Below are 288,358 nucleotides of genomic sequence, written 5' to 3'. Positions count from 1 at the left end.
CCCCATAATTTAATTTTTTTTTTCTCTTACTTCATTAATGTCATTTCAGTTAACTTATTCTTTCGAAAGCCATGTTGTTTATCTGAGGTGATGCCTTTATCCGGGAAGAAAAGCTATTTACTTGCTTCTATATAATACGCTTAGCAATTTTAGAAAGTACAGGCAGTACCGAAATTTGGCTATTATTATTCAATCATAGTGTTTTCCACCATTAAAGATCACAGCAACATGAGCTATCTTCATTTTCAAATAAAAATTGCCGTGGATAATATAACTTTACGAATGTCTTCCAACGGAACACAGTTTAGTGAGCGACTGCTTTAATAGGGTGGGCTTTAATGTCGTCCTCACCAGCGGCTGATTTGTTACTCACACAATTAAGAACGGAAAGAGTCTCGCTCTCAGACGTAGGCGTAGGAAAAATCGGTCTCGCTGACACGATGATTAATATAACCTTAAATATTACGTTCAGGACACAAGCCAGATGCAGAAGTCGAAGCACCAGTATTCGCAAAATGCTTATCAAATAAATTAGCTGCACCGTTACCATAGTACTTATGACCATTTACAAGTTCAAGTGACGCGTTCGGTAAAGATTATCCTCTTATATCGCAGTATAGGCTGCACGTTCTGCGAACATGACTTTTAGAGGCTACAAATCGACGCGTAAAGCATTCCGATTTGGCCTACTCCTATTGCGTTGTTATTACTGAGTTCTTATTGCCTGCGGAGTATCAACGTGCCAACACTGCTACCCTTGTAGTTATCATCGTGTCGTCACCCCAACAAAAAAAGGAACTGTGTATATCAACACGTGTACTTGTTTATCTTTTTTCGGGTGAGCGCTTTTCACCGTATAACAAATGTTACTCGCTCAGCACGGGACGCGCCCTCATGTACGGGAAGTTTCGCCAGTGTTATCGATGGTTCTATCTACCATCGGATTACCATCGAATTACCACCATCTACCATCGGATTAGACAAGCTTTTACCGAAGCTTGTCTAAGCCGGCTGCATGTGCGACGCGAATTGTATAGAACTTTCTGGAAAACACGCCTGCACTAGCGATTACTCTGGGACTTTTGGTGTCTATAGTATATAAAACCCGACGCGCTTGACTGGCATATCAGAATTTCGGCGATCGCCTACTGTGTTCACCGCTATCGTTGTTCTTTGAGTGTAGCCTGGTTTTGAGGGAGCAGGTTCGCAAAATAAAAGACTCACAGTTTTGCTGTTTTTTTTCACCGTCAATTCTGCGTCACAATATGCACCTAACTAAAGCCAGAGCTTAAAACCACGCGAATCTCACATAGCTGGAGAGAACCAACGTAATGTTGTTTGCCGTCGCTTGGAGATACTAAATTTTTTTTTCGTGCTGCCTAATTAGATAATTACTCGTAATTAATTATTCAACTTTTCGAATATTACAATAAATGAGAAGTGTCAATGAGAAAATTGTAAAGCGGCGTCAAAAACTCCCGATACAGCTTTCTGTTGCTCAATACATGCTACATAAGTGTTTTTCTTAGCGCGAAAGAAGTTCGCCAATGCACGCAGAATTGTGGCGCGACTGCTCGCACGAGGTACTTTGCGTTTATTCGCCGGCTACTTTGACGATCGGAAAATTCCTATTATGCAGCGAGTATTCAGCAACAGAAAGCTGTAGCGAGAGTTTTTCGTGTAGCTCTACAATTTTCTCTTTGACACTTTTCTTCGGATTAAAATATTTGAGAAGTTGATTAATTAGGACTTTCGAATTAGGCTGAATTAAAAATACACTTTATATATCTCGGACTCGCATATTTTTAAATTATGGCTAAAGTTAGCTGGGACACCTTGTATCTAACGAAAGCAAGGCACCGAAGCCTTACCCGGCTTAGTCTTCTCTCAGCTAAACAGTTGGCTTCAGGCCACTGCGCTGTCAAAATCTTACCATTTTTATGGCACTGATATAGTCGTAAGCAGGCCGTCCGTAAATCGACGAAGTGCGAATGTTAAGAGCTGCATTAGCTTGGAAGGAAGCTCTACGGTGCTCTGCACAGTGTCACGCACGTGAAGGTAGTAAAAGTAGTAGTAAAAAAGAAATTCATTGGCCGATTAGCCGTGAACGCAACAGCAACGCGTTAGCATTACCAGACATCTCATTGAGATCCCGCATGCATGACATAAACCGCGTTCGCCACATACCAAAGTCTTGTGCAGGAGCTCACTCGACAAACATCTTGCCTCATTAAGCGGCGAAGTGCAACTGACCGCACACACATACACACACCCATATATATATATATCTATATGTGTGTATAAACACCGCGTGAATATCTATATATATGGGGTGTTATTTCTTTACATGCACGAAAGCATTAAAACTAGAAAAATATTCGTCACGGGAACGTTACGTTTAGCATTCGAGCGTACAGATTAGCACCCGCTAGGTATAAAGCGATGTCCACCATTACCTGCGTAATTAACTAAGTTGCGCCAATTATTTTTCCACTTATCAACCATAGGTGGCTACGGCAAATGAGTATTTTGGGTTTCGTCCTCGATGCTACCTATCCCAACGATCCAATCTTATATGGCTCAGTTCATGTGAGGGCTACGCGAACAATTAGTTCCCCTTGTTAGGCTCCTTGAAACCGAAACTGGCGGGCAAAAGAGCGCCTGTGTTGTCGATGTCGCCTCCCCCCCCCCCCCCCCCAGCCTTTCGCCACGTCTCCGAGGTCACAGCCGATCCGGCCCGCGAGCAGCTTGCGTTATCTGCTTGCCGTCTGCGGCTTTGGCGTAGCGATGCAATAACGGCGGGAAGCCAAATGTACTTTACATATATATATATATATATATATATATATATATCTATATATATATAGAGGCAGCGAAGCATGCTAAGAGCTACTCGACACAGGGAACTGTCTCCGGCGCTTGCAGTGAGGACTGAGATGGCTAGGAAATGTACTGCTGGCAAACATGCAGAGCTGTTCTGGCTTTTCTGGATCATAACTGCGTTCAGACTCTTTCTTTTGATCGAAAATCTAAATACGAAACGACTGCCTGGGAACACGACGCGGCAGATGCATGCATATGCAGTACAATGGTGCAATCGATTTGGCTTCAGCTTACAGCTCACTTAATGCGTGCGCTCAGACCAACTTGCGGATCAAGTTTCGACATCCGCGACGCCGGATATGCGGAAAGAGTGCATTGCAGGTTGTGCCGGGGCGGCTGAGGCATGGAAATTTGACCAACCGCAGTGTCGTAAGTGCGTTGTGCAACAATGCACTTGTGCATTGTGCATTGTGCGTCCGTTGTGTATGACCTTCAGGTAGCCAAAGAAATCGAAGTCGCCAGAAAGGCCCAATTTAACGCACCAGCAGCTGCTGCAATGGGCAATGACGTGCGTGCATCTAGGCCTCAATGTTCCAGTGGCTGATAAAACGAAACCTTATGCAACAAAACTTGAAAGCACGCATTCCAGACACCATGATATTTGATTAAAGTTTATGAGACAGGATGCTTCAGCGATGATTTCCAAAAATTTCTTAAAATTGCCTGTGGTAGATAGCGCAATGCTAGTCGATGGGTTGGTCTACTCGAAAAGGCCGACATTACTTGCATGTGAAATGCATAATGAAATACCTAATAGGAGCTCATTATTAGGTTTTAACTAATTACCTTGGGGCACATATTGCAATTTACAAATTCTAGCGCCTCTGCCTCCAAGACATATGCAGTTGAAAAGAATTGTCTTGATGATACCATTCACGAGATATGCGCCGTCAGACGTGCGGTAAGAATGCATTGATATCCACTTACTTTCTTAACAAAACGTTGTTTTAAACATTGCAGCATAAAAATTACTGCAAGGTCAATGCATTTGTCCACAAAGTTCAGGAAGTAATATCAGGAAACAATTATCATCCTGAGAGTTCGTTCCAAGTGGATTCAACTTGCCAACTCCCCGGCCTGAATTTGTGAATTGCAGTATGTGCCATATACTAATTAGTTAGAAACTTTATTAGGGAATTTGTGTACCTTAGTGTATAGAGCATTTCATTTTTTTCTGCAAGCAATGTCCGCATGTTCGAGTAGACCAGCTCACGGACTAGATGTGTGCTATCCGCCACAGTCAAATTAAAAAATGTTTTCAAGGCGCTAGCTGAAACACCCGGTATATTATTCTACAAGACGTTGCGCAAATAGTAGTGGCGTTCAAAATTTTGAATTTTGTTATTCAGCGCTGCTAATGCAAGCAATTACTTTCAAACAGCAGATTTGAAGATGAAATGCGTCTGAGTCCTCTAACCACTACCAATTAGTCACGGCTTAACAGCTCTACCGATATCAGAGATGAAATCGCTTAGGGAAAGAATATCCCGCTTTTGTGTGAAAGAGAGCATATAATTTTGGCAGATCAAACACGCATTATACAGATCAAACGCAACAATCTTTGCGAAGCGAAGCTATTGTGGAACGTAAAAATACTATAAACTTATGAATTTCATTCCTGCGTCTTTGGCATGAAAAATTCACCGACGATTACTATATTCCCTAATGTGAAATTTGAGCGAAGCTCTTTACGTGTTACACATTGGCTGGCGCATACAATCTGTCTCATGCGGCACATCGAAAGCAGCGCGGACAGTGACGTGACTGCCTCACAAATCGGGAGATTGCGAAAGGCCGCGCGTGAGTGACGCGTGGGTGCGATTTACAGCAACTGCCACAGATATACTACCGCTTATGCAGCGTTTTCTTTCCAAGTATGGCATCGGTGGACGAGCTTGCCGCGTGGGCTCAGTGAACAGACGACCGCGCGCTAGTCTGGCACAATCTCGTAGCGATCGTGGCTGCAGAGCCTGTCTTGCGCGGCGCTACGCTATTCCTCTCGCCCGTTCGCCATACTCTCAACCTCCTACTCTTCCCGCTTCATGCTTCCACTGTAGCCTCCTCCTCCACTTTCCTCCGGGCGTTCTCCTCACTATCACCGTCTTTCATCACCCACTGCATCCCGCGCTCGCTCTTTCGTCCTTCGCTGTGCTCATTCACTCGGTTACGAGAGAGGCCGGGGCACGCCGACGCTCAAAGCAGGGACGGGCGTGTAATATTTGTGCTCTTAAATTATGCAGAAACAACACAGGAGTTTTCTAAGTATGCGAAAACATTGTGAGGCTTGCTCTTCTTCACGAACATGATGATATTGTTTTCCACGTTTTACGAAGCAGTAAATGGTGTATTCGACATATGTTTTATTGCCCGTGTAGTCTCTTTTGGATCTTCAGCTGATCAACCCTTATCGATCGTTATCAACTTGACCGGACTCGGTGCAACCCTTATCGACCCTTATCAGCCTTTATCGTTGGTTCTCAACCTTATCTGACTATATCCGCCCCTTACTGACCCTTACTGGTCAACCTATTGGAATCGATCAGATTTTCATCAGCCCTTATCTGACCTTATCAATTTTATCGGACGCGATCCTACCTTTATCGGTTCTTATCAATCTTATCGGACTTGATCTGACCCTTGCAAGACTTCTCGGTTGTTATCCACTTTATTAGTAATTCTCTGACCATTAAATTTTGTTGTCGCCCTTTAGAACCTTATCCACGCCCTCGAACCATTATCAACCACGATAAGACGCATATCATCCTAACTCGTAGATTGCTTATCTGTTTGCACTGCGTGACAACACAAGCAACGTGGTACTACACATTCGTGTGGTTAAAAATGCGTATATTCGTTTTCTTCAAGCGTGGGTGTTAAGCCCGTTGTGTGAAGCCCTGAACGCACGTACCCTGTCGCCTCCCCGCGAGGAACGGCAGTTTACATCTACAAAGACGCGCGACAGCACGCGCTGACTGGACTCACTCATAAACGCCTTGGCAGACAGCACTTCATACTTTGTTATCAACAAAGTTTCGAAATGCTTCGATGTCTATAAACGTAATTGTAATATCTTTATAGATTTTAGATCAGCACAAAAAGGAAAGGAGAAGCCCTTTCTGGCACGATATAAATCTGCTTGACTCAGAGTTTTGTGTAGCGCTCCGTAGCTACAAAGCCAGGCGCGCAGAAGCCAAAGAGGTTAAAGAAAAACTGCTGGAGTGGAGGGAGGGCCCATCAAGCGAAGCCTCTGCGTCACCATGTTGCGGGGGACCAAAGCACGCGAGTCGCCGCAGTTTTTGTGTTTCGGGTCGTCGTATTTTTTAACGTACGTTGCGGGCACCAAAATGTGCCAGCAGTCTGGTGTTTTTAGGAAAGCTGGCGTTCAAGAAGTTAGCATGTTAGCGTTATCCTTCTCACCTGACTAAGGTTTCAGATTAGCATTTCCTTTCTCTGTAATAAAGGAAAATTTTATATTTCAGGCTTAAAGGAAACTGCTGCCACCAGTTCCGAGATGCAATGAGGATGCTAAGGCACGCACAACACCTGCTGATAATGAGTATTTTAATGACTTCTTATGTTTGTCGCATGTAATGCAATTTCTCATTCTACATTTTAAATCTTTGATTGCTTCTTGGTCTGACAGTTTTCATGATTGATCCCTTTCTGCACTGCATTAAACGCTAATTATCGCATGAATTTTTTTCTACTTAGCAGCAGCTACATATTCATGCCGATAAATTGAGAAAGTCCTCCAGTAATTAGAAACCTGGGGTTCGGAGACCTTCAAAATGGCTCGCCTCATAGCCGACAATGTTGCAGTAGAACTTGTAAGTCCGCTAAGCAATTAAAAACCGCTAGAAAAGTCCGCGAACAGCGCTGCTTAGTTCTTGGCATTCCGCTTCTTGCCCCCAGCAAGATGGCCGCCGCCTGCTTCACCCGAGCCCGTAGGCCGGTATAGGCGACTTACACACCAGCAGTTATTCTTTAGCCTCATTGGCCGATGCGGGTCAACCCAAGCGCGACAGACTGACAGACAAGCCATGGGCGCTTCAGCGTCGATACAGAAGTGCGCTGCTGTCCCGTATATCTAGCTCGTGTTTTTAAGAAACGGGGTGCATGAATCGCACATGTGCTAGCAAGCATGCCTAAAGGTGACTTGATGAACGTGAAACATCGTCTCTCTAGGGCATGTTTTTCTGGCATGGTACGCAATATTCCAATCGCGGATTGCGAATCGGTGCATAATGGCGAAAGCGGAAATTTCCGCAGGCGTCTCAAAGAGCGCAAGAAGGATGTCGCCAAAAGCTAGGCGGTGAAAAACTGCCCTCGCAGGGCATGCCTAGAAGTCGGGTCGCGAGATAAACTGGGACAACGCGTGTATCGTGTCCACAGAAAAAAGTACTTGACAATGAGGCTCAATCTCGGCTCACTAATAATTAAAACGACAAATCATGCAATCAATAGATGATCTGGCATTATAAGCCAAGCGTACTCCCGAACTTTGCGTCATGGACTGAACGCTATTTAAGAACCTTGTGCTTAGTGGATATACCACTGTGAGCAAGGGATCTCTATACGGATCGCCAAACGTCATCTTATCTTTATTTTGACCTTCGTCAGTGACCTGCTTCCTTTTGTATCAAAGCCAGAGAGGAGCTGTTCACCGCGTTTCTACGCGCCGCGTTTCTACGCGTAGGAGCCGTGTCGTACCGTCTGCTCATGCGTATGCTCACGGACGCGAGCTTTTGCGCGTCCGCAAGTGTACGTGTGGTCTGGGCTTAAAACACGCGGCTTCTGAGTGTCTCACGTCAGCGGCGGTTTTCCTCAGTTGGTGCTCATAGAAATTATTACATACTTAAAACAATAGCACGCGAATGTGCTCTCGCGCAGCCATGATACGCAGTGTGAATACTCTTATATTGTCTCGTTTTTCTTAATTTCTTCTTATTCATGTACCTCCCGCTTCTTAGCCATTCCAGCGTTGTGGGCAGGGGCAGAAATTGTCAGGGTCAACAAGCGGTGATCTTGAAAAGATGGCTTTTACAAGAACAAAGAAGTACGTTTTTATGCAGCCCAAAATTCAAATGTAATTGAATTTTTGATACTTGGATTTCTAAGATTACGTTTGATGTGCGTTTTTTTTTTCTCTGGGCCAAATATTTGGTCTAACGTGTTGATTACTTCCGGTATCATTGGCCCAGAGAAGGTTAGGTTCAGCGAACATTCATGTATCCTACCTTTCTGCAAGGTATCAAGGCATAGTTTGCGTTGTGTATGTGCCGCATTGTATTTGGGACGACACACCATCATCATAAGTGCTCATCATATGAACCCTTCATCCAAAATTACGGCGCCATTCACGGATCGCTGGACAGCTGCAGAGGCTGCTGCTCCCCCAAGACTCTGCATTAAAACGCTGTGCGTTCGTTTTTTTTTGTTTGTTTGATGGAATGAATTATCGTACGATAGTAGTCAGTATGTGATTAAACCCTTCGGAATTCCACATCTTATTACCAGAACGACTGACAACTGGCATCGCCATGGTCAGCCAGGAAGCCTTCGTTTCCATTCAACAGCTAGTTGGAAGGCCACAAGAGCTTCAGGCGGTTCTTTCCTAAAGCAGCCGCCGATTTCGCTCCTCTGCACGACGCCTTGACCGGTCAACGAGGTAAACAAGGCGTCACTTGGACATTAGCTTTGAGGCATGCCTCCAAAGACTGCAGCGCTGCTCTCTGCGATGCCACTCCGCTGTCTCATTCAGTACAAGATGTTTCCTTCGGACTCAAAGAATCGGATGTCTGGACAAAACCTGGAGGCCGTTGGCGTTCGAGAAATTTGCCAGCCCCAAGGCTATACCTACCACCCCCGGTTGCGCCAACACATCCATGACTCTGGCGCCGAGGAACTCGCCTGCTTACTACTGAGTGCTTCTTGCCATCTACCAGGCAAATGAATGCTTTCGCCTCATCCTCCAAGCACAGAATTTATACCAACTACAAACTTATCCCGTGCGCCGTCTCTTCACGCCGCCGTAATGTTCTGGGGGTCCAACAGTACCAACTGCCTCTTACCGGCCAGTTTACCACCAACATCAAGCTTGTTAGAGGTCCGGATATTGTGGTCGCCAATGCGCTTTCCCGTGTCTCCACCGTCCGTTTTTCTGCGAATAATGATGTTGTCACCGAGGCTCCGACAGCCAACGCCTAACTGCAGCAAATCCTCAAGCGTGAAGATTCACGCTTGAGCATTCACGCTTCACGCTTCACGCTTCACGCTTCACTCTGTGGTAACTTTCCGTGCCTGGGCCAAAAAGGCAGTCTTTTGTGACATTAGCGCCAGACGACCCAGATCCTACGCACCTTCATAGCATCGCCATAGGTTTTTGAACGAGCTGCACAACATCAGCCATCCTGTTTGCCATCCATCGTGGCTGACCACTACGTTTGGACCTTCGTGCCACTTAACTTCCGTACCCATGTGCGCACCCGCATGCGAGGTCAACCTACCAAAATTACCCAGCCCGTCATTTCGCCACTCGGAACTTACTACATGCCTCCATAACGCGTCCAACACGTTCACCTACACACGATTCGGTCCTTTCCACCAACCGGGCCTTATCGCCATTGTCTCGCACTCGATGGACTGAAGTATGGCCACTCGAAAGAATCACAGCGGAAGTCGTCAACGTTCCTTACTGTCTGCATGTCTCGTTTCGGCAACCCGCGTCCCTTCACAGTCGTTCAGGGTCGGCAATCCAAAGCTCAGCTCTTTCGGAAACCCATGCTCGCGACCGATTTTAAGAGACGGAGGACCACAAGTTACCACCCTTGCGCCATTGGATGATCGGACGCTTTGTCTGACAGTTAGACGCAGTCATCATGTCCCACTCTGATTTAACCTAGCTCGAGACTCTCCCCTTCGTATTGCTGGATCTTCGCGCCACCTTCAAACCCTACATTCAAGCGACATCTGCAGAAGTCGTCTAAGGGGAGTCACTGCGCCTTCCCGGAGAGTTCCTGGCATCGTGTGGCGTGCCAGCTCAAATACATCCGATTTCATGGCGAGGCTACAACCCATCATGACCACCCGCCGTCCGTCGCCAGCGGCACATCATTCGGTGAACTCCCCTTATTTTCCAGGAGCTCACAACTTCTTCACATACCTCCCTTCGGTATGACACGATACGCGGTTTTATCCAGCCGCCTTGCACTGGACCCTACCATGGTATCCATCGCCACGACAAAAATTTCACCCTGCGCATCAAATAGAAGTGTACCCGCGCTCCCGTAGACAGAGGGAAGCCGGCACACATTCTCTCCAACGAGCCGCACACTCCCAGTCTTTCTTTGGGCTTTGGCAACCAGGGAGAACACATCACGCAGCGAACACCTCTCATTATGGATGTCGGGTGCAATTGACGGACGACTACTCTGAAACCTAAGGTTTCTGTGCCCCGCAAGTCAGTGATGTGGCGATATACTATCGCTATAAGTGCTCGCCAAACGGACCATTCTATCAGACTTGCTGCGCAGTTTACGGATCCCTGGACCGCAGCCGTGGCTGCAGCTCCCCTAAGCCTCTGATGTAATGCATACTGAATTCGCTATTTTCTGACGTAATAAGCTATCTTGTTCTGCGTGCGAGTTGCCACTTCATCATCCCACACGTTCTTGTTATTTGGTAAATCCAGAATATGACATGGTAAGCAATCGCAAGTAGCTTTAAGAGGAGTGTGGAAAACTTCAAACCTGTTGGTACTATAGCGGCTTGAGTGAACGTGGTTATTGCAGAACACCACGATATAGAACACCATGCTGTAGACTGCTCGCAGATACGCCTTAGTGCCAAATACGGCAATGCTCAGCTTCACAGCTTAGACGAAATGCTGACGCTAATATTAGTACAATCATGAACTTGACATTCATACAAATCTCAGGAGCTAAGCTCTTCCACTCTTGTCTATAGATGGTAGCTGCAGAGTTGCAAGTCATTTGTTACCCTTTTTTCTATCCACTGCTTTTGAATTTAGCTGGATTGCGCACTGCTTCGTCTCTGGCATTTTTACCTGCCTAATTTTATCTCCTTTCAGTAATGTTACTTCAGTATGAGAAGGATTCCCTTCTCTTTTACCTGAATACAAGCATGAATATAAGATACCTCAAGCCTTAGGTAAAAGATGGTTGACACACGTGCTCCGTCACCTGTATCTATCTGGCTATATGAGTAGCAGTCCTCGTGAGCAACCATTATGGAGTGGTCACAGCAGAACAACTTTATGAGGCAACTGCAGATGACGTCGAAAAGGAAATAGAGCACTGCACAAGACAAAATGACTAACAATGTCCTCATCTGCTCATGTTTTCATCGGCCGACTTCGTCCATTTCTCACTGCCACGTGGAACAGGCCGTCATAAGATCTTGCAACGTAAGACAGGGTTCATGGCACTGCCAACTGGACAATCAAAGATACTGCCGAACTTTCTGAAGTTCTGCACCGAAATGTCCACGAGTAGCCGCGGGGGCACCTCCATGAAACGTATCATCGTCTGCTCCCTCGCGCTTGCATGAGCTGCAACAAGCTCACGGGCGGCCTGAAACATCGTTGTTGCCTGTTCCTGAAACGTGGGTGCCATCTCGTCGCACTGGGTCAACGCCCAGGCGGTCAAAAACATCTGGTCGAGTGCCGTGTTCGTCGAATTATCCGTCGCACTGGCTGCGCCGACTGTCATCGAAGTCGTCACGTTCTTGTATATCTGGAACACGTCGTACAACAGCGCCACAAGTGTGCCGAACTCGACGAATTTGCTCTGAGCAGCATCAAGTGCCACGTCCTCCTTGACGAGGTCCGTCATACCGGCGTAGTACTGCTCGAATAGGCACAACCTCGTCTTGGCCAATTTCGTGTTGGTCTCGCGATGCCTCAGGTAACCGCGCATCGCCACTGCCGAATAGATCGGCGTTGCCAGTCCCATGATGATATAAGGGAGCACTGACGGCATGAGAAAAACGGGAGCTACGTTGAGGGCTGTCAAAAGCGCCATGCTTGCCGGGGCGACCCACACACTCTTGTTGGACTCACGGTACTCGTATCCCGGCACAAGGCTGCTCGCTGCGACTCTCGTGTCCATATCGACGTTTTCGTCGGCTGACAACCAATACAGTTGGCTACTCGACTGCTGTAACGTCAGGAACGCCTGAAACGGAGACTGGCTGGCGAGCGGTACGGCTAGTCTGGAGTGGTAGCGAACCAACGTTGTCATCTCCTGCTCAAGGTCATGCTCGGTGAGGACGGTCATCTCGTTTAGCTTCGAGATGGTATTCTCGAGTTCGGCGGGCATCATCCAGTCCTCTTCAGCAATGTGGTCTCTCAAGACTCTCTTGCAGGCGGCCGTAAGTGCGCGCACGGTTTTCTGTTGCTCCTTCCAGGTGGCTGCCTCGACACTCTCCTGGTTAGCAGTGGACGCCAGCACCCACATGGCGTAAGGGTAGATTTTCTCCATGGAATGAAGGCAGGCCAAGGACCTGGCGGGTACTTTGGCCTGGTGGTACGCGTGACCGAGGGGAAGCAGGAATTCGAAGTCCTCGGAGAGAAATGGGGCGACGAACGCAACGAACCGGTAGCGAATGTAATCGAAGAGGGTGCGTGTGTCGGTCTCTCCGATCACGGTGGACAGCCGATGAAGAAGGTCGGGCGGCTTGACGAGCAAATGAGACATTCGGAAATCCCTGCGCTCAATCATCAATGTGGTGAAGTACTCGTCCCACTTCCAGAAAGAGTGGTACTCCTCCCACGTGTTCTGAACAAGCACCTGCGTACAATGGAAAAAATAATTTTGTTGATAGGGATTTTCCGTTTGAACGTGCCGTTTCAGCAGCGACCTGTAATCATTTACGAACCTCCCGAAAAAACACGAACAAATAAGTTTATGCCTTCATCGCCATCAACTGCCACGGTAAATTTTTTCTCGTGGGCTAACCACGAACTGCAATGCAATAATTATTCACTGCCAACCATACATACCTACCTGGATCAGCAAGACATTAACTTCTTAACACCAAATAAGAATGACCTCTTAAGACATTTTGTAGTCGAACGCCATATTTCCTTTTTGTCAAGTCAACACATTTTCTTTTAATAACGCTCAAATACTTACCTAAATTGTCTGCTTTCTAATATATTTCAACTTTCTTGTACAATTGTGGCTTTCATTGCTTTATTTGCATAAATTTGCACTGCTTGCTGTTCGATTTAGTAGCGCCAGCCAGCCTCTGTTGTTTCGGGCGCCCGGTGCCTTCAAGCCGCCTCAAAATGGCCGTATTTCTGGCTGCTCTTTTCGCTGTGTATAATACCACCGTTGGAAATAAAACTGATTTTATTGAATATTTACTTGATTGCAAGAAAAAAAAAACGATGATCCTTGCTCGATAGGGTCATCCCAAACGCTTTGTTAGTGTGCGTGCAAAGCAGCGTCGACGATTTGACCTGGGCTACCGCGAATGGGGAAGCATCCTCACTTGCTTGGCTTACTCTTGTAAATACAATTAGAATTACATTATAAGGAGCATCAACGCTTACCGTAACAGTTCACATTTAAATATTCACAGTGCATTCCCACCATTGAGCGACGCACGTTGCCCGACCGACATACTCTCACAGCGGGCACGCCATATTATCGCACCGATCGAGCAGCTACATGTTTGTGCCACTTATTCGCTGCTTGACTGTTAAACTTTGAAAATGCAATCGCAAAGCTGCTGAACCAATCAATGGCGCATCGAAGAGCACCGTGTGAATGCGCAGACGCCTACATCCTGCACAGCTTTCTCCCCTCCTTCTTTATAAGGCGATGATGAAGCCACTACCGTCTTTTGTTCACCAGGGAACACGTTGCCAGAGCCAAAACGATCACAGTGCGTAGCTGCTTAGCCGTTGAGTGCATAACAATGACATGAAAGAAAAAAGACTCATAAGCAAAAAATTCACAAGATTGCTACATTACAAGGCGCTAAGATGTGCATAAATGATGTAAGGGTTTCCTGCTGTGTTACAAATTAAACGTATTTTTCTATAAACTACCAGCACCGCTTGACAGAAGCGAATTCTGCATTATCAACGTGACCTCGAACTTGTGCGCTGAAAGCATAAACACATGACATTTGTATATGTATCATCGATTGCAACGCACATCCGTGTAACATAATTTAGTTTTTAGCTGTTAAAATTCTCGCGTACGCCAAGGAGGATTGTACGTATGGGTGCGTATTATCGCTATATACCCGACCACCCATAGCGCAGTATTGCATGCTGTCTTTTAACGCGAAACCGTTAAGGCCCTCGCCTCGCAGAAAATCCAGCGTGGGCGTCCAGCGTGGGACGCCGCTTTGGCAAAAAGAATTTCGAACCACATTCCGAACGACGCATGCCCAACCACTTCTCTACCACCAAACTTGCTCATAGCTTGTCTTTCATTGTTTGCAAATTTATTCCTCGTAATTTTGAGAACGGCAGCCCACGAACAAATCTAATGAAAAAGAACACCAACAGCGCATATCTTTTACGCTACCTATTCTCAGACTGAAATATTAAAACTGCGAAAAAATTTAACAGGAGATTTAACAATTTAACACGCAAAAGGCCGCGTTTATACCCGCAAGCTTGCCTTCGCGCATAGCGTTCGCCACCAGCGTTTCTTTGTAGACGTTACAGTTACATAAGCTGCAGTTACCGGGAAGCATGAAAAGTATTCAGGGGTCTTTGAATGCTATCGCGTTCCACTCTCAAAGGCGTAGCTTTACCGTCCTCCAAATTTTGTGTGTCTTTGCAATTTTTTGTTGAAAACACCTTCTCAATTGGTCGACCCTCTTCTGCGTTTTGTTCGTTCGTTCTGCTCGTTCGTCACGACTTCATTGACTTCGTTCTAGCCTGGCAAGTTGTATAGTAAACATAACTATTCGAGCGAGTATGCCTTTAATTGAACCGAGGATCGTTGGATTTAACCTGTTGCTTCAGCAGCAGTATGCCACGGCTGCATTGCGCAAGCAAATCAATAATATTGTCGTTGTTAAATCACCTATCTCACATCAAACTGTTTCCAAAATAAGCGAAACTTCCAATGCCACGAAATTCGTTTTCACTTCAATTTTGTTAAGTAGAAAGCATCGATCGAATGAATAAAAGAATTTTTGTCAGCTACACCAAAGAATTATACATGATGCACAGGGTTTCGAAAAGTTACTGTACAGCGAGAAAATAAATGTATGACGATAATTGGGAATTACAGCGCAGTTTCACGTGCGAAACGGCAGTTCAAGGCCTGTAGCTCGTTGCTCGGACTCAAAAGATGAGTGTAGCATAGGAATAGCCACACACTGTCAAGTGTTTCAGACAGCCATGATTCCTGTAAGATGGTTGTGGACATCCGTTATAAGTATCTTCTTAGTCCGTACTGCACTGCCGTGAGTAAAAGTTCAAGTTTTAAGCCTACCATGAACACTGCAGAGTTAACTTTTCGGGCACCCAGTATATTGTATGTACTTTCAACTTGAAACATTACTCAGGTACACAGACCCCGAATTAAAGACTTGGCAAAATCAACCTAAAGAACCTCCGGTGTAACTGCCATGATAGCTTAGGGGCTTATGGCCTAGCGCTACCGAGTCGTAGGTTCGATCCTCAGCGGAATGGACTCATTCCGAAAGCGGTGAAATGCATGAATGCTGGTTCACTGAGATTTAGATGCACGCGAAAGGTCCCCATGTGATCTAAATAATCCAAAGTCTCTCACTATGGCGTGCTTCAATGATATCGCCATTTTCGCACGTGAAACTAAAACATTTTATTAGGTTAAATTGAATTAGTCTTTCACAGATCTGCTTTCTTAAGTGTGCAATGTACCCACGCACGGAAAACTTCCACGTCAGAATTGCTCGTAGCAGGCACCATGATGTCGTGGGGTTTGGCATGTTGTTACACAGAAAGTGACCGGTGAATGGCAGGCAGCTCTAGCGAACGAAAAGCTTCATGAATTCAGCACCACGAGTTTTCCAGGTGGTCACTGCAGTTCCGTAAGAGTGCATAGAACTACTGGCGGTTCTTGAATGCGCGTGGGAGCCTGAAATACGTTCCAAACTCACATGTTCATACCGATATTCGGAATAACGAAGCTGCGTTTAAAAGGAGTAGTTACACTTATTTGACATTTTGTAGAAAGTCTACCTAATTATTTTTTTAATGTCAAAGAGGGCACTTAGCAAATATGAAGGTTGTGAAACATAGTGGTTTGGGAAACATCTTAGGTACTATACTAAACATTGGGGTCCCGAAATGCGAGAACCCATGTCATCGAAATTGGAGACATGATGACTCTGAACTCGACTCGCTGACATTGTGCGATGGGGGCGAAATGCGAAAACACCCGTGTACTTAGATTTAGGTGCACGTTAAAGAACCCCTGGTGGTCGAAATTTCCGGAGTCCCCCACTACGGCGTGCCTCATAATCAGAAAGTGGTTTTGGCACGTAAAACCCCACAATTAAATTTTTTTTTCGCTGACATTGTGCTGCAATAAGATTAGGTATGATAATGTAGTTTGCCAAAAAAGAAAAAAGCAAGAGTGCTGCTCTTGCTACTTCTGCTAGCGCCTGCATGTGGTAGATATAGTGATCAAGGAACCGGACGAACTAGCGTATCATGAAGCCATCACATATACGCGTCTTTGGTACCGGAACTGAAACTAGTTTTTAGAAGAGAACAATATAATAAATTATTTAGGGTCCTATGAGCGTGTAACTACACTCTATCGCCTTTACAGCAAAATAACCTGCATATGTACGCGAAGGATCGATTCTGTCTCAACCGAAACACTGGGATTAATATGTAATGTAAACGACCCTACAGCGAAGACCACTATAACAAATTTGCCTGTATAACGAAATAGCCTAGCCGTCCTCGACGGCTTATTTGTTGCTTCACAACAAACGCCGCGTAGCGGTGCCGCCACTGGCATCTGCAGACGTCATCAAGATGCGCCATTTGCTGCACTCTGCGATTGGGGCTGCAGCGCTAACGACGCACTTGACAAGCGTGCCGTTGCCAGACGCAGGGCTGCCGCACTAGTCCAGGTGCGCCACAACTGCGTTAGTTCTGGCGCACCCGCGGGTGCGGCAGCTAACGAATACGTCGCACTTGATGACGGCGCGATGGCACAAGCCCATACCTGACTAACTAAGACATTCTCAAAACCTTCTAGGGTAGAGAGGATGCGAATGTCATGGAAGGAAAGAGTTCAAACCGAGCAGTTCGAAGCCAAGGATGCTGCTAGCTATATTCTATGATCTCCAACTTTGAAACATGCTGTGAACCTCGATGCAATAAGTTTTGGCTACAGTCGCGCATTCTGTCAAAGTGTCCTGAAAAAATAGCGACATATATCGCTTAGGCTATTTGAATTCATGTTAAATGGATGTTTTTGATTTGATTTTTATTGAACGTGCTTAGCGGACTCTATAGTGTAGGCCATGTAGTGTGCGACCTTTATAACCAAGTGACCTGCATAATGAAAGGTTGTGCAGGCCCCAACACTTCGTTTTAAAGGCATTTTAACTGTATTTACAGATGATATGTGCTTCTTACTCAGGCTTTCATTTACCGCCAAAAAAGAAAGTAGATAAGTGTATAAATGTCGTGTCAGTGCTCTCCGTTAAGAGAATCCAATCGCCGTGCAACAATCGTCGCGAAACAAGAAAGCACATCTGTGCAAGTGGAAGGGTGCTGCGACCTCAACGATTCTATCGGGCATCGTACGTTTGATGGAGGCGAAAAGGAAACAGGTTTTGAGGAACGACTACCCATGCGTCCTGATAACCTTTATGTTAAAGTAATGCGCAAACACTGCAGACAAGTTAGTGCGGCAGTTATCCCATCGGAATTCCGAGAAATGGGATACACTAAGAATGCAACCGTGGAAGGCATTCTTAGTTATGCATATATGCGTATAGATTGCTAAAATTGCAGTGAAAGTCCCTACAGCTGGCGGGCGAAAATTTCAAATAAAGGTGTGCTGCATCATAAGTTGAGGGCGTACACACCGCCTGACCAGCTCTTCTAATGCCAGAAGAACATACCGCCAACGTTACCCCTGAATGCTTCCTAACCTCTTGCCTCCCCAACGCTCTCTCAGACCCCCGTCTTTCTTAAACCTTTTTTCTCTTTCTTGTCCTTTCTCTCCTTTTTTTTGTCTTGGTGTCGCCCTGACTTCCCCCTTCTTTTTTTCTTTTTTTCCTCTGCCTTTCTTTCTTTTCTTTTCTCCACGCGTTCCCACTCTCGCACTCTTGTCCCCTCGGCTTGGAAACGAAGCTCACAGACGTGGGACGACAGCGCTCGTTTCCTCTGAAGTCTCTCCTTTTAAAACCGGCCGCCAGCGAGAACACCCGCACGTGACGTCACTGCACCAACCCTTTAAAACTAATATGCCGAGGATGGCGAGGCCACCTTTGACGAAGGTAGGTCCTTCTATCGAAACGTTCGCCAGCCTTTCTGAGGCACCTTATCCCTGTTTACAAACTCTATACCACAGTGCGCTATTCCATCTGTCAGCCCCTTTCTTGATTTTACACTTCTGTGTTGTTGTACATAAAGATCCTTAAGCCCAATCTTCTGCTATAACCTGACACAATTACCATACGTCATTTCCATCTATCACGAGGTTAAATACGAGCTAAAGGAAACCAGAACTACGCTAATGCCATTTCCAGAAGCATCATGTGATGACGTTACGAGTTATCACTCGATATCTGCGTCGCTCCCACCTTCAGAAACTCTTAATAAAGCAGGCTAGAGTCATTACATACATAGCAGCGTTTCAGATCAGGTGCTGATTCGTGGAAAAGAACCGGAATGTGAGGGAGAGAGAAACCATTTATTAATATAAAGGGAAACTGCAGGGTCCTTCGACGAGCCCGGGGCTTTGGGGGGGGAGGGGGGAGGGGAGTCCGCCGCACAAGACCCCATGAACTGCGGATGCCCGGCGTGCTGTGAGGACCACATCAAGCCGGTCCCAAGAGCTGACGCTAGACAGTCTTGCGACTGCTGTGTGGCGGAAGGTGCGATTCTAGCGCTGGCCCTCATGCGCTGACGTGCCCAAGTGGTGTGGTGGAGCGTGGCCGGAACATTGCAATCTCGGCACTGCTGCGGCTATTGTTAGGGGTAAATGGCGTGATATGGTGCGCGGTGCCGAAAGATGTTTGTCTGTAGCTGTCTCCGCGAAGTTGCTTCGGCGCGCGTGGGGCAGTTGTGCGATAGGGGATATTGCCTGCGCTGTAGTCTGAAATGTTGAACTATGGCGTGAAATTGTTTTATGGTTGGTTCCGAGTTTATCTCTTCATGGCCCTCTTGTTTTGAGGTTCCGTAAGGGTGCGCTCGAGCCGAGCTGTGGGCCCTCACGTTTCCAGCCAGAGAATCGTGTCCTGGCGTTCGAGCTACTGTCGCTGTGTCAGGAAGGGTAGAAGTCTTTAATACGAAGGTCGCCTGTTCGCGAAATTCTACCAGCATCGGAGTTAGCAGATGATTCGTGTGAATCCGCGATTATCGTGACGTGTCTTTTTCGGGGCTTCATGACCACGGCTATGGCCATGGCTGCCTATTCAGCTCCTGTGGTGTCAATGTGCAGTATTGTTACCACGGCGATCTCACGGAGGGCATAGTGCACGAGGCTGACGGTGTGTGCGTGTCCGCGCTTGTACCTGGCCGCATCTGTGTGCAACGTATCACGAGAGTTGGCGTACTTTTTTTGTAATGCTTCCGCGCGAGCTCGTCGGCAGCCTCTGTTGCTTTCGCGATGCACTTTCCTGGCTAATGGTGCGACATAGAGGTGCTCACGAATGAAAAAGGAGTAAACTGCCGCAGTGCGCTAGAGGAAATAATTCCTGGAAAGCGCCAAGTTGTCACAATTTGAAAAATGAATGGTACTTTGAAAAGCTGTGATCACAAAATTCAGTGTTCCGCTTCGATCAATAACCTGAAAGGCACTGCCCAACCCCTGCAATTATGGAGGAGATTCGCTTGAACTCCCGTTCTTTCTGTGAGCTAAACGACGAACGCCAAATTTAAACGATACTTTAGGCGAATATTTCATTCTGGGCGGGTCCTTAAGTTCACCCTAAAGAAAATTATACGTCTCCATAGGCAGTTGTCAGACAGCCTGGTAATGTGAATTGTCTGTCCCGGATAAGCACTTATTGCTTTTTATTAGAACGATAACATAGAAAGGGAGGGAACTGATTTCAGCAGTCCAACGACTGATTTCAGCAGTCAGAAACGGCGTCTTTGAATGATTCCGAGAATAAAGAGCTTGATTATTAAAGTATGGAAAAGAAAAGAATAACAACGCCATGTGGAAAAGAACGCGGTAGAGGCATTCAAGCATGGAATGTTGGTGAATTTGAAAAGAACCATTTGTCAACGAGACCTTGCGAATGCTACTGCAATTTGTGTTGTGTAGAATAATCACTCGATTGAGATCCGAGAGACATGCGGTCAAAAATAGCGCAATACAAGAAGTTCTCTATAAAACTGATTTAAGTAATCTGGGCTTACAATGCAGTGGCAATAACGTAGATAATGAAGCAGTATAGCACTGCAGAGAGCAAACGCTTTGGTCAAGCATACCTCATGTAATATACCTCCGCACTGACTAGAGAACGATGTTTGCTGTCCCCTATTGTATGACGGTAATTTATGCGCGCGGATATGTGCTCTCTCTTTCAGACGGCTAACGGTGTTACTGACAATCGTAAATTAGTTCCAGAGCATAGCAACGGGCATGTCTGGGTTGAGGCAATACGGACGACACCGAAACTCAGACGTGCTCATCAAATATGCACGGAATATCGTTGCCTAACGAACACGACGAACGATACGCGGAAATGTCTGCTGATCGATCACCAGGTCCGGACAACATGATTAGGGCGTTGGTAAGGATATTTGCAGCGGTGGCGTAGAGGTAGAACACCCGCCTCGCGTGCAAGAGGTCCGTGGTTCGAATCCCGGTGCCGCGCAATTTTCCACCGGATTAAAAAAAAAAAAAAATCCGCGTGTTGATAAAATTGCCCAAACAGGCCTGGAGTGTGGCCTGATCCCGGTGACCAGAACCGGTAACGCACTCCCTCACCAGAGCAGGATTGGCCACCCTGGTGCAGTACTTGGCCACAACCTCCTATATGAACACACCAATCAAACCCCGGCCCTCAGTCCCCAGCAGCTGCGAAGCAACTGACCACGGCGGCGGTCAGACCTGCGACGCTGCAGAGGGTGCTAAGAATCCCTGGCTCCGGACAGGCCGCCATTGGAATATGAACCTGGCAACGTTTAACGCTAGAACGCTATCTAGTGAGGCGAGTCTAGCAGTGCTACTGGAAGAATTAGAGGGCAGTAAATGGGATATAATAGGGCTCAGTGAAGTTAGGAGGCCAAAAGAAGCATATACAGTGCTCAGAAGCGGGCACGTCCTGTGCTACCGGGGCTTAGCGGAGAGACGAGAACTAGGAGTCGGATTCCTGATTAATAAGAATATAGCTGGTAACATACAGGAATTCTATAGCATTAACGAGAGGGTGGCATGTCTTGTTCTGAAACTTAATAAGAGGTACAAAATGAAGGTTGTACAGGTCTACGCCCCTACATCCAGTCATGATGACCAGGAAGTCGAAAGCTTCTATGAAGACGTGGAATCGGCGATGGGTAGAGTGAAAACAAAATACACTATACTGATGGGCGATTTCAATGCCAAAGTAGGCAAGAAGCAGGCTGGAGACAAGGCAGTGGGGGAATACGGCATAGGCACTAGGAATAGCAGGGGAGAGTTACTAGTAGAGTTTGCGGAACAGAATAATATGCGGATAATGAATACCTTCTTCCGCAAGCGGGATAGCCGAAAGTGGACGTGGAGGAGCCCGAACGGCGAGACTAGAAATGAAATAGACTTCATACTCTGCGCTAACCCTGGCATCATACAAGATGTGGACGTGCTCGGTAAGGTGCGCTGCAGTGACCACAGGATGGTAAGAACTCGAATTAGCCTAGACTTGAGGAGGGAACGGAAGAAACTGGTACATAAGAAGCCGATCAATGAGTTAGCGGTAAGAGGGAAAATAGAGGACTTCCAGATCAAGCTACAGAACAGGTATTCGGCTTTAACTCAGGAAGAGGAAATTAGTGTTGAAGCAATGAACGACAATCTTGTGGGCATCATTAAGGAATGTGCAATAGAAGTCGGCGGTAACTCTGTTAGACAGGATACCAGTAAGCTGTCGCAGGAGACGAAAGATCTGATCAAGAAACGCCAATGTATGAAAGCCTCTAACCCTACAGCCAGAATAGAACTGGCAGAACTTTCGAAGTTAATCAACAAGCGTAAGACAGCTGACATAAGGAACTATAATATGGATAGAATTGAACAAGCTCTCAGGAACGGAGGAAGCCTAAAAGCAGAGAAGAAGAAACTAGGAATTGGCAAGAATCAGATGTATGCGTTAAGAGACAAAGCCGGCAATATCATTACTAATATGGATGAGATAGTTCAGGTGGCTGAGGAGTTCTATAGAGATTTATACAGTACGAGTGGAACCCACGATGATAATAGCAGAGAGAATAGTCTAGAGGAATTCGAAATCCCACAAGTAACGCCGGAAGAAGTAAGGAAAGCCTTGGGAGCTATGCAAAGGGGGAAGGCAGCTGGGGAGGATCAGGTAACAGCAGATTTGTTGAAGGACGGTGGGCAGATTGTTCTAGAAAAACTGGCCACCCTGTATACACAATGCCTCATGACCTCGAGCGTACCGGAATCTTGGAAGAACGCTAACATAATCCTAATCCATAAGAAAGGGGACACCAAAGACTTGAAAAATTATAGACCGATCAGCTTACTGTCCGTTGCCTACAAAGTATTTACTAAGGTAATTGCAAATAGAATCAGGAACACCTTAGACTTCCGTCAACCAAAGGACCAGGCAGGATTCCGTAAAGGCTACTCAACAATAGATCATATTCACACTATCAATCAGGTGATAGAGAAATGTGCGGAATATAACCAACCACTATATGTAGCTTTCATTGATTATGAGAAAGCGTTTGATTCAGTCGAAACCTCAGCAGTCATGGAGGCATTGCGGAATCAGGGTGTAGACGAGCCGTACGTAAAAATACTGAAAGATATCTATAGCGGCTCCACAGCCACTGTAGTCCTCCATAAAGAAAGCAACAAAATCCCTATAAAGAAAGGCGTCAGGCAGGGAGATACGATCTCTCCAATGCTATTCACAGCATGTTTACAGGAGGTATTCAGAGACCTGGATTGGGAAGAATTGGGGATAAGAGTAAATGGAGAATACCTTAGTAACTTGCGCTTCGCTGATGATATTGCCTTGCTTAGTAACTCAGGGGACCAACTGCAATGCATGCTCACTGACCTGGAGAGGCAGAGCAGAAGGGTGGGACTAAAAATTAATCTGCAGAAAACTAAAGTAATGTTTAACAGTCTCGGAAGGGAACAGCAGTTTACGATAGGTAGCGAGGCACTGGAAGTGGTAAGGGAATACATCTACTTAGGACAGGTAGTGACTGCTGATCCGGATCATGAGAGTGAAATAATCAGAAGAATAAGAATGGGCTGGGGTGCGTTTGGCAGGCATTCTGAGATCATGAACAGCAGGTTGCCATTATCCCTCAAGAGAAAAGTTTATAACAGCTGTGTCTTACCAGTACTCACGTACGGGGCAGAAACCTGGAGGCTTACGAAAAGGGTTCTACTTAAATTGAGGACGACGCAACGGGCTATGGAAAGAAGAATGATAGGTGTAACATTAAGGGATAAGAAAAGAGCAGATTGGGTGAGGGAACAAACGCGCGTTAATGACATCTTAGTTGAAATCAAGAAAAAGAAATGGGCATGGGCAGGACATGTAATGAGGAGGGAAGATAACCGATGGTCATTAAGGGTTACGGACTGGATTCCGAGGGAAGGGAAGCGTAGCAGGGGACGACAGAAAGTTAGGTGGGCAGATGAGATTAGGAAGTTTGGAGGGTCAACATGGCCACAATTAGCACATGACCGGGGCAATTGGAGAAGTATGGGAGAGGCCTTTGCCCTGCAGTGGGCGTAACCAGGCTGATGATGATGATGAAGGATATTTCAGACACCTACCTAAACTTAATCTAAGCAACCAAACATACACTCCGAAAGTTTCAGTTTCGGCAACCCCAGAACTGTAAAGTGTCTGCCTGGTTTTCAACACGACACTGCTCATTTAAAGGGGTCCAAAAGATTAACACTATTTGAGCTGCATCCTTAACTTACTTTTCTGCAGTGACGAAAGAGCCGCTACATAAACGTAAAAAGGTGTGATAAGCGACAAAAGCACGCTACAACAAAATTGGTGCGGGCACGCCGCATTGCAATTACAGCAAGCACTCGCTGTGACGTCATGGATTTTGTCTGCCTCTGCTTTGGCCTTGTGAATGCTTCATCTGCAAACATACACCGATGTTGGTATTCTAGAAGAGAAACATGCGGAACTTAGTAACTTTCAAAAAATTTTAGTAACCACAATGACCCAAGTGCGAGAAAAGTCATTTGAGGCCTTTAACTTCACACCGACGTAGTAGTGGTGGGGTTGATGGTGTATCGGGTGGCGTAATCAGTTGGAACAGCTACGCATTTGTTCCCATTTGATGACGTGGTAAAGGGGCCGAAAAGGTATAATCCAGCACAATAGAAAGGTTTCATGGAGACGGATATCGGCTGGAGATGACCGGCTGGTAGCACCTGAGACGTTTTCCGATGCTAGCAGTAATCAGAGGCAGCAACATAGTGTTGGACGGAGCGAGCGAGACCGACACAGAAGAAGCGGCGACGGACGCGGTCGTACGTCCGAGTTAACCCAAGGTTTCCTGCCGTGGGTGCGTCATGAAGGTCAAAGAGAACAGTCTGTCGTAGATGTTTGGGCACGACAAGAAGATTAGATCCGCCAGCGAGAAAGTTCCTTCGGTGCAGAATACCGCCCTGGAGGACGTACCGGTGAATGAAGTCGCCGGTAAATGTAGAGTGCAGACGCTCAATGAATGCTAGCACTGATAGGTCACGGTACTGCTCATCAGCGATGTTAGCGAAGGCAAACACAGAAAATGCCGTTGGCGGTACTACGGTGGGCATCTTCAGGCTCGTCGACCGGGTAGCGAGGCAGGCAATCAGCGTCCTTGTGGAGAGGGACATATTTGTAGATGACAGAATACGAATATTCTTCGAGGCGTATGCCCAGCGACCAGGTCTTCCTGTAGGATCTTTCAGTGAGCAAAACCAGCAAAGCGCGTGATGGCCCGTGACGATTGAAAAAGGTCGGCCATGTAAGTATGGGTGGAATTTCGCAACCACCAAAACTAGCGCGAGACACTCATGCTCAATGATGGAATAGTTACGCTTAGGAAATGAGAGGAGCCTGCTGGCGTAAGCGATAACACGGTCCTTGCCGCGCTGGCGTAGCGCTGTCACTGCGCCAATTCTGCGGCAGCTGGCCTCAGTACGGTCTGCGTACTGAGGCCGAAAAAAACGTCTCGCTATGCTCGTTTATTCTTCGTGACGCCGGCTCTGCGTGTCCGACAGACAGGAAAATTTGTAAGTGGAATGTTTTCTAAATGATAATGTGGGGTGATGTTATCTGATAACTGTTGGATATGAATACATGGTGTCGCAAGGAATTACGAATGATTCTTTGAAAATGATTCGCATAGGTTCCTATGCCGTACGACTGTGTGCTGGCCATAGTACTTTTCTTCATTGAAAGATGTTTTGTTTAGTCAGTTATATTGGTTGGATTATTCAAGACGAATAAAAGTGAAGTTGATTTTGAAAGCTCTTTGGCAGTGTCGTTTATTTCCATCCTATTCGCTCACCTCACTAAGGAAGCTACTGGAGCAATCGCCGCCAATAACAGCCTAATTACGTTCAGATCAAGGCATACACCCTTCCTAATAGTTTAGGGACACGCTACAGCTTCAGCTGAGGTGCGTCGCAAGCTCGCCTCAGCCACAGAAGAAAATAACTCCTGTCGTAGCGGCCGTAATGCCGGACGGCAAAGAAATTGAAACATTCGCGCCAAGCAGCGTAAGATCCTGACGTCATTGCCACTTCCGCTTGTGACGTTACTTTCTTTTTTTTTTTTTTTGCTTGCTCTCAGTTGTCCCCACGATACGTAGAGGGCGACGGTTACAGCGAATCCAATTTTTTTTTACATGTGGGCTTCTATGGAAGCTTCGCTACCAGTTTACATATACCTTGTTCGGTAGGCGCAGAAGGATTGTTAGAAAGTTGGTTAGATGCGAGAACTCAGAGGCCTCGTTACCGCCCCACTTTATAGGGGGGTCTTATTTCAAAAGTTCGATTAGTGGTCGTGCTATGGCCGCGGAATTTTCACGTAGCGGTGGAAGTAGGAACAAGCGCCAATAAAGCTGCGCACATCCTTGGCACACTTCGGAAAGGAAAGTACTTAACAGCATTAATTTTTCCTGCGTCCAAGAACAGTAATCTGGCGACGTCCGAATTCGCATTTTGATGTTTTGAGTTGCAGACCAACTCGACGAAAAAGATCCAGAACTGCTGAGAGGCGTTCGAGGTGTGTAGCGAACGTTGAAAAGAATGATATAACGTTGTCCAAGCAGAACAGGCGCGCAGACCATTTGAAACCGCGAAAAAGGACGTCCATCATGCGTTCAAATGTGGCAGGAGTGTTACATAGACCGCACTTCGACACTTTGAATTCATGAAGACCATCGGGTGTTACAAAGACTGTCTTATCACGGTCTAGATTATCCACGGCATTTTGCCGGTAGCCGGAGCGAATGTCAAGAGACGAGAAATAGAGAGCACTGTGGAGGCAGTCAAGGGACTCATCAATGCGAGGTAGGGGATACACGTCCTTTTTTGTAACCCTGTTATAGTGGCGATAATCCACGCAAAATCGTCATGAGCCACCTTTCTTTTTCTTCAGTACAACAGGTGGCGCCCACAAACTACACGACGGTTCAGTAATTTTTTTTTTGGCAAGCATTTTGAGAACTTCAGCGTCAATAACTGGGCGCTCAGCCGGCGACACTCGATACGGGCGGCGATGAAACGAGTGTGATCGCCGGTGTTATGCGATGATTAACAGCTGTAGTTTGGCCCAAATTTTGATAGTTAAATTAAAAATAATATCGTAGCATGAAAACACAACGCGGTAGAGTTCATGAGCGTGCCCGGTCAGCAAGCCGGGCGCAATCATTTTCTGTAACTCGCCCATCGTACATATTGCCGACTGCGATGGTAGAGGAGGGTCGATTGAATTGTCGTCTACTGTAATAGAGGCTACTGAGTGATCCTCGATTGAGCAAAGCTGGGCCAGAGACATCCCGGGTGGCAGCGCTTGCGTCGTCAAGCCAAGATTGACCACTGGCAAGCAGACGCTATTCGCCGAAATAGATGAAGCTTTATGAGGTAAACTGATACCATGTGTAAGGAGGATGTCTTGCATGGGAGCCGCGATGTATTCATCATCTGGCACTGGCAAGGATGACACAAAGTCAACATAAGTCAGTACCGAAGGTGGCAAGAGAAAGAAGTTCGCGGAACTGAGGTGACTCGGCAGCGGTTCAGCGGGATCGAGAACAAGCAGGTCAAGGCGGAGAGTACTGGCTGAACAGTCTATGAGAGCAGAGTGCGCGGAGAGGAAGTGCAGGCCGAGGATGATGTCGTGGGGACAGTGGGCAATGACTGCGAAGAGAACGACAGTGGAACGATCGGCGAAGGAGACGCGGGCGGTGCACATACCAATTACTGCGGCTGTTCCGCTATTGGCGACACGGACAACGGGTGTCGTGGTGGGTGTTCTTTTCTTGAGGCGGTTACGAAATTCTCCGCTTATGAGAGATAAATGCGCCCCAGTGTCTATTAGAGCGGACACAGGAACACATTCGTCTTACACGTCAAGAAGGTTCATATGAATGGGCAGCGTCAGTAGAGGATTTGGCGGTGTAGGGAGCAATGCAGCGTCACCTCGAAGGGCTGCATCGTCTAGTTTTCCGGCTGGGAGCGTCCGTAGGGAGTCGGCGAATATGAGCGATGGGGCTGGGGCGAGCGAGATTGTCGGCGTTGGGGCGAAGGTGACCGTGAATAAGCGCGAGTCGGTGTAGGAGATTCAGTGGCGGCATCATCGAACCATGAGGTATAGGGACAAGAAGAGCCGCTGGGTGAGAGTAGCCAGTATAAGTGGTCCGGGTCGGGGAACTCCAGTGACTGTGACAGTGGCTATATAAGTGCCCTATTTGACGGCAGTGAAAACAAATGGGTCTGTCTTCAGCAATGCGCCAATCAGATGGGTTGCGGAAACGTGGTGGGTAATACGATATGGGACGGGGCGGAATCAAACAATGCGGGCGGGCAACAAGGCGATGGGGCAAACAGACGGTGTGGAGACCCACGTTGGTGAACACTTGGCGGACAATTGCCTAGATCAAGAAAACCGCGACTGCAGGTAAGTTGGAGTAGCTAAGTCGAAGAAATCCGCATAGACGGCCTGAATCTCTCGCCGCACGATCCTGGTAACATCGCCAGTGTTGGGGGGACGAGGAACGTCGGCACAGGAAAATGTCGCCGTGGTGTTTGGTAAACGGGCGAACTGTTGCTCGATACGTCGGCTTTCTACGAGTTCCAGGCGGCGGCAATCTATGATAACTGCGTCCACCGTCGCCACGTTGTTGAAGACGAGCAAATTAAAGGCGTCATTGGCAATGCCTTTGAGAATTTGGGACACCCTGTCCGGCTCAGTCATCTGTGTATTAACTTTGCAGCATAGAACCAGACGCATTGAATGTGCGCGATGTAAGGCTGTGTTCACGTCTGCACGCGGCTGGATAACGCCTTCTTCGCGGCAAGTGGGTGACCGAAAGGCTTGCCGAACAAGCCTAAGAGTTTTTGTTTAAGTTTATCCTAACTGGTGAGCTCATCTTCGTGTGTCCGTGGTGCGCCACCAAGGTAAAAGACTACGTTGGCGAGCATGATGGTAGGGTCCGACCGGTTATTGCCGCTGACACGTGCATACAGGCTGATCCAGTCCTCGACGCCTTTCCCATATTTTACCCTAGAATACACTAGGATCACGGGGAACGGAGAGTGCAATGTAGGTCGTCAAAGTGGCAGAAGGCCTCGGAGCCGGTTGAGTCGAGTGATCGTCGCTGGGAGCCATGATGGAAAGCTCGACGAACCGTCGACTGCGAAGCTCCGTGATGAAGTTCAAGGAACGTCACCTCCCCCAAATATGTTACGTAGGAAAACGCAGAAGAGATGCTGTATACAGATATGTTTATAAATACGCTGCGCTTGGCCAGGAGGCAACAGCCCGCGCTAGCCTCTAATTGTCGTCGTCGTCTTCGCACTTCTGACCTTTTCGTCATCGTAAATACTGGTCCGTAGCAATATGTTAAGCCAGACCACAAAAAACGTATTAAGCATGAAATAGGCTACAGTGATATGACGAGCATCACACTGCGCACGTCTCTTACCTTGCGCTGGCATTTCATAGCGTAATGGTGACAAATGTATCAGGTGCTTGCATATTTCTCAACCTAATTTTTCGGAACCATTGTGGTTGTTTCCTTGAAAAAAAGAAAAGAAATACAACGCCTAGCCAATTATTCCGATCAAAAGGCGTCTGACGTCGCGTATGTGATATTACTTCTACCTCACAGTTGAGTTAGCCGAAAAAGAAAGGAGCGAAATTGCCCTTCGAAATGAAAGTAATCCCATGCCGTAATATAAGGTTGAATTGTCTAAACCTTTTGAGACGCACTCGCTCGGAATGTTCGCACATAACATGTTCTTGGTTAAAGGGACACTAAAGCAAACACAAATTCTGCTGTATTAGTAAAATTATGTTTTGCAATACTAAGAAAAAGGCATTGTTCCCGTGAAGAGAAGCTTGATAAGCCAAAAAATGCACAAAAACAAAATACAGGTGACGACGGCACCTCGAAATTTCCACACCATCGCTCCCTGACGTCATGAAATCGGACGGCGTGAAATGGGGGCCTAGATTTTTTAAGCATTAAATGCTTTTTGCTCATGCTGTCAGCGACCTTCAAGCGACCTTAAGACAAAAGCCAAAGCCGTTATCCGCGTACTCAAACGAGAAGATTCGGGCAAGTTGCGAGAACAAAAAGAGATCATCTGGGCAACAAGTCAAAACTTAAGAAAATGTGGTCTCTGGCCCCCCAACTCTTCCTACATGACCGCATTACATACGCTAGTTACTGCCCAAACAAGTTGCAAAAATATTGCGATTGAGTTCTTCCTAAAGTTTTATCACACTGTCAGCCAAGCTGTAACTTCTAGTACTTCTGGCTGGCTCACTCGTAATCGAGTGCAGATGTGCGCATTAAATGGCAACCGGCAAAGCAGATTGGTTGGTAATGATACTAACCACAACCTTAAAATGGGCGCACTGCATGTACGCAACGGCACGCCGAGCCATAGCACACCGCACCATGCCGTATTGTGCACTGGTTCATAAGGGTGGTCCCCAGCTGGAAGAAAAAAACCGGCTGAAGGCCCCACGAAAGGCAACGAAAGACGCTAAGGTTGACGACTGAGCGTGTTGGTATAGCATATTAGAGGTTGGATTGCGCAACATTTTGACGAGACACGAGTAACGAGTAAGTACGAGACGAGACACGAGGGACACGTACACGTACGAGGCACGAGACGAGTAAGCTTGGCAAACGCTCTGTGGTGTGTGTTTCTGTTCTGTGTGTCTCGTGAAAATGTTGCGCTGTGCAACCTCTAAGAAAGACGCTAGGGACGCAGAGCGCACGGCCCAGCTAGAAAAAGGATGAATTGAATTCGGGGATTTTGCGTACCAGAACCACGATTTGATTATGAACCCCGCTGTAGGGGGGGACTTAGGGGGGGGGGGGGGGGATTTTGGCCGCCAGAGTTTCTATTACTTGCCCCCAATGTACGCGACACGGGCGGGCGTTATTGCAATTCGCCTGGATCGCAATGCGGCCGCCGAGACGGGGATTTGACCTCGTGACCTTGTGCTTAGCAGCGCAACACCCTAACCGCTACGACACCGCGGCGGGTAGAAGCGCCTGAAGGAGGGGTCACGCAGCGTGGCGTTATCTCTCGAGGCGATGCAAAACCAGCGCTTCGGAACTTCCGGGCCGCTGGCATTCATAAGACCGCTCAGCGCCAAAAGATGACAATGAAATGTATGGTGCCCTGTACCTTCCTTTTGAACGTCGCTATCGGAAATGACAAACTTGAGAGTACTAGGACTTACAAGCATAAGTGATATTGGTAACAAACGTTAGGATGAACACGGAAGCAATATTTTTGTAACTTGTTTGGGCAGTGACTAGCGTATGTAATGCGGTCTTGTACAAAGGGCTGCGGGGCCAGAGACGGCATTTTAACGCGATAGCGTTAAGAGGCCCCTGTCGCAGAAAATACGGCGTCGGTGTCCGGTGTCCCGCGTCGGACATCGCGTCGCAAACAAAGGAATTTTTAACAAAATTTCGAACCACGCGCACCCAACCACTATTCTACCACAAAAGTTGCTTTTACCTTGTCTTTCATTCTTTACGAAGTTATTCCTCGGGATTTCGAGAACGGCTGCCCACAAGGAAATGTAATTAAACAGAAAAAACACGGACAGCGCATAACATTTACGTTAGCTCTTGTCACACCGAAATATTAAAAGTGTGAAACAATAACAGGAGATCAACCCACGCGAGAGGCCGAGTTTCTAGCAGAAAGATTCCCTTCCTTCATAGCGTTCGCCGCCAGCGTTTCCCGGTAAGCTTTACGGTTACATAAGCTGCAATTGCCGGGAAGCATGAAAAGCTGTCGGGGGTCTTTGAATGCTATATCGCGTTCCAATCGTAATGAAGGCGAAGCTTAAGCGTCGTCCAAATTTTCTTAAGTTTTTGACTGGTTGCCCGGATGGTGTCATTTGAGTGCCCGGATAACGGCTCTGTCTTTTGGCTCTAGGTCCCTCGAAGCTCACCGACAACGGCAGCTAAAGACATTTCGTGCGTAAAGGAAGAGGAAGGGCCATCACTCACCGGAACGGCCTGCTGCTTCTGGGCGCGCATGAGGCCAGCGATGGAGCTCTCCAGCTTGCGCTCCAAATCGTGCACGTTCTGCGCGTGCTTTCGGACGTCCATGTCCGGCTTTAGTAGTGCCAGGGCACGCGCCACGATCCGCGTGTAATCCCCGTCCGTGGGCCGCTCCGCCGACAGGAAGTACCTGGATGCGTAGGCCGGGCAGGGCAAGCAGACACTCGCTAATACTGACTCACCAATACTACCGCAGGCTCTGTAATCACGCTCGCATGAACTCCTACTCGTCGGTACTCACTCGCGTTCCCGCTAGTACGGCCCTCACCCTCGCCAGCACTCCCTAGCATGCACAGTCGCTTCCGTTCAAGCCTACCGGCACCCACACCCGCTTATACGTGTCTCATGACACTTGCCTTCTGTCACTCCCGTACACTTTACCGTGCGTCCTCACTCGTCGAGGGGCAATCGCGATTCCGTTCACCCTCGCTCACTCACAGCCTTCGTCACTCACCAATTCTCTATCTCACGCGTATGAAACTATTTCGGAGCGAATAAGAGTGAGCGCACAAGGTGGAGAAGTGTGCCAAGCTGTTCCTGGACAAAAGTACCATAACCACAGTCTTCGGCACATTAGTAGAAGATGCAACCTCATCATCTACTAATGCACTCGAGAACAACGCAGTTCTCTTCGGCACATTAGTAGAGGATGCAACCTCACCATCTACTAATGCACTGGAGAACAACGCAGTTCTATCGTCTATAGGGCTTCTTGAAATTATACTGCATATTGTTTTTAATACATTTAAAAACAGGAAGTTATTACGTAACATAGTCTTCCTGGATGTGAAGTGTGATATATTTGGAAACAAACTGAAGTGGTTTATTCACATTCATGCCGTGAGGTTTAAATAGAAAGGCCATAACACTGTCCCTTTCAGACTGTTAGGTCGCCACAGACGTGGAAATACAACCAAGAATTGGATTTCTAGTATTGCCGGTTCACATGAAAATGCAGAGTACAGCTTCCACATAGCAGTTTAATATTTTGACGTTTAGACAATATTGTTTTACCGCGACAAAATTAGGATACGCTTTTTTTTTTCACTCGTATGGAGATGAAGCATGTAACCCTTATATTTTAACAACATTCATTCTTTATTGCGTTTGTAATCTCCCAATAAGCATTGAAACCTAATTGGGAAGTGTTTAAGCCCTGGAACACTCTTCGGTTTCAGGAGTTTGAGAGATAACTGATGCAGTGGATTGACACATTTCAACAATCATCAGCATCATCCCATGCTCAGTGAGTTTCACTGCAGAACGACGGTCCTTCCCAGTGAACACCCACTATTTCGTGTTTTGCGTCAGCCCATTCAATGCGTTGGTTGCCAATGTCCTTAACTTTGTCATTCCATCAAATAAATTACTGCTCTTAGACCACGTTGCAATCACATGGACTTACTTTCTATTACTCCGAAGTTGTAGTTATCGGATACCTGAACATTGCGTGGCATTCTAAATTCGACTAAGTCTTAATCCCTACTGCAATATCAAAAACTTGAATTTGCTCTCTAACCCACAGCGCCATCTTACGCTTCTGATTCTCCATCCCATTATGGAAAAGGTTATCGTTGTCAGTGAGTACTCGGTCGTCCCACTGCGATCGCCACAGTAATCTCACAAATGAGGCCACGTTAAGGGTTCACCTCACATACCTAGCATGCCAAACGACTCTGTGGTAAGGTGCGGTCAATTTCCACTGGGAATTGTTCGCCCTGAAAGCGTACTGCTCTAGGATGTGTGGTAGCGATGTCATCTTTTCTCGTTATGCTGATGAAACTTACGTTAAAGTGCCCTATTTTATCTCAAATCGTGTTTCAGTATATTGCTTTTTTTAAGCGAACGTATCTATCCGGAAGCGAGCTTTCTTTACTGTATTTGTTTTATCGGTCAGGTCTTCAAGCCCACGAATGTCTTTCTACTACTGTGCATTGTTTAACTTTGCCTGTTTCGTTCTACCCATTACAGCGAAGGTACCCGAAAGGACTAGAGCTTTTGAAAATAAAATAAAGCAACGTAATCACAGAAGCTCCTTTTCAAGCATCACCGCTGCCCCTTCTTACCGTTTAAGTAGCGTGGCGGACGGCGTAACGGCCACACGCAGCGTGTCGGGCACCAGAGAGACAGTCACGAAAGGGAACACACGCAACTCTCGGTCCAGCGAGCCCAGCAGGCTAGTCAGGTTCTCGTCGTGGTTTGTCTCGTGGATGTGGAAGTCTCGCAGCGTGTCCTGGAGGCTCTCGCGCTCGTTCTTGCCCTTGTACTCGATGATGCAGTCCAGGTACAGGTTTGAGAACTGACCGAAAGGGCATGCGTGATGTTGGCATAGGTAATTCGCGATCATAGAAATGGGCACTTTAGAATTCTTACGAACAGGCAGACGTAAAATGGCGCTCGAGAAAGTTGAAAATAGTGAGAAACTTCTCAAGTAACATATACTGATGTCGTATGCACTCTATATTTGTTGACGTTTCTTAAAACACTCTTAAAACAGTGACACGATCAGAAAGGTTCTTTAGAGCAAACGAGAAAAGATATTCCACGGCATGTTCACGGTAATTATTACAAATGCTAAGTCGCTCAAGGAAGAAACCAGGGTAACGAAGCAAACAAATGCTGTGCACCAACCTGCACCAAAGAAGCGTGCAAACCCATTTGGGACTATTTCCGACTCCAAAGAGGAGTCTCACCTTAAATGCTGTATCTTGCCGCGAAATAAGATTGTTGAACGAGCGATGATTTAGGTTGTTGACGTTAACCGTCTCATGACAGCATCGGGAATTGAACTAGTAGCTTAGTGCAATAAAACCACTCGTCATTGTCCACTTTGTCCTCTATTATGGAATACTAACTAGCCCAACGATCAACTTTTATGTATCATCGGGAGGGCTGAGAATATTGACTTAGTCGAAGTCTAGCGTTGAAGCTCTTGCCATCCGGGTTAAATTAAGTAGACCCAAAACTCAGCACGCGAGATTCTTTGCGCTCAGGCCCCACCGGAGTGATGCAGCGGGGTAATGAAACACATGACCATATGCTTTGCAGAAAAAAATGTTAACCGCAACGCCTCACAGGCGGAAATGTGTGAAGAGGCAAAAGAACATGTTGGGTAGTGGTAAGGAGGGATCACAACAATAATTTGGGAGGTCATGAACGCCGCTAACAAGGGGAGGGCGACCGATCCCATAACTCAAGAATTATACCTTTAAGTGTGTGCAGAGCTCGAGGGAATTGTTAGTTCGCGAAAGCTATTAATGACATAAAAATGAAGCTTACAATACACGCGCCACCATCTCGAATTATTTTTCTTTGAAATGATGTTATGGCGCCAGCAGTACCAGTCCTTTGACACCACTCGACTTATGTTGTGTATTCACGAATCAAAAGCTTAATTGCTGCCGTTCCATTTAAAATACGTCAAACGTGACTACGCGTTCCTGGTCATTGGTATCATTGGTGCCTGCAGGGCAAAATGAATACACCAATGACAAGGAATGCCATTGCAATAAATATGTCGCGAAAGCATTTTGTCTATAGTTGCTTGCTTAGAGCGCAAGGCAAGAGTGCTTCCCCTCAAGAGAACATTGCGTTGATCTGAAGAAGCACAATATAAAGTTTCTTTAGTTCCACCTTCTTTTTCCGCTCACTACAATATTGTGTTTAGTTTCTGGGGGAGACACGCACACAGAGATTTGCCGTTTTCAATATACTTTTGTAGCAAAGGCTTCGAAGAAGTCGTTTCGCTTGGCTGCGCCGCGCAGCACTCAGTCAGGCACGATCCGGTGATTTCGGGTCGCTAGCCACTTATTGGCCCAAAGCTATGCGCGACGTGCCTTGCTCTTGCTTTGTGACTCAATGCAGGTGGCATGTTTGAAAACAGTAAGAAAGTTTATATACAAAACAATCTGCATTCCACATTACAAAGCGTCGGTATAGCGACAGGGCCAAGAAGTTCTAAATCCGTCAGAGTTTATACCACGAATCAATGCGTAGCTGTGGGTAGTTGGAGCACTAGTTTCTGCCTTCTGCCTTTCCTCCGCAGATTATAGCGTATAGAATAATAACCGAAACTCCTTTATTTTAACGTATTGCGCGAAGCGGGAAAACTTAATGGAAGTACACAAAAAGAAACACTGTGTTCTTCAATGACAGAGTCATTTTTGCAGAAGGTTGCACAGGCGCTCCAGCTTACGTATGTACGTACGTGTGTAACTGAACTATACCTTACAAGAGGGGCGTCGTTGCGGCATCTTTATGAATATAAAGCATGCTAAAACGTTCAAAATTAGTCCAGAGTCCCCCACTACGGCGTGCTTCATAGTCATATCTAGGTTGTGGCCTTTGAAACTCAAGAAATCAATTATGTTTAAATGCGTAACGGCACACGTACCGCAACGAATTAAATACTGGCTTTTGCACAATGCAACACCTAACAGATTTAGCGAAATCAAAATACCATTTCAAACACGTTAAATTAAAGTAAACAAACTGCTCAACTTTGTTCTGCTCACCGGCTTGCCCATATTCAACTACGTAGTACCGCATCTGGTGAACAAATTCACCTCCGTTTCAATGGAAAATGGCGACAGTGGAAAATGTTTTTACCTCGGCAGTTGCGATAGTCAGATCGCAAGGCAGTTTCGCTAAACTGACGGATCTTTAGCGGAAAAAGTGCTGCTGTGGTTGCTTAGTAACATTGCTGTTGCACTGCTAAGCACGTGGTTGCGGGATCAAAACGCGGCTACGGCGGCCGCATTTCGATGGGAGCGAAATGCAAAAACACCCGTGTATTTAGAAATAGGTGCGCGTTAAACAACCCCAGGTTGTCCAAATTATTCCGGAGTACCCCGCTCGTCATGCCTCATAACCAGATAGTGGTTTTGGCACATAAAACCCCCATAATCTAAAGAGAAGTTTGTCTGCGACAACACTGGCAACCATCATTACTGAAAACACAAACTTCCAATGTGGAAGCCCAAAGTAATGAAACGTAGAAAGTGGCAGAGTCTGTCTAACAGCCTTGGAACCGTTTAAGCAATGCGACTAGTTCAACTTTCTCAGGCAGGGAAGACGTCTCATTGCGCAGCTTATGCCATTATATCAAACGCAATATCGCGCTCCCTCATCGTGCAAGCATGCTTCACTATTTCATTATGCCTTCGGATTTTTTCGTCCTCGCGAATCGTTTTCCCTTTGAATCGAAAATCTGAAAAGGATTTGATGACCAGATATTCTTTGGAGATTTGAGATCGATTTGAGGTTCGTGAAATCTGGGTATCTGGCCGTTTTCGTCTCGTCAAATTATACAATTTGGCGTCTTCTAGTGCACGTAGGACCAAAAAAAAACTGGGTCATACGGAAGTTTGGAATGAAAAGAACGCACGATGAGCTTAGAGCTACGTACGGAGGAGACAGAAGGCGTATTTATCGCAAAAAGGGCCAAATAAGCCTAGATCCGCTCGTTTAGTCTGCATGCGCCTAAAACCGGAGCCAGAAGCGTGGCTTGAAGAAAGGAAGATGCGAGGTAGATGATAGGAACGATTCGAGTATGGGTGAGATGGTAGGATGCGAAGTGCTCAAAACAAAGCCCCAACAAGATGCCTGGGACTCTGTGAGAATGTGATTGCGGTAGGAGGAGCGAGAGAACAGGTGCAAGGGAATGCCCTAGCAGTTACATATTTCCAGGAGGGAGGCATCGGTTAATCTACGTTCCGAGGCTACGAATAAAGCCACGAGATCAGAGTCAACTACTTCCATGACGCCTCCGCGTTCATTCGCTGGAGCTGGCGTCAGTGAAGAGGGTACGTACAGCGCTGCAGCCCACGGGATAATTGCGCGGCAAGTAATGCGACCAATGGTCCCGGTGGGCAGTATGGCAAGTAGGGTGCCTATGGCGGGGAATGGGAGATACTGCAAGCTTAATTGGCACGCGCTGCAGGAGAAAGTGACGTTGATGTAAGGACAGGAGGACTGGATGGGTAACCAAGGGGACAAAGAGGATTCCGCCCCGGGATTGTGGAGCGCAAGCACGTTATTTGGGTGGCCTGATGGGCCTCTGTAAGTTCCTTGCATTACAGTGAAGCTGTGAAAGCCGATGGCAGTGGTGTGGCAGTGTGCTTGATATCGAATCTCAATCATGCAAGCTTCAGAAGCGCAGCCCCCAAGCGGCCGGATACTCCACTGCAGCGCGCGTCAGAATTTCATTTGAAACGTAACTGTGAATAAAAACAAAATAGAAGTTAGGCTGCGTAACCGCACTCGCATACGCAACTCCTCTGCGCTTTTTTTTTTGGCGAGCAATTCATTTTTTTTCATATTTTTTTTGCTAACGTCCCGTGATACCGGTTCAGTGTTGGAAGCCAAGTAAGAGTCAGGTAAAATCTGACGGTGACGTCCTGTATCACTGTTTGGGTGGGAACCCCAAAGTGACCGTATGGCCCTGACGCCAGTGATGAATGATCATTGAAGATTCTGCAGAAATCAGCACATATTTGCTCTTGTGAGGAATATTTAGGCAGCGTTTGCCTTTTCATTGCGCAATTCCGTAGAGGACAGAGCCGTTAACCAAAGCATCTGTGGTGTAAGTATGGACTTAGCGCTTAACCAACGTATATGCATCTTCGGACGCCCCAGTGCTCTACCACAAGTATGTGTCTCTCAAAGAACTATAATAGTAAGTATCGGCGGACGAACGCAGCCTGCAACTCGGTTGCTCGAGATACATACCCTTGCGTCGACGCCTCGTGGTGAAAGTACTATTGACAACCATCGCCAAACACGACGAAAACGGTCAAAAAGCGAAAGAAATATATCCCCTTTAAAACAGCCAGCAAGTGCATTCGAAGGCTGTGATAACTCGCTTGTATAGCTGCGCATGAGGTGCTCACACCTGTGAAGCTTTCTTTCACTTTCGATAGGCATGTATAATATCATAAAATTCTATAAAAAAAGGCCCAAAGAATAGAAGGCGGCAAAAATACGAGAATGTGAGAAACTTTAGCTTAAAGGACGAATAGTGCGAGCTCAGACAGTTTCCACCACTGGTAATAAGATGAGCGAGTCGCACATGTTTCTTGCGTGTATAGAATCAATCTTGCAAAATGCCCTAACTACCCCAAGGGTCAACACGGCACAAAGGGAACGTGGCAGTGAAGCACTGTGGTTCGTGAGCACTCATGCCTAATCATGTACTTCCGTCTTATACAACACAGCTTGTAAACATCTGTTTTGTAACCCCAAAGCGACCTGTAGAATAAATGTTCCCCTGGTGTATTTTAAATCGTGTTTTATTAAGTAAAAGACACCGCCTCCATTTCACACTGTTAAAGTGGATGTGAAACGAAGCTGTGGATGAAGTGTAACGTTCGCCATCGCGTTCGTACCCTTTCCGTTTGTGCTTTGACGCCGCGTTTATCGCTGTGCGTGTACGCGGCGCCCATATACGCTTCTGTGTAACGCGTTTTCACGAGTTGAAACATCGCTAACTTCTAACGCGATACCGTTAAGGGCCCAGTGTCGCATGAAATCTGGTGTCGGACATCGTTTCGGCAAAAAGATTAGGAAATCACCCATACCCAGGCCCTCCATGTGGCGCAAGGAAGCTACTGAACTAATTGAATTTCTCAAACTAATATACCAAGAAAAGTCATAAATTAGGACTTACAGAGAATCTACAAACATGACAGCATCGGATTGTAATTTGACTAAACGAGAAAACATGATTCCGTTACGCGAAAAGTCAAACAAACCTATTTCCAGCGTTTCTACCATTCGCACACCACCCGCGGCTTCCGCCATTTGCGCTCGCGAGCCCGTGAGTATCTCGGTGGCCACATGGCGGCGCGCCCGGTTTTTAAAGCGAAAGTTTTACTGGCCGCGAACTTGGGATTTCGCCGTGGTGGTACTCAGAGGAGGCACATGACGTCACAACGCGAGCCTCGCCGCGGATATTTCTCTCTCTCTCGCTCCCTTGTCGCTACTGCGCATGCGCCCCTAGTAGCACCAAGCCACAGGTGTTCCGCCACTGCGCCCCGCCGCGCCTTTCCGTCACCGCCGTTTGGTATGAAGGCACATCGCGTTCCTCGTCGTTGCGCTCCCCTCCGCTCGCTTCGCCAGCTGCGTCGCATGCCTGATGACATGTCGGAGGATTGAAAAGGAGAGCTCGCGTGCGCCGCAACCACAGTTGGGTGGCAGTATGGACGGCGACGATTCTGATAAGCAGGAAGAGGCCTGGAATCGACATCGGAACGAGATGAAGAGGAAACGAATCGCCCAGGGAACAGAAGAACAACGCGTCGAACGACTGGCTAAACGCTGCAACATAGCTAGACAACCAGACTAACCTGGGCTTGCAATCAAGATTAACCAAGGCTAACCATGCTATGCCTTAGCTTTGGCTACGTATATCCTGGCATAGCCGAGCTAAGCCACTGCCAATTTTTTGCAATAGCTCCAGATGGCAGTCGCTTCCGCCGCAGCGCGGCCCACGCAAGAGGCCACGTTTCTAGCAGGAAGCCCGCCTTCGTGCATAGCGTTCGCGGCCAGCCTTTTCCCGTTAACATTACTGTTACATACGCGCCAGTTGTCAAGCGTGAGAAGCAGTCAGGGAACTTTGAATGCTATCCCATTCCAGTCTTAAAGGCGAAGCTTAAACGTCCTCCATCTTTTTGGACAGTGCTTGACATGTCGATTCCGGTCGCTGCACACGTTATGCGACAGATCGTCACGGGACTATGCCGTTTGACGACGTTATCACATCAAACAGGACGTCACACAATGACGTCATCGTCAAGTGATGATGTCACCTGATGACGTCATGTGATGCCTCCTGGAGAAGCAGCAGCCACTGTACACTTCCCGCTTATTTGCCCTGTGAGCGGTATCGGCTCACGTTTGTCTTTGAGAAAAGGTCTCGCACGCGGACAACGAAGAATACTGACCAACTATAGGCTAACAGGTTCGCTGTATAAGCCGTCGACGCTGCGTGGCATACGGCCAGAGGCGCTTGCACGGCAGTTCTGAGAATGAGCACGTTACGGCCACGCAGATATATAGTGGCGTTTACGCTATCGCCACAGACTGTAACGGTGGCCTAATTTGGCCACGTAAGCATTGTTTTGAAGTCTGAAGCGACGTTCGCAACCCTGAACCTAGATGTGGAAATATTACTGCCAATTTATAAGTGAACGAAAGCCTTCTACTTTATGCGCTCTCGTTAGGTTACTCGTTCTCATTAATATATCCGCAATATATAATATGCAATTTATCAAACGTGAATTGACCATACTGTGCATGCTTATTATACCTGAGCTCATCTAAGCGCTTTGCTGCAGTTGCACTGGGACTGCACTGGGGAGTGTGCAGCTCGACAACGACGAAAAAGATTCTTCAAGTTTATCGGATGCTGAGCGGAACCGAAGCCATGTCACAAGGGTTCCTCAATGAGAGCAACGCGATGCTTTGGAAGGCTGCGCCACAAAGGCACTGGGTATATGCCGCTTTTCATTGAATCTCTTTCAGGCCAACGCCTCAGGGAGCTGCGCTATGAATGCACTGGGTGTGCCCTTATTCAATGAACCTTCCGTGAACTTGCGTCACTGAGTATGTGCTACTGGTTGTGCGGCAAGCGAGGGAAGAATTCTCAGCGTTCACAGGCACCGGCATTCCGCACTTGTCAAGGAATCCACGCGTAGACTTCTAAGCAGAACCATAAGATGACTCAGCGTATCCACAAACAAGCGCGAAAGGGGAACCCGGTTGCCACATGACGCATTTCTAAGTGTTCACGCGCGCCTGCTCGCCATGCATTATAGAGGACGCACGCAGGCTTCTTGGCGGCGGCGCTAGATGGCACCTATTGTTCTTAGGGAAGCGAAAAGAGGAGCCCACTGTAGTGCACGCCTCGCACATAACTCGTTTTCTGGGTTCGAAATGGGCATTCGTCATGTCCATTACCGTCGACAGTCATCGTCAGGTGGGTTCTGGCGAAATTTTTTTAGGTGTGAGCTATTCGGGTAGACCGCAGGCAGCAACCAACAGCCATAGTCAGAAATTTTGGTGGGTTCCGCAAAAAGAAACATTCGCTTTGATACAGCCACCGCTATTATACCGCTGCCTCAATTATGGCTACCGCTACTACCGTAGCCTCTATCCCTACTTTACTAATAGTGCTACTACTACCAATTCACCATACCTGCCACCACATATGCAACTTTTGTCTGCGGCACTGCCTGTGGCGCCACAAACCTGATGCAGGAAGCGTCCCTTGAGCTCGTCCTGGAAGTTCTGCTTCGAGGTTCGGTTGAAGTAGCTGTGCAGGTTGGCCACCATGGTTCCCACGGCCAGCTGGCGGAAGGAGCGAGGCCCAAACGGGTACTCGCCACCACCGCGCCACTGGTGGTCACACGCGTGTCCGTACAGATCCGTGCATGGGTCCACCGGGTTCTGCACGCGGTTAGTCAGGTAGAGCGACACCCAGCGGCAGTCCGGGTGGCTGCAGGCGGACGGCTCCGTCGAAGTCTGCGAGAGGTCAGCTGTCTCGCTCTCTTAACTAGACGACAGAAGAGGCTCGGTCATTTGAGACCTAATAGTTGCTCCAAGACTGAGCGTAAGGTGCGGACGCTGGCGTGCCCTTATTACAATGACTAGGCGACGCACCACAACCCGGGCAGAAGAAGAGACACGCTGAAAACAGAAGCGGCGCATGTTCTATTAATCTTATCCGTCTCTTTAAGTTTGTTCGTGTTTGCTTGCGCGCCCCATGTGTACAGCTATCTATCAGTTTGATTTTTCAGGCGTCGCGAAAATTCGCGCATCTCATACAGCGAATAATTTGACACGCGCGCGCTCATGTAAGTACGTTAACCCTCAACACACAGAACATGTCCTGAATTCTGCGATTTATGAGAATCGCAGCGCAAAAGACAGCGAAGCAGAGGTTTTTATGGATTTGCGACAGCGCTGGGCACTAGGGGATTTAAGAAAAAAAAAGAAAGTATTTCTGTACCCTAGCACTTTTTGCAGGTCGTGTGTTGGATCGGGACAAAACAAATGCACAGGTGCTGTTGGTGGCCATTGCCCAACCGCCATGTTTAAACGAACGGCCGCTCTAGATATTTCGCTAAATAATAGCTTTATTCGTCTGTATTCGAAATCAGCAAAAAAATAGTATTCCAGTTCACGTTAGCTGGACCATGCGATATATACACTGAGTACTGTACACCTATTAAAGGTAATTAAGGTTAATAAAAGACTAATAAGATTCATTACGAGCAACTTACTTAAGCAAATACAATTAAAAGACAATTAGGAATGGTGAGGCTAAGTAAAATATATGTTAGATTATTTCCTAATAAAAGAGACATCACCATCATAGTATTCATTATGCCTAATAATGACGAATAAATGGTTAATTAGGTAATTCAGCAGACATCGGCATCGTACGACCATACGTGTTCGGATGAGTCAGAGGCTTATGTTTGCAAGATGAGCGTCTGATGAGAATACTTACGCACTATCTGTCAAGTCAAATTAGGGAGTTCCTGTCGGGAATTTCTTCGGCCGCATACATCTAAAATTCGTTTACATTATTGCGTTTGCTGTTCTTAAAGAATCCTCGCACGCGGCACGTAAGCACAAGCATCGTCGGGCGTGAATCAAGGTTGATGCACTCGATAAAAAGCGCCGTACCTCTAGTTGATGTGTCGATGCGAAGGCTACGGAAGGCTACCACAATGCACTGCGCTTGGCTGCAGCATCGGTAGTGTAGTAAAGCCGCTCGTACTATCGGTCTATTACGGTGCCCTACCCAAGCCGTTCGCATACAACGAGATACCTTCAGCGGTTATCTTAAGCATAGAATATCTCCTGGACACTCGTGACGGTCCACAATTTTATGCATGGATGTTGTGCCGTTTTCTTACAGCTAGCGATAATATATGAATTTAGTAACCCGCTCGAACAAGCGCTTGAAAAATTTTAGCGATTATTTGCCAAATACTTCCTGAGCCCCCAATGAGCCTATACGTGAACTTTTTTTAGAAACATGTTTGGAACGCAAAATTTATGCTCACAAAGTGTCTAATTGACAGTGTAGATGTTTGCAAACGGCAAATGGCTTAGTCCGCCGCCAAGGTTTCCTTCGGTGCCCCATCGCCGCTGCTTCATTAAGATTCCTCGAGCACGTTCCTTATGAGAAACAGTTTATTTCTATTACGATTCGTTTTGATATGTTGGTAGTTCTGAAACAATGCATCGTTGAGCATCCATAGATATGCACTAGGCAGTTAATATGAAAGTAAGGAACTTGCCACAAAAATACCAATAACTCCACTATTGCTAAGTTCCACCAACAACTACCTACAGACACGACGTTTCCTGGTGATTTCAATGCGCCAGACATGATGGTTATCTGAAGCAACTTAAGTCGACCTTACGAAGAGATGTTTTGGAGCGGACCTTCTACATCCCCGTTTGTAGCCGCTATAACTTTCGCTGCAAAACGAATAGCAGAGAGAGGCAGAAAAAATGCGTCTGCAACAAGTGATGGGTGTGCCACATACTAAGTTCTGACAGTGATCATAGCCCACATAAGCCGATCAAGAACGCGACACAAAAGCGCAGCTTATGAGGAGGACTTCGTGCGGTCGCAGCAATTAATGCGGACACAAACCGGAAGTTTCCCCGAGAAACGATTTGGCTCCAGTGGGACTCTATTAATTGTGACCCGTTGTGGTGTGGTGGCACCGCCGGACCAAAGTAAGTAAGTCTACACGAAACGTGTAGAAAGCTCAAACAGTGGCTACGATAGTTATTTTTTTCCGGCTCACGTACGTAACCACATAGCATCACGGCAGGTCAACCTTTACATCGTGCGAGAATATGGCGGGACAACAAGTGCTGTAGTTTCGTTCCAAGTTTAGTGCACTTAAAGTTTGCTTTGAGACCTTGCGTTTCAAAGGAACCATGACGTCTTCGGTCTGACCATGTTCACGCCCTTGTCACGAGAAACCATACAGACCTGTCTTTTTTTAAAGATTTGCTTTGCTTGTTCGCAATGTTTCATAGTCCAAAAATGTAGTGCACCGTGTAATCAAACTGACGGTTACGTTTGTGGTGTGCAGGTTGCAAAAATGTTATGGCACATAGCACGTTGCCGTATTATACAAGGCGGTTCTGCTTCTGCTGATGAAAGAGTTCTTGAGTCAGAGCCTTAAATTTGTTCTCATATCACGTGTTTCAAGAACGCCCACGTGATGCAAAGGCCACAGTTCCACGGATGATAGGCGGTTCCTAGTGTAATATCGGTTGGATTGCATTGTACTAATTGACATTAAATATGAAATCAGGTAGGTATATGTTTTCTTTGCGCGCAAGGGGCCGCAATTTCAATGGCAGCCCTTGTTTGTCCCGCCCGCTGCGCCTGTGACATATGGCGTACTTTTGTTCGGATACCTTGTGGCCTGCCTTGGAGCGCGGTCCGAGAACCTCATTAAAATGGGCAAGGTCCTGCATCAGGCCCTCTGCCGTGGGTTGACTGTTGATCTGCTTGAGCCGATACGGTACCCGGCGCCGGGGGTCTACCGCCTGATTGCGCACGTTGTTCAGGTGCTTCGAGGCGGTCACCAAGGCGGCGAGCATCAGCAGGAAAGTCACCTGCACCGCACAGCAATAGAACGAACACGTAGTTTCTTACAATCGTCATCACCTTTAATGTCCACCAGAGGGCGAAAGCATGTCCCAGCGATTTCCGATTAGCCCGGTTTCACGCCAGCTCACGCGCTCTTATGCTCGCCATTTCCTAAATTTATCGTACCATCTACTTTGCCACACTTATAACATCCGCTTTCCTTTCCTTCGCGCCCATCCTGTAACGCTAATACTCCACCGGCTATCTGCGATACGCATTACATGGCATGCCCAACTCATTTTCTTCCCTTTAATGTCAGCTATACAAGCATAACGATTACTTCAGTTGGCTCTCTAATCCACATGGCACCGGCGTTGCGCTGATAAGCCAAAATGCGCGGGATCACATCCCTACTGCGGCGCCTGCATTTTTGACGGGGGTGAAATGCCAAAACACCCGCGTATCGTGCATTGGGTTGACGATAAGGAACCCAAGGTGGTCAAAATTATTCTGGAGTCCGCCATTTAGGCGTACCTCATAATCATGTCGTGATTTCCTCACGTAAAACTCGAGAAATGGTCAATCCGCCTGAGTTCTTTTTTTTTCCTGTCTCACCGTTACGCCTGTAATTTTTCGTTCCATCATTCGTTGCGCGGTTCTTCGCTTCTCGACTGCTTCTTTGTAAAACCTCCGATAATGGTGATCGAGCAAGTATGAAGAACTAGTTGGCTACCAGTGCTATAGCACGTAACTTTACGGCGCAGATTTAGACGGCACCGAGTGAGAGAGTAAAATTTGATAAATTTTTGGGCTCACCACTAACACTTTTGCACTCTGATAACTTCATATATAGTCTCAAAAGATTATTATCTAACAAGATAAAAGGCATGCACTGGGAATGTTAAGCTTCGTGAGAATTGTTTGTGGGCTGCCAATCTCAGAACTCTCAGAAAAAAGCTTAGTTGGGAACGTAAAAACTGATATGAGCAACTTTAGTGACAGAATGGTGCACCAAAATAACCCGCAGATACAGCATAGAGCATGCATATGCCTAATATATGCAGAGCAGCATGGCAACGCTGACGGCGACGGTGATGGCGAAAGCGAAAATTCGCTTGGAATGTCCATGCACGTGCTCTCGAAATAAAGCGTTACAATTGCACATAAATGGCCATCAAGCACGTTCGCAGCTTTTGCACTTGTTCACGACTTGGTTTAGAGGAAGCTCTTTTCTTTTTGATAGGACAACAGGCCGCAATCTGACATAGGCGTCACCTTCATTACTGGCGCAGTATAGGCCTCGGACAATTTCTTTTCATTGTGCCTTTTGGAACATGCATTCGCTCTGGCATTTAGGCCCAGAATAAAAAGAAATTGCTGGAGGCCCTCTGTAGCAAGAAATTAGGTAAATTGTGAGTCAGCACTGCGTGTATATTTGCATAAAAAAGAACATCTTATTCTAAACAAAGTGATGTTTCATTCAAATGTGCGAAGGCTGCGAGCGGGCTTTAGATAGTATGTACAGTGGTAATGTTTTTGTATTCCCGATGCAGTGACTGCTAGTAATGTATTGTTGAGCAATGAAGACCAGTTGTTGAGCGTTTGTCCTGTGTTATTAGCTCCCTCAGTTCTACATTTGCTTTGTAGAATTATGTTGCATACTAGAGTCCAAGTTTCTGTCTCTAAGGCTACGCAACTACAGAACAGAACGCACTTTCACATGAAAAGACTCGCGGGCATGAAACTATTTGCCTCGAACTCGCGTAGTGACACGCTTTCTTTTGACCGTCGGTTACAGCGGACAGCTTGCGTTAGTAGTCAAAACATCATGCGTAGGCATACTGGGAGCGCAAAGGCGCACAAATTTTACGCAAATCGACGTAAACTTTCGTCAACCAGTCGAACTCACAATACAGGAAGTAGTTATTCTGTAGAAAGCGTTACACATTAAGAACAGCCGGCACGAAACTATTTGCCTCGAACTCGCGTAGTGACACGCTTTCTTTCGACCGTCGGTTACAGCGGACAGCTTGCGTTAGTAGTCAAAACATCATGCGTAGGCATACTGGGAGCGCAAAGGCGCACAAATTTTACGCAAATCGACGTAAACTTTCGTCAACCAGTCGAACTCACAATACAGGAAGTAGTTATTCTGTAGAAAGCGTTACACATTAAGAACAGCCGGCACTACTGCGAGAAAACACCGAGTAAGACTTCTGCGACTTCACTGTATACTTGCAGAGCTTCCTAAGCCTTCTACTTCCTATCAACGTATACGGCAACGAAGCATATGGCTACTTGCGCGAAAGAAATTGCAGCGCACGGGCGACTCACGCCTGCCGAGATGAGGAAGTACTTCCGGTTGCCGAAGGCCTCGGTCAGCTGCCGCAGTACGGTGTCCTCAGTCCCGGCGTGCATGCTGCTGGCCCGCGAGCGAGCGCTGCCGGCGGAGCCCAACGCGCTGGCGCTCCTCGACGTTTGCAGAAGCCCTCGCGTCTTGGCCGTGCAGGGCGGGGCGAGCGCGGAGCTCACCCGGTCACCACAACAGACAGGGCCGGCTCCGTGCAAAGCCCGCGTCTTCTTCTTTCTCCCTCTCTCACCACACGACACACGGCGGCTACTGCTTTGCGCGGCTGGATTCTTCGGCTATCCACTATATAGTAGTGGGTTGTAACGTTTCCCTTGGGACCAACAAACCGGGACACTGACCGCGCGGAATATCCTTTTTCCGATGTTTGAGATGTCTTGGTATTGTTCATACAGACTTACCGTTCAAGAAGATCAATCCACTGCACTCGTTTTTGAATTGTTTATTATTATTATTTCCTGTATATACACATGTACATATATCTCTGTATTGCATATTTCACCCTCATCTTTTGGTTGCAAACTAGTAATTGAGCAATGGGTTCAAGAAAACTTTAACCAAAATTTATTAAAGAATTGTCGTTACACATGTTAAACCATTCTCGATAAAGACCGGTCCACGGCCGATACGACAAAAATAGATTTACTATGTTGTTCAACATAGATTTTTTTCAAATAACTACATAATTACCAACAACACCAGGCCGACTCGAGAGAGGGTATGCATACCTTCAGCGAGCTGACGCAGGCGTATAGGGCCGAGCGCCAGCTCTACCCCCCCTCACTCATCCCTTACGCACCAACACCACATCCTGTGACGCCGCCTGCAGACACGAACACTCCCCACCGCCTGTCTACTATCGCGCATCCAGCCGTGGGCCACAACTTGCTGCTTGTGCTCCCACCACACCGCTACCCTAACACACATCCTTGTGCGCCCGCCTCGGGAGGCCGGCGCACATGGATTTGTGGGGGGAATGGGAGGCCACACATACTCGCACCGGCAGAGGACCACGCGGGCTGCAGGTGTGCAGCTGCGACATGGACTGGCGGACCTCTAAGCACAGTGGGACCATGCCTGGCCCAAGCTTGCCGCCCACCAGTCGACAATAAAGGTTCGTCTCTTATTCTCATGTGCGTGCGTGCGTGTGTGTGTTTGTGTGTGTGCGTGTGCGTGTGCGTGTGTGTATGTGCGTGTGCGTGTGCGTGTGCGTGTTTGCGTGTGCGTGTTTGCGTGTGCGCGTGCGTGTGCGTGCGTGCGTGCGTGCGCGTGTGCGTGCGTGCGTGCGTCTGTGTGTGTGCGTGCGTGCGTGCGTGCGTGCGCGTGCGTGTGTGCGTGCGTGCGTGCGCGTGCGTGTGTGTGTGCGTGCGTGCGTGCGTGTGCGTGTGTGTGTGTGTGTGTGTGTGTATGTGCGTGTGTGTGCGTGTGCGTGCGTGTGTGCGTGCGTGCGTGCGTGCGTGCGTGCGTGTGTGTGTGTGCGTGTGTGTGTGTGTGTGTGCGTGTGTGTGTGTGCGTGTGCGTGCGTGTGTGTGTGTGTGTGTGTGTGTGTGTGTGTGTGCGTGTGCGTGTGCGTGTGCGTGTGTGTGTGTGTGTGTCAATTGATCCCTCCATTACATATGCAATCCACCCGACTCATTGCCTGTTACCCTGACTGGGGACGGGCGCCTAGTTGAAAACGGTAATATTAGAGCAGGTGCACGGTGAAGAAAAACTAGCCGATACTATGTACTGTGTCTCGACAATTCCTTTTTTTTCTGCAACCACTACCTGCGGTACAATATTCCTCTTAAATATACGATGCCAATAAGCCCCAATGGCCATTGACTTTGGCTGGCTGTTGCTCAGTTTAACCAAGCATCGCCTTCATAGGAACCGGCTGAATATGGGTCGTAGGTGAGGTCAAAAATGTTCAAGAAAACTGCCAAGAATATAAGGTTCAGCAAGATACCTATGCGGAATTCTTAAAACCTTGCTTACCCGGTGCTGATACGCATTGTACATAAACTTGAAACATTTTATAAAAATAATAAGGCTAAATATCCTAATTAAAAAAAAATAGTGTAAACCAAAATAAGAATACGGGAAAGGACGAAACTTACGGTACAAGAAGATCTTTACAAAAGTGCCAAGCTGGCTTTTCTGCTGTTTAGAATTGCCGAAGGTGTGGCAGTTAGGGCATAGTTAAAATGGTAATAAAGAGACAACTGCAGAACCATTAATTCATTTCATGCTTCAAGCTTTACAATGAACTAATATTTCCTGTACTACAATGCAATATTAGCTTAACAATTTTCATGCTACATCCCATATGATCTCATCTTATTGTCTGCACAGCATCATACTCAACATAGGCGGAATACCCTAAGTCAAAAACGAATCTCTAGCAGCGAATAAAATCTGTATTTAACAGTGCGTGAACCACTACACGGTTTGTGATGTGCATGGCAGAAAAGCCAGCTTGTGGCGTTCTAAAAGCAGCTTTGCGTCCTAAAATATTTCTTTGTCTCTCAGTTCTCCTTAGGCTATTGAGCTGTTCTATTGCAGTTCCCACCAAATTCAGGCGCCGAGAACTGCGGCGCCTGTTACAGCTTCTCTCCTCACTGAAGTAACTGGTTACACGGTTTCGCTTTCGAAAAAAAAGTTACTTGATATATGGTGAGCATTCCCGGGTAAAAAAAAAAAAGGTAATTGATCACTTCAAAACTACCAAAAGAAACCGTAAATGATTACAGACAATTATTTGCACGTAGTTTGTTACATAAACGCCTGCCCAGAGAGTAAAGAGTCGTCGCTAGAGCGTGAATATGGAGATGACCTATTGCTGTCGCATTAAAAAGATGAAGGCATCAGCATCTGGACTTCTGGGGCCGTTCCTCGTAGTTCACACGAATGCCATGTGAATCGGAAGTTATGTTTGCGCAGCTGAGTAGTCTCGATGGAAGAACCGATTTAACTCCCCAGCTTCAAAGAAAGACGGACCTGTTCCGCGAATAACAAGAAAACGCTCACAAAAGGCGACCGTTCCTGCGTTTAGCGTCGGCGTCCTTAACCGTACCTCGGCGTCCTTAACCGTACCTCGGCGTTTCTCACGGTACCTAGGCGTGCCTCAGCGTACTGCGGCGTGCCTCGCTGTAAACGCGCGAATTATCACAGCGAAGGATGAAAGAGCGCACGCGGAGCCCGGCGGGAGCTGACACTCGGCAACAGCAAAGAAAGGGTGAGGGACACTCCCGAACACCGAGGGGCAGGGGTGGCGCAGGATGCTGTAGCAGAGCAAGCGTCCGGATGGACGGTGCTGCCGGCGTAGATGTCGAAATGACCGTCGAGCATGTCCTGCAGCAGGGACGCCGACGCCTTGCACAGGGCGCAGGCGGAGCTTGAGCAAAATAAATTTGTACCTTTCTCTCTCTTTCATGCCATCAGCGGAAGGCAGAACGCTGTCCTGGTTCCGCTGCAGAGGCCATTGAGACGAGGGTAAGGGTGCGTCACCTTAGCTTTGTTGTTTATGCAGCGCGACGGATTGCGCGTCTATCGCGTGCCTGGTTATCTTCTGTCCATGCACGCCTCAGCCACGCTTGCACCATCGACACTGGGACAGCACGGCGCGGAGCGAGCGCGCCTCAAGTCCCCATTTAATTGCTGTCGCAATAGTAGTGTTGGGCATTTTTCGCATGTACTACGAGGGCGCGAGCGACAGCTTCAAATTCTTTATAAGCGATGAGCGAAAGAATGAAGATACAAGCAAATAACTACAAAACGTTGCTTGCGTCCTCGTGTGGTCGCGCATTGTTTATTGCATATCTACTCCGACTTGCTCAAATTGCAGTAGATTACTGAGGAGTATACAATGAGTGCACTGTATAAATAGCAAGCGCACTTGAATCAGGAGTTCGGATTCCAAAATCGGCAGTTATGCTCAGCGCTATATCGTCGTGCTTTGAGCGTAAATTTCTTGTCTTTTCGGGTGCAAGTTCCTCCAATGACGAATTCGATTTGTCACTCTAATTTTCAGCAGCGTATTTTTCTTCCCCATCACTACAGCGTGACCATATGCGCAGCACACCGTCAACCTCCACTGCAGCACCGCAAGCTGTGCCGTTCTACCAACTTGCAAGGACCTTATCATGGTAGCGTCCGTGCTTTGAATTATTAGGCTTCATAAGAGCGTGCTCTTAGAACGTCTGGGTGTCGCACAATACCGCACAAAAAGAATCAAGCGCGAATGATGCGCCGTCTCCAGCAGAGCTTTTAGACCTTCAGGCTCCAATGTAACCAGTAGCGACAGTTGGCAGGGATTTTTTTTTTTCTTAGTCATGTGATGAAGCGTAAACCGAGTGTTAGGAGTTGGCCCGACGACGACGGCGGCGACGACAACAGAATGACAATCGCGCAACTACAATGGTGTTACGATGACCCCGTAATTAAATCGACGGAAGTATACACAGCAAACTCCTTTTCAGGCTTTCAACTTCTGATGGCATCAAATTTGCTCAGAAGAGAAATTAAAGGAAAAGCATGCTGACCACTTATAACGGCGGGTAAGAAGGCAGCACAAATGCAGCGAAGAAGGAACAATGACACTTTTATGTGTTTTTGTTGCCTTTGTCCTTGCGCCGTAAGCCTGCGTTTCTGTCAAGCACCAACTGAGCCTATAGACAGGTACGTGGAAATAAAGCAACGCAGATGGGCGTCGCTTGGAAGATAAAACGGCGATGAAAAAAAAAAAATATCAGGAAAGAACCATAGGTTAGATTGCCAGCTTACTTTCTTCGCGTCAAAATGCAGGAAAGTGCCGTAGTGGTGTTAATATGACGTCACTGCATTTACGGAACACCGACAGAGCGCTGCAGCGGTCCTCTGCTGATCCGTTGTTTTTAGTATCAGTTTAGCCTCGGTTAAAGCGTGTCTGGCTTATTTCCACACGTGAAGCTCAGGTTTAACTTGGAGCCATAACTACCAGAGTTAAGATCACCTGCATCTTAGTCAGGATCAATATAACACGCACATTTTACAGATCAAGCTAGAAAGGCGAAGTGTAATATTAGACCTACTGTCCCAGTGGAACAAAAAAAAATGAAATTTCGCTACTTCTTCCACATGTAGCCAGATTCTGCAAATAATCCCGAAAAAGTGCTAATTGGAACAACCAAGTGAACAAGCTTAAGCATGCAGAAAGACTATAGAACGCACACCTAATTAACGAAAGGATAAAAGGAACACGGGAGAACGAAGAAACGACCATAAGTGATGGCAACACGGGCAGAGTGCGCAACTGAGCCTTTACACCCCATTTATTTATTTTTTCGTTTATTGCCTAATGTCGCACTATAAAGCTAGGCTGAAAGAGCCTGCCCGGCTTTGTGCTCGCCAAAAAATCAATACACCTATTCCGTAGAACCATGCAGTAGGATACAGGCTTAGTGATGGCCAATGTGCTTCTTGTTACTACGCAGCAAAACTCCCACGATTAAGTCAGCCTTTAACTGTGTACCTGCTTACTTTGAACGAAATCGAAGGAGTCAAATATAGATGCAGCGCTATTTGCTCACGAGACAAAAACGTTATGGTAAATTTACTCTTCGGAGTTTCCATCTGTCGGCTGTTGCATCCATTGCTCTAGCAATATATATCTCGGTTCTGTGTCGATAGCTATCCTAATAGTAGTGTTGTGAATTCTTGTATGTAAAGGGAGAACAAACTTTCGCGGCTTCACTGGCGGATCTAGAGGGGGAGGGGATGGAAGCCCGGCTAACCACCACTCCCCTTGATGAGACATTAGCGTTACCTGAGTTAAACTCCCTTGAAGTGAAGGCCAGTATGCTACCGTTTATGCGGCGAAAATACGTATGTATGCTCATTTCAATTTACCAGAATTTAGCGAATGTGAAATTTCAGTTTCACATTTCTTTCGGGCACTCACCTTTCAGTGATTTTTTTCTTAGTCATGCTGAAACGACCATCTGAAACTCCATTATATGTCTGAGAGGTTTCTTTTAACACATTTTCTTTCCTTGCCAAGTTGCATAATGGATTAAGGTTTCCACGGTTTTTCTTACACATGGCCTAGATTTGAAATGCGCTTGGGAAATAAATGATAAGCAGACGGCGACAACCCTTTTGATGAGGGTCCGCTCCTAGATGCCACCCCGGATTTGCCCCTCCTCGAATTTGCCTTTTCAAACGTATGCGAACCGCAGTAACGCTCTCTTTTGGCTGGGGACGAAATTATTTGAATGATAGTTGCTTGAGGTTTCAAGAAATACTCAATACCTCCGACCGATGAAAGTAGGACATTAATGTATGGAACGAAATGTTCCGGAAACACATTTTGGGAAATCGGCATGCTTCGAAAAAATAAGGTACGCGTCGCGTTTAAAGCCTGTGCCTGGATGTCCATCACAGATACCGCATTTTCGTAAAGTGGTCTCTTCGTAATATTTGAAGCAAAACAATCTGACACATTAGCTTGCAGCTTACGTGAAGTGGCGAATTGTTTTTTCGGTTTCCGGAAAGTTTATTCTAGAAAGTAGCCTTATCTTCATATTTTGGAGCCGACAACAATAATAAACTTGCCCGCAGTCAGTCGCGCAATTCGCAACTCCTTAAAAACCTGGGCAGCGCTTTTAAGGCCCTGAGTGCCGAAACTGGTCTGGACCAGTGTCCTAGCAGTTTTTTCCTCCGTCAAGGGACATCGCCTTCCTGCATCGCGTAATTGTGCGCATTTTTTTTTCTACACACTATTTTTTCTTCTATCAGCTTTATTTCGCTTTAACCTTTCCCCAGCACAGGGTAGCGAGCCGATAGCTACGCTGGCTAACCTCCCTGTCGTTCCCTGCCTGTTTCTCTCTCTTTTTTGTCCGCTGTCGAATCGAGGCAACTCATAGAAATTTTGCATCGGCTTTAATTTTGCAATTAGGGGGAAAGATAACGCCTAATAAGTATAAGTAATGGTTAACCCCTACAGGGCGTAAGGTGGGTTGCCTACATTAAGTCGTTTGTTTGACTCATCATCAGGTACACAACAGCAAACTGTAAGATAAAAACATTTATTTCATCTAAACTTACGTAATTGTTGACCTGATGCATTAGTTTCCTTGAATTCTTCTGTTTCTGAAGAACTGTATATTAAGAAAAAAGTACTACAAAGGCGGAAAAGAAATCTGCTGTGAACAGCAGGTAGATTCAATTTTCTATTTGAATTGTTGTATTTTTTTATAAAAACGGTTCATGAGATTTCGATCAGAACAACTTTTCCTTTCCCGTGTGTTACTAGAGAGGCGCTCTCAAGTGGATGTTTGCTCTTAAATGCACTGCATGGAACCTTCATAGCGAGAGCGAGCAAAACAGTAATCCGGCAGCAACCGGCATGCCTCTAGTTCTCCGCTCGTATTCCACTGGGGTCACAAAGGCTAGGGGGAATAAGATGAGGAGGAAAGAGTAATGCGAAACAAAGGCGAACTCTGAAAGAATAGCCGGGAGGTTTGGCACAGGCACCTCTGTCGCCATATACACGGTTCGGGACCCCGGTAGTAAAACTGGTCCCCCAATGCCTCGGCAGTTGGAAACGTGTGCTCCGGCGAGTCGGGAAGTCAGCTTCCCTGTGAGCGCTTACAAAAAGGTTCCCCCGTGGCCCATGACGAGACGTGAAAGATGGGTACAGTAGGTCCCACGGCTCCTCGCTTCCATAGTTTTTTATTAGTTATCTACCATTCTCGCGATGACCCGTTAGCTTAGGCTATGGAAGATTCGCGATTTCGAGTATAGGTTGGTCTCGTTCTCTCTTCTTTACTTTTTTAACCCGCGCTCACGCGGTATCGAAAACCTATCCTTATACTTTGTTGCCCCTCACTACTTCCTTTCCCCCAGTAATGCATTTCACTCTCGTCTTTTGGGAAATCCGCTATTTCTGCATCTTTGCTCGAGTCCGAAATTAAATTTTCCTCGCTTCGAAGCTGTCTGTGGACGCTCAAGCGGGTGGACGTGGTCCCAGTAAATTTGATCAGGCCAGTTCGTACGATTCCGCGATAACTGCCGGCGCAAATTGACGAGGAAACAGGACTGACGAAACACTATCGCTTGGGTTTTATTGATCCTGGGTCTTTGTCGATTTCATGCTGCCTTTTACTGGGGAAAATGTAGACGCCTGTTTTACTAACTTAGCAGGTCTGTCGGCAAATGAACAATGATCCCGAGGGAACAACGTGGGCGCTGGTGACGGAGGTGTTTTACAGATGTTCTCACGTTCGTTCCGTGCCTACCGTCCTGATCTGGTCATATAAGGATATCTTTGCACCAAATTGTTTGTTATCCTGTCCCCATATTTAGCGCTGTCTATAATTAAATTTTTTGGGGCGCACTGTGTATTCTTTTAATAAGTGTTAGGGAAGGCGAAGGTAAGGCGTCATCAAAGCTGGATATCCCAATGCGCAGTTAAGAAATGGAATCTACATGCTTGTTCAAATATAACCTGCACATACATACTGCTACGTGCTTATAGAAGACGATGATGTTGATCCTTGTATTATAAATTACGTCCCCTTGTTCTACTTGACCGGGAAGCCCTACGATTGTGTTGCGGATTACCGAAATGTGTTGCCAATAACATACTACACCAAGAAGTCAGGTTGCCCTCAATATTGTGTACATTTCGTTTACTGACGGTGCAAACAGTCTTAAAATTGTATGAATCTCCTATTACAAGATTGCAATACATATTCATTTTCCAGTCTGCGCTATTCTTCGGAGTACACTGGCTTCGTTTTCATACACCACAGGAGGTCTTCCTACAAACATGGATCAATCCCTTAAATGTACGTCTCTGGGAGGTACCGACTATTTGTGATGTGCGAGAGAACCTACAAATTATATATGATGACATCTACTCAAATAATGCAAAACTTCTCTCTTAAAATATATTAAACGGCTCATTACAGGACCATTTATTGAGTTTATCTATAAGTACGGTCATAGCGGCAGACGCCTCACAGTGTGAAGAAAAATCTGGAATTGGCATTTTCTCTCCCGCTCTAGACTTGTCATTTGCAATCAGGATTCCGTCAATATCGGCGGTAGTAATAATAACACATTCTTTATCCTCATGTTCCTCGCTCACAGCAAAGGGTGTCACTGACCATTTACGTACATTTCATTTTCTAGTGCCTGCCCACATAAATTTAATTAGATTGCTTTGGGTGCCTGGACATAAAGGATTAGTCATGAACGAAATGGCTGACAGTCTCGCGAGAGCAGCCCTCAGTGGCCCTGTATTACCATTACTTCCTCCAATAGCTTACCTAACGACTACTAGATTCAGGAGATATAAAATTATTCAAGACTTTTTGAACCCAGCTGTAGCTAATTTTTCAGAATATCGACACCTCCTATTCCCTTGGCCCAAAAATTCCTTTCACACCAGAAAAACTGAAGTCATCTTTACCCGATTACGTTTCGAATGCCAAAATTAAACTTCTATCGTCACAGGGCTGGTCTGGTGCCCTCCCCTCTGTGCCCAGCCTGTGGAGAAGATGAAACAATAGATCATTTTTTTTCATATTCTGCCACCGTTTTACTTCTTTAAGAAAAAATATTCTAGAATCAACATTTACACAGCTTGGTTTAAGCTTTTCAATTATAGATGTCCTTTCGCTAGGAGCCTCCTCTCTTGGAAAGTGCCACAGGGATATTTGCTCAACCGTGGAGGAACTTATAATTGCTACAAAGAGATTGTCTTGAATTCTTAAACATTTTATGTTTGTTCATTTCCTCCAGTTAGCTTTACCAATTTTAGTATTTAATAAAGATTGCCTAATTTCATCCAAACCTTGGCCAATCCTCCACAGTTGGTGTGCGCCATCGCATAAGGAATACCATACCATACCTATTTTGTGGGATGTGCTCATAAGAGGCCACAGCCGATCTTATAACGACGACGTGCTTGCCTTGATGTTGACATCTAAATTGGTGTTCTTTCATTTCACTACCTGGCTTCCCGCCTATCTTTCCGACAGAATTATTGGCAGTTGCTTTAGTTCTACACAAATTACCATCATCTCTGTCATCAGCTATAATCTAAACTGATTCCCTGTCTTTATGTTCTTCACTAACTGCCTGCTATATTTATATGGTACGGCCGGAGGCTTTTATATTTATTAATTTACATGCCTCAAAATGAAGAATGTCCTTCGCTGGCCATATCTTAATTGCCAGATGAATTAAAAACTTTCTATTCTCTTCTCTCAAGACACTTACGTCTTGTTTGTTTAGTGTGGGTGACAGGCCCACAAATGTCTAGCCTTAAATATGCAGATGCACTTGCAGTAGCATCCCACGATAGTCCTACAATTCTCATTTTACCTACATCAGCTTTCATCACGGCTGCGCGTTTCAGCTAATCTGCTACTGCAAATAACTTCACGTAATCATCCATGACAACATCTGATTTTCCTCATTTCGGTTTTCCTTGGAAAAACAAACGGTGCTCCACTACAAAAAAATTGAAGCAACGGTTAGAATACTACGGCGCCGAGTCACCTCATTAAGTTTTACCTCCACAGCTCTCGTCTGACTATATCGCCTTTGTGCCATTTATGCAATGGAAGCGAATCTCTGCAACACTTCTTTCGAAATGCCACAGTTCTATTATTCAGTGAAAAATATTTTTAGAACCCTTCCAAAAAAGCATGGCTTGAATTTCACTATTTCTTTAGTTCTTTCCTTTGGGGCTGCCTTACTTGGTTACAGCCACAGGAACGTTTGTGAACCCGTCTGCATCTTGTAGCGTGTCACAAAAGGAATTACACCCTGTAATTCTTCTTAATACATATATGGCTCACAAACCCCTATATTTTTGTAATACTTAGATAATTTATTGTTCATATCTGTAACAGCAGACACCTTAAATCCCATTTGCAAGACACTTATTTCATTTCAATCTAACCTACTGAAAAAAAAGAACAGTTCCTTCATTGCCATGGCAGATTCCCTAGAGTGGGCTGTACCATTTCACTAGGGAACAAGAGTGGCTTCCATGTAGGCCAGTGCTTGCTATCTTTGCAAGTACACCCTGTAATGAATTAATTTTGGCTTCCTCAAGCAAGCACTTCAAGAGGGGCATTCCGTCGCCTATCTATATGCCCCCTGCAAGATTTTCAGCTAGAAACTTTTGCAATGGATGCTACATGTCCTCAGGGATGGGCACTCCGACGCGGACAACTTGTGGTAGCCGCGGAATTCGAAGCATGATCGCCAATTACCTTCCTCCTGAGCACAATAAAGGCCTTAGAGGTATTCTCGAGTCGTACCGCGATATTTTTTACTTACGTAATCTGTCTATGGGCCAGATGTCAGTTGTCGCGCAACGCATGCACACAGGTGATGCCAACCCTGTTCACCGACGCCGTTATCGAGTGTCTGCGTCTGAGTGAAGCGTCATCCAGCGAAAAGTCATGAAGATGCTTTCGAAGGACATTATCGAGCCATTCTCCAGTGCCTGTGCACCCCTTGTTGTTTTAGTGGAAAAGATGGATGGATCGTTGAGCTTTTGTGTGGACTATTGGCACCTCAACAACATTACGAAGAAAGACCCTTACCCGTAGCCGCGAATCGGTAGTGCCTCTGATTGTATGTATGGTGGCGCTCACCTCTCTACTATCCCCCTTCGCTATGGATACTGGCAGATTTCTGTGGCCCCCGTGGAACGAGAGAAAATGGCTTTTGTATTTCTTGGTGGGCCTTACCAGTTCAAGGTTATGCCTTTTGGTCTCTGCGATGCCCCAGCAACATTTGAGCGAATGATGGAATCTTCGCTTCATGGGTTGAAGTGGTATACATGCTTGTGTTATTTAGACGACTTGATTGGGTATTCGCTTACGTTTCATACACACATCGAAGACCTCTCAGCGGTTCTTGACGTGTTCCGCCGTGCCGTACATCAGTTGAATTCATCGAAGTGTCGGTTTGGCCGTCGGCGCATTACGAACCTCGGCGATGTTGTGGACGCTGCCGGCGTACAACCTTCATCATCATCATCAGCCTGGTTACGCCCACTGCAGGGCAAAGGCCTCTCCCATACTTCTCCAACAACCCCGGTCATGTACTAATTGCGGCCATGCCGTCCCTGCAAACTTCTTAATCTCATCCGCCCACCTAACTTTCTGCCGCCCCCTGCTACGCTTCCCTTCCCTTGGGATCCAGTCCGCAGCTGGATCCAGTCGCAGCTTTTTGAGGCTCTGTTCCTATTTTCTCGGGTTTGTGACAAATTTTTCAGTGATTACGAAACGGCTCACAGATCTTCTTCAGGAAGACGTTCCTTTTACCTTTGGTCGTGCTAAAACCGCCGCAATTAACGTGCTAATTACACCCATCTCAACACCTTCCATGGCCGACTTCGACCCATCAGCCAGTACCGATGTCAGCACTGACGCGAGTGGTTACGGAATAGGCGCTGTCTTGGGGTCACCGTCAAAGCGATACATACTGTGTCTTCGCTGATGCCAGCAGGCTGCCGTCCGTATCGGAGCGAAAATACTCACTTACAGAGCGTGAGTGTATCTGTCTTGCGTTAGCGCTGTGTCCTGTTGTTGTACTCTCTGTCGCCGTCTTTATGCGCTCTTAACCATTTTACTTCTATGGACAGTTGCAATATTTCGCCCTCATCTGTTTTGCCGACCATTCACGGTAGTTTCCGACCACCATGCCCTCTCTTGGCTCGCCTCATTGAAAGAGCCTACAGAATGTGGATTATTTGCCCCGCTAACCTGTGGCCGAATGTGACTCTTCGCTCACTGAAACCCTCGAATGCGTCTTTCGCCGATGCTTCACATCGCCGACGAAAAGCGTCTGAATGCCCACTTCAGAAAAATAATCGAGCACCTGGAATCCTTCCATAGCAAGGCCTCTATGCGCATGTTCTCCTAAGGATGGTACCTTGTATCGGCGCAACGTGTACCCTGACTTCCCTGATCACCTCCTCGTCATACAATCGCACCTGCGCTCCACAGTTCTTCGTGAGCTTCACGACGCCACAGCCGCTGACCACCTTGGTGTTACGCGCTCTTACATTACTGCGTGCGCCCTCGTTTCTGTTGGCCTGGCTTAGTCCGCTTAGTAGGGCGTTATATCAGTGTCTGCGAGCTCTGTCAACGATGAAAAGGTCTATGCTTCCTGCTGGGTATATTCAGCCCACCGCCGTCCCACCTGAGGCCTTCTTCCGTGTTGGCTTGGGCCTTCTCAGGCCCTTTTCTACATCTGCCTCAAGAAACAAATGCCGATTACGCGACGCGCTATGCAATTACACGAGCGTTGGCGACCTGCTGTGCTCCAGACGTGCCGGACTCGCTCCTTCGTGACGTAATTTTAGTACACGGTGCCACACGTTTATTGCTGACCTGAGGTACCCCTTGGATATGCAACCTGTGCATAGTTTTGGTGCTGCGCTTTCAGGTAACAATACCATAGGCCCAGTTTCATAATTATGTTAAAGAAAGGTATCAACAAGATTGAAAATTGGAACAACAAAAAGCCTCCTACATTGAGGCACGTTATTAGACGTTCCGGCTCCACTGTGCGAGACGAACACTATCACACGTACACACGCGCATGTAATATTGCCGTAGAAGTCTTAAGACACACGCAAAATACGAGCGCAGTTTGCAACGATCTATGAATGTAAGGAAATAAATGAAGCCGCTGTTTATAAGGAAATTCTTTAGTGCCTTCAAAGGACCTGTTTGTTAAGTGACACACGACCACTCACAAATTATTTTGAATGCAGAAAGTGAGAATGAATTTTAATAACTAACGGCTCAGTGGCCTGAGCAGAGGTTAGGGTATACGGTGTGGATGATACTATTAACAAATGTGCACACAAATAAAAAAAGTACCAATGTCATAAGCCGCCGGTCAGGCGGCCTCGCGCTAGTGAAAGTGTGTTGATATAATTGGGTTAACCTTTCGGGCAGGCTGATTATTACATTACGGAAAATTGATGACAAAAATGCTGAAGTCTGAGGTGTCACAGTCTGGTCGGTTAGATGTCGTCTTTTTTCTCCCTCGTAGTAAAACGCGATGTCTGTAGGTCACGCTGAATCGTGAAAGGTGTAGCACGTATCATATCACACGCAGTCTACTTGACCCAAGGCTATTCTTGAAGACTTCATTGAAGCCGACGTTTCTTCGCTAAGAATTAGGTTCAATTGCCATTCCTATTTTTCATGCTATTCTTTATACACCGGATCTCCATTCACAATAATGAAGGTGAGCATAATATGGAGTTCTTCCCATAGGTAATTCTTCATGTTAGGTGCAGCGGAACGTTCAGTCCGTGCAAGAGCTGCGCTCTACAAGTATACAACCCGTTTCTTTCTTTTTTAGTTCGGCCAGTTGTTTGCTTTCAAATTACCTGTGCCACAAATTTGTTTTTGTTTTTTCAGACGAAAAACCTGATGAGGCCGACGTTACATGCACGAAAAGTCGTTACACCTACTTGCCCAACCAAAGAGAAGAATTAAACAACTTCTAATGCGTTAGCATTCTTGGAGGACTTCACCAACTTTCCAGGGGATAACTATGTATGTATGTATGTATGTATGTATGTATGTATGTATGTATGTATGTATGTATGTATGTATGTATGTATGTATGTATGTATGTATGTATGTATGTATGTATGTATGTGTGTGTGTGTGTGTGTGTGTGCATGTATGTATGTATGTATGTATGTATGTATGTATGTATGTATGTATGTATGTATGTATGTATGTATGTATGTATGGGCAGACGGACGGACGGATAGATGCATTGATCGATAGATGGATGGATGGATGGATGGATGGACGGACGGATGGATGGATCGATGGATAGATCGATGGATGAATCGATGTAACCGTTTTGCCGCCTACCCGGTTCACTGTGTAGAGTATTGCCAAATTGGTAGTGAGTCAGGCTGGTGTGCTCAGAGAAAAGGGTTCGAAACGAGCCCTCGGGCCAAATTGCGTCACTGAATGTATGGCAGTGTGTATACAGGGTGTTTTTTTTAACGATGCACCGTTTTTACAATAAAGCAATTAACACAACGAACGTGGCGTTTTAACAGATGAGTTCATATCCGAGGCGGGCATACTTTTCCGCTAATTGACAAAAAGATTTTTGTATTGGTGCCTTGGAGCAGTTATCTGAAGGGCATATTTGGAGGCGGGACATTTTCATGCACACCTATCTTTCAAACGCCTTGAAAATTGCACCTAATTTGAGATGTTTATCATCAAATTCTAAAGTTCAACCGAGGCAATATCGAGACAGCGCATCCCGCTCCGCGTCTGACGGCAACGCCCCGTGGAGAAGTGCGGGGTGAAGTTTCAATGATAGCATGCCGCGGCAAATTGCGACACGACAGACAGCCCCACATGGTTGACAGGCAAAGCATGCCGTCTCCGTAGCTGCCTGGACTGGCCGAGACGTTCGGTTTCAAACTTCCTCGCTCTTGTTGTTGTCCCTTCCCTTACGTAGAGTAGCAGGCCAGACGCTCCATTATCCGGCCGACCTCTCTACATTTTCCAATCATTAAAACACGTCTTGTTGTCGCGGGCATTTCTGTGTAGCGGGCTGCCTTTTCTGCCCACCCGAGGCGCTAGGTTCCGATATTGCCTGGATTTACTGCTGAAATTTGGTGATAAATGTATTGAATAAGGTTTAAATGGCAGCGGCGGGAAGTCGATACCGAAGTCCGCGCCCGAGAGGCTGAAGCACATCGGCGGCGTCGGAATGAAGAACTCCAGCTCCGCGAGCGAGAAGCCCTAGAACAGTGTCAGCGTGGAGAAGTAACCATCCTGAACGGTAGAGCCACTGCTCGCTTCAAGCGGAAATCCCTGCATCAAGACTTTGGCCACAGTTGCAAGGTCTACGACAATCCGAACAGCAAAAAAAGCACTCCTAAAGCTTGCTCACCATGCGAAGGACGCAAAAGCGAAAGTGAGGTTAAAAGAATGGTGAAACAAAAGATTCACAATATAGACTGCTTGCGAAGTTTCACTTGCGTGGCGTCACATTCGGCGCAAATAATACAGCTTCGCTGTTCGACCATCATGACGGACTGGAAGAGGCGGTGAATTTTTTTAATGGGAATGCAGTAAAATCTGACTGCTATCAGATCCACTATATAAACAACTGCCCCTAACTCACTAATGAATAAGTAAATAATGAATACGCTGTTAATCACTTTCCTAAAGATCGCGGTATATTAGCGGCAATATGTAACCGCATCGCCTAGAAACTCGTCTTCGTTAACACCACATTATCCGGGCTTATAGACTTTATCAAGAAATACGTAATGTCTAACAGCACTTTGTATATGTGCCGCTCTTTAACAAACCTTTTTTCGCACCGACATTGGTAATTCTAGATGCGGTACTGGATAAGTACGACTGTTCCTCGAAACCAGTTCACGCCGAGCTGGAACGCTGGGTGTGTACAACTCAATTTGTGCTGTTCTTCCATGAACCTCTTTGATGCCAACTTTCGCCCCTTGGTACGTACCAGTATGTCGGGGTGTCCCACATTTCAATGAACGTTTGTCGCGCGAACTTGGCTAAGTAGGTATATGCCACTTGGAATGCGCTGCGCTGCTGTGACAGAAAAAAAAATGTCATTTAAATTTCTCCGATGCTGCGCAGAATCTAACCCTCGTCTCAAGGCTTCTACAAGTACAGGAACCCGACGCTTTTCCAGTCTGCGGCACGAACGGACCGGGTATGGGCCGCTCTTCAATGAACCTCTTGCGAACTTTCGTCGCTCACTATGGGCCATTGGCTGTGCGGCAAGCGAGGGAACGCTTCTCAGCGTTCGCAGTCAACCGGGCTACCGGCTTCTCGTCTCGGAAGCCACGCGTGGTCTTCTCGACAGCACCCCTAGATGGCGTGGCGTGTTCATAAAGAAACGCAAGAGTGGTGTTGCCGTAGTACGTATGTCTAGGCGTTCACACATACCCGCGCGCCATGCAGTTCGTAGGCCACGCGCAGGCTTCGAGGCGGCGGCACCAGATGGCACCGATTGCTATTAGCCAAGAGCGAAACAGGAGTCGCGCTGTGGTACACGGCTCATGCATAAGTTGTTTGGACGGTGGCAATAGGTTGGGTCGCTATATTGGTTCATATATAAACGCACTATCGTTTACAGTAACCGCGAGATGCGTTCTGCCGAATTTTTTATTAGTCACTTTAGGGCACACGCTACAAAGACGAAATTGAAGCGTTAAAGTGGTTATGTTGCGATTGCTTTGCAGAAATCGTAATTCTAGCACCAGATTTGGGATATTAGGTCCCAAAGCGCGTTACGAATCGCTTAGAAATTCCAAATAACAGTTTCAAAAAAGCGTTTGTCTAGCAGTTTGTGAGAATATTAACAGCAGCGCCAGCGACATTTCCTAGCTGATCTTTTGGACGGATATCTCGAAAGTGTGGTAGTCTCATGGTTTCTGCTAAGCGGCCATGACATCGTCTCTCGACTTTAATTTTGCAATTGGAATATTCACCTTAAAATGCGCTGTGAAAAAGGTAACAAGCAAATCTTTTTGCTTACAAACCTGGATATTGCAATTTCCCTCGAAAGGAGCTTCCGCCTCTGCATGTTCTCTACTTTAACAAGGCGAATTCTTTCATATGCTCTACAAGCATAAGAGAGAAGAGTTCGTTGAAATTTCAGAAAAGAAGGAAGAAGGACGAAGAAAAAGAAAACGAAACGTAGGGTGAAACATCCCGTTATTTTCAAGTCAATGGTATATTGTTAAAAACTGTCTCAAGCATGAAATATTTGCACACAACATGATTCTACTGCTTCAGCTGCTAGCGAATAGCGTTCCATCACACGCACCATATAAATTTTTTGCATACATGGCATCAAAACACCCCTTCGGAGCTAGCATCCTAATTGAACCCGAAGCTGCACTAGGCGTGGTTAGCTTGGGAGCGTGATCAACATTGCGTGTTCTGGCTTATTATCGCAAGGGTACCCTTTCAGCGGTAAATTTTAATGCTGCCTGCCGGAGGGCTTATAAGCTTTCTAATAATGCGGCGGGGCGGAACCTAATACAGCATGCACAATGCGGCCATTATGAGTTCCGAGGCCACATTACGCAAGCTGCACTGACGCGAGTGGCGAGATAGGGTCGCTTTCCCCAGGCGATCTGCTGCACTGATGCAATGCGGTGATGAACAAAAAAAAAAATAAAACATGAAAAAACAGCCACATGATCCGAGTTGAGAATCGTACTTATAACCGTAATACCGTATTGTCCTTGTCCCTGACATTTTCGCGCCGCGCAAAGACTGTTTTGAGCTCTTAGGGCGTCGTCGCGAGCAGTAAGGTCAATCCTTTTAGTGGCATGCGAAGCACAGAGAACAAGACCAGCATTTGCAATTTCCATAAGGTCAAAATATGCCAGTCCACCTTTCGCTACAACAGTTTGCTGGATTAGCATCAGCGCAGCGTCACTGAGCGCTAAGCTTACCGATTAGATGGCGCAAATGTCGGCGCTATGGCAAAAGAGCACAGCGTAAGTATGTGACCCTGAGTGCGCTCTTCCCAAACAGTAGTTTTCATCGGCAAGCTCTAATGCACTTGACTATTGAAGTTGCAACTACCCGGGAAGAATGCTTTCATTTATTTACGTATACCGGACCAGGTCTTTGTAATAATGTCAGAAAACGACCGCACGCAAGCCCAACTTGTTTTTTCTTCCTCTCTCTTTTTGCGCGGGAGTTGATAAAAGAAAGCGAACGTGATGAAACTGGCAATCAGTGGAAAGGCAGAGGGCGCTCGCTAACTCCTGGCAGAAGCACTGGAAATGATTTCGTCTTCTGATAAAGGAACTGAGTTTTCATTTTGCTATTCACTTGATGAAAGGAAAATGTCGCAATACAGGACGCAAGCGATCGCCGTGCTGCAGGTTGACAAAGGGAATCAAATTACGCCCGCTGCAGTGGAAAGAACAAGGAGTACTTAGGAAACTCTCGCAGCAGAATCGGGGGACTCATTCGAAAGAAATTGCTCTGCGCTTTCTCAGTCTACATTGGAAGCTTAACAAGTACTTTTGAGATGAAGCAGTGAAATAAATGTATACTGTAGTGGATTTCTATAAAACTGGCCAAGAAACCAGTCTCAAGGAGAGAAACAATCGCGTGCCATGCTCTCTGTGCACTTTTCTAATGCAGGACTGCATTATAATGCGTGTCACAGACTCTCAGTGTTTACTTCAGTTGTTGCGGGAAGAAGAATATCACAGGTCGTACGATAAACACTTGACACTACAATGGAACACTCATCGCTCCTTGAATTATAAGCGATTTGCTAAAGAAAACCGACTTTTGAATACTCGCTGTCCGTCTATGACATAAATGTTTCACAAGCGAAACTACTAGACTGTGCGCTGCTCCAGGAGCTTGGAAATGCAAGCGAGCAATCGGCGGCGGTAGTAGTTATCAACAAGCTTCTTAAGTACTACGGGGTGAGCTTGCCTGACATTTAGAAAGTTGTAAAGTTGGCGAAGGAACTTTCTTGCAGCAGTATGCCAGAATGCCTTCTCAAACTACCCTCATTTCTGATCGAAATAAATGCGCTGGACAAAACTAAAACCATGCTGATGGAAGAAGTTATTTTTTTAGCATTGAATTGCTAGCGCACATCAAGATGTTGTTCCCAGTCTCGAAGTCTCTAAAGAGTCATGAGTTACGTAACGTCAAATAGCTGCGTATTATGGCTACAATAAAAAAAGAAAGAGAAAGAAGAATTAGCAAGAGATGAAAATCGTGAAAGAATATTAACACCACCGGGATGTGCAGCTGCCCCAGCGCTCGGTTGTGACCGTTATACATTTTTTTTTCTCCTTCTGCGTCCTCATTAAAATAAGTGGGCTTGCCGAGCGAGCCATCCACTCTAATTGAAAACTGTACGTCGTGCGAGGCAATAAAACCGAGAGCTTGTCTTACGCCAAGAAATTGCCTGCATTTTTTTTTTTCGGTTAAGCGATAGCAATGCGAGAACCACGTTAGTCTTTAAAAAAATTATTTTGGAGTCTAAAGTTTCAAAACTGCACGATGAGCTATCAGCAATTCTTGAGTGGAGTGCTCCGTATAAATTCACAACCTCTGCTGTTATTTAACACGCACCTAAAGGACACAGCGTGGTCGTTTCGAATTGGGGTCCCATGCGGCCGCCACGATAGGGAATCGAAGTAGTGACGGGCTTGAGCTCAGCAGCTAATTGGTATAGCCGTCAGTGTGCCATCTTTGGCTTTATAGGTATTTTGCGCCCAACGTGCACTGACCTACATTATCCCGTATACTGGTAAGAGACCATGTCACAACTTCTCAGCTGAAGTGTGAAACGAGCCATGGACATAATGGGGACATTCTCCGCTCCAGTATACTCTGTCATCCGTGACCGGCTATGTCTTTCAACCTCAGCAACACTGGGCTCAATATTTCACGTATTGATTCGTTCCAAGTAGGCATGCAATTACAAAAAAAAACGCTGATCCAACCCGCCTGTTGCAATCTACATGAAGCGCAGCATTCGTGAAGTGAGTAGGTTATTGCTATCTCACGAACCGTAATGCTTACAATTGTGTTCACTTTCACCCTGTGTAACGTGTCACCATACGCAATGTTCGTGTATATTCGTGAGTACACGTTGATTTTATGTGGCTTTCGAGTTCATATTCACTGCACAGCTCACAAGATATGGCTGAATGCAAGCACCAAATCTGGAGGCTGCAAATTGCGAGACGCATACGCCACAACGGCACGAGGACCAAGATGATGTGCGACCCTTGTAGAGGGAAGGATAGTAATGGCGGATCTGTGCGCACAGAGGCGTGGTAGATATCTAGTGACATTTAAGAATTCTGCAACTCTAGTGTCGAAGTGACATACGTTGATTGCGGAGGATTCGCCGAAAATGGGCAGGCTCCCAGCGGCACATATCGAATGGCTAAATCAATGAAAATCGAGCCGTTAGGCAAATGCTTGGAACCAACTGGCACTTGAAACCCTTTCCGCGCAGCCCAAGTAGGGTGAATTGCATTTGAACGCGCCGTGCGTGAAGAGCAGCCCTAGTCAGAAAACAGAGCGATGATTTGCTTTATCGCTGCCGTTCTTATATACTGATGGAAGGTATCTGTATACGTATCTGCATTTGTACATACACGTATGTATATTTGCATTTCTCACCTATACTCTTCCTTAAATTTGAAATTTCCTTAACACCAAGTCTCCAATGAATGTCACTCGCGTGCCGATGAGGTTCACTAGCTATAAACCTTATTTGTCATAATCTTGTAATGGCATTAGCAAGGTTATCACCTACATGTGGTGTGAACGTTTCTGTGTTGTTCATCCAGTGCGGCCTTATGACAGTTGTCAGTATGTAGGTTTGGCTCTGAAAATCAAACACTTGCGTTTACTTTGGTGGGTACTTATATTTCCCTAATCAATCGTATTGACAGGCAGATACTAAAAGACATTTGAGCTATGACCCCTAGTCCGCGATATGTTGTTGGAGACATTAAAGCCCATCATTCGCCTTGGGTAAGGAACGAGATAAATTACAAAGGAAGAAGCCTATTTTCTTTGCCTGGGACCGTGAGCTTCCCCGTCTATACAATGGGAGGACCAGATTTCTGTGTGAGTGGGCATACAGCAGTTTCGATTTAACTTTTGTCTCACCATACCTCACTGGCAGCGTCCACTGGTTTGCTTATACAGAAAACCACGGGAGTGACCTCATTCCTACTTATGTGAAGAAAGAGAGCCAAGCGAAATCGTATTCATCAAACCCTCTAGCAACAATACGTTGGTCCGTGTTTAAATAACTTATAGAAAATGCATGCCACTCTGTTTAATCGACCCCCATCGGAAATTCAAATCGCCAAGGCCACGGCGGATGGTACGCGTTTTATTTTTTTGGCCATCGGCGAAATACACGTGTGGAACTACAAGCACAGTTAGGAGCACAAGCGTTTCATTTGTACGCAGGGTGTCTACCCACCGGAAAAACCGGGAAAACCGGGAATCCTCAGGGATTCTGAGTAGTCTGGAAAAGCTTATGGAAAATCACGGAATTTGTGCCTCTATCAGGGAAAATTAGCGGTAATTTTGTTGAAAGGGCCGAAAGTCGCGGTAATGCTGGCTCGAGTAATAGACAGGAATCGTAATGAATCGTCTTTGACGCCCTGTCGTCGGCTGGAGAAGTTTCCAGTGTAAAGTCAACGACAGACTTTCCGGATGCTCGATAATTTGGACGGCTTCGCGGCACCACCAAGTACCCCATATAGTCAATGTATCGGAACGTATGAAATTTCTGACGCAAAAACCCTTCGCCATCCGATTTTCCGGACTTTCTGCCGTGACCGCAGGCCCAAAACGTCATTAATCAAAGTCAGCACCGCTGCCGTTTTGATTACCTCGGGCCGGCTCTCTAGTATGCAGTTCCGCTGGCAGTCGTAGCCACCACTGCGGCAACGCTAGGCCTAGCTGCTTCGACGTTAGCTATTAAGCTTCTTGACGTTGGGTGCCGTGTTTTTCATTGAAAGAATTCGCTGCTGTCAGCAATGGCCCCGAGTGCGCCTTTGTGGTCCTCGCAATTGGCTTCGAAGCTCGGAAAGCATAATGCGTTAGATAACACCGGTTTCTGAAAGTTAGCTTCGCTTCAGTACACAAATGTTTCGTGGTGAAGCATACGCAAACGTATTGCGGTGAAGCATTACAAGCGTAGGAAGGGGCAATTGTCACGGGTCACAATACGTATTCCTTAAAGGGACACTAAAGCGAAACAAGAAATCAGTTTAGACTAATGAAGCATTGTTTAAAAACCCTGCAGGCAGTTATTTAAAAAAATAGTTTGATAATTAGATGAGAAAATGAAGGTACAAGTATCAGTGTTTGAATTTCGTGTCGAAACCCCAGCGCCGATACGTCAGCGTGACGTCAGGGATTCCAAAGTATGTTTTCGCATTTGGGCTGCGTTGGATGAATAAAGGTTTTCGAAACTTGCCCTGTTTAATATTTGGTTCCTTTAGAACACAATGTAGTCCATCTGTACCGCTATATATAATTAGTAGGCCCTAGAAGATGCCATAAAAATCCAAGACGTCACAGCCCTTCCGTGCGGGAACTTAAGTAGGCGTCGCCACCCGTATTTCGTTCTTGCGCTTTTTCTGGCTTACCAAACGTCTTATCGTTGTAAGAGTGGTGTTTTTGGTGTTGTAGAACGGTAACTTACTGATGCAGAAGAAATCCTTTTTCACTTTAGTGTCCCTTTAATTATAGACGCGTGCATCCGGGATCTCCTGTTACAGTATGAGCACCGATATGCCTAATACGTGTACCGACAGGCCACTATGGACAGGCCTTCAGAGCGTTTTCGAATGTGCCTGTGGTGGTTTCAGCCCTAAGGGCAGTAAATGACATGCATTTATTTTTTCCAACTGGCCGCTTTTTCGGACGTTTTCGCGGCCCCTAGGGAGTACGAAAAATCGGACATGGACTATGCAACGGACCAAGAAGATGCTTCAAATGGTCCGTGGGGCGAACGAGTGACAGAAGGAGGACAAGAACAGAAAGAACCTGTGCATTGAGGAATTAACAGGAAAGGAAGCGTGTTGCCACCCTTTTGAAGGAGCTTAGGCTAAAAAAAAAAGTGTTGGCTGATGCCGGGACGCAGGTGTCCATCATCCACACCAAAATAAACTATTTAAAGCAATGAAACACAACACATGCGTCGTGCGCGGGCTGAGAGTATGTCAGGACAGCTGAGGTTGACTTACGAGCTCTTGAGAGAAGTTCGGGCCTCATACTACTGAGCTTGCTATCAGTTGATAAAAATAGCTCATATTCGAAAATATTTGCTTCTGTATGCATCTCCTTTTTATTCGTATTTGAGGATGTCCGGCTCCATTTGCAATTTTTTTGAAGGCATTCTGTTTGCTGTGCGTTTTACTAACCCCTCCTTTCTATTCTCTTTTTGAATAACATAAACACTACTCCTTACTATTCAAACTGGATTAAGTCGTCTTTTTTTAATTTTTTTCATATGTTTGTTAGAGAGTGGACAGCATCAGGCGACGTGGTTTCAGCCCGTCTTGACATAAAACATAGCTCTGTGTCACTCAGGGAATTTTGTAAAGTCACTCAGGGAAAACCTGGAAAACTCAGGGAATTTGGAAATATCAACTTGGTAGACACCCTGGTACGTCCCTTCACTTGATCTACTTCATCTTCAACCTCCTCTGCTTCATATCCTAAGCCGTACCCCACTACTCATTCATGTCTAAAATCAGCGACGCACCAGAAGAAGAAATGTTCGCCGCACACGAATTTTGCGGGGGAAATACAGCGCCTCCGTGCAATCCGCCGGCGAGTGGAGCGCACTCGTGGAGCGCCACACATGGACGAAATCTGTTTGCGATCTAAGAGAGCCAGGATAAATTAAAGAAAAAAGTTTGCCTTCGCATTTCTGCGCTGAAGAATCAATGCTGGAGCCCACATGCAAGCGCGCTTGCATGTAGGCTCGCTTTGTGTAGCAATATGCGCTCTCTAATAGAAGCCTGTAACCGCAGCGCGAACATTGCAATCAACCTGCGTTGGGTACTTGGTAATGCTGGGATCTAAGGAATGAGTTGGTTCATCAACGTGCCCCCGAAATTAACCTCAGGGCGCCCTCGATTCCCTGGCCAAATCCAATGACAGTGGAAGACGCCGCTACTTACAAAGAGCAAAGAGCTGAAGACTGCAAGAAAATCATGGAAAACCGCACTATTTTACACTAACGTCACCCTTCACTGAACACCGAACAAGCACATCTCCTTCGCAAAGTTCAACCGAACACTCTTCTCACCCCACGAATGCTCTGCGACTTCGGTTGGCGTAGCAAAGCTCATTGCGCCAACTGTCCGGAGATAAGGACAGATACAGAACACATTTCGTACACATGCAACAGTGCCATTACTTCTCCTTATTTCGCTTCCCATTACCCTCCTTCCTGGAATGCTTAGCTTCACACGTACTCGGCGGATGAACAATGGGCCTTAGCGTAGCAAGCGTTTACAGTGCCTTAGTACTGGCCTTGAATAAAGTTTTTAACGTGAGAGCGTTAAGGGCCTCCTGTCGCAAAAAAAAAAAAAATCGATGTTGGCGTCGGACGTCACTTGGCGAAACATCATTCCGAACCGCAACCACGCAGGCCACCCACGTGGCGCAGGTACATTACAGAACTAATTGAATTTCTCAAAGTAAGATACGTCATAAAAATTACGACGTACAATTTAAGCACGACCTACAGATATGATAGCGTCGGAGTTTATTTGAATCTACCAGAAAACATAATTTTCTTACGCGCACACTCAAACACAAACCCCTTTTCCTAGCGGAGCGGCCCATTCGGTTCCTTGCAACAACACCATCGCGCTTGGCTCCGCGGATCCGCAAGAAAGCTGCGGTTGCCGGGAAGCGTGAGAAGCACTCAGGGATCTTCGAAATCTATCGCGTTCCACTCTTAAAGGCGAAGCTTAAGCGTCATATAAATTTTAAAGCGGAGCTGTTAAGGGCAAGTTCCCCCAATTTGTGTCCATGTGTAGACAAAAAACAACCCATATGTGGGCCGATCCAGAAGATAGTGCAATGCTGGGCCTACCCGCGGCGGAGGTGAAGCAGGCGTTAAGCGCTCCCCATAACTGGGCCGATACCGAAGATAGCGCAATGCCTAGCAATGCCATGTGCACACACATATGGTTCACGAGCCAATCAAAACCAAGAATAAGTAGATCTGAACTGTAGTTGATCCTACTTGTCTTACAGTGAAGCTGTTAGCCTCTATTTGGTCGGCATTTTTCATGGCTTGCTGACCTGAAATACAGCTGCATTAAAAGGGGTTTGAGTTTCCGTGTATCAAAATTATGTTTCCTCGTATAGTCGAATTACAATCGGACACTATCAATCTGCAGGTTGGGTAAGTTGTACTTCACGAATTTTCTGAAGCATTTTACTTTGACAAATTCAATTACTCCAATAATGCATTTGCGTTAGGTGGAGCACCCATGATAATGATGATGATACTGATGATGATTTAATGACGTCCCCTTGAAACCAGGCGGTGCCACATAGTCTGCTAGCGTACTTGATTTAATCATGTATGCTATAGATGTTTTTTATGTAGCATTTTTGTATACATCTCCTTTAGCTTTTTTTTTTCTTGAAAATACACCTTGTAACACTAGCCATGACTGTAAGAAATCTGGTCGTATCAATCTCCTCCCCGCTTTTTTCCGCCAACGCTCTAAACGACTCTTGCTTATATCGATTGCTGACCGGCTGACGCTTCCGTACACTTTAAACCTCTTCACCTCTGGAAGGTGTTCGTTACATACGGTTCTCACTGGGTGAATCTCTTCGCATTCTATTAGCATGTGCTTATTGGTCGCTGTATTTTCGCTGCAGCATACGCTTGCGCCATTTATTCCCGAATATTTGCTCCGGTGCGGCTTTGTCTTTAGGCAACCGGCTAGATCTTCGAATAGCAAGGCACTGTCCTTTGTGTTATCCTGCAGATTTTCCCTGCTAATTTGTTTCGTCTCATTCTTATCAATCTCCATGGTCCTTTTTGTTTCTACTCTTGGCATTCAATTAAGTTTCTCCGTTTCTCCCACTTTCTTTCTGATGGCTCACGGTTGTCTATTTGCACTTACAATTACCCTGTACTTGGCTGCCAACTTTCTTGTGCTCTGCCTCCATTCTGTATCCACGCTTTTCAAGTGCAGATACTTGTGCACTCTAGCTGCCCCTTTATTTTCATCCGTGTTCCTGAGTCTTTCTTCAAAACTAGCTTTTGCTCTGTGCTTCTCTGAATTCAAAAGAGCCCCACCCATGTCGTCCTGCACCGCCTTCTTTGTAGTTCTGTCATGGACTTCCAAAGCCAACTGGCCTACCGATCTTTGGTCAACATCCAACCCCAACAAAATATGCGATTCTAAGCATAGAATGTCATTTGAGAACGGTCGCACTGGCCCCATTACCCTTTTCCATATTCCACACATCTCATGCTCAATGTGGCTCCACAGCGCTTTGTGTTTCATTATTCCAGCATTCCGCTCTCCCTTTATTTTCATATTTTCTTGGTAGGTGCTTGAGTAAGCCTTTGCTTTGTTTATCTATACGTCGAGATATTGCTTGACTATGGATATGATTTGCTGTTGAATTGACACCACGTAATTACTCGTATCTTCATTAACGATCGTAATTCCCGATTTCTCTGTGCTGGAACTGAGGCCTAGATTTGTCGCTGTGTTGCCACATATATTTGCAAGTTTCTGTAAATCTGTTTTAGTGTTCGCTAGTAGCAGTATATTGTCCGCATACATCAGCCCAGGGAGCTTCTGTTGCACAATTTATCCATTGCACATGATGGATAAATCAAACCTTGATTCGCTGTTTTCCAGTCGTGTTTCTTTGCCCTTAACATAACGTGAGAACAACAATGTAGACAGAGGACATCGTTGTTTCAGTGCTTGATGGATTTCCCCCTCTTCATTACCTTTTCGACCCTCCCATACAACTTGTACTCGGTTTTCTCTGTATGTCTCCCTTAGCAGCTCCACGAAATTGTCCTCTATGCCTTCGCGCTTAAAAATAACCCATAACCATTTCATGTCTACGTTTTCATAGGCTCCTTTTATATTGAGAAATGCCGTCGATAAAAGGTTATTGTGCGCTACTGAAATCTCTACGTACTGAGTTAGTATAAACTTATTATCCTCTAAGCGTCTGCCCGGCCACAACCCATTCTGCAATTTTCCTAATACATTATTTTTCTCCACCCATTTCAACAGTTCCAATTTTATGGCTTGCACTGCCATTCTATATATCACCAATGTTACTGTAACTGGCCTGTACAAGCTCGTCTTATCCTTATCGCCTTTGCTTTTGTAGATGAGGTTCGCCTCGCTTTCACGTCATCCAACCAGAATTTTCTTCATTCTGATCACCTGCTCTAGAGCATGTCAGCAGTGCCTTGCCGTTTGGACCGAGAGCTTTGATAAGGTGTGGAGGGATTCCATCGAGTCCTGCTGCCAGGTCATTAGGGACATTGTGTACTGTTTGCTTTTTCAATAATAGCTTTCTACGTTATGATAAATTTTGGACTCCCAGGCTTCTCTGTTCTTGCTAAATCTGTTTGAGTTTAAACTACGCTTTTATTTCCACCGAAGTTATCCACAATAACGTCTGTGATGTACCGCAACGCATCGTCTCCTTCGTAGATATTACCATCTTCATCCCTTATAGCCGTTTGCGAATTTTTAGTTGAAGCTCCGAGTGCTCTCATATGCTCGCAGAATCTTTTTGGTGCACTTTGTCTCTTTTGCGAGTGTTATGCGCCCAACGGCCACTTAAGCCTTTAGTTTTGCAATGCACGAGCTCACTCGCAACCCGCTTCTTTTCTCGGTATTCGTTCCATCTAAGGAGCACCTCTTCTTTGTGTAATCCCGACTTTTTTGGCTTCTCGATGATCCCTAGACGCCTGCTTACGCTCTTCTGCAGCTTTCTTTACTTCCTCGTTCCACCCCTTTCGTGGTTTCCTTTTTCCAATCCAACAATTTTTTTGCTGTGTCTGTCTTATTTCCTGCTGCTTAACGTCGACCACTTCCTTATATCCCTAGGCTGCTTAAGAAAAAGCCTCCATTTTTGTTTCTATGCTTTTGCGATCTCTGTTATTCGCTCTTTATTCATTTTTATAAACTCTAATGCTATTGGTTCGTGTTTTGCTTTAGCATCTCTTCCAAACGTTATGGTTAAACGCCTTAGATCGCTGCCCAGGCTATTCTTTTCTATGTTCGTCTATTATCATTTGGTGTCGTTTATCAGACTATTGAGACTAAGGCGTAGTCTATACATGACTGCATCTTTCAGCATTGCCACGTTACGTGCCCATGACACTTATTTTCCCTGTTAACTACTACTATAAGGTTCTGTTCATCACACAGATCCCGCATTAGAGAACCATTGCAATCTGTATATCGGTCTAAATCATCCATGCGCGCATTGAAATCTCCCGCTAATATCATCTGGCCCAATTTCTTGAAATCATTAATATCGCTTGCAATGCAATAAATCGATTACTTATTTTTATTTCTCCTATCACCACCTTTCCATAGGTAAGCTACCCCTAACCACGTCTTTCTGTCGTGCCATATGCCGCTAATTCATAAATGCTGCTTACATGTCTCTTTTACTCTTAGCCACTTCAGACCTCGCCTAATTAGGAAGCCTACTCCTCCACCTTTCTTGACCTAGTCATGCTGCTGCAATTGTCGAAACAGGCGGCTGCTTTAAATCTCGTTGATGCGTTTAGGTCAACGCGTACACGCTAATCGCTTCCTCATTCAGCTGCGCTTGAATTTCCAGCCATTTTTCCTGCTTGCGGCTCACCCTGCATGTCTATGTTTATGTAACAAATTTTACTTTCTTTCTTTTTATCCTTTGTGCGTGTTTTCCTAATTATTCGTGGTCAAATTCTCCCCTTTGCTTGGTATGCCGCTACAGTCAATACTTAATCTTACTTCCTGATTGCCTTGAGCCCGCCTCAAAAACTGCAGCCCACGCAACCAATCGACCTCCAACCGGTGTTGCTACGCTTTACCTTAAATGTATCCCGTCACGCACAAAAGCGCAATCGCGGCCTGCTCAGTGCACTTCTCAGTTGATTTCGGTGAACGTAAAATTAATTGCCTTAGTTAGCGTCCAAATTTCTCTGTTTACTGCAAGCACTGCCCTTTCAATTGCGTGTCCCTGCCTTTCAACCTCTGGCACAGTGTACACTGCGATTTATACTTCCTTTCAAACATACCGGATGCCGGCGATGGCTTTGGCTATTTGCTTCGCGACCCCTCGTCCTTGCAGTACGTCAATCACTCAGCTCATTATCGCCACTAGGTGCTTCTCCTTCACTGTGTCCTACAGGCGTTCCTCGGCTTTCCCTATCACCTCATGCTGTGCTAACCGTACCACCGCCTAGCGGCTCGGCCACTAAGACAGATGTCAAATAGCAGCTGGAAACTGTTCCTTCCAGTGCCCGCGTAGCAGATTCATGTTTTCTCCTACGTTCTAATAACAATCCGAAGCTATCATGTCTACAGCTTGTGTTGAAGTTATACATTACGCATTTTCTGACGCAACTCGCTTTCAAACATTAATTTTGTTCAATGAGGCACATGCGCTTAACGGACGGCGTAGGAGTGATAGAGTGTATGCTGCAGACTCCACTTGCGTCACTCGTGCGTGTGCGCGTGCCGTACGTCGCTTGTGGTGGTGGTGCTCAAGTAAGGCCTTCTAACGTCAGTTGGGGTGGTGGGACTTGCATAACGTGCGCAACAGCTTCGCTGTACATCAGCTTTCACAAGGTGGACTTCGGGCGTTTCTTTTTAATTCTGTTCAGATCGTGCGCTCAGCTGGTGCACACGTTTATGTGACGTCCACTATAACACGCCTACTGTAACAGGCTCCAGCTAGATAACAGCTTGCACTCTAGCTCGGGCTTGGCTTGACTTCATCAGCCAAGTTCTTCTAAAACAGCGTCCTCACTGTGAGATCCAAGACACCAGTAATTTAGGTCACAGACTAAAACACGAAATCTGCCTGGACTTTGTTGTTTCCTAGCCTAATAAAAGCGAGCTTGATTTATATTTATTTCAATATAATTCCAATCGTGACTGATAGGTCGCGTTGCAAAGTGCGTCGCTCTAAAGCCCCTAAAATATCTTACGTCGCTCGAGTAGGCCAAGGATCGCCGGGCTCTTTTCTCGCGTGACGCTTCACTGGGGACCGCGAGCGGAGCGAAAGGTAAAGCCCTCAGAGCTAAAAGTATCTAATGACGCGTGAATGTACGTTCCTCCTGACAGTTTTCGCCAAGTGTTATTTAGGTTCACTGTCTCCAGATATCGATACGTCTACTGCCAGGGTTACAATGATTAGAACGGACCATTCTGTACCGTATGTGACTAGGTGTCGCATTTACAATAGCTGTGCCTTCCGTAGCGGAATGACCAGCAGCCCTACGCGCGACGTATGCAGCGGTGATGAGACGCTCGCACATATTATCTATGTCTGGTAGCGCTATAGTGCCCAGAGACAAGTGATGTGCAGAGTGCTGGGGTGCTATGTAGGATGCGCCGAGTTTGGCGAAACTCGGGATCTTCACGAGCTCTGGCGACACCCCAAGATGAAAGCACAAATGGTACCGAGATACAGTTTATCTTTCGACAAGCCTCCAGTTTCATTGGTTTATCTAGATTCACTCTGGGTGACTATCATTGCTTGGGCGTTGCCTTCTGGGCGGTCGACAAACTGGGGCTCACGTGATCATACCGTCGGTGCATGGTCGTGCCTTCTTTCACTTATTTGTCGTTCCACCGAGTGCATTACACGCACAAGCGAGTTATAAAGCAAATGCATTTAGTACAATATTATTATTTACTTTAACGTTGTTTAAAAGCATTTTAACGCTTACAAGATGTACACTGAATGTGCATTCGACTAATTTGTAATTTAGTACGCTTCGCATTATACCACGAGGGAACGCTGTGGTGGCGTCACCACATACATTCATAGGGCGAGCATGGCGGCTAAACATCGAAGAGGCCCAGTGTAAACAAACTCGTACAGTGCGCGACGTAGTGCTCAGGCTCGACGATGACCACTATTTCTTGGATAGTTCTGTTCCTCCGTGAGCAATCTTTCCGTGCACCCCGAAAGACTGCCAATAGCTTCGGCGATTTTACAGATCGCAACGCGCACCTACTGTTCACGGCACAATCCTGAACAAAACCCTTATCCGGTGCTGCTTCTGTCAGTGCGCTAAGTTCCTCCACTCTGCGTGACTGCGAGCGTTACGAATATTGCATAGTGTGTGCAAAAGGAAGACAGCCGATATAGCTACGATGCGACAAGGAGGTGGTGCCGATGATGGATCTCGCAACCAACACAGTGAAGGAGACATCGATAAGCTGCAGATAAGTATACTTCTACTGTTTCATATTTAGCAGAATAATAGTGCACGGATTAAGTCACTTTCGTAGTAACGAAATGAATGTCCAGCAGTTTAAAAAAGGCATTGAGAACCAACGAGTGTTCGTGCTTTCACATGTACGTGGGCCCGCGAGAATATAGAAATGATAAAGGTAACTTCACTAACTTGGTGAGATAACAGAAATTCATCCGGGACATTCAGCCCGTAGAATCTATCGAAGAGTATCTTTATAAAGGTGAAATATCAATAGCAGGTACTGATATAAAGCAGGAAACTTATACAAAAATTTCACGGATTGAACAGCACATGGGAGGCATTCCCGAATCATGATCGCCATGTTACCAATATCCTTGAAAAATGTTTAGAAACATTGCATTCTACCGGTTATGCAATATGGGACATAAACCTGGAGGTTAACAAAGAAACTTGAGAAGTCGAGGACTGTGCAGAAAGCGAAGTAACAAAAATTGTTGGAGATAGCAATAAAGCAGAAAGACAGTGGCGTAGTAAACCGTGGCAACTGATGCCAGTTGAGATTAAGAAAAAAAAATGGAATCGGCGGGCAGGCCATGCACGTCTTCAATCACTTGTTGCCAATTTATAACAGGTGATTACATAAGCCTGACAGAATGGATGTCAAGGAGAGAGAACTGCAGCCCAGGATGGTAGAAAATTGCGTAATGGGACAAAAATATGATGTTTGTAGGCATATGATGCAATCGGCTCGCATAAGACTGGATTGTAGGGAGCGGCATTGGTTTTGCAGTGAACAAAAATAGGTTTGTGGTGCTGACACTAGAGACTCGTGAAGGTGCGAGGACACCTCAGCTGTTGGCACACTAATAAACATTACAATTGGCTCTGAAAAAAACGATCCGTTATGAAAAATAAAGCAACGTTGTCCCTACAAATTGTGTTATTATGCATACACTAAAGGCTTCCACAGTTAAGGGCATTTAGTACCAATAGTGCAATGAGCATTTTTCTTTGTAAATAATGGTTTATATGCGGTTGATTCATTCCAACAATCCACTTTTTTTGCAGCAAAACATTCTGCTGCTGGATGCACTCAACCGCCTGGTGGCAGTAGGCGAGCGCCAGGCACGTGCTCTTGAGAGTGTGGCAAGGTCCAGAGGGCTGCTCTTCAACAGTAGGATCAGTGCCCTCACTGCTCTCCAGTCGAGCCCCCAGAACACACCTTATAAACGAGCTTTCAGTTTATTATTTTGTTTATCATTCAAGAGCATGAATAAAATTATTGCAGTAAACATTGTGCTGTGAATATTGGGACACTTGTAACATGCACTTGATGTCCCTTCAAAATGGGCAAAAACGTAAGACAACCTGTGCCACTCTTGGACCGTGTAAATGAAAAAGACACTGATGCAGCATATACGTCATTGTGCTGTTTGTTCTTTCTATGTGCAAGAATACAGTGGGTGTTGATTAGCCACAAGATGAACGGTGCGTGTATTTCACAATGAAAAGACAGGAAACGGCATGAGCTTAATAATGCTATCACCTATAGACTGTGCATATGAATGCAACACTCCCCGATTTAAACGTGCCATTACATGCATGTTCGATACCACATATTCTTTAACAATGTCATATATTTGCATGTACTAATTTTCACACAGCTTAAGCCCATGCATAGCTCACTTGTGATGTATCCATTTCATAGGCCAAATAATTGTACACTTTGTCCTTTTGTGTTGTATGAAAAGCGGCATCCTCTAGTCGGATACAACTTCACAAGACAGGAGAGGCCCCGCCCAGATGACCAAAGCGCAGCAGCCGATTGCCTCCACGTCTAAATAGTCCCTCTCCAATGAGCGGGTATTAGTGCGTCCAGCGGCACGACGTCAGTGTAGAGTGTGTGCCCATTGGTGCAGGCTTGTGTCCACCTGCCGTTGAAGTGCAGATTCTGCGGCCTCCTAAAGTTATATCCGACTATAGAATCACGTAATGCCTTGCACTGGTTGCATAGACTTTATCAACTTGATAGCACACAATGATCAGGAACAGAAACCTATAAAGGCACCCAATCAAAGCTGGCTCGCCACACTTCGATTATGAGGGGCTGTAAAAAGGTGTCGCCCAAATATTCCCATGACATCCTTGAAAAAGAGGTGGTGTTTGGCACTTCTTTAGAATCAAAAACAGATTACAGTGAATGTTGTGTACCACGTATAAACAAACTGAGCTTGGTTATCTGCACAGCATGTAATGGAAGCTTGTGCTTCATATAGTAAACAAGCTGCTCTGTCCAGTGCCATTGTCGAGTCCGGTGTGGCACCTATTATGTCATTAGTGTCAACATACAAATTTTCAAAGGCCATTCATTTCACCATTATTTTTGTATGACGGTTCCTTCAATCAGTGCTTGTATTACATGAGCAGGTGGATTTGAAAGCAAAGCTTTGTTTGCAAACATTCACACTTCTATAATTGTGTGGCAAGGCACTGGCATGGTGTCGAATAGCTCACAATGCTCCTCAGTCCTGCACCAAAGAAGCCCAATGCTCTATTTGAAGTTGGATCGCGCAACGATTCGACGGCACACAAAGAAGAGTAACACACACAGCAGAGCGTTCCGCTGTGTGTATTTCTCTTCTTTGTGTCCCGTCGAATTGTTGTGCAATTCAACTTCAAGCTTCTATACCGATACAACCGTTCTTCAACCTCACCAATGCTCTAGGTATTAAGCCACAATGGCGCACATCTTTGAAATGCCCCAACACGAATTAGCTCTCCAACAAATCACCACAAGCGTAAAAGTTTGCTGCACAGGTGTATGCACGTGCCATATTCTGTGCCACTAAACTCGCAGGAATCAAAGGGGCAAGCAATAACCAGCCTTACTGCTGCCGTTACCATCATCATCATGACACCAATAAAAAGACAGTGCTGCGTTTCAGTAAAGGGAGTGCTGGAGGGAAAGGCGTGACAGCGAGGCTTACAATAAAAATAGCAGTTACAAGACATGTTCAATGCCAAAATATGCTGCGTATCACTCATCCTACTTCGGCATTGTGGCAAGCTTTTACATGTTTGAGCATGTCACAGTTTGTGTAATTATTGCTCTAAAGCTGTACAAAAGGTCTATTCGCTTTGCAATCTTTATTTTAATCATGGCGGGTTAAAGACCCACTTTTGATTGGCATCTGCACCACATTTCTCCCGATATGTAATTTTGCCTTGGTGGTTCACGACATCTTCACGCACACCGAGTTCTGCAGAGCATTGGATCTGCATTGTTCTACTGCTGAAGAATTAGAGCCCCATTATGAGACGAAACTATCCGATTTGTCCATACAGAATAACGTTGCCCCCCCCCCCCCAAGAGAATATACACTGAACCACTGGCACATGCACCAACAGTGAACACAGCAAACACTCTGAAGTATTTTCTTCATGCAAGCCAGCACACTAAGATTCTCAATGCATTTTCATTTCGCCATAAATGCATAGGCACAACCGGCTTGGCGCGACATCCGCATCTCGCACTGCAACGAATTGTGCAATGCCTTGCTGTTTCATAGTGCAGCCAATAGATGACGCATGACCAAAATTCAGCATTATGCATACTAAGTAACTTGCACTAAGTACTAAGTAATCTCATAAAAAACACCAAGTTCTTTGTGAGATTAGCATTCACAGGGTACTTCACACAATTTGTGATATCTATTTATCTATTTATACTTCATTAACCTCTTTCCCCGAAAAGTGAGCCACTTGGAAGGCACCCTGATAGACAAGTAGAACAATCGGTAAAAAGTCAGCAACCAGCGAAAAAGTCTATTATAAACTGCCGCATGTGTGATGACGGTAACACAAAATTTAAGTCGGCTACACAGAAGTGACAAATTTGGCAATATGGTGCAGCTAGACATTGCTTCAATGCTAATCACAGTAACACTGACATTGAAGGCACCTTAATTCCTACGTACGTTCCGTCGACACACCCGACTACGTTCGTAATGTTTCCGCGAAGTAAGAAGCGTTCTTTTATAAATGCCCGCTCAGCCGCAGTCTTCGGGAAAGCCAGCCACCGCTTCCGCACTGCCGCATCAATAAGCGCAGCAGACATCTCTGACACAGAGGCTCACAGTAGTTTGATGACGTCCAATGTAACACTGGGCGCCGACGCTTCCCTGAAAACTCCCAGTCCCGTGGAAACGGAGGGCGCAGAGGACTTGCTCTTCGACGGTGAGCGAATGAAGCCCGCCACGCTGTCTCCACAGACGAGAGTCTTCGCCTAGCTCGTCACACAGCCAGCGCAATGATGTCTTCGATAGGCGAAAATGCCGCTGAAACTCCACGGCGGTCATGTACGTGAACGGGTCCAGACGGTCATATTGACGTTTGCTGCCGCTGGATGCAATAACACAGGCTGCTGCTGCCGCCGCCATGTTCCCCAGTTGAACTCGGAGGGGGTTTCGCGATGTACGAGTTTAGCACGAGTTCGCCTGTCAATCAAAGCCAGAGGTCACGCCCCGCGCGAGACATGTAACTCTTGTGCGCGCACCCACCACGGTTGGGCCACGCCCAACTTATCTTTCGGCAACAGCGACGCGGTGCCGAGCTGAGAGGCATCAACAATATTCGCCACCGACATAAAACAGGCACAATGCACTGTCATCGGTGATGTACAGTACTGCGCACTACTATCAAAAACAAAGCGTTGACAGTCGCTGGCCTATGCATATACCTTCTCGGGCTGAGATGGCCCCACAGCACGGTTTCATTCCCTGCATTGTGGCGACGTAGCGCACAGTAAATAATTATCGGCACGTCACTGTAGCTGCTTGCAAGGCGTCGATGCGCCGAGGGTGACGACGATGCTGAGGAGTGCGTATCGCAGCAGTCGTTTGAGATGGCTGCTCTGTCATCGGTGATGTATTGGAGCCACAACGTCGTAAACACGATCAGCGTCCGAGAATCGCTCGCTCTTCTAGACCCAGTGCAATGGCATTTCTTCATCACAAGCACTGAGCACTCAACAGTTCCAACACCTTCCTCAGTTCGAAGTCGCATAACCGCACACAAGAGCACTCACCTGCCAAAATGCGATTGCTGCGGTGTCGTTACGATATACTTCTGCGATCGCTGCTGGCTCCAGCATAAGTAATCCGCAAGCACCTTGGTGCGCACAAAACACTCAAATACTGCGTACATGCGCTCAGAGGCACTTTCACTGGGCAAGCGATGACAAGTGATGATTTGTGTCGCTGGGAAGCACGCACTTCTTCGCAGTGCATCGCCGAGGCTTCGTGCACAACGATAAACTGGTACATTTTCACTGAACTGCGTCACTACGGGCGCTACGGATCGCCATTTTGCAGCGACAGCCGTTGCTCCCGTATTTATGACTAGCATATCGTTTTTAGTTGGTAAAGCGGGGGCCTTAAAGCGCCTGCGATGAACAGCCGTACCGCGGCGCTACGTTTATATTCTCCTAGTAGAGAAAGAATGGCGATCACTGACATTATTGAGAATAGCACTGTAGCGCCCCTAGGCGACTTCTCACCGTATAAACTGCCTCGTGCGTGCGACTTGCTTCAATGTATCCGCTTCTAAGCTTTCGCCTCACTGTCGCCACTCGCGGCAAGAAGTGCAAAATTTAATAATTTGCTCGATCTCCGTTTGTCATCAGAAATTTCTAGCATTCGAAACGAAAAACAGATACTTAAAGAAATAAAAATGTTTGTTATTTTATTTGTTGTATTTTAACGTATTAGTTTGAGCGAAAGCGCAGGTGCAAGAATGCGTCGCATGTACCCTGTTCGCATTCGATCGAGGATATAAAGATAGTTGCCGAAAGAGGAGGCACGCCCTTGACGCGCCCGAGAAAGGCGTGGCAAGCGGCTCACGGCAAGTGTGCAGACAGACAGCGGGACAGTCACGGTATCGCTAAGTTGCGATAATCCGTTGATAACAATACGCGGCGCTGGCGCGTTTGTTGTGCAGCCGTCTGCGCTTGAAACGTGGAAGCAGCGTGCCGCGCAGGGTGCGCTCATGTTGTCATACGCGGCTTTTTGCCTACATATTTTTTTGCCTGCAGCCTTTGCGCGTTTCACGCTATCTCCGTTCACTGACTGCCGTCGAGCAAACTCGGGTAAAACTCGGGTGAACGAGAAACTCGGCGCATCCTGCATAGCACCCCTGGACTAATTGTGCAATCGTCCGTTATTAGGACTAAAAGTTATAGGCCAATACTCCCCAAGGAACTCGGCGCACAAGGTCTTATTCGTGATAGCGGTTCAGAATCGCGCCGTGAGTTTCCTTTTGTCTAACTACTCCCGTCATTCTAGCGTGACTTCCATGAATAGAACATTATTCTTACCGGACCTTTCCATGCGCGACAAATGCTCCCGCCTGACTTGTTTTCATAAAATCAAGCGCTACAGCCGAGTATTGAAAGTCGCTCTTTTTCCACCGCCTTGCTACGTTTCCGCTAGAACCAATCACCTTCTCAAAGAAAGCTTGCCGTCTTGTCGCACTATTTTAAATCGTGATTCCTTCGTCCGAAGAACAACATCCGAATGAAACCACCATACCTCCTCCATTGTTGCAATTGCATATGCAGAACAACTTAAGATCGCATTGAAAAATGCCTTGTAACCTCTTTTCTGTAATTTCTCTGCACACATTTGTATCCATCGCACTACATTATGTAGTGCCTTCGGGCCCTGAAAGTTTTTACAATGAACGAACGGACGGACGAACGAAAGAAAGAAAGAAAGAATGAATGAATGAATGAATGAATGAATGAATTAATGAATGAATGAATGAATGAATGAATGAATGAATGAATGAATGAATGAATGAATGAATGAATGCTAAGGTTGCTGTGGTCTATGGGCCTTCATGGCATACTTTAAGAATGGTGTCCGCTGCCGCTATGTAACATACGCAGTTTGATTGTACTCGTCTATCTTTCTCTCACTCCCTTCCCTTCCATTTTCGATATTTTTGTATGCCCCTACCCCTTCCTTCATGCAGGGTAGCCAACCGGAACTACGTCTGGTTAACCTCCCTGCCTTTCAGTCATTTTTTCTTTCTCTTGAAATGTGAAAAATTGCAATGGGGTCATGGTTGGATTCCTTTTACGCAGACGATGCCTTCCCCGCCCATTCTTGATTACGGAAACCCAACACTGCTTTCATTTTTGTAATCATTTTATCAAAATTACTACTAGCATACGTATAGTTTCGTTTACTGCATATATTGTCTAAGTGTTAGCATGAGGAAAGTTTCGATGCTTAGACACACAATTTTAAGAGGGAAAAAATTTATCGCAAGAAATACCAATGTTTCCTTCAGGAAGTATGAAATCGGTTATTTCCGGTTAGCCAACAGCGAGATCGTGGATATGCGTCTCTCGTAGCCCTGTGATCCGCATTCCTCAAAGCTGGCGTGTTGGAAGCAACGTTTCACTTGATATGAACTTCCCACTGATATTAAGCATGTAAATCACGCATCGAAAAAACAAATTATCGATATGGTGTTCCTCCTTCTCTGTAAGATTTGGGAGTACTAATTTGATGCGAGTGTATGTTGTAATTTCCTTCTTCTTTCTCAGCTTCAGCAGAGATCTCCGGTTCGCTACCCTGTAGTGCCAAATAATTTCCTCGGTGTAACATTCGACCGCTTAGGATGCACATTGTGGCTTGGGTCAGCGACCTCGGTTTCTTTGGCTTTTTTCGCATCGAAGTATTTACGCTAGGCTGATGAGTTGAGCGCAGCAAATTATGTGTGTCCTCATTTTCCGTGGACAGGCGGCGCGCTGCAGGTGCGACGTTTTACGGAAGACGGGCCAGATATGACAACTACGAAAGCGGTTGTACAATGACAGATGAGATAACGAGAATGACATGCGCTCAAAAACGTGCGCATTGTCACAATTACAAAAGCTGATTGGGATGCCTACCAACCCCGCGAAATAATTTTCGTGTCATTGTCTTCGCAATGCTGATAAAGTGCAGTGGTTTTGTTCCCACATGCGAACTTTATTGTCAGGTTTCCTGCTTAACCACATTTCAGGAAGTAGCTAGTTTTTGTGCGACGGCAGGGACAGCTAAAAAAATTAGACGAACTGTCTAATTCCACAGCGACGCGTAAGCGTGCAATCCGAACAAAATGTTTCAAAGCAATTTCAGAATAGAAAACACCTTTGAAATAAAGATTAATGAATTTCCGCCTCTTGTATCGTTAGCAGAAGAACAGCTAGGCCTTATTATAAAATTTTCGTTCATCAAATTTTGTTCTGATCTTCAAAGACGAATGTGAAAAAACTTGGCTTCTGTAGCCTCCACGGAAGCTAACATCGTAGTAAGCGACTGCAAGACAGCCGTCAACAACTATGCAAAGGAAGAATCTCGCCGGAAGCACTGAGAATTTTAAACAACTTTCGTGAAGATCGCGATATTCACATTATATGGGCACCCGCACACTCCTCCCTTCCCGGGAACGAAATAGCGCACAACCTGGCTCGAGAACTGACAGGCCGAGCAGGTGACACGCAACAAATACTGGGAACGGAGAGAGACCGGATGACCAGCTTTAACGAGATCACCAAACACTATAAATTGGGAAGGGCTCATTTCCCCCCGGCACACTCCTCGTTAAATAGACGGCAAGCGACGGCATGGTGCCTCTTACAAACAGATACATATCCGAACCCGGTGGCCTACCACCGCCACTACCCGGACCTTTACACGGACATATGTAGATTCTGTGAAAAAAGGGCGGACCTACAACATATGCTTTGGGCTTGTCCTCGTACACCCATACAGAATAATATAATTAAGACCAGAGAGCAGTGGGAGACCGCGTTGCTCAGCTGTTCACCGGAAGACCAACTCAAGGCAATCCAGCAGGCCGAAGATGCCGCCAGGGCCCAAGGGCTCGAGGCTGTCATTTAGGTAGAGGCCGAGGTCTCAAATCTGCTGTGCACAAATAAAGTTTATTCCTCCTCCTCCTCTGTAGTACTGCACTTTGGAATCGCATCCCTGTTAATAATAAGTGATCTCTTCCATTGTAGTTTTACAGCAAAGCTGTTAATTGCTACTTTCCCCATTAACCTGCCACCTGGCCGACCCGCGGCGAAGGTGCAGTTCGCCATTAAGGGGCCCACATACAGTTTCGCTGGTCATCCTTCCTCAAAGAGTGGAGGGCCACAGAGTTTGTTAAACGTATGAAATAGGTACTGTTAGCAGAACCATCTTTTCATTTGTCATAAATACATTTTCATATTCATTAAATTATTTTTGCCTTATCTTTCTTACTGTATCGTTAGGCTTCATATTATTGCAAAACAAGCTTTATTTTTCGTTGTTACTAATATGTAGAAAAGCGAAATTCTTTTCCCTACACTACTAGACATTGCTGTTTCTCAGTATTTATTGTGATATTATTGTATAGCGTTCTTTTAATGCATATCGAATGGTTTTCTATTTATTATAACTTTTTCCTTACGGGTTGTATTTCTTGACGCTTTTTCTTTTGTTTACCCTGTTCTAGCTGTTCTGATACTCTTATCTAGCCTCAATGATAAGAAGTTCCCCTGGCAGTTTCTCACTCTGGGACCTCCCGATGCTGCCTATTATATTTAAGCTCGTTTTTTCTACATACCATAAGAAACAATAAACTTCAATTTGAAAAATTATACCCGACAACGTAGTCGAATATCTCCGACGGAGCACCTGTCTTTTATGCCCTAAACCTTCAAAGGCGGCTGTCACAAGCGCACCTTGAAAGTGAGGTTCGAACTATTCGTTCTAAACCCCAGCAGATATAGATGGTGGGGCCGCGACGCACAGTATTATTTTAGTGTGCTGAGGCGATTGACTCCTGTAGTATGCAGGAACTATGCCACGTAAGCGGCTACTTTCGCATTCACGGGGAGGACTGAATTCTTATCTCGAAAAACCAGCCGCACGGCTTGGAGCTGAATAAATATTGCTAGCTGAAACGTACAGAAATTACGCGGGAGAGGCTAGAGTCTGGTTCACATTCTGCTTAACGGGCGGGCGTTCTTGTTTTTTCTTTTTTCCTGGGGCCTGTTTACTTCAGTAGAAGGTCAATTTGCAAAGTTTTTTTTTTCTGCGTTAGAATTTCGCACCTCTGTAGGCACACTCGGCCGTGGTAAAGCAGAAATTCTATAATGGCGTCCTCAGGGCGGAGTGTGTAGTACATAAACAATGAATGCGAGCGGCCTAAACGGTAGCGTGTTACTTGTGTAAGAAGGTAAAAGGTATCAACCGCGGTTGAACAAGGAATGTCGCCACAGCCAACGTCTCGACAAGGGCGGGGGGGGGGGGGGGGGGGACTTGTGTACGTCAGCGTAGCAAGCGCATTCCTTAGCTTCCACATGTGTTTTTGGGGACTTGCCTGGTTTAATGGTACCGCAGCAACAGTATTCGCAGCATTGTTAGCGTATAGCTACCTATTGACCCAATCGAATGAAACAGTTCCTTATTCAACATATAGATGATGTTGAAAGATGATGAAAAGGCGTCGTTTTTCATTCAACTTTCCCAGTTGTGCTGCAGTTTAAACCAAGCATTAAACACACGCAGACCTCGCATAGTCAAAAATAGTCAATGCGAAGCCGTCTTCGCATTGCCTGCAGGCCCCTTACGGAACAGTCAAAAGAACATGACACAGCATATTTTTTATTTGTCTTATTTTTTTCTCAATCAAAAGTGCAAACGCAGTAAACCTTACAATACATACTGACAAGCGTCAAAGGTCAGCGAATAATTAAGTGCAATATTTGTGTCTAAGAGCTAGTTTTGGTTTTTGTAGCAATGATCTGCTTGAATCGTTACGTCGCAATACATTGGCTTCGTTCATTCCGGCGATGAAGACTATTGCCACATGGACGAGTCCTCAGAAGAAGTGGGCGAAGCACACCTGTTCAACGCTTTTCATCAGAAATGACGCCATACCTAGCCTTTCGTCTGGGCGATATCAGCAAATTTCGCTCAGTGTAGTGACGTCAGATAATCTCAACGACACCATGTCCGGCATTTCGAAAGAAACTTCATCGTATCAAATTAAAACGACTCGTGTATATCAACATTCGTGTTTGCTAAGAACCATTCTTTTACGTTCACAAAATGTATCGCGCAGTTTGTTCAACTTCGAAAGTATGCCTCTGCATTTTTTTTTTTGATAACTGACCACAATTGTTAAGAGAGCACGAATGCGTGATGGGCAATTCAAAACTAGTTCTTAATTACTGTGCATGAATGAGGATTGTGTAAATGAAAATTAAGTAAGAATATTAGTATGGTAATAATTACATCTAGCCACGACTCAAAGTGTCTATAGAGAATCAAAAACCTTATTATGGGCTTTGCATTAATTGTGCAGCGTTTGAATGAGTGCTTCAGTGTACCAAACTCAGCGCATAAAAGACAGAGAAAGGATGCATTGCAGGGCAGGGAGGTTTACCTGAGGTACTTCCGTTTGGCTACCCTGCACGGGGGGAAGAAGTAGGGGGATAAAAAGAGAGAAAGTGTGAAAGCGTCAAAAATTATACGTCAGGCTTGGTTCAAAGAAACAAAAATTCGGATGTTCGAGGCCAGAATTTATGTCCGACTTTTTCCGTTCCCGCGATCGGTTCCTCTCGCCGCCTTCCAGCCCATTCAATATATCTCTCGCGCTATCCTCCCTAATGTCGAGCACTGCCGTACCTATAAGTCAAAGCGGATTTTCCCTACAGTCTCCCGCTCAGCACTTCAGAAGCGGATGCTCTCCCTTGGGTGATTACCCGCGTACTCCACGCTCTCAGCCTGTTACCGAGCAAAGGTAAAACTGAGGCCACAGATCTTGTGTTCGTGGGCGCGCGGAAGAACCAGCGTCCCACAGTGCAGGATGAAACTTAGCTCATTTATTTCTTGCCCGTGTGTTTCTGGCGCGGTGGCTGCTCTTTTTCTACATTGCCACATAGTTCACCCGCGGTTTGCCTGAGCAGAACCGACCTAGAAGCACCGACAATCGACTAATCCGCTTGGTTGCTAGGTAACGAGGCTTTGTGCCCAGGCTTCCGCCGAGCTTTGTTTAATCACCGGAAGACGAACGCGATATTACTTTCCCGTTCAGTGAGTTTCTTCGCCATATCCTTATCACTTTCTTTTTCTATGAGCCGGCATAGCGGCCCGCGGCTTTCAACGGACAAAAGAATGGGACGCATGGCTGGTCATATTGCGCAGAGCCCCAGTAATGCGCCTGTCCGGACTATCCCGCACATTAGGCGTGCTTTTAAAAGGCTGGTGACGGCGTCTGAATGGAGTTCACTTATCCGTGAGTCATCTCCTGATGGCTCTGAAATTTCTGCACGCAACAGGGTTTTCTCATCAGGCGCTTCGAAGTTACGACATACTATCTCTGTGGTTAAGCATCTGCTCAGAAATATCCGCTCTTCGAACCTCCGGAACGCCCCGCGTTCTTGTAGCAGCTAATGGCTCGCCTCGTTAGGCGGCATGTCAAAAGCAGATCGGACGTGCCGATCAGGACGTGTTATTCCGGAACGGCGCAGGTACCGGGCTAGCTTGGGCCGTTCGTACACGATTGCGTAGTGTGATGTCAACAGTACGAATACCGCTACTCGTTAACAGTGACAGGTAATAGAGTCAGAGTATATAGGCCTAATCCAGATTATATAGGCCTAATCGCGGATAAAAGCTGCGACAAGTGTGGACAAATGGGCGTGCTTGCAGAAGGGAACACCAAGAATACCATTGAGTGGAACATTGAATACAGACGTCCATTCGTTCCGTATGTCTTTTTTTTTTTTGATGATGATAATAAAACATATGCGCTTTTTTTGTTAACCCGCTAGCAGACGCGAAATATCAGTAGGCTTCATGGAATTTGCGTTCACAATGAGGTGATACATCGTAAGTTACGTACACTGTTCTGGGATCTTGCCGTATGGTTGTTTTAAAACACGGAGTGACAGTGGACAGAAGCTGAGGAAAGAGGTGCAGATAGGCGTACTGGCAAAAAGGAACACCGGAAGCATCACCTAGAACCATGTTGGAAGGACAACAGCGTTGTCTATTTGTGCTGCTGATATGAGGCTAGTAAATGGGATACTAACCCGCTAGTAACAGTACAGTGATAGTAGCCTAGGTAGATTATGCGTTGATGTCCAGGCCTAAAAAATGACGAGCTGCTCTACCCAAAGTACCCAGCAGTGACAATTGTCGTAACTCTGGGTATACTGCTTGTTATTCTTTCTCTTCGTTTGCTTTGTCTTTACCCGACGTGCCTCTGTAGAGACACTGCTAAAACGGTGCTTCATATATATATATATATATATATATATATATATATATATATATATATATATATATATATGACGTAGTACTTATGACTGTTTCCGAATAGAGGGAAAGGCGAAGATGGCTGGATGGAGACAACTTTATTTTGAATCCGGCAAATTTGACGACCCGGGCTCAGGTCTCCCATGAGGGGACTTCGAGGCCTTACCTCGTCGCCGCCTCTCGGGCTTGCTGGACAGCCCACTCTTGTGTCTTGAGGTTGGAGCTGCGCAGAGCGGCGGCCCACTTCGACGCAAGAGCCTCCGGAGCTACTGCCATTGTAGCTGATGTAACCCGACACTCCCACAACATGTGTGACAGCGTCGCTCTAGTGTCCTGACATAATTTGCAAAGAGCAGTCGGGTATTGCGCGGGGAAAATGTGCTGCAATCGCACCGGACTGGGGAATGTTTGTGTTTGCAATTGTCGCCAGATGACTGCCTGGCGACGTTTCAGGATGGGGTGAGGTGGGGGCAGCAACCGCCAGCCTAGGTGGTAGTGCTTGGTGATGTCATTGTACCTGACCAGGCGTTCTCGCGTGTTTTGAGCCAGCAGTTCCGAACTCGAAGAGGCGGTCTCCGATTCTGCGCGGCGGGTCAGTTCTCGCGCATAGCGGTGTGCTACCTCGTTCAAGTTAATGAGGCCCTCATCGGTGGGGGTGGCGACGTGCGCTGGAAACCATATGATGGCGGTGTTATCGAAGTGCTGTCGACCAGCTTTCCTTAGAATCTGGAGAGCTTCGGAGGAAATGCGCCCCCGCGCGTAGTTGCTAACTGCGGATTGTGAGTCGCTAAACACTACCTCGCAGAGGGGGTCGGTAAGCGCAAGCGCAATCGCTACCTCTTCTGCTGTTTCGGGGTATTCCGTTGCGACACTACACGCGTGCGTAAGCCGGGAGCTAACGTCTACGACTACCGCCGTGAACCGGTGTTCTCCTGTGTATTCTGCGGCGTCTACAAAGCGCGTAGTCCTCTTTCCACCCAAGGAGCGCAGCAGTGCCTTGGCACGGGCCTGGCGTCGGCCCCGATTAAATTCGGGGTGCATGTTTCGAGGTATAGGGGCGACAATCAGCGTGTCGCTGAGGTCAGGTGGAATGACCTGTTTCTGACCGTGTTGGACGTGGTAGTTGAAGCCGAGTTTCTGCAGGATGTACTGGCCCGTGGCTGTCAGAGACATGCGAAGAATAAACGCAGTGTTCGGCTAACCATATTTCGCTACGGCCAAAACCCCCTGCTCGCGCCCCAGAAGTCGATGGCACGAAGGTCTGGCATCAAGCTTCTTGGCCTCAAAACATCATCATGGCAGCATTTAACCCCACGCCCTGTAATCCAAGCGCACAGATCCATCACCTACACAGACCAGCGTCGTGACCGCGTCATCGAAAGTCCTGGAAATACCCAGGTGTACCAGATCAGAGGAGGACGGGCATGAGGAATAATGTTCCACGTCTTGGAGCTCCATGAAACCGCCGCATCACAATCGGAACAGGATGTGTACATATATGTACATATAAACGGTACTACAGTATACGTCACGACACTACGAACAATCTGACAAAGGCGACATAACCCACGGGGGGGGGGGGGGGGGGGGAGGGGAATAAAACGACGATACTAAAGATAATCTTTCTGCCATCTTGGCAGTGCAGCAGCTCACTGTAGATCGTTTGTGAATATATATTCCTTTATATTTTTTCCCTTGACATTTTCGTGGAGGGGCTGGGTACTGCGCAAGACGGAACTCTGCGGCGGACATGTCCTGGAATGTTCCACCATGTCAACAAGCAGGGATAGTGCACTAACCGCAACACCCGCGCCCCAGCCGGTGATCTTGATCCCACGCCGCGACACCGCTCTTTTTGTGGCACCTACATGGTCGACGTGGACGACACGCTTGGGAATTACGAGCGCGTAGCAACGAACGATCAGTGGGACCCGACAGTGACATTCGCCAATGTCGCTTTCTACCTCAGCGGGACAGCGCGCGTCTAATTTGACACTCACGAAACAGAGCTGACCAGCTGGGATATATGCAAGGAATAGCTTCGTGACCTATTTGGCAAACCAATTGGCCGCCAGCGTTCCGCTTCAAAAGATCTTTTCTGTCGCACTCAATCTCCGACGAAGTCGTGTCACACATCCTTTTAAATTCTGAAACTGGTACATCGCAACAAAGAAAGGAAGAAACAAGGCGAGCCGGCCAGATGAAGGAACAAAGCGCTCTGTTCCTTCATCTGACTGGCTGGGCTTGTTTCTTCCTTTCTCTGTTGCGCTGTACCACTTTTAGAATGCAATAACAACTCGCCCAATCCTGAACCCTCAAACATACTTGCCGTTATTACCCTTTTCCGCCAAGTTGATACCAGCATAACCAAGGTGAATAAAGTCACGCCCAGAAAGTCATTGCTGATGACGCTTACAACTTGCTGGTTCGTGAAGACTGCTCAATCGTTGAAGTAATTATCAAGAAGTGCAGGCGTTTTGAAAAAAACGAAGAGTCGCCGCATCGCCCAACAATTCATGCGGCTTCCGAACACTGCGGTGACGTAGCCCTGCGCGGACGTTTAGGCGCCCAATCAGCAACACGCCACCTATAGCCACGTCCGCATGGAGCGTCGTGAACTCGAGGTGGCATCTCAACCATCCTATTTCGTACACCTTTCCGACGATTCCCGACCAAGAGTCTCTTCAATTCATGCCTTCGTTAGGAAAGAGCTAACTAACTAACTAACTAACATAAGAAGCCGATCAATGAGTTAGCGCTAAGAGGGAAAATAGAGGAATTCCAGATCAAGCTACAGAACAGGTATTCGGCTTTAAGTCACGAAGAGGACCTTAGTGTTGAAGCAATGAACGGCAATCTTGTGGGCATCATTAAGGAGTGTGCAATAGAAGTCGGTGGTAACTCCGTTAGACCGGATACCAGTAAGCTATCGCAGGAGACGAAAGATCTGATCAAGAAACGCCAATGTATGAAAGCCTCTAACCCTACAGCTAGAATAGAACTGGCAGAACTTTCGAAGTTAATCAACAAGCGTAAGACAGCTGACATAAGGAAGCATAACATGGATAGAATTGGACAAGCTCTCAGGAACGGAGGAAGCCTAAAAGCAGTGAAGAAGAAACTAGGAATTGGCAAGAATCAGATGTATGCGTTAAGAGACAAAGCCGGCAATATCATTACTAATATGGATGAGATAGTTCAAGTGGCTGAGGAGTTCTATAGAGATTTATACAGTACGAGTGGCACCCACGACGATAGTGGAAGAGAGAATAGCCTAGAGGAATTCGAAATCCCACAGGTAACGCCAGAAGAAGTAAAGAAAGCCTTGGGAGCTATGCAAAGGGGGAAGGCAGCTGGGGAGGATCAGGTAACAGCAGATTTGCTGAAGGATGGTGGGCAGATTGTCCTAGAAAAACTGGCCACCCTGTATACACAATGCCTCAAGACCTCGAGCGTACCGGAATCTTGGAAGAACGCTAACATAATCCTAATCCATAAGAAAGGCGACGCCAAAGACGTGAAAAATTATAGACCGATCAGCTTACTGTCTGTTGCCTACAAAGTATTTACTAAGGTAATTGCAAATAGAATCCGGAACACCTTAGACTTCCATCAACCAAAGGACCAGGCAGGATTCCGTAAAGGCTTCTCAACAATAGATCATATTCACACTATCAATCAGGTGATAGAGAAATGTGCGGAGTATAACCAACCATTATATATAGCTTTCATTGATTACGAGAAAGCGTTTGATTCAGTCGAAACCTCAGCAGTCATGGAGGCATTGCGGAATCAGGGTGTAGACGAGCCGTATGTAAAAATACTGAAAGATATCTATAGCGGTTCCACAGCCACTGTACTCCTCCATAAAGAAAGCAACAAAATCCCAATAAAGAAAGGCGTCAGGCAGGGAGATACGATCTCTCCAATGCTATTCACAGCGTGTTTACAGGAGGTATTCAGAGACCTGGATTGGGAAGAATTGGGGATAAGAGTAAATGGAGAATACCTTAGTAACTTGCGCTTCGGTGATGATATTGCTTTGCTTAGTAACTCAGGGGACCAACTGCAATGCATGCTCACTGATCTGGAGAGGCAGAGCAGAAGGGCGGGACTAAAAATGAATCTGCAGAAAACTAAAGTAATGTTTAACAGTCTTGGAAGGGAACAGCAGTTTACGATAGGTAGCGAGGCACTGGAAGTGGTAAGAGAATACATCTACTTAGGACAGTTAGTGACTGCTGATCCAGATCATGAGAGTGAAATAATCAGAAGAATAAGAATGGGCTGGGGTGCGTTTGGCAGGCATTCGCAGATCATGAACAGCAGGTTGCCATTATCCCTCAAGAGAAAAGTGTATAACAGCTGTGTCCTACCAGTACTCACGTACGGGGCAGAAACCTGGAGGCTTACGAAAAGGGTTCTACTTAAATTGAGGACGACGCAACGAGCTATGGAAAGAAGAATGATAGGTGTAACGTTAAGGGATAAGAAAAGAGCAGATTGGGTGAGGGAACAAACGCGCGTTAATGACATCTTAGTTGAAATCAAGAAAAAGAAATGGGCATGGGCAGGACATGTAATGAGGAGGGAAGATAACCGATGGTCATTAAGGGTTACCGACTAGATTCCGAGGGAAGGGAAGCGTAGCAGGGGCCGACAGAAAGTTAGGTGGGCAGATGAGATGAGGAAGTTTGGAGGGTCAACATGGCCACAATTAGTACATGACCGGGGTAGTTGGAGGAGTATGGGAGAGGCCTTTGCCCTGCAGTGGGCGTAATCAGGCTGATGATGATGATGATGATGATGAACTAACGTAGGACTCCAGCCCGTTGTGTCCCTTCCTCACCCTGGGGTCAGTTCTGTTGTTCCGCCTTATTGGAATCCAGCAACCTTTCGCCGCTATCGTAATCCGGCCCAGACGGCACGCCCATTTGTTTTCATTGCCACGGTGTTTAGACATATTTCCCGTCAGTGCCGATATCGCCCACCTTCCTCCCTTAGTTCATTTTGGAACATTCGCCGCGACGACAATCGGCCCCTTGCAGTTTTTGACTCGTAGCAGCGGGCCGCTCCGAGACGCTCCTGCACCGACCCTGCCCCAGTGTACCGGATGGTGAATATGTGGTTACTCCGTCTCCCAATGTACTTTTTTCACAGAACGTTTCCTTTTCCCACACTGTTCTGGCCCTTGCGATCAACGTGAATTGTCTGCCTCTCTTGAACTTCATACTCTGTCTTCAAGCTCTTCCCCGAGGCACAGTTCTGGCCTCTCTGTCGCCTTCGGATGAGCGCCAGATTCCATCACTGTCGCCTGATCCTTCCTCAGCAATTCTTTCCGCCGACGGGCCGCTCCTCCGTCGGTACAGAACGATATCACCAAGATGATTGCCCCGGCCCTTCTGCCCTCACAAGTGGACCACCACCGTCATTTGCTCGTCACATACTCCTACATTTTCGGTTTTGACGGCAGTTCCTTAGGTCAAACCTCTCTTATCAAGCATCGCATGCATACTGGTGGTGATGTGCCTCCAATTCACTGGCGACCTGGCCGCGTGTCATTATCCGAGCTCCAAGTTATTCAGCAAGAGGATGACAAGATATTTCAATATTAATAGGGTTCTAAGAGGGTTCTAATAGGGTTCTAATAGGGTCTAATAGGGTTCTAAGGCTACAACTACGCAACTACAACTACGCAAAGGCGGAAAGGCTACGCGCGACATCATTCAAAGATGGTGGCGCAATTCGCATGTCCTTAAAAACTTCATACAAGCCCTTAAGGCCTTGAGTGCCGAAGCCCGTCTGGATCAGTGTCCTAGAACGTTTTCTTCTGTGAAGTGGTGATTGTCGAATTTTCATGACTGTCCCCGTTACAATGCGCCAAGAAAAGTACTCGTGACCGCATCCGAGAAGGAATGGCCCCATCCGTAGCTGGCACAAAAAGCTATTCATGCACTGCTGCAATTCCGGAAGTACAGCAGTAAAAATGATCATTTGTACTTCCACTACATCCTCTCGCGGGCTCACTTGCTCGTTACTGTCCTTTTTCTATTCCCCCTTTCCCTTACGATCAAAGGAGGACAAGTAACCCGACGCCCGTCTGGCTGACTTCCATGTCTTTCCTTTCCTTGCTTTCTCTCTCCTACTACCTGTATGGGCAAGTCACTGTGACGAGCCACTACGCGTCCCCTTTCCAAGGGTGGTCAAAAAGTCCGAAGTTGAGGTATCCCTTGAAAAAAAAAAAAAAAAAACAGGCGCTAATGACGTTTTCAAGCAAACAAACTCAAGGCAACAATGTCCTGGTAAACACACTGGCGTATCCCGCGACGTACGCCATGGTAGCTTCCAAATAGGCTTAAGAGCGGTCGCTGAAAAAGAGCATCCAAGCGAGCACGAGTAAACGCAAATCAGCACCTTCGAAAGGAAAGCCGTATCGAGCAGCAGCTCGGCGCCCACCGCAACAGGTGCGCATGGACAGCACGCGGTTTGAATTATCGCCACCTCAGCGCCAGCGCCTCTGCCCGAATAGCTTCGGCAGCGCTGCTTTCTTGGAGCGCTTAGGAGCGCTGGGATCGAAACCGCCATCTGTTGCGCTCGCGGAGGAATCCGCGCCAGACGGTTCCGCACCGCGAGGAGGAAAAAGAAAGCGATGTGTCGCGGCGGGAGAACGCAAACAACAAAAAAGAAGTGCGCGAAAGCACGAAAGAAAGGAGAGCTCCTGTGAGTGCGCGTGCGCGTTCGGGTTGTCCGCGGGTCTGCGTGGCGGCGCTTACGACAAGGTCGGCGCGCACGGCGCGAGTAGCTCAGTATCGCACGCCGCTGGCTCAAGCCAGCGCTTAGCCGGGCCCGGTGTTCAGTCGTTCGGCGCCCGCCGCATCGTTCGAACGTGTTGTTTGGGCGCGGTTCATCGACCCGCCCGCCCCGACGCGCTCTGTCGCCCGCTTCCCGGTTTCGTGACATTGAAAGTTGAGTCCGCTTGGTCATACTGTGCTGCTCTTCAATAGGCCCTCTCAGCAGTTGGCTGTCTGGATCTCCCGCTTTCGGCTGTTGTAAAGTACGTCATCAGCCCCAACTGTACTCTGCTTCTGACTCTGTCCTTCTGCAATTCTTGTTCAGGTGGCTACCCCCGAAGGTTTATCTTCTGCAGGCTATACTTTACTGCTCTTCAACTGCTGTGTTCACGAAGCCCGCGTGTAGTGAATGACGGACAGTTGACACTCTTTCACTCAAGCTTCTTTGTGGACAGAAGAAAGGATTTGTGTCCGAACAAACGGTGACAAATTTTTACAACATTCTGTGAGAACGCATGTCGTGCGTTGTTCTGCTCTTTTGAACCTCCAGCGTTGCGAAATCATAATTGAGGAAAAACAAGTCGCGGTATTGTTCCAAGGCTGTCTTAGGTGACTGTCAATTTGACAAACTTCCAACAGGTTAACTCTGAAAAGAACCTATAACCGCACACATTGTCACGTGCCAGCTTGTTCTTTGAAAAAGGGAACCGATCTCTTGCTGAATTCGTTAGCAGAAGAGCGCAATACTTGGCAGTAGTGATACTTCCTACGGCCCGTCGGAAATGTGGTTGATTGCACACTTAACACTTGTTGAAGATCATCCCCACCACTATTGCGTCAATTCTGTTGGTTTGGCGAGCGATACCCTAGACGTTTAGTGGTCTGTGAACATTGAACTCGATCTTGGGTAGCCTGCGTTGACCGCATTCGATCTTACCAGGCGGGAGTGTTCGTATTGCGAGGAGTTGCCAAAAGTCAGCCCGTGCTGTTGGCAACCCTTCACTCACCTGTTGCGTGAATCGCTCGAGCGCTGTACTGGGACCCTTGCACGTAGTCCTTCTTTTGTGCACAAAAGTTGGCGCGCTGCTTCCCTGGCTCAGCAGCCCCGGTGCAAGAAATGCTGTGACTTTTCCTGAAGCACCGGTGGACGAACCAGAAGGAAGGAAGTCGCTTCTTCAACTTCCGTGACATCGGCACGTGAGTACACTTTCGCTTATTGCACGCAGCTCAGGGATGAGTTGTGCACTCGTTACAGGCTATGATTTGGCGTTTGTTTATGTTAATAGAAAGAAAAAAAAAATAGTTCTCAAAGGACGTTGTGTACAAGATTCAAACTTCTATCGCGAAATTTTTATCACTGCTCAAAGACATGGCGGTTTTTACAGGTGTAATTAACCCTCCTGTGCGAATACTTGCATGTACATTTATGTTGTCAGCACTGTCGTGCAATTCATTCTGATACAATACTGCGATTACCCTTTAAAACATAAACCAATAAATATAACACTCCCTGTAGAAAATGTACAGCGTAATGTGGGACAATATTCTTATTCTTAATATTTAGAAAAGGTGGGCGGCAAAATTTTTTTCAAGAAGATGAATCCATTCGTGAATCCATTTTTCATGCACTACTTCATTGCGATAGAAAATAATTCTTGAGCTGAAACGGTGGAAGTTCTCTTTATATCAGGAAGAAAAAAAATACAGTGGCGTCTCGCCACTTGACTGTTGTGATCCGGCATTGTTGTGCCTCATGAATGCAGCTATTGTTGGTTTCGTTTCGACAATCCTACGCGGTGTGTACAGGGGCTTTGTAATCAAGTTCACGCTGCCATGTGCTTCGGTAATTCAGAAGAATGCTTCTATAAATAAAAAGAAGGCTAAACAAAGTTTATACACCAACAAGAATGAAAACAACAAATCGGATTTCCTCTGCGTAAGCAATGCAAAGACGCAGCAGCTTTCTACGCAAATAGAGAAATTTAGACATTCTGAAATGTTGTGCGTTTTAACCATTTCGTGAAGCTTGCATGGTTCTAACGCTGTTCTGCGAGTAACTACATTTTTAATGTATGTGCATGAATTTGTGTAAATGTGTGTGAGTGCTGCTCGTTAGCACTCCAAGGACGAAATCCAAAAGATGCACGACAGGGTGAATTGCCGCATATCTAATTCAACCGCTCTGGAGCATCGCACTACCATTCCAAAAGTCATACATGAAATTAAATTACATATGATCATAAAGGTCTGCAGTGAGCAAAAACAGCACGACAGACACGGAACAGGATATCTATAAAAAATTTGTGCAGGACAATGTGGAAAATGTTGTCTCGGCTCCCATTGACAGAAAGTTGTTCTTTTCGCCCAGATGCATTTCTTTATTATTTGAACACTTCAATTAAAACCGCAGTTATTTGCCTCACGATTTTCTACGTGTATTGCCTGTTGACTTCATGCGGTTCTAACTATAAATTGTCAGGCTCTTTAGTTTCCCTTCTCTTTCAAGTTTGTGTGTGCAATTCAACCTTTAGCTCCTACAGCTGACCGCGCCAATTTTGTCGCGTCGAGTATTCATGTTTCTTGGCGCTTTCGGTGCTGACACCCGACTGGAACAAGCTAACGCCTCCTACGCTACAAGTTATAACGTCATCGCTTTATGAAAAAATTGATTCAGTGCAACGGAAATGTCAAAAGTTTTGAAGGGATCAGTAGCAAGCGCATATAACCTTCACTGTTTAAGAGATGTTTAGCAGTTTCTTGCGTACAGATTCCAGTGCGCTCCTGACGTTGTACATGACATCTGCTGACGCGCATGTATCAGAGCTTCTTGAACATTTAAAAGACAGTGACATTTCTCTACCCTCCTCAAGCTCGCCGCAAACATAGTATAGATATCGCAGTGCTCACAGTTATCTTATGCTGATACGTCATCAAACTCAAATGCAAGGGGAAGGATAAAGTTTGCATGAAAACACATCTTGCTCGTAGTTTGTAACAGCAGCACTTGGAAATCTTTAGAAAAAGCTGAAATTACAAAGCTCGCGGGACCGTCGCAACATTGAGTATGACTGTACGTATCCGCGAGCAAATACGCCTGCGAGTGCCAAGTGCTGCTCCAAATATGATGCAACAGCACGGACATGTTGGAGACGAAGAGCGCAGAAAATCGCGGTGCATGCGAGGAAAGTTCTGAAGTATTCGTCGCAATGTGTGACTCTTTCACAGATAGCAGAGGGAACCAGGACTGGCCAGGACGCCCTCTAAAATGCGCTGCAGCCATCCAGTCAAAAATGACACGGACATTGTGGGACATTTTGAATGATAAAAGACGCGCGCTTGTATGAACGTTTGCTTTAGCGCCGATGCCTCCAAGCAATCTCTGGCAATCAATTCTTTCTTAAGAAACACTGTTTATTATCGGCAACACTGGCGTTGTTGTCGGCGGGAGCGGCGAGCGTAGCAGTTGAGGCAGCACGGGTCTGATTGTTCACGGATTTGTTTAAACTATGTCCTTAGGCAGTTGATCTTTCCAACAAGCTGTTGCGTTAAATATGTGAAATTTCCCATTCTTTATATGTGTGCACTTTGCCTTCTCACGTTGTCCGTGAAAAAAATATCAGTGCTTCAAAACATAGGCTTATAAACGCAGATGAAACCCGGTAAATATAGCCACGAGACCGTCTGAAGCTATGAGCACGCACACCAGACAAATCGGCGCGCTAACCATCATTCCCATGCTAGACGAATGACATGCTAGGCGCCAACATTCCCTCTATTAATTTGATGGGAAGCTCTATGCTGCCCATGGCCATGCGCAACGCTGAGAGCGCATGTGTTTGAACGTTCTGACACACCACGACCCAGTTAGGCCACGAGCTGGACATGGGTGCTTCAAGCTAAGCTGCGAATTTACAGACGCAAACTTGTAGCGCTGGCTGTTGTAAACAGTATCCCCCGCTGCTTTGGATGAGTGTTAAGGTGCTGCTGTTGGAACGCGATGTTTCAGCGCTGGTCGCCCACGTTGTCGAGCTTTAAAGGTTACAGCATTGCTTTTCTCGGTACGTTTCGAGCATAGAGCAAACGCTTGTAGCCGATGCATCAGCAGCGTCAAATTGAGCAGATCAAAAAGGATACGTAGTGCTGCGTGTTGCTAATATGCTCTTTTTTTTAAGATGCTATTCGTGATCGCAGTGGAGTTGTGAATGCTTGATCCAAGAATATTTTCTAACACTCTTGAAGTTATTGCGCAGTTGCAATTTAATGTTTTTCATCATCAACCTTTGGTATACTTTTCTTGCTGTGGCCTACAATATGCATTTCATTTATAAGAAGTTGCGCTTATGCTTTAATGACTGCTTTTCTGATTCTAACCCCGTCCTTGTTATGCTTTCTTGGCATTAGACACACACACACGCACACAGACACGCACACAGACACGCACACACACACGCACACACGCACACACACACGCACACACACACACACGCGCGCACACACACACACACATTTTAAATAAAAGAACACCGGCGTTGAACTTTTTCGAACTCATCGAGTATTAATAATATTTTTATCTGTCAAGAAATAGAATTTCGCCATCCCGCCCTAGTTTCTCTTATTCTCACCACAGGACACATATAGCAGAGCGCACATGCGGAACACACAGTTGCACATAGTCGCACTTTATGTGAAAAAAGAGTTCACTCCGCATGCTGAAAAAGCAACCTGGCACGCCGAAGAATACTGCGCATAAGTTATAATAAGGACGTAATTACGCTCTTTGCCATCAGAGTACACCTCATCTTTGCTAGCTTCAGGTAGACCCCCTCTACCTGCGACATCACAGAGATGGGTGGCTACCACTGCCTGTCACTATCTGAAAAACCGGTTGTAGCGCGTGCTAGCATTTTTTATTGCCTTCTTATAGTTTTTATTGAAGTAAAAAAAAAAATCTGCCTCGGCTGCATATTATTTGCTCGACTTGCTAAACCCAGACGACATATATCGTATTTTCCTCATCCATGAACCTGCCTGCAAGAAATGTTATAAAGGTATCGTGCAGTAAAACGATTGACGTATGTGATAGCGCAAATGATCAGTTTCAGCGCATTTTCTGTCGATCAAACATGCTTAATAATGCGAAGCCTTGGAGTACGCAATACGGCAGTAGAAGCGTGATATTTTTTTTTTCATTACATCCGGCCGCGGCAGAACTCTGGCCGAGAAAGTTTCACTGTGCTCGCTTTTATCCACGACGGGGAGAAATAAGGACGCCGTCATTGTATCTTATGGGGACATACGTTGCCGTATGCACGTGAATGAAATGTATTACCTGCTGTTTATTGAAAGCGGTAGAGACGGGGCAGCACTGCCGCGCTGCTTATGTTCTGGGGGCCCTGAATGCGATAACGTCGTAGTACGAAATATTACTGTAACCGTGTTTAACCGTAGTTTGAGACGGGCAAACAAACGCACGTCTGGTTTGGGGAAGTAGCTTAACCAATGGAACGAAAAAGAAGAAAAAGGCAAAGAAGAAAGCTAGCAAGAAAGACGCAAGGAAAGAAATATCATTAAGGAGGAAGGAGGAAAAACAGGAAAGAAGGCAGGGATGTTAAACAGAAAACCGTCCCGTTGTCTACCCGGTACTGGGGGTTGGGAATAAGAGAAAGTGTTGAGATCAGAGCTAGTGAGTGAGGTAGGGATGAATAAGAGTTTATCGGTACAGGACACGTAAGCTGTTTTGGTGTTTCGCTGGAAGTTCTCTTTCTTCTATACGCTAAAAGCGGATGCCTGTCGCATCTGGCAACCCCCCCCCCCCTCCTTCGAAAAAAAAAAAGCGTTATCGCTTATCGGCATGTTTTGTTGATGTAGTAAGTTGCGTGCACCGGTAACAGCACCAGTCGTGTTTGGAGGCAAGTCAATTTCAAGTCAAGTCAATTTTATTTCAGCATTTTTTTTTGTACAGTTCTTTTGGCGCCTTACAATGATGGAGTTTAGTGGTTCACGTTCGTTATTTCACAAATCAAATGGGGTTTGACACTGAGAGTTCGCAGGTCGCTGTCACCAAATGCTGATAGCGACTGTTGAAGATCGCTTTTCTTTTTTTCGGTTGTGCCTTGAACTGACAGTAAGTGTTTCCACCAGGCCAGGTCACTCTTTGCGTCATCCCTTATCTCAACCGTCCGGCTTGTTTCAAGCGTGTCGTACCAAAAGTAAACGGAAGTTTGACAAACTCGAAGCCTTAATACTATTAACTACTTCGAAAGGAGCTTTGAGGCGGCTTTTCTACCTTGCGATATCGCTAAGAGCAAATGCGCGATAGCCTCTACTTACGCGTCTATTGCAGTTGTTTTCGCAGCATCGCTTTAGTACTGCACTTCAATGAGAGCTATTACTTTTTTTTTTACAGCGAAGCTCTAAATTCGTCCGTCCATCTGTCGCCCCTAGGCCTAGAACTCCTCCCGCGCAACCCTATGCGCATGCGCAAAATAAAGAAAAAAGAGGCTCGCGCCATTGGCCACGCCGGTAGTGACGTTACTGCTCTCCGTCGCAGCCGAGTGTGCGCGCTGCAGTTTCTCTCCGGCTCCGAAGTGGGTACGCCACGCGTCATACGTGCTCCTGAGGAGCAGGCAGCTTTCAATCAGCAACGCCGTGAGCAGAACTGGGAACTAGCTCGTCTATGCGAAGCCGATGTTGCAGCCCAGGCACAACAACAGGCTCATGCAGCCAATCGCAAGCAGCAGCTGCGTACCGAGGAACCGGCAGCCTACGAAGCAGTCGTTTAAGGAACCGTTGGAAAAAACCCATTGACAAACACCGGGGCAGCACGTTTCCGCTTCACTGGTTAACGTTCTGCACGGAGTACTTGGGTGGTGAACTTTGTTTCTACCGCATGTGCCTTTTGCAACTACGGACACAGCGTGGTGCCCCTGAGTCAGTCACCGCCAAAACAAATTATGCGGGGAGTTCTAGGGCTGAGAACAATCCTAACCGAAGAGCACATATAGATTCCTTGTACGTTACACGTGCCTTTGTTTGAACGCCTATGCATTTGATTCTATGACTCATCAGCTAGACTTAACCAGCAGTTCGTTCATGTGTGCTCGTGGCTGCAGCTTCTATGAAGTAGGATGAAGCGCCTTCCCTGCATGCACCCAATTGGATGAACGAGTATATCGGATAATGGCGTAGCGGAAGCACGCCAAGCCGTTTCATTGGCATCATCCGGCTACTGATTGCGAGCGCTGCATCATCGTTAAACTAATTCTCTTCTCGGCATTTGTTGTCTCCGATCTCGTACCCAGTTCCGGAAGGCGTACGCTGATACGATTGTCGAAGTGCACGAGGGCTTAATTGCTGGAACAAACTCGATTCCCGCACATTGTGCGGGAAGAGCAGTTCGCCTCTTGTTGTTGATGGTATGCAGATTAGTGCCATTAAATACACGCTGGATGCTCTTCTCCCTGATATTACTTATATATTTAATATTTGTTTGTCGAGTGCAGTTTTTTCTGAAAGAATGCAGGTAGCAAAAGTCGTGCTTTGTTCAAAAAGGGTGATAGAAATTATGTCAAAAACTATCGACCAATATCTATACTGCCAGTTTTATGGAGTTAGAAAAGCTTATGCACCGTTTACTGTACCAATTCCTCGAAAAACATAACGTGATTTCACCTACTCAATTTGGTTTCGAAAAACACCGATCTGCAGAAATGTTATTAACGGAACAAAAATATTTTGTTGTATCCCAGTTTGAGAACAAACATGTTGTGCTTGGCACGTATGTAGATCTTACGAAACGTTTGACAATATTCAGCATTTTCCGTGGTTTCAGAAATTACAACGCTATTGAATTTGTGGTCATCCGCTAGGGTGAATAAAAATTATCTAAAACCTCGGAAACAGGTAGTAGAAATCGACAGGAACTGCTCAGAACTCTTGTCGATTTCTAAGAGCCTACCCCAGGGAAGCATGCTTGGGCCTCTTCTTTTTATAGCCTACATAAATGTCCTAATTCGCATTTATCCCGACGCTACAAACGTTCTACATGCCGACGATGTCAGAATATTTGTTTCGGCGGAAGACAGTATAACAGTGCAGCAAAGAATTAACTAGATTCTTGCGAAGCTAAAACACTGGTCATGTTATATTAATTTAAGCATAAGTACCAGTAAAAGAATGGTGGTAATATTTAAACAAAAAAGAAATAAACCAATAAACGGTAATTTGCAACTTATAAATCATATAAAAATGCAGGGGGTTACGTTTTCCAGCAACATGCTTTCGGACGAACGTATCGACAGTGTGCTTAACCAGCTATCGCACGTTGTGGGTATGACATATCGCTGTAAAACAGTGTTGCCAACAGCTTTTAACAGCTTTTTAAAAGGTGTAAACAGCTCTTACTTTGTAAATCACTGTTTTGTTCACACCTCTACTATTGTTTTTTGGTAGGGGGCTCCACAACTTCTGCGAATTTGCGAAAGCTATACCTGATGCTAAAGAAATAGATCAGACTACTTTTTAACTTACTCTATGATGCCCACACGGTTGAATTCTTCAGCAGGCTGAAATTCTCATCATCATCATCATCATCATCATCATCATCATCATCATCATCATCAGCCTGGTTACGCCCACTGCAGGGCAAAGGCCTCTCCCATACTTCTCCAACTGCCCAAGTCATGTACTAATTGTGGCCATGTTGACCCTCCAAACTTCCTAATCTCATCTGCCCACCTAACTTTCTGTCGCCCCCTGCTACGCTTCCCTTCCCTCGGAATCCAGTCCGTAACGCTTAATGACCATCGGTTATCTTCCCTCCTCATTACATGTCCTGCCCATGCCCATTTCTTTTTCTTGATTTCAACTAAGATGTCATTAACGCGCGTTTGTTCCCTCACCCAATCTGCTCTTTTCTTATCCCTTAATGTTACACCTATCATTCTTCTTTCCATAGCTCGTTGCGTCGTCCTCAATTTAAGTAGAACCCTTTTCGTAAGCCTCCAGGTTTCTGCCCCGTACGTGAGTACTGGTAAGACACAGCCGTTATAAACTTTTCTCTTGAGGGATAATGGCAACCTGCTGTTCATGATCTCAGAATGCCTGCCAAACGCACCCCAGCCCATTCTTATTCTTCTGATTATTTCACTCTCATGATCCGGATCAGCAGTCACTACCTGTCCTAACTAGATGTATTCCCTTACCACTTCCAGTGCCTCGCTACCTATCGTGAACTGCTGTTCCCTTCCGATACTGTTAAACATTACTTTAGTTTTCTGCAGATTAATTTTTAGTCCCATCCTTCTGCTCTGCCTCTCCAGGTCAGTGAGCATGCATTGCAGTTGGTCCCCTGAGTTACTAAGCAAGGCAATATCATCAGCGAAGCGCAAGTTACTAAGGTATTCTCCATTTACTCTTATCCCCAATTCTTCCCAATCCAGGTCTCTGAATACCTCCTGTAAACATGCTGTGAATAGCATTGGAGAGATCGTATCTCCCTGCCTGACGCCTTTCTTTATAGGGATTTATATAGGACTACAGTGGCTGTGGAGCTGCTATAGATATCTTTCAGTATTTTTACGTACGGCTCGTCTACACCCTGATTCCGCAATGCCTCCATGACTGCTGAGGTTTCGACTGAATCAAACGCTTTCTCATAATCAATGAAAGCTATATATAATGGTTGGTTATATTCCGCACATTTTTATATCACCTGATTGATAGTGTGAATATGATCTATTGCTGAGTAGCCTTTACGGAATCCTGCCTGGTCCTTTGGTTGACGGAAGTCTAAGGTGTTCCTGATTCTATTTGCAATTACCTTAGTAAATACCTGTCGACAAACTCTACACTTATAAGTTAACTGTAGCGATTAGGCGCGAAGTGAAAGAAAATCGACATTTTCTACGCGACCTTTCAAATCTACAGCAACGCATGACATCACCTAATACACCATATAAAGAAATGTGGAAAGGGATAACCCCGAAAACAAATTATTCCAAAGATAAGTTATCCTACATAATGCCTACAGTACTTACGAAATATGTGAAAACTGGTGTAGATTTTTTTCTTTGCAGTGTACACCGATCGATTTGCAAAAACTGCATATGCTATAGGTGTTCGAATTGCATTGCTTCTCTGGTGACCCTTATGCTTGTTCCTGTGCTTTTACTGTTCAAGAAACTAAGATAGTATCTGCAATTATTTTTCTTTCTTTGCTCTATGTTGCACGTTGTTGTAATTGCCGCTGCTGACTGCTTTGTGCAAAGGTAGCTGTGGGTCTTTGTCAAGCTGCCTCTATGGAGTGCAGCTTTTACCTACAGCTTCATTCATTAGTGTGATAATGAAATATAAACGTTATTATTATTATTATTATTATTATTATTATATTATTAATATTATTATTAAAGATTGAGCCGTTGGACGAAAACTGGTGCGAGGGGATCGTTTAAGGTGTGGCGCGGCCCACACTTTCGGTTCAGTTCGGCTGTATGGCCGCCACCGAAAATAGCAGCCAGGACCTTCCTGTGACATGGTAGAATCCGCTGCATCAACAACAGCTTGCACTGAAAGAAACGTATTCTGCAAGTAAAGTAGTTCATAACAGGCTGGATGTTTAGAAAATTGTTTATTAGTGTGGTGTATGTGGATCCCACCAGCGTGAGTCTTACAGAAGGAGAAAGAGATTATACCAGGCATATTGCCACGTTATTCTAGAATAAATTAGGTGCTTGCTTAAATTTTGTGGCCGAGTTTTGGAGATTTTTAACAGCATGTATATTAGTAAGCTCATTAGGATGCGAGCATCAGTAGCGCACTATTTACATTTGTATATTTAAGCGGGCATCTGCAGCAATGCTCGTTAAGTGACATCTTAGTAAAGCACAAACATTTAAAAATCTAACATCGACCTACTGTTTTAATTGGTATTAAACAAAATTCCATTCGTAATTACTTTCTGCGAAGCATTTTATTTACAGGTAAAACTGACACAGAGCGCCTAAACAAAATTGCCCAGGAAATAGAAATGGTAATCAAGGCTTCATCTTGATTGCCACAAAACACCTATCATACGCTCAAACATAGGAGTGTGTATAAATTCATCTGTAATGGGCTACAAATAACAGTTATTCTTTTCAGTTTGTTCGTTGTAATTTCATGTACTTACGTTTTACTCGAGCTGTAACGAGTTGGCACTAGTGAGATTCTAGCGTGGTCAATTTGTTGAGCAGGTTTGCATTGATTCCACTACAGGATGTGAAATAAATAAAGCTGTTGGGTTGCGTTCAAAGCTATTTTATTTATTGTTGAATTGAATTCTTTTGCTTTACACGCCGAAATCATGGTTTGATTATGAGGCGCGTGGTAGTAGGAAACCCCGAATTAATTTTTACCAGCACAGGAACCGTAACATGCCCTCAATGTAGGGGACACGGGCGGTTTTGCATTTTGCCCCCATCGAAATGCGAACGCCGGGGCTGGGATTTGAACCCGCGACCTCGTGCTTAGCAACCCCACCCCATAGCCGCTCAGTCACCGCGGCGGGTTTTTCAGCATGAAGTGCTTTTAGCTCCCGCTGTCGGTGACCTTCAATTGACCTTGAGCCAAAAACCAGAGCCATTTTCCGAGAACTCAACTGAGAACATCCTGGCATGTTGCGGGAACAAAGCGAGATTCCTCCACTCTTGGACAGGAGCTCAGTGCATAAGCTGGTTACTACCAAAGAAGTTGCACAAAATATTGCGTCCGAGTTTCTTCCTAATGTTTGTTCACAGTATCGCTCAAACTGTAACTTCTAGTACATAGGTTTTATTGTTCATTTCCAATAGCAATGTTCTAACGGCAAATAAAAGACACCATACGCTTACGTTCTGGGAAATGCAATTTGCTGCGGATCTACTGTGCTCCTTGTGCTTCTGTGTTGCGGGGCGCCGGACGCGACCGGAAGCGCTGCTTCGTGTTCATGGAGGAAGGAGAAAGTTAGGAAAGAGCATTAGGTCACGCGGCCTGTCTTCACAAGCGAACGCTCCGTGAAGCCAGCCCTTTACTCAGTGGTGGCCCAACACGTGACCTCGTGCTTCGAGATCCCGGTGCTAGAATCGAGATTTGCCGAGTCGTTTGGTCGCGCCTCCCCCAGGCGCTTTTCTTTTTCTAGCTGGGCAGTGTGGTCGGTCTCCGTGGCGTCTTTCGCTGGATGTCCTACCTCCTTCAGCCGGTTTTGTCCTAGCGTGGTAGCGTCCACATGGACCATTGCACGGCATGGCGTGGGGCGGTGTGGTGTGGTGGGGTGTGCCGTTGCGGACGTACACCACGCCCATTTGAAGATCGTGGCTAGTATCACCTCTAATCAGTCTGCGTTGCCGGTTGTCATTTCATGCTTACATTTACTCTCGATTACGGGAGAGCTGGCAATTTAAATTCATTCTCCTTGCCGCGCACAGTTGCACATATTCTGGATGCGCATCATACTTTTTTCACTTATTTAGTTTGCACGACTTTTGTCCGTTGTATTGTTATCTGTGTTGAGTGGATTTCCCTGCGAGAAGCCGTGCTACGGGTGTCAGTAATATGGGAAATACTCAGTGAAACTCTTTATTCCGGAAATACGAAATGACAGTATTGACTAAAGTACTTACGTTATTTTACGACGCAATCACGCAATATAAGGAGTGCGCGACAAACATCGCCGATCCTCAAACGTCCTCTCTTTTAGCAAACCGTTCCACTGCCAAACCTCCATAAATTACACCTTGTTAGCGACGTCTCTGGCGACTCGTTCACCCACAAAAGCGCGTCGTTTCGCTGTCCAACATCGCGGCAGGCAGTCGCCTCGCCAGCCGTTAGATGCAGCGAGCACAATGTCAACAGGGGCTCCGTGCATACAGAACTGGCGCCAAGGAGGGCCATTACCGAAAACTAGCCTTGAGTCGCGGGCCATTTCCTAGTCCGCGTCGAGAGATCGATGCATCGTATAGCGACCCGATCGTGTCCACGTGGCCCCGAGGAAAAACACCCTCAATTAGGAGTCGGGCAACACGGGGCGGATCGCCAGGGTCATTCGGTGTGTGGTTTATTTATTGGGCTGAAACATAAAACAGTCAAGCTCGGGAAGGAGCGCCGCCAGAATAGCTTGCTTGACCAGGCGGCATCAACGTCCAAGGTTGGGGATCTAGTCAACCGGCGTCAGAGTATTAGCCTGTACCGAAGCGTGCCACAATTCAACGTCTGTTTTCTTATCAAATGTAACACTCAACGCAGCGTAAATCGCTCCTCCCTCCTCTCCCGATTTTTTAAAGCAAGGAATTGTGATGTTAACATTGTATTCCCACTGCAGAGATTGTATGCTGTGCTTGCACTTGTGGTAAGCAAGGTATTCTCGGAATGGGAGGCGACCATAACTGCTTCCTAAATGGCAAGTATTACAGCTTTACTGTCGTCGTATCAAAAGTAGAACCATGAAGATATAAATTACAGAAACTTTCAGTGCAATTGGGCCAAGGAAATTTGAATAATAGAAAAGACGACACCCGCGCGCTAGCACTATCAACAAAGCTTCACTCGCACTTACCCTATATTGTGCTACGTGCTGGAAAATAAAACATTTGTCAACGATGAGCGCTGGATTTGTCGTTTACTTATTCTGTTTCTGTGTCACTGAGCTACGACTTTCCCTAATGCTATGCTGATAGGCCCAAGCATCCAGTATACGGGAAATGAAATGATCGAAAATGTTCACAATTAAATATGAAAAGAGAAGCGACAGGAGCCACGTTTGCAGATTCCGCAAACCAACGAGTTTGTCGAATATGAGTCAGTTGCCTTTCTTTCTTGAAGGTTGTTTCTGAGTAATGCCACGAATATCTCCTCCACGAGAACGCACGTCAATGTCTATTAATTCAGTCACCCGCCGAGCTGTGTGCAGCATCGATCAAGACACTTGCAGGCTGAGCACTAAGGTTTCTTACAACATCATAAGAAATAGGCCCACCGTGCACCGTCGCCACCGTCGGTGTGCACATCTCCCGTGAGCTCAATGACTGTTTGGTATCACAGTGAATTTCGTCAACCTTGCGCTTAGCTACTTGCATCGTGACGTTTATTTTGCCGCTTCCTCTGTGAAGCCACTGTTTATACAATCACTGTGACGCTCGTAACCGTCGGGCACCAGTGCTATTTTAAACGCACAATTCTGATGTAATTATTATTATTGTTTCTTTCAAAAACATCTATAAACTTGAGCGGAAATAGAAAGCGAGGAGCAGGCTGGCATGAGGTGGGTAAGGAGGAGGAGCAGGAGGAGGAGGAACTTTATTATAGCAGAAACGTTGCGCGGTTCATTCCTGGGTGTTACCCTCTGACGGGGCTCCACTGGCGATGGTGGCTCGCCGGTCCTGGTCGAAGCAACTGCCACCGGAAAGGGCACAACGCCTGCTTAACCTCTAGATAGGAGTGAAGAAAAGAGCAGGATCAGTTGAGAGCCGCGTCACTAGATATATATACATCAAGAATGCCTGATAGGTGCACGCGACATTTTTAAAGGTGCTTTTTATTTATCAAATTGATTTCAAATAAAAAAAAATGCTGCAAAAATGTTTTTTTTTTTTTTTTTAGGTCATGCCAACGTCTTGGCATGACGCTCGAGCGTGCTTGTTTTTCTTATATGTGACAATATATGTGACCTTAAGTACATTGTGCGTAGTCATCAGCAAAATTGATGGCAGGACTCTGTAAAAAATATTGAACTCACCAACGTGTCTAGATCACGAATGTGTTCATGCGTGACCAAAACACATATCAAGGCTATCGCCAAAAAATAAAACATGTTTAGGGAAAAATATTTTTCATAGTGACAATTATTGTTATAGTTCGATCATCTGTCTTCCACGCATTATAAATATCATGGTCGCGCTTTACTTTTGAGAAGTGGCAATTGGTTTTTCACAATAACTATCGAAACAGCTTTCTATAATACAGGAATGGGCGCGCAGGAAACAAATATTCCGTATTGTATGAAACATGAACGCAAACTTAACGAAACAATAAAGAAAATTCTAACACCTAATAAAGCAGCAAATTAAGTCCACCAGGAGATCAGGTCGCCTGTGTGCACCGAAGTTGATTTGTCATTACGGGGGAGGAGATTGTTGAGCAGGGCAGCACGCCCTCTGCGAAATTTTGTGACTAATTCTCCTCTCAACCACGGAAATGTAGTAAGTGGACGCTGGTTAGCGCTTGTTACTCATTATGCCCTTTGATGACAACGTTCTTTCTCTGTATTTGAACGTAAAACCACACGAAAGAAAATAAAGCTAATCCCCGGGGCTCCGGATCGCTGTAACTAAATCTGATGATGAGTAATCATCCGTTGGGTTTCAGTTGGATTAGTTCTCTAACAATTAAGGGTAGCTTACCAATATCATAGACAAGAAACTGATGCAACAGTTGTATTTGACAGGTACCAAGCTATGCAGAGGTAATTTGAAAAATAAGAATAAAAGTTATAATAACTTAAACACCGTGCAACTAGCCATAGAAACGGAATAGATAAACGTCGAGAGAAAAAAAGTAAAATATAGCAAGACAGTTCGAATAGCTGGTAATCATGATACCATGAAGACGAAGTGGTTGCTTAGGACACGTCTGATACACTGTAAAAGATAATGGAGGGGCCTGCTAGAGTTATATTACGTATGCCAGTGGAAACAAAGGTCCTTGTGAGTGCTGCAAACAATAAGATAGAGCGACAGTGTTACACATATTTAGGGCTAACATTTACATAGATGATTCCAGATTGAAATGGAGGGAAATCGTTGAGAAAGGCTTTCGTCGTTTAGGTAGAGGACTTAATTAGGTGATTACGTTATTATAACGCATATCAATACGCACTGTGCTCATGATCTTGTCGGCTTATCGCGGCCTTGAAGACGAGGTGTGGGGTTAAATGGATGGATGGATGCAAAACTTTAATGAAGGTCCTGAGGTACGCGACTCAGCGCGCTGCGGGCCGCTCCCACGTTGGGACAGTCAGGCCATGAAATTGAAATTGAAAGAAATTGAAAATTACTGTTCCTCGAGCACGTTTACAGGAAATTGAAAGTGATCCCCGAGCTCTGCGCCACATAATTGCTGTTTGATCATTTATGACGTGTGTAGCATGGAGGCATCCTAAAGGTCACAATATTGTGACGTCACACCGCTGTACATTTTTTGTTACGTACATTATTTTGTTCCGTTAGTCGCGGAATCCCTGGGGTGCTTCAGCTAAAAAAAAAAAAAAAAAGAAACTGGCCAGTTTCATTGTGCACGTTTACGAAGCAACAGCTGCGGTAGTTTCGTATACGATAGAAATATTTGGCGGATCCGCCTGATGCTCCACGGCTCATGAAGGCGGACATTTGCTCCCGCGTTCAACGAACCTTGGCTTGCCCATTGCGCCATCTGCGCTGGCTTTAATCGATAAGCGCAAGAGCGTTTCATCTCTTTGATGCCGGCGTGACGCCCACCGGCACTGTGCTTGGTAATCCCCCCCAGAGGCTTCCGTACAGTTTGCCGACGTTCCACCCACGTTTGCTTGTGGGTAGCCCGGATGAGACAACGTTGCCCGCCCGTCTTAATTTGGGCGAATGCGTGGGAGTGTTACCACATGCAGTGACATCCTCAATTGCGCCAGCGAGAGGTTCGGCTCCAAAGCACCTCGACATATAGCGCGCCTGTGATGGCGTCCATTGGACTGGGGCAGGGGATTGTGGGCCGTTCATACCGAGGAGGGCCACTCAAGTGTCAATTAAAGTCAAATTAGAGAGTCTCCGATTTGCGTACGCATGCTACATCAGTACGGTACCCACAGAGTTGTCCCCGCATCCTGTCCGTGAGAAAATTTTAGGCTGAATCGGCTAATACCTGCCCATTTCGCTAGACACTTGCGCAATCCAGCTGCCATTAACTGAAGCCGTCCCGAAAACATACGAATTATGCCCGCACCCGCAGGCCCAATAAAGCTGGCTAAGGGATGCCGCAACCTAATGCCGGTTGCATTAACCAGCTTAAAAAAAACGTATTTGCGGTGGCATTTTCAAAGTCTCGGTCGTAATAAGGACGCCGCGAACATTGTTTCGAACGGAACGTTGAAGGATTGCCATATGTCGTAAGCGTAATCTGACGCGCTTGTTGGAGTTAGATTTCGATGCTGCGAATTTTAATACATTTAATTTCTAATAGGGCCGTCTCCTCGTCGCAGGAACTTTTACCAACGAATACACGCACGAAACTACGCGGGAGTTAGGCAAGGTTGTTCAGTAACGTGATGCATTGTGTGATCGCCGTGGGCGGTATTCAGCAATTCCATAAAGCCCTCACATTGAGCACATCGCGGAATGGTGGCTTCAGATGTCGCTGAGCCATTAGTAAGAACCCTTTTCTGCTCCTCTAATCACTTGAGTCATGCCACTACAGCGCAGCACAGTGAAACTCCTGCGCGCACAAATGTCGCTCGCCGAAGCATCTTAGTAAATGCGTAAGCATTCATGCGCTAACCAGACGAGAAAAATCGTTCGTTCGTCTGTCCTGTAATACTATCTGTTTCACGATAGCGGCCAGAGCAGCGAGCAAATTCACCTTCGTGCTGCATCTCGCTTCAACGCGGGCTACGCAGCGAGAACACAGAGCGCGCGAAACGGCCAGTGCTCGCCGCACTGAGCCCCCATCGCAGATCGCTTTCGAGATCGGGGCCCGTACCTCTCTCTTCAACGTGAACTCAGCGGCGAGAACAGAGATTGCACGAGGCTGTTATCAGTGGGCGCTCTGTGTGGGCATCGTGGATGGCTCTCAAGATACGGTCCACGCGGCCATGCCAGACGCAGCCGCCGCGTGAGCGCGCTCGATCACAGTTCGTAGTGACTCGACGCGGATGAATAACGCGCCTAAAGAGCTTTGATGGCTTATAACGATCGGAACGTCGTTAGCACAGCTGGCGCAGCCACCTGCAGTATAGTTTGCTTGTCTCATCAATTCACCTTGCGCCGCCGTCGGCAGCAGTTCGTATCGCCGCAGCTCAGCCGTTTGTACTGGTCGGATCAAGTTTCGTAGTATTGATAATGACACCGGGCTGCGTGAAGATGAGGAAAGGACACAATGCTTGCGCATACTTAAAGAACTCCCGGTGGAGTTTCTGCGCAGGTTTTTTTGGCCATAAAATTGATACCATGCGATTTGGGTTGGCTTAGAAATCTACCCCGTGTTGACGGGAGGGGACGGATAAGGGGGGATACTTATTACTGCCTAATCAGGTCCACACATTTTACCATAGGATGCAAGGATTCTGTTACAATTTTTTATGCAGCTATTGCTTATGTTGTGCGAGCTATACTTCAAAGAGCGCTTTCTCTGACTGCTTTACAATGGGAATAAAAACATGCTTCGTAAAATGTGCGCAAGACTTCATCATCGCTTTTCTTTCGTAATTCCTCAACGCTTGCAGAAAGCATACTTGCAGGACATGAGGAGTACGTGGCGGCCATTGTGCATGTCACCGTTTTATTTTTCTGTGTGTGTGGAAAAGTAATAAGGTGATGGCTTCATTCCAGCACTGCATTCCTGCAGTGCTCCTTCCCCAGTTTAATATGATCTACTTCGAAGGTAATTTTCGTAATCAGACGATGGCAAAGGAGCACGCAGTGCTTGCCGTCTTCACAATTTCACTACGTCTGCTTCTGCAAGATGCGTTTGCCTTTTCTATTTTGCCATTACAAAATAATACTCTCGTTATCAACGAGTGACATTTTCTTTGCTGCGGCTCCGCCGTTTTCTCTTAAACTACTATCGCTCAAGTACAGATCTAACGTGCATTTATGCGTCTCTGCCTCAGCGACCTTTCGAGGCCCGTGCCCGTCTATGACCTACCACAGCGAACGGCGAATCGTAAACATTGCCACTCGTGATGGATAGTGGAGTTCGCGTCGTTTAACATTTTGTCTCCCGGATGCCTTGAGAATGTTGGGCCCTGAAAGGTCAGTGAAGAGAGAATACGAAAAACTGCGGTTGTCGCTTGGTGCCGAGTTGTTACTCCTTCGCTCATTGATATTTCGATTACATTCTACAGCCGATTATAACGCCTCACAGTGTAAAATGAAGTTCCCGACGATTGGCTTGGTGGGCTAGCTGGCAAGGCATCTCAAAGGGTTAACAGCACAAACAGGCGGGGACAGAGTGAAGAACAGGACACAGGGCTAAACTACAACTGATACTTTATTGGAAGGAGCAACAGAGATATAGGCTGAACCCGCCTATGGCAAGGCTAACAAAGTGAAACACAAAAAAAGAAAAAGAAATAGGAAACTAGGATGTGTGCTGTTGTTCTTCTCTCTGTCCCAATGAGGTTGCGTAATTAAACGAGAGAACTGAAGTGGCTGAAATAACATAACGGAGATAGTGTTAATTAGAACAGCTGAGTGCGTTTCATAGCTGAATGCCCTAATAATTTCAATAGCTGAGTGCGGTTTTTCACTGGGGTTCTGTTCGGATGCCTTTTACTACTAGGATAATAAATGCTGGTGAATAACGTCCCAAATCTACACTAGGACTTCGGGGAATGATGTAGTGTAGAGCTGTTGTTTAAGTTTGACCACTCAGGGTTACGTAATATGTGAATAGAGCCATGGAAACCCTCCCGGCGTAAATTTTCTTTAATTGGTTAGCTAAATTTTTGGGTTTTACGCGCCAAAAAGCGCGGTCTGATTAGGAGGTCTTCGCCATAATGGCAGACTCCGGAATAATTTTGACCACTTGGGTTTCTTCAACATGCACCTAAATTTAAGTACACAGGCGGGTTAGCATTTCGCTCTTCTTGAAAAGCAGCCGCTGCGACCAGGATCGAACCCAGGACCTCGGGCTAATAACCGCGCAGCGACATTGCCTCTAAGCTACCGCCGCCTGTACCGTTGCAACAGGGCTTCCCTTCAATCGTAGCAATTGCTGCAAAGGAAACCCAGTCGGTTCCTCGAAACAGAAGCCTCGCAGTTGAAGAAAATTCGTGAGGCAAAAGCAGGCTTTTCTTTCTAGGAACCCGTACTGCTTTCCTATGAAGCAACTGCTATGATTCAGTCTATGTGGCATTTTCTCTTAATTAATTTCTCATCTCCACCTTGCGGGTTTCCGCAGAACTATTACCTGAAAACTCTTGCCTTTGCTTCGAGTTGTTGACAAATTCGACTTCACCCTGCCATCTGCTAGCCGCCTGGTTAGCTCAGATGGTAGAGCGGCTACTCCGGAAAGGTGGTGGTCCCGGGTTCGGGTCCCGGACCAGACAAATTTTTCTTCAACTGCGAGGCACTTCTTTCGAAGAACACGTATGGGTTTCCTTTGTAGCAATAGCTACGATTTGGTGGATGTCCTAATTTGGTGGATGTCCGGGGTTTGGTGGAAATCCTGGTGGATTTTCTCCTAAGTAAGGGCTTCCCTGCTTAGAAGAATGAAACTACAGCCACACATAAAACAGCCTAACACAATAGCCATTTATCTTCAGCAAGAATGCTCCCTGAGAAGGTAACATGACGTGGAATTTAGTAGAATAAGTGTTAGAGGTGGAACTGCGCTTTATTGCTATAGCAATTACATGGACACTGCAGATGCATTTCTGTCGTCGGCGTGGGCGTCGCCGTGATGTACCATATATAGTCGAAGGGCGATAATATCATCGCCGCGCGCCGTATGCTGTACCTGCGAGTGAAAGCGCGTGAGGGTGGGCTGACGATGGTGGCTCAGTCTCGCGCGCGCAAAGGAGGAAACCGGGGAGGAAGCGCGCCGTCTTCCGCTGCGCGCAAGGCACCAGAGGGAGGGGTGGGTGGGGCTGCGTTCTACTCCGGCGGCATCTGCGCATGGCACGGCCGCCTGGGCCCTAGCTTGAAAGCGATCTCCAAAGAGTACGGAGTCTAGCCGCGTAATTCATAAATGTAACTTAACTTCAAGCTCATGCTTGATTTGATTCAAATGACGCCTGGAATTTACGTGCCCAAAGACGCTCACTGCGTTTCCTTCGGCGCGTTCGCGACAAGCGTCCCTTAGAACAAGTCAAGCATGGGCTTGAACTTAAGTTGCATTGCTGAATACGGGGGTAGGTGTGCCGAGGGCTTCGTCGCTTAGTTTGCGTTGAAGCGAGAGGCAGCACGAAGGCAAATTCGCTCGCTACTGCTGCCACGCTTTCTCAGACCACCGTTCTGAAAGCGAGTCTCCGCGCTCATCGAGTGAGACGTGTTCACGTTTGCTTGTGCACGCGTGACAACATGCTTGTTAATTTCGTCAGTGAGTGAATCTTTACATGTTCATAGGGCCGATAAAACTGCTATTCTTACTTCACATAGCTGTCTACTAATTGGCTGTCGCACTCGATGCTTCGCCTTTCGGGCGAAACTGCGACATTTTTGCGACAGCAGTCTCAAACATTTAAAATAAAGAAATAGGTATATTATTTACTATAGCTTTTACTTCCCATGCAATCTTGAAAGCAATAGAGGACCAAACAAATTGCGGGAAACTCTTCCATAGGACTGTTGATTAAGAATATGTCAACAAACATATTGTCTTTGGGATACGTTGTGTACTCAATGTGTGCATAACGTGTCATGCTACTCGTTGTTCTACGCAAACTGTGTGCATGAGTGTACAAAACTATATTTGTAACTGTGCCACCTGTTCACGAGATGAATCATCATCATCATAATCAACAGCGCTATATGCTAATTTCATCACATCCCCCTTACCTTTTCTTAGAGGCATCCTGAAAGCCACATATCCTGACCTAACATATTCATGGTATTGAAGATGTGACGCAGCCACTTTTTGAAAGGTAGTGGAAAGTCGGCGCTTTGTACATCGTATTGTGCATTTCTTTCGTCCCGTGTCAGTTTAGCGCTACCCCTGCAACCATAGAAGATTGCCGGATACGCGGTTTGGCATTTGCCTGGAAAATCGACGAAGCGATATGGAAGCATGCCATCAAGCTTCGCTCAATATGGGCTTGGTGGCGAAGCTAGGCCAGCATTCTGCCTTCCGCTTCTGCCATGAGCCGTAGTTCGCACCCACGCACGCAAGCGTTCCCACTGAGCATGCTGCTTGTATGCTCCAGTGTGAGTGCAATGGAGTGGCGCCGCTCACCTTGCCAGCGTTGTGAGACGCCCGGTAGCTACCATGGCACTGTTTCTGCTGCAAAGCTACACTTGTCTGCTGTGTCGCGTGAACACGTCGTACCCACGTATTATTGAAACACCGTCAGAAGGCGTTCAAGCGCAACCGTATACCTTGCAGCCGCTGTCACCACTTCGCTGTCTCGGGTAAAATTGTTTTTCTTTTCGATAACTTGGGTGAGATGCCGCTCATGGCTTGGTGGTGCCTTGCGTAAGTGCTCCAACCCATTTTTTTTATTCTCGGTGCCTCGCAACCTTGGCCGTACTTGTGCTCCAGGAAAAGCGTCGTCTTCTTTTTTTTCAAGAATAAAAGAAAGAAATCAGAGCGTAATCAACCATTATCTTTTTCCTTTTCTCTATGTTGCACCATTTTTGAAAAAGATAACAGCTCTACGCCTCTGCAGGTGTCATTTACTCGTAACGAGTTTTCATTTTATCTATGACTTGATTTCCATTTTCATTATTGGTAGTATCGGTGTTCGAGGAGATGTTGGTGGCTGTACGGAGCACAAACTACTAGACTTAGTTGGCCGGTGTGCACCAAAGCCTGTAAAAGAGTTAAACAAAGCATATGCAAAAATGCAGTGACAGACGATCTATCTAAAGTTTGCTTGTATACATCCGGTAGATATATCATACGAGTTACAGCCCTATATGAAAATCATTGTATGAATTGCATGTAGAATGCGATGAAGAGAAGGCGTTCAATTGAGCAAATTTATAAAATCCTGCTTAGCACAGCCGATACTGAACACTTGCATAAAAATAGAAGAACTGGCACCAACTTCTGCTTATGTGAAGAGGCTGATCAGGAATGAAGCGCTGCGAAATATACGGCAAATTTCTTACAAGGCTTTCTGCCAAATTGAATGCTCTTGATAGGAAGTCAGTATCGTTAGGCAGAATCTTCAGTGCATGACCATCACAAAAGTGCAACAAAGTGCAGCGCGGGTATTTCAGCACAGTAGTGTTTCTCGAAGAACCATCAACGTCGAAAGGTTACAAATCCAAGTTTATCTGAACGCTGTATCTCAAGACGCAAAATGTGGATATACTTATTTCTTTTTATTTTCTCACAACATTTGCGCATATTTTTCTTCCCATGATTTCCTTTAGTACCGCGTTCGCTTAGCTTTTGTGCGCGTGTTTGCGACTGTTGTGTTTGTAAAGCGGTACCTGTGAGGTACGTCATTCGTATATTCACAAGAACATTTGCATTTTATGTACTGCTCAGTAATATTTGCCATTTAATTTGTTGTCGGTGTTTGAGAGACTGCTGATTAAGGGTACTCCTCAACAGGAAGGGGCCCTAAAGAAGCTCCTGGAAATCTTGTTAATCCCCATAAGCGCAAGAAAAGGAGCAGAGTAAACAGGCGCAAACGTCCCCCGAATTGATGAGTGCCCTAAAGACAGCCACACCTTGAAGCCCCCTTTTTGCCATACAGTTGTCTTGTCCTAGTAATAAAGTTTACCCGCTTTGGGAAGTATTGGACGCAGTGGAATTAATTCTGGCATGCGAGTCCCTGAAGATCGCGCGTGTAATTCCCAACGCCACGGTAGACTATCAATTAGCACGCTTGAATGAAAGCCGGCACCATTAAGATAAGCCTTTCGCAACAACATTTATTCTTCTTGAGCATTAGGTTTGGTACAAGACGGGGAGACAGACCGTTTTAATTAAAGCTCGCTGCTTTCAAACTCGTAATGCTCCTTTTTCAGCTAACCACAACTTGTCTAGCGATTACCTATAGCGTAGAGGATGATAATTAATCTGGTGTGCCCTGCCTCCCCTCCCCTCCCGGGCGTGTTCAACAATCAAGTCATGTTTTTTGGCACGTAAAACCCCAGAATTTATTTAATTTATTCAAATTGTACAGGATGATAGGCAAAAGGAATCTGAAATAGACGGTTTTGCTTTTTTATAATGAATCATAGTAATTTTTATGACTTTCGCGTAATGTATTTTCAGCAGTTTTTTTTCCCATCCGGCTTGTAGGATGGGGGATAAAAATAATCCGGTTCTCAAATGAAGAAGCGAAGATTGTTAAGTTACCTAACAATGTTAAGGAGTGAAGCGTTATCGACCAGTCAGTAGATAAAGATAAAGGGATCCTTTGTCCTTTTTTCCCCGCGATTTCACCTGCATGGCTGCATATAATCACTACAGGCTGGAAACGTAAGCACTGCATAGTAGATAAATACTGAAACGTCTGTGATTCTTCTGACGTCGATGTGGCCACGAAGTCTAAGTCCAAGATCAGTGACGAGTGGTTAATTTGCTTAACGAAGAAGATATTATACTGCTCATTTGATGATATCGCAGCTATGCACACTAGCGAAATGTACGCCATCACGTTGAAAATTGAGACATCATGGCGTCAGCGAAAAGTGAAAGTTCTTTTTTTGTTCGTTTGTCTTCACTGACCATGAGGCCCATGTCTGTACTGCCACACCAGGAAGTTTATTCATTTGACGTGAGTGTTTCTGTAGAACCAATTGAATTCTTTATATTAGGGTGTAGAATGGAAAGTAAATAAAAGGTCACTAGGGACACCGATAGGTTCTTCAACATTTACGTGAGCTAGGTAGATGACACTTCCCATCATCATCTTCATCCTGGTTACGCCCACTGCAGGGCAAAGGCCTCTCCCCTACTTCTCCATTACCCCGGTCATGTACTAATTGTAGCCATGCTGTCCCTGCAATCTTCTTGATCTCATCCGCCCACCTAACTTTCTGCCGCCCCCTGCTACGCTTCCCTTCCCTTGCAATGCAGCCCGTAACCCTTAATGACCATCGGTTATCTTTCCTCCTCATTACATGTCCTGCCCATGCCCATTTCTCTTTCTTGATTTCAACTAAGTTGTCTTTAACTCGCGTTTGTTTCCTCACCCAATCTGCTCTTTTCTTATCCCTTAACGTTACACCTATCATTCTTCTTTCCATAGCTCGTTGCGTCGTCCTCAATTTAAGTAGAACCCTTTTCGTAAGCCTCCAGGTTTCTGCCCCATACGTGAGTACTGGTAAGACACAGCTGTTATACACTTTTCCCTTGAGAGATAATGGCAACCTGCAGTTCATGATCTAAGAATGCCTGCCAAACGCACCCCGGCCCATTCTTATTCTTCTGATTATTTCAGTCTCATGATCCGGATCCGCGGTCACTACCTGCCTTAAGTAGATATATTTCCTTACCACTTCCAGTGCCTCGCTACCTATCGTAAACTGCTGTTCTCTTCCGAGACTGTTAAACATTACTTTAGTTTTCTGCAGATTAATTTTTAGACCCACCCTTCTGCTTTGCCTCTCCAGGTCAGTGAGCATGCATTGCAGTTGGTCCCCTGAGTTACTACGCAAGGCAATATTAGCGGTAAGTCGCAAGTTAGTTTCTCATGATAGAAAACGCTGCCTTTCTCTATCGGAACGTCTGCGTTTTACAGTTGCGTAGTAGCTTTTGTGAAAAATTCATGGAAAAAGAACAGCGCTAAAAGGCAGCTCTGAAATCAAGCCCCCATGCTTGTGCCTAGCTCCCTGTTCCAACTCCTATATATAGTAACCTAATTCTGAGAGTGCTCCAAGCGAAGGAAGGAAGGAACAAGTGGAGAAGGAGAGGCAGGGAGGTTAACCGGTATAGCTTAACCGGTTTGCTACCCTGCACATGGGAGCGGGATGGGGGGATGAAGGGTGGGGAAGGGAGAGAGAGAGAGCACATAGCACAGAACACACATCGTCCGTTAGAGTCCATCGCTCTTGCGTGGTACGTGATATCACTGTCACAGCCGCTTGTCCAATCCCGTCTCTTTCAAAAACCGAAGTAGTGCCTTCGTCGCCTTCAGCTGCGATGTCTTCTGTTGGCGGCAGGTGAAAATCGTTTCGAGGGACAATGGTCTAGTGTCAAGCGAAAGTGGCACTGAGTCTAAGAGTGCAAATGTCAGACGCGAAGGTCTTTTAGCACCACTTTCGCAGTTTATCATAAGGCCTTTTGAAACAGACCTCCACAAAAAGTCGGCGAAATGTCAGTGAACCACAAGAATTATGAGGTTGTTGTTTATACTTCAAAAATACCAATTTTAAGAGTAGGGCACTCCACTATGTCAACATGTCCTGGGCAATTTGCTCCTTCGAGAGTCTACCTGTAGAAGAATTGCTTTATTAGTATTTTTTTTTCTAATTGCTTGTGGTGGTTTGTTACTTTCGTAATCTTAGTTGCCCTTTGGCTGCTTAACGTCTGTTCTTCAGTTGAGCTTTGATGAGCGTCTTGCCATCAACACCATTCTTCTAATAAGCAAGTCGGTTCATCCGCGTCTCTAAAGGGCATGTTCGCAGAGTTAGAGCCCCTGGAAAGAGAAAGAAATGTAACAAAAATAGGCACAAGGAATAAACGCGATTCCTGTTGTATTTTCCTGACATGTGCCTGCAAGTGCGTCCGATAAGAAACTGTTTTTTCGAAGGCATTTCGCAACGGAGTAGCACATATATGTTTTTTATTAGTTTGCTGTCTATTTATTTATTTATTTATTTATTCACAAGATTCCTACAGCGCCCTTATAAGTATAATTGTTGAGAAGAAACACAGAAACGAGTGTATAAGGTACGAAGATAATAATAACACGCTTCTTGTGGTCGACATATGATACGAAAGTAAAAGTGTGTGGCAATAAAACCAACAATAAGTTGATTAATCATCATTGCTGAATATATGTTCTCGCTGCCAGGAAAAGAAATAACGATAATAGGAGCACACTGCAACGTTCCCTTTTTTTCCCCAGTAGGCAGTTGCAATTACATAGTTGTATAATGATCGTCGACAGATAACGAATATATTTTTCTTGTTTGTGAAAGCGATAATTGCATTGACGGAAGCTGTGCACTTATGTTTAGGCTTCCGCCCAAGCACTCATTAATCGACTTATACTTCTTTTCCCGGGTGAGTGTTAAGTGCCATGTCAGTTCCCCTGCGGCAAGCCCTGCAGTGCGTAGGGAAATATCAGGCGCGCAATAAATCGGAATAATGCACGTTGTATGCAATGTAATGCCGTGTCATACCAGGCGCTTTTCTTTTGATGTTTACAGAGAGCAATAAAGATATACCAGCTTTATAGGTACGCTGGCGATTTCTTTCAAAATCTCCCGTGGTGATGATCTGGATTACTCCAAGAGTCATCCAGCTCAATGATTGGTCAAAACAGTGACTGTTCGGAGTTAGCGACAAAAGTGTGGTCGTTGTATATTCGGTTCTGAAACATGATGATTTTATGCGTGCCGCGTTTTACTGTATTTAATAGAGCGTTTTAGTTTAGGGGACGCAAGCGGCTTGAGTGCGCAGGAACTAGGGGAGACGGTACTGCGCATGCGCGGAGTCAGACGTAGGGGTCTGCGCATGCGCAGTAGCGTGGCCCCTAGCTCTTGCGTAAGCAAGCCGCTTGCGTCCCCTAAACTAAAGCTCTCTAATGAGCGCAAACAACGCGACGTGTGCCTTGAAAAATTACGCAAAGTGTCGCATTGCACGCCAGGGTTGGCTTGCCCGAGTCGTATCCGGGGCATTCTCTGTGGCAACATTGTCAGACGCGCTACGCTGTGTAAATAAGTACGAATACAATTATGAACTATCTGGGGGAGTATTTACTACAGGGACACCATGCCCAGACTGGCGTTCAGTGGTGCGCTTTACTCACTTTACAACAAAATAGACCAAGACGAAACATGTCGGCAACCACTCAATCACAACTCAGCAGTTACCACGGTCGCCTGGTTAAACATGATTGCTCCAAAACGGAGCTCCATTCGTGCTCAAAGAACCAGCATGATCTGAGTGAGCGACGGCCATTTCGCAAAATTTGGGCGGATAACGGGGTCCCGAGGCACTAATTACGATGCTAATTAGCACGCTAAGGCGTCGCAAGCAGCTGGTCTTGACTGCACGACACGTGCCGAACATATTGCAGCAGGTTCAGCGACTCTGCTATAGCCGCAAACGCATATATTTGCTGCGTGATTGGAAATGCGACGGATGCGGGGAACGGCGGTGGGAGGGCCGAGCAAACTGCTCTAATAGCTCAGTATTTATGAGGTTTCGAAACAATTTCACCAGATTCGTACGCGGAGTGCACAGGTGCATCGACCTTTGTCTCGAAGGCTCGAAACAGCGCACCCAGTCGTGTGCATAGCGTAAAGCAATTTGTGGCTGCACAAATTTTATTGCATCAGCGCCCTCCCCCGCGTAAATCTCGCGCCGAACGCTATACTGATCCGCCGCCTCAGCAAATTAGGGCCAGTGTGTGTGAAACTCAGCAGATGGCGCTGCATGGCTCCGACGTTCGGGTGTTTGTTTTTTTCTCTTTTTTTTGTCGCTAGCCTGTCGCCAATGCGCTACAAAGCTTGCAGACAAACTCAGGGTCATGCACTGTACTTAGGTAGATGGGGCGAGAGGTGTGTGCCGAGCAGCCGACGTCAGCAACAAGCTCGCCTGGTTTGTGGGAAATACAGTCAGCGAGGCCAGCTTGCGTGGGGCAAAAGTAAATCGCGTTACTCTTTCGCGCCCGTGAATCTTTTTTCTTTGTTTTTCATAGCAGAAGCCGTTTATTAGCTCAGCTTATTAAGGAGTTTCCAAAGCAGCCCTTTGGAACAGGATATATTCTTTCCAAAATGGTGCGTCGACCTAACCACTGCGGCTATAGCCGATGTTGCGTGCTTTTTTGCTTCTGCCACTGCTACTTCTATGCTACATTAGCGTGTCAAGGCTTCCTGAGAGATGCCAGCCCGCGCCGGAGTGTTAACTCGCTGTGGCGCTGTGCTTTCTTCTCTCTTCGTTATATTCTCCACAACTACTAACGATGGCGCCTTTCTATAAGCCTTACTGGGCTTCGGCATCCACAGCGATGGGGAATAAGCTAAAGTAATCCAAGAAAGACATAGCCAAGACACGCAAAACCACAAGCGTTCGCTAACAACTGGCGTATCTCGGCAAGAAGCAAAAGAACAGTTCATTTCGTGCGCATGCGCGGAAACGATACTCCGAGTTCCTTTCCCGTTCTCTTCCTTGTGCGTGACTGTTCTGAGCTCTTTGAATTTATTCCGTATAACGAACCGACTGGCCCAACACGTCTTGTTATCGTCAACTGCATTGACAAATTAGGCTTCCGAGCATCGCAAGAAAGGCATGGATGATTGCCAGGAAACACGCGTCCAGTCCTTTGCGTATCCGTGTCTTTTCTGTGGTGTTCTGAGAAGCCTAACATCAAGAGTCACTGTCGAGTTACACGGCAACGGAGAAATCGCTTCTTTCTTTCTCGGCAAACACTGCACCGATTTCGATGTGATTTGTTGCGTTTACGTTGAAGATAAAATCTGTTGACTACAGGGAGCAGATATTTCATTTTGATTATAACCGATCTTTATGTAAGAAATTGCGAAAATGCGAAGCTATAAAAGAACTGAAGACGGACGCTTACAACTTTGTAACTTCGAAATAAGATAGGGTCATTCTACTGTAAACTGCGTTTATTAACACATCTGAAGCAGAAAAAAATGTATATAATATACATCGCTATCAAGTATATACCACTATATTGAGGGCAGGACGTTTTCAGAACTGACGTAGGTGTTGTAACTTAAAATCTTTTTAAACACCCTAAGAGATGGAGGTTGCAGAACGGCGATATCTTTCTTTGGCTCTAAGGTACATGTCTGTAAACTGTGCATTTCACTGGTTATAGTTTATTAAGTTGTGGTGAAATTTTGCAAGAATTTGAGGCTCTAAGTCCTCATTATACTTCCTAAAGTAGGTATAATTCTTCCTTATGTACAACAAGTTTCCTGCAACCGAACATCAGCCGTTGAACTTTCTTCACCGGCTGTCTAAAATAAATAGCACTTGTGCGTTTTACAATTGTTTGAATAGGAAAATAGTAATCGGCGCCACTGCTAAAGCTACCTGTTAGGCTTTAATTATCAAACCAGCTAGCGCGACAGGGCCAGTTGGTTCATAATTTGAGGCTTGGTGAGGCATGTGGGCAAGATCTAAGTACTTTTTTTTTCGGCATTTATGATACCGGATCAGTCTGATCTAAAACTAAGCTCGCATCTACTGAGGCAGAAGACGGCCAGCGTATCCTACTCCGCATGGGGCGCGTTAACAATGCGCGCACCCTAATAGATAGAATCGTGAACAAAAAAAAAACATCAACCAGGTTTCTTTTTCTGTTACTTCTACATTAGGGACTCTTTTGTTATGCTAGGTTGTATAGGTGACGCAAATAGGAGGGTGTCGATGGAAAAAAAAAAGGTTGTATCGTCGTCAATGTCGCGAAATAGTAGCATGTCTCTTCAAGCTGCATTCATGTCACTTCAAACTAACATTACTTAGAAATAAAAGAACCAGCGGCGATTGGGTGGTAAATGCGTGAGAGAGGCCATAGGGTTACGTCGCACCTATATGAGGTCCCGGTACTATGATTTCAACCGCGCTCACTTGACACACGTCATGCGTCTTCGATGAGCGTAGTCCAACACCGAGAGTGGTCCTGAGGAGACCACCGTTAGTTGCACTATATATGTATATATACGCACTAGTAATGAACCTTCCATATTGCTTTTGATCTTTCCTTTTTTGCTCGCTCGCGCTACAACAAACCTTCTCAGAAGTGGTCTTCTAGACCATCTTTCACAGCAAAGCGATAACGCCTCCGGCAATGCGCTATCCGGCAGCGTTACATATTGTGGGCGTGGAGGGTGATTAGTTTTGCCGCCCTTTGTGATGAAAAAAATAAGATGAGTCTGTTTTTCAGTGTTGCAGGTGCGAGTGTGTGTTTTCAAAACGCAGCAGCGGTTACTACTGCGTTTGATAGGGGTCCGGGCATCTCTGTTGCAAATAAGAAGTTTATCGAATCCGACAACGTATTTGCAAAGTACACGTTCTTAAAACGCACTCACACGCAGCATTCTGCAATCTTATACATTTCTCCGACAAACATTGCAAATTACCCGCGTTTGTGAACACATTACGATCGTATGCAATTGCACTGTGTAACTGTATTACATCTTAGTGACGGCTCCCGCGCAGGATTGTGTTGCAGCGACACGGCGCCTGCTGTTAGAGCTGGAGTCGTGGATGCACTTATCTTTACCGCTTATCCGCTATAACACGACATGAGAAACCGAAACACATGGATTATCGGTTAAGAAAACCATGCATTCGGGTTTATTCGAATGACATATACGCAAAGAATACGTTTATCTGGTAAATTGTGATCGTTAGGTTTCAAAGAAAATTAAGGTCTCAGAAGCACGTTGCGCTGAAATTGCACTTGATATAGACCATGCCTTCGCACTAAAACCGTTGCCTAACTGCATTTTAACGCCTTCCCTGTGAAAAATGCGTCGCAAAAGCCCAGGTTTATACGGAAGCCGAGTCTGGAAATGCACGTTAATTGACCGGTTCCTTAGCGTGCACCGAATAAGTTCGACATTGACGGGGTTGCAAAACGCACATGAGGGGAATGCGTGCGTTTCATTTACTGTGTACATGAGCGGCACATAATTCAACCGTATGTACGTGCAGCCATAACAACACTGCCCAAAATAAAATGAACGCATATATTCTTCCAACTTGCGAACGCTGCATTGTTTACCTGCGCGCTAATGCACCTCATCTTCAACGTTACCTGGCCCATATCCACATCAGCCGGCGTGATTCAAGTGCCACCCCATTGGAGCATTCGGCACAAAAAACGCATCGGACACACTGGCAAGCACGTCGGAGGCTAGAGGGTTGATCGCAAACAGCGAATCGTTATTCGGGCCACCTGATTGCGACAGGCCCGGTCTCTAGCGCTTTTCGCATCGCGCCCTGCCACTTTGCTGACTGTCGGCACGTAGTACAAGGACAAGCTAGCCCAGCGCTTGCCTGAACCCTTGCATTAGTCTTGTTGCTGACGCAAGCATTCCTGACAAGACCGATGTTGCCGTCGATGCAACGCGGGTTTCGCTCGATCATTGCGCAATGCCAACACTTTGGGAGTCACGTGAAGGAGCACTCTTAGGTGTTGCCCACGCTTGTTCTGTAGAGCCGTTCCGCGTCCCCGTTGTTCACAGCGGGCGCGTTGTTTCCAGGGCCCTGCGTTTCTAGTCTAGGGTGGCGAGCAACCTACATTTTTTATCGCTGTGGCCATTACCTCCGGTGTGGAGGTACGACTAATGAGCAATCCTCGCCTTACGCAATATAGCGGCGAGAATTCGGCGTCAGCTAGGAGAGAGAGCTTTAAGGAGGACGTTAAGGCCTACGGCGATGCGGGAAGAAAACGTAACGGTCTTGGTTAGGCACACAACGCCAAAATGGGCGATCTAGCGAGGGTTGCAAGATAAGACGAGCTTGCCAATAGGGTTCTGCGGAAGCAGTCGGAACGTAAGTCGCCAGATTCCAATTACTTCTTCATTTCCTTCACTCGATTACGAAGAACAGCACGTGCGAACGCCCGATTCGTCTGTAGGCATAGAAGATCCCGCGGGATTTTAATTTTCCGGTACCCCTGCAAATTTTCCCGAGAATTGTGCATGGAACAGCAAGCACGTCAGAGCTTTGGGAGGTTGCGAAATGCCGGACTAATTACGCAGCTAAGTTGTGGTGTAACACACTCCCAGGTTTTGAAAACAGGTTTTGATAAAACGGTACTTTATGTTTGTGAGATTTCTTTGAATGCTTGGATTTATATATAGACTCAGGTGCCCTAACCACGTGTTCATTTCATGCTACGAGTGTAACCTAACTCCTCGCGCAACTTTTTCTTTTTCTGTACGAATTTGTTATACGAATCTGTGAATGTTGCAGGAAGCAGCTGCAGCGTATGTGTTGTGAGAGCTGGTGGAGCGAGCAAAATGCTTAATTTGCTATACGGTGCCGTACCATGTTAGCTTGTTACGTAATGTCCAACCGTAAGTATGCAATACAATAATAATTATTTGTTATCTAATGTCTTTCACAGGACCTCTAATTTTTTTTTTTTTTTAGCGCTAGCGTCTTACTGTTTAATATCCTTGCATTAGTTGCCGGTCTGTGTGATACCGCTCTACCTTTATCTTTTCTTTTTACCACATATGTATAAGTATTTTTTTAAATAGCTTTAGCGTTGTTGCTTATGTTCGAATTTGCCTCGTTCTAGGGAATACCTAGACAATTTCTTTATTTCGTTTCATCATGTCCTGGTGCCGACGGCGGCCATGGGCGTTAGTGGCCCACGTGCAGGTCAAGCTGCTCCCGCAGTATTTTTTTCCTCGGTCTTCCTCAACTGAAAATAAAAAATAATATATAATAATAATAATAGTAATAAACAATAATAATAGAGGAAGAGAGAGAAAGTGCGTACCTGCGTGCGTGTACTCGTGTTTCGACACTTTGTGCACACACACTAAGCTTCCAACTCGTTGGATGTACTGAATATTTGATTTACAAATTTTCTGTTGAAAATAGAAGCATCTTCGGCCCATGCGTTCTGAGCGCTGGCAGAGCTGGCAACATGCTCTGTGCTTTGCATGCACTGCCAACGACGCAGGCGCCGCGTTTACATCGACGCTGTGCATAGTCGGGAACATACGGTACGCAAGACTGGCCCGGCGAAAAGCAGCTAGCGTTTTTCAGCGCTCAGTAAAAAATGGACGCAGAAAATCACCAAAGATCGTTACTTGAGTAAGCGAATGACCGGGCGCGCCATCGACCCGCGTTCATCCGATTCATTAATTTGCTGCTGAGGATGTTCTCTTCATTGGGCGTTCTCTGCAGCACCAAAAGCCAGAAGTCGCACAACTGTTGTCTCTCACCAATGCGTGATGATTGAACGAACGAGCAAGCTATTTTCCCTCGAGTTCCTTGCTCAAAACTACTGTGGAAAAGACGGAACCAGCGTTTCCTCCCAAGCTGTGAAATCATGCCCGCGGGCTGCAAGCATATACGGACCGGAAAATCGGCCGTTTCTGGATTGAGTTCATTCAGTTTCTTTCAGGCCGTTCAATGGGCCGTGCTGAAATCGCAGCAGCTTCGGCTTAATGCCACTGCTTTCAGCCAGATTGGTGGTAGCATCCACACACACATATATGTAGTCGTTGCTGCTGGCCTGTGTTTTAAGTACAGCAATCCGTCAAGGCCAATTTGCATAAGTGAGATCATCGAAGAACGACAATCCCTTCTTGTATTTGTGCATCACGCTCCGTATGCTTCGAAAATACACCGATCAATTAATATAAATCAATAAATAAAAATAGGCAAACATAGCAAGAATGTTTATATGGAATTAACCGATCGAAGTAGCGGCAAAACCGGAATTTATTAGCGAAGCAGTTCCCTTTAGCATAATGACTGCATTGTTCTACTTTTTCAACTCGTAAAATATCACCCACTGGAACAGCCAACGTAATTAAAAGTAGCAAATAAAAAGATGTTCGACAATAAACACAATTTTGAAGTTTCTTGCTCATTCTTGTAGCCAAGATGACTGAATGGTAGAGTATCACGGAATGCAAGGTGGGAATGTGAGCACTTCGGTTAACATACCCTTGCAATTGCCGGTTTGTTGGTGTTGACGCTAGAATAAACATGAAATCAAAATAAAACTACCGTCCATCGTTGCTTCCAATCTTTATTTGTATTTTCTAGGCGCCAGAAAGTTCAATATTACCGATATAAAATGACACTGAAAGTTGTTCTTTCAATGTCGCGTCTAAGGCCACGGCGCTAACAGCATCAGTCCAATGTCATGGGTTCCCGCTTTACACACGTGAAACACATTTCGCTCAGCAAACGTCAACAGAAGTTGCTGAAAGCAACACAATTGGTTTTCTTTTAGAGCGACAGCGCTCACAGACTCACTGCTCTGATCGTTTCGATGTCCGACCACTCGCGAAATTCCCAAAATCGGTTGCGAGGAAATTACAAAGAAATTTAAAACAGATGTCATCGTAATGCGCGAAGGCTCCACACTTACGACGGACACATTGGCAGTATAGGAGCTTTCCTGGCAACCCCTCCGCCTCAACTAAAGCATGTGGAGAATATCGATGTGGGAGAGCGCGATCGCCCCAGCAGCTACCACGACAGCTACGCCGGCGCTACATCTGTGTAGTGGACAGCGCAGGCGTAAGCCCCTTCTTCGTATTCCAGCGCGACGGCTGTCCAGTTACGGAGGCGGTCCCCTGTTTTCTTCTTCGACATATATGGACTCATTCAGCACTCCTGCTTCGTCAGAATAATTATTCTTCTCGCGCTCCGCTTCTTCTAATGTTTACCGGAAGCGCTCACACATGTTTCCTTCGAGGATAGCGGGTGTCCTAGTCCTGGAGTCGCCCAGGTGTAAGTTTCAGTAGATTAACACGACCCCAGCGGTATGACGATAAAAGATTGCTTTAGGACAGGTAAGTGGCTACGTCCGGCTTTGGTGTAGGAGGACAAAGAATAGCCGAGTGGTCACTTCTCTTTTGTAGACTCTTTTCTTGGTTTCGGCGAAAGAAATTATTTGCTTCGCAGTTGGAAAATGTGTGACGGAATTCACTTGATCGCCCTGCTAAACTGATTTCTAATTTGTTTAGATTGTTTGTTTACTGGTATATCTTTTTGTTTACTTTCTCTGGCACCCTAAACTTTTTATCTACAAATCGCAATTTCCTTTTTTTCTTCGTACACCTCTTAACCACGTTCTCTTAACCACCTAATTCGCATCCGGCCCCCCACTGTGCGCTGTTTAGAATTGTTCAGGACAGCGACAACAACTTCGCTAACGAATACGACTATTACATTTTTTTTTTACTTCTCGAAAGGAAGTTGCTCGTCCGCGCCTGCAATTTTTCCACTCCGACAAGCAATGCACGAAACAGTCCAAGGCTTACAGTTACCAACTCACTGCTTCACATTGCGAGAGAAAGTATTTTTTTATTGATGAAGATTTATTACTTAGCACTAAGTACGCGATTCCAAAACCTGGCGCGTCGCGATAGCTTGGACGAAAAAATTTAAAGCGGCATCACCATGCACATTTTGTTTTGTCGGGCTTGCCAATTTCGGCGTCTGACCTCAAGCTATAGTATCTACATTTCCATTAACCATTTCCTAGCTTGGCTGTCTCTTCCTATGTGCTTCACTAACGAAAATTCGAGCTTCTCGGATCCTGTTATCGTCTTCGCTCACGTTAAGAGCAACATACCCGTTATTACGCGGAAGCGTGGTGTATACATCTACTAACGTTTACATTCAGTGAGCCCTTATTGAGCACCACTCAGCGAGCAGTCCACACGTGGCATCGCCATTTGAAATCACTGTAGCACCTGTAACGTCCTTTTACCGCTATCCAAAATGGAGCCAAGATAAAAGAGGACGAACCGGTGGTCCATACGGGAGGAAGCAAGGTAATTCACGAAGGAAAAGAATTGCCACAGCACCCACTAGTGCGCCGTCCGTTTGCCATCCGTACTAATGCGACAAGTCAGCCGGAAAGACCTTGCGGAAACTCGCGGCGCTTCCTGTGTCGTTGCTTCACTTTCGTCCCGTCTTCGTCGAGATCCAGCCTCAATGGCGCACTCTTGTGCTGCCCTGCCGAGACGGAAGTCTGGACGGCACCGGAAGTGGTCATGCCACGTGAGTGTTCGCCGAGATGCGCTGGCTCAACATGAAGGGCAGAGGTCGACCCCCGTTGTTGATTACGGTTCCGGCCATACCGCTCCTTCTCGGTACGGGCATCGTCGTTGGCGGCTGCCGTAACAGGTCCAAGGTCGAAGTACGACAGGGGTGGCGTTTGCTCGATACGGTGCCTGTGACGACTCTTGGCTGCCGTTTGAGTGCCTCTCTGCGCGGATCGATAAACTTGTACAAAAGCTTATAGCAGGAAAAAAAAGACAATGCAGGAAACTTTAAAGTCTTGGTAGGAGTGGTCATGGGAATTAAAAACAATATGTGGCGCGAACTGTTCTTAGAGTAAACGTGGAACAAGATTGGAGGTCTCTTTTTCTTCAGCGATAAGGGGTAAGCAGGAGCCCACTGAATTGGTGGGGAAACTATGCGAAGGTCCTTGGTGCGTCTGAATTATCATAGAATTCAAGTTCGATGGTTGTACCACAGCTGAGCACCTGTCACATAATCAGACAAAACACACACACACACACACACACACACGCAATAATCACACCCAAACGCAAAATAACATCACTACAAAAACACTTCAGCTGAAAAAAATATATATATAATGAAACGTTAACCCTTTCAAATGACAGCCATACGCAATAAGAAAGAAGACAGCATCCGCTGATCATTTTATTTCAACAGATGGCGTAGGCAGCACGCATAGACAAGTGGTATGCTGCCGTCATTGTTTCTCTGATGAGCATACATCAAACGTTGAGTGGTGGCCACACAGTGCGCTCGACACATACTTTCGTGTTTACAACCCGCACACGTACAAGCATACATACATACATACATACAAACCAGATTTTTTTTCAAGGGAATTTTCCACGTCTCAGTAATTTCTCTCGTCGTATTCGAGTTCTGATTGCCGTGTTATAGTTTGTTAACGAAGCTTTCCCTCAAGTCTAAATATTTTAAGGCAGTTTTCCTAGCCTCTAAAGCCGCTCGAGTTCGCTCTTCTCCTCGAGCGGCCATTTTTCCTAGAAAGTATGCCTTCCAACCGACTATCGGGGACAACATGAGTCTCTTTCCACGTAAGTGTGAGGCTCGGAGCAGGAGCTGTGGCGCTTGAAAGTAGCCTGGGGCCTGACGAACCAAGCGACTGAGCTATCTTTCCGGGCAACATCGAAGGGTCACGAGTTCAAATCACCTGTAATGTTCCATACAGAATAGCCCATGGTTAAGTCGATTCGCTAACGGCCCTCTATAGTATTTGTTCTTTATCTTCGACTACACTTTTAATGCGCCTGTTGGGCTTTTAACGCTCTGTAATAAACACTTCCGCAATGCTGTTTACTTAGTTGTGTATAAGTATGCATAGTGTAAACATGCGAGTATGCATACATGTATGAGTAGGCTCTAATACAAAAAAAAGCTAAGACCAGCCGAACCTTGACCTCACAGCCACGATTGTGTGCTTTTAGCCGATACGGCGTACTGTCCATAGAATATTTTAACTTCATTCGTCATTCCGCTTAAACTGAACTATTGACATATATGTGTGTCACGCCTAACGGTCAGCCAACTCGCTAAGCCGGACGCACCGACACTCTGTCTCCCGGACTACGGACCAGCTAAACTTTCGGCAAAGCACCAGCGTGTGTGTGTGTGGGGGGGGGGGGGGGGGCGGCATCAGGTCAGCTCATACGCGAACATAGGTCTTCCAAATCTTGTCAATCTTTTGACACAATATAGTGCATCCACTCCTCAAAAATACCCAGTTGAGGTGGCAAACTGAACGCTTCTCCAATAAACGAGCAGCTGAACAATTCCGAACAACATGGGTGGCGTAATCTGCTGCATCGATCCTCGGCTGAGACCAATCCCGGCAAGTTTAACTCGTTCACGACAAGCCTTTATGGCTGGCCCGCTGCCAGGTAGTGTAATGCTTGACAATATAAGTGCTGCCTGGACACGCCTCCGTAAAGCGATACCAGGCAGCGTGACAGTGACCCTGCACTTACGACCCCCCCCCCCCCCCCGCCCCCACTCCTTCACCTATTGTTACGAGAGTGGTAGCGGCGAGTGGATCGAATTGTCCCGGGAAACCAGGGAATTGCAAGCAAAATGAAGAGAACAGACAGCCCGGAGGGCCCAGCCCCGAGGTATTGAGCGGGTCGGCATCGTTTTGAACGGGATCGCTTCCTTCCCTATATCAGATTGGCAAGGTCAGTGCCTCCACGCGTAGTCCCTCCCATTTGGCGTGCCCGCAGGGCTCGATGGCCGTTGGCCGGCGGCCGGGGGGGGGGGGGGACGGCATTGATTCCCGCCGGTCAGTGCTTTGTTGATGTCGGCCGCTGCTGCGGGCGCAGAGCTTATACCGTAGCGTATCTAACTCGTTCGCCATGCGATTCGGCTCTCCCGGAAAGCCAGCGAGCCCTTCGAGTCCCGTGATTTGGCTGCGAATGCGGCAAGGTCACTGCGGGTGCCTTTGGTTAGGCTCCTTTGTAAGCATGCTACTCACTCAAGCAGCACCTTATCGACGTTGTGTGGCACCACTCGTGCGCATCCGCATGACATTTTGCACGGGCATGCCTCTTCGGAAACGGATGCGCCATAAACATAACTATTTTCGCTGATGTTGCTTGGAAGTAAATAGGAATGTTGACATCTTAAATAGTCGCCGGCTCCCCTACAAATAATGAATTGTAAAACGTGTATACTGTCATTTAGATGCTGTCATTTGGATACGGTCATTTCGATGCTCCTATTTAGGCATTGCTTTGTAAATTATAATAAAACATTTGCTTCAGAATTCAGCCTTTGCATTCGATCCCAACTCAATAGCTGGCTTCGTTTCCTTCCTGCCAACCTAGTGTATACTTTTTCTCGCATTCTGGCATTATGTTTACCTTCATTTGCATCGTTACGTGATGCGTTACGTCAGGTTTCTCTGATGCTTAATGGGTTGTTTCCTGCGTCTCCTTCTCCAACTGTCAGTCAGCGTTTCTTCTGCGTACAATTCTTTGCAGTCGATGTCGCCCATTTGCAGCCTTTCATATTGCGCCGCCATTTATGTAATCAGATTTTGCTCTGCGTCTCCGGCAGATCGCAGATTGCCCGGCTAATGTCTCTCGCTTCGTGCCATCATTTCAACTCTTCTCTGTGCTGCGTAAATTTTGCCTCTTCGTGGAAGCTCGCATTGCGCCGACTATATAATAGACGATCGTCCACATGCCATTAAGACGCTACTGGAACACCGTCCCTGCCGATCATCGGCAAAGAGTAAGTGAGGACACTCTTGCGATGTAAAAAATAAACGGTCGGCTTGTGCTAGCGGGTCTTTAGTGTGCATCCTGCTGTCCGCTCACGTGCACGTGATCACCGCCTCCCCCGCTGTCTCGAGCGCGGAATCTTGGCGAAAGGCTGCTTTCGCTGTGAAAATCTGTGGCGCGCTGAGCTTCTGACTGCGCGAACGCGTCACCGATTTAGGAGGGCGGCTTAATTTATTATTCTTTACGTTATGTGTATTTGCCGATGCCTAAATGGGCAACAAATTAGGAAATATTTAGGAAGAAGTTAGAATCAGCTGGTGCAAGAAAGAGAATGCTGGAAGAGGCCTTCGTCCAGCAGTGGAAATAAGCAGGAAGATGACGGGGACAATTGTAATGGATGAATAGGCAAAAGCAAGACGCGTGGTAATTAGAGACCGATGGGAGAGGTGTTCGTCCTACCAGTGGACTACGCGGAAATGGTGACGATGAACTTCGCAGAAGTTACATACGCAAGTTTTAATCGCATTTCAGGCCCATAGCATTGCAGCGCGCGTCGTTTGAGTAGCCGTTCTGAAAAACTTAATTTGAAAGCCCTCCGGCGAGTGCGACTGTTATAAGAACTGTCAAAAGTAGCTCGGCCTTTAATGCGCATCCAAAAACGCTCGAACGAAATTTATTTCCTAAGATGAGAATTTGGAGTGGAAATGCAAGTGGATCACGCTCCTGTCGCCGCGAGAAAAAAGTTCCGTCCTAGTAGCGGAAATTTGGACCTTTCTCTCGTGAAAAAATAAAATTAACATTTATCACAGCGACACCTTTTGTTTTTAACGTGAAAGTAACGTTTCGTTTTAAAAAAAAAAAGAAAGCAAAAGAAAAAGGCCGCCGAAAAGGTATTTGTCGCGAGCAGAGAAAAATTTTTCTCCTTGCGACAGCGCGTAAAACTTGGACAATAGATTTTTTTTTTCCTTTGAAGGAAACAATGCAGTGTTTTCCGGCCACGAACGGCTAGAGTATAAGCGGCGTTTGTCGTTACTCAATTCAGAGCTACGAGCCAGTTGGAACGAAAAGCCCAATTTACGGTTTTCCGGGCAAATGCAGCATTTCGTCAAGAAGCTTCGTCGTGGGGATGCAAAGCCGTATGTCCGGGAAAACCGTGTCGTTCATTTTCGCAGCCTGCGTCATTATTAACGAAGCGATAAAGCAGGGAGTGCCGGTCGATGCCCATGTGCATTTCGATTTTTCCAAGACACACGTCCGCCACGTTTTAACTACGCGGTTCACTCCTTCGGTGTCGTCGTAAAAAGACCGGGCACTGCCGACGAACGATGCCCAATACGGATTCACAGAGACAGCAGGGATGCGTTATTTTGCCGTCCATAGGGTATTTTGTTTTTTTCGATTTCGGTTCTGGGAAAGGCAGCGTTCTGTAATGTAAATAACGCCCGCCACGTCAGAGGGAAACAATGCGCGTTCGCGCGACACCATTCTTCTCGCGCACAGTGTCCGAGCTCCACGCGCAGGCTATGTCGAAACGAATCGACCCCCATTTCCACACCACGGGGCTTCGCGACTGTAGCCGACGACGGTACGTCACGATCGAAGCAATAGAACAAAAAAAAAAAGAAAAGAAAGAAACGCTTGTTACGGAAAGACAAGAATTACCCGATAAAACAGCGTTGACGCCTGACACAGCGCACTATAGTAGCTGTTTCCTTCGACCCTTCTGTGCGGATCCATCGCGTCCCCTCCTTTTGTTATTTTTATTTCATCCTTTTCGTATTTTATTTTCTTTTGCGTCTCCAATCAGTTCTGGTCTCATCTCTGGTGCGCGATGGAGCCGTCCACGTGCTGAACGGTGCCGACGGTGAAAGACAGAACGGAAAAATAATTCGAGGAAGCGGGATAAAAAAAAAAAAAAACACACTCTACAGGAGAAATGCCCCGCTATCGGTGTCAGGTAGTGGGGCTGAGTTACGCTGCGTCCAGTCTTTCAGCTGCTCCTATCTATTGGATGTTTCTGTTTTGCTCATTTTAGTGGTGCCTCTTTTACTGCCTCGCTACTCTCCCTCCGCTTGGTATACACGGTATACGTGCTAGCAAGGTCACTACACCTGCGGTGCCAGTCTCGCCGGAAGATCTCCCCCCCCCCCCCCCCCCCCCCCCCGTCTGATACCTGTATCGATCCGCTGTTGACGACGTGCAAAGTCAGGCGTGGCGGGAACGAAGCGTGGAGGCCAGGGAAGTGCTTCTGGACTTTGTCTCGTTGTTCGCACAGGCTGAATGTGTCGCTCGGAGCGTCGTGTGTTCCTGTCTTTCGGCGCCTTTTTTTATTATTATTCTTTTTTTCTGCGTTTCCTAGGCTGACACTGCTAAAGCATTTCTAACCAGACGCAAGTCGAATGACAAATTATTCATGGTTGAAGCTTCGACAAATGGTTCCCTAAGCATATCCTGAGATGCTTGCACATTATTTCTCCGTTTTTCTTTTTTCAAATCATATGAGGAGTACGTTTAATTATATCTACTGCCTAGCCTCTTCAGGCATGTTAAATTTAAAAACGCGATGAATACGTGACAAGGGACATAAAGATTTACAGTAATTGATAGGGTTATGCGGCAACGTCTCCAAATAATTCATCAAATATGCCTCTTTTCCAGCGAATTATTAAGAATGCTGTGTTTTTTTAATGCTTAAAAGCAATGCACAAAACTTGAAGTGCGCACACCTAAAGGAAATCCCTAAATAATTATTAGCGTGTATAAAGAAGAATGTTTGCAGTTGCGGTTGCGATAGGGGAACATAGTGTCCGGTTACTTGGTCTGACAAAAACGTGTCAGTTGAAACGTGCAGTGATTGATAAGAAACAGTCAAACAAAGAATGCGTATGCACCGCACTGATAAAACATCGGAAAGAAATAAAATTGCGTAGGTTGTCGAATTCTTTGGCCTTCACTTCCCGCGTCGAGAGCGTTGGTGTTTAATACAATACCTGTCATTTAATACCTGTCGAATGTCGCTTTTGTCGCCACGTTACCACCCACCCCGTGTTTTTCTCGTACGCCCACTGCCACGGAGAGCATTTGCATTTTTAAGCGTCTCATGGTATTCTTTTTCTTCTTTGCTTTTTCTTTTTTTGACGGGGATGGCTATATGCGACAGATTGAATTTGCCGCGAAATACGCCTCGATGTGGGCGCACGTCTTGGATGCGCGTGGGATGGCTTGAAATGCGGATGTATTGCTCACATACCGTAAAGGCTTAAAAGACGTCAAGCTGTGTGCATTTCATTTTTGATTACCTGTATGTATTGTGCGGGCGTAAAGGCATCTTTATTTATATTTCGGTTAAAAAGATAAAAGAGATGATTCTCGTTACAATGATGCTTTCGTACGCACTGCGCTGGAAAAAGCGGCCGTAATTACGGCAAATGCACACACACACACACACTTACACTTATATATAAACGAAAAGAAAGGGGGTTAACCGAGGGGCCCGAGTTTTATTAGTCATATCATGAAAAGCCAACATTGACACCAAGGACAACATAGGGGAAATTACTTGTGCTTAATAAATGGAATGAAGAAACGATAAATTATGGGAAATTAAAGTGGATGAAAAAACAACTTGCCGCAGGTGGGAACCGAACCCACAACCTTCGCATTTCGCGTGCGATGCTCTACCAATTGAGCTACCGCGGCGCTGTTTCCCCATCCACTTTCTTGGGTATTTATGTGTACTAGTAGAACCCTGGGAGTGTTAGCCAGCGCCACCACTCACAGACGTTGGCGGCGGACGTGGAACGTCTTTTTTGCCGCAGGCGTCACGAGAACGTGATCTTTTTTCGGTGAAGGCAACTGGCCAATAAACCCACATATGCTACCACATATGCTAATTTAAACCAGAACTCCCTGCAGCATTCCTAGCGTTGTGTTGTCTCGGCGGAAGCAGGACTCACCGACCCCCAAGTGATTTCATTGGAAGCTCTGTATATTGGGAGCAAGAGCGCCCAGCCCGCACGACAGTTAGTGACTGAACATTCGCGTGACACATTCGTAACCATCAAGTATCTTCAAGGGGAGAACGGTAGCGCGATTCAAAGGCGGGACAAAAGAAGACACAAAGGGACACACACAGCGCTATAACTTCCAACACTGTTTATTATCGAAAACCAGGTCGTACTTATACACTCAGACAACATGAGTAACAGCCACGTGAACAGATTAACAATCAGAGCGATACATATTGTGATATGTTAAGCCATGCGCAAAAATTTCGGTTCTTTTTCAGAGAGAGCGAATGATGGTTTGCTGATACATGACTCCCCTAGGGCATCAATTTGCTCGGCTTCTATTATAAGTCTAGTGAGTTCGCACTTATTTCTACCTGTAATGATTGTTGATTCGAAGTATCCTCATCAAGTATCCTTTTTTTGTTATAGTTATATAACTGTATTAAGGCATGGAAAATTAAAGAAATATGGGGTTTTCCGTGCCAAAAACCACTTTCCGATTATGAGGCACGCCGTAGTGGGAGACTCCGGAAATTTTGACCACCGGGGGTCCTTAACATGCACCTAAATCTAAGTACACGGGTGTCTTCGCATTTCGCCCCCATCGAAATGCCGCCGCCGTGGACGGGATTCGATCCCGCGACCTCGTGCTCAGGAGCCCAACACGATCGCCGCTGAGGAACCATGGCGGGTAACAACAAAAATTAAGCCACAGAAAGTATGCGACAAATTACTTATTTGTTATCTTTAAGTTAAATGTAGCGATAAAATGAAAAAGAAGAAACGGAAATGAATTTTGACGGAACGATAACTTCTGAAAGTGGAAGCCGCACTTCTACCTCATTACGGGTAAGGAGGGTTACAGCGGCGGCGATTCTTCGCTGCATTCTTGGGTGTTATTTCTGTGCGCTTACTAACATTGCCCAGGTTGTGTTAGCGAGCGCCGCAAATGGCCATAGAAGCGGCGGTATACCTTGTGAAGGGGTTTACCGTTTGGTCTGCTGAACAGTTTTTTTGACCTAGGAGACAAAGATCAATTGAAGAGGCTCGACTGCAAAGGAGTCGATATTTGATTCGCTTGACTTAACCACGTAACTCAGTATGACAAGACACTGTATACCGAAAGTGACCGCTTGAGACTCCGCATTCAAGGGAAAATTTGTTAGGCCTTATGCAAAATATGAAGTTTTCTTTTTACTTCTGATCTTTCTAGTTAACTTAAACTACAAAACACATAAATACAGAAATAAATGTGCCCCGGTGAAGAAATTCCTAAATCCCTCATTGCGTATTTTGTCATGGAACTGTAAACGACCATGGTAGACACATGTGTAAAAGTATTGTCATTTTGCACCTTACCGGCGTAATTATACTCGCACATTTGACTCTACCAACCTGACGTTCTAGTTCATATTGTCATTCTTTTCTCTCTTTAGCTAGCAATATTATTATTTTTTGTAATTGCCATTCTAAAGCGTGATCATTCTTAAGTTTTGCGGGCATTATAAAAAGCGTCGGTTGCAGGTGACATAGTTCTATTCCTTGAAATGTATTATTCAGAGAGGCAGACATTACTAGCACGATAAAGTGAAATGCAACTGAACTAATTACCAACGCTAATTATCGTCTTAATTATTTACTTTACGGCACGTGTTCCAATCTACGAATTGTAGGCGGTACGTTTGCAAGGCGTACTCACTTAGAACGAATATCCAGAGTGACGCCAGTTTGGAGATATGCGCCATCAAAGTCGCCGTTAAAACTCAGTGTTGTTACGCTTAATTTTTTAAAGAAAACGCTCTTTAATGCTTTGAAGCAGGAAAGTAACTGGAACGCCTATGTATATCGTCTCGCACTTTGGGAAATAAATCTCGAAACTGGTGTCATCCTGGAAATTCTTTCAAGTGGGTGCGTCTTGCAGGCTCACCAGCTATGATTCGTAAGTTGCAGTATGCGCCGCAATGCAATTATTTAGGAAGTTAATTAGTTTGTGTTAAGCGATTAAATATGTGTTTCGCTTTCTGGGGCTAGAAATGCCCACCCCTTCGAATAATTCAGCTCAAGAACAAGAATTATGTTATCTACAACAGGCGATCTTTAATTATTCTGTAAAAGTTAAAAGGATCACCCTGTAGTGTTGTGGTGTGAAAAATACCTGACGTTGTACTATTTGCTAGATGACGTTTTAACGTAATCATCACCTCTGTTGTAAACATGAGTAATTCATTATTTTATGACATTACCCCGGAAAGACCAATCGACGGGTGCTTTTTACACGAGGAAGGGGCTATTAGACAACAAAATTAAACAGAAATATTAGGAGTTGTGCAGTAGATTGGTCGTTTCTTTAAAGTCAGCGAAGGGGGAGCGGAGCACAACGCCGAGGTTGGCCAACTCTGATAATTTTCGGATGTGCGGGCAAAAAAAAAAAAAAACAAGAAGACTAACAGTCCACTCCGTGAAGATGAAATGGCAATGTAGCATTTTGCTTTTCGCTTGAGAGCTTTGACGTTCGTCATCATTAGCTGCCATTCCATTTTTACAGAGTGGAATGGTTGTCATTTATTATGTTGTGAGTCTGGCGGCGTTGCTCGTTCGGAGGTGGCCGGGCTCGCGATTCTCACTTTCGTTGAGCCTCGCGGGAACGTCCTTAAGCAGTGGCATTACGCTAGTTACAAACTGCAACTTTTCCAAATCTTGTCTCTCTCAATAAATTCTACCCACACTGTTATGCAGATCGTTTCCCTGGCTGTGGCAGCTCGCCCACAATCTTCCACGTCACGATTGAGTGCACTGCAAACCTCTTACCTCCCTTGCCAACTCTCCTTTACCCCCTACGCAACAAAGAGCTGTGGGACGATGCTTTCCGCGACGGACCTCCCGAGGTCCTCCGAGCTGTGATACAACGGGCTCGAATCATCTTAGGGACCCTGGACTGAGGGTTCCTCCCACACTGCTCTCGCCATTCAAATATTATTAATAAAGATGTTTTGCTCTCTCTCGCCGGTGGTCGTTTCGCGCCGGCGCCGTTTACATTCTCGTCGCTGTTCCCTGCGGCGCTCCTCGTACGCATGTTGTTCTTCGGGTGCACGAACTATGCGCGTCCGCCCGATCGCTAACGCAGCTGTTGAATGGCTCACGCTCTCTAGATGAATGGCTCATACCCTGACCCCTGTGGCACAAACCCACAGGGGTATGTGCCATTGAGTTTGGACCATTTCTACAGGATCACCGGGATCGACCCACATTGTGATTTTTTCCTCTTGCCGAACGCCGAAAAAACTAAGGAAGCACAGCTTTCGCTCTAAAAAATGAAGAAAGCTCCGCAGTGATGCGAGCAGTTTGGGCTCGCAATGCACCTTCGCGGTCGATGCGATGGAAATACGAAAAAAAAAGACATGGACGAGATGCCGTGGGGGTGTTACGGAAGCTTTGAGGGATTGAGAAACTGCATACAGCGCCATTGAGTGAACTTAAACACGGAACCAATAAAAATTGCGCGTATAGCGTTTGCTCGCAATGAGAACTTCCAGTCTTACCACGCTGTAATATTACTTCCGGGTTCTTTCCTTGAAACTGGCTTAAGTGTTTCTGTGGTCTTTTTGTTTTATACCTACCGTTCGAGAACGTGCTTCTTCTTTCTTTTCTTCTAAATATGTGTGTCGGAGAGGCTGGCATCGCGGTTGATTCCGATGTCTCATGCTTTCTTAGGCAAATAATGTATGTTTAAAAATATCTGATTTTAACAAATAAGCCAGAAAATATTAAAATATTAAAGTTTTGACTGTGCTAACGAATAGGTCACAGTAAGTGAACAGTGGCAAATTGTATGCCTCAACAAACAGTGATGGCGGTTCATAATAAAATAAAATGAAAATAAAAATTGTCACAGTCACGTGTAGTTCTCATCTAGTTCAAGTAAGCACGCCATTCAATACAATATACGAAAGGTTATGCACCAGGTCTAGAATGTTTAGGCACACTTCGCAGAAATGTTATTGGCAGAATATGAATAATTGCAATATAATTGATGCCACATATATTGCAACGCTCTAATACCTATCCACAGTTCTTGACACTTCTACAGAAATTATTTTAAGGTAGTCATAGCACACTCCTCGATAACCTAATAACCACTGCGATCACTTCCGTTATTTTCTCTAAAATATGCCCACTTTCAAATTCTGCAAACCTATCGGTTTAGAGAATGCAGATGTATGCGCATGAGTTTGAGAGTGCTGGCTATGAGGAGATAAGGAAGGCGGTACCCGCATTTGAATGAGAACACCCGCTCGTTGGAAAATATTGACACCGGTGCAGGAGAGGTAATGAATAGCAGGCTCACTGCTTCGGGAAGAGAATATGAAACGACCGCAGGGAATATAACTTGCGTAAGCTGCGGAATTCATACACGGTTGAAAAAAAAAACGAATGACTCCAGTTTCCGAGTTTCGTCTTGTGACTTCCTAATGCTTTTGTTTTATAACGAGGAATTTCCTATACTATAACCAAAATGCATTACTCTTACGGTTTACGCAGCCGGCAGCAGTTTCGAAACTTTAGGTCTTCTGTTGTTTAATTTTTCTTTTTTTTCTGCCATCTTTTATACCGCGTTCATTTTTCGCGAGTACATAATAGACAACGGGATATAACTTCTTGTTAACCTTCCTGTCTTTCCCTTTTATATCTCTTTCTCTAGGCATGTTCTGGATGGAGCATGCGCAGTTGATAACTTCTATTTATTTTCCTTAATTGCCATCTGTTATGCCTATTCGAAAGTTATCCAGCGTCTCATGAGCGGTCGCAGACAGGGCTTCTATATATGGCACACAGAGAGGAGAGACGCAGTGAAAAGAATAAATGAAATGCACCTTGGAGATTAACCAGAACTGAGCCCGGCTGGTTATGCCTGCACTTCGGAAAGGCAACGAAAATTGTGAAGAGGAGAGAAAGTCGCTAGATGATGTGCGATTGAGTTTTCGACCACCGGCACAGCCACCAGAAATTGCGCGCAGTACCCACGCTTGGGTCCAGATCAGCTGGCGGCAGCTATAGCTTGTGGGCCAGATGTGATGCTGGGAGCGGCAGCATGTTTCCGAACTGTTTATGTTTGTGCAGTGTCCTAGGGCAAAGCATCAACTTGATGGTGCTTGCTGTATCTTTATTTTTCTCTCTCCCTTTACCCTTTCCCCGTGCAGGGTGGCAAACTGGATCTCTATGTTATGGTTAGCCTCCCGGCCTTTCGCATCTCATTTATCTCTCTCACTCTCTGCTGTGATGTTGCGCCAGATTCCGCACTGAAGTGGCTTACAGTGGCTAAAAGCATTCTAGACAAAATCCTAGGATAGTTTCCGACACAGGTGATTATCTTGGTTGCCCTGCATGGCAGCACGACATCATTTCAGGGGGTTGGAGGGGCCAAGGTGGCCTGAAACCCCATAAGTCACATACCCCCGGCTCCCCCCCCCCCCCCCCCCCCGCTACTGAATATGCCCTCTGATGTCGACGTATATGACAGTGCTGAGTGAGTACCGTGTGCTAGATGGTCCTCTACGTCATTTTGCCTTCAGGAATTGCACACCCCCTACGTGCTAGTCACTGCGTAGATGACCAAGCTGAAAAGACGAGCCACCACCGTTTATGCAGGTTGCTAAAGGAAAGCCCAGCGAAGTCTGCCAGCTGGGTATAGCCGCACTCCACGCAGCTGCCTTGCAGGAACTGGGAAAGAAGAAATTATGGCCCGCATAAGGCGCACCTACTCTGATCATGAATATACTTATTACGCCAGTAGTAATGTCAGTTATGAGAATGTAACGAATGTGAGAAAAGCTGGGCGCTGTGTAGTGAAGAGAAACCAATTAGGCCTTTTCGTGGGTGTTCCTTACACGTTTCTATGGATGCCGTCAGTTTCTGCAGCACCTATACACCAGAACACCGTGAATTCTAAGCGCGCCGCCATATTGATGAGCGCCGGTCGCGCCATCTATCCCAAGCGCCGCGAAGTAGCAGGCCTGGGCTGCCACGCTGGGAGATGCGACCCGGCGCGAAAGCGAAACTTGGGCTTTTTAGCTGGGCGGAAGGCGTGTTTCGCGTTTTTTCTAACCTGTCATTTGCGCTGTCTCGATTCAATCAAACTTCAAGACCTCATGCAAGTCCGCAATGGCCACACTGAGTGCTGTGTAGACTGCAGAAGCGAATATATTGGGTAAGTACGCTATTACGTTTGTACAAACCGCGCGCTATGGGCTAGAACACGTGTGAGCTTTTTGGCACGTAACCTGTGAAGGATTTTACAGCACTGTGTTGGTGCCATATTTTATTAAAGCACCCAGAACATTGTCCTCTGCACTTTCAGTTTGGTCTTGTTTGTCATGGTCAGTACTGGGTTGGCCGCGTTTGGCAACCAACTGGCGAGCTCGTTTGACTGCCTGATTAGCAGACGCCTGCCCTTCACCACCTGCACATTGAAAACAAAATAGATGTTATAGTAAGAAGGGCTGTAGTTCTTTCCCATGCCATCACTGTTGCGAAGTTATAAAGTCCTCTCAAAATGAAATAGAAAATACACCAGGCCAATTGTATCGTGCAACCACTTAAGAGTACAACATTCAGAACACAAGCCTACAGCACTCGAACAAGCAGCATATGATGCTAAACCTGCACTCATTGGAAAATGAGGAACTACAGTAGTTATAATGTTCAACTACATGTGCAGTCAAAGCCCGTTTAACAGGGCGAGCATGACAGATGCAGGTGTTGTACAGTTGCACAAACCATGACAGGGCACATAAAATTACCATCCCTACTTAAAGCTGCATCATCAGGGACCCCTTTGGTACAGCCCCACCAACTGCAGCTACCTAGTGTCAGACCTGTTTCGCTTGTGCGAGGCCATATCGGATTGTTGGCGCTCCCTTAGAAAAAACAACAAGAAATACTGGTGAGAAAGAGCAAAATTTTGTTACAAAAAACAACAATAATTAAGCACCTTATTTTCCTCGCCATATGAACGGAAATATTTTGCGCTTTGCCCCGCATAACAGCCCGCACGCAGTTTAGAGCTCAGGAGGCTCAAATGAATTCGTTACGAATGACACCTGCAATACCAGCTCGTAAAGACAGGCGCGCTGCAAGAACACCTTCGGCGACGAGCAGTCGTCGATTACGCTTTTGTGGACGCATGCTACGTGACGAGCGGACTTCGGTTTGCTGTCATTAGCAATAACGCTCACCAGCAGGGCAACATACTATTGCTTACAACTTGTCGTTCACGCTTAATGGTCATGCCGTGCACCAGCTGCAAGTATCGCTAACCGCAAACTCAACTGTTCCGCTTAACCCGTCGGGAGCTCTGCCTGAATGAAAACACGAAAAGGCTTGCCTTCTTGTTAGAGCCAAGGCGAAGCACCGGCACGGGATTCTGCTCTGTAGGCTTGTTGTCCAGAAAGTGCTCGGAGCAAACCTGCGTGTTACACATATTACGTTCGTAGGGCGCAAAGTTGAACGTGGCACCAAAATATACACAGATCGAATACTCACTCGTGCATTTTCACTGGGTTGGTAGTACTTCCTACTCACTGCAGCTATCCACCGGCGGCGCAGCTTGTCATTCTTCGTTGCGGACGGAAATCGGTGCAGGCTGAAAACACCGCACCAGCACGATTCCCTACGTGTATTGTGCTCTTCGCAAACAGCGCTAAGCAACCGGCTCCTTTTCCACTGGTTATTTTGGCATCCAAACACGACGCAATGATGCCCAGATGACTTCTTGTACTTTGGATCCGCGTGAACGGGCACATTTCCGTACTTTGGAGTCCTAGAGCTAGCGCTTGCCATGTCTACTGGTAGCCGGCGAACACACTTTGGCAGCCCAGTACAATATGGCGCTGGTCGACCGGGCAATCCGGGTACGAGAGTATGCGTTCGGTTAGTCTGGGTGCGAGGCTAGCGTATTCTGGTCTATAAGGCGGGTTTGTTTGAGTGCAACATTAAACATTATTGCGTCATCATTTTTAGCGTATCGAATTCAGGTAAACGTGATTGATGCACAATAAAGTTAGGTTACGTTAGTGTGCCAGATGCTCTGAGATATTGACTTTCATCAATGGGAAGAGAGAGTACAGGGAAATGGTACGGTAAGAAAGGAACGGGGGAAGGGGAGAAGGAAGAGAGAGAAAAGCGTTTTCTGGAATCAATTTGAAGGCGAGGTACTCTCGTTAGGTTCAGGTACGACCTTGTTTACGACGCTGTAGCATGTAATTTGTTGGGGTACACGTGAATGGTGGCGCGTTGCATTAGCATTATGCACATGGAAATTCATGGAAAACACAGCTACTTGCAAAGGGTTAGAGATTGGCTGGTGTAAGTTTCAGTTGGTTCGTTGGCGAACCTATACCTTGGAAAAGCTGGAAACCTTGGTCGAGGCCTCGGAACTAATTTATGTCAACCTGGTGTTCTTCCACGAGCACCAATAATCTTAGGACACTGGCGCATTAGCATTCTGATGTTATGGTGATGCGAACGGATAACTTGCCCGGGGCAGCAGTATGACTCGTTCACCGAGCCACCTCATTATGAAAACGTGTGTTTGCAGAGTTCTCCATGTGCCTGCCTTTGTGCGTTCCTGAAACTGGAGCTTCGTGAATTTGTTTGCGGAAAGAAGTGTAAACAGTTGGGATATGTATATGAGAGTGTCACCAATATCCGGCTCAGTTCATTTCCAAGGACAACGCTCCTCAAATGGTGGTCATGGACAATGTTCATAGAATGGTGGTCTCTAATGGCCCCGGGGCCCGGCCTTTTTATCGAAGATGCAAATCCGCTTGTAGGCCGCCCGTGTTTGCTGCACGAAACTTTGAACCGCGGTTCTCTCCGTTATTTGCAAGCTCGCAGTAATCGCCGAAGCCAATGTATTCCCGATTACCTTGCTTGCGCGCATGAGTCGGTACAAGAACAATAGCGAATACACAGCATTACACGTGTTCATGGCATTAGCGTATACATGTACGTGTGGGCCGGTCGCGACGGTGACCCTCTTTTGCACTTGAGATCGGAATCGACTTGTGTACCGATAGGCGTCCTAGTCTAAGCCAAGGGGCAACAAAACTGCGACATGGCATATTTCATGACTCCCATCGGCGTCAAAGATGTCTTTCCACGCCTGGTTGTTCAAGGATCCCAGCGCATAGGAAACAAATAGATTAAGGTTATGTACAATCTAACCGCGCCGGCCCGACTATTAACTTATGCCTTTGCTAAAAGCCATGCTATATAATGCATTTCAGTGAATGCTCTCTGTGTGTATTCTCTCTATACCATTTATAAACAAAATGCCCCGGCACGCAATGCCTCAATATCCACGCTGTAGAAAATATGCATCAGAAACAACTACAAATATTTGTTCCCAACCACCTAACATTGTTTATATTCGACCGTGTCACATTATTAACACCTACATGTTGTTGAAAGGGAAGCTTTCTGCTTCAACATGAATCAATTCATCGTGAATTCTTGAATTCTGTGAACTGCTCAGAAAGATCTCTTTTTCTCTACTTATGTTGTGCGTATAACATTCGAGGTGTTGTCAGTATATTCTTCTCAATATTCTTTGTTTAAAACGCTGCCGTCATTTTAAACACATCCGTAAATTCGGATATATGGGTCAGTAACTTGTAAGTTAACACAGAAGCAAGGGAACAAGTTAAGGACCGTACAAAGAGCGATGGAAAGAAGCGTGTTATGCGTAAATTTAAGAGACAGGAAGAGTGTGGTGGGAATCAGAGGACAAATGGGGATAGCCGATACTCTAGTTGATATTAGGAGAAGAAAATGGAGCTGGACAGAGCATGCAAAGTGTAGGGCAGACAAGTAGTGGGCCATTAGAGCTACGGAATGGCTGCCAAGAGAATAGAAGTGCAGTCGAGAGCGGTAGGAAGTTATGTGGGGTGATGAAAGCTTAATCGGAAATCAGTGGGAGAGGCGTTCTCCCTGCAGTGGACACAAAAAGTGGCTGAAGGCTTAGCTTGGTTAAGCCTGGAAGATTGCGAAAGCAATACCCTTGGCTGCGCCTTGGTTCGGCTGATGGTGTGGACATGGTTGCCCTTTGTTAAACTTATGACATCATCCGACATAGCGCAAGGCAGCGCGCCGACCTCTGCGAGGAGCCGAGCTGTAGCCCCATTTATCCTCCTAGCGTGACGTCACACCACGAGCACCCTCTCTCGGCAGCGCCGCAGCAGTGGCGCGCAAGGCTTCACCTCCACCATCGATGCCGCGAGCTGGGGCCCCGTCTCTCGGTCTGGCGTGACGTCACACAGTCACGTGACGCGCAGCTGTGTAAGGAGGCGCCACGACCACCGATGGGCCGAAAGTGCAAGCAGTATTGCTTTCGCAATAAAATAGGTTGTTGCTGATGATAATAATGATGATGAATTATGAGATGATGAGGAGCCGGAGCCGTCCTACAAGCACCGACATCTTTTCGACAATAGGTGATTATATCAATAGAAATCTGTTTTTTGCCTCAGTTACGGGTTAAATTACTGAAAGAATGAACGCGCGTCTTCGTGCAACCAGTGCATTGTGCTTCATCATTCCAAGGGGATGTTCTTCGTGACCTTGACCAAGGAATTTACTCAGGCTACTCGGTATGTAGGTAGTGCGGACATACCCACATCGGCTCCCGTTTTTCAAGGTTTTCTGCTGTTTTGCGAAGCCGACCCACGGAAACTGTTCCTTTTATGAAGCGGCAAGTTCCGAGGAATGCGCAGATAGTGGACTCTTATCGGTGGGTGGACTTTTCACCATTTTATGACATCTTGAATCTCCGACCACGCCGCGAGAGCGCCAACCCTAACGGGCTACGCCTACTTACGGCGCGGCAACGCGAGAAGGCGTAGGCCTAACCCGGTTGCCGGCGCGGACGACCGGCGTTCCAAGCGAACTACTGAGCAACAGAAACCATGCCAGGGACCATAGTTGTCGAGGGGATGGAAATCGCCCCGGAGGAGCTCGATGAAGCGGGATGGACCACCGCCCTCGGCAGCAAGCGAAAACAACCAACGAGTACGCCGTCGTATAGCGGGCAACGTGTCACCAAGAATATGCCGGCTGGCAGCCGCGACGGCCAACTCCCCGGCCAAAAGGTTCATGAAGCAGGTAACGGCAGCCTCGAGGCTACCTGAATTACCGAAGGACCAAATCAAGATCATCGTGCGCCCCAAGGGAGGCCTCGACGTTTCCAAAACGGATATCATACTCCTCGCCCAAGCCCTAGCCATGGCGGCGGCCCTGACGGAACAGCAGACTGCCGAGGACACCGTGTGCCCAAACAAGATCCAGAACATTTTGGTTATCTCTACCCCTCACGATCAAAACGCCAGGGCATATGCAAAAATCAGCAAAATACATACTAAACTCGGCGCCTTTGAGGTGTCAGCCTACATTTCTGCGCCTGATGACACGTGCAAAGGTGTAATAAGAAACATCGACCCTTCATTTGACGAAGCAGCCCTTAGGAGGATGATTCTGAACCCAAGAAACCCTACGGCATTAGAAGTCAGAAGAATTAAGAACACGCAAGTAGTTGTTATACTCTTTGACGGCATGTGAGTGCCCAACACGGTCACGTGTGGAGCCGCCCTCGTTCCATGCTTTCTGTACAAACGGCAGGTGGATGTATGCTACGCGTGTGGTCACGTGGGTCACAGAGCCGACGTGTGCCCCAGTAGCGAAGAGGAAAAGAACAAGTGCCGTGGCTGTGGGAAAATGAAGTCTTCAGAGTCGCAAGAGAAGGAACACCAATGCACACCCAAATGTGAAGCATGCGGCGGCCCCCATATCACCGGGGATAGGACATGCAAACAACGCTACCAGATCCCATATATCGTTAGGCGTCGGCGTCGAAGGCGACGGCAAATGGAGGGAAGAATACAGATGGACAGCGGCGAAGACATCATGATCTCCTACGCACAGAGCTCGGCGACACCTGCGGCAGCCCATGGTGGATCCACCCTGCGAGCCCGCTCACAATCGAGGGGGCGCTCTCGCTCCAGGAGGCGAACCGGCTCAGGGAAAGGCGGGAATTCCAGCGCATCCAGATCGGGATCCCGGCCCCCGTCTCGCTCCCAGCCCGCCAAGCGGGCCACGTGGGCCGACAAAGTCAAGGGCTCCGGCACAGCGCCGTCGATGGGAAAGAAGACTACGACGGCCAAAAGAGCAAGTGGTGAGGCACATTCAGAGCAAGTGAATGATCCCCGAATCCAATCATTTGAGGCGGAAAATCAACAGCTCAGGCGCGAACTTGCAGAACTTAAGGAGGCCTTAAATAGCATTAGAGGGCAAATCTCGAACCGCGACGAGGATAAAATTAAAGCTCTAGGCCCGCTTGCTGGCAAATCCAAGCGTAAAGCTCCCAACCCAGAACCGGTGAGCGAGACAGAAGAGGAGGATGAGATGGCCGAGCCGAGCGAAGCCACAGCTACCGCCGCCGATCCTCCGGCCAAAAGGAACGAACTTAGCCTTCAACGCTGCAGAGCTCGGCTTAATACTCGTCACAGACCCAAGGCTCCCCACCAGATCCGGTAATTCGGTCAGTCGAGATACGACCCCCGATCTCACCTTCCTCCGAGGTATCGAAGGCACGTGGGACAACCTCCAGGAGGGGCTAGGCAGTGACCATTACATACTTGAAATTCTGTTGCGTATCAAACCCAGACCACCCGCGAGATATGAGTATGTGGACTGGGACCTCTTTCGAAAAATTAGAAATGACACAGTCCCGCCAGACGAGACGTATGCAGATCTGCTAGAGAATCTGAACTTGGCAGTTGAAGGAGCAACCAAAGAAATCATTACGGATCTTGAAGTTCCTAAAATGGACTCGAGACTCGCTCACCTTCTGGAGGCCAAACACGCCCTCTCAGCAAGGTGGAAGACCCAAAAGCTTAATCGTAGACTAAGATCCAAAATCGCGCTTCTTAACAAGGAGATTGAAACCTATTCGGGCCAGCTCGCGCGGCAGCAATGGGATGAGACGTGTACCGAAACGGACGGGCGTATGCGAAGAGGTAGCAAATGGAGCTTATTGAAAAGTCTTCTCAACGATCAACAGTCTAAGGACACCCTTAACCTTGCAACGGATAGACTCATTAAGAAGCAAATTGCAATCGGTCTCACCGACATCGAATTAGCCAACAACTTAGCTCATACTTATCTCCCCCTCGCTAAAGATGCGGATCGCCCGGTAGAGCGTGTGAACTACATGGGATTCTCGGCACCTGATCTAGACGAACCTTTCACCGTGTCAGAGATCAGACACGTTCTCTTCAATCTAAACGGCAGGTCAGCCCCGGGACCTGATGGAATCACGAACAAACTTCTCAGGAACTTAGATGATAGGGCAATCGAGATAGTCACGGCCAAAATAAATGAGGTATGGAAAAGTGGACAGGTCCCGATAGAATGGCGTACCGCAAAAGTGGTACTCATACCCAAACCAGGAAAACCCCCACATATAGGTAATCTGCGGCCTATTTCCCTTACATCATGCATCGCCAAGGTTGCGGAGCACGCGATACATAACAGGATAACCGAACATATTGAAAACAAGGAGCTCTTTAGACACAACCTAATTGGCTTTAGACAGGCGTTGTCCACACAGGACGCTATGCTTTTGCTTAAGAAAGCAATCTTTGATAACCCTACTCGCGACGTGAGAGGGATCCTCGCACTGGACCTCTCCAAGGCCTTCAACAGGGTCACGCATAAACACATACTGACGGAGATTTCGTCTCTCAACCTGGGCCAGCTGTTTCATGATTACACCAGATCTTTCCTCGCGGATCGCAAGGCACACCTCCGATTAGGCATGGTCACAGGAGGACCCTACGATCTAGGCACCTGCGGCACCCCGCAGGGCTCGGTCCTGTCCCCACTCTTATTTAATATAGCCATGCACAAGCTCTCCACTCACCTCGCTGCAATCCCAAACGTTGGTCACGCCATTTATGCGGATGATATCACGATCTGGGCACCGGGCGGATCGCTAGCCATGCTCGAACACTCGTTACAGAGCGCGTTGGAGGCTACTGAAGACTTTCTTTCAAACACGGGCGTTGAACTCTCCCCCGCTAAATCAGAGCTATTGTTATACCGCCAGTCCAGACAGGGGGTCAGAAACCTTGCGCCTCTGGAAACTCTGCCGATAGAAATTCGAGCTAAAAATGGGCATCCTATACCGAGGATGGACTCGGTGAAAATTCTAGGTCTCCTCATTAATGCCAAGGGCTGTAACTCGACGGCCCTCAACAGGCTCACCGGACAGGCTAGTAATGTCCTAAGACTTGCAGCCCGCGTCTCAAATCGAAGAGGCGGTCTCAAAGAGGACAATTTGCTCAGAGCCTATCAAGCATTCTTCCTGAGTCATGTTATCTACATCGCACCGTACCTTAATTGGGGTAAAGCGGAAAAGGCCAATCTCGACTCCCTAATCAGAACCGGCCTCAAGCGCCTACTCGGCCTTCCACAGTCCACAAGCACTGAGAAGCTGCTGGAGCTAGGACTCCATAACACCATCGATGAGCTAATAGAAGCTCACACAGCGGGTCAAATAATGAGACTTTCATCCACTAAGCCAGGGATCAAGATCTTAGAAGAAGCGGGAATCCAACCAAGACATGAACCGGCTACCAAAGTTAGCTTGATCCGGGAAACCAGAAATCGCATCATGGTTGAGCCCGTTCCGCGAAACATCCACCCAGTGCATATCGAGGGTAGGAGATTGGCGAGAGCCAAGTCCATCCTTAAAAAGATAAATCAGAAGAAACTAGATGCCCTCTTTGTCGATGCTGCCAGATATGACAGTGGGGATAAGTTCGCTGTCTCGGTGGTAGACGCGGCAGGCAACCTGGTCAATGCAGCCTCTGTTTATACGAAGTTTGCCCATGTGGTGGAGGAAGCGGCGATCGCTCTGGCTTTTCACAGCTCAAAAGTTCCCGCTATCATCTTCTCGGACTCGCGCACGGCGGTTAGATCCTTCTCGTCCGCTATCGTATCGGAACAGGCGAACAGTATTTTGCTTAAAGCACTTCAAAAGACTAGGGCGAGCAGCGAAACATACCACATCTCGTGGGTCCCAGCCCATCTAGATAGCTCAGTTAACCCGCTTGGATGTAATCCTAACGAGCAGGCCCATCGGAGAGCGCGTGATTTCACGTATTGCGCTGTCGCGGGTAGCCAGGCTCGTAACGAGGTCAACATCCACAAAGATCCATTATGTACTTTCCATGAAATTGTTTACCATTATCGACTGGGCAAGAGGACATTTCCACCCCCTCACCCTAAATTGAACAAACCTCAGGCTAGCACACTCAGACTTCTGCAAACCCGTTCGTATCCCTCTCCTCGGTCTTTTAACAGGATAGATCCTGCCCACTCACAGTCGTGCCCCAAATGTGGTCATGACTCATGCTCTTTTGAACACATGCTCTGGCTGTGCCCAGCCCTTAACGCCTCTCCACCCATCACGAAAGAACAATGGCAGGAATCGCTCAAGAGCAGCAATCTCCACATGCAACTCCAGGCTGTCCAGAGGGCCCACGACATTGCGGCGGAACTTCATCTCCCGGTCCCATCGTGGGTGGCGCCACCGACTTGATCTTCGGGAGCCTTCGGTTTTAGCTCCCCAAGATCTCAGTCCCTCAGGACTCAAATAAAGTTCTTGTCATGTCATGTCACTTGGTATGTAATCCTGGGAACTTCTATACCACTTAATATACAGAAATAGACATAGCGCATAGCGCTGCGTGTTGTCGTTTTTTGTTTGTCCCTGTCTTCTAGCGCGGTTCGCGAAGTGGGTCGTGATCGTTTTACCCCACACTATCATCAATATAGCCGCTACTCCACAAAGTAATCACCTATGCTTCCGTTGTGGATTATTCAGTACCACACATTCGTTCATTCATTCAATTAATGAATTAATATTTCATTTCTGTGATCATTCATATATTTAAGCGAGGGAAATGTCCAGGAAGCGAAGAGAGAAAGCTAGACATACGCGGGCGGATACATTCTCTCTTTATAAAGGCCGTCACGACTGACACAGCATTTTAAAAGATCATCCCTCAGGCAGTCCGTACAGATGCTTAACCAGCGAAGCTGAGACATGCGGCCCCGATGTTGATCACTGGGTTAATCCGGGCATTTCATTATACGACGGTTTGGTAGGCTACCAGATACTCGGTACGCAGTTGCGGCTTGCGCTCCGCTGCGCGAGCCTGTTCTTCTGCCCGGGAGGCAGCATCGGCAAGGCGTAGGCGAGCTCGTTCCCGGTTCTGCTCGCAGAATTGCTAATCGAAGGCTGCCTGCTCCTCAGGAGCACGTATGATGCGTGGCCGATTCATATCGGAGCCGGAGAGAAACTGCTGCGCGCGTGCTCGGCTGCGACGGAGAGCTACATGAGTAATGGCGCAGCCAATCTTTTGCCTGTGTTTATTTTTTTTCGCTCATGCGCACGGGGTTGCACCGGAAGAGTTTTCGGTGTACAGGCGGCAGACGTATGGACGGACGAATGGGCTGGCCATATACAGCTTTACTGTAAAACAAAGCAGGGAACAAAAACAGGAAACTCAAGAAAAAAAGTTACATATCGCAACTGACACCAATTTCCTGACGTCATTAGTTATCTCGCGAGGTCATTCGACAGTTCACTTTCTTCAACGAAGTTGCAACAAGTGCTGCGGCATTGAAGAGACGTGAAAGGACAGCGCGGCCCCAGGCAAGCCTTCCTGTAGTGTTTATCACCATTTGAAGCACTATATTTGGCGAAGTATTCAAAGCACGACAGGAGAGAGAGAGAGAGAGAAAGGCAAAGGAAAGACAGGGAGGTTAACCAGCTTCATAATAAATTCCTAGAGCGAACTAGATGTTTCTCCCGTAGCCCAGATCACATTCTTACAAGTAGGGCTCTAATGAGACCGTGTCTACGTGATGCGTTTGCGCGAGCTCATAAGATATCGGCATGAGCTGGTGGCTCGCGAAATTTGCCTGGTTTGTATTACGAGCTACAGGCAGAGCAGTCGCCCCACCGAAGTTCTCGTACACGGCATTTCACAAGTTGTGGTCTTTCCTTGAACACCAACATCTTCGCCCATAAGGAAGCGGTGCAGTTTTCTTTTTTCTTATTTCACGAATCTACGGTTCTCTGCCGTGCTTACTGTTTACTATAGCGAACTCCGCAGAAGAAACATCTTCCAATACATTGTTCGGGTGCGTAAAGTATTCTGCAGCTGTGAGACTTGCGGAGAAACAACTCTGCTTATCGCACACGCATGTTTCTTCGTCGTGGGTCGAACCCGTGGCGACCTCTAATAGGACAAACATTTCACCTAAAAGCATAGCCGAAGTAGTAACTCGAAATGCGACAGCTACAACGACGGTCACACCGGACGACGCAGCCTAGCACCTCCTTATTCCGTTTCTGTGTCGTAAAAATCATAATTTATATCGTGTCTCGTGTGAAGCCTGACGCAGGAACTGGCATTTTTATCGGCTCAGCAAGCTCCGCTATTTCGCTTGATCTTAGCTAACCCTTTTGCTTCACTTTAAAATTCGACTTTTTTTAGCACGGGCCCAGAGGTCCCTGTTGAACTTTTTCTGGTGAAATGTTCGCAGTATGGGCGATCAAGTGTACTTTTGCTTGTGCAGTTTAGCCGCATAAATATACGCATTTTTCATTAACCAAAATGCGTCACCGATAGTCATGCCTCGCAAAACAGAAATTTGATTATAGATAGCGCTCAGCCATTTTTTTTTGTGGACAGTAATCTAAGTAGTTTGCTTTGAAGTATTGATTTTTATGAACTCTAATTACATGTTGCGGTTTTTTTAGGAACTTAGAACAATGTTACATTCGTTTGTGTGCGTATGGTTGTATTTCTATTGCATAATGTACATTAAATTCTATTAAGACAATTGTATCTAAGACGTTTCTTCCGGTCGCGTTCTTTGTTTAATTGTATTGATGCCTACTTTTTTTATGTAGGCGTAGTATGCAGCTACGTCTGCGGGATATGTTTTACCTTACAGTGGGAAATGGGTAGCCTCAATTTCCTGTGTCTTGGGTTAGCCTGCTCAGATTTAGCTTAATCCCTCCCCTTGATCGAAAGTTATTAAACAACAAAAGGCAAACACAATACATAAACAAGTGGGATACACAATATAAGGCGCTACTATTAAAATATCGTTATTACCGTAGGCGCATCTTTTCGCGTTCGCTTGAGCACACACGTGATATGCACAATACAATCATCCCCAGAGAAACACTATAGTTCGGTGACTGTGAGGCACACGTACAGAGGTTAGTTCTTACACAATATAATCGTAGGCGTGGCATCGCTTCCATGTTCCTCATCCTCACAGATATGAAACGAACGTTTTCGGAGCAGATTATTGACAATTTACGGAAGCTTTATTGGAGTGTCCGGAGGAACTTGTATTGGGGGAATGAGGTTGGTCTCTCTGCGACGTCGCGGGCCTTCTGGACGGCCTGTAGTTGGTGCGTAAATTCGAAGCTCTTCAGGAAGGCGTCCCACTTGGACTTGTATTGAAGTTCAGAGCCCACATTGCACGGGCACAGCCAGAGCACGTGGTCGAAGGAGCAGCATGCTTGACTGCATTTGGAGCACGAATGCGGGAAGTTGGGGTCTATCCAGCTAAGCGCTCTGGGGGTGAGGTACGATCTCGTCTGTAAGAGCCTGAAAGTAACGCCTGAGCCCTGTTTAGTTTCGGGCTGGGGGGGGGGGGGGGGGGGGGGAGAATTTCCTCCTGCTTTATCTGTAATGTGACGTGTTCTCGTGATAGGCTGTAAGAGGATCTTAGAAGGGGCAATTCTGTGGCAGAGCCAGACCATTAGCTCGGGCGTGGCTCGTGAATTCACGCGCCAGGCAGTCCGCCTGCTCGTTAGTGTTGCAACCCGCTTGGTTAGTTATATCGATCACGCGGGCCGAGAACCACGCTATGCTGTGACCTCCAGTTTCTTCGCCCGTAGTACTACGAAGGGATCTGTTGACGATGCCAGCTATGTGTTTAGAAAGTAGAGGGGACGAGAAAGCACTGACCTCCATGCGCGAGTCGGAGGAAATGGTCGTCGGGCCTTTTGCGGCTTGAAGAGCCAAGGCTATCGCGGTTTCCTCCACCTCGTTCGCGTGTTTAGTGTAGATTGACGCCGCGCTGATAAGTGCACTGCGTGCGTCAATGACCGAGATGGAAAACTTGTCTTCGCTGTCGTATTTGGCGGCGTCGACGCAGAATGTATCGGCTTCGTAAGGATCGGTTCGTTGAAGGATAGTTGTAGCCCGTGCTCTTCTGCGACCTTCGTTATATATCGAGTGGATGTTCCTCGGTACGGGCCCTACCTTTATAACCTCCCGGGGTAATTTAGACAGGGGGTATCTGTCGAGCAGTGCCTTTATTGGGAGTATACAAGCTTCATCAAGAATATTAATGCCCGGCTTAGTTGACGAAAGCCTGGAGATCTGTGCAATAAACGGTGCTTGCATTAATTCGTCTGTGGTGCTGTGAATTCCGAGTTCTAGTGGTTTTATCGTGCTAGCGGACTGTGGAATACCGGGTATTCTTTTGACGCTGGACCTGATGAGCATCTCGAGTTTGTTCTTTTCAGTTTTGCTACATTTGAGGAGCGGGGCTGTGAAAGTAACATGACTGATGAAAAAAGCTTGATAGACCCTGAGTACGTTGTCCTCCTTGAGTCCTCCCATTTTGCGTGTGATTCTAGTTATGAGTCGTACTATATTGTTCGCCTGCGCGCCTAGCTTCTTTAGAGCTTCTGCATTAGAGCCTTTGGCGTTGATTAAAAGTCCTAAAATTTTGATGGAGTTCACCATCGTAATGGGGTGCGCTCCTCGTGTCGAAACTTGGACTGGCAGCGTTGCCAAAGGCTAGAGGTTCCTAACGCCCTGCCTGGACTGACCGTAGATGAGGAGGTTTGATTTGGTCGATGAAAGCTTGAGACCCGTGCATGGAAGAAATTCTTCCGTTACTTTCCCGTATTTCGGGAGAGTGGATTGACACTCCTACCCTCCTTTCACTAAGATTCCAGCTGAAAGGGGAGCATTTTTGCAGACAATGTTGCTGCCTCTACTGTTACCCACGCCAACACGCGCAAATAATAACTCTTACGTAGTCGGTAAAGGCACTACGAGGCAATGTTAAGCCAACCGCGAAATTCAACGTAGAGCTGCTTGGCGTCAAATACAACGCTAACAACTAACTACAAACCGTGTATTGTTTTTGTCCTTAGGACCTAAATACCTTTTTTTTTTATTCTGCCGAACACATGAAATTCTTAACCCAGTGCTCAAGCCAGCTGCGCGCGCAAATCTCACTGCCGGCGTCTAACCATCCAAGCTGAACGAAAATGCAGCTCGACGAACACGTTCCAATATTTCTCTGCTTTCTTTATAACGGGAGACCGATAGAGTGCTGCGCATTGCTGTTAGCACGGACCGTGCGCGGTTTAAAGGACGCTGCCATGGTCTGCCTGGCCTCTCTCGAACACACGGAAGCCCTGCACCGAATAGTTGAAGCAATGGCAACGCGTACAAAGCGACGGCTTCACACTTTACGTGATTCATCTGTTTGCTCTCCGAACGCAAGGAAGCCTGCGTTCTGGGGAATGAAATTGTGAGGAGTGCCGTCTTGAAATCAACAGTCTTAACGCTGATTCAGCTTATCTGTGACTTTAACCATACGTTTGAAGGATAGTGTCATCGCTACTCCCGAGAAGAATCCTCACTGCGTGTCTGAAGCCCGGCTTAGCATAATAGCGGCGTCTACATGCGGCGAAATGAAACCCTATTTTTCGCATTGAAAACATCTTTCTGACTTCCATGCTCATAGAATAGGGCTTGAGCTTTACCGTGGCGGTTCTTTGGGTTCTGATATTTTTTTCAAGCAATACTTTACGAGCGCCGCAGGAACTTTACTAGGTCGGATAAGCGTGACAAATGGGGTTCGCTGTCTGCACTGAAAAGGGTAAACATTTTTTTTTGTCATGCAGCTAGTGCCTCAAAATCAAGGGTTGCTTCATGCAAAACGCATGGAGCAGTGTGCTCTGCACGACATTTCACTTCTGCGGCGGCTGTTCATGAAAATTTTGTGAGTTGTGAGAAAGTCCGCAAGAGCAACCCTGATTACTCATTGAAAGTGCTGCGTCACCTAGCGAGAGAGTACACCCGGGGCCCTTCGTCCGCTTTAAGACAAGCCGTTTGCTTTTCCGCTCCATTAATCGTCCATTGAAGCAAAATCGTTCTTTCATCTGAAACAAAATATAAGCTCTTAGAAATCTCAATTTCGTGTAATCTTTCTCTAAGTGTTTTCTTTTCCCTCCTGAACGACCTAAGTTTCACAAAAAAATAAAATAATGTTTACTCCTGCTAGGGTTGATTGCGACAGCCACGGCCGGCCGTGAAATCAACGGTCGTTGCCCTTAGGGGTCACCGACCTCCACGCGAGCGGAGATTGTCGTGTTTCTCGCGCACGCAGCATTTCGTTCCTGTGTTTTCTACCTTTGGTGTACCGGCAATATTTTTGACTTCATTCACTGGATGATATGGGATGCGTAGGCAACTTGCGTCGGCAGCTTTTCCACTGCATTGGACTGTCCAGTGAATGTGCAGAAATAGCGAGAAGAAATGAGCAGATCACGTTGGTGCGCGCCCACACACGTCTCACAATAAGCAACGCTTAGCGGAAGCGCGCTTGAATCGATGAGCAACGTAGCGGGCACGACAGGACGTTTGATACGGTGCGAGCGTAAGTATTCTGGCTAAGAAAAAAAATTGAACAAGAAAGCGGAATGTACGAGGTAAAAATCAATCACGAACGTCGGGATAAATTTTAGTGGCACCTTTCGCCGCAACAAAACAAGTACGCCGCTAAAATATATAGAGTAAACACCGTATGCGTTCTAGCCGCCTAAAAGCCGTTCCCGAATAACTCTTCGAGAAGCGTTGCCATTTCGTAACGTGGCAGGTGGTTGGAGTATTCGGTCCAACGCCGTAGAAACCCAGGAGAAGAAACTTTATCTTTATTTTGCCAGCGGAATAGCAGGAGATGTATGTTTTTTTTTTGTACGTGTTGATGTGAAGTGAATGTCAGATTGTTCCCGCGTCGTTTGTTCTTATCCTCGACCTCGCACATGCGCGAGCTTAAAGAACAGCTATGCAAAAAAGCAAATAGATAACTCTACTCAGGTTTGTGTCTTTTTCGTAAACCTGACTCGATGGGAGAAATTGTTCTCGCTCCTGACGAGAACTGATATATTCCAAGCAAAGGTTCCGTGAACAGCGAGGGGCAAGCTATCAACAATCGGGCTAACAAATAAAGTTCACGTGCCACACATCCAAGCAGCTACGTCTTCAAATCCTTCTCCGCCTCAGATAAAGATCGTAGCTCACAGCTCATTGTTCATGTACTCGTTACATCTTCACTTCAAAATTATTTTCAAATTAACCAAAGCTGTAACATTGACACTATGCACGGTTCACCAACTATCATGTACCCAGATTTGTATATATGCAAATGCCACGTAGCTGGGCAAAACCTAGGTAATGTTATTTGCCGTCACTTGGAGATGCTCACATTATTTTTATTTTTGCATTACGCCTACTCTCATAATGAGCCCTAATTAACTAATCAACTTATCGAATACTGCACTTACATGAAACGTATCAATTAGAAAATTGTGGAGCGACATGAAAACTTCCAATACAGCTTTCTGTTGCTCAATACGTGCTACATAAGAGCGTTTTTCTGAGCGCCAATTAAGCCCGCGAATACACGCAACATTGCCAAGCGACTGGCCGCTCGAGGCATCTTCCGTGTATTCGCGGGTTTCCGTCACGTTCGGAAGAACACTTTTATGCAGCACGTATAAGGCAACAGAAAGCTGTAGGGAGAGTTTTTCACGTTGCACTACAATTATCTCATGGACACCTTTAATCTAAGTACAATATTTTAAAAGTTGTATATTTAATTAAGGCAGAATTTCATTAGGCAGAATGTAAAAAAATAGTGTGAGTATCTCCAAGCGATGACAAACGACATTAGCTTGGTTCGCTCAAGCTACGTGTCATTTGCATATCTTTAAATCTTGGTGCGTGGTAGTTGGGGACACCCTGTATAAATACATATATAGGGATAAAGCGGCTGCCCAGGTGCGCTAAGTAGTCCATTCTTCTTTTTTTGCATAAGAACATATATATTTGTGATGCAATATCTCCTAATGTTGTAACAAGGCCATAAAGCGTGATGGATTCATCAACGGCCGAATTTGGCAATTCCAGCTTGCGAAATGGGCAATTTAGAAGGTTTCCGGGTCATTGCAATGTTCATGGTAACGACTTCGCCGACGGGGAGGTAAAGTTTGCCTTAGCAATTCCGATTACATTCCGTGCTCATATATGAAGACATATGCTAACACTATGGTATATAACATTGTGCGTGTCGCTAAGGCAAGCTGCTGGTCTAAGCGGAGATAACCTTCGTCGCCGCCTTCGTTCGCAGGATCCCCCGTTTCGATCCAGCATACCGCTAGAGATATCTACACAGATTGAGACTTGGCGTAACCTTCGTGCAACACTATCGTCATCAATTGAAGTCGTAGCGCTGGATTGACACGGACAACAAAGACGACGCGACGTGCGCTAACTGTCAACAGTTGATAGTTAGGGCACGTCCTATCGTCTTGCTTGTCCGCGTCAATCCGGCGCTGTGACTTCAATTGATGCAACTAATGAGCTAGCCCGAAAAATCTGCACTGCTGGACTATCGACATCTTAGTGGACTTGTAGGATAGCCAAAACTGCCAGAGCCAGATCAGCATGCACGCCACAGGCGCACTACCGCACCGTTTAAGCCTGGAGATAGCCCTACGCGTCCTACTTCTCGTATCGTGCAAGGACAATAACGTCGCCTGGGCACGCGCGTCGTGTCCCAGAGAATGTACTGTAGAGCACTTTGTCACTGAGTGCCGACAACATGGCCATTGGCGAATGATCTTTTGCACTCATCAGAACGCTTTAGATAGGCCCGCCCGTCGCTCCGCTTCGATGTCCAGCTCACATTCGTGATACAGACGCGTCCATTCAGACGCGCCACGTCTCTGATGGCGACAGTCTTGCATAGCCAGTAAATTGTGTCACGAGGGGTCCCGTCCGAAGCGAGACGCATAATGTGGCAGAGTGAATAAGGATGCTTTACGAAATTTGCGCTCGATTCGTTAGCAAGACGTATTAGGCGCGACCAGGCAATAACTAAGCAGGAAAAGAAGAGGAGTGAGATTTGTTTCTTCATTCGGCTCCTTATCTGCCTCCGAGGCTGTTGCATGTAAACATACCAAGCCGACAGATATTTATTCCTTGGCCAACTAAGCATGCAGCAACCTAGATACATTTGCAACTCTAGCAAGCAATCCTCAGCTTTTCACGTGGGCATAGGGCCCGCTTAGACTGATCAATAACATTTTCTTCGTGCTTCTTGTGAAACGAAGTCGATTGAGATCGCTTTCGGTCTTTAAATTTTATAGCACAAGCTGTTATTTGCTCATTCAAATAGACGTCTGTTGTGCGGTGCCGCCAGTGTCCATCGGGGCTATCGGCAGGAGTGAGAAAAAAATACCCGCTTCCTGCCGGAATTAAACCCGGGCTCTCTGCGCGGGAATCAGGTACTCCACCGTTGCGCGAAGCCAACGCTTGCTACCTGCTGCGGAAACATGCCCTATACAGGCGTTCTAGCACGTGAGGAGTTCCAAACAAGCACTTGAGAAGCGATGTTTTGCGTTCCTTACCTTGCAGGCGAAGTTGCGCTGCATATGCATCTACAAGACACGCACCGAGAGTACACGATCAGAGGCAGTAGATAACGTGCAATCTTGTGCATCCTCTTATGCGTGTGTGATCACGTTTTTTTTCGTGTGTCTGTCTTCTTGCAACTATGCATATTCAGCGTAACGTCGCCTCCATAATCAAGAACAAACTAGCTCACGCACGCAACGGTTTAGTAGTGTATCTCTCCTCGTTTTTCAGTGTAACTTACTCTACAAGTCGTACACGTCTCCACTGATCTCACATCGTTGCCTTCTTACGCTTTCTGTCCTCGTTGCGGCACTCTTATATGTCGCAAAACAACGCGCCCACATTGCCCAGAGTTGCCTAGAACCCCTTAGTCATTATATTGGCAGCACGTTCTCGGAGGCTTCATTAGCGATAGCGTGCCGTCACGTTTTCAGAGGCTAACCTCGTTGATGCTCCGAGACTACAGCGGTAACCTTGCTTGTTCTTGTCATCGGTTGTTGTTCTTGCAATCTACGGCGCTTCTCGCGCAGAGTGCGCCAATCTTTGCTCTCGGTCCTCTTCTTTCTCTCGCAATGGAGAAAAACAATGCTGCTGAAAGAATGTGTCGAGGGCGCACATGCTCCGAATGCTTGACGCGCTATAGCGAACGTTCGTAATCACATTGAAGGTTGTCGGTGCTTTCGCTAAGAAGGGTTATGCCAAGCTTGGGGGTGCGGGGTAAAGTGCGTGCTTTGAGAAGCGACCCTGCAGCTGCAGACAACGTTGTCGTTTGTAATTACTAGGTGTCTCGGAGAAAAAGTTGATGCTTGCGCTAGTAAACGTGAGCTGGAACCTTGTTCTTATTGGACCACGCAAAGAAGGGGCGGGCCTTTATAACATGTAAGACGTAGAGACGTTCTTTAAGGAGAACTAAAGAGATGTGGCTGGCGGCTCACCAGTAGCATCTAAGTCTGGGTGAATGCGATGAAGAATGAAACCATAAACATAAGGGACATGGAACATACGAGAAGCAGATCCAGAAACAACATCCAGAAATTAAAATAGTTCGTGAAGAGCAGTGCCTCTGCAAAAAAAAAAAAAAAGGTTAAGAGCAGCTTTGTGGCATGGCGGTCGCACAGGTGACCCTAGTTTGGTCCAAGTACATGCTTTAGCTCAAAGTGCAATTCCTCAGGTATATTTAGTGCAGACAATATGGCGATCCTTTGGCGTGTAAAGAGGTTGCAATAACAAAATAAATGTTGCATGTGCGCTCGTTTATAGAATGCAAAGCTCAGTCGTAGTCCACCAGCCTAACTTTACACAAGAGCTATTTTGCTTTGGCAACCTTAAGGCGAACACGATACAATGGTTTAATCGCATTGTGGATTATGCATTCGTCCTGGGACCCATGCACACTATGAATGTGCAGCTTTGAAACAAGAAACAAACAAACAACAAATCAAACAAGGCATTTCACGCCCATTTGTCTTAACTATTAAGCTTAAGTGCCGATGGATGCTATCCGGCGTGATCGGTTTCCTGTACCATGCATGGAAACAGAATCTTCTGCATAGATAGGGTGGCTGAGAATATTTTATAGTACATAAGTTCACAACAAGGAGGCTTACTCACTCACCCTTGCGTGCTAGGTAGGTACTGAAATTCACTTGTAGGCCGAAATAACAATCAGAGAAGCCATTTAAAGGCGTGTCTGTCGAAACACCATACATTTATGGCTATTGTTGCGTAAAAGGAGTCAAATTTTTCGCCTCTTGCTGACTTTGCTACGCGTGTATTGAATTTCTCGATACATTATTTTTACCTGGTCTGTCAGAGACCTTGTGAGTGAGTGGCCATGTTTACTGCGACCCAGATCGTTCTTGCGGCACGAAGTAAGATGGTACCAGTCTGCGCAACATGACTAGCACAGTACTTTTGTGTAATCTGATTTGCTTGTAAGCGCATTTTATTTAAACATAGTTACTATTTGTTATTGGGAAAGAAATGAAATCAGGAGATATATTCGCCTGTATTGGTGCCGGCTACTCTTTTCACATGATAGTAATAAAAATAAAAAGAGATAATAAGAAATGTCACAGGCTCCAAAAACCTAAAGCGGAGCTAGCTAAAGAGCGTAAGGGAGGTCCGGGAGGTGGATCTCATCGGCGACTGCATCATGGGCTTGTGTTCGGACATCAGTATACGCGTAAATGCAGGACTGTGTGTGTGTGCGCGTATGTGGCGTAACCCTTTCTCGCACTTTGTCTCTGTATATGTTCAAGTAAAATGATAAACATTTCTTAAACACAGAGAAACTTGTCTGATTCGACATAAAGCTTCACTTCTCTCTTTTTTTCTCTCTGAACAGGGTTAGTGGTTGCTGAACGGATAGTCTAAAGCAGGCGCTGTGCTTGCATTTGCTCACAATGGTTCAGTATTCTCTTCTATTTAAAATTTCACGGACATGTAAAGCCAGATTTCAACCCTTTGGTGAGGTGCGCTACAGTAGACGGATAAACGGCCCGTATAGGCGCCGGTTAGTGAACTCCGGTGAAATCCACTTAATTTCTTCAGGGGGCGCGACGCCCCAATTTATGCCTGTTGCTTTCATTCCCCATTTGCTTACAGTGAGTGGAAGTGCCGAAATGCGCCAGTGGAAGTGCCGAAATCAAATCAGAGCAGTTGTAATTTTAATTAGCTTCTGAAATCAGTTTCAGTACCGATTGCAGCGTCATACATCAACAATTTTCGGCCGCTTATGTGACGCAAAGGCACGTGTCTTATACTAATCGATTCGATTCGGTCGCCCGTTAGGAATGTATTGTGCATGTTTATGGCATCCATGCAACTACGACTTGAAAATGAGAGCGTCTTCTGTGCATTCTAAACCTACTGAGAGTGTACACATTTGTGCAGTATGAATTAGTTTCATTTGCATCTGACATTAGGTGCACTCTCCAATTGTCTACAGTCAAAATATAATGCAAGAATTATCATTTTTACGTAGCGCGGTACGTGTGAGCAGTGCATAAAGTTTATTCCGTGTATTTTTCAAAAACATCCGATGGCTAATGGGCGTTTGCAGGCGCCCCAACTAGATGACGCCACCGTAAACAGCGAGGCTCGGGACCGGGTCCGAATGCATGTCTCGTCTGAATCGCATCTCGTCGTCTGCGCTTGCTGCTGAAACGTGCGGAGAACTCAGCTTTACCAGTAATGGACGCTACAAAGTCGGCTTTGTTAAATACGATGAACGCTTTATTTCTTCTGTACTCCCGCACGTAGTTACTGTAACCACGGTAAAGACCCCATCAAAATAGCGCGACTGCGGCTTGCGGTGGGAAGGCCACATTGAAAAGAAAGATTTAGGTAATGCAGGATGTAAGCCGAGTTTTGATGCGAAACAATGTAAGTCCTCTATAGATGAGCGAAATGCGAGAGGATGTACCCGTTTCTGTCAGCTGCTTTTTGTTTTGAAATTGTAAGTTGCATAGCTGTTGTCTGACTACGTCTACTTTCGTAATTACTTTTGTTTTCATTCACCGTTTGATAATAAAGGAACACATCCTGATGCAGAACATCGCAAGTGTAAAAGGGTCGCAGGGCCCCTGTAATGTGCTGATACGGACAAGATCACTGAGGTGCTGCGCTGCGTCTGTTCTCAGCAAAGAAATCTAGGCGCTTTCATTAGTTTCATGTTTCTCAAGGGCAGCTTTCTGGCGCCTTCGTTGTCAAAAATACCGCACCGCCCCGATGGCCACGGAAATATCATGCACTCGCACCCTTTTTTTTTTTTTTACTTGGCCTGACGAAACCCTGCTGTGTCTCTTGTGAGAAGGCGTTTCCATTGCGAACGTCTGTTCGTTTCTAATTTGTATCGCGGATGGTTCCATTATGTGATACGTTTGCGCAGTAGAAACATTAAAACACCTCGTATGTAACCTGCCACCATACGAAGGCAATAGGCGTGTCCTTCGAACAACTTCATGGCAATTGCAATAGATGGCAGACGTTTTAGACAATATCCGCATGCATCTGCAATGACCAAAGCCAGAAAAGTGCTACTGCGTTTCTTAAGGTACAACATCCTATACAACCGCTTGCGATGAATTGAACGCTGAAACTCTTCATTGCTTGTGTGTTTTGCGTGCGCGCTGTGAACTTAGATCCTTGTTCTCAAGTTGCAGTCCCCTTCCCAACTTCACTAATGCAGGGTAGCCAACAGGACCCAGCCTTACTAACTTCCCTGTCTTCGCTTTATGACTTGCCTCTGTAGTTTGGTGTATTGGTTAGAAATAAACGATCACTAAGCCAATATTTCTGTACTTTCTTTTTCTTTATTGCAGCACCGGCGGACATGTCACTGCTACTGTTGCTACTGGCGGCCATATTTGTGTTTGCCGTGGTGCTTGTGGTGACATACCTGACGTACCGGCGCCTCTACGACAACCTCCAATTCAAGCCGAAAGTGCTTAACGACAGCCCGGTCCACGTCAAGATCGCCCCGAGGTAATAAGAGAGGCTATGAGAACGTTAACCCGCTTCATCGTTTTTTCGTTCAAGTCGAAACAGCGTTTTTAGACGGAAACAACATAAAATATTACCCTGATTATTTTTCTTCTCTTATTATATATTCTTCCCCTTTTCCCCTCCCAAAGCTTAGGTTAACCAAGCGGGCGCGTCCATGCTTAAGCTGCTTCCCTTACCCTCTTCGTTTCTTTCTCTCTGTTGCCTGTTTTGGCGCCTGCTGCGTTGGCTTAGCAGGTGGTGTGGCGCAGCTAATTAAGAGGTCGCGGGATCAAATTCCGGCCGCGGCGGCCGCATTTCGATGGGGGCGAAATACGCCAAAAACGCCCATTGTGGTTTTGCGAGCACATCTCGCGGTTATAAAAATCTGGCTTTGATAGACTCTGCTGAATATCACGACGAGTGGAAAACTACGCCAGAGAAGCGTCACCCCGCAAATTACGATTCTGTTTTGGAGATTCAATCAAACGCAGATTTTCACTAGAAGGGAATTCGGCACTTGACAAGTAATATTTTCACAGCGCGTTAGTGACATTTCTCCTTCTTATAATGCCAATTTGTACTGGACCTTCAAACTCGCTAAGCTAGAATGATCCCAAAGCGGTTGGATATAAAACCACCCCATGAAATGTCTCAGAGTTTCAAGTGATTTTAACACCTACACTAATGTGTAAGTGAGTACAGCGTCGACACACGAAACGCAGAAAACAGAACTTGAGCTTTTTGAAGCCGCTTGAAGTAACGTTGTTCGTTCATTGAATCAATACGAAAGTTCATAGCAGCACGGATGCTTCAGGTGGTCAGCAGTACTCGAACATGGAATGTCACTGAAGCCAACGTGTAAACAAGGAGTATCATCATCGTATAGGTCAGCAACTGCGTCAAGGCCGCAACTGCGTCAAGGCCGCAACTGCGTCAAGGCCGCAACTGCGTTTTTTTCAGTGCCGATAGAGACAAGTAGTTTAGTCGAAAGGTTAGCTCCAGCTGGACTTGTTCTACCCCTGTTTATAATTCGCTTGGGGTCTACGGTTAACAGCGCCAGGTATGATTTACCACTACGGGTATTGCGGCCGTACACCGCTGTGGTATCTAGGCGAGTACATGACCCAGTCCAAATCATGGTCCACATTTCGTTCAGTAAATCAGTCCCCAAGGTCCGCGCTAACTTAAGTGATTGTCTTTTTGTTGTTGTTGTTGTTGTTGTTTCAGGTCTCCCAGCTCTTCTAACGTACCATCAATCACAATCAGCCATAGCCTTCCCGAGATGAAGGAAGTAGTGGCGGACGGGGTTCAAGAGAGTGCCGGCAAGAAGGTGGCTCCCCTGAGGCAGATTACGCTTCCGACCGTGCCTACCCGCCATATGACCTTCCAGAGGCAGCTGTCGCACCGTCTTGATCTCTCCACAACTGTGCCATTCGAAGGTAATTTCAAAAGAGTGCGAATGGGGCGCTCCTTGGTGATACATAGTTAGGTTTGCAGTGCGTGAACGTGTTACCGACTCCCTCAGTAAAACCCTATCGAGGAAAGATTTCAAATGTGTTAGACATTAGTGCGCGTTTGTTCTCGGCCGAGTTGCTGCAGGTGCTACAACACGTCAGCTTCTGAGCGATATGAAGACGGCAATACAATGTGCATTGTATTGCCATCGTCTTTTGTCATTCCACGCTGCGTTGAAGCAGACATTGCTTAAAAAATGTTTGGCCAACAGTAAGCCAGGTTGAAAAACATTTTGTGGTACAGTGGCTTCTGCTTTTTATGACAAGCGCGGGTTCAGCACATTCCGATGCAACGTTATGGGCTTAGCGCACTACGAAACTGACGTGCCGGTTTCTACGAGTGTATACAGAAAAGTGTAAGCTAAACAGTTCTGTAAATCAGGGCTTTGTGTGTCTACTCCTGTCGGCACTGAGCTCATACGCTGACTTGAGGACTGCGTATTGGTTGGCAAGAATAACAGAACTTGTGATGACGTGTCTCCCACACATAGATATGCCACGAAACTGCATGCAAGTGAAAATGTGGCTGAGGCGTTTGTTTCAGCTTCTTCAGAGTAGGTGTCCAACATTTTGAAGCAGGACTTGTATAAGCTTGCCCCAAGGAGGATTGTCAAAAATAAAGCCCGCACATGGGAATGAATGAATGAATAGAATTTATTGATAGGAAAGACAGAGAGGTCGACCTGAGCTAGTGCGCTCTAGTCTGCTACTCTGCACTGGGGAAGAGGGAAGGGGAGTGAAAGTATTGAGATGGATGATGATAATAAGAGAAGTGCTGAGTGCTTATTTACATGAGACAGTTGCCTCGCTAGAGCCGCTCGTCGAGCTTGGTGTCCTGCAGGAACTTCAACAATACTTTTGTTGCACGCATTGAACTTGCAGTGTCAGGCCATGGGCCGAGGATAGCTTCCTCCGACAGTAGTTGTCTGCAACGCTGGCTAGGAAACTGTCTAACGTCCTTCGCTCCAGCATATATGCTGGGCAGTCGCAAAGTACGTGTTGCAGTGTTTCGGGCATCTGGCAGTGTACACAATCAGGGCTGTTCGATTGGCGGTTGAGGTGTGCGTAGCGACGGGTGAAAGCAACGCCGAACCGAATCCTGTGTAGCAATGACGTTTTGCTCCGTGTAAGCTTCGGGGGCAAACAGAATTTACCGTCTGGGTCAATCGTATGTAGACGTCCGTGAATGTTATCAGAGTGGGCTCTGTAAGCCTTTGTAAGGTCCTGCATGAGTGCCTTGATCATGGAGTTGGTGTCAGGTCGCGAGTAGGCAATCCGTATTTGTAGGTCGTGAGTAGGCAATCCACCGCACATGGGAAAGTATAACTTCTTGCCTAAGATATTCTCCATTTTGGCGTACTAGCTAGGTCCCATGAGCCCCCCCCCCCCCCCCCCCCCCACCGGCGGGAGCAGTACAAACAGCACTGACTTTGAGAAGCATGAAAAACTTACATGAAAATTTAAATTGTCCTGGTCAGTTTATCTTCCTGTATAATACGAAAATCTGGTGATCACGAATTGTCAGCATTTTACGTCGGTTCGTTAAACACAGAACACCTCTAATCAGGTGACAGTGATAATAGGCATGAATTGGACCTGATGCTCGTGCTACCCGATATATATATTTTTTTTTGCACGCTGGGCCTTCCTGCGAATGCGAAAATGCTTGCAGTAATTATCACATATTCATCCACGTTCTATAGCGGTCTTCAGACGGGCTGCAGATGTTAGAAGGCATCTTGTGCTTTCTCTCCCTCTTTTTGCGAATTGCGTTGTCCAGTATGCAACATGCAACAGCGTGAGAGCCACGGCACCGTCGGGGCCATACAGCCGGAACTGTACGACCAGGAGGGCGTCACTTCCGGCGAGTCGAGGCGCGAGTCTACCGACCTGACATCACAGGCAACGACCTGCGGCAAGCTGCACTTCGCGCTCAAGTACGACATCGACCTGGAGGGACTCGTCGTAAAGGTGAGCTTGGCTCGTGACTTTGCATTGAGTTTTGCGCCCGTTGCTCCATGATGCCAGAGATAGAGAGAAAAAAAATAGCGAAGGTAGGACAGTTGAATAGGCTGCACCTCGTTTGATACCTTACACGGGGGGAGGAGAATCGGGGACGTTGGGAAATTGAAAGAAAGACAAAAGAAAAATGAATTGCGGACACATAAACTGCGTTCATCGGGGAATCAGAGGTGGTCACAGAGCCTAAGCCGTCTCACTGCAACGTTTTTCTATCGTTTTCTGCATCACGACAGAGGCTATATGATCAATGGATGCATTTTTGTCCTAAAAATATATGGCATGACCCCTGGTGATTTAACGTTTGCGTACTCACTTCCGCATTCCATCTACTGTTTTATGTCTCGGTTTTCACGCGTAATGTTATGGTCCCCTTGGCATTGCCGAAAATATATGCTCTAGAGCGACTCAATCAGGCTTTCCAAACAACAAGATAATCGGTGATAAGTGAGTGCTTTTGTAACTTGAAAACCACCTGTTCCTATTCTCTGCCGTGCTCTTTCAATAAATGCTTTCCTTGATTCAGCTGTGCGATTTATTATGCCGAAATAATCACTTTCTTCCTTGGGTACGCTTGGGTGACTTTTTTTTTCTTTATGATATGCACACTTTGCGTAACTCGTGGGATTTCTTTAGAAGCAATATCATCGCTGTCAGTTTTCTTAAGCTATAAGAACTTCGACCCCGCAGGGGCGTCTGCGTCAGCAGGCGTTTGGTGTGTTGCGACACCACGCACCCGAGAACACGAGGGTGGGACCCTCCCGCGTGTAGCCGTGCGCGGCTTAGCCGTGTCTGGGGAAATTGGGGATCCTGGGGGTTGAGCTGATGCTGGGTGTTTGGACCTTTAAGGCCCCCCGGCGGAGGCAACACACCCCTTTGGCCTCTGCTTCACATAGACGGCACCCCCGGACTGACCCACCCGGGGGAAATCGGCAGTCGCCTTTTCCTGTCTCTTCCTCTCGAATCTTCGTCTTTATCTCTTACTTTTTGACCTTTCCTGTCTTCTCTTCACTTCTCCTCACTTCCCAGTTTCCCGGCGGCAAGGGTTAACCTTGTGTGGCTAACCTACCTTGGTTATGTCGTATTAGGTTATAGTTGAGGTGTACAGCTGGCGTGGGCAGGACTTGCTTACGAGTTCCTGTCCCGTCCCCTCGTTGGGCTCCATGGTGGGCGGCTGGCATCATGACCGAACATTAAACGCACTTTATGGCTCCACCTCTCTCAGAAAATGATCGCACTCTAAAAAGAGTGCGGACCGAGGACATAACTTCCAAATGTTTCCAAAAAACAAACGAACATTTCCCCAGGTATCATGTGATACATAGTGAAGATCCAGACCAGCCAGCTCGAAAAATGTCTCCATTCATAGTATCAAAATCTGACTCACGCCCTGGGCTTTGGCTACAAGGTGACGAAGCTAGCCAGTGGCGACCTACTCCTCCAAATCCGAGACAAAGCACAATACTCGAAACTCCCAACCTTAGTGTCCCTTGGAGACGTCCGGGTAACCGTAACTACTCACCGCTCACTAAACACAGTCAAAGGAGTAATATCTGAGCATGATTTCCTGAACCTTTCTGAAGAAGAGATGTTGGATGGTCTGAAAGACCAGCATGTCACCGAAGTCCATCGTATCAAAATCCGAAAAGACGACAAGGAAATACCTACAAAACACATAGTCCTGACTTTTGCCTCCAGCCAACTCCCCGAATCCATAGACGTAGGCTATCTTAGAATAACTGTAAGACCATACATTCCAAATCCGAGACGATGTTTCAAATGTCAAAGATTCGGCCATGGCTCTCAGAGCTGTCGTGGCCGCCAAACATGTGCCAAATGTTCATCAAATGCTCATGAATCTGTGAACTGTACCGCTGCACCACTGTGCGCGAACTGTGAAGGGGATCACCCCGCATACTCGAGATCATGTCCAACCTGGAAGAAAGAGAAAGAAATCATAACGATCAAGACCAAGGAAAACATAACTTATCAAGAGGCACGAAAACGACACTCCTCAACATTTCAATTCAAAGCAAAAACAAATTTCGCCGATGTGGTGCGCAGGGGCGGCACACCACACCAGGCCTCGCCCACCGCCCAGGCAAAGCCTGAAGCAGGGCCACTCCCGCCCCCGGCAGACGCAGCGAAGGCTGCTCTGCCACCTCTGAACAAAGGCGAGCCGGCCTCTCAGTTGGCTGCCCGCAAGGCTTCCCCCAGTCGAGAGAAGCCAACAAATCGTACACCCGCGGGTTCACCGCGGAAGTCCAGAGCCTCTAGTGAGGCAATGGACATAACACAAAAGTCGCCTCTGCTGCAGCAGAAGCACAGCTCCCTGGAGCGAAAAAGAAAAGAAAGAACCCCAGTATTGGCACCCCGAAAACCAGCAACCTAATTTTTAACTACACTCATCAAACGTGGCGTTCCTTATACAGTGGAACTGCCGAGGACTAATAAATAACTACAGTGACATAAAAGAACTGTTAAACACACTGTCCCCGGTGGCTTTATGCTTACAGGAGACCAACTTAGGTCCCAAACAAAAAAACATTTTAAACAAATACAATGTATTTCGGTCTGACCGAGAACACGCAAGTAGACTGTCTGGAGGTGTTGCTATTGTAATTAAGACTGGTATTGCAACCCAAGAAATCAAACTTAATACCAAATACGAAGCTGTTGCTGTCACTGTCATTCATTTTAAAACAATCACAATATGCAATATATATCTTGAGCCACACCTAACAGTAACACTATATGATTTAGAAACCCTTTTAGAGCAGCTACCAGAGCCGTACCTGCTAGTTGGTGATTTTAACGCCCATTCCGTTTTTTGGGGAAGTGCACACACCGATGCGAGAGGCCGTATTTTAGAAGATTTTATTTTAAGTAATAATGTTTGCCTCCTAAACACCGGCAAAAGTACATACTGCTCTCCGATCACGGGAAAAAAGAGTTCCATAGATTTGTCTTTTAGTTCACCCTCTGTTTTTAGCAATTTTAAATGGGATGTCATCGACAACCCATACGGCAGCGATCACCTGCCTGTATTAATCAGCCTAACCTCTCCACCAAAAGTCATCCCAACAAAACCAAGACGGTGGAAGTTACATTTAGCCGACTGGGCACTTTTTAAAGAAAGGGCCAGCTTAGATAAAATAGTTTCAGATAATTTAAGCATAGACGAACTGAATGAAGCTTTCACCAACTGTATTTTAACCGCTGCACGCCTGGCGATTCCTCAGTCGTCAGGAGTAGTAAAAGAGAATCACAAAATTTGGTACACACAAGAATGCCGAGATGCAAAAAGGAGACAAAACAAAGCCTGGGGAATTTTTCGTAGGTACCCAACGCAGGAAAATTTCATCAAGTTCAAAAAGTTCAGAGCAAAAGCCCGGTATATTCGCCGTAATGCAGAAAAAACTTCATGGCAAGGTTACGTGTCCTCAATAAATAGCACAATTACATCAAAACAAATGTGGGAGATGGTAAAAAAGATAAATAGCAGCTACTCCCCATGCACGGTTCCATTTCTCTCTGACCCTAGTATACAGACAAATATAGAAGAACAGGCAGATATTCTGGGTGAATATTTTTCTGCGGTCTCCAGTTCATCCCACTATTCAGAATCATTCCTGAAATACAAAAACACAGCTGAAAGACAAAGACTGCCGACAAGTGACGGTACAAATGAACCCTATAATAACTTACTTACAGTTCAGGAAATTAATAGAGTACTGTCCGCTGGTAAGCAAACTGCACCTGGCCCAGACGAAATACATTATCATATATTAGCTCATCTATCTGAACCAGCTGTGGAGGCACTTTTAAATTTTTTTAACCAAGTTTGGGTATCGGGGAAACTTCCCGAAGCCTGGAAGATGGCCATTATTGTTCCATTATTAAAACCCGGAAAACCATCCACCCTTCCTAGCAGCTATAGACCCATAGCTCTAACTAGCTGTCTAGCGAAGTCGTTTGAAAGTCTATTGAATATCAGACTAACATTTGTGTTAGAAGACCGGGAGCTCCTGGATGTCCATCAATGCGGTTTTAAAAAGGCTTGCTCCACCACCGACCACCTTGTCCGTCTTGAAAATACTGTTCGTGAAGCTTTTATACACAGGCAACACTGTCTATCTGTCTTCTTCGATTTGGAGAGGGCATATGATACAACGTGGAGGTTTGGGATCATTCAGGACCTGGCTGAACTGGGCATCCGCGGCAGGATGTTGAACTGCCTGAAGGACTTCTTGTCTAACCGTACATTTCATGTCCGCCTTGGCTCAACCCTTTCAAGAAATTTTATCCAGGCAAATGGAGTACCTCAGGGATGTATTTTGAGCACAACACTCTTCATTGTAAAAATGAATTCTATCAGCAAAATAATTCCAAGATGCGTTATGTACTCTCTCTATGTAGATGATCTCCAGATAGCTTGCGCATCCTCGAACATATCAACATGCGAACGACAAATACAGCTAACAATAAACAAATTAGCAACATGGGCAGACAGAAATGGTTTCCGTTTTTCCCCTCAGAAATCGGTGGCCATTCTTTTCTCACTCAGACGAGGCATACAAATAGATCCCACACTACACCTGAACGAAATAGATATACCTGTAAAAAATGAACACAAATTTCTAGGTGTAACATTTGACAGGAAGCTCACCTTCCTGCCTCACATAAATGCTTTGAAAAAGAAAGCTTCTCAGTCCCTGAACATACTCAAAGTGCTGTCGAGAAAACACTGGGGAGCCGATAGGACTTGTCTCTTACAAATTTACCGCTCTGTAGTACGCTCTACCCTGGATTACGGATGTATAGTGTATGGGTCAGCAAGACCATCGTACCTGGAACGGCTAGATCCAGTACATAATTTAGGTTTGCGTCTCTCCACTGGTGCATACAGAACATCACCCATAAACAGTCTCCATGCAGAAACCAATGAGCCATCACTTACAGATAGAAGAGCCATGCTCACATGCTCGTACATTCTAAAAATCCGTTCGCTTCCCAAACACCTATGTTACCCCATGGTCACAAAGTGCCCATCAAGAACACTGTTTAATAACAAACCACAAGCTATTAGGCCACTCCTCCTGCGTTTCGAAGAGACGTGCCAAAACCTCGGCATGCTAGATATATTGCCAAACATTGCCCAAAGGCGAGGTCCACTGCCGCCATGGCACAATTTTCCTGAAATCTGTGATTTCATTCTGACACGCTTCCGTAAAAAACAACTTCCGCAACAACATATAATACAAGAATTCCTCACACTTGAAGAAAAGTACAGTAATTTTGCAGCTTTTTACACAGACGGTTCAAAAACAGATGCTTATGTAGGAAGCGCAGCTGTACAGGGGAATTGGACTAAAATAGTAAGACTTCCACAGTGTGCTTCCATCTTCACTGCGGAGAGTTATGCCATCTGTGTAGCCATAGAAAAAATAGTAAATGAGAGACTTACCAGCAGTGTTATTTACACAGACTCACTTAGTGTGCTCACGGCCTTTCATTCTGGAAATGCAACGGCTCCTCTGCTTGGAGACCTCATACACAGCATTACAGCAGCCACAGCTCACGGCCAAAACATCAGGCTCTGCTGGGTACCAAGTCATGTCGGCATAAAAGGCAATGAAAGAGCGGATTTGTGCGCTGCTCAAGCTTACGGCAAGCAAATTAAGAATGTAAATATGCCCTATAGAGATTGCATGAACTTACTACATAGTAATGCAAGAGAAAAATGGCAGTCCACTTGGAACAACGAACTAAATAACAAGCTACAATTAATAAAAGCAGTTCTAGGTGAATGGAAGTCATGCGTGCACCAGAAGCGTTTCAAGGAAGTCATTATCTGCCGTCTCCGTATAGGTCACACACACACATTACACACAACTTTCTGCTGAAGAAAGAAGACAAGCCAATTTGCACTTGCGGAGATGAACTTACAGTCAATCACATTTTAATTTCATGCTGTAAACTGGAAAAGCTACGGAAAAAGTGCTTTTCCCCCGTTTTATAACCAATGCATCCCTTTTCACCCAGCACTACTCTTGAGTGATAATGCAATTGTAGATATGTCTAACGTTTTTAGATTTTTAACAGAAGCTGGTATTCTTAAAAATATGTAAATCATCACGCAGTACTTCACCTCATACACCACAGCCACTTCTCATTTCTGAGAAAAAGGCTGAGGACTTTATTTGATTGGTTAGGAGCCTCGAGATCCTTGCCCTGGCAAGGATGGCCGCTGAGGTTACCCGACCCCCTTTAAAAGTTTTTATCAGTACCCATTGTTACAATCTTTTTCTTACTCCATCATGAGGTAACTCTAACTATTTAAGCACACAGCACCACCGACGACTATTTATATTTTTATAAAATTACACGGAAAAATTTTCCTATACCTCGAGCTTGGCGCATAATGGCCTTAGTTGCCTATGTGCCATAAAACACCACACAACCTATAAGGACTTCGACGACCGCTGCGGCAAGACGTGCCCGAATATCGTAAGTATGATACACTTCGGCTTAGCTGCGTCAAGCCGGTAAAAAAGGAACATTTAATTAGTAGTGCAACGCTTGCCTTGATTACAAACTAGGGCCACACGACCGGAACAGCACAGAACTCACGGAGTGAGGGGGGGGGGGGGGGCGCTGTTAAAGCTACCACTGTTTGCTAAATTGTTCACTTCACTTTTGCCCACACAAAAGCAACGTGCGCATACACGGAAGGCAATGGGACAATTAGCCCGACACTTTCAAGGGAGATTAAAGAACAAAATTAATTTTGGCCGCGTTAGTAAATTACGCTTCTATAGTGTCAAAAAAGCAACTCTTGCCATAAGATGAGGTTATGAAAGAAAAAAAAAAGAGCAAAAGCGAAACAACAGATCGCAACAAGGCGCTGGCGTTCTGACGCCAGTATGTCGTAAGGTCACAGCTATTTACAATGTTTGTTCCAGCGTAGCTAATAATTGAAAAGTACAAAAAAAATGTCACCACACTGTATTCTAAAAGAAGCAAACACCGAATTAGATAAGTTTCAAGGACTTTTAGTGAGTTGCAACGGTTTGAGTAGGACAAGTAAAGGAAAAGCAGGAAGGTTAACCAGAAGTTCGTCCCCTTCTATGTCCCTGCTTCTGGGGGAGGGCGTGCGGTGGCGAAATAAGAGAAAGAGGAGTTGTTGCACGAGCACATGACGATACACGCCGAGTCTATAGATGGTCGGCGAGACTTGTGGACTTTAGGCCTAAAGTCAACAAGTATCGGTACTGACTCTATAGCACAGGGTTTCCCTGTAAAACCTACTGCAGGGAGCCCTGGCGCTTCTATGTTCAAGCATGGCGATCCAGCCAGCACAGAAGGGGCGATTGGTATTAAGATGCGCTTAATATTTGCACCTTTGTCTTCAAACGGTTTTTGTACTTTGCAATTTAATCCATTTCAAGAAAATATTGCCTTTTGAATGCAACAATTTGGAATGGTAATGAATCTCCACGGAGACGTATTGTCTTTCGGGTGTGGAAAAGCCGCATTGCTTCCAAATTTAGGCGAATAATTGCATATAACCCACAGTGAATACAGCCACCAATACGTTTGAAGCCATAAGCACGAATAATGGAAAAATCCATGCACATCATCCTTCCCACGGTGGCTGAACGATCGTGGCGCCAGAGTTTCCTCTAGTAATCTTAGCAAGAAACTTTAGGCTGTATGCTAAATGTAATGATTTTTTCTGCGCCAGTGGCACGCACCGCCCATGGCCCAACAATATTCGCTTCCGAAAACCGTCTCGAGTCCAAGCGGTTTATTGCCGTTAGAGAGGTCCACGCTAGATGTCGCACCGGCGGCAAAGGCAAAAAAAAAGAAAAAAAGAAATCGCTGGATAGACTGTTCATTTCCGCAAGCGTCTTCTTAAGCGTCTCGGCCATCCGGAAGAGGGACTAGTAAGCCTTTGTAAATGCTACCTCGAGACTGATGCGGCACAACGGCATCGCATCAGAGCTGGAACGTTTTGGTGTCAGTTGTAGCATTAAGAAACGATCCAGCGTATATGTGGATGACAGTTCGAGAGGTTTGGGGAAGATCAACAAGTGCGTTTCGTAATGCGATCCAAATGAACTTTTCTGAGCGTCTATTTTGCACAATAACATTTTAACCGTTCGGGCTTCTTCGTGGCCATTGGACCGTGCAGCCGCGGATGCCAAGTCGTCACCAGTAATGCTGGTGTGTCCTGGTAGCCACTCAAATATGATGCCGACCCCTTTATTGAAAGTTCGATGAAGCGTTAAATGCTTTGGGTTATGTGCATTCAGAAACGCCTGCATGCGATGACCAGTTAGCGTCATTTTTTGTAGCGTTGCCCACGCTGTCGTACGCTGCCGGCTTTTGTAGATGCGTGCATGTAGGCGCTACGGAGAGTTTGACATCAGAAACAAAGCAATTTATTTTTCGTGGCACAGCACCGCACTCCTACATTGCTAAAATATATTTCATTTGTTGCACCCAATTAGGTATAGGCTGCATGTATTACTTTGGTTACAGCCGGCACGCCCAGGCTGAAAAGAAACAAGGAAAAAAAAGTTCCAGCACCGTTGGACTTCGAACTTGTGCTCACAAATGTACGAAAGCGGCCGCACTTGTGTACTTTTTCTAGTGGCATGAAATGAGACCGGAAACTGATGAAGAAAAAAATCCCCCCCCCCCCCCAAAAAAAAATGGCGTACAGGTCACCGAGTCAACTACGGGGACGTCGTCTTGATCATCCCGCGCGTTGCCAAGGATGAAACTGCGCTCCTTCTAAATAATAACGTCGCAAAAGATGGTCGTCACCCGTTAAGCATAAATCACAAATCCTGTTTTGTATTATGACTAGGCCGCAACATTCTTACGCAAGAATCATTATCGATTGTTTCTACTTGTATATACACGCACCTGTACCATCGCTACGCACAGTGATACGGGAGCCAGCGCGCACGAGAAGACGAAGAATTCCTTTGAGTTGCATTTCATGTTTTCATCGTTTCGAGAACGCATAACAGGCGGCGAATTTGCTTTCCTATGCTTTCTCCTTGCACTCATAAGAAGCTTGTTCCGTGTGGGTTCGAGAAATAAGTCGAAAATTTTAGCAAATGCTCTTGCATTATCCTATATGGAATGGCATTCTATGTAACATAACAAAATATGTGAACTGCCATTCTGTACGATCAGCGGTTTTATGTAGAAAGCCTTTCCATTTAGTTAAATGGAAAACGCTTGCAAAAAAAATCTAAATGTTTACATATTTAGCTGAAACTTACGCAGAAGAATGTTGTTAAGAGCTCAAGGAATACGAAACTGAAAGCAAAGTTGCCCTAACCCTGGTAGTCCAGCGGTTATGGCGCCGGCGGTGCCGACCTCGAGATCACGTGGCTGATCTCGGCCATGGCGGTGTCAATCGAATGAGGGTGGAATGCAAGCACGCTCGTGAACCGTGCGTTGGTTACACGTTAGGGAAACGCTGGCGGTCAAAATTATTCCGGGGCCCCCCACTACGGCGTGCCTCGTAATGAGATCGTTGTTGTGGCACGTAAAAAAGCCCCGAAATTTAGCTTTTTTTTTCTCCTTTGAAACTGAAGCGGAAGTAGGTTAATAACGTATAGTGCCGGCGTACATATATTGAAAGTCTAGAAAGCCCACAGCGCCTTAGCAACCGCGGTTGAACGCGATTGGCTGACAAGACGCCGGCGACGCTCGGCGCCCTTTGCAACCGCTGTGAGAGTACGGCGCGTCACCTAACGCTTTTTGCGCTAATTCAGCCCAACCTAACCTATCGTAAGCGACACGCAAAGGCAAGAATCCTCACTGCGTGACATCACAGCGTCGCCGGCTGAGTTTCAGCCAATGGCGTTCAACCGCGGTTGTCAAGGCGCTGCGCGCCTTCTAGATTTTCAATATACGCTGCCGGGGTAAGGCGCACTTCGGCCCGTATTCACGAAATGCTTTTACGTCGGCATTTTGCCGCCCCGAAAAATTTCACCCCATTTTTATTCGGAACTTACTATTAGCGCAATTGGGCGGTCAATGGCAAAGAGCACTTACGAACGAAAAGCTTCGCGAATTCTGCGCCTGAACGTTACCTTCCGTCAGTGACTCATGTTTTCTACGCGTGAGTGAGCCATGTCAGCCTGCAAGAACAAAATAGGCAAATGGGGAGGACAAATGGCTCGTACCATATATGCCAGGGAAATAATCCGAACTATAACGTGTACGCGAGAGACCAAGCACGCAAGATTGCGTGCTGAAGGCCAGCGAGCTTCCCGCGTCGCGTTGGAGCTGCCGCTCCCGGTTTCCCGGGGCTGTGTGACGCAACACAGGCGTCACGTGAACCGGTGTCCCGGCCTTGAAGTTCTGAGCGCAGCGCCGATCTTTTCCGCCGAGGGGGAAATACGCAGGCGGCAGAAGGGCGACAGTCGCCATGAAACCTTTTATTGCACCATGCTTACCAAAAAAGAAAAAAACAAGGGAAACAAACCTAATTCTTCTTGTTAATAGTATTACCTCAAACTGCCAGCCGTCATCAGTGATCCGTTACGAAATCTCTTTCGTTTATTTCTACAATTAAAAAAAAGAAACGCGCAACACAGCGGAAGGCAGTGAAGTAATGTGCACACAGAAATCGCAATCCACGGGTTTCTAGCTGCAGTTGTTTCAATTGGCGGGAATACCTAGTAGGTTTATTACAACTACAAATTGTGAGCATCAGGCTGGGTAAAAACGCGTCTTACTTCTGCAGCGTTGTACTGTCAATTTATGCGGCATAATATGCTCAGGTCGCGAGCACAGACGGTGCGCCGTGGCCACAGATACGTGTAGCTCAGCTGAATCGTTCTAAACACACTGAGATCTCCGACGCTTCCCATGCAATTATTACCCCATACTTGGTGACGTAAAAAGTATGCAGCTTAAGGTTACATCGATTTCCATGACGCTAACTTAGTGTCTGTCATTTATATCTGATATCGTATATATTTCTTCTTTTTTTTCTGTCGCGTATGAGGGTATCCAAGGAAGTCTACCTACACTCTTAAAACAGTTGCACCCTTTGGGGTGTATATTTGGATCACAACAATATACGTCATCTGCTTTGCTTGCGCTTCCTTTCTTGAAAATGATGCTCTCGCTGCTTTCCTGTCGAGAGTGCTATGTCTTGCTGATAACGCGCATGCCGTTCGTGTCTTGGAAGTACCGGGCTCGCACCTTTAAAGAAAGGAAATGCGGACAAGACAGAGGGCGAATATTTTTGTGTGGCGAGATGTCACTCAAATGGTGTAATTTTGTTTAAAAGTGTACCCTGTAAAATAACACACCGGCTTAAAAGTGAATAAGCGTGTATATGCGTCTAAAGCTCACACCCTTACACCCTTTGTGGGCGAAAGGTCGCGAGTTATAAACACATATACACCCTTTATCCACTTTTGAGGGTCTACGCTATCTTGAAGTCTAGGCTAGATAGCGTTGCCTGACACGCGTGTACCGGAGTACAGTCTGAAAAAAAGTTTACACCCTTTGGGGCTTATCTTGTCCCCAAAAAATTATTGTCATCGGCCTTGCTTGCGTTTCCTCTCTTGAAAACTTGGCGGTCGCTACATTCCTGTTGAGAATACTGTGACAAGCTGATAACGCGCAAGCTGTTCGTGACTACGATGTACCGGGCTCGCAGCGTTAAAGAAAGGAAATGCGGGCAAGACAGATGACGATTGTTGTTTGGGGACAAAAATACAACCCAAAGGATGTAAACTTTCTTTCGAGTGTATAAAAACGGAGCACAGACCTGCGTGTCGCGACCGCTGTGAGCTTTTCCTGTATCTTCGCCACCACGACATGCGGAACATCGCAAAGGCAAACCGCCTGAAGGAGAGCGCGAACTCGCATTCTCCAGGTGTCTATTATCCAGAGTACGACTATACCGCGTGGATAAATAAATCTAAAAGCCCTCTTTAGAAAACAACACCGCAAGGCAAACGCGATTGGAGATCACATATGACGATGGGCGCGCCAACTGCCACGTGAGTTTATTTACGACAAAAGGGAAAGTCGAAAGCTTTCATCAGTATGTGGTCTCTGTCCGCGTCTTGGTGATATCCCCGAGGTATCACTCCCCAACGAGCTCCAACCGAACGTTATGCTTGAGCAGCCCTTCCGGAATCCTAAAGGTGACAGGTCACTGCTGAATACGTAGCGAGCCTGAACGACGACGGAAGCTCAGTAAAATTTGCCCGGGGGGCGTGGAGGGCGAACTCTAGTGCACGTTTCACTGCCTCTGAATTCACGTCACAGGGAACGCTTTCCGTTTTTTGACGAGTCATCTTAGAGACCGCGAAAGTTGGGGAGCCTATTATGTTGGAAGAAGTCGGCAAGAGGGAACTTCGAGAGTGCTCGTTGGGATAGATACAGAAAATAAGATCCTGTTCCACCCCCCCCCCCCCCCCAGCTCTCACCCACATCCTCTCATTATGCAAGCGCGGGACGCATCTACGCGAAGTTGTGAAAGGAATATGTTCGCGCGAAGTTTGCCACGCCTTCGTTGGTACGAGGCACGATGAAAATGCGCTGCAACGCCCGGAGGGCATCGTATGCCGAGCTTTCTTAGCGGCAAATTGTTTTTTCAGCGCGTTTCTTTCGCATTGAAAACCTGAAAGGCTAAGACGATGACGAGGAATACGGGAAAGAGAAGAAGATCGCGGATCCCAGGTTGTCAATAGAAAGGTTATTTCATGTCTGTGCAGGTGTTACGCAAACATAGCACTAAATGCGGAAATGCAACGACGCAAATAGAATTGAGCTTTCTATTTAGTGCTAATAGCATTAATGCAATGCATCGTTTATTCTGAAGTAGCGCAATCGCGTAAGTGTAATATAGTGAAGGAAATGTTTTCGATGTAGTTGCTACCTCCGTTTCAACGCGATAGGAATGCCTCTTGTCCATCTTGTCCATTCGGGCACGCATGCAGTGGAACACACCCTTTCTGCGGCATTGGCCAAGAAAGGGAGCATGCGCACTGGCATTCACCCAGAGTCAAAGTTCTCCAACACACACCTAGCGGCTCATACCTCGTGACCCAAGTGTTTGTGTGTACTCGTCGAGTCGGGATAAGAAATGTCGAGGGAGGAAGCGAAGAATGCGCACCACTTTGAAAAGCGCAGACAGACGTGAGCATTCAATGGCTGCATTGAGAAAGGACTCGACAGAAAGGGGCATCGTTTTGCTGTGACGTAATGATATACTTTGTGTATTTCCATAGCAAGATGGACGTGCTGTTTGCCATGTTCCAATGCATCTACATCTACCGTTACATCAAGTGCGTTAAGTGCGTGGCAGTGTACAGTGCCAAGGCTGGTCCATGCCGCAGACTTGTGGCGAGTCTCTGCAACCTATCGCCTGGGGGCAAGGCGTTGATCGTTTCACTCACGAATGATGTCGGTCGTTCCTATACCAACCGACTTACAATCAAGGACAGTCACCAGGGCAGGTTCACCAGGGCATTCCCAAGGTGGTGAACTCAGACCAAAGTTTGAAGTGGCCGGGGGTTGTAGCGGACCCTTGTAATCCAGCCATGGAGGCCTCAGCATGGAATGATGTCCCTGAGCTCAGACTGTAGTTCGGCCGGGGGTCGTGGCGGACCCCTGTAAGCCTGCGTCAGGGCGGCGTTAGTTGACATCTTAGCTGAAATCAAGAAAAAGAAATGGGCACGGGCAGGACATGTAATGAGGAGGGAAGATAACCGATGGTCATTAAGGGTTACGGACTGGATTCCGAGGGAAGGGAAGCGTAGCAGGGGGCGACAGAAAGTTAGGTGGGCAGATGAGATTAGGAAGTTTGGAGGGTCAACATGGCCACAATTAGTACATGACCGGGGCAGTTGGAGAAGTATGGGAGAGGCATTTGCCCTGCAGTGGGCGTAACCAGACTGATGATGATGATGAGTGATTTACCAGACCCGCCTGAAGTGGCCGGGGGCTTGGCGGACCCCTGTGATCTAGCTGCACGGAGGCCTCAGCACGGAATGGCGTCCTTGAGAGAGTTCATAACCGTACTGTTAGGGCCGGGGAAGGGTTGCGCGCCCCTGTAATCCAGTCTATTGGAGGCCACAGTGCGGAAGTCGGTCCATCTCGTAAGTCGGTCAATGGAAAGGCTGGCGACCATTCATGGTCCAGAGGTGCCTGAACGATGCGGATTGTGGCGTGTCCGTGTAATCCAGCCTAGGTGGAGTCGCGGCCTCTGGATCCGAGTTCTCCCCACCTCCTAGGGGTGCGTCACGGGCAACGTGCGAGTGGAATCGGATGCTCGCACGGCTAAGCGGGGAGCTCTAGCCGCAGCCTGGAGTCGGAGGGCTGCGGTGGCAGAGAGGGGGGAAAAACCAGAACCCACTGGCGTTTATCTCGGAACCAACCACAACGCGAAGCTCTGTCGTGGGCAGCACGAAAGGCACGAAGCGAGCGATGTTTTTTACAAAGCACGGTTGAGAGCGCTGTAATCGCGGCGCATTCGGGCGCACAGAGCGCGCCGTCACGTGGTATTTTTAAAAGTCCGCGCGCTTTCGTTTTTCCCGAATAAAAACGGCCACGCTAAGTCTATCTCGTTGGAAGTACCTGTGTTGGGCAATATTTGTGAAGCTCCACAACTTTCCTATTGATGCCAGAACGTTTCGAGCTATATTTAAAAAGTGAATTGTGTTATCTCGGCTCGCGATTACTGTTCTGAAGAACGCATTGGTCTTTTCGATGTCCTGATCCAAGGTAGCTGAGACACGCTGCATATATATATATACGAAGAAAAACTCGGCAATTGCACCAGGGTTGCACATTTCGTGGTGCTGATGCCTGCAACCATGACTGCTCTACGTTTGATTGGAGTAAAATATCAGATTCTCAGCAAAAATTAACGAACATCGCGAACCAATGTAACGCAAATATCGCGTGTTATAGCCATACTCAACTTCACTCAGCGCATTAGACCAACTGGTTCGAGTTCATCGATTTTGGCAGTTCATTGTTTATGCTAACTCATGCTTTACAGAATTCGTAAGTGTGCGCGTATTCCCATCACTATTATTTATAAACGGTTCAACTTGCTGTGAACGCAAGGAGAGTTCTTTAAAGTAGTCATAAGCTAAGTTACTCTGGCGGAGTCTAATACACGCAGCGGTATAGCGTGGGTTGGGCATGAAAACTTCATGAACACGGGCACTTTAGGAAGCCGCGTTTACCTTATGCCTACACGTGCCTTGCTAAGCCTCTTTTCCGATTCACTGCTCATACAGCTGGCGACAAAGTCCAGAAACTGTGCCGACTGAACAGCTCCACTAGTGTTTTGAAAACAAGCCTAAGCAGCTTCCGCATACCAGAAACGCCTCAGGTCAAACAGAGTGCCCGTTTCGACTTCATTATTCAGCAGTAGTACGGAATGGTCAGACCACTGTCCAGTGCACTCGGGAGCCTTCGCCTGAGTTTGTCTTGAGTGGCGACGCTTCTGGAACATTGAACATGAGCTACGTGAAGCAAGCAATTGAGTGTATAACTTGCAGTACTAGTGCGTCAGTGCGAGGGCGAGACGATTGGAAATCCATCGCGTGAGGGATTGGCCAACCGAGCCCTTCAATTACCCGCCGCGGTTGCTGAGTGGCTGGGGTGTTGGGCTGCTGAGCGCGAGGTCGTGGGATCGAATCCCGGCCACGGCAGCCGCATTTCGATGGGGGCGAAATGCGCAAACACCCGTGTACATAGATTTAAGAACCCCAGGTAGTCGAAATTTCCGGAGTCCTCCACTACGGCGTGCCTCATAATCAGAAAGTGCTTTTGGCACGTAAAACACCATAATTTAAATTAAAGCCCTTCAATTCGGAATCTCTTTGTTCGACGTCGGCATAATGTGAGTAATCTCTCATACTTCTCCCTCACGCGGCATCAGAGCCTATTATTGCAGCTTTGCAATTAAACACTGTTTCTACTCAACGTGACATCACTGTCTAGAAATGTAACACAAATATAGTAGTAGCCGTGTCTTGAGGTTCATTTGGCCCCAGACTGCAAATCACACAATGTTTTCAACCTGCGTTTTAATTCTCTACTCGTATCTATGTAAAACAGGAGACCTTGGCATCATCCACGTTCAAACAAATGAATAAAGTGCTGCGAATGCAGTTGACATCAAAGCACGTTGATATATATATATATATAGAGAGAGAGAGAAATTTAATTGAGTAAAATAAAGCAAATAAATTAGGTGTTGGCTGCCTAGATGGGTTGCTGATTTTACTCGTATAGTCCGGAGATACATCTTGGACCGCGGAAACTTTCAATGGGTGGACAATGTCAGCGCGAAAATTTTCAAATCAGAAGAGCGCAAATGTGCGAGAGAAGCATCAAAAGAAGCCAAAGAACACGGAAACTTTCAGCTGTGCAAGTATTGAGAGTGGGGTATCAATAACAAATTTCGTTCACAGTAACTACTTTATTATTTATATTCGCAGACATGCGTTCATGAATTACTTGGCGTCCAATCATATTAGCGAAGGCAAGAATCAATCCAGGCATATCGAGTCATGTTTATCTGTGTTTACGGTGTCTGACACTGCGCACCAAGCATATGCACAATAACAACGTACTGTGTTGTATAATCTAAAAAAAATTGAAGTTAAAGTAAGCGTCTCCGTACCTTCCGCGAGATAAATCCATTATTTCTTCTCCTGTTTAGCAATGGCAACGTATCCCTGATTTAAGTGAAATCGACACTTAAATGTACTCATCTTCAGTTCTCCTGTGAGAACCCTACAACATCATGTCGCCTCGCCGCGTTGTTTGTTTTGTTTGTTTGTTTTATCGAGGTCGTTGTCTTCTCGAGTGTCACGGAAAGTGCTCGTTAGCCTTTCGTGTGCTTAGCGTCCCGTCTGTGTGCGACGAATCGGAAGATCAATCCAGTCGAAGCGCAATCACGAGAAGCAGGCAAAGTCTGAAATTCATTACTGGCCTGCAAATTCACGCTTATATATTGTTAAATTTGTTTCTGCGTTTTCAATCGAGTGGTGAGTTCAGCAAACTTGAGATTCCGTGCTCTCCGCTACTGAACTGTACACCCTGAGAACAAAACAAAACGGCGAAATAATTACAATGCGGATTTTTTGCAGAGCCTCAGCGGCTCTGCAATGATCTTTTTGCTGCTGCGGAAGGCTCATTAATTTATGCTCTCACGGAGTCAGTGCACTTTGATGAGAGTACGGCCTTCGGTAACCAGCGCCCATCATCCGCCATGCTAGATGCTCAAACTTTCTCTTGTCTGACCAAAATTAATTAAATCCTTCAGCCTTCGTGTGCATGCAATGAACCATGTCGTGAGAAAGTGAAAGAGCACTCTATGTATATGAGGCAGTCGCTACACGTGTTGATAAACAAGGACGCAATTTCGACATTTGCGTGCGTCGGCACTCTCGACAGGTCACACAAGCTCTTCCACAATCTGCATTTAAAAACTAAAGCAAAAGAAAGAAAATTCATAAAGAAAGAGGCTCATTTACTGCGACAGCAGCATTCCCCACTAGAAAAACCGCCATCTTGTTTTTGCTTGCTTGCCCCCTCTTCGCTCAACGGTGTTCACCCAATGAGGGGGAACTACCAAGAAAACAGTAGTTGGAGGCTTTTTGGGCAGGCGGAGACAAGACTTTCCAAGAAAGTAACGACAGCCATTGAAATAATGAACCAGTTTCCGCTCATTTCCGTGAAAATTATCGCGCTTTGGGCGTATACATGGAACTCACAGATTTGAAACTCGTCATCGTCCAAGGCCATTCCGTCTCGTAAGCTTTACTGCGACAGTGCTTAAAACTTTCAGGGTTGTCTGGTTCAGAGCATTTATCGTGCCGTTGTCGAAATGGCACCTTCCCGTGCACCATCACACTTCCTCTGCTAAACTTCTCCCTCGCCTGATCGTGAAGAGAAACAGAACCGTTCCAAGTGCAGTTGGGTATCAAGAGACGCCAAACATTTAGGTATCGCCCATTTTGAAGTTCCTTTAATGTCTACGCATTCTTTGCCCAGATCCCCAGCCCTCTTCCGCAAATGTCTAGAGCTCAATGTCTAGATCTTGTGTGAGCTCAAAAATGCTTAAGTTAAGGCATTTAATTGTTATGATGGTGTAAATGTAGATGATTGGTAGCTTTTTCAGCGAAAAGTGACAATTTAAAGCAAAAGAAAGACTAACATGAAAAATAAAATATTCATTTCAAATTTTTTTTTAATATGGCGTTTTACGTGCCAAAACCACTGTCTGGTTATGAGGCGCACCGAAAAAATACCCATAGAAGTACATAGGCCTCCTCAGAAAATGCACGGAGAAGGTTATAGTAGGAGTGGGCCATGTGAAACTTGGGGCTTGGTCAACTTGAAATTAGGCATTGGGTCAACTTGAAATTCGCAGCTGTGCAAACCGAAATTGGGGTTTGAGCCAAGTTAAAATTTGCAAGTGGGCCAACTTGAAATTTGTGCATGGGTCAACGTAACACGTTTGGGTGGGCCATCCTAAACTAGCGGGTGGGCCAACCTAAAATCTTGGGTTGGGCCACCTTGAAACTTGGACATGGGCCAAACAAAACTTGCAGGTGGGCCAGCTTGAAATTTGAACGTTGCCAACTGAAATTTGGGGTCGGCACAACTTAAATGTCGGGCTGGGCCAACTTGAGTTTTGGGCGTGCAATTAATTCAACTTGGTTGTGGGCCAGCTTGAGATTTTGGGGTGGCCCAATGTGCAATTCAACGCTGCTGACCGTCCTTCGAGTTATGAACACCTCGCGGGCAAGCGAGCGTGTTGTGACGCTTGGCGTATTTTAATTGGGCCTCACCGAGGCGCACTCAGAATGCAGGCGAGAGCTTGCTTAACACAGGCTTATAGGAGAGCGACAGTGAGGGTGACGTGGCGTCGCGTCGTTGCACTCAGGCAACGTCTCGTGCGCTGTACTGCGGCAGCTGGCGTTCCCTTTCGACCGCTCTGCTCAGTCGAGGCGCGCTTTGCAAGTTTCGCGAGCCAGCAGGACCACCGCAGCACGACGCGATAAAGAAACAACTGAAACTCCAAAGCGCGCGGCGCAAATCGAGCGCGCAGAGTCGAGCGAAAACGAAACCTATCGATCACCCATACTACTCAAGGGTAACGTCAAAATGTTATTTTTTCTTAGAATCGAATAGAAGTAGACAAGTAGCATTTTCTTCCGTCCTATAATCTAATGAAATTATCTTTTTAATACGAGTAGTTGAGTACTAGTGACATAAATTATGATAAGGAGTGCTTTCGTCATCGGGCTAGTACCGGAATGTCGCTGGGGGGTCGCAAATCGTGTCATGCATTTACCTCAATGTCTCGGTTACTAAAGCTCTGTTCGCGATTATATTGACGCCTTAGACGTTCTAGAGCATTGCTTTATCACTTTAACTTCACTTTCTGGTAACCTTTAGTGTCCCTTTAACGTGAAACTAAATCCAAGTACACATGTGTTTTTCCATTTCACGCCCATCGAAATGCGGCTGCCGTGGTTTCTCACGCAGGATAAATTCAAGTTCATGCGCTATGCGAGAGCTCTATGGAACCTCTTTATTAGTTTTCGTTCTTTGATTTACCTTTGAATTTGCCTGATCACTGACACGTACTGGGTTTTGAGCTATCGGTCATTTTGCGCATCCGATAGTATGTAGCGCGTCTCATCAGTGAAACACACTCTGAGAGCCATAGCGTCTACGTGTTCATGTATCTCGGAGGAAACAGCTGACAGTAAGCACACACAGCCATTGATCGTGCAGATTGCACATTCATTCGCAGAAACCATTCCTTGCGTTCACTTCGCAAGGACGGCTCTCGGCTGCCTTGAACGCCAGTGAAACGCAGTGTTGTCATCACTATGGTCGTTTGGATTCTTGTCCATGTCATTGTCGTATATTCGATTTGCCGTCATGGTGCCTAGTAGGAGTCGTCATTGTCAAATATATTTTGTGTTTTCGTGCCGTCGTTGTCATATTTTTGTCGCTGCCGTCGTTAAATAAGTTACGAACTTTGCGCAGTATTGCAGGGGTTACGCGCAGTGTTATAGAAAAGGCGGAGAGAAGTCCGGGTAGTAACTGCTGTCGAGCTGCCGGAATCTCTGAAGTCTGTAGATCTTATTTTTCTTTTTCTTTTGAGGAGCTTTTTGAATTGATGTACGTACGGGCAGGTTCAAGAGCTTGCGAAATTCAGGCGTCGCGAGAACGTTAAATATCAGCCCCACTTAAAAATTTAGCTGTTTTAACAGTAGCGCGTTCTTTTAACAGTAACGCCACTACGTTGTTTGCATACACTAATACACCTCACACATTTGAAATGCAGCCTGCGTGCTCAACCTCCGGCTCTGCTCCTACTCAGATGCCGCATCCCGTGAACTTTTGACTCTGCTTGTATCTGCATGTTGGTAAACCTGCCATTGAAATACTAAGTTAACGCGCAGCGAAATAGTGAAGGGCGACTTCGTGCTCCTCCTCGGTTTTATTGATGCTCATGCTATCCATGATTGTCATGATCGAGGATTTGTTACACGTTTGCATTGATCTACCTGTAGCAGCCAGAAAATGCGCGCAATCCTGAAAACAAGCAAAGAAATAGGGAATGTCAGGAGTCCAAGATATTTCCTTATGTACCACGTTGTCGACCTCGCAGTTTGCGAGTAGGTATTAAAGCAGCTGCCTGGCATGGCGCTCTGGTTCTAACTCACAGATATGCGCGTATTCTCTGCCTACGTCATGCCTTCGCCAGGGCGGAGGACCACGAGCTGTTTCCTAATGGAGCTCATAAAACTGCACCTGTGGATTAGGCACATCTTTTCACGTAATTGCGTGAAAAGGTTTTTATTTACAAGCCTATATGGCGTTGAAAAACGACAGTCTTGAACTGTGCCTTTTGAACCAAGTGGGCAGTAGACTCAATAATTGAAATTTTGACTGTACGGAACCTTTTGCTCAATCAATTGATATTCGTAGCTTGTGCTGGCAGTTATCCCCGCCTGTGAATATCTATAACTTCATAACTGTAGCAGTTTCAAGTTCTCTGCTGCAGGCAATATTTTCTGTAATGTATGCACAAAAGAAAAACCACTCTGTATGCCAAGAAAACTTGTGGGTCCTATCAAGAACCAAATTATAAATATAATAAACGACGGCACATATAGGATTTCTGCAAAACTGTCGCGTCTTCTGTAATGCGAAATGCTGTTTACTTAGAACTAGTCGAGCGAATAGCACAAGGTCGGCACAAAACGTCACCTTAAAAAAATAAATATGTTGCAGCTCTAGTCCAATCTCTCCTCCGTGGACTGTTTCCGTTCCACAGAAACGTCGTCCAAACACGACTGTGCATAATCGCCACCAATGTGTGCGTGACAGCTCAGATAATGAGCGTATCCATATGCAACAAGAAATCGAGGGTGGGAAACGCAAACAGCGTCAGTGCTGGGAAAACATAAAAGAGCTACAGAAACTGCGTAGATAGGACTTGCCATGAGTCAGTGTGGCTCAACAAGTGTTAGCCGGCAAGAATACAACAGGCAAAAGTAGACGCATTTCGACACACACATAGACATCGAGGTTGCCTTACGGATCAGAAAGAAATTCTGTTTCGTCAACAGGGCTATAGACTAAGCTAATATTGATATTTCCCTTTCGATTTGCCTTTAGTTCGCGAGACGAACTGAAAATAGCCGTGGTGCAGGCTTGTGAGATGAATACTGGCTTGCGCAAACAACTACGAGGGCAAAGTTTGTTCACTTAAAACCGCGCTGATTTAAAAAAAAAAACATGCAATGGAACCAAAGAGGTAAGTTTACGGCACCATGGCTCTCGGGAAGGGTAATGTGGAAACAAAGACATATTTGATGTGCCAACGATACTTGTGGTTACACAACAGGAAATAAAACTATGAAGAAATAATTTTGAAAAAAGGACATAACACGAAACAACCATTACTTTATTATTTGTCGTGGCAAATGCACGTCACGATTGGCTGTACGAAATCGCACTGCCTTTTAATCCTCACGTGTATTATCATCATCATCGGCATCTTCATTGAACAAATCCCTGTAAACGTTGCAAACTATTGTGATGGGGCAGCTAACGGTGTCCTGCCTAAATTACAGGTCGATAAAATAAAGAGAAACTCACCCACCAGTCCAGTTTAGGGCTGCCTCGGGCATGCGACTGACTACAGTCAGCCCCAGCTTCGCTTACTCGTAGTCAGACTCACTAAAATGAGGGTACGGCGCTGTGGAACTCAAGCTTATTCGGGCGGAATTTCGAGGATACGTGACACTCACTCAGGTTCATCGAATCGCGGACTCCGACTCACTGCTGCTACAGGAATCGCAGAGTCAGGCTTACTTGATCAATACTTAAGGCCTCATAGTTCCCCGGACTCAAAACTACAAGCTCATATTACTTGTATCTGCTAGGCTTACAGTAAGACCTAAATGTAATATTTAAAGTAGTTGTAACATGTGTGGGTTTCGATAACCCGCTTTAGGCGCGGCAGAAATGCGTGTGCCATTGTCACTGTGGGGGTGGAACAGAGAAGGGGGTGGTGCAGCTTCGGAAAAGCTGTAAGATCACATATTACTTTACTTGTATACTGTTTCTTTATTGGCATAATAACAGTTCCTTCCCCACTGAAGTTCCGTGCTATGTTCCGCTGGCTCTACTAATGTCTTCTCTACTGTTAATCTCAAAGAGCGATTCAAGTGTGTCTGACGATGGTCAACTATGCAATCTTAATGTCGTTCCATATGAGTTACACTAAGTGGAACATTTTCGCAAAATGTGCCACTTAGTGTAACTCATGTCGTTATAATAAATCGAACGAAGTTCCCCATATTATTACAGATAGGTTCCACTAATCGAAACATACTTTCAAAAACTACCTACTTATTTATTGAAATTTATGTGCAACGAGATGGAGAGTTATGGTAGACTTCAGGAAGCGCATATTAACATGGTGTTCGACGCTGCCAACGACATTGGAGTCCTGCTATAAGCAGAGAGGCGGGAGCTTAAAAAAAAAGCGGGTAGAAACTATCGACGATGATTTTCAATCCAAGCGGGTCGCCCGAACGAACGATAGCGACATAGAGAGAGAAAGAGAGAGAGAGCAAGAGAACGAACATTTTCCTTGCCGAGTCCTACCACTGACAAATGTTCGGCCACAAACCAGCCACGAGAAGCACCGAAAGAGCCAATGAAAGCTATTCGCCTCTAAAAAGGCAATAAAACAGGAGGACAAAGTGGCCGCGTGCTCCGCCGGCTGAACGAACACCTTCCAAGGAGAAATCACAACAGCGATGGCAAAAACTGCAACAACGCCAGCAAGACGAAATGGTGCTGCCAGCTGTGTTGCAGGAGTTCTCGTTTGCCATTTCTCGTACTTGGCCCTGAAGACCAGGCTGCGGTAGTTTCCGGCTGCATGGCGCGCCCAAGCGCAAATCACAGCCAGACAGAACAGCACTACGTGACGCTAAATAAGCTTGAAGCAGGAAATTTGTGGGTAAAATATGCGGGCGTTGTTTAGGATGCCACGGGAGCCGCGCGGCCCTGGTGAAATGATTTTAACCGTGTGAGCCATCGGAGTTTCTGGCTCCATAGGTGGCAGTACTTCATATCAGCGATCACTCTTTTTTTTTGACAGCTGCGTGCTTAGAGTGCTACTAAACGTATTTGGAAGGCATTACAGCGCTATAAAACGAGGACAAAAAGACAAAACCCGCTGTAGCGCGCAGCGGTGTCTTTTGTCTTCCTCTAAGCCCTGCTTGCTTGCGCTGCAATGTGTTGCACGTTTGTCGGACATAGTCCTTTTTTTTTCTCCTTTTGTCTTCGTGTTTCAACACCGTTATCACACAATAGTGGGCGTTTCAGGGCCAACTGTTTCGAGATGGTCCTAAAACGTCAACCGCCATACTCGGCGTTTTGCCCAGTGGTTGCTCAAGCATCCTTTTAAGAAGAGACATGTTGAAGTGGAAATTGTCGGCGTGAAGTCAATGGGTTCATAAATAATTCAGTGCGCCTCTGCACACGAAAAGTGCCCTTTTCTCTATGTTGTGCTGCGTTGGTCGCCGCTTTAACGGCTCTAAAACGGCACCGCAACCTTTGCTCAAGAGATCCGTCCCGGAGTTTTACACTCTTAGACACAGCAACCCTACGTGATTGGTCACTTTCGGCATAGCGACAGACAGCGCGGCGTGGAAGCGTTATTTTCATCAAGGCATAAAGACAACGCCTCGCACCTCTTGGAAATGAAAAAAAATTTCGTGCAGTGTCATGGGACGTCACATTTATCGTTTCTATCGTGTTTCACTCTCACATTGGCACACTTCTTGGAGACATTAGGCCGCGCGGTAGTTCCAGCGCAGTATTTGTCTTTTTTTGTGTGCTATCTCTGGCGTGGTTGGAGCAGGGATGGCGTGGGGCGACTTCTATACGTGCTCACAGATCAACGAGCAACCTTTGATGTCATTTTTGAGCAGCTATGGCGTATTGTGTAGAATTACGTATTGAGAGAGAGCGAGAGCGTTTTTTTTTTTTTTTGCTGGAATACAAAGAATTCTACCAGCGCCAATGTAGTGCCCACGTGCTACTCTGCTTAGAAGGAAGGGGATCGGGGACAGAAAAAGCTCTAGGAGGAGGAGGGCAAAAAAGGAAAAAAAAATTGCTGTGGCTTAGCTAAGGTTAAGCCCAGGATGCGAAGCATACTAGCCTTTATTTTAGTTGTTGAACCTCTGTTTAGCCTGGTGAACTGCTGTTGCTTGGCTATACTATGCGTTGCATATTTCAATCACTCAGTTCAGCCCTTGGGCGCGGCCGGGCAGCCACCATTGACCTTTAGCGCAACCACGTGACGTGACGTCACGACAGCCGGAGGAAAAGCTGGGCCCCTACTCGCGCAATATGCAACGCATTCTTGGCTTACCCAAGCTAAGCCTGGCCATTTTCTTGGTTCGGCTAGACAAAGAAACAACTCATGCAGGCGAGTGCACGAGCTGAGACCCGGCTATGTAGCTACGCGGCCGCAAGCGAGCGCACGAGTTGAGCCTCCGTTTTTGCAGCTGTTATGACGTCATATGGTAGCTACGCGGCCGCGCGCGGCGCAGCAAGGAAGAGCGTGGTTGTGCGGCTAGTATGCTTCGCATAAAAAACAAGAACAACTATGATTATTGTACGCATATATGAGACAATGGTGGTGGTACATCCGGATGACGCGTGTAATGCGGCTGTCAAGACTCGCGAGCTCCCTGTCTTACAGCGGAGCGGTTAAGGGGCGTTTCGCAGCTGTTTTCGTGCGGTGGAGCCTCTTGTGCGCCGGCGCGATTGGTTCAGCCAGCAGCGCAACCTGCGCCAGAATCCAAAAAGTTTTCCTCGGCAGCGTAATTGTGAAAGGTTACAAAATAAAACTTGTCGTGACTGTACCCTACTCGAATTAACAAGCTGTTCTTTTCTCTTCTTCTTGGCGGGGGGGGGGCACTTTTTAATGCCTGTAATTCGTGATTTGCGTCTCACGTCGCGCTTTACCGGCTCCAAGATGGGGGTCAGCTAGGAGTTTTTACGACAGCGTCGGGGGAATTGACGAACTGGTCAGTCTCGCAGCCTGCCTTGGCGCCCCGTATGAGTATGACCATGGTGTAGGTGATTCATCATCACTTAAAGATAGCCAGCAAACTAATCCCTAGTACCAAAAGCTCGCGCGCACAACATGCACGAATTTGATGTATCAATCGCTCAAGTTGCCATACATCTGTGAAGTATTTCCTAACTTTTAGCATTCGTGTATCGGAAACCTATCACATTACTTAATCTAAACTTTCCTTCGCTCCAAGTTAGATTTTCGTCTTGGCCTCTATTATGCATCGTTTCCCAAACTTCTTTAAAGCATAAGCTGGTATGGATTCAATCCAATAGCCGTTTCGGTTGGCGATGTTGTCCGCCGCCATCGAGGTTGTCTGTCGCAGCTATCGGCACGAATTAGAAAAACAAATCCACTTCCCAGCGGCATCGAACACAGGCCCTCTGCGTTGCAGTCGGCTGCTCTGCCACTTAACCAGGCCAGCGCTTTCTAGCTGCTGCCGAAACACGCCCTGTACAGGCATCCTAGCGCGCTAGGGAGGCATGGGATGTGAGATGCGCGCCGCCTAGCGCCGATACGTGCGCACTTCGCATGGCATTTGCATTTTATTGCACCAGGCGGCACGTCATGCAGGAGTTCAATCGTGTCGTGCAACTTGCCATGCGATGTGAGACGCGCGCCGCCTAGCCACGATACGTGCAAACTTTGTATTGTAGCTGTGTTGTATTTCATTACGTTTCGGAACATGTAGCAGTTGCCTCGTGTCGTGCCACGCGTCAAGGAATGTGACATGTGCGCCGCGTATTCTCAATACCTGCGTTTCCTCTTCGGTGCACATTACGGCGCCTCCTCGTAATGTACGAACCACTGCTGAAGAAGCGGATCACACGCGCGCGGTTGCAACCTGTCAACGTCGGGCTTAGCAGGCCGCTGTGCAGAGAGCAGCACAAAATGCAGCTAGCCGTCGACAACCGGACGACAGTTTTGTTCGTTCTGGGGGAAACGACTCGAAGAGACTTCGCCGCGAAGACGCTGTAGTGCGTGCTGCCGAAAATATGGCACACAGTACTTGCAGTTACCGTCTTGAAACAGTTTACGACGGTCTCCAATGATGTGCTATGTTGTCACTCCTCTACCTTATGCTGTGACTGTGCTGCGTGTGGCATGCAAGCTTGTAACTTTTTTTACTGCCCTGACAACGCTTTCAATGCGGGGATGTTCTACGACAGCTGAAATAACCTTTTCTTCATTTTTTTTTTCACACGCGAAAACCTAATTCTTAGATAAGTACTAAAGGCTGCTGCTTAGCTAGGTGCCTAACATAAATCTTTCCTCTTACTCGAGGTACCATACAGGCATAAAAGTACAACGTAAGAAGTCCACATTGCTCAGCATGAAAACAAACAACACTTTCGCATTTACGTACAAAAATATGCCAATTTTCTTACATTATGCCGGTCAAATGCTTGAAATATTGTAAAGCTAAACAGGCCAGCGAACTTTATGCCATCGCAGTGATGCGCCATACACAAAAGCCTCTTGCTATACAGCACAAAAATATCGTGATGATGTCGCAGATGTGATTGCAAAAGAGCGATGACATGAGCATCGTGAAATGCTGGCACACTTAGAGTACACAAACGTATACTCCTGCAGCAGAGCTCTTCGGCAACTGAACTCGACAAAAACGGACGTTTCCTCGCAAGATAGAAAAGCCGTATTTTTCAGCCATTCAAGGCAATTAGTTTTGAATTTTACGCCAGCTGCTGAGTTTGGCGACAACGCGCGTATGCGTTGTAATGACGGTTATAGGACAGAATGACCCAGGAATTGGTTCCTAAATCTAAGCGCTGTTCACTGCATCGTTCTACCAGTGGGCTTCTGATTTGGAAAGCCTCCCGATAGCCTATACTGTTGTCGGGCATGCTTATGCCCACTTTCTGCTTGCGTAGCCTCTTTGAAAGAAGGTCTTGCATCGCAAATCGAGGTTGCCGGAATATCGATACAACCTAGACGATGTGTCGACTAAGGTTGCCGTCCTGGTGATTGCGGCATCTCACGCAGGGAGGAACTTTCGGCATGATTGCCTATCTAGAAAAAGACGCTTGCATTTTGCTAGAGTTGCTCACTTGTCATTTATATTTGTGTTGCCTTCCTTAGTTCTTCGTTCCATAATACTTTTCGACTGCATGCCGACATTTCCTCTCTTGTTGATGCTGTCTGAGAGCAGCGCGAACAAATGAAGGCACGTCGAATCGCTTGCAGGCTGGGTGGATGTAGATCAGCAGCGGCTGGGAAGTTCCGATAGCAATCTGTCACCGCTACCTCATGAGAATTTGCGTAACTCGAGCTTCCTTTGCAAACACCAAGTTACACTATAGCAGTAGTTGCGGATAAGGCCTGCATTCATGCACGCGCACGCCCTCTTCAAAGAAACATTTCGCCATCGTTGATGTGTAACGATAGTAAGAGCTGTATACTTACTCGGGTTTCTTGCTGAATCGTTCTTTTTTTATGCTTGCCTTCTTGTTTTTGCCTCACCACTCTGGACGCGTGAAAGCCGTGAAAGGCGTGAAATGACTACGGTGCTTTTTGAATCACCATCTGAAAATTATGAACCTCTTCTCGCGTTGTGAAAGTGTCATTCCTCTATAACATTGACTTTGCGGAGTCATTTACGTACTCGAACGAAAAATCACCGTCAAATAGTGGCTGGAATTTATTCACTGCTAGCTTTCTTGTCATTATTTCAGTTTTTGTGTTTGCGTGGGTGGGGGGTGTCCTACCAGTGTTCGTGTCGCAGAAAAACAAAAGCAAGTCGGGCTCTGTAAAGATGAAATTGAAGCAATGTCTAGAAATTGGCAAATGATGCAGCCTCTTTTAAGAAGTCACTAAACTTTCACCCAGCAGTGCTTCTGTCTTCAAACATCGAGCTGTTTTTAGATATCATTATTGCGACAAGTTGGCTGCACGATGAGCGCAAGTAGCTTGGCGTGAATAAAGTATTGGTGTGTTCACAAATAGAGGACAAAACTCATATATTATCTCGACCTCAAAGAACCGCAGCATATCAGTAGCACTCTAATTTTGTATGTTGCAGAATATAGGGGGTTTCTAAGGGCTCCAAAATATTCCAGTATTGTGTCCATTGGTTCAACCTTCATACTCGATATTTTTTTTATCTTATCAATTCAATTAATTTTCCGCATTGTTAACCGCTAGTTCTCTCAATGCCACCATTTTGTTACTTGAGTGATACATTACTCAACTTCATATCGTTCCCTTAATGGCATACATAAATGCGTGGTCGATTCAACTTGCTTCTATATTATTGTTGCGTGTGTAAAGTATTGATTTTAGGAGATTTTAGTTGCAACTTAGATTAACAGTGAATAAAAGATGCATTGAGTCGTATTTACAGCCAATATCTCTGAAAATATGTACCTGACACTTTCATTTTCGTTTGTAAGTCTCTCGGAAGTTTGTATAGCTATTTGGGAGGAGTGTTAGATGCATTTTGTGAACTCCCTATAGAGCAGAAATTACTTGCGCTTCGTCGCCGCCCACTATCTAGGCCAAGGCGAGTTTTGTTGGTGGTGGTGCTTTCAAAACAGATTTCTGAGATAAAATGATAATGACGTGACGCCGCCGACGGCAGACTAAGAAGCGGTTGCTAATCAGATTAGTGGAATTTTTTGTTTTGTTTTATTTCAATGCACGCAGCAAGAAGAACATTGAGGCCAACTTATTTATCAATTGCGAGGTGCACAAAATATTGCACAAGTCTTGCCTCTCGGCAAAGCCTTTTGTGCATAGTGTTCCAGCATTTAACATGTTTTCTTTTATTTATTTATTTATTTCGTGTACCCTCAGGGCCAGAGGCATTAAAGAGGGGAGTGGTTACATCAAATACGAAAAAAAGAAAAAAGTACAGTGCAGCAAAATAGTTAATAGTACAGAAATAGATGGTTCTCGGTTATACAATGTTATTTGAGTGTTCCTGGAGTGCTGGTCAATGAAATTAAATACGGTGCATGCAGTGCAGTAATACAGTGTTCCGGTAATACAAAAAAAAACAGTGATACAATTGGTAGTACAAAGCACATAAGCTTTGTACATAAGCTTTCGCGTAAATTTTATTCACTAAGCAATAAACTACGGTTCTTTCACTGCCAGTGTATTGTTTGAAGGCGACCAAGGCCACTAAAGACATTGGCGCGCCTGGCCAAATGATAAGAAAGAGATTAACGTTGCGCGCTTATAAGTGGTGACGTCTGCCGAGTACGTTGGGCAACTGGCCGACGTTCTTTATAACTCTTCGTTGCGAAATGACTATAGAGACGTTGCAGCCTGTTTCTTCATGGCGCATAGTCTTCTTTTGATTGTTCTTGCTCTGGCTAACCAGCACCATCAGCTAGTGTGACTGGTCAACCGCAATTATCGTGTATTCCCAGAACCAATATGACTGTTGGAGCTTGCATTGTTTTACTATTAATGGACGTTCACTTCTTTATTTTTCTCTTGCATTCATTTTGTTTGCGTCTTAATAGTGAGTACATCCCTCCTATAAAGTAATAAGGATGGCAACGTTTCATCAAGTTTGACAAGGAATAACATTTCAGGCCATTGAAGTGGGTATTCAACAATAAATAATTCCCTTGGGGGAGCACTGAATATGTTTTGTTGCATGTACTTATTTTTGCTTGCCTAAAAATATAAAGAATATAGGCTGAAAGTATTTTTTCTGCCTGTATGCACAACGAAACTTTTGGGGTTCTCTATGCAAGTGGTCTAATGAATTCTGTGATGTGAGGAAAGAATTAGACACTTGCTCGCGCACTGCCTTCCTATAGAAAGAACAGAAAACTATAATTATTGCTTCCACTTTCTATATTCGTATATTGACTACATGTTTGAATAATGCAGAGATGTTAACTTGCTTCTCAGGAGAATCTTTTACGTTCTTATTGCTACCGTCGTGCTGTGACCGACACCCTTTCATGGCAAAGGAAGACTTAGCAATCCCATTTCTTTGTAAAGACTTCTTAGGGAACTCCAAGCAGCACTAAGCTATTGCTTCTGAAGCACCAGCCTCTAAGGGGCATATCGTACCCGCGTGATTATCCTGCTGTCGACAATTCACTTGCCTGTTCTTATTATTGCATTGTATTTTTTTTTTTTGACATGATGAGAACGAGAAGTTTCCGCACCAATGCGCTGTCGTCTGCTCCTTGTCCCAAGAACTGCGGCCACATTAACTCGAAAATAGGTAGAACATGAATATAGGTGGACCCTTATATATAGGATACATCGAGAAGTGAAACAATAATAATTCGAGTATTGGTGGACTTGTCTCTTGTTAGGAAAACTAAAGACTTTGAACACGACGCACCGTCGTTTACCTTAAGCTCGGCTATTAAATGTCGCTTATCGATGCCACAACCTGCATACTCGTCGTAACTGTCAAAGAAGTCGTCCTCATCGAATGCTTTGCAGGCCTACTCGGCAGCCCAAACGACGATGTCCTCGGTACCGTCGATTGCATTGGATATGGAACATTTCTTAAAGCTAGTCTGTATATACTCCGTTGACAGATTTGGCGGGCGCAAAGCTGGGGACATAGTTAACTAGGTAGTTTTCCCAGCTTAGTTCACAAATATAGGTCGATAATTTTTCCTCAAGAATATCAGTCGATGGCTGAACTGGACTGACACTTCTGCAAAAAAAAAAGTTTGAACTACATTCGAATGAATGCGCAGTCTTTTTTAACATGTGCTACACACAGTGATAGCCTCGCAAACATGCAATACATCCACAATCTATACTGTACGTGTAGAACATAAACTCATAGCACACTTATGCAGTACATAGTTAACACTTATATTGTGCACGTGTCTACGGCATGAGCTTTTCTACGCATCGCTATAAATAACAAAATGCAATTAAACTCTCCATAAGTTATCACTGAACGTATTCTCAGGCTGCGACAAAACCTGCACATCATATGTTTTATGCAAGGCTAAAAAAAAAGGAATAAGCCAAGCACATTTTATTCCTAACTACTCTATATTTAAGACTACTCTGTCTTAATTACTGCTCTGTTTTGGCACAACTCGAGCTTCGGCTCGGGAAACTCTTGTCTCGTTAGTACATCCCGTAGTAAGGCAGGCAACAGTCAGGTGCAAACATTCATTATAGCGCGCAGACAGCGTCTCGCACGCTCTGTCGCGCTCTTGAGTTGCAGTTCTCGGCAAGTTGAGCTACGGTTTTGCACTTAGTGCTTCCAGTGCGCGCACGTACTGCCGTGGGGTGGCTTGCATGAACATTTAGCAAGAAGAATAGTAACGAATTTAAAAACGGGTACAGACAAGGCATAGTCTATGGAACATTAATTATGGTCGCGTTTCATAATTCGTTAATATTTTCGTTATTAAATTTCTTGCAAGCCGCCCCTGGTTGCCACGCCAGCAGTGCTAGTTCGACAATGTCGTATAGCACGCGGGAAACATGTCTCTTTTTTAGAATCTTTTTTCGCAGTGCATTGAAGCAATAAATTTGTTGCTAGATTAGGAAGCAATCACTGAAAATGAGAACAAATAAATGTTTTTTCTAATGCATTTCAGTTCTCGTTCGTTTTTTATCATTTATCCGGAGAAATACGACAAGCCGGAAAAAGTCACGTTGCCTTTTATGATACAGGGTTGTGCTTCTCGTATTGCACGCACGAATTCGAGAACTGCGAGTTTCAGTATGCATGTGCGACGGTGTGACGGTGTTTTCCGGTTCGAACTGCGTTGTGATGTCGAAATAATGTGACCAGCATTCCCTTTTACAAACACACATACGCATACACACGCACTCGTGCGCATACATACATACACACACACACACACACACACACACACACACACACACACATACATACATACATACATACATACATACATACATACATACATACATACATACATACATACATACATACATACATACATACATACATACATACATACATACATACATACATACATACATACATACATACATACATACATACATACATACATGTGGTGGCTTAAAAATGTCAACACAACATTGGAAAGTTATGTTCACTCAGGTTTAATAGGATAGCTCAATGTTAACAACATTCTTCGCAGCACGGTAAAGTGGATTTTTGGGGTTAGAGGTCCCGTGAGCTGGAGATATGAATATAATGACGAAAAGAGTCACGCTCACGAATATCAACTCCCCCTGTCACGGTTGTGTCATATGAACTTCCGCTATCGCATCGCTTCAGTCATTCCAATTTTCCAGAAAACCGCGAAGTCTAATTGCGAAATCCTGCTGCTAGGCAAAAAAAAAAAAAAAAAAAGTTCGTCTCGTCATGCGCCTTCACTTCAGCGTTTTGTGTTGCATTGTTCTACAAAGTCACTCTGAAGCCATACCAACATGTCCTTCCTGTCACGTATATTAATATAAAACAATTAAAGTAACTGTCTTACATGCGCAATCAAAGATATCATTATGAAGCATGCTCTAGAGGGGGACTCCAAAATGATTCGGACCACTTGCAATTCTTGGCGCACCTACGTATAAGTATCCGACCGTGTTTGCCTTTCGCCTCCATCAAAATGGGGTTGCCGGGCACAGAATTGAACCCGCAACCTCGTGCTTAGCAGCGCGAAGTCTTAGCCACAAAGCGACAGCGGCGATGATATTTTACCACAACCACCTCGGCCCCTTGATACTTTATTTTGGGTACCACGCTTTTATTTTATTACAAATGATTCAGAAGAGATTACGTAATATATTCACCCAAAGGTTAACATCGGGCGCATGCGGAACATTATGTTAGTGGAAGTAATTGAGGTACGTAATTGCTGTAACATATTGCGAAAATTGGGAGCACTTTCACCTGAGATGTTGTTTCATCGGAGAATCTGAAAAGCAACCCTGAAGAGCATTTCGAATACCGCGAGGTGGCATGAAAACCCACGATACATCATGAACATGACAGCAGCTGCCACGTGCTGTGACACTTTCATCTCTGCGCTTGAGCCAATAAACGTTGCTTTTACGACAGGGACCATTAGGCGACGGCTAATTTCTCCATGCTACATAACGATCGTGCCTGAAGCATCTAATTATGGCATTTATGGAAAAAAGGCGTTTTCATTTAGTGACGTGATATTCCTTGCAATAAGGACCGACTTGAAAGGCACTTACGTCCTTCAACTGTATTCGGATGAGAGTGGGACAAAGACAAAGTAACCGACTACCCAGAAAATGGAAAAGAAAGTGTGTGAATGAACATGAAAAAGAAAAGGTTGCACGGAAGCGGCAAGGGCGTTGGCCTAGCAGTGGATGCATATTTATGGCTTCAAATTTGGAGCATTATTCCAGATTCGCTGTTTCTAGAAAAAAATATAACAAACGTTCGCGAGCAACGTGGTTTCATCGTCGATGGGCTCGTAGAAAAAAAATATATATATGCGAGAAAATGTTGCGCAAGGACATTTACGAAGCGATGACCCTTAATGGCCAACTTCTTTGGATGTTTGGTTAAGCAGTCTTACGTGGCCCGTTTCATCGATTTGTGCCGTCCCTTGCAATCAGCGGCCTTTTACGAACAATGACTTCAGCCCGAGAAATTGCCTTTGGAACAATGCGTTAGATGGCTCACTAAATTGTGCGGATGTTCAGAACCCTAGCCAGTAGCCAAGAAAATATCAGTCAGTACTGAGGTGGAGGTATCGCCTACTGTACAGATGATCTAATTTAAGTAGCGCAAGCGGTCGTAGATAACAGGAGAACGCGAGAAGTTCGCTGTCCTTCTTGCGTTAAAACATTGCAAAATGTCAAAAAAAGCGCCCTAACCCCATTTCGGTTGCGATAAAATTAGGTAGCCGCGACCAAGTGGCCGTTACCTCCCCATGTCATAAGAAAATTATATTTTCAGTGATCAGTTTTTAGCCGTGTATTGTTTCTGTTGTTGCGTACAAACAGCACGAAGTTTCCTAAGCTAGCACTCCCTGCGTCGTAGGCTAGGTCATAGATAACAAGAGAGCGGTCACTATCCGATGTGCGTTGACCTACCGCTGTTGCAATGGATAGCCGAAAATTAACCCTTGGTATTTATGCCTCTGCTGTGCACTTCTTGTAGTGTGTATTATGAGCTTTCAACGTGAAATCTCGCTCACGGGCTTATGCTGTTGGGGGCGGAAAAAAGAAAATGCCCCCTGCTCACTATTTCTTTCTTTGAGGCAAAAAACAGCACAAGTCAATGCTTGTCGAACGGGTTTGGAGGAGAGAAGATGGGGGAGGGGTGATTGCATTTTGCAAGCAACCATTACATGTTTCGCGGCCAGCCTGCAGTAGCAGTTATCGTTTTTCTTTCTTTTCTTGTGAAGTCCAACGGCACTAACAGGTCTGTGACGCAAATACCCACTGCTGCAGCAGCGCGCACAAGAAATCACACATCAACTCAATATCAAAAGACGTCTGAGACATCCCTGCTTGACGGTAAACGCGAGATAAGTTCAAGAAATGCAGTACTTCCGTAATGCCAGCACTGGTTCTTTTCTTTCGCCTGTGCAGTGCAGTTCCACAAAACAAGTTTTCTTACTTTAAATATTGGGCGCCACGTGCACATATATGTAGTTGAGAACTGCCCGGTAGGGCCCTTATGATGACGACTCTCTCGTTTGCATTTCTTACTGCAGATACTGCAGGCCAAGGACCTTCCTTCCAAGGACTTCCTTGGCTCTTCGGACCCTTACATTAAGCTTTACCTGCTCCCGGAACGCCGCAAGAAATTTCAGACTCGAGTAAGTGCGCCGTTTGTCGTTTCAGTTGTCATTTGAATGCTTTGGCTTGTTATTTGTTTAATATTATTTGTTTAATAGTAGCAGTCTGTTGTAATAAAAAAGTTGTAACATCAAGTCGTCAAGTGCCGCCAAGTTGGCTTTCCACGAAAAAATGGCCTAGCATGCATATCGCCGTTTGCTGTTCTAACCTTCACCAGCCGATATCATTTATGGTATCAGCATAATAACGCTGCTTTGACTTACGAGAAGGCTACACGTCTTTCTCCAGGCAATTGCTACAAAAACGTTTGCAGATATCAATGCGTACTGGTAAATTGTTTTAATGTGAAAAATCTCGGCTTATACATACCAATTTGTCATTCAGTATCTCAATGTTATATTCTTTTCATCGCGTTTTGCAGACGTATAAGACAGCGTTTTCTACTTTTTCTTCTGGAACGGTTTTTTTTCGATGGGCTTCTAGAAAGCGAGGTTGGCCGAGCAAAGAGTACACTATCCCGTTTCCTCTGCAAGAATAGACATCTAGTTTGCGTGACGAAATCTAACCTGGGTGGTTTGGTCTTCGATCAGGTTCACCGCAAGAACCTGAACCCCGTGTTCAACGAGTCCTTCGTGTTCGCCATGACAATGGAAGAGCTCCGCAACAGGACGCTGCAGTTCTCGGTGTACGACTTCGACCGCTTCTCACGGAACGACCTCATCGGTCACGTGATCGTCAAGCACCTCCACGAGCTATGTGACCCTGCTCACGAGATGGAGTACACCATGGATATAGTGGGCGTGCCACAGGTAAGCACTGATTTTATCGATTCGGTTTTATTTAAATAAAATATTCATAACGGATGAGACGATACTTTGCATTACTTCACAGTGGGTCACAAAACGCGCTATAAAGTGGAACGCTGGCCGAATAAATGTGACAAACTGATGTTCTTGAAAGAGAACTTGGATATAAGTAAACGGGTGTCGGGGGCCTGTTTTGCCCTCAACGATGCAGTGTCGCCTATGCCAGGAGTCAAATAAGTAATCTCCAGTTCAGTAGCAATAATAAGGAAGCGATATCTTCATGTCAGTTGATCCTGCTATTGCCACACTCGAAGCAAATCTCATATCTGCCAGCCTGCCAGATTGCGTTATATCTAAGCTTTTGTCCAGCGATTTTTGCTGCAGAGGGGACTGCTTTTTGTTTAAGTTTTCAAGTAATTAACGTGTGAGACAAATCATGTACAGTCTCCACAAAATTTTATACGTAATGGCCTCGTAAGGGACGTTCGTGACTCCTAAATTCCACTGTTTTTACGTGGGGTAACACGGAGAGCAAACTTTTTCTGTCAGCGTGGTAAAAAGCTTTTGAGTTTTTTTTTAAACATCGCGCAGGGAGAATCTCCAGGGTCTCCCACTGACAATGTTGCAGTTCAGTTGAAAACAGGAAAGGTAGACAAGGGAATACGGTTTCACACATGAAGGCAACGTAGACAACTTGGATGACTTAAGCGTGGTGCGTTGTTGAATAATATTCCTTCGAATGGCAGCCTAATTCATTTCATTAATTAGTTTGGTTGCAGTTTTCAATAGAAAACTGAGTGATGAAGTGAAATCAAGACCTGAATGCGAAGAGCATTTCAGGCAACAAGCTTATTAGGGCAGGTAATAAATGGATGTGTAAAACGGGGCAGCAGCGTTCTTTCGATGACAGGTATGACATTTTCAACAGTTCAGAAATGGCACACTTCGTGATGTTGCAATGATAAATGGCATGTCACGCTAGTCAAAGCTGCGTACAACCCGATTCTACGGCTCTAACACAATCATCAAGTCAGAACCTGAATGTTGACCCCAAATACTGCAGTTGTTGTGGCAGTTGTAGGCAGGGAAATTCCTGCCAACTATGCTGCCATACTGAGCAAGCCACTTCCGGTGCACCATGGCCGTCATCTAGATTTATAACCATTTTATCTGTGTTTGCCAGTCCTGAAAACGGGCTTAGTATCCGAACCTACGTGTAAATAGCTTTGAATTTGTTTTCGACCGCAAGAAACCTCACTTAGTTTTCATTACTCTACAACATGCATCTATAAAGTGTAATTCAAGCCGAATAATTTTGACAAACTGGTGTTTGATCTACAATGATCTACATTAAAGGTAAACTTTTGTGCACTTCTTTATTTTTGAACTTCCGTTCCCCTTTACAGTGGACAGCAAAAACCCTCACAGAAACGGCTGGTGCTGTCAACTTTGTGTACCTTCTTTGACACGGCCAAAAACCGCTTCATTATTTTTTGTTCAGATACCTGCAGGTCTTACGAGCGCTGTTCTAGAAAAAAAAAGGCTAAATGAAAGGGATGAGCGTGGACGGCACATTCGCGCAGCGAAGAGGCAGCGCCTCTCTAGCCGCGTCTTTATTAATGCTAATTATTTATGTCAGACACACCCAGCACGTGCTCCATGTTACCAGCGTATTCGCTCATCGTGCTTCTGTCGAGAGGTGCAGACATAATAAAAAGAACAAAACAACTTGTCACTCCTTTCTGGCCAGTCGTCATCTCACGTGGCCTGGAGAGAAGTCCGATACATTATGAGAACAAGATTACCTTCCTCGATCATGGACTGGGTGTCATGCTTTATTTCATCTGAAAGCTTCCACGTTGCTTGCGCAGGCCTTTTGCATAGCGCGCGGCTCATTATCTTCATTCGTGGCAGGCTCAGCTGCAGGCGGGGACGACGAATAAATTATATTTAGTAAGTGGAGGCTGTATCTGCAGTCAAACATGTGTTTATGTGGCAAACAATGTGGCGCTCTACCGGCTACCATCATGCGCAACCTGCTGCAAGAGCTCCCAGACACGATCGTTTTGTACAGAACCATTTTAGCTCAGAAACCAGTAAAAGTGAGCCCATTTCTGTTTCGTTAGCTTGTAAATAACAGCATGAGCATGACTAGTGTATATATATATATATATATATATATATATATATATATATATATATATATATATATATATATATTGTTCAAAGACAAGCGTTCCTGGCCTCCGCATCGGTATTTGTGCTAACCCACGTTGAAAAAAAAACGTTTCGATGTATCTCTAACGCACGCAGACCTGTAATAAAAACCTCTACCTAGTCAACAGTTTGATCATAAAACCGTACCACCTATTTCGTTACAGTACTAGGAACGTCACGTAAAAACTCGTGAAGCACCTACAAAGAGGCGCTACGCGCCTGTAAGGTGCGTTCCTTGAACAATCTGAGCTCAGCGTTCCACCTACGTTACGCTATGCAGGAAAAAATGGACAAGCTGGGCGAGTTGATGCTCTCACTGTGCTATCTCCCAACTGCCGGACGACTGACAGTCACTGTCATCAAAGCCAGGCACCTGAAGCCCATGGACATCAGCGGGTCCTCTGGTACGTGCATTTGGGGAAAGATGAAACCAATTACAGCGTATAATGTGTGAAGTTCCTGCAAGTCTAGGTACTGTGATAAGAGTGTCTTGTATCCGTTGCTTCAGTTGTGGCCACGTGCATTCGCACCCGTTGAGACCGCGTGGCATGCGACACAATATAGTGACTTTCACAACGTACATGGTTTCATTAGGCACTATGTTACTTGTCGAAGTCCCGTCCGTTTCACTGTCGTACACCCAAAAGAAAGAGAGAACAATCTAGCTAAATGGTGGCTTGAATCCTGCTGGAGAAAAGGGCGAGCAAACTGTAAATGGCGCTAAGTATGACTCACATGGAGGCTTCAAATCTGAGAGTTCATGGTGAGCACTGTTCTTCTGAAATGAAGTTGTCCCGCATTCCCTTCGTGTTCAATATGCATTCTAGACAGGGAGGTGACACTTTAAATTGCCTTTCCAAACATTTCAGAGCCTTGGCAGCTTTTCTAAAAAACAAATTATATATTCCTAATGACACATGGTTAGAGCAGCGATATGTTCTGAGATAATTGTGCCATACTGCGCCTCGTTTTTGTAAAGCTCCTTCTAGCATTTCAGAAAAATACGGGTATCAAGAATCACCTTGATTCCGGCTGCGACTGCGTTTGGCAGATGTGTGTGTCTGTGTGTGTGTGTGTGTGTGGGTGGGTGGGTGGGTGGGTGTTGGTGTGCACATTTCTCTGTATTTCTTTCTTTCTTTTGCCATACATTAAACCTGGAGGAACAGCCATGTCTGTTATTCAGATGACTTCTCCAATTATCTTCAAGCGTTTCGTTTGTCCCTCACTCTATCTCTGTGCATATTTTGCCATTATCACCGATTTTACAGAAAATTTGAAAGGCCTCAATACTGGAGACGATGACCAGATCACGAGAAAGCTGGCTTCATTTCCTCAACAGCACAAGAATGCCTATCCTACTTTGATTTGCTCCGGTGCTTTAACCTCAAAAAGCCGGAACATCATTGCACATCAAAGAAACTTTTAAAAAAATATTCATATTTATTGCTGGCGATGGCGTGTATGCTGGTAATGTCAATATTGTGCGAAGCTGGACGAGTTGGTGACTAATGATCAAACACTGTGGGTGATGCAGCGCACTGATCAAGACAAAGCGGAGAGAACGCATCGCAGTGTCATGTTTCCTCGTGTTCTATTTGTCCTGTTGAGCACGCTGCTTCACCCACACGCTATCATGAAGGAAAGTATATTGGCACGAAGAAAGCAGTGAAATTGTAATTGATTAAAAATATTTGGTAGATTGATTACTTCCTCAGTAGTTAGTTTTCTGAACTATAAACACTAGTATGGGCGCTCCATTGAGTTTCCGAACCATAAATCAAGTGTTTTTAAGCATCAAATTCAGCATGTCAAAAATGATACGTCGGGATTTCTGGGGTCGATCACTGCACTTGGGACTGTGGCCTACAGTTAGAGCGTAATGTTGCTGTGCTGAAGCGCGAAAGTGAATTTACTATGACTTCTCTCGCTTTTCTCTGTGATCTGGTGCAGACCCCTACATCAAGGTGATCCTTGTCTGCGAGGGCAAGAGAATCAAGAAAAAGAAAACAAGCGTCAAGAAATCCACGCTCAACCCCGTGTTCAACGAGGCCCTCGTCTTTGACGTACCACCGGAGAACGTCGACGACGTAAACCTCGCCATCAAAGTGGTTGACTACGACAGGTACCCTCAATACATATATTGCGCTACAGAACTAGACATAATTCTTTTTCTGCTTCATCGACGTTTTCTAGCGTCTTCAAAAAGCGTTCTTTAATTGTTTCCGAAGACATATGTAAAATTAAAAATGTTGCAACTTGTCTTGAAAATTGTTACCATTAGCAGTAGTTTAAGTGCCTTGGAAAAATATTCACGTACACGTGATGCTCACGACAAAAAAGATGTTCCACATCCGCCGTCCAGGCCACGATGCGTGGCGCTAGCTAATGCTGCCAGGTGTAGTTCTAGTAAATACACAAGAATGCCCGAAAAAGTGGGTGGGAAACGGCACCGGGTAGCTCAATTGCTAAGAGCATCGCATGCGCAATGCGAAGACGTGGGTTCCCGGCCCTCCTGCGGCCAGTTGTTTCTTAATCCACTTTCCTTTCCATCAATTTATCATTCCTTTAATTCACTTAATAAGTACGTTTAATTTCTCCTCTGATGTCCTTGGTGTCTTTGTTTGCTTCTTTTTATATGACCAATAAAAATCGGGCCCTCAGTTTCCTTTCGTCTCGTTGACTACATAGCGACACCTCGAATCTGGCAGCACTGGTGCCTTCAAGTAGCATGTGTGGGTATATTAACCAGTCTCCTTTACACAAAAAGTTCACGTACCAGTGAGACCAACAACAAAAAAAGAATTTTGCACATTCGCCGTCAAGGTCGTGACGTGTGGCGCTGGCGCACGCTCCCTAGTTTAGTTCTAGTAGATAAACATAAATACCCTAGCAGTTAGGAGGAAAAACGACGCATCGGTATATCAGTTCGTAAGAGCACCGCACCTGTAATGCGAAGACCAGGGCTTGTGCCCCACTTGCGGCCAGTTGTTTTCAGCATAAAGTGCTTTTAGCTCGCGTTCCCTTGAAGGTCACTTGAAGGTCACCTTCAATTAAAGGATAGAGCCGTTATCCGGCAAGGATGCGAGAAAACAAGATCGTCCGGGCGATCAATCAAAACTTAGGAGTACGCGGTCTCTCACCACCAACCCTTTGTACAGAACCGCATAACGTGCGCTAGTTACTGCCCAAACAGATTACAAAAATATTGCTCCCGGGTTTACCCTAATGTTTGTTCATAACTTCACACAAGCTGTAACTTCTAGTACGCTGAAGTTTTATTTGTCATTTCCAATAGCGACGTTCAAAAGGCAGATGCAGGGCACCATATACTTCGTTGCCCTGTTTTGACGCTGAACGCTCTTACGAATGCCAGCTGTCCACGAGTTCTGCGGCGTGGGTTTTGCGTCGCCTCGAGAGATGGCGCCACCGTTCCAGGCGCCTCCCTTAGGCGCTTCTACCCGGCACGGTGGCTGGGCGGTTATGGTGTTGCGCTACTAAGCACGAGGTGGATGGATTAGACCCCGCCGTGGCCACTGTATTTCGATGGAGGCGAAATGCGGAAACGCCCATGTCCCGTCCGTTGGGGGGCACTTAAGGATCCGCTGGTGTTTAAAATTATTTCGTATTCCCCCACTACGGCGTACCTCGTAATCAAATCGTGGTTTTGAGACGTAAAATCCCAAAATACAATTCATTCTTCTAGCTCGGCAGTGCGTTCTGTCTCCCTGGCATCTTTTGCTGACTGTCGTGTGGCTTTCTTCTAGCTCGGCAGCGTCCATATAAACCAGTACGCAGTATGGCGCGGTGCTGTGTGGTGGGGTGGGGTGTGCCATTGCAAACATGCACTAAGCCCATTTTAAGATTGGGCCTAATAGGCTTTGCCGGTAGCCATTTCATGCTTACATCTACTGTCGATTACGCGAGAACCAGCAATATTTTTCGTCTTCTTTCACTTCCATTGATTTATAATTTATTTAATTGAAAGATTAAGTACATGTAAATTCGCCTATGCTGTCATAGGTGTCTCTTTGTTGGCTTCTTATGGCATGACCAATCTAAATCGGGCCCTCAGTTTCCTTTTTCCTCGTTCTGGAAAAATGTATATTCTTTTGTGAGTTATGAGTCATTGGTTCACCATCACGTCTGATCAATAAGCCTGAAATTGATTATTTCAGTTCCTATTTGCTGCTGAACTATGTTCACAAGCTGAAAAAGTTGTTGAGATTACATCATTAGCACATGTTGAACAGCACAGCCAGCTGTCAGACACTTTTTTAGCCTCGCGAGTAAAACAGTTTAACGTCACCTGCTTATGATGAATACGAGGTGACTTCTCCGTGAACCTGCTGGTCAGCAGGAGTGTGTCAGCGGAGGACGCTCTCATCAGCACGCTCTTATTTCATCAGCAAGTAGTGTAATGAGAACGTCCTTAGCTATTGCGTAGATTCGCTGCCCTCATCCCTAAAAACTCCACATCTATTTCATATAAATACATTAGTCCATCTGTGCCTGAGGACATGCTTAACATGGCGGACATTAAAGGAAAAGTGAACATTGGAATAGTTCCATCAGTCTATTGAACAATTCAAGCTTCCCGCCACATCCATACTCTTCATGGCCTAACTCTATATAGAAAATTGCTCCATATTGTTCATGTGAATTATCAATAAGAGCGAAATTGAACCGGGATAATTTATTGGAGTCAAGGCTCGATACATCATTGGAGGTTCATGAAAAATGCTCCCGCGAGTATTCATTTGTCAAATATAAACATTTCGCCAGCTCACGTTGCTCAGCTTTAAATTATAATATATATGGTAGTTCTATGTCATGGATAGTTTAGTTCAGGGCTGCAGCTATTACGATTCATTTTTGCCAAGCGTCCGATAACGTTGGAGCTATCTGTTGTACTCAAATACTATTTATCTGTGCGGTGTGGTTCATTCGTCATCCTGAATAGTCTGGCTTAGTTCTCTTTCGATTTTTCGCATGTTTCTTTCTTTCTTTTTCTCCTGCTGAAAGATGTTAGCTCACATTCGTACACACGTCATTTCATATTGTGTGTTACACACCGTCAGCATTCTCATATTAGAAAATCTTCTGTAACCTTCGTTTCTGACATGTTTTTTTCCCAGGCAAAGTACACGACAACGTGTCATCCTAATCGCAGTTTAAGCTTCTAAAACACCTATTAGCTAAATATGCTCTTAAACGTTCACAACAGTAAGAACGCACAAAAAGGCTAGCCTGCAAAAACCCTTTCCCTGTTGCAGGGTTGGACCAAACGAGCTCATGGGATGCTGCGCTGTTGGACAGTTGGCTACTGGCGTTGGACGTGACCATTGGCTTGCCGTCATGGACAACCCACGGAAGCCGACTGCGCAGTGGTACCCTCTAATAGACAGCCTTCCGGCCGAGCTGGACCCACCGCGAACACCGTCAGTGACCTGTCTAAAGTGAAGAGTTTGTGGGATCACCCGCTGGAATACAGAAAGGGCTGCTGCTGGCAATGCTGGGTGCTGTGTCAGCCTTGCTTCTTGAAGGATACCGTAAAGCGGCATTGTGCGGGAAAGAGCAGGCTTCAGTCACTCCAAAAAAAGTGCTGGTCTTTTCTCCACGGATGGCATGTGTAAAAATTGGCTTCTGAGCTGGTTCTGTGCGGAACACGGATTGACCGGCCGTCAGAAGACTGGACACTTTTGGCGCAACTGTGCTGACGGGCTGCCACGCCCATTCTAAGATCGCTAGACGCAGCGCACAAGTATAAGCTCATTGGGAGTGAGAACACCACGTTATTCCCGATAGCTCAGCTCTAAGCGTTGGTGTTGTGTGGCCATCAGAACCAATTCGTCGCAAGGGCATTCTCGGGCGCCACGTTCGAAAGCATTTATCCAGGTTTTGAGTGTTTTGCTCTGTAGCCGGAAACAAGTAACTTTAACCAAAGTTCCTCAGCGGAAGGAAGCGAAATGAGCGAGCTGTATTCTGTACATTGTGATGCGAGCTTCAAGAGCTCATGAAAACGCACTTGGCCAACGTGCGGTGTGGCATAACGTCTGAGAGTTATTCTTATACCACTCAAACATATGTTATCGTTCTTTCTGTGTGACTCATACTTCTGTCAGTTCCCTTGAGTGGAATTGACGAACTCCTCCTGTAAAACGCGCTTGTATCAAACCATTTACAGCCACATCAAGGGCTGCTACACCTTTGCGCTTTGACACACACGTGACAACAGCAGAACCTCTCAAGCACTCTTGTCTTAAAAGCATGCTGAGTACCTTTTTTTCACCCTCCAAAATTGAGGGCTATGTTATTTATGCCGAATAAATTCCTCATTAGCAGAACAGGTAGCGTGAGACACTGAAATAGTGAGAATTATATTGGACAACCTAGGTCTGGCACAAATTAGGAAAACCTGTCCAACAGAGTTCCTTACTAGCATGCTTCCAAAGGAGTTTGTCATTCGACGTATGTACAGTCGTGTCGCGATGCACTTCAGAAAAGGATTTGAAATGTGCATTCAAAAAATGTACTTCTTGGCGCTGTTCTTTCCTGTAGAACGATGTGTTTAGGTACGAGCAGTACCGTTAATGCGCGCTGAATATACCTAAGGCCTGCCTATCAATAGCTTTACCAATAACTGTACAACTTGTGATATGTAGGCACCTAAACACATGTGGTATTTATTGTAGTTGTTTCAGGCATGTCGTACACTATTTGTTCGTTGTATATCTCGCTACCATGTAAGATAAAAACCACCACTGACCGTTCTTGAAGTGAACAGAAGTCGTGCTGCAGAAGTGTCTCATATAACCTGATCTAAAATTGAAAATGCCACATTCTGTTGGCTCCTACATGTCGCGATTTCTGATTGTGCAACTAGGACTTTTTTATAACGCACAAAATTGAGTGTTCCCATACGGTATTTTGCCACTTGATACGTCTGTGGAAAGAAACTGCGATGAAGGCACAGTAACAGTAATAGATTTCGGTGTTAATTTGCAAATAGTACTTCACTGAATATGGTGTGCCCACAGACTCAGAATATTTCCATTCTAATACAGGTTTCTAGTAGGCAGTCTATTTGGTATGTTCTTGGTGAATTTTTTGTGGTAGACGAAAGTGTGCAGCTATCACCAAATATGTTGCAACAGAACTGCTTGTTGGCCTATTTGGTGCTTGCTAAAACACATGTTTTTACTGCAAGTTAAAACACACACAAAAGAAAGACACATAAAGACAACACGGGCGCCAAATAGTTCTCTGCACTACAAGTCATCAAAGCATCTGGCAAGTTATCATAGGTGCTCTTGGTCCATGCCAAGGGTGGTAAATAAAATTTATAGGTTGAAGATGCTCTTTTTCCCAGTTCATTTTCATCGGTACCTTGATGAACTGCCCGTTCATCAAGGTACAATGTGTTAACTGATATGTACAATGCGTTAATTAGTATTCTTACAATCACGCTCATTAGTCGCATCTACAACAGCACGTAACGCGACAACAAGGGAAGAAGTATCCATCTGGGCATTTTTGAATCATCTTCAGGTTGTGCTTTACTAGTTTTACGACCAGTGTGTTCAAGAAAACTTGAACTTCACCTATTATTTATTACCACATTCGGAAGCACTGTATAAAATGCCGAATGAGACTATCAAGATCTACGGGAGCAAGGTGTTCTAGTGGCAGAGCCACCGGACTTTACTGGCACTGACGTCAATGCTCATGCCAGGATTACAGCACTTTTCATAGCGCAACCCTCAGACACCCGTTTCTGCAGTGAGCGTCGGCATCGGCGTTGTCCTTCGTAACCGAGCGAACAAGAACAATGAAGGATGAAAGTGAACACGCAGCGCAGCTAGAGATGAAAGACGGCGACAGCGAAGAAAGCGCGAGGAGTAAAGCGGAGGAGAAGGATATGGTGAAAGTCTGAGAGGAAAAGCGTAGTGCCACGCAAGACCCGCTTAGCGGCGACGACGGCTATGAGATCGCGCCTGAGTACGGCGAGTCGCCTGTACGGGAACGAAGCGCTGCGTGAGCGGTGGTCTGTCTGCGGCGGCTGCTGTGAATAGCGCCCGCGCGTCATCCACGCGCTGCCTCTGGGGATCTCCCGCTTCGAGAGGCAGTCGCGGCCCACTTGGCTCAGTGTGCAACGTGCCGCATGAGACAGATTATCCGCTCCATCCAATACATCGCGAAATGAAAACGCGTATAGAGCTGCGCTAAAACTTTGCATTAGGGAGTATAGTAAGCGTCAGTGATTTTATTTTCTTGCTTCCGTGTTATCGCCTGAGCTATTGGCGCCTTCAGCGTGACTAATTCGCAATCTGTGCAGACGGAGGTATGCGACCAGCTATCAAACGTAAACTATGTAAGAAAAGTACCTGTATAAGTATTATAAATGCGTGCGGATTCACATAACTTTCACAAGACATGAAAGTGGCAGATTCATTCTGAGCTTGTGCTGAGAAATCAGGATACGGCATTTTACAAAACATACGGATAATCGTGGTCCATGAGCGCATGAAGCACATTCTATAGACTAAATGTCAATAAATATGCTTCACACAGCATCTCCCATCATTCTGTACTCAGGTGGATGTAAAACGAGTAGATTTATACTATAGGTTCCACAATCCAGAGTATTGCTGAATCCTGCTCCATGTCTCGCGTGGCCAGCGACATGTTCACTTCCTGAAATATGTCGCTATGGTCTTCGCCCAAATGTACGTATGTACATAACTTTGTTTGTATTCAGGGGAAAGGGCGCGTCTGTGCATGTAACTGACCTCCAGCTACCGCTTTGTAGGGACGTTTATCTGTTAGAGCTTGTATATGGTTTCTACCTCGCCCGGCAATACTGCAACTGTTTTTAGATGTCTGACGTAGCACGTAGACGTAGTTCCACCAATCCTCAAATTGTCATTTTCGTTGTTTAGATGTCGTGTAAGTGTTCCCACTAGTTATTTCTAATTTCCCGTAGACATTGTACACCTTACACCTTCAAGTTGAAATTAAGCAATGAGTTCCAGGGCATCGGTGACACATCGTAAATCGATGTGGCATTAGCATTGTCGCAACTGAATATTCGCTAGGCACGTGCACTTGTACATTACTTACACTTATTCTGTTCGGTTTGAATATTTCACTTCTCGCTTCAAAATATATTTCTTGCAGTTAGATTTAAATGTCAACCGACGCAAAAGGGTCCACTTATCGTCTACTTAAATTAAATCTCCATTATGTTAGGACTATTACGCTTTCCTGTAGGTTTCATGCTTAGTTTTAAGTTCAACTTGCTCATCAAGTAAGGTTTCCTGACCATACATGCAGATGCCATAGTTTGTTTACAAATCGACAAGCATATATTCAGGTATTCGGTATTTATTATTCGTTATCTCTTTTCATAGACATTTGGAAGTTTTCGCGCAGCAGCGTAACACGAAGATCTAGCAAAAAGATAGCTTTTCGACAAAAAATATCGTTGTCTTGCAGAATGAAGCAAACAGAATTCGAGAGGACAGCAAATAACATAGGATAATATAACATGGTATCTAATTCTGTACAAAAATTTTTAAATTCCATACACTCCCTTTCTTTCGCAAGTGTTTCCAGGTTAGAAAGGAGCTCCTTTTAGCCGTTGCCGATAGCTTAGATTGTATTTTTTTTTATGGTGCAATCATTACCAATCAATGGCGTTGTACTTATGATACGCAGATTTAGGACTGTGAAAATCGCTTTGCGTAGTGTGACCTATACGAAAGCACGTAGATTGTTTGAATGTTCTAAACACAGAACAGGATTTTGCGTACCTATTTACTTCTCTAAAGAAAGTAGTGTCCTGCTTGAGCACTGCAAATTTAAACAACTTTCTGTACGGTGTGTTAGTCACTGTTGATATATTATGAAAACACAGTTTCTATAGCGGCATGAAGTTTTTCGCCCTCTTGAAGAATGTAGGTTGGACACGGAACGCCTATGCAGTGTTGATATAATTGACACAAACAAGAGATGCTTGCGACCGTGGTTTACAGAAGAATGGATTGATATCGTATTGTCATGGAATGGTCACGCTTTCTAGCGTTGTCCTGACAGTCCAGAGGAGTTGTATGTTTTGTTGTGAATCTGTGCTCATCATGAAAACCAATTCCTTTTATCTAATGTATAAATACCTCTGTCTACAAAGTCCTCTAGATGCCATAGACTGTGACACTTGATAATGTGTGCGGGGAACAAATCCATCTCCAATATACTTCGTTTCCCTTACGACAAGCGAGGATACAAACTGTTGTGTACGGTGTTTTCTGAAACTTTCTTGTAGGATATTTATATGCCCAAACAGTGGCATATAAATTTGAAGCTTTCAGCCATGATGCATCCAATGGCCAACAAGTATGAGCCTTAACTCCTCACTGTGTACGCCTATATTTACTTACAAGAAGAGTATTTTTAGCATGACGACACGAGCTTCTACTTTATCATCATATTCAACCTGCTCATCGTGAAATAATATTTCCAATAGAACTCAGTCATCTCTGGGTGCTTTCAGAGGCTTCAAAAGAATTACACTGATAAGGATTTTCGACGCACAGAGGGATCTGCAGTACATTTTTCCTTCTTATGCGGTGCACAAAAAGACTCTTTTTCAGGATAAGCGACCACCAAGTACTATGCCCTGCATTTTGTGATGGTCTTTATTGTATTTGGTTTGAGTAGGTTGAAAATCTTCTGCGCTACTATATGGATGATTTCACAAATTCTGCCTGCTTTTTTCCTCTCTCAGATTTAAGCAGCCTGTCTCTAATGTAGCCCCTGACGAATTATCTAGGGAATGTATTCAACAACTTCCGACAAAGCTATTTTTCGCTTCCACTCTTAACTAGAAAATACAGAAGAAACAAAGGGCGTGGGAGCATGAACATCACAAATAGCCTCAATACCTTGTCGCATTGTAAAGTGGGGAGGCCCACACCAAATTTGAATAATATTAGGAGTTTGGTGTCATCATGAATGCAGAGAATATTAATGCCAATGCCCCGACGAATAAATCTCTATGCGTATGGTATTTCGCCACGCTGATGTAATAAGTGTCCGTATGATTGCAATTAAATGTGAACTAATTACTATGATGAACTGATTACTGTGCGAGAACATTTCAGTCCTGAAAATGCATAAGGAGGATTGTCACTTCGGTGAAGTCCAGTGAGAACTTTGAGTGCATGCTTGCCTAATATTGGAAATATGGCGGAAGGCTCAGCAGCAAAATGCGGTGCTTTTGCTGAAGCTTTTTGTTGTCTTATATTGCAATTTTTTTCACATTTTGGCGGTTTGCAGCAATGTACCCCAAAATCTTAAGGAAACTTAGCAGAGCCTCCTGCTATGATATATGTCAACAAAATTTCATTGCAACTTCAGCGATGCATTGACATGTAGAAATTATGGACATGAAAAATTGTACAGAAACATTTGGCGTGTATTATGTAATAAATTAGATGTAATATCACCATAACTAGCAATTTGACGACCACTGCTGAAAGCTCAAGTGAGACACGGTCAAATGGCAATGCTGGCTCACCTCTAAAGGAATTATGAAAAAGCTTCCCTGGGCAGTGTTCGTTCGGATATTTCCGACCAATAAGGCTGGAAGAAGCGTTGTCTCCGACTATAGCCAACGTTTCGGCAAAAGCCACTGTTTCGACTACAAGCTACATCACCCCTTGAGTAAAGGTTGGCTTGTTCTCCTGTCGAAACGGTGGGTCCAACCTGAAACATTCCTTGTTGACCACTGTTGATCATTCGCTTGTTAAAGAATTGAAGTGTCAAGTTTTCCGTGAGCCTCGACCTGTAGTGCTTCGATTTTCGTGTCATATGTGTCATGCAAGCAAGCTTGGGCTACTGGCGCCCCGTTTGCGCTCGCGTTTTTGCTGCGCGTTCATAGCAGATCCTGCGAACCCAAAGGCCACATTCTGATGTACAGACCTGAATGTCTGCGTGTAACATCCCACATCCTTGCCCTGTTCGCCGGCTGCTAATCACTTCCACACGCTGTGACACATGTACGGAGTGCGTCGTTTTCTTGTTTTTTTTTTTGTCTGTGCTGTGGGCACAATCCCAGGTGTTGTAACGCACTGAAAGATGTAAACGCTACGTACAGCGACACTGTTTTCATTTGTATGTACTCGCCGTGAATGTTGACAAGTTTATATGGCTATTCACATTGCACTGTTACATTGAAAAATGTTGTTTTCAATGGCGCTTTGTTATGTGTAATTCAATTTGCTTTCGAATTCTTTTGGCTGTACAGCGTGGAGATTTGCCTCGGGAGTCGACAAAGCTGGGGACTCCAACGTCGACTTAAATACAGCTGACCAATGCGTGGTTAGCTGCTCGAGCATGTAGTACGCTTGGGGCTAACAACGTCCACCGTCACTGGAGAGTTGGTGTGGTTTGTGTGTGATACTTTGTCGGCGTGATTCTTGACGAGTTGTAAACTTCCTCTGTACAGCCCCATTGTGACAAAGTGGTTTAGAAAGCGAAACATTACGATGTACATCTGCGCAGTCACGCAAGCGTTGCCGACATATCGAGAGTGCTGTATATTTTTAAATCAAGATTCCTATGAAACGGTTGCGGGAGAGATGATGTAAAAATAAAGCATGGTCATTGTGTATCAGCTCTAAGAAACTGTAAACCCGCCTGTATGAAAGTTGACGTATGTGAAAAATAAATATGCCCTTTATTTTTGCCGTTAAGAAAAAGGTCTACAGTGTTGGTTCTATCGCCTTTGGCGTGACGCAACGTCAGAAGAAAATTAGTTGTGATTGCCGGAAACCAGGAAATTTTGTCAAACATTGGGAACAAACGAACACAGATTACCCTTGATTATATAAAACACCGGTGATGAAATGGTGCAAATTTTGTGCTTTTTCTGAAGTTTTTTTCATGCAAATCTATACACAGCGCCTTAATATCTCTAAGTTGGCATTACTTTTTTATACGATATTCATCCCTGCAATAGAAAACACGTCGTTTTAAGGTAATAAGAAAGGATTTGGTGTGTAGCGTAACCTGCTTCATGCTTTATAACAGCAAGAGAAAAGGTACTTGGGCGCGTAGCTTGAAATTCATTTCCGCTGCAGTTGTAGGAGTGTATAGCGGCAAAGTAGAGCAAGTCATTAGTGTGCACTGCTTTGTATGGTATTACTGTGAACTTGCGAATTTCAAATTGGAGCAATAAAACGCACCAGTAGCGCCACTCGTTTCCTTATTAATGGCGATGCGTTGCAGGAATAAGTTGCGTTACATTGACAAAAAATACAATAGAGAAGGGGAATGCGTGGAGGCTAAGTGAGAGAAAAACAACTGATTCGTTACGTTTATGCGTGGCTGAAGTGGAAGGTATGGGAAGGCAAAAATATCGAAGTAAACGGGAGAAGTTTAGCAAATGCGCGTACAATATTTCGAATGCTAAGTCGTTTAAGTGAGTTCCTCGAATATAGTTATTTCAACAGAGCCTTCATCGCCTTGAGATGTGACCACCGTATAAGCCAGCCCCCCAGGACTGTCTGCTTGGAAGTGGGCAGTCATCTAGACTTGCTGGCAGGATCTCGCTGAAACAGCTCTACGTGTTGCAACAATAACAACGGCAAAATAAGTCTTCCGTGTCTTCCTCACTGCTTCAATCGCCACATATAGCACTGTTTCTCATTGAAATGCAGCGAACAAGAGATTTTGTAAAGCCTACATGAAGCCAAAATTAGTATACAACAGTTGTTTCGGTTTGACACATTTCAGATTAGATGCGCAGGTTGTAAAGAAGGTATTGGGCTTCAGACAGTGGTGTGCAGGAAACTGCATGTTCCACGTAGACCGCGTGGTGCCACGCACTGGTTCTCTTGCTGCATCTATTGACCAAGGTTGTCGTGGTAGGTCAGCAGGCATTGTCTTCTGCTCTTTAGCACGAGGTTGGGAGCCTGATCCACGGACGCGACGACTGCATTTCTCTGAAGTGAAATGCAAGAAAGGTCATGTATTTAGATTAGGATGCCCGTGAAAGAGCCCCAGGTGCTCAAATTTAATCCGAAGCCTTTCATAAGGCGTCTCATGTTGCCCCAAAATTGTATTGGGGTGTAAAAGCAATCATTAAACATTATTGACAGCAGGACGGATTCCTGCGCGCCATCTTCATGAGCAGCAGCAGCTTCATGGGCATGTTTATAGTCCATGGCGCCACAATGCCGTGGAAGCCGTCAAAAGGTTATGCCGTGGCCTGGTGCCGCAAGACCATGCAGACGTTTTCGAGCTTCATTCACTGGTTGGGTGCGTGATTCGTGCCGAAAGTCGAACGGCAAGCATTGCAGTGCTGTAACAGCGTGAAAGTCGGGGCATGTAGAACTGATTCTGGCAGGCATTCTGTTTGATAATTGACATGTCCACTGCTATGTGAACACGTTTAAGCAGAGAAGCAATGGACTGAACTTTGCGCGTGCGTGTGGCTTGAACTGCCGGCTGTGAACTTTTAAAAACGGGTCAGCGGGTGTTAGCAGACTCAGTTCAAAGCAGCGTTCTGTTTGCCGGCTACTCGCTTCTCCCCACTTTAGCGCTGTTTTCTTCGAAACATGTTGCCTTACAGAGTAGCTCGGATTCAGAACTTGATGCAAATATTGTAAGTTTGCCTTAAAATCATTTAATACACTATATTTTACAGGCGCTTCCTTAAATATCACGTAAAATATTCAACGAAGAACAAAAAGCTCTTCAACCGACGCCGTTTTTCTGCGAGATGTCATAAGGTTTACGTTGATGGCTATTACAGTGTGAGTAACACATCAACAGTGTATTTGTGAAGATAATCGTTTTATGTGTCGCACAACGCAACTAGAAAAAGCATGTTCAGAGCTCCAGCTACGACAGCTGTTTTCGTCCAAATTTCTGGCAGTGGAAGTCCAAAACGTGGTTGAGCAAATCACAATGAAGAACTGGAAATTTAGCCGCAGAGTTATAATCTATAAGGTTCGAGACAGTGGCGATTAGGCGTATAATTTCCGAGAAGGTACCTCATGATAAAAAACGGTAACGGGTTAGTTTTTCTACCAACGAGGTAGTAAGGTGGGAAGTGGGGTGGGTAGCATTCTGGATGTTTACTGAAAACATATCTGAGGTCATGCAGGTCGTGACTTGGTACTGTTGAGCTACTTCTATAGTTTCTGCTGTTTACGCGCGCAAAAGCAACCCAAGGCAAACCGTGAGCGTACGGGCATGTGAACTTTCGTTTGTACGTGTCATATTACAGTAAGTATCGATATGTCTGCATGTATCATTGAGTATAGGCAAGGTCTATTGAGGTACCTAGGGCACGACCCCCTGTACATTTGCAACATTTTTTACTGCCAACTCACTACCCCGCATTTCCTCTACAAAATATGACTAAATGTGAATTTTTCGTCAGGCAGGCGCCTTCTCCAACAGAGATCTTTATCAGTGATCATTGCTAAGAATCTGTGCATATTTAAGTAAAAGTCGTTTAGGCCAATGAAGTAAAACAGTGCAAACTAGTGGAGCTTTTTGAGTAAAAAAGGCTAGCGCAAGTTTACCTGGTAACATTTCGATCCCACGTCTGCTTATTTATGTGGGTACTGATGCGGCCGCTTTTTGAAGCTTCGCATTGATATCTGGACAGCATTTGTGAAGCGTTCTGCGAATCCGATTAATACAAGGTGGAAGTGTTTGGCGCTCAGGACACAACTTTGCAGAACGCTAGGTGTAGTTTCCAGAGGTCAGGAGGCCTCTGGTGTGAACAAATATCCTACATGTAACTGCAGCTCAAGCGATGCCCTCGACTGCCACGGTGAGCAGATTCAAGGACCTCGGGTACTGTGGTATGGGCAATAATGCCATGCACGTATTCCGCGTCGAATAATAGCGACGGATAACTGTTCAGACACTTTTCATGCTGTAGTAAAGTGACAAAAATAACATATATCAATCGAGAACCGTTGACATCAAAAACAATTAAACCATGGCGTCTAGGTAAACTTTGTTGCATTCCAGGCACCACTCCAATCTGCGAGGGTATACTAAACTATATGGTGCGTAGGCTTAGCTAGAGAAATTGGTGTGAAGGGGGGGGGGGGGGACAGCAATACAACGGCGGCGATCGCGTGAACAAGCCTCAATAAAAACGTGATTCTGGCCGAGTGGCAATAGATCAGGCTGTGCTATAGGAGACCGAGGTTAAATCGCAACATCGGACGCAGGGATTTTGTTTTATTGCATCAGCAATTATGCGGACGATCAAGTTGCAATCCTGCTGACAATGCTGCCGTGCTGTCCTACTATTGACGGCGCATCCGAAGCTCGCGCACTGAGTGTTGGAGGGTTTTGGGAGACACGCCGGTCACGCTCCTTTTAAACAACTCCGTTGAAGCTAAGGCATCGTTATGGTTTCCGCTGCTGGCATTTGCATTGTAGCGTTCCTGCTGAGCCGCTGAGCGGAACGGACAGCAGACGTCAAGCTAACGTTATTTAATATTTCCAGGCCCACTGACACAGGCCGTCGATTCGACGTTGGTCTCATCTCGCGCAGTTTCGAGGTGTGACGCCGATAATTGAGCGTGTACCAGCTGCCTGGGTCCTGTTGCTTCAGGACAGCAGCAGTTTCGTTGTGTGCTGCGTCTTTCCAAACATGACCTACCCGTGTATAATTGATGCAACGTCCAAGTAGTTTATTCGCCACGCTAAGCCTTGCTGTCACTCAAACTGGGAAAATTTTTATCAAGAAGCCATAAAAGAATGCGAGACAGGCACGTGCACATCAACCGCGAAGTGCCGGGCATTAATGCAGGGATTATAATAACGAAACCGACAGTTTCGCCTGAAGGGCGAAGCACTCTCCGTGATAGCAATGTTTAGCGGTGCCCTAAAGCTGGTTGCCCAGAACTTTTTAACTATAGGTGAGGCAACATGTTGATGCGACGCAAAACTCATGGAAGCCCCTGCTGGGTAGAAAAAACAGTGCCCTCGCAGCTACCAGGCGTCTGTCTACGCTGGCATGATTAGGGACATCGGCAGCAGCGCTAGACATGCATCGATGATGAAAGCTTCTGTTACAATAAATTATTTAGCGTGCCAGTATGCTTGATAGTATGTGCGCTTATGTTTAGACAGACCGGATTTTCGTTTAAAGCTAAAAAAGGAGACCAGAAGACATTGTATCAATACCCTTAAAACGAAACTACACCACCGCTACTAAGAGAAAAGCTCGACTGCCTGTCACAATATGCGCCTAATAGTGATACAGGATATCCACTGGGCAAACACGTAATTTTTGCGCTTGCTAACCTGTGCAGCGCTTTGGACGCAATAAAGACGTTAAATGTGGTGGTTTCTTCGAACTTAACATGACGCTTTTTAGCGCTCGAACACTCGAAAAAAAAAAACGAGAAACAGTGAGAGACGCAAGGAAAGACGAGTGCTCTTCTTTCCTTTCGCCTCTCACTGCTTCCCTTTCTTTTAGTTTTTTGCGCTAAAAAGCATCATGTTAAGTAAAGACCAACTCGCTCAAGAAGTTATTCTCTGCACCTGTTTCGGCAACCGAACAGGCAGTATTGTAGCCGACGATTAAAGTGTTAGTTATGTTCGATCTGGTTGGGCTTTCTGCAATAGTTCAAGTAGCACAGCATACTTGCGTTTGATTTGACGGTTGAGTGCGTGCCGATATTCTCGCGCTCTTCGATTTGATTTTGCGAAAGGCCACTTCAGCAATATTACATCGTTCACCCATATTATGACTTTCAATTAAGTTTACTCCCTTGCATTGCATACTCAAGCGAAGATAGGCATGAACAGACGAGGAACCATCGCAAAGAGAACGCAGGCATTGTCGTCCTTCCTTTAGCTTGAGCGGCACACCGCTACTCCTTACATCTTACGTAACTGTACATCCAAGCACACGATTGCATAAGCATACCATGAATGCATAAGCTATGTGTTGGCGTAATATTCAAGTTAAAACAGCTCTTTGTGGGCTCCTTTAGTATAAGATGAGCCATTGTGACAGAGAGAATGGTGCTGACAAGGCGCGTCTCTGAGGTGCCCTGGCTCATCGAGGACGATGCCAATGCGATGCTACTATATTCCAGCATTCTCATGCGTGCATGTATGCAAGCGCGCAGCAGCGCGAGACTTCTCTCTACGTGTTAGTCAATGCAGCGCCTCCTCTATTTTCAATACCAGCCAGACGCGGCTTCCCACCCTCTCGTATCGTTCTTTTCCACTCTCCCCCGTCGGCCAGCGATCGCGCCTCCTTTACGGTCGTGGGAAAGAGTACCGTCTGGGTGGCGCCTCACGACGGAGGTCGCACGAAGACTGACAGACGCGTGATAACCTGACAGACGCAGGGACGGAGCGTGTACCACTTCTCATCGAGAACGGCAGCGGTGCGAGCTCAAACGTCCGCGTTACGCAAGCAGGCGTACCTAAGCTAACCGTACCATCTGGTTAGGGTCGCATCGCGGCAACTCAGTGAACTAAGGCGCACCAACGGCTCCCATTGGGGAGCGAGCGATTGCACTGGCATTGAAAAAAATGGAGGAGGCGGTGCTCTATGCGTTGAGAGGCTTCATACGTCAGGCGCGGCGCGTAGCAGCTATTCACTTAAAGGGATACAGAATAAAAATCCAAGAATATTGCGAAAGCACCACATTGCATTCCTAAGACACAATTGCTCTTGCATATAGTGATTATCCGAGTTATCTTTGAGTGGCTGGCTTTATTTTTGACGCTGGTCACACGCAGTGCGCTCCCGACATCAAGCCGGGGGATATGATGTCACAGCTACCTTCAGCAGGGACAGTTCGAACTGACTGGGTAAACGCTGCTTTGTTTTAAACACACACAATGCTAAGTTCTAATAAGAGGGATGGCTTGAGTTGTATAAACGCTAGAGGCGCATTTCGCGCCTTCTTAGTTGGAGTTTTCGTGCGGTCCTGCCATCAACGACGCAGGCACACCACGCGCCTGGAAGGCTTCCAGAGACGCGAAGCACGTTTGGCTCCAAAGGCGCACGAAGCCGCTTAGACGTACTGTCCGAGTCCTCCCAATCGGCTCTGCCGAAGCCAGACCAGCTTACTGCTGACATAAGGTTTGCGCGCACGCACTTCCATGTTCCTGCTGAGCAGCTGTGTGCAACGTACCACACTGTGGCGAACGTCAAGCTAAATTCACGTGCACCTTTTTCCGGACGCTGACAAACGCTAATGGTTTTCCGTCGGTCTCAGCTCGTGCACTATTGAGATACGAATACCTATATACACCACTGCTAGTGATCTCTTCAACGCGCCAACGTTTTGAAGCAGCGTCGGCGCCAGGCTAAATATTGCTACCGCTTTCAATGCTGCCCTTCGTGCGAAACTCTCCATTTTGAATGCGAAACCATGAGCGAGTCCCATTACGCGAAAATCCATCGTAGTCGGCTGGCTGCATGAAAGAATGACAATACCAGCAATGCCTAAGGGCGCAAAGTGCTCGGATTGATGTCAAATTTTTCCGGGAGGTTCCTGCAAAGAAAGTGAATTATTGGCTTTGAAAAGAAAATTTCACAAATTCAGGTCTTGGTGGTAATCGAACCCGGCACTCCGGGATACGAGACGAGCATGCTTCTCCGTCGTCACGGATAGTCCATGGTGCTGGTTGACTAAATGTGTGCTTAGTGCGTGCGTCAATGCACAGGTCACGTCGCAGCCATGTTGCTGACTAAACGTGTGGCTAAGTGCGTGCGTTGTTGGACACGTGACAGCGCAGCCAATGGGGCAGAGGTGGCGCCACGTCATCGATGTATAAACTAAAAAGCATTACTGTCCACTTGAACGCCTTGGAGCGGTCCTTGTACTTACAAACTCTTCGCGGGGCAAGCGAGCCCGTTGACACGCTTGGTGCGTTTTTGCTTGGCCTTACCGAGGCGCAGTAAAACGCGGGAGAGAGCTCGCGCAAAAAAAGAAGAGCGCAGAAATTAAAAAGAAAAATCAACCAAAAGAACTATAATGCTTTCGCATTCCCACACGTAAGCAGTATTATGTGTCTCTGTCGAATTCTTCATGTCCCTCAACTTGGGCTTGCCTTACATCGCACTACCGTTATCGCTTTGATAAGCCACTCAGCGGAAACCTTTGAATCCAAGCAAGACATTTCCCTGGAGTATGCGGCCCTATGTTATAGCAAATGTCGTGCAAGTTGTCATGGTCAAGGTTGTCATGGTCGTCAAACAAGTAAATAGAGAAAAAAGAACGTGACAGCTGGAATGATAGGTGCACATGCGCTGTTGCCGCGTATTTTTATTTCACTGAGCCGGTTTTCAGCGCATGCGCGAGTAAAGTCGAAAGCAGTTGATATTCCTTTGAAACTCGACTGGGGAATAAAGTAGTTCCTTGAAACAGTTCTTATTGTGTGGTTATGTGAAATTGGTCGAGTGGTAGCTGGCGCACTGATTCAGCACCGCCTGTCACAACCACGAGGCCTCTGGAAAAACAAGGTCAACTATGGCAGGAAACAAAATCCAAGAAGCCATGCCCATGGGGCCTAAGAAGGTAAGTGTCGTTTGATTGCTACCGACATCTTATTTGTGTATACCCATGAGCAAACGCACACCGAACTCAGCCACCCCACGCTGTAGGTTAGTGTCTTTGGCGTTGCGGCACTGAGCTTGAGGTCTCGGGCTTGGCGTATTTTTACGGAGGAGAAATGTAGAAAAGGCTCGTGTGTTTAGATTTAGGGACACATTTGAACAAATCATTTATAATGCCTTCGCATTCGCGCACGTAACCAGTCTGAAGTGTCTCTGTTGAATATTTAACAGCGAAACTGTCTATGGCTACCCTCCGCGAAAATCGTGCCGGCTGCAAACCTTGCTGCAAACCCGACTTTCTCGCAAATGCTCTGTAGCTCTAATCTTAATATAGGTATGTTAGAAAAAATCAAACAGAACTTGGCCGCTAAGGTGACTCTATCATTATTCCGAGTTTTATTTACTTTTCGTAATTAGTTAGTTCAGAGCGATGGTGTAAATGTTACAGAATTCCCGTCTGCTGTCAATAGATGGGCATCTACGGCGGGAGTATGGTTACAGAAAACAACTGTAACCCTTGCTTTATCAAAACTATCCGGAAAGAAATTATGTGACAATTAACGGCTAAAACGACTCTAACATTCCACCCTGTTTCATTTTCTGTTTATAATTACGTAGTTAGGAGCGAAGGTGTAAATATTGTGGAATTCCCGTATGCGGTCAATGCATGATCTTCGATCGGAGGGACATGGACAGCCCCATGTTTGTCCACTAGAATAAAACTCTGATCCTTCCAAGTTTCATTCACGTAATTAACTAGGAAGTACACCCAGCCATGGCGGCCGCATTTCGATGGGGGCCAAATGCGCAAACACACGTGTACTTAGATTTAGGTGCAAGGTCAAAGAACCCCAGGTGGTCCTAATTTCCAGAGTCCCCGATTACGGCGTGCCTCATGATCAGATCGTGGTTTTGGTACGTAAAACCCAATAGTTCAATTCAATCGCAAATTATAAACAAACCTATTTCGTTTCGCGCACTCTTTCGGGCGGCGCCCCGGTCAACGCATATCGTTGCTCGCGTCGGGGCTCGGTTTAACGGCCACCTGCGTCTAAACGGCTCTCCGTCGCAGCTGTGTCGACCATACCTGCGTTTGTAGAACGGCATCGTAAAAGCCCTGAACCCGTAGCACTGTCTGTGTATGACGCAGTGAGTGACGTAGTGCACGCCTGATAAGGCGACCAAGAAGAATTTTGGTGCGATTAGGCTTTACCGTTCGCTATGGGAAAGCCACACATCATCCGTACGCCTGAAGAGCTCTGTCTCTACGATGAGCGACGTAAAGAGCAGCGATGAGAGGAGGACCGTCGAGGTCGTGCCAACCCGGAGGCCTATACAAACATAATTTATACCACCACAGCACCTTCGCTGGTCAACCACCTGCGCAGGGTGGAATTGCTCCTCAATTTTTTTAAGGGACTGCTGTCCAGAATACATCATCATCATCATCATCATCATCATCATCATCACTAAAAGAGACGGCAGGAGGACTCTAGCAGAATTTTGTAGTAAAGCTGGGCAACGGGAACGAGCCACCCGTTGGCGCTCGACTGGGTCCCTCTGAAAGTTGTTGGCCTCCCGAGCGTTGACGCCCGGTCAAGCAACGCATCTCCCCTGCATCTCTTCTTTGCATCTATTGCTCTGCCTGAGTGGTCTCTTCGCATTCTTATGTAGGCGGTTTGGTCTCGGCGTTCTTCGATGATTCGTTTGGGGCTTCTGTGTGGCGCGTTTCGCTTGCTTGCTTGTTCCTTAACTTGTGGCGCTTACCCACTACAGGGCATTGGCCACTAAGCCGGTGGTTAAAGGCTGCGAAGGGGGAGAGAAAAAGAAACTTAAACAAAAATTAAATAAAGCAGAGGTAGAGCGTTTATGATAACTAGGAAATAGATTTACCTGCATATATAGAAATAAAAATAACTTAATTTACATAAAAACAGTAAATTTTGCGGTATTTTTGGCTGTACTAGCACAATTTCGAACACGCAGTCAGCGATTAATGAGCTAAGCAATTATTTATTTCCAGAGATAACATGGTAGCCTTCGTGCGTCATGGAGAAAGTCACAGATGGCCATGCACATGTTCTTATGGCTAAAGCCCAATGAAGAAGCGCCGAAGGAGAGGATGTTTTGAGCATATAAAGCAATAACTAATTTTCGCAATGAAAATTATAACATTTTCCTGTGATTTCTAAATCGACGGCTTGCTAATAGAAAGTGGTCGATATTACAGTTTTCTCAAAGATATCACACAGGGAGGACGGTACCCGACCGGACCTGTATGGGTAAATATTTAATGGTGCAATGTGGCAGCGTACTTCGGTCATGGATATTTCCAGTTTACGTGGGGGACGGGATTTATTTTCCTTTGAAAAAAAGGAAATATTTATATTTGAGTTCTACAGAGAAAATTTTCTAAAGCTAGTCGCAGTGACATATGCCGAAGTAGGCATAATGGACATAACTGGTCCATCAAGAGATGTCCGAACATGTCCGCCATTGCGTTTAATAATTTACCACAATCACCTGGAACTCATACCATTTGCTCCAGGCTTAACTTTGGAGAGGTTAATGATATAAATGTATTGACTGCAGTAGTGTCGAAGATGAAACTAGTGAGGTGCATATTGACAGTCAATCAGTCACTATAACCTTCGTAGAATAGTTTAAAGGAAGTTTTCGAAGAGCCAAGATAATGGCAGATACTTCAGCCAGAAATGTGGATGTAAAATCCGGAAGGCATAATGCATGAGACCAGAAAAGTGACTCTGAGAAAATACGCACACCTGCTTTCTCCTCACGCATTGGCACAACAGTCGCGATCACACTATCTATTCCAAATTGCGTTAAACGATCCTCTAACATGTCATTTAAATATATAGTGGAAAGAATTTGGCGTTCGGTGGAATTATGTAATGAAATTCAATATTTATATAGGCAAGCGCTTGTCTGGGCAAATGATCTCGCGCACATTAAACTTAAATGGACCTAGCTCAGCTCCTAGAAACAAAACCTGAAGACTAAAATGCCTTCGTTTCACAAACAAATGCAAATTGTGGTCGTACCAACCAACATTCGTATATGTTTATATATATTGATACATGCATGTTGCGTGTTTGTTGTGGACGATGCACGCGGTCGCCCCGATGAAGACGACGAACGCTCCCTGGCTCTAGAGGTGTCAGCTGCTGAACTGGCGAGCGCTGCATTATCCTTTGTAAATATACTTTGTACATAGTTTCCTGTTGTTAATCCTTCGTTCGCGTAACATTTTGGTGCATGGTGCCGTTCACCGTCCTCGCCACAGAGCTCCGCAGCGGCCGCACCGTCCTGCTTTCCGCCATGGCTTCCGGTGACACCTCGTCTGCTTCTACTCCTGCGGCTCCACCAAATACGTACGTAACTTACTGTTACCAACCCCCGCGATCCTGGCATATTCTCCGGCCAAAATAATGTCGACGTTCAGGACTGGCTCAACATGTATGAGCCCGTTAGGCAAAACAACCCCAGGAACTGCACCATTATGCTGGCGAATGTCCTATTCTACTTGGGCGGAACCCCTCGTGTCTGGTTCCAGACACACGAGGACGAGATCTCTAGCTTGGATACTTTCAAGGAGAAATTCGGCGACCTCTTTGGCAGTCCCATCGGTCGGCAGCTGGCTGCTAGAAAAGAGCTTGCTACCCGAGTTCAGTCTTCTACTGAATTGTACGTCTCGTACATACAAGACGTGCTCGCTCTTTGCCGGAAAGTCGACGACCAAATGGCTGAGGTTGACAAAGTCGGCCACGTACTCAAAGCGATCGCGGACGACTCGCTGAACTTGTTGGTATTCAACAATGTGTCCACCATCGGCGTCATTGTAAAGGAATGCCGCCGCTTTGAGCTCGCCAAAAGTCGCCGCGCCATTCCACAGGTCTCCCGGCGACGTCGTCTTGCGCCGACCTGACTGCTTCACCATCCCTAAATGAGCACGTCATATGTATTGTTCGCCACGAGCTCGAGGCTACGAGTCCTGCGCTGCTCCATCCACGCCTACTTGACCCCACGTTTGACCAACCGGCCCCAGCGATCTCTCATTCAGGCAGTGGTGCGGCAAGAATTTGCCAACCTCGGTTTTCCTGCTACCTGCTCCGTCTCCCGACTTGACACCCGACCGGTGCCGACAGCTCCGCCTCACAGCGATCTACATTCCCCTCCCAGATACCGCAACCCTACCGAGTGGAGAACTCCGGAGGACAAACCCATTTGCTTCCGTTGCCTCCGCATTGGCCACGTCACTCACCACTGCCGTACCTCCTGGACGTCGACGTATTCGAGCTCCTTCTCCCCGTCTCCTCGCCCATATGCTGACCCGCGCCATTGCTCACCTCGCCGTATGCCTCCTACCTCAGGCGTTCCCGTCAATGACAGTCGTCCTTCTCGCTCGCTGTCACCTCAGCGCCGTCGGTCCCCGTCGCGCCAGCCACGCCGCTATTCGTCGCCGCCCAGTTATGCACCCTTCAGGAGGAAAACTAGACCATGCAGCTCCTGGGGGTAGTGCTGCATTAGCTTCGTCCTGTCGAAATCCTCCACTGAAGCTCCCAACCAACCAGAACTTACTTGATGTTCACGTCAATGGTGTCCCTTTGACGGCATTAATAGATCCTGGAGCCCAGGTGAACCCATAATCAGTTGTAACCTCTGTCGTCGACTGAAAGTTCTCATGCCTCCGACTATTTCAGCCGTGCGCGGGGCCGATGGTAGAACTGTTGAAGTCACTGGAATGTGTACTTCCCGTATCAGTATCGCCGACCGCCCCGTTCCTGTTCTTTTTAGTGCTCACTAATTGTCCCCATGACCTACTCCTCGGACTCGACTTTCTTACGGCGCATTCAGCTTTGATCGACTGTTCTGCCAGTACCCTTTGCCTCGAACTTCCTCTACTCGCGCACATTCGTGCCGAAATGCCGAACAACTTTAGTACGACCGCCTTCGTCCGCCTGTCGCCTAAAGCCTTGACTTTTGTTGATTTGCTATCATCATTTCCTGTACCCGATGGTGATTACGTTGCCACATCTGTTCCGGGTGTCCTTTTGATGCGCAGTATCACTGTGCCGCACTCCGTCGTCACCATCGCCGATAACCGGACATGCCTCTCCGTCGTCAATTTTGGCCTGACAAAGGAAGTTCTACCCCAAGGCATATTGTTTGCAACACTGAGTGCTATAGGAGATGACCACGTGACGACGTTTTCTGTAGACGTCTGCTCAGAATCTTCACCATGTCCACAGGATGCTATTTGCCCTGACGCAACATTTCGTCCCATGATTGCGACGGATCTCTTGCCTGAACAAACAGCAGCTCTGTGTCGCCATTTGGTTTCCTACCACGACATCTTCGACCTCAACAATCGCTAATTGGGCGAGATTTCAATTGTTAAGCATCACATAAATACTTGTGATGCCAGTCCTATTCATCGCCGGCCATATCGAGTTTGTGCTTCAGAACGCAAGGTTATTCAAGATGAATTGAATAAGATGCTTCCCAGAGGTATTGTTGAACCTTCGTAGAGCCTTTTGGCGTCGCCCGTGGCATTTGTTAAAGCAAAAGATGGCACATGGCGCTTCTGCGTAGATTATCGTCATCTAAACCGCATTACCAAGAAAGACATCTACCGCTCGCCTCGCATTGATGACGCCCTCGATTGTCTCTACAGTGCCAAATACTTTTCATGATTAGACCTTCGGTCTGGTTATTGCCAGATTTTTGTTGATGAAAAGGACCAAGAGAACACCGCGTTTTTACCCCTGATGGCCGATATCAATTCAAAGTTATGTCATTCGGTCTATGCAACGCCCCTGCAACGTTCGAACGTATGATCGACTCTACGTCAAGGGTTCAAATGGTCAACATGTATTTTCACCTACATTTGAGACACAGCTTGAGCGCTTATCAGCTGTTCTTGAAGTCTTCCGCGAGGCTGGGCTGCAACTAAATTCATCGGAGTGTCACTGCGGTCGTCGGCAGATTACAGTGCTGGCCCATCTCGTCGACGCTTCCTGTATTCAACCAGACGCGGAGAAAATTTGTGCTGTCACGTCTTTTACTGTACCTCAGTCTGTCAAAGACGTCCGAAGTTTTGTAGGACTCTGCTCCTATTTCCGACGCTTCGTTAAAGGCTTCGCAGCAATTGCCCGACCGCTTACTGATCTTCTGAAGAAGAACATGCCGTTTACGTGGGGCCCTGCTCAAACTACCGTGTTGGCACAGCTCACCGACATTCTCACCACGCCATCTATACTGGCCCACCTTGGCCCATCCTCTCCTACAGAGGTCCGTGCCGATGTCAGTGGTCATGGTGTCGGAGCCGTCTTAGCCCAGCGCCAACCGGGTCAAGATCGTGTTATCGCCTACGCGAGCCGCCTCCTCAAAGCAGCGGAGCGCAACTATTCGATTATAGATCGTGAATGCCTGGCTCTCGTCTGGGCAGTTTCCAAATTTGGGTCCGCCCGTACTTGTATGGCACGCACTTCTGTCATCACGTACCACCACGCGCTCTGCTGGCTTTCCTCACTCAAAGATCCTACCGGCCAGCTTGGTGGCTGGGCTCTGCGGCTGTAGGCATATTGCTATGCAGTAGTGTACAAGTAGGGCCGATTACATCAAGACGAAAACTGTTTATCACGCTATCCAGTGGACCAACCACCCGCGGACCTGAACTCGATGCCGACGCCTGCCTTTTCTCTGTTTCTCAGCTTCTACACGTTGCTGACGAGCAACGCCGTGATGCCACCTTGCGCGTCACCATCGATGGCTTTTAATCTTCGTCTTCTGATTCGTCCCTCCACCTGTTTGTTCTCAGGGTGGTGCATTATACCGGCACAATGTGCCCCCCGAGGGTCCTGCCCTACTCCTCGTCATTCCTAAGCACCTCCGGTCAACTGTTCTCCAACAAATTCACGATTTATCAACTGCAGATCAACTTGGCGTCTGTCACACCTGCGACTGGATTCGCCGACGCTTCTTTTGGCCAGGCCTTGCCCACTCCACTTGGATATACGTTACGGCGTGTGAGAATGGCCACCGCATAAAGACACCATTGATGCTGCCTGCCGAGTGCCTTCAACCACTCTACGTTCCTTCGGAGCCGTTCTTTCATGTTGGCCTGGACATACTTGGCCCTTTCCCTCTGTCCACGTCTGGCAACAAGTGGGTCGCTATGGCGACAGCTAACGCCACACGCTACGCCATCGCCAGAGCCCTTCCAACGAGCTGCGCCACAGATGTCGCCTATTTTCTTTTACGCGACGTGACTCTGCCACATGGCGTTCCACCCCAACTGCTCAGTGACCGTGGTCGGACATTTCTTTGTAAAGTCATCGCCGACATCCTGTAGTGCTGCTCAATCAAGCTATGTCTTACCATCCACAGACTAATGGTGTCGCAGAGCGTCTGATTCGTACCCTGACAGACATGCTTCCAAAGTATGTCTCGTCCGAGCATACCGATTGGGACCTTTCCCTACCCTATGTCACTTCTGGATATAATTCTTCGCGTCACGACACTGCCGGTTATTCCCCGTTCTTTCTGCTGTTTAGCCGAGAACCCACATTGCCACTGGACGCACCCCTTCCATCCGCCGCAGCAGAGACCAGCGAGTATGCACTTGACGCCATCGGTAAAGCAGCCCAAGCAGGCGAAATTGCCCGCGCTCGCCTCCTCACCTCGCAAGAGAAGCAACGGCGTTTGTACGATCGCCAACACAAAGACGTCCACTTTTCGCCTGGATCTCTGGTACTCCTGTGGTCCCCTGCTCGTCACGTTGGCCTGTCAGAAAAACTTCTGTCTCGGTACACCGGCCCGTATTGAGTGCTGCGTGCGCTGACTCCCGTTACCTGTGAAATCACCTCAGGCAGTACCAGTGCCTCATTTGCCCCGAATTTCACTGACGTTGCGCATGTCGCACGCCTCAAACCATATTACTCTCCGGTTATCACCAATATTTAGACGCACCGGGACGATGCTTCTGCCGCCGGAGGTAATGATGCGTGCATGTTGCGAATTTCTTGTGGACGATACACGCGGGCGCCCGGACGAAGACGACGAACGCTCCCTGGCTCTCGAGCTGACAGCTGAACTGGCCAACGCTGCATTATCCTCTGTAAATGTACTTTGTCTCCAGGTATTAATCCTTCGTTCGCGTAAAAATATTTTACCGTTGGAATGCGGAATATGCAGGGAAGAATAGGCATTCTAAGCTTCCTTATATGAAACATTTGTTTGCAACAAAATTTGGCAAACCAGGACGATTCCGAAGAGCCTCCCGCTCTAGAAGAACCAGCGGGTTAATCTTGTATGCTGGGTCACCAGAAAATAGCACGCACCCAAGATCCTGTATTGGCCGAAGGTACATGCGCTAAATCATTATTAGAGTGCATCTGTGTAACCCAGAGCAATGTCGGCCAAGTTTGCTTATCATGCCAACAGCGTGTGCTGCTCTAGATTTAGCATGATAAATCTGATTTCATCGGCTCTGATTTGTGCCGTATATTACACCTAGATGTTGGATAAAATCAACCTATAAAAGTATTGCCTGGCGGCATTGGAGAGAGATATTAACCAGTACATTCAAAGGCGAAACGATCAAGGAACTTTTGTTAACATAAGCGACATTGAATATTCGCAAACCAAGCTTCAAGCGTTCCTAAGTATGAGAGCAGTGTTCTTTGTAATGAGAGAAATGCCATACTTCTGGGTTGTCACACAACGGAATTGCGCTTAATAATACAATAAACAAATTGGAGAAATGACAGAACCCGGGAGAACACCTCTTGATTGATTATATTTTGACTTCAATAAGCCACGTTTGGAGCAACAAAATTTTCCATCTTCTAAAAATTCATGCATCTAATTCATAACGTACTGAGGAAAACTAATGCTATGTAAAATATTAATGTGTATGCCATCGCATGCTTTAGCTAAATCAGGGATCACTAAAGCTGCTTACCGCCGCGTTTGTCGAGTAAGCTTTGTTTTCCCCGTGCCACGTGTTTACAGAAATGTTAGTACCAGGCGCTGCAACCACGTATTGTTTCTTAAAACAAGAAAGAGCACATTTATATAGTGTGTCTAATATACATGCGGGATGTTGGTTGTGAATAAACGTACGAAACAGCTGGACCTATGATGTGGCAGAAAAATTCACATATGCTGCATTCCAGCCATGGCCGCGTGAATGTGTGAAGAGAAAGTGGGACTTGCCTTTTTTCTGTAGCGCTATTCTGGCCACATTCAGTGCGACTTCCTGATTTTCCACCCATATTTCAAACAGAAATATTAGCAATTACTTTAGCTCTTCGAAAGCTTCCTGAAAATTATTCGACAGCTGTAATAGTGACCGATTCGTTGTCAGTGTGCACATCAGTGACCTTGCCCTCAGACTGCACAGCTGTGAATGAACTTGAAGCATCAGTTCCTTCGACCTTTCGTATGGTGCGCTTGGTGCGGGCACAGTGAAGCTGTTTATGTGGACCCTGAGCCGTCGTTGTCGAACTTCGCTAAAGCTGTCATCATCAGCAATGGCTCGAACGTGATCGTCTTCTTCCACAGCTAGCTGCGTCGTCGCTCGTCATTCCAGCATATAATTTCACTTCTCTTCTGCTGTTTTAATAGGGATCCCGCGTATATGGGGGTGTGGGCCATTGCTTAAGGGGGTATGAGCCTGTCATTGTCTTGCGTGTCTGACAGATTTAATTTTGAAGCAACGTAATTTGGAAGAATCGCAAGCCCCAATGCAGGGTGGATGCTGCCAACCATGCCACCAGTCAAACTCGAGTTTACGCACAAGAGACGATAACTCAAGATCAAGAGGTAGAAGCGACGACAGAAGACCAAGCAAATTCAACATCACACACAAAATGAAAAAAAAAGACAATCGCACGGTTTTTATTTCACGATATACCTTGCTCTCATTACTGGCGCGCAAAATAGAGCGCGTGTGCCGAGTGGGCGTCTAGACAACACTTTGCATTGTGGTGAACGCAGTATCACGCATCCGGAAACTAATTCTAACGGATTTCTTCCGCATTTCCCATTAAAGAGCCACTGCATTTTCATATTGTTTTTGTTTCGTCCTGGCTGGTGATCTGCGTTCGATAGACGTTATACTATTCGAACTGTGATTTGACTCCTCTGTTTGTTGTCACTTTATCTGGCCGGCGCTTTCCGTAGATACACCAATTCCAAGCTACCGCACATGTTATCGGGCGTCAGGAGCGGCCACGGAAAAAATTGCCTCCGCGCCATGTGGAAACGCAACACTTTGTATACATATGAAAAAATTAAACTCTAGCGTTTTACATGCCGAAATCAGGATACGACTACGAGGCACGTCGTACAGTGGGAGACTTGACAAGCCTCAAACACGAAGATTAGAATATTCCGCGTGCTATCAATCATTCCCATGGCTGAAGAACAATCCCTGGGCCAGAGTACTCTGTAGTTATTGGTGTAGGAAACTCGATAACAAGGCGCAAATTGGAAAGCAAATTCTGAACTTAACGTTACAGCGCAAACACCTAAGACGAACCACAAAAGGAAGAGACGACACACACTGGCGCTGCGTGTGGCAGCGCCAGTGTGTGTCGTCTCTTCCTTGTGTGGTTCGCCTTAGGTGTTTGCGCTGTAACGTTAAGTTCAGAATCATGTACCAACTAGGCCCAAATGAAGTTTTATCGGAAAGCAAATTGCAGGCCCTTCGAAGCCTCATATGACCGCCTGTGTCGGCTCTTCAGAAATAATTCTCGCTATGCTGCCCTTGGCGTGCTCATTATCTATTATCGCGTGTGATCGCAGGCAAATACGGAACGCAAGGACACCGTTTCAGACAACGCTAGTGCTGTTGTATCTACGAAACCCAACACCATTTTGTCCCTCTCTTTCTCTCTCTGAGGAAGCGTTTACTGCGTCGCGGAAACCCTCCGCGTTGCCTTAATTTTTTTTCTTCTCACAAGCGTCGAGCTGCAGGGCTGTAATAAGCCAGTCGCGTATTCTTCCTGAACGCAAAGGGCAGCTTCGAGCGACAACATTCGCGTACCTCGCTACCGGCAAGCAAATTAGCATATACAACACTCAGGAACTTCGGCAACGCGGTCCCACTTAGGCAGCGGAAGATTGGATACTCCTGAAATAGTACCTGATTATCGCGCGCCGGCCGAGAGACGCCATTCTCTGCAGCGCAAGAGAATTTAATGCGACAGCCGCTGTCATGCGGCTCTGGTTGCTTACAGCTGCGCGGATCTGTCGCATACTTTTGCGTTTGAGAATATGTAACTCATTGTCCTTATGCCACGCCGTTCGGTAATGAGAGTTCGTAAATATCGCGGCTTTAGCTAGTAAGTCCGGCGGAACGCGACGTTTGGGGAAGAAGCATACGCTTACCGAATTTTTTGGAACGATCATTCTTTTAACGGAACGTGTGCGAATCAAAGTGACCTTGATCATCCTAATCTTTGTGTGGTCTCATTGGATACTTTCGGCTTGCGTCCTCGCGTGAATTTTGTTATGCGAAACTTGTGCGCTCCATAACTGGGAAAAGCAATCCCGTCTGTCGCTTTACCCTGTAATAAGAAATAATTTAGCTCGCAATTTTCACTGTTGTGTCCTGAGCTATGCAGACATCTTTTTCATTCAATCGTGGAGTATTTAACTCGTACCCTCCCGCCTCCCCCCTCCCCTGACTTTCATTCTGGTGATTCAGAAAGTGCTTGCAGTAAGCCTAAAAAAAAGGATCAGTATTAAAAAAGAAAGACATAGTTTCTATGACTGATATTATTCGGGCGAGTTGAAAAATTGTACACAATATTTGTTTTTCTTTTTTGTCACGATATCAGAAGGTGATGTTTATGCACAAACACGGAACCGGCTATTCCTTCTCACGAATGGCTTGTATAACGTTACACAAATAGTTTTGCAAATTTATGGGCATGTTTCCTTGGGGAATAACGCGTACAAGGACACTTAATGCGCACACTACCACACTTAGTTTACTACAGATTTTCACAAATGGATAAACGGCCAAAAATCGGCGGCCGGATTACGATGGGTTTTGAATGCAATAACTCTCTCGTATAGTTATATTTAGCGCCTGGTAAATAACACCGTGTGCATATTTTAAGGGTTTAGGGAATTTGGGTGTTTCACTGTCTGTGTCAGCTAGAGTGCTACCCTAAAAACAGTAACCAGTACCAAGTCGTACAGTTCGCTATGCTTCTCAACCCGAGGTTGTCTAAATCAGTCCAGAGTCCCCAACTATGGAATTCTTACCAACCGACTGTACACTGTGAGCTTGAGAAGCCTTGAAAAGGCAAGAAATACCATCCGAACGACAAGCTAGGATGTGATAGGCACTTATTGTTCTTGTAATTGTCCTTCCCTTTTAAGCGCTACATTTGGGATACCAGTATGATAGACTAAATAGCCCGAATTACGGCACTGCCCAATTCTACACTACAGTTTCGGGTCGGTAAACTACGCACTTGTTTTGTAAGAAAGCGAAGACGCGAAGGCATTCACCGATGTCTTCGCCCTCTCTATTTGTCCTGACTTGTCACTTGTCACGTAATCATGACTTGTATCCGCGTGCATGTGGAACAAATTTTTTACCTGTTTTTCAGCTCCCTTTTTTTCAGCTCCCTAAAAATGTATCACACGACCGTTGCGGCGAAGCCTCGGAAAATCTCTATTACGCCACTTTTTCTCGGAGTATAAAACTAAAAAAAAAGGACATCTGTTTAGATCGTGATGCCTACGGCTTATCTGGTTTAAATTATTCGCTAATATTCCAAAGATACGCTGAATTCACAGCCAGATTTTCTCGAACATTTGTTTTGTTTATAGCGCAGACAGAATGACATGTGTAAATAAGCTAATAGACCCCTCATAAAGAGCAACTAGTACATCTCGATTGCTGAAGATGGGAACATTCCGAGGCATTGTTGCCAGCCTCGCAACAAGAACTAAATTTTTCAATGATCATAGATGATAACATGAGCTGATATGAGAAATGTGCCTCCATAAACGCACATTTCTCTATGAAAAATCGTAGCGCAGTGAAATATAGACGGGCAGCGAAAAAGAACGAAGAGACAACATTCCTCCAACGTGCTAAAGAAGTTACACAGAAAATGAAAAAGTCGAACTTTCTTCAGGAAGGCGAAGCATTGGTTGTGATACCAAATCATCACAAGAGCTATGCGAAGTAAGTTTAGTACTTTATCGGCCGTGTATATGACACAAAACATTCACTTACTAAGTTGACGAGCGTGCTGTCACGCACCCACAAGCAAACATGAACAGATATCACTCGACGACCGCGGATAAACGCTATCGGAACGCTGGCATGATAAAAGGCCGGCCGCCGCGACAAGCGAACGCTTCATGCTGCCTTTAGCCACAGCGCGCTTTTTTTTTTTAACTTGAGATTACTCGGCCTCCGACACAAGGCGCGCGAGAGCATAGCACAATGACATGAGGTTTCTCGGCTCCCGACAGGTTACCTCCAAGATTACCTCCAAGATTACCTTCAAGATTACCTCCAAGAGAACCTTCAAGATTACCTCCAAGATTACCTTCAAGATTACCTCCAAGATTACCTCCACTAAGGCAACCGTGCTACCCCGGCCTCTTGCCTCACTTATCCACCCTTTGTGCGCGCTCCTCCACCACTTCCCCCGACGGCCTTTTGCGCACAATATCGGGCGAGCAGTAAGACGGTGCGCATCGAGTCGCTAACCTTCTTCGCTCCCCCTTTCGCGCTTTCCCTCATGCCTACACCTCAAGACGCCGCTGAACGCGATATGATCTCAATGAGGTCAGAAATTTGCCGACGGTACCAATTCTCTTTCTAAAGCCATGAAATAACAATAACGACGAAGACGAAACAGGGCATTCAGCAACTTCTGCCATCAACGCAGGTCAACCGATCAAGTGTGCCTGCAGCAGACGACGCTGAGGGGCGCGGTAACATGTCATCTACTCGGAATTCATACACAATGTCACGGTGACAGCGACGGCGGAAATATGCCCAGATTGTCCCTTTTGTTGCGAAAGCAGTAAAACAAGAACGAAACAGCACATTCAGCACTTTCTGCAATCAACACAGGTTAAGCGATCAAGTTAATCGACGAATACCAAATCAGTTTAAAAACCCGCAAGCACGCGCTGCAGTGTTCATATATCGATACAATGCCACAGGTGACAATGGCTAAGTATTGGCGGCCCAGTGCTGGCGACGACAAAAATCGGCCATAGTCTTGGCGAGGACGAAGTTTAACCAAGGATATGCAAGGTCAGAGGAGCGCGCAGTGAAGAAAATAAATACAGACAGTGTCCGGTTTCTCTCCCTTGTGCATCGAGTCCTTTTCACTACTTTGGTAGTCCTGACGTGGTACGCAAGCCGAAGAAATATATTTCAACACATAAAGGGCGATCACCGAGGCAGTTCGTTACTGACCAGCATCCTGTAGGCGTCGTGAAAGTTTCATTGCTATTTTCTACAAAAGAAGAGTGTACAAGGTATTGAAATACGCCCGTTCTTCGGTGAAACATGCGGCCGTTGTAAACGATCGTGCGAGGTTCGTGATTGGTAAGGCGAGGAATATTTTTTTTTTTTCAGGAATGCGAGAGTGCACATACGACGAAAATTGTGTGCATTTCTTGGCAGCTGCAAGAAAATAACGCTGAAATACAAAATAAAGGTCCCGTAGAAATTGTTAACAGTGATTGTCAAAGACAGCAGTACTGTATATATATATAATGCACTTATTACACACTAATAAACTGCGAAACTGAACATTCAAATTAATATTTGAAATGCGCAAGTATTCCTGTGGGTGGCATTTTATATAAACCATCTTAATGACGAAGGAAGAACAAGAGCGCCACATATCCGGCAAGAGATGGCGGTATACCAAGCGACTCTACCTCGTGACCTATGCACCACGTGACCGAAGGTTACACCGTCTCGTCTTCATTGATCGCTAAGTTTTGATGGCACAATCTCCGGGATCAGTCCAGTTTGCTATTGCACAGTCTTGGGGCTCGGCACATGGTAATGGGGGATAAATTGACCGAAATGACGCGACAAACACCTAAGAAAAAAACACGCACGTTTAAGCTTCGCTATTCTAGAAGAACTGCGACGTTGACGGTGAATATTTGTAGCAGTGCTAGAATGTGCAATATAATTTGTTTTTTTGTTTTACAAGTTCTACAGACTAGAGAGGCCTATCACGGTTATATTCGTGGAGGTATTACTAACGCCTTTCTACATCTTTTCCTCTGGCCACGAAAGTTTGGCGCAACCTTCACACAGGGGCAGAACGTCACACCACAGGCGCTGGCGTAAGTAAAAGTGGAGCGTCCTGCCGCGCCAGATGGCCGGGCTGCGCGATCATGGAAAGCTTTCCCGAGGAAAGGTGCCCCTCCCACATTTATTTCAGCATGTTTGTAAAGTGAACATACAACGGAACCTTTTGGCACAATAATTTATTCTGCGGTACTTTGCTTAAATTTTAGGCAGCGCCGTTGCCTGATTGATGTGGCCCACTTCCCCCCTAGTTGTCTTCCTCGCAAAAACTGTTTCGGTCGGCTATCTGTATTTCCACTTTGTTTAGTTGGTAATATTTGGTATGCTAGTTAAGTTACCTAATTATTATTCTATAAGATTATTATTTGGTCAATTGTATTTCCTTAGTTATTATAGTTGGGTAATTTTTGTTATTTACCTTATCTACTTGCTCGTTTATTTAGTTAAGTACTAAAAATATCTAATTAGTTCATTAGTTCAGTTAGCTTTGTTAACGAAGCTTGTTACGTGCGTCAATATTGAGTTTAGTTAGCTATTGTAGCTAATAAATTAGCCAGTTTAGGTTAGTTTAGTAAGTGATCAGTTTGATTGTAAGTTAGTTTAGTGAATATTTGTTTGTTTAGTATACAAATATAGTTACGTTAGTTAGAATGATCGATATTTGGGCGAGTTGGTACTGGTTGAACATCTTGAAGGGTCAGTGCAATATGACGAAGACAGAAGGAAGGAACACACAGGACAGCGCTGAACTCACAACTAACTTTATTCCAAGGCATACACAAACCTATGTACACCACCCATAGCCACGTGCTCTCCCGCCCAAGGCGCCACTATCAGTGCGCAGGCAAAAACTCGAAATCCTGTAAACTAATGGTACACCGTGAGGCAGTTTAAAAATTCAAATTCACTGTCATGCAAGTTAAACGATTGTATGCTTACACAACGCGACATTTCTTTTTTTCTGATACAGTGTGCCTCAATAATTTACCTCGCAGTCTGATTTCTATGCGCGGAAAGTATTGTGGTGTTTTTATAGATTGGAGTGCACCCATGCTCAGAGCAATGCCGCGCAACATGTGAGTAGGCCTTACCCGTTAGCGAGCGCCTAGGCTCAGACATTCTGATGTTCAGGCAACGACCTGTTTGGCCGATATAGACGTGACCGCAGGAAAATGGAAGCTCATAAAGAACTTCCATTCTACAGTGCACAAACGCGGACGTATGCTTGGCAGTGCAGCCTTTCCCAGCATAAGTGGAGGCAGCCTCGGCCAACTTCCTATCAATCTTATCGCAAATTTTGATCATCTTGTTTGGGGCAGAAAAAACAACCTTTACATCAAACCTGCCTGCTATATTCCTGAGGCTGTATGATAGCTTATGTACATATGGAATTAAAACTAGCTTTTTTTTCTTGTCGGCCGGCTCTGGATTGTTCATTCTTGTGGGTGCTCCTAATTTTACAGGCTTAAGAAGCTTCTGTTCGGTCGTGCGCATAGCATCCTCTCGAGAAGCTGCCACTCTCAAACGCTCCAGTTGTCTTAAGAAACACTCAGAGGTCTGGGGGAAAGATAATTTCGAAAGTGCGGAAAATAGAACCAAAAAAGCAATGCCATTTTTACCACCTTCGAATGTGGGGAGTGTGTGCGAATGTGCGAATGTGTGTTCCCTTGCGGGAAAACTAAATCCAATGCCCGCAACAGCTGTAGAATTTTATTACGGTGGCAGAAGTGCGCGCCATAGCCGAAACAGAGAGCTCCGACAAAATACCAACTCGTTAAAGAGGTAATTCGTCACCACTTCTTTTTTACCTTATAAACCACCGTATCAACGCCGTGTTGCTAATAAACTTAGATGCACGAAAGACACAATCCTATGAGGATTAACGAGATGAGCCTGCTGCTTCTTCATGTGACGGCTTCTTTATCTACCACTAAGCGCAACGAAGTAGGCCAGTACAGTATACTTAGTTTGTTGCTACAAACGTTTCTATTCCGAAGGAAAAAAGTGCTCTGGAGAATCCGACAAGTGGATTTCGCCGGGAACGTGCAAAAAGTTAGTTTTCCTGAAACAAAGACGATAAAAAGAATTATTATTCAGAAAATGGCGTCGCCCTTGTTAGAGCTGTCTCGGTAATTGAGTTCGAAGCCGAAGGACTCACTAAGATCTCCTGGCGTTTATTTATATTTTATAATGTTTTACGTTACACTAGGAAAAGTAACTGCAAACTATACACATATATAGGACGCAACGAATAACAGAACCGGAAACAAAAAGATAGGATGTGAATATCTTTCCAAGCCCGTAAAAATCAAGATGACAGTGTTCTGCTGGTTTGCGGAGTCACTAGAGACTCTAGGCAGCCGGCAGCGTAACCTTATTATGGTGTTTGCGATGGCAGGCCTGTTACACTGCTTTAAAGCCAAGTTACAGACAGGTAACTCTTATTCAGAGGGATTGAAGTAAATGAAAGATTCGCAGGCGAAATAACGCAACTGGCACCGAACAGACGCCCTAAAGATGTCATAAACATAAAACCAGATGGACACGTAAAAGGGGCCATGTGGGATTCATGGTATGGTAACAGCAACCGCAAAACGTCATAGCCACATTCTGCTGCAGGCTTGTATATGAAAAGCAGGCTACACAACATTGCGCGCTTTTTCTACTCACGCCCGTATCAATTCGTGTTCTACGAGACGTGTGGCTGCATTACGACGCGACCGTTAGTCCGTGAACGAGAATTACAAGAACCTTAGTTATTGGGGGTAAAGGTTTTCTAGGTGGATATTATTATTATTCAAAAGCAAATGGACTTTAAAGAATGGAAGCAGAAGATGTGAGTTCGCTTTACTGCAAACACACCGAGCTATAATTTGGAAAGAAATTAGGGCAGCAGTTCACATCAGTCAGCCCAGTGATCACACGGGTTGTAGAAAACGATATGGCGCTAATACCGTAGCGCACGCCGCCACACATTCCGCAGTGCCTTTTGTTAAATTCTCAGTTCGCGAAATAGTACCTTGGGAGGTGTTTCAGCAGAAGTTATGAGAAAATTTCTAGGTCTGTTTCTACACTTTATGCTACAATGCCGTGAATGCGTGCGCGTGCGTGGCTTTTTTTTTTTCTCTACCATTTCCTCCTCTGCTCCCTGCGTCGGCTTCGTGTCACGTCAAACGAAAGCCGCACAGTTTTTCTTCATGATCCACGGCGATTACATCCGCACAAGCAGACGTAACAGCGCCAATCACTTCTCTCTGATTCCTGCCTCCTTGCGTTACTGGCCACCGCTAAAGTGCATCGCTGTCATTCTGTTAAAGATAAACGGCGTCTTGAAGTACAAAGACTTTCATCTTGACTGCGCGCGCCACGTTATTTGACGCAACAAGCAGCTTCTTTGGTCATATGACCGATTGGTGGCGGCAGAGATTTCTACACAACAGCTGTCCTGAGCTCGAACCGGGAGTGACCACCGAATACCATTTTAAGGCACAGTCTCCGACGGGGTGCATGGTCCATTTAGGAGCAGTGCAAGGCTACAGAACTTCCGATGAACGTCGAATTCCATTTTTCTATTTTTCTTTGCTATCCTGGTGTGGTGTTGTATATGCCGCTATGTTTGGTCACTTACTTAACCAGGTAACGCTTCCTCGGGATACAGGTTGGGAGAATGGCGATGGACTATAGTAAAAGCGCACGGCTTGAAAAGCCCTTCGTTCGCAACTAAGATATTTTATTACGTTTCATGTAAGCCTCTCGTAAACCATAATTCATTACGTAAAGTATGCGGCCGCATTTATACCGAGTATTTGTTATGGTACTCTACCACAGCGCTGCGGTTATTAGGGCCTAGTCATCACTATATCTTGAAATAAATGTTGATCCGTCGTGGCTTGCGATGGCAAACGCTCCAATGGTTCTGTGAGTATTGAAGTACAAATATCAATACCGGCAACAGGGGGTAGCGGAAGGGAGTAAAACGCCAACAAAGATTCAACAACCAGTGTCTTATTGATGGTGCGAGATCATGCGAGTAAGCCGCGTAATGCCGCCTCTGCGGACTGCATCGCCGACTAATTCGGTCGCTTGCAACTACCTTGCTCTTCGTGATGAAGCGGTACTGCTTTCCGTGACTAGTATGCTGAGCCGGTTTCTAGTAGCGACAGTTCTTGCGATCCTGCAGATCGATGCGTGCCGTCGGATAATATAATGATGACAGATCGGCAGATTGGATGGAATGGGTCAGTGGCATTAGGGCGCATCGTATGCGCTGCATGCCCGCACGATTCATTTTCGGCGTCGTCCTGACAAGGTTCTGTATCGCCGTGGCTCTGTGCATGGTCGCTTAGGTATGGGACAGCTGCGTAGGCCACGTACAGTGGTGACCGGCAGGCAGTAATGGAGGTACAGTCAATGCCTTTCTCTTCTGAGCTTCTGCGGGTGGGGATAATGTAATTTGAAGAGGCGCTCTGTTCGCCTCTCTTGCGTATAGCTTCGCGGAAATCAAGGGACATGTCCGCTACGCTTATGACAGATATTATTTGATAGGTGGCATTCAAAGGTTACTGCCTGGTCTCTCCGACCAGCCTTCTACCTAACCTCGAGAACAAATATGCACGCGGAGAAACTTAGCATTGACGACGCTTGTGCTATTCTTGTGACGCCACATACAGAAGCGAATATATATATATATATATATATATATATATATATATATATATATATATATATATAGAGAGAGAGAGAGAGAGAGAGAGAGAGGGGGGAGAGAGAGATAGATAGATGGATGGATAGATGGATGGATGGATAGATAGATAGATAGATAGATAGATAGATAGATAGATAGATAGATAGATAGATAGATAGATAGATAGATAGATAGATAGATAGATAGATAGATAGATAGATAGATAGATAGATAGATAGATAGATAGATAGATAGATAGATAGATAGATAGATAGATAGATAGATAGATAGATAGATAGATAGATAGATAGATAGATAGATGCATCAGAGCCGGCAATACAAAGGCTGAGGCTTCCTATTTCCCCGCATACCATGCGCATGTACGCCGCAGAAAGAACGAGATGCCTTCGGAAAAAGAAAAGCGGATATATTAACAAAAAATAATCACAACCAGAAAGAGTATACAGTACGCAACCACATTAACTATAAAAAGTTCGCCTCCACTATGGAATAAAACACTAGTGTACGCGTACACTTGTTATAGTATAGTCCACAAACGAAAAGACAATGTAAGTAGAGTGTGCCAGAAAAAGAAAATCAAAATTGTTAGGCTCGTTTTCATCAAAAATACCCGCACAGTTGTAAGAGCAAATTTCCATTCAGCGCAGCAGCGCCATGTACCGATTATTTTAGCTTAAGGAAATGTCACGTCTGTCCAAGGGGGTCAGCTTATAACTCGAATGGACTCTGAGTTCATATTGCGGACAGTTCATGAGAATGTGCTCAAGAGAAGTTCCATAGCATCACAATAGGGGCAGTTTGGTGTTGTGTTCTTTCTGACCCACAATGTTTAGTCTATCCATGGTAGCGATCCCTTACTAAGCCTGTTAAGTCCACTTCTGTTGTGCAGTTTACCGCTTTCTGGTCATACTACAAAAATTAGGATTAACAAAAGCCAACTGTCGCTTCTGCCGATACTTTGCGACTGTTGTCTCCCTACAGCATGCAAGATATCATTTGGAGTAGCTGAAGACAACAGAAATGTATGTGCGTGCAGGTGCGTTCGAGTTCTCGTTTTTCATCTGACAGATAAAGTGGGTTCAATTTTAATTTTCCACTGAGGCCACCCGCATTGATTTATGCAATGTGAAACGCAAATTAAATGCATGCCACGTCGCATAAAAATCCCGCGTTGGAAACTTTGACGCATGCGGGAAGCAAGGAGGTAAGGAAGCAGGAATAGACGGAAAGATGGGGTTTAGCCAGTTCTCAGACCGGCTGGCTATCATGTGCTGGGGAAAGGGCGTAAGGGGAAAATAATATAATAGAAAAGACATGTTACACAAAAAGGAAAGCAGCGCATCCGTGTTGTCCACTTCTCTTCTCTTGTGTGCGTGTCTGAATGCCTTACCCGTTTTTGCATTTTGAAGAGCAATAAGGAAATTAGAAAAATAAAAGTAGCATACCGCACTGATCAAAGCCTCTCTCCCAGACCAGTTATCCGCAAGAAGCGCAACGACACTTTTAAAGCCTTCTTTGCTGAGGACGATCTCGGCCATTGGTCCGGGATCCTTTCCTCTGACGAAAGGCATTTGTCAAGGCTATCTAACACTCTTGACAGTTCTTTTCTGGGTGCACTGAAACGGGGACACTCACAGAGAAGGTGGTCGATTGTTTCCTTGCACCCACAGTTATCGCATGCCGGGCTGTTGGCCATTTAGATCCGAAACGAGCAAGCATTCCAGAAGGCCACGCCAAGCCACAGGGGGCACAGAAGCGTCTCCTCAGCTCTAGGTAATCCTGACGGAAGACGTGTAGCCGTAGATTCGGATCCAAGTCGCGGAGACGAGCGTTGGTAAATTCCGTCGAGTTCTGCTGCGACAGTGTAAGCTCACGTGCGCGCGAATGAAGTCATGTAGCTGCGTTTGTTCTTGATAATGGTATAGCTACACAGTGGAAGCCATCATGGGCCGATCTGGCGGCCTCATCGGCACGGTCGTTTCCGTAGGTACCGCAATGGCCCAGTATGCACTGATATACTATGTTTTGTTTTCCGTGTCTAAAGCCTTTTTCTTGTGTGCGCCTCCTGTGTGTTTCGCTGGTAGCCGCCCCCCCCCCCCCCATTTTCTTTGGAGTTCATCATGCACTAATTAGTCCAAGAGCTTGCGCTAATGAAAAACATGTTGTCAACCAAAGTGTTCATTACTCTTGTCTCGACATATATAAGGTTTCCTTCTCAACGTGTTTGGTTTCTGGCATGCTATTGTCATGCAGTTTCTGGCATGCTTTCTAATATTTGCAATGCCGCCAGAGCACTTCATAATTGTAAAAAAAAAAAAAAAACATGAGGAAACAGAGTTATATGCGAGAAGTATTGCAAGTCGTACGTTACACCAGGTGTTACAGCGAATGCAATGTTTCATTGCAGCCGTAAATTCAGGAGTAATGAAACTGTTACCATTTGACGAACAGAACTTACGCACTTCTCAGCAGTGGATTTCGATAACAATTACGCATCACCTGTGCTATCAGTAGAAAGTTACTAATATTGAATTACATATTAGAATGCACTTCGATTGAAAGATTACAACTTTTTTAAGGTTCGAGGCATGTAGGCTTGAATACCAGGTGGTAAAAATTAATGTGGTGTTCCCCTTTACAGGGTGTCTCTTAATGTTAACTAAATTTTCGAATTAAATTTCTCTTCTCGGCAATTACATTTCGTTAGCATTTGCTTGGGCTACTTAATTATACATGACTGACGGGTTCCAATTAGTCCTGTTTCACTACTGTCCCCGAGACACGGTCATTAGCCATCTGCTGTCGATTGGTCCCTACTACCAACACGAGAGGAATGCTCATTAGTGCAAGATACGAAACCGGAGTTCCCTGAGTGACGCTGCAGCAACTATGATATCTTTCTTCAGAGGCCAAACGTTATGGGAAGCGAGATGTTTCATTACTTGAAATTTCTGGACGGCGTCTACCCTTGTTTCCTTTACGAACACATGCCTTTCTTTTGATGTTTATACAGACCGTGTTGTCTTTGATTTATGGGCACCACCATTGTCAGCTGTTGCAATAATTTTCTTTCTTTACATCACATTAAGGCAACCGCGATACATCGTAAGTATTCGCAAAACCATTTTCCCTGCCACTGTGTAACGTTGACGCCATCTATAGACTCACTCACTCACTCACTCACTCACTCACTCACTCACTCACTCACTCCGTAACTTTCGCTTCCTTTTTAGTACACCGCAAAGCGTGATCAAACTAAAAAGACATTTCAACCAACGCCCGGTGTTCAATCAATGGCTGGTATTCCAGGGCCCACGTCTCTTGTGTCGCATCGCGCCTTACTGTTTTGCTCACCGTGATGTCGCAACGTGACCATGAACATGCAATAAGACAGACCGCAGGCACTGCCGATAAGCGCATATGTTTTCTGTCGACATATTCCCCCCTTCTTTTTCCAATCTATAGGACCTCACAGCTATGTCAAGTAAACAAGAGAGCCCAGCGCCTCTCCGAGAACAACAGGTTACGCCTTGGGCTTTAGGCATGCGGAGCACATCAGCACAAGCTTGTCGGAACGCATCGACCGGCTGGTGTTTACCACGCCTTACCCTTTTGCGAGCAGATCGACATGCCACAAAAGAAGTAAGAAAGACGGACAACTCTATCGAGGGGCCAACAAAGGAGCTACTGCTCGCGCTAGCCTCGATGTTCTCTATGTTCGCTGCCGACGCTTGGCCTTCTCGGCCGTCTGGCAGTCCTTCGCGTTGTGTGTTTTATCTTTGGCTTCATATGCCCTCTTGCATACAAAGAAACTACCCAAGCCTGCAAACAGCAAGTAGAAACAGAGAAAACATGAATAACGCCCCGACGGGGTAATCATGGAATGCGCTGCATCACGTTCAACAAGTGTGGCAGTGTTCAGGCATCCAGCCACTCCTTTTCTTCACCTGGCGTTTCTAGTCTTATCTGAGAACGTGGTCCCAGTGTTTTGCTTGTTCTTGGCATGGCTTTGCATCGCTTGTGCTTCGCTCGGCTCGCAAGGTCACTACACCTGCTTCCCTGGTGCATCAGCTCTTCTCCTATTGTTTCCGACTGCTTGTATCGACCTGGCTGCTAGAGGCGATGCCTTAAGCGAAGCAGCTAAAGAAGGAACACCAAACTGTGGGAAAGTTGTGGCTGTTTTGTGGCTTTGCTTTCCTTTGCTGGCTGAATGCACGCGTGAACGCCGAAAGCTTCTTTGGTTCTCCATGGATTCATGAGGTATTCAATGCAGGCATCGAAGGCATGCAGTCACGGGAAAGCCAGCATCTGCTTGTGGTTTATGCGAAAGCGTTAAGGGCCCCGTGTGCCAGACAATATGTTGGTGGCGTCAGCGGCACTGACCGTTAGAGAAAAATTGCTTCGAACCACGCAAGCCCATCGCCTGAGGCAAAGGCGTTACTGAACTAACTGAAATTCTCAAAGTAAATTGCGCCAGAATATTCAAAAAGTACGACTTACACGCAACCTATGGACATGATAGCTTTGGATTGTAACTTTAATATAGGAGAAAGCATAATTTCGTTTCCCAGAAACTCAAACACAAACCCGTTTTCCAGCTGACGTTTGAGGTCTGTCTTAACAGGATAGGCGTGCCCCGCTCAATTTCTTGCAACACCATCCTCAGGGCTGCTGGGGTTGTAAGAAAAAAGAACCGGAGGGCTCGCCTTCGTGCACAGTGTTCGCCGCCAACGTTTCCAGAAAAACATTGTAGTTAGATAGGCTGCAGTTGCTGGGAACCGTGAGAAGCAGCGAGGGATCTTTGAATGCTATCGCGCTCCACTCTTGAAGGCGAAGCATACGCGTTCTCCACATTTTTCGCAATTCCTCCCGAGCGGGCAAATATGCGGAACTACACTTTGCAAGTGAAGGTCTGCTGTCATCGGGATTTCATGCATGACATCGGGATTTCATGCGTGGATTTCATGCGTAATCACAATCGCACTTCTAACCAGCATGCTTCGAAACGTCTAAACAATTTTTGGGGTTCTTGATATTTATTTCCAGGTGAGCTTTACTGATCCGCGAAGTTAAAATGTTGCCTTTGGCCACCGGTCGCTGGTACTGACTGCAAAGGATGTTTGCATGACGAAGGGGAAAGTGCATTGTGCACGACCTGCAAAAGGGACAGGCCTTGCTTTGAGGCCAATTAGGTTAGCTCATAGGGCGCGTGCCGGATGACGCATAGTACGCTGGGAAGCTAGTAGTTCCCGAGGTCTAGCTATCTGTATGAATGCTGCACGGATGGATGGATGAATAGATGGACGTATGGAAAAACTTTATTGAGGTCCATCGGAACGTGCACTAGCACATAGTGGGCTGCTCCCACGTCGGAAAAGAAAGACCTAGCCTCTCCGCCACGTCGTGGACCCGTTGGACTGCCCATAGTTGGGCTTCAAAATAGGGACTGCGTAGATAGCCTCCTACTTGGATGACGTAACGTCTTGGTCGCCCCATAACGTGGGGCACCGCCAGAGTATGTGATCTAAGCTAGCAAAGTCTGAGCAAAGCGTGCAACTGTTCGACGTGTGAATGTCGGGATAGATCTGGTGTAAGAGGGCGGGGCTAGGGTATGTCCCGACTTGCAAAAGTCTGAGTGTCAATGCTGAGGTCTGTTCCACTTACTGTGGGGCGGTGGATACTTCCGCCTCCCCAGATAAAAGTGCTTTGTGAGTTCGTTGTACGAGGCGGGTGGATCACCATTGTCCGAAACCTCCGCGCCGTGCCACGCGATAGCTACGCTGTCAACGACTCCTCGCGCAGCTCTTTGGACTGACTGGTTGAGGCTGGACGGGGCGTCCTTGTTCTGTCTCATGGGAGCGGGGAACCAGACGATCGTGTGTTGCTTGATTTCCTTGTCCTGTAGGATCCACAAGACCGGTTTCAAGACGATGCCTTTGGCGAATGCTCGGACAGCCGATATTGAGTCGCTGTATATCGTCGTTCTCCCGTCGTCCAGCAGGGCCAACACAATTGCGGCCTGTTCCACAACCTCGGCCGCCGTCGTCCGAACCGTCGAGGAGTTTGTGATTTTCCCTTCTTGATCGATGCTGACGGTAGCGAACGCCTTCTCGTCAGGGTGCCGGGCTGCATCTACGGAACAGCAACTCCGGGCTCGTGAGCTGGCCTCTTTCACGAAGGCTTCAACCCTAGCCCTTCGTCTGCTCACGTGTACTCGGGGTGGACATTCCAAGGAATGGGGGCAACGGTAATGCGCTCTGTCTGTTCTCGGGGTATGTTGCAGAACCTGGTCTGTTGGGGGAACTGCAAGCTCTCTCAGGATGTTTCTCCTGGCACTGGTCGTAGAGAGTCTGGTAAACTGCGCCCCCTCCTGTGACTCTGCTATCCCTTCTAGCGTGTTGTGCATGCCGACGTGGAGCAGTTACTCCGAGATTATGTACATGGGAAGCCCAAGAGCTCTCTTGACCGCCTTTCTGATCAACGCATTAAGCTTGTCCCATTGCAACCTCTGCCAGCTGTGCATGGCCGCGACGTAGGTAAAGTGAGACATCACGAAAGCATGAACCAACCGGACGAGCTTTCCACGCTCAGTCCTTGCTGCCGGTTGGTAACCCTTCTTATCCACCTGATGGCGTTGTCAGTTTTCTTGGTGTAAGGATGCTTTAAAAAATTTGTCGCGAGACCGGTTTTCTTGGCTCCCAAAGGGATGTTACAGCGCTGAGGTAGATGGAGGAAATGTATAAACGAACAGATTATACGATGATGCGGTTGCTTTAAGAACCGCAGAATAAAGTCAGGGCTATAGTAAAGCAAAAGGAGCTGTGCACTAGGCAAACATGCGCTCAGTGTGAGCGTCAACATATATCTATGCTGCTAGTCCTGCTATAGCTGTATGCGAATTGTATACGTGTGTGATTGATGTGGATGTGGGTTGTTCATACAAGCATAGTTCCTTTCTGCTTTTTCGAGTATTGCTTCGTGAGCTGAAATAAACGAGTGGAGTTCAGGTCTGAATGTTGTAGTCTCAACGTGATAGTTTCAAATTAGTTTAGGTGTTATCGAATTTGCTGAAGTAAAAACATATATCGTATATTTGCGGTAAAAATAATGTAACTTTCACTTTCAAGTAGACGAAAGAATTCTAAAATCAGAAGTTTATAATACAAATTAGGTGGCATGCGTAACACACGTATCAATCTTCCCCTGGGCCAAGAACGACCAAGGACTGCGAAATGATTGAGAAAAGAGTTTTATTGACCTCTCGTTACAGCACCTGTTAGGATTCTAGCATAGTAAAAGTCTGACAACAGGCCTCTTAGTTGCTATCTTCAGCCACTGATATCTCTCGCGTCAGTCTAAACTATAGCTATAGGTTGAGTTCGGATGAATAAACAATCATCAGGCCAGGGAACTATTATGAGCCAAGGCGGCTGTCTATCTCAACCTGATTCAACTCAATCTCGTAATGGTCGTCCTACTTGCACTTCAAGAAGGAAATTCATCTTCGTTTTTCGCGTGGTTTGGCATGGGTATAGGATATGAACTGGGTCTTTTAAACATTTGTTTTTGTTTCGACCCAACATTGCGTACTTCTACAACATCTCTTCTTTGCTCCTGCGATGGATGCACGAGCTGTCCTATGAATTGTTAATTGGTGTTTTGTCCATGATAGAGTGTGTAAGTGACTGAACGAGGACGTAGAAAGGAACAGTTATAAATGACAAGTGCCAGGAACGAACGAAAAGAAAGGGGTTTAGCTGAGGGGCCCGATTCGTATTAATCATATCATGAGAAGCCAAAAAACAAAGGCTCCAAGGACAACACAAGGGAATTTACTTGTACTACACTAATTCAATTAAAGAAATGATAATAATGGCATTGCCAATAATTTAACATTTTTATAATTCAATTAGTAAGTACAAGTAATTGTCCCCACGTTGTTCTTGGCGTCTTTGTTTGTTTCCTTCTTATGATATGAATAAGTGCCAGGAACGTCACTTGCAAACTTCGTTTAAACTAATGTTCAATTTCCTAGTTGACTTCTGAGACAGGTTTTCAGGTTTCACTTGTTTGGAGAATTGTACTTGGCCCTACAAAAGCTTTTTTTTCTGTCTGTTATTTAGCAGTCTGTATGTTCATATTGTACGGTCGCGAGCGAAAATTTGGAGACCACACCGTCAAGAAAAAATTCGAATATACTCAGACGCAGCTCCGCGTCCTGGAATTGGTTTGATACATTGTATCGGTCGAACAAGCACACGTAGGCGTGCGCTCTTGATTTCAGACGGAATATACAGTCTGCGAAAAAAAAAAAAAGGAAACGCACCACCTTCGGTCGCGAAACTTTTGCTCGCGACTGCACATCTTCTGCATTCCACTTTTAGTATATTCCACACATAATAGTTTCATCATTCTACCCTCCCGGCGTGCTTGTCTGCGAAATTAAGAATACTGAATTTACTTCGGAAAACCTTTCTCTCTTTTTTATTGTAATCTTGCATGTAGTTGTTTCGGCAAGTGAACGTGGTGGTCGCCTTCGTCGTTGCTGTTCGATTCACTTACTTAGGGCATTCCTAGTGCCTTCATCTCAACGAACTTCTCTTGTCCCAAGGTGTCGTTCTTGATCTATTTTGCTGTCTTTGCCTCGCATTATTATTATCCCTGTTTTATCTGCACATAGTTATTGTGTAACGAAGCGTTTCTGAATGGCACTGAAACATGCGCGTGATCAGCTCGTGTAAGATATAGGGGATTTTCGCAGACATGCGCTTATCTCTCGACATCATCAAAACGAGCTGAAATCACCACGGCATAATTTCTGCCACCCTCGTATGATTGCGACTAAAACAACTCGGGTCCCTCGGTTTCCCTTCTCGTTCAGGTAACTCTGTGACTCTTCCCATGCTCCAATGAAGAATTGAGTGTCAGCAGTATCTTGCGTAGGATTCACTTGCGCCATCACTCTCTCCCTTAATCTTCAGAAGTATGACTTGCGCAAAGCAGGAAGAAGGGATCGTTAGTCAGACTTAGCTTAATCCTGCCAGCGCCACATCGTCCCGTATCCTGGACAACGTCTCCATGGAAGAGTCGAGAGAGATCAATACGAAAGCACGCCGCAGTAAAGAGGATTATGGCTTGATTAAGGGGGACTTACAAAGTCAAGGTTAGTGGAACAGCTTCGGCGAGCTCTGGAAAAAAAGAGAGAGAGAAATCTTGTAAACAGTTCGTCGATATACAGATGGTGTGACATAGGCAGTGCGCAAGATAGAATATCAGCAATTTGATAGTGGAGGCAGCTGATGCATTTCATCTTTGTTTGCTGCGTTTCAGGAGCTTTCGGGCAGAGTTAGGGCGGATACGTCAGGTTCCAGAAATGTTTTACAATAGCTGGGTGTCCGGAGACGCAACGAAGAAGCTGAAGATCATAGCTAATACCCTACAGCTTATTTATAGGCACGCTTACAATTTCGCGCACTGCAAATGTCACAGCTATACTGTACGTACTGCCCTTGATCAGGCGACAAAAAATATTTGCAAAAATTAGTCCTTCGGTTGCTGCGCTTATTTTATGTCGTGTAAATGTTATAATCAGGGATAAGGTGCCTCAGAAAGACTGGCCATCGTTTCGATAGGAGGACCTATCTTCGTCAGAGGCGGCCTCGTCATCCTCGGCAGGTTAGTCTTAGCGGGTTAGTGGAGTGACCATACGCGCGGTCGTTGTCGGTGGCGGCTGGCTGTAAAGGGAGAGACTGAATAGAAAATTAGCGATGTCGTTTGACGACTCTAAGCGCGGTTTCCATGACCAGGCGGCGAGAGCGGGAGAGTGGGAAAGCGGCGGAAAAAAAAAAGAAACGAAAAAATAAAGACAGAGGAGGACGAAGGGCGGTGGGGTGTTGGGGAAGCGAGAGGTTAGGGTGCCTTCAGAGATGCCGTAGGCGGCGCGGGTTTGTGGCTTTAGAAGAGCCGGTGAGCCGGTCAGTGGGCGAGCAATAAAAAGACGTGAGTCGAAAGGATGACTTGAGTAGCGTAGCGGTAATGCGTCGGGTAATTTTGAAGGTGTTAAGACGGCGACACAGTCAGGGGGCAATAGATAGGGTAGTTGCAAGGCGGTGACATGGTCCTTCAAGGGACGTTAGCCCCATTAGTTCGGCGTAGGACTCGTCGCGGTGGCGTACATAGGTGTCGCGACCCTGAGAAACGGGGCACGTGAAGCTAGTCAGACCGGGGTTTCCAAAAAAAAAAAGGTCATGAGGATGGAAATTGCGGATGGGTGGTTATGTGGATGGATGGAAGTTCCCCGGATGGAAATTTCAGTTCTCGATACTCTGTTTAATAAAGCGCAGTAGGAAACGAAGCACAGCTTATGGCAGGCAGCCAGGTTAGTAACTGAAGCCACATTCGCGCGCATTGAACTTTTACTTTATTTCTCATTATCGTTGGGGAAGCGGTATCTAAATATCACTAGCAATTTTATTCAACAAAGCTAAACTGCAGTGCGGAAATCTATTGATTTTCCTGAATAAAGGTGAAAACTTAAAAGAGACAATGAATACGTTCCGCACGTTAAGCTACGGTTGCCTCCAATTTTTTCAAGCTGTTAATAAGCGAGCCTGCATACACTTGATTCCTACAGTTTTCCTTTACGTTTTTTTTTTTTCACTTTAGGTCTCTGACGTTCTGCAGGAACCTTGCTAACCACTTTTTATTTTTTGCCAGGTCCGAAAGGCTGATGTGTCTGTTCGATCATTATGATTATGTTATGAGCTCCTTCATACTTTTAGTTCCATGTTGCAGGAACTCGCGTCCTGCAGTATTCTTTAGTAATCCTGTTTTCCCGCACTGCTCGCACAATGGAATTTCAGCAGTTTATTCAACATCAATATAAGAAGAAAGTGTTTTATTGTGGAAGTCAATTGTGTATGTCTAAACCTGAGATGATCGGCAACGTAGTATTTGCCAGTATATTTGCAATTTGTGGGCTCTGCCTTTATCACTTCTTTATCAGCTCCTTCGTACTATTATTTCTATGTTGAAGAAACCCGCGGCCTTTAGTATTCGTCAGTAATCTTGTATTTCCGCATTGCTAATTGCGCAATAAGATTTCAGCAACATGATCGACATCAGCATAGAAAGAAGAAAGCGCTTTATCGTCGAAAGCAGTTATGTATGTGGAAACTTTCCAGTGTATTGTATGCACGAGATGATGAGAAACGTGATATCTGCATTCTAACTACGTGCTCGAACACTACGAAACAAAGTGCCAGTAGAAACATCCTTCTGCTTTGCTTTGTCAAATCGCCGGGGCGAGTCCTAATATGATGTATAAATATATGGCAAGTAAAAAAAGAAACACTGCTTTTACAGTGTTCTATTCATACCTTCCTCCGATGCTGAATTCACGCCGAAAAATATTATGACAGTGTATCATTTGAGTATCTTCCCAGTACCACAGCAGGATTTATGTGTCGCTGTTCTTAAATAAATAAATATTGGGATACATTTTCATTTTCCTGCAATAAAATCCCAGCGTAACAAACGCGGGAGTTTCTTTGATGACGAAATTGCGGAAACGTAACCCTGAATCAAAATTATAGCTTCCTCACATGGAAGCGTAACAAGAAACTGTTTTTTTTTTTTTAGTGAACGTTTCGATTTAAAGTTGAGCTACGCTATATGGGTACGTTCACAACCGCAGATAGGCACAGCGTCAAATGTTATATGAAAATACAGTAAATACGACGTCTGCATATCAACAGCAAAAACGGGGTTTTTGCACACTGCTTTTTGGTTCACAGGTATTAAATTCTATCTCACGGTATTTCACGGGTATTAAATTGACCTCGTGGCCGCAGGTATGTCTGTAATCTTGATAATGACAGTGCATGTGAAGGCAAACAAAAGAGGACGAATCCAAAAAAAACAGGGTCTTTAAGATCTCTGGGAAGGGGTAAACAGCGAAAGCCTCTTCTTCCTCCTCTTATCATTCGCCTCTTTCTCTTTGCGTCTTCTCTTTGTCTTCTTTCTTTAAGTCCTTACTACTCACTACTAAGCATTATTAGTCATTTGTAATCAATTATGGTCATTACAAGTCATCGTTGACATGTTAGTCTTCAGTAGTCATTACAAGTCATTTCAGTTTATATTAGTCATTACTTGTCATAACAAAGCATTTTTAGTCATTTCTAATGAATTGTAGTCGTTACAAGTTGTCGTTAGAGATATTCGTCATTTCGCAGTCGCAATTAGTCACTACAAGTAATTTCAGTCATTATTATTCATTACTGCTCAGTACAAAGAGTTTTTAGTCATTTGTAATTAATTGTGGTCATTACAAGCCGTCGTTAGACATGTTGGTCATATCCTAGTCATCAGTAGTCGTTACAAGTCATTTCAGTCATCATTAGTCATTGCTGGTCATTGCTAAGCATTTTTAGTCATTTCTAATCAGTTGAAGTCGTTACAATTCGTCGTTAGACATCTTGGTCATTCCATAGCCATTACTAGTCATTACAAGCCATTTCAGTCAATGTTAGTCATTATTGCCCACTAGTAAGCATTTTTAGTTGCTTGTAATCAGTTGTGGTCATTACAAGCCGTAGTTAGACATATTGGTCAGTTCGTAGTCATTAGTAGTTATTACAAGTCATTAGCAGTCATTCTAGTTATTACTACTCATTAGTAGACATTTCTAGTCATTTTAATCAATTGTTGGCATTACAAACTGTCGTTAGACACATTTATTTATTTATTTATTTATTTATTCACATTGCCTTACAGGTTCATCGAAGGGCATTGAGTAAGGGGGCAACAGTAATTACATGACAAAAATAGCAAAGTGCAACATTATTATACAATGTTAACACGCAACGAATTCAGGTTATCACGGAATGTTTCCCGATTGGAGATGGATGCAATGTGATCCCGGAAACTGGTGTAATCTGCAATAGCTCTTGGTAGCAGTGATGAGGTAAATGCCTGCGTTTGACCATGAATGCGGATGAAACTAAGGTGGTTTTGAATGTGACGAGATGTGTACACAGGGGCATGAAGCGGCAAACAGGGAAAGTTATTACTATAAATGTACCTGTGAAACAGACATTAAAGAGCAAGGATGCGGCGACCTTCTAATGATTGAAACGCAAGGTCTTGTTTTATTCGGGTAATGCTCGAATGCTAGTCGTAGTTGCCAGGGATGAATCTGGCTGCCCTATTATGAGCGGTTTGCAACTTACAGATTAGATAATCTTGATATGGTGACCATGTGGATGAAGCGTATTCTAGTTGTTGGCAAACATAAGTAAGATATGGTAATTTTTCTCTATTAGAAGGCGCGTTAAGCAAGTTTCTACGCAGGTAGCCGAGAGATTGAGAAATTTTGGATGAGGCAGTTGCTACATGCGTTGTCTAGGATAAGTCCGATGAAACACAAACGCCGAGATATTCGTACGATGGGGCAGTCGAGACTGCGATATTATTAATCGAATAGTGGTAAAGTCAATGCGCTTTCGATTAAATGAGATTAACACGCATTTGGAGACGTTAAGGGACAACTACCAAGTTACCATCTATGGGCGCGTAACGTATGGGTCGTTTAGGAGAGTAAGATGATCACCGAAACATTTAATATTGCGCTAGAGGACGCAGTCGTCAGCGAACAACCTAACTGAGGATGAAAGGTTAGCGGACAGTCGGTGAAATATAATAAACAAAAATATAGACCTAGCACATGGCCTTAGGGGACACCGGACGTCACGTTGCAAAGGTTAGACGAAGTGTTGTTGGCCACTGTATATTGCTTACGCGAAGACAAGAAGTTACGTAGCCAAAAGAGTGTTAATTAATCAATACAAAGGGCAGATAATTCGGAAATTAAACAGCCGTAAGGTACAGTATCGAACGCCTTAGTGAAATCAAGATAGAGGCAATCGGTGTGATCGTTACAGTTTATGTTAAAGATAAGGTCAGTCGTGAATTCAAAATACTGAATGTCACATGAGGAGCCTTTTCTGAAGTCATGCAGATTAGAGAAAAAAAAAGTTATTTGCTTCAAGGTGACCGTAGATATGAGAAGCTATGTGTTCAAAACGAGAAGAAAGAGGGTGAACCGAGGGGCCCGATTTTTTTGGCTTCGCATGATATAATATGTTAAAGTAATTTGCAGCATATGCATGTTAGTGAAATGGGTCGATAATTACAGGGCGAGTGCTGGTCACTGGATTTAAATAGGGGAACTACCTTACCAATCTTCCATTCCTGAGGTCGCTCACCTGATATAGACTGGTGAAAGAGGTGACACAGAAAGCGACTATTAGTAGTATGCTTTAGTATATTAGAGTTGTTGTGACCAATGCCAGATGCAGTGATGGTGATTGAAGCCATAAAAGGGAAGGGTAGTTCAGGAACAAATGGCACATTGGAACAATCTGGTGTAAAAACAGACGCGAAATATGCATTGAAAGCCACCGCAAAATCTTCATCAGAAATCGCAGATTGTTTTGAATTGCGGATTGTAATACGATTAGTAGAATTATTATAGTAATAAATTATTTGCCAAAATTTTTTAGGATTATTTCTAATAAGTGAGGGCAAGTCCTGTGAATAATATTTCTTCTTGGCTGCGCCCGATGCTTTGCAGTAAACGTGTAAGCAATCCTTATAATTATCCCAGTAGGAGCCAGCATTCTTACGTTTCGCAGTATTGCGGAAATAATTTTTTTTTCGTATAATGTTTGAAGATGTTTAGTAAACCAAGGTCTAGTTTTATCGTTGGATATAGAGATTAGCGGCACATACTTGTCAACTAATTCTAATATTTCTTTCCTTAAGAAGAACCCTACTCTCATTCACGGGCCGTGAGGCAAACGACGGCAGCAAATGTTCGTTATCAAAAGCTTCTAGTTCGGTGTTGAACCTATCGTAATCGCCATGGTTATAATCCCGAATAGTTTTAGCCGCTGAACCTGTAAAAGTTAAAGGTAGAATAATTTAAAATTAGGGAGTTCGTGGCCATTAAACCATTCTATGTAAGAAACTGGACCAGTAGTCTCTGGTGCAGTCGTTAAAACTAGGTCCAATATGTTAGTACCGTGGGTGAACTTGTTAACAACTTCTGTTAAGTTGTAGTTAACAGTTAAATCGAAAAAAAAAGAAACTGATGAGGCACGACATGTGGTACACATGGCAGACCAATCAATGTGTGGATAATTAAAATCGCCAAAAAGGCATATTACGTCAGCTGAATAGAGTTGTGTAGCTCGCTCTATGTTATCACGTAGTTCCGTAGAAAAGAAGAATCCGCGTCCGGTGGGTGATAACATGATCCTAAAAGTATTTTAGCGTAAGCTGTAACGCATGCAGCCAAGCTTATTTCTATAGTAGGGTTAATATCAAGGGGAAGAGATAAGATTGTCTTTCTCCCCGCTATTGCCACGCCGCCTCCTCTTTTACCAACACGGCCGGTCACACCGATGTATGTCATAGTTGTCCTTATCTGGGAAGAGTTATTCTTTTGGTACGTCAGGATAGAGCCAGGTCTCCGTAAGTATTAATATGTCAGCGTAGCTATCATCTAAATAAGAACACAACTCGTCCGTCTTGGGCAGTAGACTTCGAATGTTAGTAAAAGAGACAGGTAAGGATGTCGACTTTAAATGACTGTGCTTACGCGTGCGCGTGTTAGCCTCACGCAACCTCGTAGACTGCACAACTGCATTGTTAGAATTATCAGAAACCTAGGTATTAGCATCAATGCCAAGCTTATCTACGGATAGCTTGAAGGGCTGGTTTTGGGCTTTTGCCTATTCCAGAAGCTTTCGGCGCGCTTGTCGCGTTTTAGAGAAAAATCCTTCACGTATGTAAAAAGCGGATCCTTAAGCTTACGTGCATTTGACAAAATCAGTTTTTTTTCCTTGAAGAAGGTAAAATTGGCAATGACAGGATTTTGTTTATCCTTGATAAATCTATCCAGCATGTGCACTCGCTCTAATTGCGAACTTGTTACGGTCATTTCTCATTAGTCATTGGAGATTTCGGAGTCATTAGTAGTCATTACAAGTCATTAGTAGTCATTATTAGTCATTACTAGTCATTATTAGCTCTACCAATCTCTACTATAACGTTATCATCGACTATCAATCATGTTTCATTCTTTAATCTGTCTTGAAGCTGTCTTCATATGGCGTGATGACGCTTCGGCGAACAGTCCGGCGGTCAGGTCTGCTGGCACAAACTTCACCATAAGCATAGAAATGATTTTGCCTTAATAAAATATTAAGTGACTCGCCTTGCTTCTTCTTTACTTCCCTTCTGCTTATCTTCAACTTCCTTTTCTATCCCCTCTTTCCTAAAGAGTATGCAGGCTTTTTGTCCCACTCGGTGGCATTTTCAGGCCTGTTTCCTTATTTCACTTTCTGTGCATTGTATGTGTGCTTTCATGCCAAATAGTAATAATAATAACTACAAGTTCTGTCAGTAATTTACTATTCCAAAAAATACGAAAAACGCCGGATAAGCATAATTACATCATACTTTCCGGACAAGCGCCGTATTTGAGGGAAAAATCGATAACGCTGTGCAAGGTTGCGGTACGTCTGTTGTGGGCTCCAAGCAAAACGACGTGCTCTGTCATACCGTGGCTCAAGAGCATGTATTGTTATATACTGTGAAGCTATCAAACTGCAAAACGAGCACAACATCGCGGGAAGCAGTAGCCGGACTACGCATACTTACTCGAGGAAGGAAACAAGCTGGGTAAAAGTCTATTCTGAACAGGAATATATGTTTGAAAAAAAAAAGCTCAATCAATCAATCAATCAATCAATCAATCAATCAATCAATCAATCAATCAATCAATCAATCAATCAATTGATCAATCAATCAATCAATCAATTGATCAATCAGAACGTATTTTGCACTATAGCTGAACAGATAGAATGCTTCTTCGTTAACGCTTTGTGTCGCTTCTAGATCGGCTGATGATGGTGGTCGAAACCTACAGCGTCATGCTTTTTATACACCACATGCAACGCTTGTGCCAAATCGGCCAGTGGGAAAAATTATTGCCAGTTTGTTTTCGTTCATTCGGACTGTGTGGCCTGCCCAGCTCCACAAATAACTATTGTCGATTCAAAGAGGGGAATATGTCGGTCTGTAAATACGTAAGTTTTGATGCAAATAAATGAAATCGTTCTGACACTGCCGCTGTTCTTTTTACTAATAATTCCTCAATAACGGTACTAGAAATCCGCTTGAATGTGCTAAATATTCCTGTACATCCACAAAAAAAATGGCCTTCGAGAATCGTGACCAGGCAGGAAATTCATTGTATTGTCATCTTCATCTTTGATGCGCGGATATCTTTTTGTTACTGGCAAATGTGAAGAATTGTAGTAACGCTGCTACAAAAAGAGCAATGAAAGACCTAGGAAATATCCTGACATATACGGCTAAAATAATCAAATCTTTCCAAAAACTTTGTCCGTATTTTAATAGGCAATGGTGCCCATGTCACTTTGAGAGGTGCTACAGGTCCGCTAACTGTGAAGACTCCGCTATACAATATGGTTCAATGTTCAGTAAAGACAGTGAAATATTCTCGTGTATCACCTGCACAAGTCTAAACCAAACTTCCATACTAACAGGCAAGGTTAGTTTTCATTGACTCAGGGTGAACTTATGTCGATGGAATAACCTAACATTGTCCACTGCTGAATGCAAGACAAGAAAAAATAGCAATACTAGTTTACATAAGTGAGGGCTAGCACAAGCGCGTTCTTATGTTGGCAGGTTCCGCTTATGTCTCTCTGTAATTGTGTTGAGGACATCGCATATGAGAACTCTTACAGGTTTCCGAGACCATTTTGCTTATTTCTGCATGTTAAAGTAGCGCAAGGTATGCTTAAAAACATACTAAGTGTTTTGTGATTGTGCTAGTTTCATCAAGTTAAAACATATTTGTTTGATACAATACTGTGTTGATTTGTAAGGTATAATTAGGACGCGAATTTTACTTACGCGCAAGAGAGATCGCGATGTTCAACTGCTCAATTAGAAAAATTCTATTTTAAATATGTGGAAATCACGTCACTGTGTCAGATGTGTGACATTCCAACAAATTATGTAGGTGTGGGAGTTAGAATGGTGTGTCTGTGCGTGCGTGCGTGCTGATGTCATTGCTCAAGGTAAGTCAATCTGGCAGGCGTCTGTATCAAAGCACCCGCTTTGATAGTACGGACCCCAGAAATGTGCGAGCAAAATATCGTAGCTCTGCATAATTCTGTAACCAATACTACATGACGTAATGCTTACCTTGAACTATTTCAGCTGTTCGCGCTTAAAGCCATTATACAGTAAAAGAAACAGCAAAATTTTCCGTTTCTATGTGGGACAGTGAATATTCTAATCATTTCAAATTTTGAAGACCGATCAATTCAGTTTAACAAAATTGTCATTGTCAAGCATTTGCAATGATCGTTATTGTACTTCCACCGAAAGAAGTACACTACTACAATTTTTTTCTGATGACAACTCCTGCCCACAATTGTAAATTATCGCCAACAACTATCTCTGCGAGTTCACGCACATTATTTTTGTGTTTTCTTTGTGTCGCTTCACTTTAAGACTTCTCACAAATTCGCTGCATCCACTTAAATGATGGCGTAAAAGAAGTGCCGAAAAAGGTTGGTCAACCGCAGACCACGAGATGACATTATCCTCTGATCCCCTATTGGAGGCTAAGCAAGATATCAGAGTACACTTTTACGCTGACACATCGAAAGAAACGTTCGCAGACAAAAACAAAATGTGTGTGTGTGTGAGGGGGGGGGGGGTGAGCAGAAGACAGTGCCCTGTCTCCGCAGACCTCATCATTACCATAATGTTCTTGCTTTGTTACTCCTAGACGTCATCCTGTCATCTAGGAAGATTGCCTTTTGGCAATATCCACGTCTTGCTGCTGTACTAGGGGCGCGCCCTTCTTGATCAGAAGTTTCTGTGCCATCTTTTATTGTGTGTAATTCTTCCACATTTTTTTCTTTCCTGCTCGGACTTATGATTACAACAAGGTGTCATAAAGCAGAAAGCGTCGCGTTTTTTTTTTTACTTGCCCGGAGCTCTTCCCAATTTCTCTCGCTGTGCGAAAATAATTGGCTCAGTGACTTTCGCTTTCCACCTGTTCCTGTAGGCTGTGCTGAATGCCCTGCCCATTCGTGCCGTCTGTGCGAACGAACAATATACAGTGATGTTTTAAGGTTACTACATTTCATGTATCCCACTTTACGCTTTCCGAATTAATATAAAATTGTATATATTCTGATGAAAGGACACGATGCGCCATAAAAATCACTTTATTACTTGACATTGCTAGGAACAGCGTTGTTTTTTTTTTTGTAGTAGGAGTAGTTGTAGTGGTAATAGTAGTAGTAGTGGTGGTGGGGGTTGTGCAATAGTAGTAGCTGTTACATCTGTGTTCTTGCCTCTTTTTGCCATTCATTCAACTACATATACTTCTAACTTGCAACTTCATTAAATTCTTTGTTGCTAGGATCAAATAACACAATTCTTTTCTAAAATATATTCAGCGCCGCTTATCACTGAAATGACGAAACAGATACCTAGCTTTATATCTGGGGTAAGTGGCTCACGAAAAAAGGTGTTAGTTTGCTTTCTGTGGCTTCGAAAAACGAAAGAAAAACACGGAAGAGTGTGTCAACAATAAGCTGTAAATGAAGGCTGTCATAACTTCTGGCAACACACCAACTACCACACGTGACAACAATTTCAAAATTTCTTGTTTCCCTTTGGCCACACGGGAGTTTCTTTTTCAAGCGAAGCTGTACATAGCTACCCTCTGGCGCCGTACGATGTCCATCTGTCTAAGCTTCGCGTTGACACGAAAAAATTTTCGTCTGCCATTTCTCGCGAATGCTCTGTAGCTCTCACTTTAATGTAGGTATCTTGGAAAAAAATTGAACTAAAATTGGCTACTAACGCGACTCTATTATTACGCTGAGTTTCATTTACTTCTCATAATTAGTTCACAGTGAAGTTGTAAACGTTTAAGGATTCCCGCTTGCTGTCAATACGTGGCCGTCTACGTAGCGAAGCATGGTTACATAAAAAGGCTGTAACTCTTAGTTTATCGAAACTATGGCAAAACATATTATATTTCAATGAGGCACTCAGACTACGCTAATGTTGCACCAAGTTACATCGACCTACCTTAATAACGTAGTTGAAAATGAAGTTGTAAATATTGTGGAATTTCCGTCTTCCATGTGGCGGTACTTAAACACGTCATTACTTCATAAAAGAATAATAATAAATCACTCCACATACAGAAGATGTATTCGTTGTCTGTGTCGTCCAATAATAATAATGATAATGACAATAATAATGTTTCATGCCACCAAAAATCCAAAACATTGACAGGCCGGTCTAAACCTCGGTTGGCTTGTAGGACAGTGCCTATGAACATGCTTCACATGGCAAAAAATATATACATAGAATTGCGAGAAAGGCAGGAAAAAGAAAAAAAAATGAATGACAGAAATTGGATAAGAACAAGATAACATTTGCTTATTCTACTTAAAACAACGGAAATCGAAGAGGTAAATAATATGATTCAAAAATATTCTGGAAGTTAATTTCACCATAGCTAACTCTTTCAGTGTGCTTTTCGAAGTCGCGTTGAAGTTTTCATCTGGTAACTTGTTAAAGATGCCCGGCACATATGGACAGCGTGTGGCAGCACCATACCTTGTGGCTGAACAAGGAACTGCGTATTGGACGTGTTTCTAGTTTCTATTGGGGGAACTCTTTTGTCGGAAGGCAGAATTCCAAAAATGTTTGACAACTTGTTTGATATCCAATGGTTCAAAATTTGGTAGACCAAGTTCATGGAAGATTTGCAGCTGCTGTTACTATTGGGAATTGTAGTCAACATTTTAAACAACCTCTTATAATCCTGTCTTCCCTGCATCTAAAAAGATCCGAATAATAATAATAATAATAATAATAATAATGATCTTTATTGCGAGATATTATGTACATATTTTTCTTGCCGGATCTGCTGTAGCCTTCTGAGGGTTTGTACTAATAATAATGATCATGATAATATAAAAAACCTATATATCCATACCTATATATATATATACATAGAAGCCTCGACTGAGCTAAAGCACAGCTTCACTGCTCGTCCTTCCTCACAGAGTAGAAGGGCTGATGAATTTTTTCATTGACATATGGGTTCTATAGTTGTAGGCCATATTGCTTTAAAAAAGGAATAACTTTGTAAGTCTTCCCCGGTGTCTGTGGTCGTAATAACACTATCGGTCATAAGTTCAATATCCAGACACAGCAGATGCATTAGGACGAACGTGGAATAGAGCCAGTACCACGCACCGTTGGTATGCTCTCACAGCGCTGTTGCGTGCTTGGCAATCATGGCGTTGTTTCACTTGCGTTCAAGAGTTCCGGGGTTGTCGTCAAAATAGCAAAACATGTTCTTACCAAAGACATCGTGGAAGAGGTCAAGAGCTCCTCCCTCAAATTAGGCATCATCGAGTTGAAGACAGTGTACATTCTTGAAAAGGAAGGAGCATTACCGTACTCAAGAGGAAAAGAAAAATAAGCAAGCTTGACTTCTGAACCAGACTAGGTCACCGCAGACTCTGCCGCCCCTGAGCGACATACGAACAATGAAAATACTCACAAATCGTTCTCCAAGTATATGCCACTAAAATGTGTATTAGAGCGTGGTCGCCAACCTGCATAATTAGACCACTAGCCTGTTCTCAACGTTCCCTGCTCGCTTCGAAAGTCCGACTAGATTGTCAGTCGTGCGCTTAATCAGGCAATGCAGCCCAGAGTGCTGCGTTGATTTCATTATCGCCGATGTTGACTATAGCGCTTGAAGGATACTTGAAGGGTTGTCACACATCAATAAAACATGAAGTGATGTTCTGACACATGACGCTTCCGCAAGTTGAGTGCTTAGCGTGTTATTAAGTAACTGTAACACCAATCGTCACGTCCGAGCGTTTGTGTACGAATGAAGGAAACATATGGTGGCGTACGTTGGCCGGAACCAACGCCAATTCAAGGTATCGGCAAGTGCGTTCCCTCTGCGCTCACATAGTTTCAGCCACTATCTTTCTTCTAACGTTCCTTCATCGTTTGGAAGGTCCTACTGGATTTTCATCCATACGCTTTTCATGGCAGTCAAACCTTGAGCACTATGTTGAATCTTTTCCCTTCGATGCAGCCATTGGTCTTGACAAAGGCATGCAGGGTTGTCTCTGCAACGGAGCAGTTGCGCCACAAAGCCATTAATTCTCTCCGACCAGGTCAAGTGCCGCCAATCTACCCTCCTCCTCTTAACTCATCTCGCTCATCCCCTCAGCTTCCGGCGCCAAGGGCAACTCACTTCGGCCCTACTTCTGGTTCTGAGCGGAAGCGACGTCACTGGAGCCTATTGCTGCTGCCTTACATTTGTTTTTCATTGAGTGACTGTGCAGGTGCGCGTGCCATGCAAGCGAAAAATTCAGGAACCGGCAATCTCGCAAGTGAAACCCTTGGAAGATGTAATTGAGGAAGCGGAACTTGTGGGAATGACGAATCACGGAACAGTGGCGCATATCAAAGGCTGGTGCTATTTAACAAAAGTGGGTGTGGCGCGTGGATTGATGCAATTTAGATGGCACGGTACGTCTCCGCGCGGCGTGTTTAATTCAAGCGGTAACATATATGGCGCCGCCATTTCATTGCATTATTGATATCGCGAGCTACCTTGTGTGATAATAGACTGGACCTTCATTCCTTGACATCAATGGTGAGTCTCAAGATGACCGCCGAGATAATGGCCGAACCTATCTGCCTAAGTGGGATAAAGAGTAGATAAAATTTAAGTAAACAAATTCGGTCGTTTTATGGGGCTAATTGTGATTGATGCCGCAGTGGGAAACTCCGTATTAGTTTTGATCACCTGGGGTTCTATAACGGGCGCTCAAGGAGCGGTACATGAACGAACTTCCGTGATGCCTGTATCAATGAGGCCTCCGCAGCCGGCATCAAACGCGCTACTTTGAACTCTGCAGCCACTAAGCCATAGTTACTGGTGGCTGTGTAAGGCTGCACAAATACGGAACATGTGACAGGCAAAAGCAATAGATTGAGTGTGCGTAAACGTAGTTATGTCTCAGTTCATCGTAGAGTAGAAACGGTCACTTGTAGATGTTATGCTACCCCCTTCCGATGCATCATCGCCACGACGAGCACTTCCCTGCCTTCTTCAGGAAAGCTAATTTGCTTCTTTAATTGCCCATTTAACCGGTGGAAAACGTGGTCAGCCAGCCCAGCTAGCAGTAATGACGTTGTAAAAAATGTGCGTGCGACTCTCTTCTAGGGGAAGAGCAATGTCACATGAAGGAGGTTACTATCCACCATACCTTGTTTCCCACTTCAAATGGACCGGTGACCCTGCGTTCCTAAAGTAATGTAAGGCCAGCCCGGCACGTTGTTAAAAGGAGAAACGCCACCAGTCAATGCAGTGGGTCTGGGTAGGCGGGTGGCGTCAATGTGCTATTTTTAATCTGCTGCCATGTGCTAGTTTTAAACAATCTGTAAATACGTGCGAAAGTTCTCCTTGACCAACTTAGAGAATCCTTCGATGTTGTCCTTCAAAATACAAAAATCGATCTGAGCCCTGGGGTTCCAGAAAGCAAATCAGAACGCTGGTCAGCTATCTTCTTTCACGTAGCTTCATCTTATGATGCCTGTGATCTGTAGCTTCTCCTCAATATGACATTTAGTGCAAGGAAGCCCTCCCCCGGCACAAACACACAGGCACGCACACAAATAATCAATCACAAACAAGCAAACATGAACACACACAGACACACACACACTCTTGGTAAATGGCCAATCCCATATTGGAACTAAATGTCTTGGTGTACCTAATAGGATTTCTATGACAAATTGAGCCCCCAATAAAAGAGAGTAATTCGCAAAACATCGTTTAGTTTACAAGACTCTAGTGAACCTTACAAATGCAAGTAAACAGAATTCCACAATATTATTTTAATGGATGCCTTGCCCCTTCAATATGCCTGAGAACGTTGCAGCGGCCTATACAGCTTCACAAGCACATGTTAACAAATTCACATCTGGATTTTCTCTAACACAGAGCGAACTGCAACATATACTAAAACAGATCTTGTTTTTTTTTTGTGCTTGTGCCGAGGGTGGGTCAGGTGTGTGGATCTGGGGGTGAAAATTGCCGCTGTCGTCTTTCAAAGATATATAGTTAATAAATTCAGTTCACTTGAAATACTTATTATCTTTAGAGTGCCATTGGCGTTTATTGTGAGTTAAAGTAAGTTTGCTCCAGAACAAGATATGCTTCTAAAATCAGTAGTGCAGTGGTGTTTTTTTTTTCTTCCCTCTTACAAATATTTCTTTGTAGAGTAGTGTATAGAAATAAGTTCCAGAGTATAATACTGAAATGGTACCTCTTTTTATTGACCACATGAAATGTAGGGATATTAATAGCGCATAAGCAATCACATCCTCTATAGTGAAAATAGTAAAGAAATAAGTAGACAAAAAAAAATAACACAACGACGTAATGCATGAGAACGTGTTATCTGTTTTTTATATCAATGAAAACAGAAGTTGAAGAAAGAAATCAATGCCTGCATTTACTATCAATAGGGAGCAAGTTCAGCACATTTAAAATAAAGCAAACCAGACAATCTGCTGTCCATAGTTGCTGTAAAATATAGGCAATGACACGTCATAGTTTAAAGCAAATATTGAATTATTTGTGTTTACTGGGTAACCAAGACCAATAATAAACTAAAGACCAGTGCAAGTGTGTTATGGAAATACTATAGTGGCAAGATTTTATGTAAATATATTTTTATTTGGTAATATATCGAGGTGTTGGAAAATTGAACGATATGTAATTAAGGAAATTGTTGATTTTGTACGTGCTTTGCACTTCCTAAATGACAAGAGAAGGTAAGACCCATAACCATATTCAGTTAATATAGCAAGAAAGCCTATTACCTAATCTTATCCTTATTATTATTAAACAAACGATTTTTAGCGAGAACTTAAGTATACTCATTCCGTAAGCCTTCTTTTTCTTTCAGAGGTGATTATGCCCTGACATTAATAAAATTCTCTCTAATTTAACACCAAGAAACGTACGATGATCCGCAGGCCTAATAGGAAACAAAATAAGGAATGGTGAATGAATTTTAGTCGTATTCTTGATTTTCAAAAAAGACACTATGTGTTTTGAATAATTAGGAACCTCCGTTTCGCCCAATGAACAAAGTATATATTATGACCTCGGTTTGTTTAACGGCGAATACTATATCGTTGATGCAGAAGATAACTGGGGCACTAGGATGCTGCCTTGCGGCCCACCTCCAGTCACCTCCTTAATGACAGATTTAGAATTTTCAATCAGCTCAAGTTGTTCTGTACTGAACGTAACTTTCGAGGACTGCCATAAAAAATGCATGGTGATTATAATGCTATACTTTACTACGCTTCTCATTATCTATTTTGTCAAACATTTTTGAATAGGCCATGCACAATCTAACGCTGCAATGTATACACCAATGAGTCGAATATAACCTCTTTTTGTAGCATTTATTGCCATACGAGGTCTTCTTTCAGTAAAATGGAACTGATAAACCAATAAATCGTGCAGAAATTGCATATCATTAAAAAGCATTCATTCTTTCATATGGTAATTTTTCCATACCTATAGAAAGAACCGTGGGGAGCATTTATTTTGGCCTGTGGTATGTAGAAAATCACCGCCTTGAAACGAAGCAAACCTTAGCGAACTTTAAACATTGCTGAAATTTACCTTTTGAAAACGACAAGCTACTTAGGACAGGAACTAATACATCGGAATAAAGCGCGCTTTTGTGCTTAGCAGGCCCATTCTGTGCGTCGTCAATATTATTACGCAGTATGCTTTTTAGAGATAGAATGTAGTTTGTATTTCGGCAGCGGTCGTTGGATAAAGAAACGCTGTGTCACATGCAGGTGGATTCAGAATCGCATACTGTTTGGCTCAGCATTTGATCGTGATTAGTGAAACGAAGTCAGCATACCTATGCGGCTACAATTCGATATTGCTTGGGTAGCTTCCATATGACGTGGCAGCGCGTACAACAGAGCCATCGGAATCTCAGTGGCATTGTTGACAGTTTCATGTGCCACCATGGTGCAACAAAAGACATAGTACAACAATGTGTTTTGTAATTCCTTGGCTGGTTACTTAACGAGCATCTCCTTCGTTAACAAATTTATCTTACCAGGTATCATTTTTCATATGAACGGTGTTACCCTTTTTATTTCTATTTTTATTGTATCTTTTTATTACTGACATTCGAAGCTGGACATTACATGCCAGATGTAATAAGCCTGCTGCACAAGAACCTAAAAAAGAAACGTCGACGTAGACATCATTCTTCGACCTCAGCAGCTGGCTTGAAAAGAAAATCACAACCACACTCCTTGGCACTGCAATAATTTATCAAAACACGCGTTATTATCTCAACCTCGAAGTGGACAATACATTACGGAAGTAATATTTGAAAATCACAAGATGAGACATAGCCCCGGCACGTATGCATGCCCGCTCGAATAGGATATTGTTGTGGCAGACCAAAATATGCGTGCGTTCCGAAGTGTTAGTACGATACGCAAGAATGCTTTTTTTTTTCTGAGTCGTTGTCACTGCCAGTGTTGGGTGAATTTGCCTAAAGCGCAGAGGCATGTATAATTCAAAAACCCTCGACTGCGTCTCAATGTTAGCATTTTCACGATTTTCGTTGGGGTTTGGATCAAATCCGTCCACAAGCTGAAACAAGTCTGTTTTCGCGACGTATTCAGCTCACGCTTCCCAGGAAATCGCATTTTCGCCAGTGAATCCAGACGGAGGCAACGCGTATGTGGGAAGTAAAAGAATGTATTTTCTAAGGTGTAGTTCACAAACTTGGTTTCGTTGAAAAGGGAAAACAAGAACAATGGTAGACCAGCTTTGCCGAACTACTTGTAATTCCTTTCAGCTCGGGAAGATGTCTGAAGAAACAGCAAATCGGTGCACTCAAAATCCTGCAGCACAGCCTACACGCAACACTGAGTTTATTTTTAGACGCAAATTTGCTTTGCGTTATGAGCAATTTTTTTTTATCGCGTTGCTTTAAAGCAGCATGTGGCTACCAACATTCCTTGTGCCCTTTTGTCGTGCAGTTGATTTTCGGCATTCTACCACTTTATATTGGTTTGCTCGAAGTTTCCAAGTGAATTCTCTCTAGATTCATTATTTTTACAACCAAAACGACGACCATTAGCGAAAGGAGATGCGACAAGCTTTTTTTATGTCCCTCGGCACCCTCATTCATTACGTTTCGTGGTGTAGCGACAGGGAAATACTGCGCGCTATTCAGTGTGCATACTACACTATTTCTTTCTGCCCGCTCCTCACATTTACAATGGCCCAAGACGAAAGACATGGCTCTTCCCTTTAAGAATACTTCATCCACCGCCTTTTGTGGCGCTCTTCTGGCTCCACACATGCACCTAATTTGTCATTTTCATATTTAATTTGGCTAATAGTTGTCTTGTAGCCCTGTTCTCCCGACAAAACATCACTTTGAGCTAAATGAAGCGCATTGTTTAGCGAGCAAATCTTCCGCCAGAATCAGAGGGGGAAGATTGCGTTATTAATTTCTAGACTGCGCCTCCGGCCCACGCCACAGGGACACAATATGCAAATTGCTGACTGAACAGCATATCAAGTGCTGTCGATGGTGATAACAGTCCCGTTTCTCGAAAGAACAAGTTGGTCACACACAGCGAATAATAACACCTAAAAGAATCAAAATGTGAATGAATAACTTAGCGGCCACGAGGCAGCAGGTCTCTCAAACTGTCCTCACACTCGAGTTTGGGCAAAGGAACATAGCAGAAACCGAAGAGCTGTGCTTGGCCATTCTTGACGTCTACCAGTCCGGCACGGGCGCCACCTGGCTTGAAATGTGCGCAGCGCGCCTGCTTCCTTGTTATTTCGAGGCTCAGGAGTGGCCTTGCAACCATCGAGGTGGCTCGCCGTCTTATTAGCTAAGTTCTCCGACGGCGCATTGCGTATCAGGCGCAATTTCGCAGACGCCAATACCACACGGCAGTGCGCCATTCCGAACCGGCGAAACATAGACGCTGAGAGGGCAAACACAGCGCTCCATCGCCTCACGCCGCGTATACGTTTTCAAGGAAACACCAAGCTCAGCATCAAACCAGAGCTGGTGACACAGCTTGAACGGGGCAGGCTAATATAGAAACTTCTCACTGCGGCGGCATTGTTGCCCTGCAGCGCGACGGCCTTTCCCTGTGGTGTTATACATTTATCACCACAAGCAAGCAAAACTACAAAGTTTCACTGAAACGGCCAGCCAGATTTTACTGGGGAGGAGAGCGTTTCTGAAGGTCACCGTGTCGTGTGCACATGTGTGATAATTTCTTCTTCTTTTTTTTTTTTGCTGCGAGGACAATTCATCTGCGTTAGTTCATTTTAAACCGAAATTCGATCATTTTTCACTTACTAGACAACACTCGATACGTTGTGGCTTGAATGCAAGTGCTATACAATGTCATCGAGTCACGTTAACACTGTACCGAAATAACAAGCGTGAAAATTTTTCGCTAACCCTCTCAGCACAGTAAAGCACCTGAGGCAATTAACAAAGAATCTGCCAATCTGCCAACAGATAGAGACTCCACAAGTTCTCCAACCTTACAATCTGAGGCACAGTGGGCACACGGACACGGTGTCAGTCGCTTTCGCCACATGGCACAAATAATGACTCAAGTGCTTTCCTGATTTGAGACAACAGTATCAAGTAACTTCTCTCTGATCCCCACGAACTTCATCAAACGCTTCTCTCTCGCCCCCACCCCCTTGAAATGACAAAAACTACCTCGAGAAAGTGGCGCCCTTATACAGCCGTGTATCTACATTCTTCTTCCTATCATTCCTATGACACCGAGAGTGTCTCTTCAGAGGCGTCCAGCTATAGAGTGGTCCTGGAGATTGGCAGTAGCCAACCAAGGGGCATGTCCCAAGTTCCCAGCATTGTGGCAATGGCGGACGCCCGACAGCTGCTTTGACTATGCCCTGGAATGCGTACGCGTATACAATCAGGTTGAAGATATATACTTAGACAGACCAGATTAAAACCGGATCTGTAAAACAGCTACAACCGTGGGGGGAAATACGCGTTTTCAAAAACATTGCTGCGGTTCCTGCATGACTGAAAGCTTCACGTCCGATTTAATTTTCTCTTATTTCATTATTTCATTCTTCTTCGGCCTTGTGGCAAGCTTTTCGAAATGAACAAAAGCCTTGATAGACTCACTTTGTCAAAACTGCGCTCTGAAACCGCATTCAGCTCTGGCGCCGGCGCATACGACGGGAGATAATTGTTTCTATAATTTGGTGTAGTCGATCTATAAAATGGAAGTCCGTCGAAGCGGAAACATAGTTATCATTTCTACAGTCGTTTGACACTCGTCCTATAAAAGTAATTGGTACATTGGTACCTGTGTCCGGAACCATTGTCTTTCTGCCCCATTGTAAGCATAATCAAAAGTAACATAGAAATGTACTCGCTGTACAATTGGAAATCCTAGCATTTAGCAGTTTTCAATGTTTTCTAACACCGTGATAGCAGTGACCGGTAGTGATTACTCAATGAGTACGCATAATAGCAACCTACACCAATAAAATTAACCATTTTGGCAATGTTACCTCTTTCATGTTATATAAGAAAATCTTACATTGCACTGCAGTGCTTAGGTAGTTATATTCCATGAAAAAGCCCTCTTCCTGCGACTTCTGAGATAATTGTTCGTCGTCACAACTCACATTCGTTGTCTAAATTGCAGTTATTTAAGTCCGGGAGGAAGAAAGTATTCTGCAAGCTTTACTCGTTCTCCATGCATACGACGCTAAACTCAGCGTTACCGGAACGCTATCAACCGGCACCCTTTCGGTGATTGAAATTTCACGCTTAAATTACCCTCTTGTCGCAGTCGCTTAAATAACAGCCTGTATACGGAATCACAACTCGCGTATACTGGCTGCGAGATGACGCTCTGAATAAAAAAAAGATATGTGGTGCGCCTTAGCAAAAATTAAGCTTGCATGAAGGTACGTTGAACTTGCCACATCCATATCCAAAGTCGTTGTTGTTGTCGTTCTACATTAGGTAAACATTTGTGCGCACTTGAAGAACAATTCCGGCGTGACGAAGGTTTGCTTTTTGTCTGGTGAACTGTAAGAAAATCCAGAACGTCAGGGGAAGCATATCAATGTAAATGAAAAACAAAGGAAATGAAGTACTTTAGGAACCCAACCACCTCTAATCAGACATTTCTCAACGAGAGCGAGAAAAACGACTCAGATCGGACACACTGTTGAAATATGAATGATGTTGAGCGCGTTTTAGTTATGGAGGTAACAGCTGCAAGAGATGACACGCGCATGGTAGCGTCACTCGTACTGTCAGCTGTCTTTGCTACGAGGACTACATGACGCGCATGCCTTAGCGCGTATGACGCTTTTCGATTGAAGATTGCTGATGAGAGACGTATGGTACAAATAAATGTGAGCCATGTAAATATATTTAGAGTTTGTTTACACCTTTTGTCGCTGTAGTTCATGCCCACTGTTGGTGATTGGCCAAGAATGGATACATAACCTGTGGCACATACCCTACGCCTAAGAAGGAAGAACACCTGTTACTACGGATGAAGCAGACGAAACATAAAGTGTAGGCAAAGAAAGGTTCGCTTAGAAAGCCTGTTGCACTGAAAGAACAAACGGAGAAATAAAAGCGAAGCCAAACAGCCCTAACGTAGCTTCAAAATTATTCCGCCTGAAAACTAGAAATGGCAATAAAAAGAATAATTTATTCGCAACGTAATGCGACGGCTTCGTGTTGTTGGACTTTGTTGCTGTGGTGAGTAAACGTTTTCTCATACTGAAAGCAAAGCTTCCTTGCCGGCATAACTTGCAGTTTTGAGTAAGCTTATTTTGTCCGTCGCTTTCAGTGGAAGTCATAATAATCACAATGTGAAACCTGCATTGTATGTTAACTGGTGGATCAACTTCAAACTTCGTGCCAATACGTTTGTTGTTTATAATCCAATCGCTCACTACGAATGCAATTTGATTCCCATTATGGCCGACCTTGAATATCATGCACGAGGATGCCAGACTCTTCTGACACGTGGCTTCTGTCGGTGGACAGCCGTTCGGGTTGCGCCATATCATTTCGACAGGGCTGTCATGCAAGCCTGCGACGTTCGTGGAGCGTGTGGGCGTTCTACTGGCGACGGGCTGGAGCAGGCGTTCCGTAATTAATGGCGGTCTCAGCTTTCGACTAGCAGTAGACGACGTCTTCAAGGGTTGTGACGTAGTGGGTAGCAATGATTCGGGCTTCGTTCCGTACAGAGTGTCGCTACTCTAGTAACAAATTCCTTGGACAGGGCTTCTCGACGTCAGTGCCTTTCGGCAAGCGTTACGTACGCCGGTTTTCGTCGGTAATCAGTTTGGCATTTGGAAACAGAATGCCACATGAGTACTAGACAGCTGTTTACCAAAGAACGCTGCACGATGTCGCTTCAATTTGAAATTCGGTATAACTCGGAGTTGGTAACTCGTTCCAAAGTTCACACCTTGCTTTGTTCATAATCGCCTTGCGGGCGATACTTCTCAAATATGAGTTCAAATGTGGATTTTAGTTGTAAGCATACAAAACGCCTATGCTGTGGATTACTTGCACTTTTGTTGAGCAGTCAAGAGTTCTAAACTGAAGTTGGTGTGTCCATTCATCTGTTCGCCCATTCGTACGTCCTTCGTTTCCGTTACGCAGAAATCAATTGGAGACGTCAA

At 45.7% G+C, this 288,358-nt stretch overlaps 2 protein-coding genes across 2 annotated transcripts; one reads left to right on the top strand and one right to left on the bottom strand.

The window, feature by feature from the left end:
• Window positions 1–11,140: 11,140 nt before the first annotated feature.
• Window positions 11,141–48,283, bottom strand: LOC129388287 (uncharacterized). The gene is made up of 6 exons (XM_055078440.2): window positions 48,048–48,283; window positions 45,539–45,739; window positions 42,332–42,604; window positions 34,150–34,382; window positions 32,030–32,213; window positions 11,141–12,692 (listed from the first exon to the last, which is right to left on the bottom strand). The coding sequence occupies exons 1-6, from the start codon at window positions 48,129–48,131 to the stop codon at window positions 11,292–11,294; spliced, it is 2,376 nt and encodes a 791-aa protein (XP_054934415.2). The 5' UTR covers window positions 48,132–48,283; the 3' UTR covers window positions 11,141–11,291.
• Window positions 48,284–100,116: 51,833 nt separating this feature from the next.
• Window positions 100,117–228,467, top strand: LOC126543787 (synaptotagmin-10-like). The gene is made up of 9 exons (XM_050190912.3): window positions 100,117–101,473; window positions 173,533–173,695; window positions 174,923–175,134; window positions 176,990–177,180; window positions 212,602–212,706; window positions 213,277–213,495; window positions 215,990–216,113; window positions 217,660–217,831; window positions 220,983–228,467. The coding sequence occupies exons 2-9, from the start codon at window positions 173,544–173,546 to the stop codon at window positions 221,167–221,169; spliced, it is 1,362 nt and encodes a 453-aa protein (XP_050046869.1). The 5' UTR covers window positions 100,117–101,473; window positions 173,533–173,543; the 3' UTR covers window positions 221,170–228,467.
• Window positions 228,468–288,358: the final 59,891 nt, after the last annotated feature.

The sequence above is a fragment of the Dermacentor andersoni genome, chromosome 10 (genome assembly GCF_023375885.2).
Source record: "Dermacentor andersoni chromosome 10, qqDerAnde1_hic_scaffold, whole genome shotgun sequence".
Classification (NCBI taxonomy): domain Eukaryota; kingdom Metazoa; phylum Arthropoda; class Arachnida; order Ixodida; family Ixodidae; genus Dermacentor; species Dermacentor andersoni.
This window is presented reverse-complemented; position numbering and strand designations above follow the sequence as displayed.

Coding starts and splice junctions, on each gene's coding strand:
- LOC126543787 (XM_050190912.3), top strand. CDS start 173,544: ATGTCACTGCTACTGTTGCTACTGGCGGCCATATTTGTGTTTGCCGTG. Junction 173,696..174,922: donor CACGTCAAGATCGCCCCGAG/GTAATAAGAGAG, acceptor TTGTTGTTTCAG/GTCTCCCAGCTCTTCTAACG. Junction 213,496..215,989: donor ATATAGTGGGCGTGCCACAG/GTAAGCACTGAT, acceptor TACGCTATGCAG/GAAAAAATGGACAAGCTGGG.
- LOC129388287 (XM_055078440.2), bottom strand. CDS start 48,131: ATGCACGCCGGGACTGAGGACACCGTACTGCGGCAGCTGACCGAGGCC. Junction 34,383..42,331: donor AGGGACGCTTCCTGCATCAG/GTTTGTGGCGCC, acceptor CCTTTCGGTCAG/TTCTCAAACCTGTACCTGGA. Junction 12,693..32,029: donor AGAAGCAGCAGGCCGTTCCG/GTGAGTGATGGC, acceptor CATTGTACGCAG/GTGCTTGTTCAGAACACGTG.